This window comes from Drosophila mojavensis, unplaced genomic scaffold (assembly GCF_018153725.1).
Source record: "Drosophila mojavensis isolate 15081-1352.22 unplaced genomic scaffold, ASM1815372v1 contig_136, whole genome shotgun sequence".
NCBI lineage: Eukaryota > Metazoa > Arthropoda > Insecta > Diptera > Drosophilidae > Drosophila > Drosophila mojavensis.
Genome location: NW_025318667.1, coordinates 25,802,023 through 26,090,380, shown reverse-complemented (window position 1 = coordinate 26,090,380; position 288,358 = coordinate 25,802,023). Strand labels below are relative to the sequence as shown.

At 40.0% G+C, this 288,358-nt stretch overlaps 11 protein-coding genes and 1 long non-coding RNA gene across 28 annotated transcripts in view; 7 read left to right on the top strand and 5 right to left on the bottom strand.

Annotated features, from left to right (window-relative positions):
* The first annotated feature begins 18,471 nt into the window (after positions 1-18,471).
* On the top strand, positions 18,472-30,316 carry LOC6584750 (myogenesis-regulating glycosidase). Of its 5 annotated transcripts, none has more exons than XM_032732498.2 (6): positions 18,472-18,991; positions 23,125-23,273; positions 27,171-27,339; positions 28,033-28,116; positions 28,186-30,031; positions 30,089-30,316. In XM_032732498.2, the coding sequence occupies exons 1-6, from the start codon at positions 18,557-18,559 to the stop codon at positions 30,223-30,225; spliced, it is 2,820 nt and encodes a 939-aa protein (XP_032588389.1). In that variant the 5' UTR covers positions 18,472-18,556; the 3' UTR covers positions 30,226-30,316. The 5 variants fall into 5 exon arrangements, with proteins under 5 accessions (XP_032588389.1, XP_002010392.1, XP_032588390.1 ...); XM_002010356.4 differs by having other exon boundaries at positions 28,021-28,116; XM_032732499.2 differs by lacking the exon at positions 18,472-18,991 and adding an exon at positions 22,677-22,844 and having other exon boundaries at positions 28,021-28,116.
* LOC6584749 (A disintegrin and metalloproteinase with thrombospondin motifs 7) lies at positions 30,230-50,056 on the bottom strand. Of its 2 annotated transcripts, XM_015161605.3 has the most exons (13): positions 49,792-50,054; positions 49,462-49,667; positions 39,525-40,010; positions 39,288-39,450; positions 38,140-38,271; positions 37,301-38,058; positions 37,126-37,239; positions 33,176-33,322; positions 32,544-33,109; positions 32,237-32,364; positions 31,783-32,157; positions 31,544-31,721; positions 30,230-31,484 (listed from the first exon to the last, which is right to left on the bottom strand). In XM_015161605.3, the coding sequence occupies exons 3-13, from the start codon at positions 39,794-39,796 to the stop codon at positions 31,192-31,194; spliced, it is 3,126 nt and encodes a 1,041-aa protein (XP_015017091.1). In that variant the 5' UTR covers positions 39,797-40,010; positions 49,462-49,667; positions 49,792-50,054; the 3' UTR covers positions 30,230-31,191. The 2 variants fall into 2 exon arrangements, with proteins under 2 accessions (XP_015017091.1, XP_015017092.1); XM_015161606.3 differs by lacking the exons at positions 30,230-31,484; positions 31,544-31,721 and having other exon boundaries at positions 31,968-32,153; positions 49,792-50,056.
* A 4,387-nt stretch (positions 50,057-54,443) lies between these two features.
* Positions 54,444-57,338, top strand: LOC6584748 (NADH-ubiquinone oxidoreductase 75 kDa subunit, mitochondrial). The gene is made up of 7 exons (XM_002010354.4): positions 54,444-54,554; positions 54,739-54,926; positions 54,996-55,327; positions 55,392-56,089; positions 56,149-56,480; positions 56,542-57,030; positions 57,094-57,338. Exons 2-7 carry the CDS (start codon positions 54,744-54,746, stop codon positions 57,256-57,258), a joined length of 2,199 nt encoding a protein of 732 aa, XP_002010390.1. The 5' UTR covers positions 54,444-54,554; positions 54,739-54,743; the 3' UTR covers positions 57,259-57,338.
* Positions 57,339-58,140: 802 nt separating this feature from the next.
* On the bottom strand, positions 58,141-64,113 carry LOC6584747 (thioredoxin reductase 1, mitochondrial). Of its 3 annotated transcripts, none has more exons than XM_044007004.1 (4): positions 63,852-64,113; positions 59,936-60,278; positions 59,645-59,871; positions 58,141-59,573 (listed from the first exon to the last, which is right to left on the bottom strand). In XM_044007004.1, exons 1-4 carry the CDS (start codon positions 63,865-63,867, stop codon positions 58,687-58,689), a joined length of 1,473 nt encoding a protein of 490 aa, XP_043862939.1. In that variant the 5' UTR covers positions 63,868-64,113; the 3' UTR covers positions 58,141-58,686. The 3 variants fall into 3 exon arrangements, with proteins under 3 accessions (XP_043862939.1, XP_015017090.1, XP_002010389.1); XM_015161604.3 differs by having other exon boundaries at positions 63,846-64,112; XM_002010353.4 differs by lacking the exon at positions 63,852-64,113 and adding an exon at positions 62,408-62,905.
* LOC6584746 (C-factor) lies at positions 63,084-65,111 on the top strand. The gene is made up of 3 exons (XM_002010352.4): positions 63,084-63,653; positions 64,327-64,378; positions 64,433-65,111. Exons 1-3 carry the CDS (start codon positions 63,528-63,530, stop codon positions 64,996-64,998), a joined length of 744 nt encoding a protein of 247 aa, XP_002010388.1. The 5' UTR covers positions 63,084-63,527; the 3' UTR covers positions 64,999-65,111.
* On the bottom strand, positions 65,035-65,678 carry LOC6584745 (basic salivary proline-rich protein 1). Its single transcript, XM_002010351.4, has 2 exons — positions 65,423-65,678; positions 65,035-65,356 (listed from the first exon to the last, which is right to left on the bottom strand). Exons 1-2 carry the CDS (start codon positions 65,511-65,513, stop codon positions 65,205-65,207), a joined length of 243 nt encoding a protein of 80 aa, XP_002010387.1. The 5' UTR covers positions 65,514-65,678; the 3' UTR covers positions 65,035-65,204.
* A 20,118-nt stretch (positions 65,679-85,796) lies between these two features.
* On the top strand, positions 85,797-100,206 carry LOC6584743 (troponin I). Of its 8 annotated transcripts, XM_032732510.2 has the most exons (10): positions 85,797-85,930; positions 88,346-88,384; positions 88,901-89,107; positions 89,327-89,455; positions 89,837-89,960; positions 95,340-95,440; positions 98,462-98,505; positions 98,899-99,040; positions 99,202-99,244; positions 99,668-99,810. In XM_032732510.2, coding segments are annotated over exons 2-10 (807 nt in total). In that variant the 5' UTR covers positions 85,797-85,930; positions 88,346-88,369; the 3' UTR covers positions 99,670-99,810. The 8 variants fall into 8 exon arrangements, with proteins under 8 accessions (XP_032588401.1, XP_015016732.1, XP_032588400.1 ...); XM_015161246.3 differs by lacking the exons at positions 88,901-89,107; positions 95,340-95,440 and adding an exon at positions 93,904-94,004 and having other exon boundaries at positions 85,798-85,930; XM_032732509.2 differs by lacking the exon at positions 99,202-99,244 and having other exon boundaries at positions 85,800-85,930; positions 99,668-100,206.
* Positions 88,391-88,737, top strand: LOC116804527. The gene is made up of 2 exons (XR_004364517.2): positions 88,391-88,552; positions 88,621-88,737. It is a non-coding gene; the product is annotated as an uncharacterized LOC116804527 (long non-coding RNA).
* A 1,346-nt stretch (positions 100,207-101,552) lies between the features above and the next one.
* On the bottom strand, positions 101,553-141,926 carry LOC6584741 (interference hedgehog). Of its 3 annotated transcripts, XM_044007001.1 has the most exons (11): positions 141,562-141,926; positions 140,587-140,720; positions 118,510-118,676; positions 111,050-112,334; positions 109,770-109,962; positions 105,572-106,282; positions 105,321-105,500; positions 105,055-105,245; positions 103,025-103,432; positions 102,656-102,844; positions 101,553-102,565 (listed from the first exon to the last, which is right to left on the bottom strand). In XM_044007001.1, the coding sequence occupies exons 4-11, from the start codon at positions 112,268-112,270 to the stop codon at positions 102,134-102,136; spliced, it is 3,525 nt and encodes a 1,174-aa protein (XP_043862936.1). In that variant the 5' UTR covers positions 112,271-112,334; positions 118,510-118,676; positions 140,587-140,720; positions 141,562-141,926; the 3' UTR covers positions 101,553-102,133. The 3 variants fall into 3 exon arrangements, with proteins under 3 accessions (XP_043862936.1, XP_043862935.1, XP_032588387.1); XM_044007000.1 differs by having other exon boundaries at positions 101,553-102,844; positions 141,562-141,925; XM_032732496.2 differs by lacking the exon at positions 103,025-103,432 and having other exon boundaries at positions 101,553-102,844; positions 141,562-141,924.
* On the top strand, positions 106,494-109,334 carry LOC6584742 (regulatory protein zeste). Its single transcript, XM_002010349.4, has 3 exons — positions 106,494-107,711; positions 107,768-108,327; positions 108,416-109,334. Exons 1-3 carry the CDS (start codon positions 107,308-107,310, stop codon positions 109,207-109,209), a joined length of 1,758 nt encoding a protein of 585 aa, XP_002010385.3. The 5' UTR covers positions 106,494-107,307; the 3' UTR covers positions 109,210-109,334.
* A 1,135-nt stretch (positions 141,927-143,061) lies between the features above and the next one.
* LOC6584739 (basement membrane-specific heparan sulfate proteoglycan core protein) lies at positions 143,062-265,750 on the bottom strand. The gene is made up of 50 exons (XM_044008684.1): positions 265,670-265,750; positions 264,446-264,759; positions 224,957-225,287; positions 224,677-224,851; positions 223,442-223,605; positions 222,243-223,100; positions 220,600-220,779; positions 220,065-220,298; positions 183,363-183,473; positions 182,707-182,829; positions 181,676-181,807; positions 181,429-181,542; positions 180,935-181,060; positions 179,633-180,142; positions 178,327-178,508; positions 178,140-178,233; positions 177,156-177,326; positions 176,751-176,912; positions 176,404-176,536; positions 176,116-176,201; positions 175,682-175,795; positions 174,841-174,999; positions 174,018-174,284; positions 172,216-172,440; positions 171,781-172,047; positions 171,427-171,501; positions 170,341-170,474; positions 170,185-170,278; positions 169,267-169,656; positions 166,967-169,194; positions 165,795-166,890; positions 164,997-165,182; positions 162,966-163,114; positions 162,720-162,900; positions 161,890-162,499; positions 160,580-160,842; positions 159,499-159,670; positions 159,037-159,434; positions 158,503-158,950; positions 157,324-157,570; positions 157,079-157,253; positions 153,371-153,436; positions 152,220-152,594; positions 149,416-149,633; positions 149,041-149,313; positions 148,038-148,963; positions 146,637-147,343; positions 146,142-146,558; positions 145,926-146,073; positions 143,062-143,138 (listed from the first exon to the last, which is right to left on the bottom strand). Exons 2-50 carry the CDS (start codon positions 264,569-264,571, stop codon positions 143,096-143,098), a joined length of 15,063 nt encoding a protein of 5,020 aa, XP_043864619.1. The 5' UTR covers positions 264,572-264,759; positions 265,670-265,750; the 3' UTR covers positions 143,062-143,095.
* Positions 265,751-284,843: 19,093 nt separating this feature from the next.
* Positions 284,844-288,358, top strand: part of LOC6584738 (PDF receptor) — a 59,399-nt gene continuing 55,884 nt past the window's right edge. Inside the window, exon 1 of the mRNA XM_032732518.2 lies at positions 284,844-284,887. The gene's annotated coding sequence lies outside the window, so the exon portion shown is untranslated. The remainder of the gene's footprint in view (positions 284,888-288,358) is intronic.

Here is a 288,358-nt window from a genome sequence, read left to right as displayed (position 1 = left end):
TTTAAAATCCGTCAATCTTAAATAAAAGGCAGTTTTTCCTCATGCTCTTTACAATGAACATCTCAAAAGGAGGCAAGACTGTTTTATGCAGAAATTTGATTGGCAGACCGAGCAACAACCTCAATGGCAGTAGAAAATTATAGCCTTGAAGAGTTTCCCGGTGGCTACTGTCCCGCCACATAAAGGCTTCTTTGCTGTTTGCTGAAAAGCGCAAATTTTGGTCCGAAAAGTGGCCGACGAGTACGCGATGTCGCCTCACACCTTATCGCATGGGGTCAACTAATGGAGGGCTGAATATTAAGAGAATGGGTTCGCCGGATCTATTTCTTAGCGCAAATTCAAAAATAAAGCTGTGCACGCAGAGACTGTATGGAAGCTTTAACAACTGATGAGTACAACTCGTGTGCAGCAAAGCATACAGCTTTTCTAAGTAAACAAGGCTAGTCGCCAAAAATGCGCCAATATAGTTTTGGCGAAATGTAATTTTTTTCTTGTGAATCGATATAGAGTCGAGTCTCGATAATTCGTACCCGATAAATCGAAAACCTGAATATATAGTAATCCAGAGTTATTAGATAATCTACAAGACTTTGTTGAAAAAATGGAAAAATAGTCGGTATTAGTTTGCGATGAGCTCAGAGTAAAAAAAGGTCTTCACTACAATTCATCTCATAACGAGATACAAGGATTTGAAGACGATGGTGTAAAAAGAAGTAAGTTCGTAGGACAGCAAGTCTGTGTTATTCTTATTAGGGGTCTGTTTGAGAACTGGAAGTATGTTTCAAGCTATACAATTTCAGCTGGTGGCTTAAAACATACTGACCCAAAAAATAAAATAGAAGAAAATATTAGACTATCGCAAGCATTGAAGCTTAATGTCGGACCGTTGTTTGCAATCAGGAATCCAATAATAGAGCAGTTTTCAATAGATGGGGTATTTATTTAGACGATTCTAGCTACGAAGTTAGTGGTGAAAGAATTTTTCGATATTTGATGCACCGCATCTAGTAAAATCTCTTAGAAATATTCTTTTAAAGAATAATATTTCAACACCAGAAGACACAGTTTCATGGGAAATAATTAGAAAATTGTATGAAACTGAGACCAAAAATTTAACACGTTCCATGTCCGAAATTGAGCTTAAAACATGTCAGTCCGAACTGTTTTGAAAAAATGAAAGTTAAATTTGCCACAGCGAAGCTGCTGCGATACGCACAGTTGTCGATTCAGGTGTTTTTTCTGATTGCAATTTTTGATTGCTTAAATAGTCATGTTTTATTTGATAACAATCCTTCTAGATGTTCCCTTAGGGAGAAAAATAATGTCCACGAATACCTTCAGGAAATGCATGAGTATTTCCAAAATCTGCATTATCCACACAGAGTATATTGCACTGATGGGATGATTATTACAATCTCATCGGTAATTGCTATGGCGGAAAATTTTTTGGAGGGACAACTATGATCTTTTCTTTGTAGCTACATCCAAATTGAACCAAGACTCATTAGAAAATTAACAATTATTTAATTAGAAGTCGGAAAGTTTTCCTATAATATCCAAAATGTTATCTATGAAAATTTCCACTACATAATCCAATACCTGAAGTTGAAAGCCCCTTCTGACCATTTTCACTATTTAATTAAACTGCATTTTGAAACATTTAAGAAAATTTTCGATAAGAAACCATATATCCCACGTATTAAAGGAGACATTGTTCTGTACTGCATGCATGCTACAGAAAAATCAACTTTGGATACTGAATGGTTTTCTCCAACCCACCCTTGCTATGAACATAGGAAATTTGTTCTTAATCAGTTTGCTTTAATTCTAATTAGAAAGAATTGTAAATGGCAAACTAAGAAGATTGTTGGTAAGCCCAGCATTTCAAGTAAGAGGAAATTATTGGCTTCTCTGTTCGCACAGTAAATTGAGAGTGTCAAGTGAGGGGACAATTTACATACAGATTATTGCGCCAATATGGAAGCACGGTTGTAAAATCTGGGGCTTGGTTTGTGGTAGCCGAAATCAATTCTAAGAGTTCAGGATGCCCAGAAAAAAAAATCGAGACAACAACCATTAATCTACTCGTCTCATGTCAAAATGCCCAAGCAACATCGAACAGAGCTTGACAGTCTCTTCAACAAACGACGTCGCCACCCAATATATCGCATGGGTGTCCGTTTAGCAAATTAAACACCATCATGAAAAATATGACGATCTTTAGTTTCCTTTTAATAAATAAGGAAAATATGAATCTTCTCACGACCTTCTCGTTGCGCATTTCGAGAGATTTATTGTGGTGTAATATAAAAAGAAGCATCTGGTTTCCCACTTTATTGGTTTAGGACAATACAAATAATTTTTAAATAATGTATACATTGTCGTCAACCATAATCTATGGCTGAAATACAAGAGGGTAGACAAAAGAGATATATTACAATAAAATTGTAAATTCTCCTCCTCATTAAAACAAAAAACTGCAACAAAAAAAAAAATAAAAAAGAAATAAGTACAAAAAAAACATTTCAGCAATAGAAATGTAAGAGTGAAAATTCAGACCAAAGTTGGTCTGCTCTCGACGAGTCTGCAAAGCAGACTGAGCTAAAAAGAAACTCAGCTCGCGTCCTGCCAGTGTTAAGAGACATTTTATGTTGCGCCACTGTTAAAAGACAATTTATGTTGCGCCACTGTTAAAAGACATTTTATGTTGCGCACACTGTTAAAAACCACAGTATGTTGCGCAAAGAGCAGTTCCGTTACTTTTAATGTTAACTAACAGACCGTTTGTGACGTCACACTTAGGTTGTGCTCTGTTATTCCAGCTGAAGCTTGCGGGAATTTAACAGACATCGGGCAAATGCTCCAAATCAACAAAAATTAAGTTTATTTAAGCAAATTTCTATAGTAAGCGCCATCAAAGAAGTCAATCCAAAAAAATAGTTAGATAATGGAATAGTGTGGCCAAAATGAGTAATATATCAAAAAGAATGGCTAACGAACGAACGAACACCGTTTACTGTGTTTTCGCTATTTGTACTGTTTATTTATACATACATACATACATATGTATATGTATGTACATATGAGAAATGGTAGTGATTCCAAGACTTTATCAAAATGAATGAATTTACGGAAGACTTGTGAAAATAGGCGCCGCGAGCCGAATTCGATTTTGATGTCCCTTAGCTTTTTCCCGTTTTCTTTCAACTAATGTTTGCATTTTGCAAAGAATTAATAGACAGCTGTTTTTTTATTTGAATTATTTTCTATGTTTTTGTTGCTATTCTTATTGTTTTTGCTATTTATTTTCGTTAAGAATACATGAACCAAAAAATAATGTAAAAACAAGTAAGAAGGCTCCAGTCGAGACTGCTCGACTAGGAGATACCCTGAACCCTCCAAGCTGATATTCTAATCAGTTTGCGCTTCTTCTATGTACACATACATACCAGAGCTTGCAAATGAGAGTTGAGCGTTTTTTCGTTTATTCTCTTTCTCGCATCATACCCAAAAAAAAATTGTGTAGACACGTCTCTCTCTGAGCGTCACTCTCTTTTTTCTTTAGCATCTGTTTCGCTCAGACGCAATGCGATCACTCATTCGTGTGACGCTCTCACATGAGTGTCGCGTAAAACTAACACGATTTTCCCTCACACAAAGCTTCTCAGCAAAAAACACTTTGACTAACAAACTCAGCAGAAAATGTTTTTGCCTTCGTGTGCATGTAAATACACGCATACATACATACAAAAAGAACGCAGCAATCGCGCGTGATTACCCATACAAACGCAACTTACCGTTACTTCTTTAACTCAAGCAAACGATCAGTGTTTGACTTGAGGAAACGAAAACAGAAACAACTATCTCCCTCAGAGCGCGAGAGAGCTAAGCCAGACGCGACAAAAACACTTTCTGTCTGAGTATTTTTTGCCTGTGTCACTGAAAGACACTTTTTTGCAGACAACGAAAAAGTGTTAACAGTTTTTTGCGAGCTATGATACATACACATGCACTTATAAGCACGCGTTCTGCTGACTGCGAGTTAGCAGCGACTGCGCTTGGGCTGCGCTGCAATGTGGGCAATATTATGAGAATTTATTTGTTGAATAATTTCTTTTGTAGACATACGATCTTAATGAAACTTTCAGAGCGTAATCATATGGTTAAAATATGTCTACATTCTAAAGCACAAGTCTCTAGTACTTGAAATGCGTTTTTTACAAATTGGGGGCGAAGGGGGCGTGGTATCCAAAATCTGTAAATTACAAAATCTTTGTATCTATTAACTTTATATACAGCGCAAATTTGAAGTCTCCAGGTCTAAAAGTGTTCAAATTAGGCTGAAAAAACAATGTCAAATTTTCGATTATTCTCGATAAAAAAGTTATCGGACGAGTTATCGAAAAAATAAAGCAAACTTGTACTGCCTATGGTATACACGAGTATGCATGCCAAATTTCAGCTCTCTAACTCTTATATCTTCGGAGATCCTTTTGCTCATACGGACGGACGGACGGACGGACGGACGGACGGACGGACGGACGGACGGACAGACGGACAGGGCTATATCGACTCAGCTCGTCGTCCTGATCAAGAATATATATACTTTATGGGGTCTGCGATGATTCCTTCTGCCTGTTACATACTTTTCACAAAACCATTATACCCTGATTTCCCATTTTCAATGGGTTCAGGGTATAATAATGTAAAAAAAAATTCTGAGAAAAAGTGCCTTTCCTAATAAAATACATACATATGTATGTATGTATGTATTTTGGATACCGGCTCCAAATTCACCAGAATCCTCAGTGATGGTCAGATGGCAGTATAACTAATTGTAAATTACTTGTCATTTTAAAAAAATGTTAAATATTCAATAAAATACATATGTAGATCATAAGCAGAAAGTTTCATCAAATTCCAACCAAGTCAATCGACGTTAGTAAATTAATGAAATGTTTGGTTAATTAACAAACGCACGTGCAGTAGCTACTACAGTTTTCCTATACGTGTGCACATATGTATGTATGTGTATGTACATATGTATGTATGTGTATGTACATATGTATGTACATACATATGTTGCATGTTGAGTGACATAGAAGCACGATTGAGTGTCTTTTAAAAGTGACATACATACATACATACATACATATGTATGTAGAAGCTAAGCCAGCCTAACTTCGCATACAGACACAAAAATGATCATGTAGCCACGGGACTGTGTGTGTGTGTGCTTGCTTGCCGCGAACAGACTTCAATTTTTCAGCGCTATTGCTTGTACGCACAGGGGAAAGAGCATAGGGAAATAGAAAGAGTAAATGAAAGAGAATAACGCAAAAATAACGCATAGCATATGAAAATGTGGTCATGTACATACATACATATGTACGTATGTACATACATATATACATACATATGTATGTATGTATGTATGTTAAAGCGCGCGCTGCGCACTGATTTTGGCAAGCGGAGCAAACACGATGTAGAAAATGCATGCAAAAACTCGAGTGATTCCTCGTCTTTACGCTTTGGCGTCTTTTTCATTCCTTTTTAAGGCTTCATTTATTCTCGCTCATTGAGCTCATTCGAATGTAAACTCACTTAAGACGTTTTTCGTCTATCACAGTTTCGTTGATTATCGTTTTTTTGACTTTTGTTAATTAACAGAGTGACAAATAAAGACATTGTTTAAGTCTATCGAATGAATACATACATACTATGTGTGTATGTACATACATACATATTAGCACTAGGACTTTTGAGGCAATTTATTGTTAACACAGTGGCATTTTAGTGAGTATTCAGGACAAGGACTTTAATATACAGTTTAGCAAGAAAGTGTTTACACGCAGGGAAAAAATTTTAATTTTTTACTTTGAAGCGAAATAAAAGCAGTAAGAATATGAATATTCAATTTTTTTTAAAATGAAAGTAGGTATATTAGACTATAAACTATATTAGTAAGTAAAAAAAATTACAATATGTTTCCATTAACAAAAGAAAATAACAAAAAACAAAAGAAGTAACAAAAATCAGCTGACAAGAAAGTGTTTACACAACTAAAACAATTAATTCATTATAATGTTTTAACTACTTTTTAGTTAAAACTAATACTTTTTTTGGCCACCGTTGGCATCTATGACTGCTCCCAAGCGTCTATTCATCGATTGGACCAGGTTTCTTACATATTCGACTGGGATATTTTGCCATTCCTCCAAAACAATGGTTTTCAGCTCAGTTTTATTCTTTGAATGCCTCTTGGCGGGTAAAACTGCCACAGAGATTGGCCAAATGATTTTGATTTCTTGGAAAACGGTATATAATATACTAAGCCGTGCAAAAAAAAGAGGATAGGCTTGAGTTAAAGGTTAAAGGTTAAAGTTAAAGGGCGGCCTCGTCTATTATCACTCAAGCAGAGCGAATTATGCTCAGAAAAATGGACGAGAAACCCACTATTTTGACCAGAAAGCTTGCCAGTGAGCTGAAGGAGGAGTGTGGCATAACCATTTCCCGGGAAAGTGCCAGAAGGGCACTAAAATGTAACGATCTGTCGTCCAGACCAGCCCGGAAAAAAAACACTGATGTCGGTAGATCACGCTCAAAAGCGTCTAACGTTTGCTAGAATGTACGGAAATCAGCCAGATTCATATCGGGATGATGTAATATTTTGCGATGAATCCAAAATTATGGTATATTATAACAATGGTCCAACTAAAGAGTGGCGTAAGCCCCTAAAAGGCCTCGAGAAGAAAAATATAATACCGACTGTAGATTTTGGAAAGCTTTCAGTAATGGTCTGGGGGTGCATCTCAAGCAGAGGAGTTGGATATCTATGTTTTATTGAGAACACCATGGATGTTGGACAGTATTTGGACATTTTGCGCACACATTTAGTAACTAGTGCCAACAAATTTGGGTTCTTTGTCAATGGCAAACCAACTTTTAGGTTTTGTCAAGACAATAATCCCAAACATAAGACACATATTGGCCAATCTCTGTGGCAGTTTTACCCGCCAAGAGGCATCCAAAGAATAAAACTGAGCTGAAAACCATTATTTTGGAAGAATGGCAAAATATCCCGGTGGAATATGTCAGAAACTTGGTCCAATCGATGAATAGACGCTTGGGAGCAGTCATAGATGCCAACGGTGGCCAAAAATATTATTAGTTTCAACTAAAAAGTAGTTAAAACACTATAACGAATTAATTGTTTTAGTTGTGTAAACACTTTCTTGTGAGCTGATTTTTGTTACTTCTTTTGTTTTTTGGTATTTTCTTTTGTTAATGGAAACATATTGTTATTTTTTTTTTTTGCTTACTAATATAGTTTATAGTCTAATTTACCTATTTTCATTTTAAAACAAGTAAGAAGGCTCCAGTCGGGACTGCTCGACTAGGAGATACCCTGAACCCTCCAAGCTGATATTCTAATCATTCTGCACTTCTTCTATGCACACATACATACACATGCATCCAGACGCACGTATAACAACGCGCTCTGCTGACGGCGCAGTAAGCAGCGACTGCGCTTGGGCTGCGCTGCAATGTGGGCAATATTATACGAATTTATTTGTGGAATAATTTAGTTTCTAGACGTACAATCTTAATGAAACTTTCAGAATCATCGTAATCATAATGTTCAAATGTATGTACATTCCAAAGCACAAGTCTCTAGTACAGAGGGCGTGGATTCAAAATCTGTAAATTACAAAATGTTTGTATTCATCATATGTATGTACACAGTAAAAAAGTAATCGGATGATTTATCGAAAAAACAAAGCAAACTCGTACTGCGTATGGTACACACGAGTATGCATGCCAAATTTCAGTTCTCTAGCTTTTATAACTTCTGAGATCGACGCACTCATACGGACGGACGGACGGACAGACAGACGGACAGGGCTATATCGACTCAGCTCGTCGCGCTAATCAAGAATATATATACTTTGTGGGGCCTGCCACGCCTCCTTCTGCCCGTTACATACTTTTTCACAAAACCATTATACCCTGATTTCCCATTTTCAATGAGTTCCGGGTATAAAAATTGAATCTGCATATTCTTACAGTTTTTATTTCACTTCAAAGTAAAAGATTAAAATTTGTTCCCTGTGTGTAAACACTTTCTTGCCAAACTGTACATACATATTTAACTTTAGTGTTAATATTTTAGTACACATCAATATTTTACATCGCGGTAGAACAAACAACTAAAAAAAAAACTTTGTTTTGTTAGTTGTAAGATAAATATCAACCCTTTTGATTTTAAATATAACTTTGTTTAGATAAATATGAAACCTTTTTATACTCATTCACGAAAGTGAATTATTATACTCATTCACGAAAGTGAATTAGTATATTGGTTTTGTGCAATGTCCGTCTTGCCGTCCGTCTGTCTGTCCGTCCGTCCGTCTGCCCGTATGAATGCAGTTTATTTTGGCGCTATTGAAGCTAGAGACTGAACTTTGGAACACATACTCGTGTATATTTCCGATTTATAAAGTGTTAAATTTTCCCGATCCGCCCACAAGGGGCGTGGCAAACCGCAAAAGCTTATATCTCCTAATGTAGAATAGCTAGAAGCTTCAAATTTTAATAGTTGAGTTACTAGTAACCTCTTCTATAGATGACCAAAAAATAATTTTTACACCTTTTTAGGGACGTGGAATACCCTTTAATTTTCCCATTTTTTGAGCGTAAGCTTCAAATTTTGCAGTTAGGGTACCGTTAGCTCGTTCTAAGAACTGACAAAAATGAAGTGTCTACGCCCAGTAGGCGCGTGGCAAATCGGGAAATACTGAATTTTCTACAGTATTAGAGCTATACTTAGCTACTAAATTGCTGATGGGATGTGCATGAGTATTCCGGAGTCGGTAACGCCCGACTGCAACGTTCTTACTTGTTTTTTTATACCCTGAACCCATTGAAAATGGGAAATCAGGGTATAATGATTTTGTGAAAAAGTTTGTAACGGGCAGAAGGAGGCGTGGCAGACCCCACAAAGTATATATATTCTTGATCAGCGCGACGAGCTGAGTCGATATAGCCCTGTCCGTCTGTCCGCCTGTCCCTCCGCCCGTCCGTATGAGTGCGTCGATCTCAGAAGTTATAAATGAAATTTGGCATGCATACTCGTGTGTACCATACGCAGTACGAGTTTGCTTTATTTTTTCGATAAATCATCCGATAACTTTTTTATCGAGAAAAATCGAAAAGTTGATTTTGTTTTTACAGCCTCATTTGTAAACTATTAGACCTGAAGACTTGAAATTTGCGTTGTATATAAAGTTAATGGATACAACGATTTTGTAGTTTATAGATTTTGGATACCACGCCCCCTTCGCTCCCAATTTGTAAAAAACGCATTTCAAGTACTAGAGACTTGTGCTTTGGAATGTACTTACTGCGCCGTCAGCAGAGCGCATTGTTATACGTGCGTCTGGATGCATGTGTATGTATGTGTGCATAGAAGAAGTGAAGAATGATTAGAATATCAGCTTGGATGGTTCAGGGTATCTCCTAGTCGAGCAGTCTCGACTAGAGCCTTACTTGTTTTTTTTTTTAATTTACACAGCGACTTTGAATGTTGGAGCCATTTTCGATGGAACCGTCGATATTATCGATATTTGAAACCAAACAAGTAAGAAGGCTCCAGTCGAGACTGCTCGACTAGGAGATACCCTGAACCCTCTAAGCTGATATTCTAATCATTCTTCACTTCTTTTATGCACACATACATACACATGCATCCACACACACGCTTAAGCCTGCGCTTTGCTAACTGCGCAGTAAGCAGCTGCTGCGCTGCAATGTGGGCAATATTATGAGAATTTATTTGATGAATAATTTCTTTTGTAGACATATGATCTTAATGAAACTTTCATAGCGTAATCATATGGTGAATATGTGTGTACATTTCAGAGCATAAGTCTCTAGTATTTGAAATGCGTTTTTTAAAAATTGGGTGATGAGAGGACGTGGTATCCAAAATCTGTAAATTACAAAATCTTTGTATCGATTAACTTTATATGCAACGCAAATTTGAAGACTCCAGGTCTAAAAATGTTCAAATTGTAGTAGGCCTTTTGTTTAATTTCTTTATTTCATAATTTCTTGATATACACACGTCTGCTATTGTTCACATTCAAGCTTAAAATGTATCGATCCTCCTCTTTCTATTACTCAAAATGGCATGTTGCATATCGACAGCCTCCTCAGCCACCAATATGGTTAACTATCGATAGATGTGTATCTATCGATGGTTAACCATAATGCTGTTAACTTAAATCTAATATAACATAGGCTAGTAACCAGCTACAGTATACATAGGCTAGTAGCCTGCTACAATTCGGCCATCCTGACTCTGAGATAGCCCTCTATCTCTGTTAATTTTATATAATATTTGATACTTAACTTCCTAAAAATAATATTGTGTTTACATGTTTGATACAAAAAAAAAAATTCTTACCGATATTCTATTTACATGTTATAAAAATTAAATTATTAATTAAATGTTACACACTAGTTATGAAATTAATATCTAAAATATAAGTTATTATCTCTCTTATGCTTTTATCCAATGTCTTATATTGCTTGCACTCCAAACACCTTGATAAGGATTCCTGGATAATTGGAAACCGTCAACGTCTTTTATCAAATACCTATCGTTCTTCAGTACTTTATCTATGACATATGGTCCTTTGGATTTAGGTATTAATTTCCTTGATATTCCCACCGTGTTGTCAAAATTCTTAACCATTACATAATCTCCTGGCTTGTATACTTTTGCAGCTTTCCTAGCATTATTAAAGTTCTCTTCATTCCGTGTTTGTGCTGCAGATTGATAATGTTGTGCTTGTTCTCTAATATCTTCTAAATTCTGTGAACTGCATATATCTAATCCTATTATTTTCTCTAATTGCTCTCCTAAACTATCACTAATTTCCCCTTTTTGCGCTATTCCGAATAACATTACGCTTGGCAATTGCTTGGTGCTACAATGTTGAGTGTTATTCAAAACATATTCCACCCTCTCAATTATTGAATCCCAATGCTGTCCATTATCACCTTCTATTAGTTTAGCTATCATCGGACCTAAACTTCTGTTTATTCGCTCCACCTGACCATTCGCTTGTGGCGATCCCGTTGCAATCCTAATATGCTTTACCTTTGCTTCTTCTAAAAATTGGTCAAACTCCGTTGACGTAAAACAACTTCCTCTATCTGATATAATACATTCTGGCTTACTGTATGTTCTAAAATATTCTCTCAATGCCTTTACAACTTCCCTAGTGCTTGTTGTTTTAGTAGTGAATAATCTGACAAACTTTGTAAACCCATCTACTACTGCAAAAATGTATTTCTTTGATCTGCCGTTATCCACTGGTCCATAATGGTCAATATGAATTATTTGGAACGGTTTATTCCCCTTTGGAATGCTATGCAGCAACCCTTCTGCTTTGCCCGTTCTAGGCGAGAATGCTATGCATTGCAAACAATTTTCAATATGTTCTAAAATTTTTCTTTTTCATATTGGGAAACCAATATGATTTACTTATTGCATTAAGCATCTTGTCCCTTCCAACGTGCCCTAATTCATTGTGATATTTGTACAATACATGTTCTTCCATCTTTTCTGGTACATAAAATAGTAGTCTATCATCATTTGTCTTCCTAAATATAACACCATTTCTCATTTCAAATAATTTATGCTCTTGTTTCTCTAACAATTTTCTAATTTCTTGTAACTTTGCATCTTTTGTCTGGCAAATAATTAAATTAGTCTCAAAACTATTTGCTTCTGTTACCATAATGGTATTATTATATCTACTTAATGCATCTACATGCTGCATTTGACTTCCAGCCCTGTGCACTAATTCATAATCAAATTCCTGCATTTCCAATGCCCATCTTGCAATTCTAGGGTTAAGATCTATTTTATTCAAAGTTAAAGTTAAAGAATTACAATCCGTTACTATTTTAAATTTTCTGCCTTGCAAATATATTCTAAATCTCCTAAGTGCATTAATAATGGCTAAAGTTTCCAGCTCGAAACTATGATATTTTGCTTCCGTTTCTGTCGTTCGCTTTGAGAAATAAAATACAGGATGCAGTTTTCCGTCTTCTTTCTTTTGTAAAAGCACTGCTCCAAATCCCATTGCACTGGCATCACAATGCAATTCTACGTCATCTTTATGATTATACAACGCTAGTACTGGTGCCTCTAACAATTTCTCCTTCAAGCATAAAAAACAATTTAGTTCCTTTTCTTCAAATTGAAATTTTCTATCTTTCCGCAATAAGTCATACAACGGTTTTGCCAGAGTTGAAAAGTCTTTTATAAATCTTCTAAAAATATGAGCACAACCCGAGAAAACTTTGCACCGCCTGAACTTTATTAGGTATTGGGAAATTCTTTACCGCTTCTAATCCCTTATCATCTGCTCTAATGCCATCTTCTGATATTACAAATCCTAAATATTTAACCTTGTTCTGCAAAAATTCACATTTATCCAGCCTCAACTCTAATTTGTTCTCTACTAATCGTTTTAAAACCTCTTCTAGTATCTTAAGATGCTCGGACACATCTTTGCTGGCAATCATTATATCATCCATATATACAATTACCTTGCTTTCCTTTATTAAATCTGCAAATATATCATTAACGAACCTCTGAAAAATTTGCGGAGCTGTTTTTAATCCCATAGGCATTCTCAAGAACTCAAACTGTCCTAACGGCGTAACAAACGATGTGTATTTTACTGACTCTTTCTCTACAAAAACATGAAAATATCCATTCTTCAGGTCAAGCTTCGTGAAAATAGACTTCCCCACTAGTCTGTCTAACAAATCATCAATCAACGGCAAAGGATAATTGTCTTTGATCATGATCTTGTTGAGTTTTCTAAAATCAACGCACATTCTTAAATCTCCTGTTTTTTTCTTTACTAATACTATTGGTGAAGCATACTCTGAGCAACTAGGTTGTATGATGCCATTTCTAAGGTATTCGTCTAACATTATCTGTAATTTTTCCTTTTCAGTGTATGATAACCTTCTTGGTGAACAGCTAAACGGTTTTGCTTTCTCAATTCGTATATTCATTTCGCATTTCTTTTTAGGTTTCACTGGCCTTTCAGCATCTACATATTCCACTTTCAGCAATCTAATTAGTTTTTTCCGCACATCATAACTAATATTTTCACCGATAATATATATCTCTTTTTCATTGTCTCCGTCTACCACATTAATTTGAAGCATGCTGTTTTCAAAATTATCGTCAAAAACGCTTTTGCTATTTATTTCCATTGACTTTTCTAAACACTCTTTTGACCTATCGATCTCTTCTTTGTCTAATAATTTTTCTTCTAATTCTTTATTTCCTAACACTTTATTTACTAACTTCCTTCCTAATTCTTTATTTTCTAACAATTTACTTACTAACTTCTCTCCTAATTCTTCATTTTCTAACACTTTACTTACTAACTTCTTTCCTAATTCTTCATTTTCTAACACTTTACTTACTAACTTCTTTCCTAATTCTTCATTTTCTAACACTTTATTTACTAACTTCTTTCCTAATTCTTCATTTTCTAACACTTTATTTACTAACTTCTTTCCTAATTCTTCATTTTCTAACACTTTATTTACTAACTTCTTTCCTAATTCTTCATTTTCTTTATTTACTAATGTATTTTCTAACGATTTATCTAATGATGTGGTTCCTAAGAATGTATTTTCTAACGATTTATCTAATGATGTGTTTCCTAAGAATGTATTTTCTAACGATTTATCTAACGATGTGTTTCCTAACAATGTATTTTCTAACGATTTATCTAACGATGTGTTTCCTAACAATGTATTTTCTAACGATTTATCTAACGATGTGTTTCCTAACAATGTATTTTCTAACGATTTATCTAACGATGTGTTTCCTAACAATGTATTTTCTAACGATTTATCTAACGATGTGTTTCCTAACAATGTATTTTCTAACGATTTATCTAACGTGCCAGCTGCTCTTTCCACTGAAATCATTCTCAAGGCGATTGGGTCAACATATAAATTGCAAGCTTCCATGAAATCTCTCCCTAAAATTACTTCAGACCTCATAGATTCATCAGGGACAACTATTAACCAAAAATTTATTTTCTCAAACTTCTTGAAAATATGAACAAATGTTTTTCCAATCACATTTAACTGGCTTTCATTTAGCCCAAAGTAATTTTCTGCGTGTGCTTTAAGTTTTATTCCAACTGGGACACACGATTTTTTAATAAACGAAATAGGACTTCCTGAATCTATGAGGCATTCTGCAATAATGGAGGCATTATCTTTGGACTTAAAATGTATACTGATTAACCTTACGAACTTGTTTCCAATATCATCCTTCCTCTTCGTGCATTGTGCCACCATATGATCCTTAGCGCCGCAGTGGTAGCACGTACCCTTCTCCCTCTTGGGCTTCTGACAATCTCTTGCCCAATGCCCCTTATAGTTGCAATTGAAGCAACGCGTCTCCTTCATTGCATTATCGAGCCCTGGTCCCACTGCTGTTGTCCCTTTTCCTCCAGTAGATCGATGCAGTGGCAAACGCACCTCTGCAAAAGCCCTTACCAATTTGCTGGGGTCTTCAAAGCACTGTATCCTGGCCTGCGCGCGTAAAACTGCATTTGGGATTCCTTCAATGAGACCATCCAGTAGCTCGTCTACATCTAAACGAATTTCCCTTGCTAAACGTATTTTCTCTTCATAATACTGGGTGAACTTCTCATCGACACTCCATATACGTGCCCCAAACTTGCGACGCATTTCGGCCTTGGATATCTTGCTTCCGAATGCTGCTGCCAATCCATCCAATAATGTGCCCAACGGTTGCACAATCCTCGATGAATCATCATGTATCCATTGCATGGCTTTCCCTTTTAATTTGGCCATGCATAGCAACTTTTTTTGCATGTCCGTTAGTTGATATAATTGAGATACATTATTCAATTGCGCTATCCAGTTGCTAATAGACTCCTCCCCAGTGAATTCCACCATAATTTCTTTAGCTAGTTTAAACATCATTGACATCACTTCATCATTGTGCGTTGTATTTATTACACAATTTTCACTGGCGCCCTTTTGGCGCGCGTCAGTCGCGCGTTCTTCGAATTCAACTTCTGCATCGACGCCATTTGCGCTAATTTCGGCACGCTTGCTACTGCCGTCTCTGTCCAATTGTCGTGTGTGAAAATTTTTTAGCTGCTTCTTTGCTGCGTCGATCTGCTCACTTAGCTCTCGCAAAATATTTTCATTCCTGTCTATTTCCTCCTGTTGCATTTGCACTGTCTGCGATACTCCAGTTTGATCTGACTCCTCCTCTCCCTGTTCCACTTCGGGGGCGCTGCCGCGCAAATTTGCGGGCACGCCATTGAGGCGAGCGACAAGTTCAGTCTTGCACCCTTGAGTCGACAAGCCCAATGCAGCTAGCCACTTCTTTAACTGCACCACAGATACTTCGTCTATGCTTAATTTCATTTATGCTTAAATTCATTTTATTTAATTTGAAAAATTAGTGTACTTTATCCCACTTCTGAGATTGTAGTAGGCCTTTTGTTTAATTTCTTTATTTCATAATTTCTTGATATACACACGTCTGCTATTGTTCACATTCAAGCTTAAAATGTATCGATCCTCCTCTTTCTATTACTCAAAATGGCATGTTGCATATCGACAGCCTCCTCAGCCACCAATATGGTTAACTATCGATAGATGTGTATCTATCGATGGTTAACCATAATGCTGTTAACTTAAATCTAATATAACATAGGCTAGTAACCAGCTACAGTATACATAGGCTAGTAGCCTGCTACAAAATTAGGCTAAAAAAAACAAAATCAATCTTTCGATTATTCTCGATAAAAAAATTATCGGGTGATTTATTGAAAAAATAAAGCAAACTCGTACTGCGTATGGTACACACGAGTCATGTCAAATTTCAGCTCTCTAGCTCTTGTAACTTCTGAGATCGACGCACTCATACGGACGGACGGACGGACAGACAGACGGACAGGGCTATATCGACTCAGCTCGTCGCGCTGATCAAGAATATATATACTTTGTCGGGTCTGCCACGCCTCCTTCTGCCCGTTACATACTTTTTTACAAAACCATTATACCCTGATTTCCCATTTTCAATGGGTTCAGGGTATAAAAATACATTTAACAAAACTATTATACCCTGATATCCCATTTTAATAGGCTTAGGATTTATGTGTAAGCAGAAGAAGGCTTCGTAGTCGAGCAGTCACATTTAACTCTTATTTTTGGTTACATATAGCACCTAAACTCTATGCAATATATAGACTAATGTCTACAGTGGCACATTGTATAGCTGCTTGCTCGATGACATGGTGAAGTATATTTCAAAATGGACGTGTTTTTGTACTTGATGAGAATTTATCAAGTTGGACAGATTTATATTAAGGTACTTTTGTTCATAGATTTTGGCGAGAAATATAATCAAAACACTATAATATTTCGAATTTTGTAATTGGAGTCTTTTACGTTTTTCTCCACTACCGACTACTATCGCGTATAGATGGGAATTCGATATATGCTTTCAGTTGCTCATCGGCTATGAAAGTTGCTAATACAATATTAACATCTGGGCGCAAGCTGAAACCGTACAACTGACAGAGAGGCGGAGTGTGAGGGAAGGAGAGAGAGAGAGAGAGAGAGAGAGGGACTGAGCGCTGTGCCTTGCATTACAATGGCCTCACAGTTGTTGGCTTTGGAGCTAAGCTAAGTCTCGTTTGCGGTGCTTACACGAGGTGAGTCGCCTTACTTGGTCATAATTACGTATGCGAATCCATTTCTCAGCCAATTTAATTCGCAATTTATGGACGTAATATTGCGAATAGATTTTATTGCGCCCTCGATTGGCCTAATCAACTTATCGTTTGATTGACGAGTGACGATAGAAAGAGTGGGAAGTGAAGTGAGGGTGGGACAGGTGGGACAGGTGTGACAGCTCATAGGTAACAAATGTCATTGCAATTACGATCACAGATCAATAAAAATGTGTGCTAACGGGGTATATTAGTGGTATGTAAAAACTATTACCACGGAACAAGATGTAACGCCAATAGTGTAAAAAAAACGAAAGGTTTAAATATAGCAAATTTTTGAAGGTCATGCGATGAAAATACCATTAATATCTATTGAGCAATACAGAAGTTATTAAACAACCCGTTCGGCCAATCAGCGAGGGTACATTCCAGCGTATTCTATGAGTCAGCCGCTACTTTAATTTAGATTTGACAGCGAATCTGCTTCAGATTTGCAAATAATAGTTTAAGCAGCGAAATGGAGCTGGTTGTAGTGGGTTCGATACCCACCGATGTTGAGCGTGTTGTTTTTTATTATCTCATTATCTTTTTGATTGCGAAGGTGCGAGTTCGAATGACGCGAAACATGTTTAATTATTTCGAACACTTTTATGACTAGAGTTTTTACTACTTTAATAAACACGTAAATATGTACGTAAATTTCAGCCCACAGATTATTCGGGGTTCGAGGTATCCCCTAGACGGGCTCCCCGATAAGAGTTTTTTTCCCTTATAATTAATGTATCTTTTAGTTTTTCTTGTTGCTGTTTTACTTTGCTAATTTCCGTGAGGTTTTTTCTTCGATATTAATCACGAAGAGATCTATGCTACACATAGACATATTTGTCTAGCTCGAATATTGACTATCGTTATTCTTATGAAAAAAGGGAAAATGCCAGGAAAAACCTTATGACGCTAATAGCCAATATTTGATCAATTGGTGCTATTCACAAGATGTTGATTAAACGCTTTATAGCTGCTGATAGCAGACCAAAGGCCAGAGACAAAACAAGCAAGAGCAACTGAGAGAGAGGGAGAGAGACGTAGGGGGAAATCTCGATAATGTGACTTAATTAGTTGTGTAAATTGCTTTAGGTTGTTGTTTTTTTTTCTATTTGTTTTTATTTATTTCGGTTTTTTTTTAAAGCAAGTGCCGAATTTAATTAACAGAATCAAGAAACATGGCAAATAAACAGATTAATAAACACGCTCGGCCTAGTTGAAAGCGATGCGTACAACGCGTCGTATGTGTAATCAGTGCCAATGCCGATAATCGGCTTACCACATGCTAATGCTGATAATGACAATGACGACGACGATGATGATGATGATGATGATTATAATGATAATGATAACGATAAGCCGAGCATTTGATTAAAGTCAAATACAATCGACGTCGGCTTTATGGCCGATAACCCTTCGCGCTCTACTGCCCGATCGCCCCTCCCACTGCCTTTCGCTGCATGACTGAGCTAAGCGACGCGCTCTCAGCGCTGTTTGCGAGAGCTAGTTAGAGTGGGGCCAGTGGGGCAGTGGGGAGTGAGTATTTCGGTGTTTGGGGCATTTAGCATACGCTTTGGCCGCAACGAGTCGCAACCTGGACGCCAACGCGCGCGTACGTAGCCCCCGCGCGCATTCCCAGTTGTGTATCGAACGCGCGTGAATCGAGTTGAGTCGGGAGAATGTCTCAGGAGGCGGCGTTGTCGTCGCCGTCGTCGCCACTGCTGCTAGCCGCGCAGGCGCTGCCCTATGCGGACGAGCCAGTGGAGGGCGAGGATGAGTTGGAGGAGAAGGACAAGGAGAAGGAGGAGAAGGCAGAGCGCAGGCAACGGGAATGCGAGCAGGAGCAGCCGCGTAAGCAATCTCTCGGCCAGCGACGCAATGTGGAGCTGCCGGAGCTGTATGTGGTCAATGAGCTGCCGGAAGAGCTGTCCAGCGAGCTGGACACGATGCGGGAAAGAGATAGAGACAGAGACATAAAACACTTTGGACCTGGACTGCGACGCAATTCCATTTCATTGCCGCAGGGCATCAACTCGCTGGACTTGGAAGCGCTACGATTGCGCCATCAGATGCTGGCGCAGGAATCTCTGAACGAGGAGAGCCAAGCGGAAAGCGTGAGTAGCCGGCAGCTGAGCGGGAAGGAGGGACAGTGGGAGTGGGACAGATGAGTAGAGCAACAAGCAGTAATGCGACAATGTTGATTCATTTTGCGATTTTGAAAACGAGTTTTTGCCCAATTATATGTAAATTGAGCATTTATTAAAACAAAGCATTCGAAATACTTAAAACACTCGGATAAAACTTCCAAAAAGTCTCCGACTGCTGCCGAACGAGATCTGCCTTATGTCATGTACAAATATCTATATATACATACATACATATACCGTCTATATGTAAATAGATATGATGCAGCATCCGACAGCTCCTCTCATCGATCTATTTGAATCTGATTATTATTGTTGTTCATCTAATTTTCGTTTGCCATTTCAATTCTCATGTTTACACTTTGAGCGTAATTAATGTGCATTGCAAATAGTCGAGGGATTCGATTGCTGAAAGGGAGTAGGCGACTTCTTAGATACCCAGTGATTGCCAAAGGGTGGCTGTATTTAGCGTTGGCATTTCACACCGATTCGATAGAGATCAAAACCCTTTACCTTGGAGCTTAACTTGTGATTCTCTCTTAGCAGAGTTAGATTTATTGTATATAGATCTCTATATAAACCTGATAAATGCATCGGCATCAGTACTCGGATTTCATTTCAAATATCTAAGCCATACGCCATATCAATTCGGAAAAACCCGTTCTGCCTATAGGGCGTAACCACTTAATGAAATATTGCATTACATTAATTACACAATTTATTATAAGAGAATATTAAACACATTTTTTTTACAGTCGTTAAATATAGGTTTCTTTATTACTTAATTGCAATAATATAAATTACGGAAATTATCATTAAAGCCAGTTTACGTTATATTCTCTCTGAATATTTTATACATCAGCCTGAAAGTGGGCAGCAAGTTTAGGATATATTCATGTATTGCCGCCTATTGAAATGGCAATGATTTTTTACCTGAATGTCGACTTGTTTTATTATAGAGACACTGTAGTCTTTTTTTTTTAATTTTTAATTTATTTATTTTTTTTTTTTTTTTGCGTTTGAGGTATTAATAATGATTCATGCACCATCAGACCGGCTAAAAAACCTCGTCTTTTAACTTGGAACCAGTAATTATGCCACACTTACTTTCAACGTGGAGCTCTTCTTAGAGCCCTAATTTCACACTGTAACCGCGTTCCCGAGAACACCTCCTATTTTCCATTAAGAACTTCATTAATTTTCAAACAATTCCAATTCATTAAAAAAATTTTTAAAGTATTGGTATTTTATAGATTTATCTCAAAGATACTTTAATATAAATGTGTCTAACTCCATTGATTCTGATCCAGAACATAACTACTCTCAATTTCAAATATAACTTGTACTTTTTATGAAATAACCAAAACCAAAAAAAAGACGAGTAAAGATGGAAAAGACAAGATGTTTTAATCAGAATACCACTGGACGAAGAATCCTTAAATATAGCCTGTGCCAAAAAAAATGTTGAGCTCATTTTCTTTGGCCAAAATAAAATCATGATCCAACCCATCTGGGGCTATGAAACTTCCATGTGAGGAACAACGACACCTTATTTGTGAAAAAACAAAGCTTCAAGCCACTGAACATGGCACATTGAGAAAAATCGCAGGGGGGAATTCCATTTTCCAAAAACGAGGAAATAATAGACTCATTTCCCCTTTTCTCTCATAACCACATTGAATATTTTGAAAAAATATTTAGATCAAATGAAGATTCCAAATAAAAAATGTGAGCTCAAAAATATGCCGAAGCATAATTAATTAAATTAAAGATTCAAAAGGCGAATAACTAATGCAACAAATTTAATCTGTGTGAATAGACAAAAGGAATATTTTCAAAATCATTTTATTCCCCCGAAAAAAAAAAAAAAAAACAAAAACAACCGAATCATAAAAAAAGTCGTCCAAGTCTTCATCAATAAAGCGAACAGATACCATGAGGCTGATGATGAAATTTGTTCGCTTGTGAAGATGGATTCCCAATTGGGATGTGGCTGACTATTTGAGACGGATAATATACAGAACTGAGTCAGTCCAGCGAAGGGAAACACCGATAATGAAAAATATGACAATCTGCGATATATTTATATTTTATATATGTACATACATATTTCCTTTTATATACAAGTGTATAGTGAAGCTGCCATATTATGTGATGATCGAGGTGGCAGCCAGCTAAGCGGATGGGCGCGAATGTCCAAAAGCCGATAGAATGTAATTTATGGCTAGTAGTTAAGATTAAATGCTAAATCTAGCCGGCCATAATTATAGCGCACGCCGAGCTGAATAATTTACAAGTCTGTCGCAGCGAATTTCGCGGCACATATCAAAATCAAAAACAGACGCCATTGTGCAATGCCACAGCGAGGGCCGCCATCAAAGTACCGAATGAAAACGAATGAAAAGATAGAACATTTAAGAAATAGTATAAAACTGAGAATGTCCGTTATCATTTATATTCATATGCAGTCTAGAAGCTAATTGCATCTAAACTTTATTGATATATGATATAATATACATATTTACATATGTATGTATGTATGTGTATGTCGGACATGGCTCTAAATTATTTTGCTCCATGATATACATACATACATACATATGTATGTACATACAACATAAATTTATTTTCTTTCAGCAAGCGATATTCTTTTTTACTTTGAACGCAGCGAGTCGCTATTGTCTCATTGTTGCTTCTCTTCTTATCCTCAGACTAAAGCAACACACGCACAGCCTCACCGCTCGTGTCTATTTTCTCATTTTCACATAACAACAACAATCCCGCCACACGGGCTGCAGCATCTCTCTCGCTCTCGAGCCTCATTTTCGGCATAGAATTTACCGCTAACCGCTATTCCTCTTTTGTCATTTACTTTGCTTTTTGCATCGCATATAGTAGCGACACAGACACGCCACTATGAAGTTTTACAACATCGCAAAGAAGCATCGCAACATTGTGTCAGAGTGACTGACGCGGCAGCGCACCAATACATAGCTACGTTATCAACATTTCACATTCATGTTATTAGCATAACATGCTCCTGTTATGTAAAATTCTCATGTTAATTACATAAACCTCTGACAAGTTTAAATCCGTTATTAGCATAACTGCTCCTGTTATGTTAAGTTCTCATGTTAAATACATAAACCTCTGACATACATCTACATATACATATGTATATGCATATATCGAGCTTATCAATAAAACTTACAAAGCCTTAAGGAATACCCATTCGTAGCATGACGTTTGGGCGATATATGAAATATCCTTTCTAGAAAGTGCTACATTCATATACTTAATTACATGTAGCATTTCTATTTAAAGCAGTAAATTGAAAAAAACTCGGGCTGTTGGTTATGTTGTGCAGTGCTTCGATTACTCAGTTCGATTGCCTATTGAACTGCCCTCGATCAGAGCGAGTGAGAGAGAATCCAAATAAAAGTGTGAGAAATGCGAAGCCGAAGCTCTGTAATTAATCACTCAGCAACGAGTACTCGCAGTCGCCATGAAGCGCGACGTCGGCCGATTAAACAAACGCATACCAATACACACTCACACTCACACACACACACACACACCTCACAGCAATAGATAGCAGATTGAAAGCAAAGCCCTCGTCATTTCTAATACAATACTCGAGCAATTATCAAGCAGCCGGCAAAGGCAGCAGACGCTACGAGCAACGAGCTCAGTTTGCACTCATTTGGCCAACTTCACTTCAGGCAGTTCCGGGCGGCTCCTGTGCACCCTGGCGACGAGCATGCCACCTCCTGCGGCGCTGCAGGTGCGCCAGGACGAAGTGCAGCAGCTAACAGCGGGCAAGGCAGGTACTACGACTGGCCAATCGAAGCGATCTGAACTGATCCACTTTGGTTGGCCACTGGCCCAAACCAGTTTGCACTGGCGGCAACAGATGTGGGCAGGAAACGGGGCCAGCCAACTGCGTCTTATAAATATGCATTAGAAAAATCACACATACGCCCAGTTGCACTTGGGAATCCTAAACAAAAACATATATATATTTATAGTTCCATATATATTCCTTAGATATATACATATATTTTATTTTTATTTTATTATTTTATCTTCCGCCTCTTTCGCAGATCGTGGACGATGCATCCGCCTCCAGCATTGGCACGCCCACAACGATTTCGGCCCTGCCCATTCCGCATGCCAATCCGCATCACAGCAAGGAGGAGGAGGACGACGACAGCAGCGATGAGTTTGGCAATGCCAAGAAACCAGTGCACAAGTGAGTAGAGACCAGATGCAGTCAGATATAGAATCAATATACACGTATCTCTGAGCTATTTAGTTATGCACTTGTTTTTCATAGGCATGTTTATTTTCCTTTTATATTTTTAGTTTTTTTACTATTTGCATCTCCGTTATGTTTTCTTTCAATCTCATTTCGCAAGTTAGTGTTAATTGGCCTTTGTTACGAGCGCAGTAATAAGCGCTTGATACTTGACAAGCTGTTAGATACCCTGTAGCTGTCAATTAACAAGGCTTTTATTGAGACACAGTCCCCCAACGGCTAAGATTGTTTCTATAAACAAAGCTCGCAAGATACCCACCGCTTAGGAGCTCTTACAGGGTATTATTGTGTGAGAATTTCTCAATATTTCCGCATATATGCAGTTATACGCTGGAATTTTACGCATAGGTACTGTAGAGTAATTTAAAGTCTATTACGTTAGTTTCATTCTGTACAGGATTTCATCGAGCTATTACTAACCCAGTTTTCCGAGCAGTATTCACACTGTTTGATTACAACATTTAACTATTATAAAATGGATCAATTTATACAAAATACATATATATTTATGGTATATTCTAATAAAATGCAAAAAAAACTTTAAAACTCAATATATATAAGCTAAAATTGGAATTTTGTTGTCTAGGGCTTCATACAGGGTATCTTCAAGTGCACCTTAAGGCTTAGAAGATTAGCACAATTTGTACAGGCTATATAAAAATCAAAGTATAGTTAAATATATCATAACAAAAGACCTTGTACAGGATCTTATAAAGTCACCATCAGGATATATTAAAGTCACTCTTGAGTTCAATATATCACAGCATCGGGTTTGATATACTTTGGGATTATGACCAGGTTATCATAGAGTCATACAAGAACATCACCTAACATACTTGACACACTTCAAAAATTCGTACGGGTTTTCTTAAAGTTCCCTCTAGAACTGAGCATCCTTATTGATCATCAATGAGCAATAATGTTATGTTATCAATTACTTATATTCATCATTCGAAATACCCCTTTAAAACCCGGCCATGCGCAATTGTAACTGTCTGGCAACCTGCGTGCCCCGCTCAGTGTGGCAATTCTCTTGCTCTCATGCCAAAGTTCAGACTGCAATTAAATTAATTAATTTGGATTTCATTTCTAACTACATCGGAGCGAGCAAATTGGGTGAGTGGATTGGAGAGCGGGGAATGGGGAATGGGAAACGCAAACGTGTCATTCCAAACATTCCAGCATAGAACGATTCCATATTTTAGCTTCACAGTTGTAATTATATTCAATGGTTCTTTAGTTTCAGTTAGTTAGCCAAACGCGTTTGGTTTGTGTCAAATTTTGTTATTCAATTACCAAATTATAGTTATTATTAAACCCTGCCCAAATTATGGTTTTTTAAACTGATTATAATTGAACTGCGATTTTTTTGTAGGACCAATTAAATGCGAAACAAATAAGACCAGAGCCGCTGAACGATTATATACCCTGTACTTTCCTAACAAGTACGTTATTGAATGATGAAATAAACATTTGTTTATTTATTAGTAGGAGATAATGACGGTAGCTGTCAATAGTTCAAATCGGTTCAAGGTTCATGATTATTTATCCAGTTAATTTACAAATTTTGAAAAGATATTGTAAAATCTACTTCTGTGACAATAGTGATGGAAAGTCGAGATACTGTGCTTAGTTAATTCTAATAGCACTTAACAGCATCAAAGCTGCTAACACATGCATAAATATAATTTAAATCAACAGACAGCAGCTTTAACAGTCAGCGTTTAACTGTCAGCGCGTTGAACAGCATAATTTACATAAATACGTCTGTATGTTAAAGCCATTTAGCTAAGAGCTCCGCCAACAGCTCTGCTAGCAGCTCAGCTAACAGCTCTGCTAGCAGTTCTGCTAGCAGCTCCTCTAACAGCTCTGCTAGCAGCTCTGCTAACAGCTCTGCTTTCCCTAACATAGCGAGCGCTGCGCTTGCGCCCACATTTAAAATCTGTCAACTGCAAAGCTTTTGCTTACAGAATGTTAAGCAAGTGTGTGTGCGAGTGAGCACGAGAGTAATTCTGAGAATGCGTGTGCCTGTATGTACATATGGGTATGTGTGTACACGCCAGTAATTTTGCAGTTTAAGCGAATTAATGACGCTGCAGCGACGACGGCAGCAGATGGTGGGTGGAGGCAAAAGCAAAATCTCGCTCGTTGATGATAAGCTCATCAAATGGCAGCAGCTGAGATAGAGGCAGAGACGGCACAAATCAAGACTATGTTACTGTTGTTGTTGCTGATGTTCGTGAAAACCTTGTTGATTATCACAGCGCCTACATGTGTGTGCGTGCGTGTGTGTGCATTTACAGTTGCGCCCTGCATAGTAGTGCCGCTGGCATGTAAAATCTTAAAATCAAAGATTTTATTGATCCCGGCCAGTTTTAAACCTTCTAGAAGCATTTAAAGTTAGAAAAACCACTTATGAGGTGTAAGTGCTTGATACATTTTATAATAATACATATTATATTATAACATACTTCAATAGAAGTTTTCCCATATTGCTCTTTTTTTCAAATTTTACTTTTTATGTGACAATATTATTAAAGAAACACATTATTAAATTAAAGAAACACAGCATAATATAGTAATATATTATAATATAATGCTTCATATATTTAAATTAGAAATATTGTCCATAATCTTTGCTTTTCCAATTTCCACTTGGCTACTTTTTTAGCAGAAACTTTATGAAGTAAAAGAAGGAATAATGTAATATAATGCAATAATAAGATTATAGATTAATCTTTACTTTTCCAATTTTCAAAACGTTGACTAATATTTTGAGCGCAACTGTATTAAATTACATGCGAACTCATTGTGTGAGCAATATCTATAAAATCAGTTGAATGTGCTATTCAGGCTGTTGTTGTTGTCGCAATATCTGTCTCTGTATCTCCAGTTGTAGCTGTAGCTATAGCCGTATCTGTATCTGTATCTGTATCTTTCAATCGGAACAGCTCAGTGGATAATTGTGATTAGGCGTGATAAGACGAACGCGCATAACTCGAAGCTATCAAGCCGGAAACTTTGCTATACAGTGAACGCTAGAGTTGGTAAAACTATATGTAGACATATATGTACATAGATATAACTTTATATATAAACATTTCAATGCGTAAAGAGAAATACAAACATTTTGTAGTTGTAATGTGCTAAATTGCGTGCTAAATCAAAGTTTATGTGTCTTATCGCAAAAGCATGGATTGCGTGGCCCCTATGAAAATGATACATTATAACTATACAAGTCAATTGAGAAAAGTCGTCCAATACTTAGACACATACGTCTAATATACATACATATATATAAAATATTTAGTATAACGTGTAATTTACCCTTGAGGCTTTAGTTTTACTGTGCGTCATAAAAAAGAAAAAACATTCTTAACTATCGCTAATCATAATCATAATCAAAGGTTGCCCAGCAGCAAATCATATTCTGACAGTAAAAATTGAGAATACAAATCTAATATGAAGTCGAGCCAAAAATTAGTGGACGACAGCCACAGGAAGCTCTGTTCGGTTCGGTTCGCCAGTTCAACGCAATTTGTAATATAGATTTCATAAACATTTGTAATATAGAGAAATATAGAAAAATACCTGAGATAAGCAACGATACGAAAACCGTTGAATAGCGTCATAAATCGCAGTTGTACTTGGGGAATAGCACAGCTTGTTGTCTCTTCGTATCTGTTGCTGTATCTCGATAATTTACAATCGGCTATCAGAAATGCCCGCATTGACAGCTGAAGATCAGTTGAGCGGACAGACATCGGTTATCGACTGAATCTATCGGTATTTATGAGTCTAACCATTTGCATTGTTTACGACTCTCGGCAGGGATCGCTTTCGTAGCCGCAGACGTGCTTCAATCGCCCCGCTGCCCGCCCTCCGTCTCAACAGCCGGGAGATGTTGGCCAGCGACTTTGATACCCACAGCTTGGCCAGCAATCAGGCCTCGATCACAAGCGTCAACTCCTTGGCGAGTTTGCTTCGCGAGAAGATGCAGGTGAGTTCTGAGAGAGGGAGGAAGGGAGAGAATGATAGAGCGAGAGATGGGAGAGGTAGATAGAGAAAGAGGAAGAGTGATTAGCCGTAAGATTGAGTGAGAGTTAAAGAGAACCGTAAGAAATAGGGAGAGAAAGAACAGGAGAGAGAGAGAGATAGATCTTGTTGATTTTCACTCTGACAATGTCAGCACTCTCTTCAGATTATTGAGGAAAACTAGAAAAAAAGAGACAGAAAGGGAGGAATAGAGATAGAACAAGAAAGAATGACAGGACGAGAAAGTGAGAAGAAGATAGAGAAAGAGAGAGGATCCCAAATGACGATAATAAAGCAGAGAACTGTTGACAAAATTAGAGACAGAGAGAGATTGACATAAAGACACGTTTAGCAGGAACGAAGAATGAGAAACAGGTCACCGAAAGAGACTGCATACGAGGAACGAGAGGGAGAGTTTTTTTTATGCTAAGGCAAACAGTCTTTATAAGAAAGAAATAAGTATAAAGCTAAGAATAGGTAAGAAAAATTAGGTGCATTCCATTGTCGTGATTCAGAATGTGTAAACATCCCTAAGAGCACCCTCTGTGCACCTGAAATTGGTTATATTAGTGAATGAATGAATGGCATTTTGAGTGATATGTGGAATGCAGCTAATTGGTGGTACTTAATCAAAATTCGCTGACAGGCCTTCCCACAGCTGATACGCAAGAAGAAGCGCGAAACGAAGGACTACAAGATCAAGATCTTTGTAATCATGATGTTCTTCATCATAATCTTTCTGGTGAGTACTAGTTGCAGTTGATCTCCCAGTCGCATGGTTCTTTGGGCTCATCAAATGTTACTTACTTAGATTGGCTATGCGTATGTGGCGTACCATCATCAGGTGCTGACCAGGAGCTATTTCCAGAAGCTCAAGTTCAACTCGAAGGATCGCATCTTTCGCATACTGAGCCACGAGGACAAAGAGGTCATCATGGGGCACTTGGGCGTCACCCTGGACAGCGACACGGCGCCCTTCCACTGCCTTGAGAACCAGCGCCGAGCCGATGGCAGCGTCTGCATCGAATGGAATGGCATCGCCCGCCTCCATCTGAACTTCGAGGATAAGCAGGTGTTTCGCTGCTACACGCTCCAGTGGCAGGCACTGCGGCCGGGTCTGCTGCCCACCGATTGCTACGAGCTGAAGCGGGACAACGGACTGTGGTTTGGCGGGGGCATAACCAAGGGGCAGGAGTGGTCCCTCAGCTACGCCAACTTCGACTTCAAGCCCTATGCCAGCGGCGACCACAAGGTGCATCAGTTTGGCAACGCGGTGAAGCGCTACTTCATCAACTCGATCGGCGTGGCGATGCAGGTGAGCGAGCGCACGCCGCTCCAGCTGGGCATCAATCGGACGGAGAATCAGTTCTGCCTGCGGGCGGCCAACGACGACTTTACGTTCGTGAATCGCCTGACGCCGCTGCCTCAGCTGGATTACAAGATATGCACCACGGAGGACATGCGCAGCCTGCACATGCTGATGACACAGCAGAGCCTGTGGGACGGCCTCACCGAGCAGGACATCAGCGAGCTGCACTCGCTGCTGGAGGAGCCTGTGTGGCGCATACCCAATCAAGAGCAACGCGACCATCTTAACGAGTCCGTCATTTGCGACTACTCGGAGAATGCGATCGCCATGGGCTTGGGCCACATTGTGATCAACGAGTTCTGGCAGGAGAACATTGGGGACTTCACGGTGGATCGGGCACGCTTTCCCACGCTCAAGGACACCATCGATGTGCTGCATCGACGTGGCTTCAAGGTCGTCTTCACCATCCAGCCATTCATCAGTACGGACAGTCCGAACTTCAAGGACGCCGTCGCCCACAAGCTGCTCATCTATGAGCGCTACTCGGAGCGCAGCATTCCAGCCCTGACACGCTACAAGAGCAGCTCCAGTGCCGGCGTTTTGGATATTACGAACAATGCGTCGGTGCCGTGGCTGCTGGAGAAGCTGCAACGTCTGAAGGATGAATACGGCGTGAAGAGTTTCTACCTGGACCTGGGCACTGGCTACAATCTGCCGCACTACTATCAGTGCCGGCAGCCGCTCGACAATCCGGACATGTATGCCCGCATGCTGACCAGCAGTCTGGAGAGCGCCGGGCTGATGGCCGTGTCAACGGCCAGCGTGGTGCCCAAGCCGCCGACGTTCCTCAGCACGCCGCCGGCGAACGCAACGTGGGCGGGACTGCGGGAGACATTGGCGGCGGTGCTCAACTATGGCGTCATTGGCTATCCATTTGTACTGGCCGGAGCAATTGGAGGCGACTTTTTGCTGGAGCGTCCGTTGACCAAAATGATCTCGTTCTATTCGCTGGGACAGCCGCCGCTGCCGGACGCCGAGCTCTTCATACGCTGGCTGCAGCTGGCCACGTTCCTGCCGGCCATGCAGTTCAGCCACCTGCCGGACGAGTACCACAGCGAGCTGGTCACACGCGTCGCCCAGGAGCTGAAGGAGGTGCGCCAGACGGTGGTCATAGCGCTGCTCAAGAAGTATCTCAGCCCATCCATGAACGAGGGACTGCCACTGGTGCGTCCACTGTGGATGCTCGATCCCCACGATCCCGCCTGTCTCATTGTCAGCGATGAGTTCTCGGTGGGCGAGGAGCTGATTGTGGCGCCCATACTGGATGCAGGTCTCGAGGAGCGTGAGGGTGCGTAAGGCTAGCTAACAGTCATTAAAGTCTTTTTAACCTTGCCTGCCCTTTCAGTTTATCTGCCGCAGGGCGTGTGGAAGGATGGCATCGATGGTTCCCTGCGCAAGGGCAGTCGCTGGATGCACGGCTATCGCGTGCCCAAGGACAAGATTGCCTACTTCCGCAAGATGCCGGACAATACGCGCTTCTAGTTCCTTCTCTCACTATTACGATTGTTTATTATTCTTATCTCATTATACAATCTATAAATATATATATATAAATATACGCTCATAGATAATACTACATCATGTATAAACAAATGATGCCTAAACGATAGGCTTAGTTCCTAGAAACAATTTTTTTTTCCAACTTTTTTTTTTTTTTTTTTTGATTTGTTTTAAGTACACTTTGTTATGCCCTGCATGTTTAAGTATTAAATTAGTCTATAATATTGGCTTACGAAAGAGTAAAAAAATGTATTGAAAAGCAAATGATTCGAGTTTTTAAATGTTCTTTGGAATACATCGGGGCAGAATTTAAGGCCAATTAGAGTTGGGCAACGCTTCAAGAGCTATTCTAGGGTCTCTCCACATTATATGTAAAGACGGAATATCTGAAACATTTCCATAAGTAAGAATCTATTGGGAACTTACAGATAGACGAAACATATATTATTGCATATGTATTATACTGATTAAGGATATTACAAATATTACGCTTAGCTAGCAGAACTTATCGATAAATCGATTAATAGCCAAACACATAAATATTATTCATATTTCAAGCTTTTTTGTAAATCGTGCCCAGCTCAATAATTGTGGAATATTGGATTGGAATTTAAGCAGACTGCAGGGCATATGGCCTAATATTAAGAATCGATAATAATCGCCTATCGATAACTACACGTATAATTCGAACTTGTTCAAATAAATATTTAAAACTGTGCGTTTCATCAGCAGCTCACTTAAGTTAGCTCTCACTTTAATTAATAGCAATAAATAGTTTCCGCCACCGGATCGAATTCCAACTCCGGTTCAAGGTTGGGCTGCACTACCAGTTGCAGCTTCGATTTCGGCTTCCAGATCGGTGTCCAGTTCTACCTCTGGTCCCTGTTGCACTTGCAGTTCAGGTTCCGGTTCTATTTCCAGTTCCGACTCCAGCTACCGAAGCTCACCTCACAGCTTGAGCCGGCACTCGGGCAGCGTTGACTCGCACGGCTCCGTTTCGGGCGGCCGGGTGAGCGGACTGCACTGAGCATCCGCTACAACAACATCGTGCTGATCGAGGCAGACAACTGAGCGCCGACGCTGAGGCATGGGAGCGCCCGGCTGGCGGCAGGTAAGCGGGCAGAATTGCCAAGGACCAGGCCACCAATGGGCCGGACAAGGCTGCTCAGCGCAAGCTCGCGTCTGCCTCGAGGGTCGCTTGTTCTTTGCGTGTGTCCAGCAGGGCAGCTTGTCGGCGATCACTGGAAATGAGAGCAGAGATTGAAGAGCGGATCGTTGGAAGAGCGATGGGTGAACCTACACTTGCCATTCTCCAGACAGATGGGCTCTCGATGCTGAACGCCGCCGCCGCAGCTGACCGAACAGGCGGTCCAGTTGCTAAGACGCCACTGATGCTGCCGTCCGTTGGTCACATTGAAGGCGGGCAGCGTGAACTCGTAGTAGATGCCCGTGTTGCTCTCATTGCCCCGCACGATAGCCTGCAGAACAGAATATTTATAGATGTGGTATATATGATATATAACGGAGGGCTTCACTTACGTAGAGCGCTATGGCGTGCTGTATGGGCTGAGGTATTTTGATGGTCTCTTGCTCGTCCTGCCGATCGTAGAGGCTCTCGGCTCCAGCGATCTCGAATTCGCCGGGCATGGAGATTAGGCTGTCGCCGTTCAAGTAAAACTTATCGCCCTGCGCTCGCCCGATGGCCAGAAAGTGCGGCGAATTGGCCAGCTCCTTGATCAGTATGTGCCGGGCCCGAGCCGGTATGGTGACGATCTGCTCGTAGACGCCGTCGCTCACATTGAAAGCCTCACTGTAGATCTCCTTTATGGGCTTGCATTGATCACCAGCACCGCCACAGACACCGCAACGATCGTCCTGCATGTCCGAGTCAACGATCCAATCGCAACCAACTTTCTGAATGAAACGCTTGTTTAATTGATCTCGCCGAGCAGCTGGGCCAAAGCGTGACTCTTGCATGGTGGCTCGCACTTACCTTGCAGATGCCGTCGATGCACATGTTGTTCGTGCCCAGCGTACAGGGCGTACCGTCGAGCACCGTCTCGCCCCAGTTGGCAATGATCGTGTCATCCACATCGCTGCAGAACAGTCGACACGGGTTGTCTGTAATGTGAAACGCTCGTATTGTTATGTCGGGCTTAACTTTAATTGTGAATATTAAATTTGAATTTAGAATGATTTAGGACTTTCACTTTTCATCAGTCGAGGAACCTCCCTTACCCCTGATGTGTCACTAATCATCATTTAGTCTATGAAGACTTGGCAGTACCCTTTGCACTTACTCTTGTCGAAGAAGGGCAGCCACTTGTAGGTGGCGCCCTGGTAGCTGACATTGTCGTAGCGCGCACACTGCTGGGCCCGGAAGCTGGGCTGGTTCTCGGGACAGGGCTTCTTGCGGCAGATCTTGTAGCGTTTGCGTTCGCCGATGCAGAAGACGCCGCCGTTGGCCGGTAGGGGGGAGTCGCATTCGCGCTGCTGTATGGAGACTCCGCCGCCGCAGCTGCGCGAGCATTCGCTCCACTCGCTCCAGTTGCCCCAGCCGCCGTGGATGGGCGTCAGCTCCTCCATGCGTACGCACTTGCCATTCTGACACCATTTGTTCTTGCCGCATGCGGTGCCCGGTGCGGTGGGACGCATGTTGGTAACGCATTCGCCATTCACGCGGCACCAGAGCGTCGAGCAGAACTCGTGCGGAGCGGAACAGGCGCCCACATCGCTATCGGTGGTCAGGTTGAACTGCATGCGGCACTGGCGCTTCGCATTGTAGCGCTCGCCCGGTAGAACCTCCGGATAGTTGTACACATCCAAGGGCGTGGGTGGATCATCCAGGCATTCTCCCAGTCCTTGGCTGTAGCACACAAGATTTGTAGCTCGAGCTATTGGCAATAGGCAATTAGAGTTACTGTCTACTTACTCCAGGAAGTGGGTTATGTATTTCCGGCTGCAGTTCGACCAGCAAACCTGCAGCGTATCCGCCCCAAACGTGGGCGTCATGATGTGCACGATGGAGCCCACACGTGGATGGCAGCCGATCTTGGCCGTGTCGTGGAACATCCCAAAGCTAGAAGGCGAGTTAAAGCATTAATAAATTTGTATCTGATCATCGTTTATCTTAATCGATAATATGTGTGCCAACAAAGCTGTCTAAAGCTATCATAAATGCAAACTATATGACCTGCAATTTTATAATATTGCTTTATTTGGTTGATTTGAAAATGAACTAAAATCGATTTATCGATTTAGAGTTTCGTTAAAATGTTTAATCGATTATTGTGCCGATAAACGTATCGATTTCAAGTTTAACTGAAATGGTATATCGATAAGCCGCTTGAATTCAAGTAGAACAAAAATATGATATCGATAATTCATTAAATAACAAAGGCTTAACTAATACAGCGTATCGATAATCAACCTGACTTTACGTTTAGATAAAATTACTTATCGACCGCTTTGGAATTGATCATTATATTCTTCTTATGTTAATCGATAAGGTTATCGATTTCTATCTTAGCTACAATTTCGTACAGATAGGGTTTTCACTCTCAGGCTTATCTAAAATTGTGTAGCGACAAATTTTTCGATTTCAGTTACACTTTAAGTTTTATTTGAATTAGTGAGTAAGTAAGCCCTTTGGATTGCATATCGAATTTTAGGACTGTGACTAAATATATATAGGTCTTTGAAACTTGTAGTGCTTCCATATAGTATTAATCATATAAAGCTCGACTACCTTAAGATTGACCTTATCGAACTCTTTCGAATGTCAATTGTGATGAAATCATATTGAAAGAATCAAACTAAAAATCAGGCTTTAGCTCCAAATCCATTGATCATCTTTAACTACAATGAATGCTTAACGTAATTGCATAACTTGGAGCGGATCTTATATAAGCCCCCGTAGTGAGTCACTAGAGCACACACACACACGCACAGAGAGATGGCCCTAAATCTCGATCAACATTGTTGCAACTGTTGGGAAAGAGCATCAGTAGCTGACAAACCCCCGCCGTCTCGCCTGTTCCTATACTTAATCTGTTGAGATTTATTGTGCACATTGTCTTTGCGAAACGAGAAACAAACGAGAAAATAAATAAATAATAATAATAATATAAACATCAACAGCAGCAGCAATTTATGCCACGCTCTGCGATTCTACACTGCGGGCAAGTCGAAAACCTGATTATTACAATAGTGCTTAAACCAGCACAGTACAAAATAAAAACAAACACATGCACACAGATAAAACACACACGCACACACACACACAGAGAGGCAGAAATAAGCATATCGTTAGCCAGCGGCTGGCACCTGACGATGACCGCGCGACCCAGCGACAATCAAACGTAAATTGCACAACAACAAACAAGTCGCAGTGATGTGCGCGACAAAGATACCCTGTAATGTTCCTTTGCAAAATCAGCACAGCAAGATGAAATGATGAAGCTGGTTCGATTAGCAATTTTACTTATTATGCTATCGATAAAAATCGGGAATGTGATTGTATGATTGTAGATTTTATTTAGGCGTATTTAGGCGATAGAAATCGATTGAATTTCTTATGCAACCAAAGAGAGATATCAATTCCTATCAATTTTTTATCGATCAATTTCGATAGTTTTTGGATCAAATTAGTTTGTAAGATTCATTATTTGGTAAGAAGATATCTAAGAATACAACGAAGCTTTTAAGCTGAATATTATAGAGAAGTTCAACATTTTCGATAGACAGTTATTATTATCGTCTTATCGATCAAAATCGAATTTCTTAGTTGAGTTTCATACAAAGATAAAATTTTGATTTATCTTCATACAATATCTTGTATACAATAACTTTCTTGATAGACACATTCTCATACTCATAATTTAAATACTTTGGCAATTTATATATAAATCTATTTACTCGATATTTATTTCTTAATTGCTTGTCCTACCGCTGATAATTAAGATTGAGCAACTTAAATAAATTGAAGCTAAATTCTAGTATTGTCATAAGCTTCGATAGGGAAAAAGATTCAAGCCGAGCTCCTAAATAGTTGTAGCTTAAATAACATGGCAAGCGCTTGTACATAGACTCTCAGCAATTATGTAGATTACAGGGTATAATGACGATTGTGTCAGTGCAGCCGCTGGCTGATCCGCCCGGCTGGTTGACTCAATCGGAACACGCCAGACTGACGGGCACTTGGCTGCGCTTATAAGGCGTTTTACAAAAATCCACTTGGCACGAACACCAAACGAGATAAGCCTACGAAACCGGACAACTGCGACAGCCACTGGCTGTGCTACCAAATTGCTACGTACCTCCGCATATATACATATATTGATATATGTGTGTGTGCGTGTGTATTAGAGATGGACAAACAAAAGTTGCTAAATATTAAAATAATCAAAGTCATTATAACATCGTTTTAAATGCGCTTTCGCTCGTGTAAGTGGATTTACGATATTATCTGTTATTTCTTATATCGGATAACTTTCCTAACTCTGCTTGTTCTACATATTTTACTATTATATTATAAATAAGATCATTTTTTCATTAAAAAAAATTGAGTTATTGCAAAATATTTTCTAATTTCATTTCATTTAATTTTTCTTGAAACTTAATATTTGTTATTATCACGTTTATTGGCATAGAGAAAATATATATCAAATTGAAAATGTATACTCTCTTGGTGTATTATAGTATAAATAACTTAACTTGTTACAAACTTTTTTAATTTGATATAAGTCTTGCTTGATTACTCCAAATAAATTATGTCAATAAAAATTCAAACTCATATATGTTTATAGTACAGTGAATTAATTGATGTCATATGTGGAGTTTCTATTATATATTCATTCATTCCTTTTTTACTCGAATACAATTCACTATATATCACCACCAAACTGGCAAAGCTTCAGTTTTAAAATACTGAAAAATACTGAATTGAAAAAATTATAAAGACAGAAACAAAGACATATACAAAGATATACATATGTACATGCATATCTATAACATATAACACTTTTCTGAAAGTGAACCTCATGTGAAAATATGTATGTTTTTAGACAACTGAATTTGTTTCAATAATAATATAAATGATAATCATATGAATATATGTATAATAAATTGAATTTTGAAATAAATTTAAACAGAAATTTAGAGCACGAATTCTGAGCTGAAGCTGAAATGAATCAAATGAATAAATCTAAATACATATTTTTACATATAAACATATATATTTATATGATATATGTTTATACCCATATGTCCATCTCTAGCACTAAATATGTGTGTGTGTGTGTGTGTGTGTACGAGAGTGTGAATGTGTTAGTCACTGGTTCAGCGACTAATTGAGTTTGAATCGCGCAGCAGCAGGGCGGCAGCTACGGCAACTGCGGCTGCGCGGCAGTGGGAAGTGGGGTAGTGGGGAATGGGCAATGCAGATGCTGGTTGGAATGTGGCGGCCGGACGGTGGGGCGAGGTGATCAGGGGAGGGGCGGACGCTCGTATCGACTGTGGGCGTGCAACGCAGGCGATCATTGTCACAACACACGCAGGTGTCAAAGCATCCGTCGCGTTCACTTAAAGCGGGCATTCATTCAGTTTCTTGCTGCTTGTTTGGTTTGTTTTTTTCTTGTTGTTGTTGTTAATGTTGTTGTTGCAGTTGTTGCTGCTAGTTTGATTCATTCATTAAACGAATTGGGCTGCACATAAATCTTGCGGCTGGCCAGCCGCTCAATTGATGCATTTGCATTGCGTTGGCCAAGCGACTGGCTGGGAAGTGCATTTCGATGTTGGCCAACATTGCAGCAGGGTGGCCCGGGGGCAGGGGGGCAGGGGGAGGGGATTGGGTGTTGCAGTACGGAAGTCAATTGGACTTACTTGTGGCCCAGTTCATGCGTGATCGTGTGGGAGAGCATGATGCCGTTGTCCTCATTCACGCTGCACGACTGCTTCGGCTTGCACATGCCGCCCACATTGGCCAGGCCCAAGGTCCTGCAAGGAGCACGCAGTTAGTATTAGCCAGGTGAGGCTCGCCTCGAGCCATATTACTCACATGCAATTGTTGCCACAGATGTTCTTGCGCGTGATCAGTATGGCCACATCGTGGTGATGGGGATCGTTCTCGTTGAGCGTGTTCAGCTTGTGCTGCCAGCTGCAGAAGCGATCGAGATTCCTTTGCGCGTTCTGGGTGAGATTCAGCTCCGGCTCCGTATCGTTCTCCTGCAGCTCAATGATGCGCACCACAACGATCTCGATCGCATTGCCGATGCTGGGATCCTTGTAGAGGGCGGAGACCATGTTCATGATGGTCAGCAGATAGCCGATGACATCCTTGTGGAATGCCGACATTGTCGCATCCGCCACGATCAGCGTCTCCACGTGCCGCGGGCTGCTGATCGAGCGACGACTGCGCTCCACGTGCGTCTGCTCCTCCAGCTGGGTCTCATATTTGAATTTCGTGTGCGGATGCTTGTACCCATGATGCGGATGATAACGGACCTCCTCCTGCTGCGCCTGATGCTGATGCTGATGGTGATGATGAGGATGATGATGATGATGATGATAATGCTGATGACGATGATGATGGCGTCGCACCTTGCGGCCGCCTTGTATCTTGAATTTGCCACGCGCCTGCCACTCGAGGCGCGTCTCCATGCGGCGCCTCGGCTCGCGTGTGCCACAATTGCTAACCGGACTGTGGCTCAGACTCTGGCTGTGGCTGTGGCTGTGGCTGTGGCTCTGATTGCGCGCTTGGCCCCAGTGCCGCTGGTCCTTGCGTCTGCGCTTATGGCGACGCCACTGCTGATCGGTCTGTCCCAATATAAAGACAAACATTGTTATACATGTATGTGTGCGTGCGTGTGATGGATCATCATCATTTGCTTGGCCTACCTTCGGCTTGTGCTTGGGCTTCACCGAAGACCGCTGGAATACCACATGCGGATGACCATTGATCGGATGTGCCGCATGCTGCTTGGAGGGCTCTATGTAATACTCATTGCTGGCCGTCTTAATGTGACCCACCTGGGAGAAGTAAAGAAATACAGAAAAGAACAAAATGAGCAAAAATCAGTGCTTAGAGAAATGACTTAGGCAACAAACTTGCTCGAAACAAATGACTTAGGCAAGAAACTTGAAGTGACGTATTGTAGATATAGATTGGACTTATTGTACTAAACCATTTGTCCTATCTAAATCTTTATTTCTAAATATTTATATAAAAGTTGCATTTGAAGGTAGAATTGCTTGAGTTCAGTTTCCGCATTGAATTTTTGCTTTTATTGACATATTTGTATATCAAATAGGGATGAACTGTACTGAACACTATTGTAGGATTTATGTGTACACATATGTGTGTATGTGTGAAGGATACCTTTTTAGCTGCATATACATATATGTGAGAATGTGCTTATGAATGGATAAATGAAGGCATATGTAAATACGTATGTATAAATTATATATTTATGAATGTAGACATGCTCATTTGTGTGTGTAGATATTAGTATGCATACAGATATGCATGAAGTAGATGTATGTACATATGCATGCATGAATGCATGTAGATATGTATGAACTTGTTTATAAATAATTAATGAATAAATGAACGTAGATGTAAATAGAGATATTGAAATGTATCTATGGATCAATGTAGAGACTATCTGTACATACACACATTTGCATGTATGCGTGTACAGCTATGTGCGTATGCATGTGTATAATGTATGTATGTAAATGTGATGTATACATGCATGCACATATGTATGTATGCATACACATATGTACGTATGTACACATGCTATCTTTACTTTACTTCACTTCCAACACTCTTCTTTGCGATTCTCATGCTGTAATAAGCAATATATATTAGTTGCAAGCTATCAATGAAGAATATTACTCTTTAGTCTCATGTAATATCATTAAATCTCAGATCACGCCTTAAGATTTGTAGTTAGTTTAGTTTGTCTTTCATCCAGTTCTTGGAAGTTCTTCTATGTGCACACTATAATATCTATGCTCAGCTAGCGCTGGCAGTTACTCACCAGACCGGAACACGTGGATATGGCCACATTGGCCGAGGGCTCGCCGCGCACCTTGCCATGGAAATGACAGTTGAGCTGCTGCGCTGGCGGCGGCGCACGTGAGCGCAGATCCCGACGATGTCGTTCCACAATCAGATGCGGCGCCAGGAAGTAGCTGTGAGCTCTGCGGTAGACAAATGCGAACAATTAATGGCGTGGAGCACGGCTGGAGCCATCTATCTCTGGCAGCCCACTTACGTCAGCTCCAGGTGCAGCGTCTCGTCACGCAGCGGCAGCTCGATATGCAGCTCCGGCTCTGTCTCGACGCTGCGTCGCTGCCGTCTGTGGTCCCGGTCGTGGGCGTAGTGGAGCGTATGCGTCATGAAGGCGCCATCGGCATGCACGCGCCGCGGCACCACCAGCTGCCCCTCCCCATCCTCCAGCTCGTCCGTGTGCACGCCAAAGAGCGGCTCGCTGCCGCCGTAGCTGAACCACAGGCAGAGCAGCGTGCTCAGATAATATCGTCTCATATTTTTGTTTCTCTCCCTACTGATCTCTCTCACACAATCTCGCTCTCTCTCGCTCTCTTTTTCACTGTCTCTTATGCTCTCTACTGTTATGTTATTTTCTGGCTCTGACCTTCAGGCGCTTAGCCGTTGTCCATGCGTTTCAACAGCTTGGCAATTAGAGGGCACATGGCAGGCGCCCAAATCCGAAAGCGCCCTGGTCCAATTAGGGCATCAGCTATGGGAAACAGAATTGATATTTATATATTGATATAGATACAGATATATACTATATTCACATTTATAGAATGCAGCTAATTAAGCTCTGCTAAAATATTTATGAATGATATGATCTCAAGTTCTATTCTCGTTTGTTAAGTTTTATTTTGAATTTCTTTGATAATTATTTGCTTTGATTTACAATAGTATATTTACATTGATCGCTTTATATAGCTATTTTCCAGACAAATCTGTCTGTTTGTGTGTTATACAAAACGGGAGAGCCACAAACGTTACACTGCTCAACAAATATTTGAATCCGGTTCTCTGAAACTTTAGCATTTTAGAACGCATATCTAAACTATCCCGTGTCAAATGACAGCAGCTGCTTAATAGATTTGTGTGTTGAATACCGAAAAACTGAAAATAGTTGCCAGATAGTTGGAGTTAAGGCTTGCAGTTGATGGCTCGAGATCTGGGAGCTATCTATCTTAGTGAGTCTATGCTGCCAATGTTGCTTTGTAAGATATTTTTATATATTGGAACTTTAATTTAAATTAGCTTTCAAAGCTATTGGATATAATATAATATAACTTAATTGAACATCATGTTAATTAATTTAATATAATATTGGTGGACTCAAAAGTTCTGTCTTTAAAGCTTATTGTAATGTATTAAAGAGCTTTTAAGATTGAAAGCTTATATCACGCTAGATTATTATTTAGTTTAGTAGAAACTTTATGAAGAGAAGCTTTCAATGCTTTTTTTTCAATATTCATTGAGCGCAGGCTTTGTTCTGACTTTGTGCTAAGACTTAAAAATTGAACCGAAAGCATCGTTGATTGAAAGCACCTAAAATATATTTTTTCACAATACAAAAATAAATCATTAAATAATGAATATCTAATTATTATCTTACTAATAACTTTGGTAGCATTGAAATAGTTATTTATATTGTGATAATAATAAAGAGGTATCTAGTAGTCGAGCATTTCAAAAGTCTCCTTCATAGGGCAATTAATCCAATGATCACGTCGACGCCGCTGGCAGCAAGTGTCATTGTATTTTGAGCACTTCGTTCGGTTAACAACAACAACAACCAACAGCCGACAACAACAATAACAACAAAAACCAACAAGCAACAACAACAACAATTGACAACCACAGTTTGGGCCACCGTTGCAGGCAATGCATTCAGATTGAATTTCAATTGTGCGCATTTCATCAAAAGCTACTGCTGCTGGTGCTGCTGCTGCTGCTGCTGTTGCAACTGGAGGCAGTAGCAATTGTTGCTGCAGCGGCAACAATTTTTATGGCTGGGGCCTTGGCGCCAGGCATTTTTGATTGGCGGCTACGTTCAGCGACTGACATCGGATACAGGACACTCGCGCTGCCAAGTGCCATGAATGATGCAAGCCCGATCGGGCCAGACAACAATTATGGCATAAATTTCTACGAAAATATGCAACAACCAAACCAGCAACAAAAGTGAAGAAAGAGAGAGAGAGAGAGAGAGAGAAAATGCTATTTCCAGCTAATAAATAAAAGCTGATTTGCTTTTAGCTTTTTAGCGAATGCTGTGCTGTATGTGTGTGTGTGTGTGCGCGATTTTTTCTCCTCTTTCTGGCTGCCCCACAGTGCCAGTCGGACAATGGACTAACCGAATTTCTAACCAAGAAACTGGCAATAAAATAAAGCAAATAATTTAAATGCGGCGCTTCAAAGGTAAATATTTAAACACAACAACAAGACCGGTGTGTGTATGTGTGTGTGTGCGTGTGTAAGAACATATATGTATAATACTATGGTTTTTGTCTATCTTTGTATGTGTGAATACATCTCTCTCTCTCTATCTCTCTCTCTTCCTCCCTCTCTCTATCTCTCTCTCTTCCTCCCTCTCTCTATCTTTCTCTCTCTGTCTCTCTCTCTCTCTCTCTCTGTGACTAACTGTCTGTCTGTGTGTGTGAGTGTTTCATAGCACAACACGACAACTTAATTATTCAATCGATAAACAAATGACACGAAGCCAGAGAAGATCGCAGATCTGAGATCGTTGGCAAAGAGCTGGCGACAGTGGCGAAGGGGGTGGGGAGGTGGGAGGGGCGAAGTGGGGAGTCCGTCTGGCCTGTTATCACGATCACGATTTGTAATTTATGATAAATGTTGGCAATTCCATTAATAAAATTAAATAAAGCTCATTAGCTGGCAACAAACAAACGAAATAGCATTTTTTTTTATTTCCAAAATATATTTGTTTTTATTTTATTTTTTTTTTTTATTTATTTCTTTTTTGTCATGCGCAAAACGTGTCGAGCTAACGAAATTCAACAGTAGCTCGAAGCTCGAAGCCGAACTACGTATGCCCTATACTCGATTCTACTATTCATTTTATGATATTTTTTGCAATTATTTGCAATTATTCTTGTTTTTAATACTTTTAACAAATTTTTTTTAAACTTTGCTCTTACAGTTTTGGTTTTGCTTAATTTTTGAACCATTATTACTATCACTAGTAGCAGTATTCTGTTTATCATTATCATTATGCTTATCTTTTCTCAATTATCTATTATTTTCATAATGAAAATATCCATGGAACTAGATCAATAGAAGAAACTAGCGAACAGCATAAAGACAAAAATTCTTGTAGAAGAAGTTGCCTAAAAAGTTATTGCTGCATATTGGGATCTGGAAACTTATTGAGAGAGAGAGAAGGGTTTCTTCAGTAGGCAAGCGGCAATGGCGAATGCAGTCCATACCAATCTGACCTGACTGAACTCGTATCTCGACAATCTTATTATCACCTTCATACTATATTATAGCTATACTACTATTATATATATCTAGTATCATCATTATTATTATAATCATTACCATTTCCCACATTATCCATGACATTGTCAATGGACTCGCGCTCTGTTGCTTAGAGTATCGAAAGATTTTTTGTGAGGCGCCTGTAGCAGGCGCCGTTATAAATTAAATTCAAATTGAATGAAAAAGCCCAACGTGACAATAAAATTCCAGTTTCTGTGTCTCTGTCCAGTGTCCAGTTGCCAGTTGGCTGTTGCCCAGTTCTTTGGTTTCCCGTTCTCGCAGTTGGCAAATATTTCCCAAACACAGCTGCGGCAAAACATGAAAGATCCTCACAAAATTAGCAAGCGCCGCCATATGACAATATGCTAAATACACTGCAGACTATCTCTCTCTCTCTTTCTCTGCCTCTCTCTCTTTCTTTCTCTTCGTCATACTCGCTCTCTCCTCTATGCCGGCTGTCGCCATCCGATTGCCCATTATGCTGCAGTGCGTCGGCTGGCGGGCGCCACATTTAATTATCAATCAATCACATTTGACGGTTCCCTCCATTAAATGTCAGCCAATTGATTGAATTTTTTGTTTGGAGAACGACAAACTGCTGCGCTGAGCTGAGCCAATGGCTTGGCTATGGCTATGGCTATTATGGCTGCAGCTATTACCCTGCTCCTATGCTCCTGCTCTTGCCCCTGGCTCTGCCCCCGCCTCTGTCTCACTCAGCCACTCTCTGCACTCGCTCATGATTGATCAATGCCGTTGTCTGCCTGCGCTGATTGATGAACTGCATGCAAGTGCCTCGCAATTGGTATTTTGCAGCCTGAAGCTCAGCTCCACTCAGCCAATCTCTGCTCCTCTCAGATGGAAAATAGTATTTAAATCGTGAAATCTGCATGGAAATGCTAAATCCATGTTGATAGTCTTGTTGGCCCCCCATAGCTTTTATTTCTCTCTCAGACTGGGCAAATAGACCTATTGACTATTGCCTATTTAAGTATAATCTTATACTTAGAAATCAATTCGCCTGATCCGATTCGCCTGATCCCTCTATTTCAAGAGATGAGTCCGTTTCAATTATTATTAATTATACGTATTCAGGAAACTGAAATGAGTAAATTGGTTTTTTGAAACGTCCGTCAGTCCGACTATCCGTCGCTATTTAAGCTAGAGACTTAAAATTTGGTATATATTCTTGAATATACCCGCGTCTTATCAAGTGTTAAGATTTTTTCAATACGTCTACTTGGGGCGTGGCAAATCAGAAAAGGCTATGCTCAGAAAATTAACTATTTAGAGGGCTAGAGACTTGAAGCTTAGAATGTGCTAAAAATTCAAAATAAAAATGCAACATTATAGATAGGCTAGATCTTTTTACTTAAAATACATACAAATAGCTGGAAAACCTGGAATATACTAACAAAAGAAGCCTGGAATATACTAAAATATACTAAATGAATGGAGTACATCAACATCATACCACTTACAAAAATAAAAAGCCTATAGAAATGCGATATTAGACAAAGAATTTTAATTACAAAAGATACTTTTTCTTTTTCTCTCTCTCTCTCTCTCTTTCTTTCTCTCTTAGAAAGGCGTTACATTTTTTTTAATTTCGATAAGTATCGATCAACTTCTCTTTCAGCCGATACATTTATCTCCATAGGGCCTTTATAAATATATTTCCTTGGATTATAAAATCGTAATGAAGGGGCGGTAGGTGGGGAAAACATAAGCTAGTTTCTTGTTAGCAAAGGGCTAGCTACAGATGAATACATATATTTAGATCATACCTATCATGTGATAGATCGTTGACTAAGCATGAGTTCGTTATTAAGCGAAGTTCGTATTATTCTGGTGAATCATTTGGAAGAGCATTTGGTGACCCACGCTTCGCATGATCTCACATAGTTTCTCTTATTAGGCTGTTTTCCTCCATTGCCAATTTCACTCTAGTCCAAATTTGATTTAGCTCCATTGAGTACACACACACACATATGCATAGACTTCTTATATGCTTATTAAATTTATTATTATTATAAGTATATACATTTGTTTACTTTTTGTCAATGGCGTTGGCGTTCCAAAATTGACATTTGTCAACAGCTTTGTTGACGCTTTGCTTAATTTATTGGCCACGTTTTGTTGTTTTGTCGCTTTACATTTGGCTCGGCCGCTCGATCACATCATCATCTCGATAATGATCACCAATAATGATTATCATTTGTGGGGCAAACACAACAAGATGCGAGCTGCGAGCCGGTGTGCTGGTAGCTCTACTGTTAGCTCATCTCGGCTTTGTATGCAAATAATGCGACCAAAAAGAATTTAACGAACGAAAAATGAAATACGAATAGAACAAAGATTCCAGGAAAGCAAATAAAAATAAACCCCGACTAGACCCTTTTAAGAATATTGAGATTCTTTTTTTCAAAATCAAGTAAATCTTAAAACTTATTCTCAAAATATCTCGGAGAGGCATACGCCTTATTCCTTATTATAACATTCGAATATCCAAAAGACTATATTATCTTTCTGCGTCCTTATCTGCATATTTCCTTCTTTTTCTCTCAATCTCTATATCTCTCTATCTTTCTCTCTCTCTCGCTCTCTTTCTCTCTCTCTCTCTCTCTCTCTCTCTCTCTCTCTCTCTCTACCTCGCATTAATATTTTTTTCTCCTGGTAATAATAATCTTATTCGTTTAATTTTTTTTTTTTTTTTTTAATTTTGCAAAGGTTCTGAAAGATTTGAACAAAATTTCAATCAATATTTTCTACACTTAACAATTTCCACAGATTTCGAGAGAAATCTATAATGGCTTTGGCTCGTCTAACAGTTTAAATGGCTTAAAAGCTATTCACAGATTTTCAGAACCGGCATTGCAATGATTTTAAAGCATTTTCTATAATGTTTGCAACACTTTGCCAAAGTCATAGATATTTATGTCCATAGAATTCCAAGATCTCACAAAGTTTGTAGAAGTTGTAGAGATCTATGAAAATCTGTGGAAATCCGAGAGCTCACTTAGATTTTTACTACAATTTCCTACAGCACTTTAAAAATTTCCCTAGTTTACCAAAATTTCCCAAAAAGCTGTTGTAAGAGTCCCATTAAACTACCAATTATTTTTGAGGCTTACCGTAGATCCTCAAGGATTTCAAAATGTATTCAACAATATCCACATCTGCACTTAATCGCTTTCAAGAAAGTCAACTATTCTTAAAGACTTCCATGGATGACTAAATAAGTTTAGGTTTACCCAATTTTTCGAAGAACTTACAAAATCTAGATCTATACATATTTAGAAATATTCTCAAAGATCATTTGCGAAGATCGTAAAGAAACTTCCCGAAAAATAAGTAGCGAAGTGTGTGTCTGTGTGTGTGTGCGTGGCTGTGTGTGTGTTCTACGCGCTCCATTGGATAACATCTGCCCACGAGCCATATGGCTAAATCGTTTAGAAAATGGCAAATTATGAGACGCAGATGCAGACGAAGACGGAGGATAAGATGAAGAGAGAGAGGAGAAGGGGGGAGTGGTGCTGTGCGAGGCCTGGCGGGCTTATAGAAAGATTTCACTTGGATGGCAAAGCAGCGACGAGACCAAAGCCAATTTGTACGCCTACCAGGCAGCACATACCTAGAGAAAGAGAGAGAGACAGAGAGAGAGAGGAGGGCGACAAAGAGAGGGAGAGAGAGAGAGAGGAAGTAAGAGACGTAGAGGAAGACCGACTCTTCCATATTACTGTGTGGCTTCATTCACATATTCTTTTTTTCATTCATGCGTCGTAGCTCCATTGAGACACACACACAGACACACACGCACACCAACACTCAGACACACACACACACGCACACCCAATGCGAGAGACACAGCTTTTATTTTTATGAATGAAATGAAACTTTGGAGCGTAGTAAAACGCGAAACGACGTGAGCAGCGAGCAGAGAGCCAAGAGAGAAGATGGGCCGGGAGGGACAGTGGAGGGGCAGGCTGACGTCTGCTCTGTCCAGATCGCACGTAACTCCAAGCACATGTGGATCTAATGTTGTTGTTGCTGCTGCCGTCTCGGGGCATATTTTAATTTCTTTAGTGGCGGGCGTCTCCGCGTCGGTGCCAGCGCATGTGGGCCGAAAATGTATTTTTTATGGCGACGTTTCAGCTTTTTTTTTCCTTATTTTATATATATATATTTTTTTTTAAGTTTTTTTTTTTTAAGTTTGTATCGCTCTTCAGTTCTGTTGTTGTTGGTGTACAACAAATGCAGGCCATAAATTTTGCACAGGCGTCGCTCGGGATGGCCACGGATCGTCAGCAGAAGAAGAGAAGGAAGGGGCGGACAGCAAGGGGTGTGCCATGTGCGGACAGAGGGGGGGCGCTGAGGGAGAATAGTTGGAGCAGTTGAACGCACTGCAGCCCACAAAAATACTTTGAAACAAATCATTTAATTTCTGTTTGTTTTTCTCTGCTGTGGCATGGAAACAATGTTGCTGATGTTGTTGCTGTTGTTGTTGTTGTAGCTGTTGCGGCTACTGGTCACAAAAAACATACGCAGCGTTTATTTTGACCATTTTTGGGTGCTGCTGGTGGCATTTATTTGGTCTGACGATGCCTGGCTTCGTGTATCTAACAAATACACAGAAGCTGTGTATCTGTATCTCGAGTTGTAGCTACAGCAACAGCTTCAACTAAAGATCCAATATGCTGTTTTGTGTCTGTATCTGTATCTCTACCTCTATATATATCTAGCTAGATGTACATGTTTCTGAGGGTGAAGCTGTATCTGTATCTACATATGTATATACATACATATGTCTAGCTTTATCTGTATCTATCTTTCTATCTCAAGCTGTGAATTAGTATCTGTATCTGTATCTGTATCTGTATCTGTATCTGTATCTGTATGTGTATCTGTATCTGTATGTGTATCTGTATCTGTATCTGTATCTGTATCTGTATCTGTATCTGTATATGTATCTGTATCTGTATCTGTATCTGTATCTGTATGTGTATCTGTATCTGTATGTGTATCTGTATCTGTATGTGTATCTGTATCTGTATCTGTATCTGTATCTGTATCTGTATCTGTATCTGTATCTGTATCTGTATCTGTATCTGTAATCTATAACACTAGCTACATGTTAATCTGTATCTACATCTTCAGATCTTCAGTATCTTTATTTGTATATCTCATTATATATATATTTAAATCTGTATCTGAAACTCTATTTGTATCTTTAGCTATACTTATATCCGTATCTGTATTGAAATCTCTAAGTATATGTATAAGTATGTCTCTCTCCCCACATTTGTATCTGTATCTTCAGCTGTATCTCTATATCTAGCTCAGTCTTTATAAGTGTTATATATGTATGTGGCTGAGATCACACAGGAAATTAACTTGAAATATGGCCACCGTTTTGCCTTACTTTAAAGCAACAATAAAAGAAACAATGAGCAGGGAAAAAAATATACAAAACAAAACAAAGTGCTGACACAACTCAGCAAATTGATGAGGCTGCCAGTTGGTAACATTTCAGAATTCAAATCAAAGTTAACTCTTCCAACTGAAATTACCGATTTGCGATTATACCAAAGTAAAAGAACAGATGTTAAAGCTAATTTTTAATAAAAATTGAAATACATTTCGTGTAAATTAAGTTCTAAATTTAAAGACAAATAAAGACAATACTTAGATAGAAGTTGACAAAACTTTAAAACAATTGTCATGAGAAAATTCTAGCTAAGCAAAAATTAACATCTATCTCAATGTGTTAAAATAGTAAATTAGGAATTTTAAATTGTTTAAATTATAATAGAGAATTTATTAAAAATTTGGCATTTCGTAGATATGTTTGTAAAAAATATATAAAATAAATTATCTTACGAGCATTATTTAGCAATCTTTAAATTTATAGTACACCGTTTAAGCGATCGTTTCCGAGAATTCCGAGATTATTTAGGTAGCGAAGTTTTAAAAATATTTGTATTTGTAAGCACATATACATATATACATATGTATGTATATAAATTATTAACTATCAAACATATTTTTTTCCATAGCAAATAGAAAACTAGACGAGATAAGCTAAGCTAAGAAAATGGAAAAACAGGGTATATTGGTTTCATTAAAAATGGCATAAAGTATATATTTCCTTGATCAGTGCGACGAGCTGACTAAGCATGGACCTGTCCCTCTGCTCGTATGAGTGAACGCATCGATCTCAGAGCCAATAAGAACTAGACTCCCTGTATATCAAATTGTATGAATTGTAAATCTTATCAAAAAACAGTTATACAATTATATCACGTTCATTTTTACAGGTAGACTCTCCAAATTTTTCTTGTTTTCTGTCATGTCTATTTCATATGATTTCCACCCCTTTCCTATCATATTTGCGAAGAAACAAACTTATTTAAAGTATTAGAGACTTGTGGCTTGGCAAATGTAATTATCACATTCTGAAAGTTTGATTACCAAAAGAGTTATTCAACAACTAATGGTTCAGGGGATCTCGCAGTCGAGCAGTCTCAGCTATAACAGTTTTATTTATTATGCAATGCGATTTCTTAAAATTTTTTTTGCATATATGTATGTATATATAAGTAATGAATGGAACTAATGGTTATATGAGTGCATTTGGAGCACATTCTGTATGCGATACTCACCCGAGGATTATTGTTGTTTCTTTTTTCTATTATATATTTGCGTTTATTTATTTATTTTATTATTTAAATTTTTTCCTCTGAATGAAGCCCGCAAAGATGTCAACCGCAAATGCCGACGTTCTTGCTGTTTGTAATCATGATGATAATGCTGATGCTGATGATGATGTCAGGTAAATACTGTGGGGAGCAACGGCGATTTGGGTCGTCTGATTCGCAGCACACAAACAAAAAATAAAAAATATAAAAAAAAAAGCAAAAAAAAATTTCGAAAAAAAAAAAAAAACAACTATAAGAAGTGAGATAAATATGTTTGCGCCGGCGATGACTAACCGATTTTCAATATTGAATTAGTTTTCGTCACTTTATTAATTCGATTGTTGTTGCTGCTTCTGTTGTTATTGTGATTGGCGTTTTATTATTATTATTATTATTGCTGCTACGCATGCGCCACACGCGCTGCTCACAATAAAAAAAGGCGTGAAACAAAAACAATGTGAGAACTAAATTGCACGAGCTCAAATTAAGTTACGAAAAAAAAACCCATTAAAACGCAAAACAATCAAAAGAAATGAACAACAAATTCAAAGAAGAAAACAACAAAACAAAATGCGTTTGGCGCGCGATTTGTTTGGGTTTTTTTTTTTTTTGTCGTTTGTTTATCGATGTCAATTTCAATTTCAATTTCAATACGATGCGAAGCGATTCGACTGCGAGTGCTTGTGCATACACTAATACACACTCTCTCACACACACACACACGCGCACACACACGGACACGCCGGCGCAGTCGCCGTTCAGACTCAAACTAAGTGAAAATTGCAAGCGGCCACTCGTTTTATTCAAAGGAAAGATTGGGGAGCCCAGACAGAGTCACAGCCGTAGCCCAATAAGCCGAACCACAGCCGGCGCACGATCAAGCTAAACCAGCGCACGAGCGAACGAACAAACAGACGAACGAGCGAACGTGCGAGTGAGTGTTCGGTTGATAGCGTCGACTTCAGCGCAGCGCAGCTCCCGCAATGAATTTTGCTGACGGCAGCGACGCGACGCGACGCGGCGCGAGCTCTCACTCAATGGTCAGCGGCGCTAGCGTCGGCGTCTAGATGCCGCGCCAGCTGCATGTGACCCCCAGCGAACACCCCACCAAAAGGAAATGTAAGTGCAGTCGCTGTAGTTGTTGCTGTTGCTGTCGTCGTCGACGTCGCTGCTGGCAGTGACCCTGCCACTGTGGCCCATTATCAGCATTGTCATCAGGCGACTCTGCTTGAAGCTTTTGTTGTTGTTGCAATGCGTGGCGCTATCGACGAAGCAGCATACACACACACACACATACATACATACATACAGATGTATACATACATACATACATACAGATGTATACATACATACATACATACATTGTATGTACAGTTTGGCAAGAAAGTGTTTACACACAGGGAAAAAATTTGAATTTTTTACTTTGAAGCGAAATAAAAGCAGTAAGAATATGCATATTCAATTTTTTTTAAATGAAAGTAGGTATATTAGACTATAAACTATATTAGTAAGTAAAAAAAATTACAATATGTTTCCATTAACAAAAGAAAATAACAAAAAACAAAAGAAGTAACAAAAATCAGCTGACAAGAAAGTGTTTACACAACTAAAACAATTAATTCATTATAATGTTTTAACTACTTTTTAGTTATAACTAATACTTTTTTTGGCCACCGTTGGCATCTATGACTGCTCCCAAGCGTCTATTCATCGATTGGACCAAGTTTCTGACATATTCCACTGGGATATTTCGCCATTCCTCCAAAACAATGGTTTTCAGCCCAGTTTTATTCTTTGGATGTCTCTTGGTGGGTAAAACTGCCACAGAGATTGGCCAAATGTTTTTGATTTTTTGGAAAACAGTATATAATATACTAAGCCGTGCAAAAAAAGAGGATAGGCTTGAGTTAAAGGTTAAAGGTTAAAGTTAAAGGACACCCTCATCTATTATCACCCAGGGCAGAGCGAATTATGCTCAGAAAAATGGACGAGAAACCAACTATTTTGACCAGGATGGTTGCCAGTGAGCTGAAGGAGGAGTGTAGAATAACCATTTCCCGGGAAAGTGTCAGAAGAGCACTAAAAAGTAATGATCTGTCGTCCCGACTAGCCCGGAAAAAAAAACTGATGTCGGCAGATCACGCTCAAAAGCGTCTAACGTTTGCTAAAATGCACGGAAATCAGCCAGATTCATATCGGGATGATGTAATATTTTGCGATGAATCCAAAATGATGGTATATTATAACAATGGTCCAACTAGAGAGTGGGGCAAGCCCCTAAAAGCCCTCGAGAAGAAAAATATAATACCGACTGTTGATTTTGGGGGTGCATCTCAAGCAAAGCAGTTGGATATCTATGTTTTATTGAGAACACCATGGATGTTGGACAGTATTTTGACATTTTGCGCACACATTTAGTAACCAGTGCCAACAAATTTGGATTCTTTGTCAATGGCAAACCAACTATAAGGTTTTATCAAGACAATGATCCCAAACATAAGGCGCATATTGTGAGGTGCTGGCTACTTTATAACTGAAAAAATGTGTTGGATACGCAAACTAAAGGCCCGGACTTAAGCCTCATTGAGAATTTGTGGGCTTATCTGAAGAAGAGGACCGCCAAGAGGCATCCAAAGAATAAAACTGAGCTGAAAACCATTGTTTTGGAGGTATGGCGAAATATCCCAGTGGAATATGTCAGAAACTTGGTCCAATCGATGAATAGACGCTTGGGAGCAGTCATAGATGCCAACGGTGGCCAAAAAAAGTATTAGTTTTAACTAAAAAGTAGTTAAAACATTATAATGAATTAATTGTTTTAGTTGTGTAAACACTTTCTTGTCAGCTGATTTTTGTTACTTCTTTTGTTTTTTGTTATTTTCTTTTGTTAATGGAAACATATTGTAATTTTTTTTACTTACTAATATAGTTTATAGTCTAATATACCTACTTTCATTTAAAAAAAATTGAATATGCATATTCTTACTGCTTTTATTTCGCTTCAAAGTAAAAAATTCAAATTTTTTCCCTGTGTGTAAACACTTTCTTGCCAAACTGTATGTAATTATAATCATATCATGCATATCTCTTTTCTTCTTTTTTTAGTTCTTTATGATGCGCAGAAATTGTTGCCTTATCTCGCTCCAGTTCCAGAAACTGCCACGGAGCGACGACGAGGCGGCGCCGTCGCGGCGTAGTCAAGGACGACACCGTTAAATTGTGCAGCACAGCATTGTCGCCGGCGACGGCGCAAAAAGGGGAAGAAATTGTTTAAAATTATCACATTGTAAAAAAAAAAGAGGAAGAAGAAGAAGACAGACGGGATGTGCGCTGAAGAGGATCATTAACAATGCGCTGTGGCGCGCAAAAATAGCCACGAGCAGAACAAATCACATTATTAGTCGGCTTCGACGTCAGCGTCAGCGTCAGCGTCGACGTCGACATCAACGTCGTTGCACGTTATTTTTAAAAATTTGTTATGTGGCGCCCCGTTTGATTTTTAGGCGCCAAGCGGCGGCAAATTGTGGCGACACGTCTGCAGCGGGAGCAACAGCAGCAATAGCAGCAGCAACAACAACAACTACTACAACAACATGTACATATACGTAAACAAAGATACAAGATAAGCGCAATTCACGGAGAGGCGCGACAGCCAGCAGACGCCAGCTTCAAGACGCGTCGCGCAGCATCGCCAACGCCGCCGCCGTCGCCGCCGAGAGATCTCTCGATGGCGATGCCAACAGATATCAAGCACGTCTCAATCTCGATTCATTCAGGGCCGGGCCGAGCCGGGCCGAGCCGGGCCGCGACTTGGCCAGAAAGGTTTTTAATTTTTTTTTTTGCCGCCAACGCCGCTCAATTAACAATGAAAAGTCGGTCTGGTACGTCATAATATATTTTTATCTGATTACCAGGCAGTAGACGCCAGACTAGCCACAAATCGTGCGTTGGCACAAACACAACAAAACAACCACACACACACATATACATACATACGTGCACATATGGCTTACTCCCAAGCATCGTCATCATCCTTGCTATCTGTGTGCTTGTATGCGTATGTGTGTGTTTTTTTCACGTGACGATCATGTCAGATCTTTAATCAACAAATCTCACTTGTGGCGCCGCCGGCTCATCAATGTGACGCCACATGCGTTCATCTATGTATACATATATATGTATATATAAATATAAATACATATATATATATATATACATATATGTATGTGCGTACATAGTATGTTGTGTGGCGCCAACATTGCTAGGCGCCGCTCACATTTTGCAGCTGAATGCATTGTGCCACATTGTGTGTCCAGGTAGCATGGCCTATTGCCCATTTTTATGCTAGCTGCGCTGCTGACTTAGTTGCATGCTGCGCACTCCTTATTTGAAATTAAAATTTGAATCTACAATTGAAAATCAAACATGTTTTTACGTCCACCTGTGAATGGCAATTTGACTTGAAGAAGTAAACAAACTGCGAACAGCTGTGCATACCGTGACCAGGGGTCCACCAATTAAATAAAGTGCGTAATTTAATATGCAAACACTAAATATATAATATAGGCTTAGTGATACAACGACAAAAACTTTACAATATTCAGTGTACTCATAAACAAATATTTTATATTCCGTAATATTAAATTTACATAATAAACGTTTAGCTAGCGAACTTACACCAATCATTTTCAAGATGTAAATATTTCATGATTTAATATGATTCCTTTTGAACAAAAAAAAAAACTAAGGTGTTTTTATAATCCTCGAAATAATTAATATCAATGAATTGAAAAGAAGAAATAACTTCTTTTTGATGTTGATTTCTAATATGGTTAATATCAGTACTTTCTTGAACAATATTGCAAGAGCAACATCATCTGTGAGCAGCATACCAAATTTTTGCTTTCAAATGCGCCGCGCATTAAGTCAGCTGTCAAACAATTGGGTGGCAACTCTGTCCGCACTGTTACAGTGCGACTGTCAAAAACGATAAAAAAAAGTTGTCTGCTCGGCATTAAAAATTTCAGCAGCGCTGCTAAATATTTTCCAGCATATCGGTAAGTTTTGTTTAAGCCCGAACTAGAGGAGTGAGCTGAATTGGCAGGAGCGTTTTCAATTGGCAATCAGTGGCAGGCAGCCAGAAAGTAATATTTAGCTAAAAGTCGGTGCACGGCCTGCTTGCAACTTATGTAATTGCCCATAAATTGAATGTTGTTTGTGTTGTGTATTGATTTGTTGCAGAAAATATGATACGTGCACCGCTCGTGAAGGCGCTGGGCGCCCTCGGCTCTCCCACACACCAAATCGCTAGCCGAGCCGTGCGCACCAGCGCCGTATTGGCTCAGACACCGGCCAAGGCGCCCGAGAAAATCGAAGTCTTCGTCGATGATATACCCGTAATGGTGCTGCCAGGCACCACAGTACTCCAGGTGAGCCGCTGCAACTGCAGCCACAAATAGCTATTCCCAATTCTCCCTCTCTCTGCCTCTGATCCTCAGGCTGCTGCTGAGGTTGGCGTGGAGATTCCACGCTTCTGCTACCACGAACGCCTGGCCGTTGCTGGCAATTGTCGCATGTGCCTCGTTGAGGTGGAGAAGAGCCCCAAGCCGGTGGCCGCCTGCGCGATGCCCGTGATGAAGGGCTGGCGCATCAAAACCAACTCCGACTTGACCCGCAAAGCGCGCGAGGGCGTCATGGAATTCTTGCTAATGAATCATCCGCTCGATTGCCCCATCTGTGATCAGGGCGGCGAGTGCGATCTGCAGGACCAGGCCATGGCCTTTGGCTCCGATCGCTCACGTTTTACGGACATCAACTACACGGGCAAGCGGTAAGCTCTTAAAGAAGAAAACAAAAACCAAGCTGAATACTCATTCCTTCTTTCATCGCTTCAGTGCCGTGGAGGACAAAGACATTGGACCTCTGGTCAAGACAGTGATGACTCGCTGCATCCATTGCACACGCTGCGTGCGCTTCGCCTCGGAAATCGCTGGCGTCGATGATCTGGGCACGACTGGACGCGGCAATGACATGCAGATCGGCACCTACGTGGAGAAGCTCTTCCTCACCGAGCTCTCGGGCAACGTGATTGATCTGTGCCCCGTCGGCGCGCTTACCAACAAGCCGTACAGCTTCGTGGCCCGTCCCTGGGAGATCCGCAAGGTGGACAGCATCGATGTGCTGGACGCCGTTGGCAGCAACATCGTTGTGAGCACCCGCACCAACGAGGTGCTGCGCATCCTGCCGCGCGAGAACGAGGACGTCAACGAGGAGTGGCTGGCGGACAAGTCGCGCTTCGCTTGCGATGGCCTCAAGCGCCAGCGCCTTGTGGCTCCCATGGTGCGCATGCCCAACGGCGAGCTGCAGGCCGTCGAGTGGGAGGGCGCCCTGATCGCTGTGGCCAAGGCCTTGCAGAAGGCTAAGGGACAGGTTGCTGGCATCGCCGGCCAGCTGGCCGATGTGGAGGCGATGGTGGCGCTCAAGGATCTGGTCAATCGGCTGGACGGCGAGCTACTGGTCACCGAGCAGGACTTCATCAAAGGCAGCGGCATCGAGGTGCGCTCGAGCTACTTGCTCAACAGCACCATTGCAGGTGGGCGTCATGGGAGTACCCAGTGTCTGGCCAGCTTTTCATATGACTTCTGCTTTTAGGTCTGGAGCAGGCCGATGCTGTGCTTCTGGTCGGCACCAATCCACGCTACGAGGCGCCTCTGGTCAACACGCGTCTGCGCAAGGCCTACGTGCACAACGAGCTGCAGATTGCCTCGATTGGACCCAAAATTGATTTGTCCTACCAGCATAACAATCTGGGAGCCGATCCCAACTTGGTGAAGGACGTTTGCAATGGCTCGCACGCATTCTCCAAGGTGCTGGAGGGCGCCAAAAAGCCAGCCATCATCATTGGCGTCGACGTGCTGGAGCGTCCCGATGGTGCTGCCATCCATGCCACCATCTCCGAGTATTGTAAGAAGCTGAAGAAGCCAGTGAGTATCCGAGCAGTCAAGGCCTTAGATGGATGATAACTCTGGTTGCTTTTCGTTGCAGGACTGGAACCCCTTCAATGTGTTGCATAACAGCGCCTCCCAGGTGGGCGCCTTCGATGTGGGCTACCAGCCAGGCATCCAGGCCGTGTTGCAGGCTCAGCCCAAGGTGCTCTTCCTGCTGAACGCCGATGCCGGCAAGGTGACTCGTGACCAGCTGCCCAAGGACTGTTTCGTTGTGTATATTGGTTCGCATGGCGACAACGGGGCGTCCATTGCCGACGCCGTCCTGCCCGGAGCTGCGTACACTGAGAAGCAAGCGATCTACGTGAACACTGAGGGCAGGCCGCAGCAGACGCTGCCGGGCGTCTCGCCGCCAGGCATGGCTCGCGAGGATTGGAAGATATTGCGCGCACTCTCCGAGGTGGTTGGCAAACCGTTGGCCTACGACAATCTCGACGAGCTGCGTGCCCGCCTCGAAAGCTTGGCCCCACACCTAACGCGCCTCGGCGAGCTGCAGCCGGCTAGCGGTGGCGAGTCCGTCGCCAAGCCCGTAAGTACCCAACGAGTAGATGAGCGCATATAGAATCTCTGCTAATCTGGTTTCCGTCCACAGAGCATATCCATCAGCAGCACGCCCATCGATGTGAAGCAAAAGGAACTGCGCGACTATTTCATGACCGATGCCATCTCGCGCGCCTCCCCAACCATGGCCAAGTGCATATCGGCGGTCAACAAGCAGCAGCGGCAGGACGAGGCCAGGCGCTGCGCGGCCGTCTAAGCAGCGGCCGTGTCCCAACTACGATCTGATCTGATGGCCTATAACACACATATATTAAATAATTAATGTTGTTTCCATTATATTTTTTATTTTTTTTTCTAACTGCGTATCCAAACACTTTTTGCTCTTCGCTTATTGTCGAATACGAGCAGCGGGCGGAAGTGCGGAAACGGAAACGGAAATGGAAATGGCGACAGATATTTGAATAAAAAAAAATTATGGAAAAGCGTTGTGCAGGAAGATAAACAGTTATGCCGGGGGCTCCGAGCACTTTGTAAATGTCAAGAATTTGTTTAAAACAAAAAAAAAATGAAGCACTTATACAACTTGCAAATAGGAAAATAAAACAAAAATACAAGAAATATATAGAAAATACGCGGAATCTAAAATAAACGTGAAGTAGACAAAAATACGTAACATTGTCTGTGTGTGTATGAGTGTGTGTGCGGGCGTATATATGATATACATATATATATTCGTATATCATCAATGTAGTTGCACAGAGAGCTTGTAGTTACATCTCTTTCTATTTATATAGCCCTCTCGCTTCTGCACTCGCACTACTCTAATCGGTTGCCAAAAAGAGAGAAGCTGCTCTTACTAAGTAGTATCAATATTTATAGAGATATGCTTGATCTACAACTATAAATTGTAAGGATCTACTAAGATCTATATCGATAGAGCGTAATACCGAAGCATATGTACTTTGGGAATATTGGAACAACAGACTTCCAATGGATGCTGTCTCTACGAGCTACGTATATGTATAATTCTTAGAGCTGAGTATGATCTCAGGCTGCTCGGGAATATATGTATGTGTATACCTACAATAATTATATTCGTTACATAAACTACTCTATTGAATAATACAACCAATTTGTCTTGTATGTGGGTAGAAAACTTCTATTGTTCATATTTTTGTACCGTAAAAATACAGATTTATTTATTAATATTTAATCATCTTCATATAACATAATTTCGTAATTTTGAGTGCACACCGCACGGGGGCCGCTACGGCGGCAGGAGAAAGGGGGCGGATGCTGCGCTCAGTTCTACTGAAGCCGAAAGTCCTGCCCCTTCTCTTGGCCGCCTTCCTGATAGTCGGCTGAGCTATTGTGTGTGTGTGAGTGTTGTGAGTGATGTGTGTGTGTGCTTGTGTGTGTGCGCATGTATGCATGCATGCTACTATCGAATCTAAATTAAAACTTGAACCTTTATCGCTAAGCTGTAACAACTCTCAAATTCGTTGGTCATATCACGGCATCTCCTCAGCCTAACCAGAAGCGAGTGTGTGTTGGGGCGTGCTTTCCTATGTCGGGGTGTACGTGTGCGTGTGCGTGTGCGAGTGTGGGTGTGGGTGTGGGTGTGCAGGCGTGTGGGTGTGTGTGTGTGTGGAGAAATACAATCTTATGGAACGTGGCCCCCCGTTTAGCTGCAGCAGCTGGCGGGCGTGGGATCCAGACCGGAGCGCTTGGTGATGCTCAGACGTGTGAACTCCTCCGCGGTGGTCGGATGGATGCCCACGGTGTTCATCAGCGTGGGGATGGTCAGGCCTGACTTGAGGGCGGCGGCAAAGCCCTGGATGACCTCGCCGGCCACCGGTCCCAAGTAGTGCAGTCCATAGACGCGCTGCTCGCCGTTGCGCTGGGCCACAGCCTTCACATAGCAATAGCGCACGCTCTTCTGCGGTATGAAGAACTCCGTGGGCTTGTAGTAGCCGTGGAACACCTCGATTTCTTCAGCACCGTATAGCTTTATGGCATCCTCCTCGCTGAGGCCGACGCAAGCATACTCCAGCGGAGTGAACACAGTGGTGGCCACATCAACATAATCCATTCGCAGCTCAGAGTCCGCATAGAGGCGGCGGGCGAGCAGGCGGCCGGCTAGGACGGCGACGGGCGTTAGCTCCGGCTTGCCATAGATGATGTCACCGACAGCATAGATGTGCGGCACATTGGTTGTCTCTTCGCAGTCCACCTGGATCTTGTCCTTGTGTGTCAATACGCCAGCATTGTCCAGATTCAGGTCATCGACCAGTCCCTTGCGGCCAATGGCCCACAGGACTGTGTCGAAGACGTCGCTGTCCACCTCGCCGGTCTCCGTGTTCTCGTACTTGACCAGCAAGCGGCCGTCGGACTGCTTCTCGACAGACAGCGGCACCGTTTTGCGCAAGAATGGAATGCCGCGCTCCTCCATGGCGGCGGCCACCAGATTAGCCATCTGCTGATCGAAGCCGCGCAGCACAATCGAACGCACCATCACAGTGGGCTCGTAGCCGAGTCCCTTGAGGAAGCCGGCGCACTCCAAGCCAATGTCTGGAAGTTGTCAAATAGAAAGGCAATTAAGGAAGGCTGCATGGATTGGGGGTAAGCTCAAGTCGACTTACAGCCAGCGCCGACGACCAAGGTCTTGCCAGGCTCATGGTCCAGGCTGAACAGATCATCGCTGGTGATGCCGTACTCAACCGCTCCAGGTATATTCGGATAACGGGGACGGCCACCGACGGCAATCACGAAGGTCTGGGCGGTAATGGTACGCTCGCCGCCCTTCAGCTTGGCAGAAATCGTGTGCGAGTCCACAAAGGAGCCGAGTCCATTGATGTACTCGACTTTTCTGCAAGGAGAAACCAGGATGGTTAACAGAGACTCAAATGATGACGAGATCGATCGTGTCATACTTGTCGCGCAGATCGACGCGAGTCACCCAGTTGACGGACTTGATGTGATTCTGCACCGCGGTGACGAGCTTGCTCCAATCGGGCTTGATTTTGTCGTCGACATTCCAGCCGTAGGCGGCTGCCTCGTGCACGGCCTCGCCCAGGAGGGCTGCCTGATGCATGAGCTTCTTTGGTATGCAGCCGACGTTGACACAGGTGCCGCCGACGCCCCACTTGGTGCCCAGGGGAGTTGGCTTCACGAAGTCCAGGCAGGCGACGCGTGCGCCATGCGCTACAGCCTCCTTGGCGCAGGACAGGCCACCAGAGCCGCCTCCAATAACAACCAGATCATAATCGTAGTTTCCTGTAAATGCAAAAAGGGTAGCAAAAGTCAATTAGCAATCAACTCGACTTGGCAATGGAGCAGGCCGAGCTACCCTTCAGCAGCTCGCTCAGCTTGCTGGGCCTCTGCTGCCTCTGGCGCAGTCGTATATCCATGTAGGCCGAGCGATATATGCTGCGTCCCTCAGCGGGCCGCTCGTCCGCTAGCGAGGCGGGCACAAACTCAAATAGATGCATTTGGCCGGCCACTGCGGCATCGACTGCGCCTCGCTTTACTCCAACGAGCAGCTGGAGTTGTTTTGATTGTGATTCTGATTATGATTTGCGATTGTGATTGTGATTGTGTTGTGTTGTGTCCTCCCGGTGTTTAACTATGCACGTGTGTGCCTGCCCTCCGCAAATCAAAGTGGAACAATCATTGTCGGCCCCGCCCTGACCTGAGGTTTGCTTTGGAATCCAATACGCTTGCCATGGCAACGACAACCGACTCCCCGACTCCGCGACTCGCCGACTCCACGACCCGACGACGATTCGATTCGTGTTTGTGGTCGGCGGCAGGTCGAGGGGGATTCTAGTTGGATGGGGCGGCCAGAGAGCAGCCAGCCGAAAAGGTGTTGCCTAATTGGCGGTTGCTTGTATCAGAAGTGTGATATCTAATTATATTTCATTTATCGATTCGCTCCGTCTATCGATATAACAATGAACGACGGAGTTGTACATAAATAAATATTAATTTTAGAAATTATAGAGATATATACAGAGATCGTAAAGATAAAAGCGTTTAGCGTTAATGTGTATCAGAAGTGTGATATTCAATTATATTTCATTTATCGATTAGATCCATTTATCGATAGAACTAGGAACGACAGAGTAAATGAAGATCTCTTGTGAAATATGTACATATATTGATATTACAGTTTACTACAACTCAAGAGCGTTTCGTAAACAAATTGTATAATATATATTTGCATATTCCGATATTTCTAAATGGCTAAAAATACAAATCATCCAATTGCTTGGCCTAGGCAAAAGTCCAATTAGAGCGGAACGATTCTGATAAGCGTAAGCAAATCAAATATCGGAACGAGAAAATAATAAAGTGTGGAAAGCTTATCGAAGCGTTATAATGGAATCAACTCTAGAACAACTATTTATGATAGAAATATGTGAAAAAATGATCATTCTTTGTACATACATATGTATACTATATATGCACATGTCTGGCGAATACATACATGCATATCGTATCGTGTCGAGGTTTAGCTATGGCTTATTGATATACAACAATAAAATATGCATAAATGATAGAAAACGACATGCCGAAAGCTAATTAAATTACGTGCTGCTGATAAAGCAGTCAGCTCTTGTAGATACCCCCCGTTCCGGCACTCCCCTGACCGGACAACCAAAAATTTCCTTGTTAGCACCAAACAACAAACACGTCACCAACTAGTTGACATTTACGATGCGAGCCCAATGGGAAGGGTATGCCAAGTCACGATTGCATTCCGATACGATATACAAACTCACGATGACGGTGTGCTAATGAAAACGATGATAGTGATAGGCATAGTGACGTAATCGTCCGCTCTCTGCGCGCACCAAGAGGATGTGCTGCTTGTGAAATATCTGCTGGGAGCATTCAAATTCTCGAACATTCGACTTAAGTGGATCTTGCAAGATGCCTAGGAGAACGGCAATAACTTGCCATCCAGCTGCAGATATGGTTGTAATTACAGTTACGGTTAGAAAGCTGTTACCGTTTGCCCTCGAGCTGCCCTCTGCTGCCAAAATCTTTCTCAGTCGCGATCGTGACGCTGCAAAAATTGTTGTGTTTTTTGGCTTTATGGTGAGGATCAGAAATAATCGATTGACGGTTCGATAAGCTAATCAGACGATACGTGCGTAGCGGAGCGAGGGAGCTAAACAGTTATTATACAATAAGAAAAAAAAACCATACACACAATCCAAATATGTGGCTTGAGAATGTGGTGGTACCAGAAGAACAGATAAAAAATAGCGGGAATTACGTTTGATCGATAGAAGAGCAAGAGAGAGAAAGAGAGAGAGAGAGTTGCAATTACTTCTTTGGCACTGCGGCTTTCGGTGTGTGTGGGGGAGAGGGAAGCGGTTGTTGGCTGGCTGGCTTACCTCGTACTGGTTTGACCTTGCGCACGGGCTGTTGGTACATGGCCTGCCGATCGCAGTGCGGATGGTTAAAGGGCGGCACATTAAGCCCGGTGTCGCTGGTTGAGCTCTCGAGCGAGCTGCGGCCGGTCTGCAAAGTTTTGCCCGGATTGCGTCCAGACTGTTGCGAAGTACGTCGAGCGCCCTTGTCCATTATTGTTGTTTGATTTCGTCGTTGTTGTGATTGAAAATTATTGAGTATGTAGTGTGAACTATTTGCAGCACTTGTTTTTGTCGTGCTTGACATTAAAATCGTCGCATGCTGGCGTACCAGCGTTATAGAGAATCTCGAATTCCACAGCGTGAGCGACATGATGAATGTGTATATACAATGTTTATATTACCGCTGAATCACGTTCCCCGGTGGTGCACAGTACACCGCGGTAACCACTTGATTGCTTCTTTGAGTCTAAAGTTATCAAGTTGTTTGCGGTACACGATCTTAGCAAAGTTTTCAGTTTTGTTGGCGAAATCACAGACACATAAGAAGTAAAAGGAAAAAAACAGCGACGTCGTTGCTGCTCAGCGCTTGGAATGATTGGAAAGTGTGGGCAGCGACGCTCGCTACGTAACAGCAACAGCGACAGCGCAGCTGTATGCGAATGCGCGTCGAAAAGAGAATTCGATGTAGATGGCGGCAATAGCGGCTGGCATAGGGTCGCCGAGCTGTTTGGCTGACCATTGAAAAGAAATTCGTGCTCAAATTATTTACATAATTTGCATTCAAATAAGACACTGGAAAGAGCAACAGTTGGCTGCAACAGTCAGGGTTGCCACCTGGCCCAACTGGCAATCCTATCGAGTATGTATTTGGGTTTTGCGTATGGCTGGCAACTCTGTCAGCTGCCGGCCGCTGTGTAGAAGAGTTCGCATTTTTGCTTATTGGGAAAACATACACACACACATGTTAGAGATAAACGTAATTAAAAGCAGCGTAGCCACCCAGCGCCTCGTGAAGCAACAATAGTGTAGCAGCTTGTGTCGTTAGTGTCAGTTATAAAGTTTCGACTGTTTATTGTCGCCGCTTAATCGCTCAAGTGCAAATAAACGATTAGATTTCCAGTGAAAACTATTGCACTGCACGATGAACTCAATACTCATAACGGGCTGTAATCGCGGTTTGGGGCTGGGCCTCGTGAAGGCATTGAACAAACTGCCGGAGCCACCGCAGCATCTTTTCACCACATGCCGCAATCTGGAGCAAGCCACGGTAAGTAGTTTTGTCTAGTCATGTCTCAAAGGGGTGACTCATGCATCCCCCCCACATCGAAACTACGCGAATAATTAACAAAACTGGCTACAGCAACAATATACATACATATGTATAACCCGTAACGCGAGGGAGACAGCAGAAATATTCTTGTCTTGTGGCATCACTTCTTATTCCGCTACTTACACTCACCTTTACCTTGCACGGGCGCCATGTTTTGCAGTTTGGGCAAGTGTTTTAAGCTAACGAACAGGATCAGCAATAGCTTCCAAATATTTGAGGAAATCGGTTATCAGTTATACTGAAGATGAACACACTCAGTACGGCACTTTAACGGTTAACAAAAAATAACAAACTTGTACTTGTCGAATAACAGTTAGCCAGCTACTGCTCTCCCGCGATACTCTCGCCAGCGAACGCAAATGCGAAATAAGCGGTAAACTTTTTGCTATTGCTTTTACGCTTTCGGTTCGATGCTTTGGTCGGTCTTTGCAGCTTATATTCCAGTTGTGGAAAGCACGAACTATCGATGTATCGACGAACGTGAGTATCGATACTTTTGAGTTTGCAATGCGACTATTACATTAAGTTGGCCGCGTTCCACGGCATGAACATGCCGCGAGTTTTGAATAGTACTTTATTAACATTAACATTGGTCTGATTTTACTTTTAGGATCTAAAAAATCTGGCCAAAGAACATTCTAATATTCATATATTGGAGATTGGTAAGTGGATGCAGTCGTGCGTTTAGCCCAAACTAACATTCCTGCTCTCCACAGACTTGAAGAATTTCGATGAATACGACAAGATTGTTAACCAAATTGCTGAGGTGACCAAAGATAGTGGCCTTAACGTGCTCTTCAACAACGCTGGCGTTGCACCCAAGTCTGTGCGTCTCGGCGCCACCAGGCAGCAGGATCTGATTGATACGCTGCACACCAATACCGTGGTGCCCGTAATGCTGACCAAGGCCTGTTTGCCGCTGCTTAAGAAGGCGTCCGATGCCAACGAGGCGGAAAGCATGAGCGTTAAACGTGCGGCAATAATCAATATGAGCTCAATACTCGGCTCCATCAAGTCCAACACGGATGGCGGCCTGTTGCCTTACCGCGCCTCCAAGGCTGCCCTCAATGCGGTCACCAAATCGATGAGCATTGACCTGGCACCCCAAAAGATTCTGTGCGTCAGCTTGCATCCCGGCTGGGTGCGCACCGACATGGGTGGCAGCAATGCTCCACTGGATGTGACCACGAGCACCACAAAGATTGTGGAGACCATTTGCCAGTTCAACGAGTCGCACAACGGTGGCTTCTATCAGTACGATGGAGCAGAGCTGCCCTGGTAGAGCCAAGCGCCATAGTTAGCGTCTACACAGATCATATATCATATGTATATATATATATTTTGTTGCTATCTATGTAAATTATTGTTGATGCTAAAACAAATGCGTGGAAATCATAAGCTTGTTTTACATCCACAGCTGACGTGGCATTCGGGGCAGCCGTGCCAGCCCTGCCGACGAAATCTCAGTTAGAAGAGCTCCAGCGCAGGTCAGAGCATCGGCGGCTGCGATGATTGGGGCTGGCCATCGCCTGGTCCGTTCATGGGGTATGCAACGCGTTTGCGCAGATCGAGCCGAGGTCGTCGATTGCCGCTGTCTCCACTCACTGGCGGCGGATCGTTCCAGCCGGGCGTGAGTGAACCTGAGGTTAGGCGACAGAAATCTGTTAACCAATGACTTCTTTTAGACTTGCCGTCGTTCAATTTACCTGGAAATGCACCACTGGGGGCTATTGTCTGCCCCATGGGCGGTGGTGGCTGCTGCTGTGCTGGCGGTGGCGGTGGCGGTTGCGGTGTCATGTCTATATTCACTTTGAATTTTAAATATCCAACTATACACGGTTTTCCGCTATTGTTTCGCAGCCAAAACTTGGTGTATTTGCGCTTATTGTTGTTTTTCTCCTTTCGCCAAGTGTCAACAAATTTGTGTGCGCAGCAACTTTCACGCGCGAGCAATGCTGCGCGCAGCCAACTTCAAGTGAGAGCGCGAATTGCGCACAGCCAACTTAACACATTTGGATTTTGAAACGTTAATTTGATTAGGGAATGTTACAAATTGCCATCCTCAGACAGGTTGGATAGCCAACAGAAGGTGTTTGCAGATTTCATTTGTTTGGTTAACTGTTTGCTTGGAAAGCTGGGCATAATTTTAATTTCATATAAGGGTCTCTAGGTGTAGTTTTTTTTACCTCGGCAATACCACTGACCAAAGACCAGAGTGGCAATACATAGACTGTTGATGGCAAAACTTGCGTTCGTTACAGTGTGTCTTACCTATGAAAAACATTTTAAAGGTATTCTTATATAAGTAAACCCCTTTTTCCTATATGATTGCAGCAGCTTCAGGCAATGCAGCATTTGATAAAAAAAAAACATTTTTAATATTGCCTTATGCGAGTGGTCGTAACGAAAGACAGAGGTATTAAGCTGAAATTTTTACATTCAACTTGTTAGCCCATTGACGATATCAGTAGCTGCATCACATTAGCCTCGCAGAATGTATATACATATAGTAGTTAACCATTAACTACTTTCATTCAGCTGCATAATAAACAAAAAAAAACAGACTTTGCTCGTTACTTTCGATAAATTGCATTGAAATTGTAGGCCCAGGCAGCTGGATGTGAGCGCAGCCAACTTCAAGCATGTGTGTTTATTAAGCGCAGCCAACATAATGCATTTTGAATTTTAGCACGTTAATTTGATTAGGAAACCGTTACAGAAAAAAAAACAGCACAGAAGCCATAAAGCAAAACAAACAGGGAGAGGTATATAGGGAGAGAGATATGCCAGGAACGTTGTGAAGCACCTCTTAGTATTACCTGTATATATAGAAAATACAAAATAGGCTTTTATTCTTTGGTGGTAAATAGAGTTTGTTTAAAAAATTGATTAGTGAGAAATAATGTAGACATAATTTAGTATTGTCTCTCCGTACTTAATACATGATCTGTGTAGAATTTGTTGCTTCTCTGGCATCTTACAATAGCCGCTGTCACACGCACAAGAGTCTTGAGTCTAATCTTGTGCAGTGGCCAGCAGCTGCAATAAGCACCGTTCCCAATGGATCTGGATTCTATATACTTGTATGATATATGCATATACATATATGCTCTGTATATGTGGTAGATCTAACACTCGCACTGTAGCACTTGAAAATTTGGACTGTTTTGCTGTGGCTGGACGAATTTACTGCTTGGCTCGGCATAGTTTACGCCATTTCGTGAATTGTTGAATTAATGATAAGCCAATAGGGACGACATATGTTCCGGTTCCCAATTCTAAGTATGCGGCACTCGTTTTAAATATTTAAATCGCCTGCGGCGATACGATTGTTGTTGTTGTTGTCGTTCTTTTTTTTTTTTTTTTTTTTTTTTTGTTATTGTTGTTTTTCCAATTTTCGATGATATTTTGTTGTATTCTTATTGATTTTCAATTGAATGCTTCAGTTTTTCTTGCTGTTGGGCTCCAATTTTCAAATGGAGTTCGATGAGCGCACAAAAAAAAAAAAGTTGTTTAAAAAATAAATGAATATATACATGCACAAATGGATGCATTTACATTTATATATATTGAATTTGTTTGGTGCTGTTGTCGTTGCTGTTTATGTTTATCCTTCTTTGTTGCTTTCACTGGCAGAAAAAAAAAAATAGTTGTTGCCGCTGCAGTTGCCGCTTAATTAACAATGTTTAACTGAGACATTGTTCTGGCCGCTTTGCTGCTTTTATAGTTGCATTCCTCGCCGCCGCTGCCGACGCTGGCGCTGGCGTTGGCAGCGCCGTCCGCATCCCTCGCATAGCAGCAGTCGTCGCATTGCTCGCCTTACCTGCTACCACACACACACACACACACACACACACACACACTCAGACGCTTGCTCACACGCACACGCACTGGTCAACGGCGAAGTCTTACATGTGTGTGTTTGTGAGCTTGTAATATTATTAGACGTTCTTAGTGTGCGGGCAGCTGAGTGTGTGCGTGTGTGTGTGTGTGAAAGCTGAAGAAAAGGAAGAAGCAGCCGAGGCAGTGAAGGAGGGAAAAGAGCCGTTGCCTGCTTTTAGGTGCGCGGCGATTGCAGCAAATCAAAAAGAAACACAACAACAAGCGCGCAGCCAAATGAGAGTGAAGCGGCAGCAGCAGCAGCGGCAGCACACATATATTGAGGCAGGCTTGAAAAGCAGGCAATGGAAATATGATGCCGTTTACGTATGCGCCATGGCTAACTTCAATGTGGCTGCCCCATGAGAATTGCTGCAGCCTGAGGCCGAGAAACCTCGCGCTGCCACGTTCCGGAAAAAAAAGCAAAATAAACGAACGCAGCTGGAATGAAAGGCACATGTGACACCTTTAACTGACCCCCTGTCCCTGTCCCAGCCCCTGCCTCTGTCCCTGCCCCTGTCTCAGCCCAACTGGCCCCAGCCCCCAAAGTGGCCCAGCACTTGTATGGCATCGCCGTTTGGAATGCTTCGCTGCGCTGCGCCCGTACAACGGGACCTGGGGAATCTCAACAAGGTAACCAGCGGGCAGCAGCAGCTTAAAAAGACAACAATAGCAACAACAACAGCAGCAGCGCGGGTGAGAATGGTGATGGGGTGGGGGTGGAGGTGGGGGTGGGGGTGCATGTGTGCTAGGGGCTGTGCCGCTTAGCGAAAATGGCGCGTATCAAGTGACAGATTGTCTGCGGCAAAGAGGCCAACAGCTAGCCTAGTATGCTTGCCGATATTTTGGCGGGATGGGGTAGGGTGTTATCCCCATTGCTGCTGTTGTTGTTGTTCTTGTTGTTGTTATTGTATTCGTTTGGCTTTCTTTGCTTTTGTGTTCCACGAGCTTCAGCTGCTGCTGATTCCACTAGCACGCGTTGTTGTTGCTCTTCATGTGAAACCATAATTTTCAAAGCAGTCGGCACACACGCACACACACACACCAATAGACACACACCAACACACATACCCACACGTATATATTGGTCACACTTTTTGACACCTTTCCTTTGCCTACCTCTTAGGCTGCTGTCTCGTTTTCACACACACACACACCTACATATATATACACACACACACACTTGTGTTTGGACACTCTCCAAAATTATGGAAATCCTTGTCATACTACGCAAATCTCTCAAGGAGTATTGAGTGCCTGAATCTTGCATAATTATCAGCTAATTAGCTGGCCTTAACTTGTTTTAAAATGTTTACTAAAGCTATACGGTGTACTCCAGTAACCCCTTTGTGAGCCTATTATTTATTAGCTGGCCTCAATCGTTGGGTGTCTTCCACAAAAGTATGATATAATCAAGTCAAGAGATATGATTCAATCCTTATTAAATTTGTGTCTCTATATATAAGTATATATCTATACATATACAGTTCCACCTGTCTCTCCCTATCTCCATCTATATCTCTCAACATCTCGCTCTCTCTCTCTCTCTCTCTCTCTCTGTCTTTTACTTTCTTACTATTTGTCTCCATATATTTTTCTGTTTGTCTCTCACTCCGTCTGTCTCCGTCTTTATTTCTCTCTCTTTTTCTTTATATTCCCCCTTGCCTCTGCCTACTTTTCTCTGTCTCTCTCCCTGTCTTACTCTCTCTCTATCTCTCTCTTTCCCTCTCTCTTTCTCTCTCTCTTTCTCTCTCTCCCTCTCTATCTCTCTCCGTGCTTTTCGGCGTGTTTATCCTACAATTTGTATTAAATATTTAAAATTGATATTCATATTTATTATATATGCATTAAGCTATGTCAAGCATATTGAGCTGACTTTCATATAGCTCTATATCTTATATATGAACAGCTCGAGTAAAAAGTATTAAATTTATTATTCAGTTTGCATCTATATATATCTATTTATCATATATTTATATATATGCCAATATTAAAGTCTTTATCTTCAATATCCTACCAAGCAATATCCAAATAAGCATAAAAATCAATATTTTTCCACATGCCCAGCCGTTAGCTACTAGCTCTAAACTGTTAATAGTTAGTTGGGTGATTGGAGAGCCGAGCATTATAATTATTCTGCATATATCCAATAATAGCAAAGTTAAACGAATATCGAGCTAGACTAAATGCATTTCTATTATGTTCACTCACAATGCGAACGGAGTATATTGGCTTTGGGCAAATAGCGTCTCTATGCTCTATTTTCCACAGTTTTCTAGTTGGAGATAAACAGTAAAATGTTAAATAAAATACAATATTAAATATTAAATTAAGCTGCATAATTCTCATCTATAGAGCTAAGAAACTCAATGCCAGCAAGTGGATTACTGTTGCCTCGTCTACAGATATAATTATTAGTGATATGGCTCGCCCATTGGGGCGTGGCAATTCAGAAAATATTGATTGCAGCGCTCTTTCACAGTGTATATAATATTAATATATGTATTATGAATATAAATAAAAATATATACATATGTATGTAAATTACAGTCCATATGCCCGCCTGTCTATCCGCTCCTCTGTCTGTTTCTCAATCCGTATGAACGGAAACCATTTTCCCGGACTTGAAGCTAAAGTTATATATCCTCGTCTTCTAAAATATTAAGGTTTATCCAATAAACCCAAGTGTAAAACTGGAATTCACTCATCTGGTATCACTAAATTTTCAATTTGTTAAGCCAGCTCAAAAATGGCTACTCTATGAGCTCAACTGAGTAGCTCCTTAAATGTCATTTTACTTGTGTGACATTGATGCATTAAGGGTACCTTGGTAACACCCAACCGCCCACACAGCCACCCACACAGCCGCCCACTCCCGCATAGAATGCAATTGACAGGATTCCTATCGCTGAGGTTAGTTCACAAAGAAGTTGCAACAGGAACTTGTTAAGCCTTGAGCTGTGCTCGTTGTCATGGGCATAATTCTATCTGTATTCCGGCTTCAGATCAGGACAGCGAAAAGGAATGCTCCTGCCACATCCAGGTAAAAGCCAGACTCTATTGGTGAGTCATATTACATATTTTAATTCAAAATAAAGCAGAATTAAATTAACTTATTTGTTGAATGTCAACAGCTGTACGACATCCGAAGATATACAAAGGTTTGCTATATAATCTGAAGAGTTTTGTCTCTATCTGCTCTAGTTAGATAGTGAGTTAGATAGTGAGTTATAGAGAGTGAGAGAGAAAGAGACAGAGAGGTAGAGAGAAAGAGAGAGAGAGAGGCACAGAGGCACAGAGGTAGAGAGAGAGAGAGACAGAGAAGGAGAGAGAGTGAGAGAGAGCGGAAGGGGTACACAGAATAATGTAACAGAATAATTCTATTTTGGGGAGCTAAAAATAGTTCTGAAAAAGGAATCAAGAATAAGATATATATATATATAAGATATATATTGGTTTGTTAAGTGATATTCCATTTCGGTTGAATCAGAGAGAAAGAGTGAGAGAGACAGAGTGAGAGATAAAGATGAAGAGGAAAAGAGAGACAGGGGAGAGAGATAGAATGAGAATAATAATATACGAATAGATAGATGGATGGAGTGAGAGAGAGATGGAGAGAGAGAATGAAAAGAGATAGCGGAACGAAAAATAATTAAATTAAGAGAGAGAGAGAGAGTAGGAAACAATGAGATAGAAATAGGCTGAAATTAAAGGAAATTTTCAGATTTACAACGAGAGAGAGAAAGAAAGGGAGGGATACACTTAGAGAGAGAGAGGAACAAATAAAATATAGGGAACAGACAGAGTAAGAGAGGTCAAGAAAAAAGAGAGAGACAGAGATAGAAATAGAGATTGTAAGTAAGATAGACAGTTAGAGAGAGAGAGAGAGAGAGAGAGAGAGAGAGAGAGAGAGAGAGAGAGAGAGAGAGAGAGAGAGAAGAGAGAGAGAGAAGAGAGAGAGAAATGTAAATGTAAATTTTGTTCACTTTGTCATTTTCAGGGTTACACATTTGGTTAGGGGCTGCACTTCGTGTTTGGCTGGGGCTGATTTGTGGTGCGTGGTATGCACGTCAGACGTGTCCTTAGCAGCAACAACGGCAACGGCAACGGCACGAGGCGACGAGGCGACGAGGTCAGTGCAACCAAAGTGCACGACGCGACGTCAATGCGCGTTCAGCAGCAACAACAGGAACAACAACAGCAACCACAACAGCAACAAGAGTCGAAATCAATGTTGTTGCAGCAATGGGGCAAGACGGGGCGGGGCATTAAACGATTTGCTTAAGCGTTTATCTAGGACACGCGACTTTGTCTGGACCTGGCCTCGGCTGGTGGGCTCGCCAGCTGAGCCACCCAAACATCCCGCACGCCCCACGACTCGCCCCCGCCAAACTGTTGATGACGTAGCAGACGCTTGTGGTCGGCTCGGCATTTTGGGTCTGGTTTGGCTCGACTTCGGCTGCCATTGTCGTTGCCTCGGCACTGGGTTACTGTGTTGCTGCTGCTGCTGCTGCTGCTGCAGCTGCTTGGTCCTGACCTGCGCCTGGCCGTGTAGCCTCAGCCCCGGCCCAGATGCTGCCTATGACGTCAGCAGGCTCGGCTCGGCGGGTAAATGGCCTCTGCCAGCTCAGTCACATGTTGCTGGCACGCAGCCACAACACACACACACACACGCACACACACATTCTTGCAGCGCCCGTTGGCAGGCAGCGACTGTTGCTGCGGTTACTCTCGTTGCTGTTGCTGTTGTTGGCATCCGTATTTGGCTGGCTCAAACTCCGCCCGCGACATAGTAAATTGTTTGGCCAAAGTTATGTCACAAGTTCACATTTCAGCAAACATTGCTCACAACCATCGAGACTCTTTAAGTGATTCGGCCAAAGCTGATTTTCTGCTCAGCCATTTCCAGAGTTCAGCTTGTGTCTTTCTCTATATTTTTCTATCAATTTTCTGCAGTCGAATTTCAGCTTAAGTTCCTGATGGCCTCAATAGCCCCCAGAAGATATATATATGTATAAATATAAATTGTTTTGCTTTGTATTTTGTTTGCTTGATATTTGGAGCACTTTTTCTTTCAAGATTTTTGTTGGCAGTGAATATATTTCGTCTTTTTTGTTAACAGCTATAGAGTTTTGATATGTGATATACAGTAGAATCCAGTTATGACGATTCTGTTTATAGCCTCCTTACGGTTATTGCGATGAAAATTCTGTCTGGCCCCAGGCAAACTTTTATGCGAAAACTTATAGCGTCCCTTGAGCGTAGTTATAACCGGATTCTACTGTGTTTTTCTGTCTCTGAAAGGTCTTTACTTATAGATTTGTGGATAAATATAAATAAGTATATAAGGTAGCTGTAAATGTTGCACCGTCAGGCCAAGGCGTCTATATAACCTGTTGACGTCGAGTTGAATCTCTCCTTCTTTTTCTCCCAATCTCTCTTTTTCACTGTCTTCCACCCTCTTACTGTGTCCCATTCTCTTTCTCCCTCAATATCTTTATCTTCTACTTTCTCTCTACCTTTTGGATATCTCGCAGTAGCCTTCAAGCTGGAGCCTTTGTCGGCTACTTTCTCTCCTGCAATAATCTTTCTATGTGCACATTTACTCCATTTTGACGTCTATTTTGATTTCACCGATTGCTCCTGCCAGGTAAGTCTTCTCATCTATTCAACTAACAGGGAGGAAACTTTGCTCTGTGCCGAGCTTTGCTTTGATTATAAATGTTGCAGTAGATTCACGAGACGATTTTCGCTACTTGGGGAAATTATTCAAGTATGTACATAATATTTTATAGCCTATTTTTTAGCCTTTTAACAACTTTTAACGAAGCAACATTGAAAGATTCATGTGTCCCAGGTAACAAAATGGTGACCTGGGTCACTATTTCCATACTGTAATTTAAGGGAACGACAGCAGCTCAGTAAAGATCGCTATAGCTCTCCAGTTTTAAACTTGGCATGGATTTCTGTTCTCACCCGATCAATAATAATAAATAAAATCTCAATATCAATTCCTTTAGTGCTCAGAATTTATGTTTCTTGCTGAATCAGTTTAAAAAAATAGTATTGTATAAATTACATTATTAAGTAATACAACAAAGAAAATTCCCTATTTCCACAAAAAAAATTTTTGTAATCCAAACGTGGGACCAGAAATTATTCTGGATAGGAGCTTATTCGCTTAATAAACCTTTGCATGCTTTAATATTAAATCTGAAACATTTAACACTTAATTGCTTTGATTAAAATATATCATCAAAACTGAGCTCTTTGCTTTTTGCAAAAATTGATTTAAATCTGTGTGATTCAAAAGTGAATCAGATTTGATTTGAAATTCTTTGCCATTTTGTATAGGGCTTAGTATAATTATTTAAAAAAATTTTTTTTTTTTAGCCACTTTTGACGCATTATAAACAATTGAGCATTATATCATTAAGATTGAATATAACGGTAAGTGATGTACCACAATCTAAAACGAGTATATGGCCCAATATAGAGTCAGCTTGAATTATTGTCAAGGAAACAAAATGAAAGTATATATGAAAATAGATCGCGACGTTTTATATAAGTAATATTTCTATAAACATTTGAAATTTAATATAATTATTAAAGTCAATTAAATATTAAATCAATGTGATATAATATAATAATATTTTTTAGCATATAAGAAAGCAAACGATTCATTTCGTTTATATGCGCCGGAAAGTATGCTATAAAATTGCTTTAGATTTGAAGTGCAGCTCTATAAATTTCGACTTGATTTGGACATGGTTTCGTCTTGGAATCTATCTAATTTTCGTTATAGCTTGACCTATGTCAGTTACACCTCGTCACTTTATCAACCGATTTTATGTTGTTGAAAAAAATTATACATATTCAATAAATTGATATAAAGATATAGTTGCTCAAAATTTAGCACTATAAAGAAAATAAAAATAAGGATATCACGTCGATGGCCCTCGTAGCTAGCACGTTTAATAATTTTTAGATTTATATTTTTTATATTATCTAATAAATAAATAATAATAATAAAAATAAGGATTTCTAGCACTTTTTCTTGAATTTTATACAGTTTAAAACTTCCTTGTTTTAGATTCCACATAAATTTAACTTCTGTAACTTCGATCTGTTGCTTTTGTTGAACTTGTGCCACACAGACGAGCTCAACGTGTCAAGTTTTTGATTTTCGAACACTCAAAACTTGATTAGTGGAACTCGCTCGTAGGACAGCCAAATGTGGATATGGTATGGATAAGGATTGGGCTCTTGAGCAACTTACCCAGCCATCTCTTAATAAATATTGAACAAGATATGGATAAACAGCGGGAGAGAGAGAGAAGCACACACATTTCAAAATACACTTGAAAAAAATTAACATACAAAAAATAGTTTTCTTTGGTTTTCTTCTATTTGTATATAGAATTCGTTCTTTTTGACCAAGTTCACAGTTTTGAGTTTCAAGTTGGAGTTTTCGTCGTCTTCGCAGTTGGCTCGAATGTGGATGCTTGGCTGCGGTCAGAGAGATTGACGTACTGGCTGGCTTGGAGACGCATTTCCGACTGATGTTACCAACTGCGCCAGCTTCAAAATGTAAACCCATTTGCTCCAAACGACGCTGGCAGCGACGCCACACCGAATGTCCTTTGCAGCCCCGACAACAGCGCTGCCGCTGCTGTCGTCGCCGTCACCGTCGCCGACATTTTCCTTCCCCACCCCTGCCCACGGCCCTGGCACAGCAGTCGGCTGGGCTGCTGTCTCTGTTTCTCAATGAAAACTCTGCTGTCTGTCCCCTCCCGCGGCCTGCCGCATATCCTGTGAATGAATGCCAGCTATGACGTCATCCGAGCCAGACCAACACCAAAACGATGCGAATATAAAATCTCGATTCGTGTGCGCTTTCGCTTTCGCTTGCGCCTTCGCTTGTGCGTGGCGACGACGACGACGACGGCGGCCTCGCCAGTAGGTCACTGTGTTAGCAGCTAGCATCCAGCATCCAGCAGACACAGAATCGATGCCCCGCCTGCCCTGCCCAGAGCTCTGCCCCGATGACGAAGAGAGCGTGTTGAATGATTCTCGGCTGCTGTTGTTGCTGCTGGCACTTGGAGCCTGGAATTTGGTTTTGGTTTTGGGTTTGCTCTTTGCGTGCAGCCTGCGATGACGTCGACACCTGTTTGACCATCGTGCGCTCACACACACAGACAGACACAGACACACACAGACACACACACACACACACACACACACACATGCATGTGACACTTTGACCTTATGGCTGCCTGAAGTGCTGCTCTGTTGCTGTTGTTGGTCCAGGCCTGGCATACCCGCCCGCGGCATGCGTGCCTTGCGTTGCGTTGCGTTACGTTGCGTTGCGTTGCGTTGCGTTACGTTGTGTTGCGTTGCGCTGCGTCCGACCTTCGCATTTATTTTTAGTGCGTTTCTTTTTTGTTGTTTTTGCATCTAAAAATAGCTAAACGGGGTCAGCGCCAGTCGAGCAGCAACACAAGTTTGGCGAATGCTGCAACTTCACACCAAATACACACACACACACACACGCACATACTCACAGCTTAAGAGCTGCTTGAACGCCAACTGCCAATTGTTAATCAATTTGAATTGCATTTGCATATGCGTCACAGAGATAGAGGGAAGAGAGAGTGAGAGTGAGAGAGAGAGAGAGTGAGAGAGAGAGAGAGAGAGAAAGATTGGTTAAAGTGGCCGGAGGGGTAAGCGTTGTGCATGCTGCTGATTGCAGCTCTATTGTGGCATGTTGCATGTTGTCTTGCCAGATAAGAAAGAAGGCGGGGTCGAGGGCGGGGACGTGCACAGACGAATCTCGCAGGTCTTTAGTGGCCGCTAGCCGAAAAGTGTATTTTTCTTATATGCCAGCATAGACTTTATCTGAATTATACTATAAATACTATTGTATATGCTAGCATATATAGCTGCTATATAAGCATGCATGTGTGTGCACATACGTCTGTAGGTAGCTGTTGATGTGATGTTATGTACACACATGCTGTGAGCATTGCAAAAAACAAAGCTTTGAATTTCAGGAAAAATGCTATGCTAGCAAACACCCTTCTATAGAATATAAAATATAAAACATAAAATATAAAATGTAAAATATAAAAAATAAAATATAAAATTTAAAATATAAAAAATGTAAAATGTAAAGTATAAAATATAAAATATAAAATGTAAAATATAAAATATAAAATATAAAATATAAAATATAAAATATAAAATATAAAATATAAAATATAAAATATAAAATATAAAATATAAAATATTAAATATAAAATATAAAATATAAAATATAAAATATAAAATATAAACTATAAAATATAAAATATAAAATATAAAATGTAAAATATAAAATGTAAAATTTAAAATATAAAATATAAAAAATAAAATGTAAAATATAAAATAAAAAATATAAAATATAAAATGTAAAATTTAAAATATAAAAAATAAAATATAAAATATAAAATATAAAATATAAAATATAAAATATAAAATGTAAAATATAAAATGTAAAATTTAAAATATAAAATATAAAAAATAAAATGTAAAATATAAAATATTCCTGTACTCTTAAATTTAAAAAAAAAAATGTTAAACACAACATTTTTGCATACAATAATTGATAAAAATTAAGGGTCCCATATAAATAAAAAAATAAACAAAAAATATATAAAATATAAAATTTAAAATATAAAATATATAACATGTAAAATATAAAATATAAAATGTAAAAGATAACATATAAAATATAAAATTTAAAATGTAATATATGTATATGTAAAATGTAAAATGTTAAATATAAAGTATAAAATAAAAAATAAATAAATATAAAATATAGATATAGAATATAATATTAAGTCTTCATATACCTCATCGAATATAGGTAGGGTATTCAATTAGGTAAAAACCATTTTAAAACACTGAAAATATACTTTTGTCCAAGCAAGTATATATGCTCTATGATAAATATATATGTATGGATATATGCATATATATAGGTATATTATACCAGATGTTTGTATAGAAAGCAGCTCGTCAAGAAATTATGAATTCAAATTATTTTCTTGTTGCTGTTTTGCTCCTTTGTTATTTTCCTATGTTTGCGACCTTATGTTGGCGTTATCTATCTATCTATAATTGTAGATCGATAAAGTCTCTTGACGTGAAACTGATTAGATTTACTACAGTCTTCTATTTACTCAGTTTGGGAATACAAAATTGAATCTCAAGTGATAAACCAACATATTGTAAGTTAGGTAAATCATAAAAAAACTTATTTCCCCTCTTTTTCTCTTCTTTTCTAATATTTACATCGTTTCTTCTCTCGTTGCTTCTCATTTCCTCGCATTTTTTCTGGTTTCTTCCATTCTTCAATTATTTATTTTCTTCTTTCTCTTCTCTTCTATTTAGTTTTTTCTGTTTTCTTTTCTTCTCATTTCATTTCAGTCAAGCTTTAATGAGCTTTGTATAAGCTTTAGTGAGCTTTGAAATCGTACTGGACTGAGCTTTCATAATTGTCTAAGTTCTTGATAGATGTTTATTTATGCATTGTGATTTAGCTGCGTATTCGCTTCTCTAATATCTTATACTATATTTCTGGAAAAAAATGAAAAAACAAAATTGTATGTAGATACTTTTCATAATAAATAGAAATGCAAATATTATTTATGCAGTCAATTCACTCATCACTGCCAATCGGAAAATGGAAAATTGTTATTCATTGTCCGCTCAATGTAGATAGCTAATTGAATCAATTTAAAATCCCTCGAGAGTCGGGAGCTGACCCAGAGAGAGTTTGAGCAGCACTTACAGTTGCATTTGAAACTTTTCGATCGTGAAGTGGGCACGTGCCATAATAATCCCAGATTTCTCCCGCATTGCATTGATGTCCTTGATGGCGCTGAATATGAGAGCTATTTTAAACTGAATACGGAAAATACTATCAAGAAATGTAAGAGTACTTGAAAAAGAAAAACTAAGCTGTGCTTGATTTACAGATACCCTGACTTTCTCTGTATATTTTTGTCCCTATATAGATATTATTTTAGCTTCTGCCTTGATGGAGAGAGAGGGATAGATAATGACTTGCACGACATTAACAGTATCGATCGTTGTACATCCATATCTTATCGATAAGAAGAGTATGTAATGATTTGTCGCCAAAGAAGATGAATTTGTGCTGCATAAGTTAGTCAAGAGCACATACTTTAAATGTAATTTATTAATTTCATTATGCTCATATGGCTGAACAGAGAGACAGAGAGACAGGTCGACAGGTGGTCAAAGAGATAAACAAACATGGTTCTGATCAAAAATGTCTATAAATTATGGGTCTTATATGTCTGTTTCTTTATGGTACGACTTCCTGGATTCCCCTCTTCAATGCGTTTAGTGAATGTCAAATTAAAATGTATATTTCTTATTCAGTATAAATCAGATGAAGTTGATTTAATATATATATATATAATATATATAATATATATAATAATAAATAACAAAGTTTATAGGCTTCCAGTTGATACGAATCGACCACTTATCTTCGATAAAGTGCGTTTGGCCACTCTCCACGTGTACAGGGTATATGGAAATGCAATTGATGGCATTTGTATGGTGGCAAGCCTCGCAGCAAATTTTGGAATTTAATATGCATCATCATTGTTGTTCTTCAATAGTCGAGTGATTGGCAACAATGAATGCGTGAAACGGCTAGAATTTTATTATAAGTTATTGCGGAATGTTTAATGACTGCCACACAATGCAGATTGAAGCTGAAATTGACCGGAGCACAAGGAATTCGTGGAAAAATTAGATAGTGTGGAAAGGAACTTGTATAGCATTACACTGAGGTAGTTACAATACATTGAATAACCAAAGATTATATGAAATGGACCCACAACGTGGAACATGGAAGGAAACTTGATGTAATTATGAAACATGGAGTGAAGGGGACTAGAAGAGGTTGCGAAATATCACAGAACAGAATGAAACACGGGTAAAGGAAAACAAAAAATGGAATTGATTATGGGTAAGGGAGAGAGTGACGTTGTGGTGCTTCACAAACTGAAACATGGAATGAAACGCAAGAATATGACATTAAAAACGTTTCTGAACCACAAATTTAAATATGGAATCGAACATACAATGGAACATGGAACCACAAAATAAAACATAGAGTGGAAAATGAATTATGTCAATAGCAGAACATGTCATGAAACTAAGATGGAATACAAAATGAAACATAACATGCAACGAGGCTTACATGAGGAACGTAGAACGAAACGTGGAATGGTACCAGACTTGAGCATGATGTGGAATATGGTATGGAACACAATTAGACCACAAATGCATAAAGTGAAAAATGGAACAAGTCTCAAGTGGAACAGCGAATGGAACACTACAACTGATTGATCATTTCTGATCCATCATTATTGCTAGAGATAAGTGAAAAGTCTGTTCCATTGCCACAATATTCACATGCAATTATTCATCATAATTAGCTCTGCTTAAGCTGAGTTTGTGGAATTCTATAAATAAATCCAATGCCATCAGATGACGCTTGCTGCCAGCTAATTAAGCGTCCATTGCGGACCTGGCCAATGTTCCATGGACACACGCTCGCTCTCGCTCTCGCTCTCTCAGTCTATGTGGAGTGACCACGTCTAGCTGTGGGCGCACTGTGATTCCATTGATGACGCGCTTTCATTCACAAAACGGCAAGTGCAGCAGTTCAAGGCGAGCCCTGGAGCGGGCTGCCAGCTGCCAGTTGCTAACGTCAGAGAGCGCTGAGCCGCTTCGGGATCCAAAGTTCAATTGGAATCCATTGCATCTGTGCGGCATAAGAGTTAAGCGCTGACCTTGCCGACGGGAGTGGCAAGGGGGAGTCAGCCACTGGCGAGGGGATGCGGGACTGGGATACTGGAAACGGCACGGGCAACAATTAGCTCCCATTGTTGTTGTTGCTGTTGCTGTTGCTGTTGCGTTGCTCTTGATGCTGGCAATGGTCGATGACGTCATTGTCGGTGTACAGTGACGTACGAAATGAAACTAGTGCAAACTTTTTGCTAGCTGCCGCTACGTTGGCCCCACAATCTACACGCAGCTGCACACTGCACGCTGCACGTCATCTATGCAAATGTGTGCGTCGGTGTGTGTGTGTGTGTGTGATTCGAACAATATGGGTCGCAGCAAACGGCGTCAAATTGTTGCCAGGTAGAGCACAAGGCTAATGGGGTTGCAGCTGCCAACAATGGGGCAAGAGCTCAAAAGCAGAACAAGAAGAAAACAACAACAACAACAACAACAACAACAACAACAACAAATTGCGGCTGCACTTATGACGTTTGCTATTGCTTTGACGCACTCCAATGATGTTGATACACACCTCACATGAGTGTATGAATGCACATGTGTGTGTCTGTCTGAGTATTTGTGAGCCTTTAACTCTTACCTTGATCTGTGCTAACCGAATGCCCGCCCGCCTGCCGTTTCCTGTTTGCCAAAGTCCCAAAATAGCGCACAACAAAACTTGACCAAAAAGCAAAACAACATTCGCACACACACACACACACACACACACACACAGAGGAACACATACAAAAACACATTCACTCACACACTCTGAAGAGAAGAAAGTAATATCAAGGCATCATAAATTTGCTTAGCCATTTACTAAAAATCTGTTCAAAACTGTTTCAAACGATGTTCAGCATTAAAAATAGATGCGATGGGATGGGAGTGGGGAAAGGGGAGAGGGGCAGCGCGAATAGGGCAGCAGTATAAACAGCCAGTAGCAGCGGCAGCAGTTGAGGCATAGACGAATTGGTCGAGTGCCTACTTTAAAGTAAATTCATCGAATAGGCGCTAAAAGCGATTTAAACATAGAATGGAACATGGAATGGAACACGGAAAGGATCAATTAAGCATGTAGTGAAATTCACCATGTAACATCGAATGGAACATGGACTGGAACATTGACTAAAACCAGGAATGGAAGAGCACGAAATGAAACACGGAATGGAACATAAAATAGAACACTGAAAGGAACAAGGCAACATGCAGTCTGTAGCGTGGAATGGAACAGGGTATGGAATATTGAATAAATCGTGGAATGAAACGCAGAATGGAACATACATTCGGTTTCATTATCATTGAATATATCATGATATGAAACGTGGAATGGAAATATGTAAAATAGCATAGCCCATTGATTGGTTGCATAGCCATGGCACACAATGTAGTGCAGAATGGAACATGATCACATAATATAATAATATGATCACATAATATAATATAATGAATAATATAAAATATAAGTATATATAAGAGGGTGTATACCACAAAAGCTTTCATTTGGAAGAATAAGGAATGAAATTTAAAGTGAAACATATGGGAACACTGTGAATTGGGCCTCTGAAACTTTGCTTATAAAAGTGATCTTCCCTAATATGTCATATAAATATAATATTGTATTCATGTATATATTTGCAATATATCAATAGGAAAATTGAAACTGAATTCCGCATTTTCGTAACAAGTTTTCGGCTCGTAAGGGATTTCATCAATTTGTTCTGTTCCGTTGGTGAAATGTCTCATCGTATCTGATGGATGCGATGGCTAATGCGCTACATGGTTGGCTGCCTAAAATGTTCTATTTAAAAATGAAGACAAAACAAAACGCGGCCGACCAAAGGAAATTCAAAAATCTCTTAAAAATAATTAAAAAAAAAAAAAAAAAAAAAAAAAAAAAAAAATACACAGCAACAACAATAACAATTTCGAAATACAAAATTTGAGCAACGAAATTCGTTTTTGTATTTTTCAACACAAAATTTACACAGATCGAAGTAGATACATATTTAATATATATAAATATATATATATGCATGAATGTGTATGGTTATGTGTGCACGCCCACACGCCCACACACGCCCACGCACACACATACAAGCATATATATAGGTCTGTTTGCATGTGTATATGTATTTATACATATTTGTGACTGAAAAGTTTAGCTAGAAAATTTGCTGTTGCCTTTGGCGTTTGCTTCAAACGATGCTGAGAGGCTACATAGCAGCAACAGCAACAACAACAACAGCAACAACAATGCCAATAGCAATAACAATTTATACAACAATAAAAAGATAAAACAGCAACAATTATTTTTGCTTCGGATTTTTGTGAAATTTTTGCACATTAGCACGAACTGCAAGGCAGCTGCGTATATCTGTATCTGACAGATATATATACCTGTATTTGTATCGGTATCTGTTGCTGCATGTGTATCTGTGACTTGTGCTGCGTCTGTTTTGTCTGATTTGTTTTTCTGATTGTTTGGTCTTTGGCAAATTGCGCATACGACGCGTTGCAGCGTCATCCTCGCACGGCTTTTGCCAAAATCTATATACATATGTTTCCCATAAGACATAACTATGTGTATGTATATATAGGTATATATGCTTCTATATTTATGTATAATTTAAATGTATACTATATACTATATACTATATATTATGCGCCCGCAGTTGCAGTCGAGGGCAAGATTTCCGCACTCAATTGTTATTCTAAATATACTTTTTGCTCTTGCTTTTCCTTTTTTCTTGTATTAATTGAATATTTTAGAAATATATAGAAGTAATTGTATTTCTAAATTGTTGATGTTATTACGTCAGCTGAAGTGCAAGTTTTGAAAAACCTAAACATATTTCACACATCATATTCCATCAAAACTTTTATTTGATGCGAAATTCTGTGTGCTTTCAGCTGCTTAGGCACATTAGCTTAGCTTTCAAATTTCAATTCAAATGATTTTCCGTTTCGTTTATCGGTTTGTTTGTTTGTTTAACAGTCGCTCTGTCGACTCATGCTTTTGTTGCAGTGTATAGGTAGCTAGCGGTCTTCATTTCCACACAGTTTTACACATTTCAAATTCATTAGAATTAATCAGAATGCAATTGGATTATTTATTTATGCTGAACAAACAAGATTTGATTTAGGAGTTTGAAATAAAACATCTAACATCAGAAGACCGTCTCAGCACCATTGCAATATATAAAATCAAAATTTGTCTTAGGATTTTTGCATGAACGACCTAACATCAGAATATACGTTTATGCCCTCTCCACTTTCGAAGCCCCATTGTAGGAGCAAATCAAAGATTACATATGTTAAATCAACCCTTCTATGGAATTTTACACATCAAACAATACTTGAAAAGCAAAGAAATCTTTTTGAATGAGCTGTTCTTTGATTTGGAGTAGAAAAGATGTAGCTTAATAGTGAAACCAGCATCCATGTCAGATCTCAAACTGATTATGATTCATTTCAATATCTTTGTCTAATACTCTTATTCTAGTGTACTGAATATAAAAAGAAATCATTTTTCACGCTAATTTACCATTTTGATAAGTAGAGCTTACGTTTCTGCTATTTGGTAAGATATTTGATCAACTTAACTTTTATTATTATTACTCCTACTTTTCCTACTACTATTATTATAGATTTTAATTTCAAACGACTTTACATACATATTTTAAATTATTATATTCAGAATTCATTCACTGCACAGGGTGCCGGGTATCCCCTAGCTAAGCACTGCCGACTTGAGCATTTAAAAACAATGTCAAGGTCAGCATAGCCCTGTCATATCAGCAAAGCCCTTCTGCCCTATATGTTAGTGCTACTTATATCGTCTTTTCCGAAGAATTTCTGATTTCCACAAATGTAATACAAAGCATTCTGTTTTAAGTAATTTTTTTTATTTTTTATTCTAATTTTCAATACGGGGTGTAAGCTGAGCCCCTATCTTTTATTTATTTCCAAAAGTGAAAACTTCCCTCTTTCCATAAAAATGTTTATCCTTATGATCCTTCTCAAAGAATGAACTAACTGTGATTGGCTAATTGAGTAAGATAAATACGATTGAAGGGGGGTTGTCGAATAGTAAAACCAAAACTACATACCATAAAATTTATTATGGTTCTTCAAATTAGCTCTTATGCCTTAAAGTTTTTTAACTTGCTTTGATGAAAACTGAGCTAATGCATTATGGAAATATATGAATTGCACCTCATTCAGAATAGAATGGAGAGGAGTAGAAAGAGAGTCTATCCACAGTGCTAAGACGACTTTTTTCGAATGAAATCTGTTTGTAGTTTAGTGTGAATATAAATAAGTAATTATGTTTGTTTGTTTCACATAGATTTTAGCTGCTTACTATATATATATAATATATAAAAATATAAGTTGTTTATTTTTAAAATAAATATATTTAAAAAATGTAATTATAATATAAGAAATAGATTGTATATACATATATTTGTTTTTTTTTTTTCTCATTTTCCATTTCTTATATTATAATTTTATTTTTGAAACTGGAAAATACTTTTATTGTACATTTGAAATGTTTGAATATCCAACTGAAGCCCGAGGCGCAGCTGCCTCTGGCCAGGGCTGGGCATTACCAGCTCGGGCAATTGACTTGTGCGTGGCCAATGCTCTGCTGCCGTCTCCATGCCTGGCCAATTGCATATGGAGCAGCAGACGGGGCCGGGGGAGTGCGGCCGAGGCCAGAATCTCTCCCCTGCTGGCCCACTCAGTGCTCAACTGGAGCAAACTTATTTTTAACACATGCATTAAATTCCAAGCGGCTCCGCTTACACCGCACACACATGCAGCCAAACAGAGAGAGAGAGGGAGAGTAAGAGAGAGAGAGAGAGATAGATTGTTATATATATGTGTGTATGTGATATAGCTACAATTATACATATAGTTCTATAGAGGCTTTCGGCGATTTCTCCAAGTGCTTGGCCGCCTGCAACAGGCTGCTCGGATTGTCGCTCAGTGTGGAGCGTACGAATTGTGGCCAACACAGATTTTCGGTATCCATTTCGATTTGGGTTGCCAGCGGCGTCTATTTTTAGGCCGTGCGCCCAGATACAGATACAAATACGCACACACACACACACACACGCTCTCTTAGCGAGCGCTAGCTAGCGAAAGAGAGAGAGAGAGAGAGCGCTCGCGTCCCCCTTCGCCCTCGACAAAAACGCAATCATCGAAGGACGGGCAGGTGGGCGGCACATATATATTTACACATACATACATGTACACGAGTGTGTGTGTGTGAGTGTGTGCAGAATCCGAATCTGAATCCGAATCGGTATCTGTATCCACTGGTTGGCTGCCATTAGAATATAGTCTGCCGTGGATCGTCGGACCGTTCAGTCTTTTTGTGTCGTTCAGTACCATCCGATTCGTGTGATCGACAGCATCGCTCAACGTTTTTTTTTCATTTTTTTTCCAATTCCTTGAAGGTGAGTGGGTTGCTGGCGCACCAACTGTGCGAATTGCCCCAACCAAGTAACTGAAACCATGAACCAGCCACGCATTGTCGAAACGCAAGAAAACCCCAACTCAACGTACAATCAATCCAAATTCAAAAACTAAAAGGAGAAGCATACGAATTGTAATGCATCAAATCAAAATTTTGCTGAATCTATCGAGTGCTCCAAATGTAACTTTTAAAGAACTACAACGAGGTCAAAACGTGCGCGTGATCCTAACTATCTTCGTAAAAAAAAAAAAAACCAAAAAACATTATTTTTTTATTTTTTTTTCTATTTTTTTTAGTATATACTTCGATATATTTTTTTGAAATATTTTTTTTTCAAGTGCTCAAGTGTGAAACGCACAAGAAATGAATGAAAAGCGCAAAAAGATACAAACGCTAAAGTTAAAGATACAGATACTTTGGATAAAGCATATTTAAATTTTTTTTGGATCGAATTTTTTTGCCAACTTATCTCATAATTGTTGTTGAACGCAACGATTATGTAAGGAATGTGTATGTGTGTGTATGTGCGTGCATGTGTATGCGTGCAAAAGCTAAAAATGTAGCTGACAGATACAAGATACATTCGTGTGAGCAATAGCCACAGTCAGAGGCAGAGCCAGAGGCAGAGCAGCAGCAACAATTCAATGCGAACATCTCAGCGCCAAGCAGCGAAAACAACAACAACAGCAACAGCAACAACAACAGCAACTACAGCAACAGCAAAAACGATAGCAACAACAGCAGCAACAAGAGCAACAACTGTTACCCAAAATAGAAATATGCCATTGTACACACACACACACACACACACACACACACAGACACACAGACAAACAGACAAACACACACGCATACATACATACACACAGACACACAGACACACATACACACACACACGCGTATACATTTCATATGCGTAGTTAACAGAGCCACAAAATTCGATCTGAAAACGAATTTAAAATTTTGAAATATTTTCGTTTTCGCATGAAAATCGAAGAAATTATGAAGCTTATGGAACAAATTTCAAAGAATTAGTTAATTCAAATAGTTATCCGGTTACAGATAATATAAATGCACTCGAAATGATTAGGCTTTCAAATTAAAATCTTGCTATATAATTTCAGCTCGATTATAGCTACTTACAGCTACTTTTAGCTCTTTCTAGCTATAGCTGGACTTTTGAGTTCATAATGAATAACATTTTTCACTTTTAAAGATCAGGATGAAAATCATTTTTCAACAACTCTTCAATAGAGTTCACAAATAAGATTCTAGATACTTTGGTCTAGATATATTATATATGCATATATGTATTATATTTATATTATTATGTAGTATACTACATATATATATATGTATATGTATCTATGCTGACATAAAACATATCCTTTAGATCAGTAATATCAACTGTCTATATACTATCTACTATAACATATCGCTATATGACAAAGAACTCAGCTACTTTTCGAAAAGCATTCGAAGCATTCGAAGCGAAGGCGTCTAAAATATTTTATTTATATGCGCATAGTCAATCTATGCTATATATACTGAAATATAATGTAGATAAATATATATTTATTTGATATATATATATACTTATAACACATCTGCCATATCTGTTCTATATAGCGTTCAGAGATATGTGTTAAAGTTCCATAAGCTTTTGCCTCAGTTTCTTCCATTGAATGCTAAAAACGCCTTTGAAATGTGGCGCAACCTTCGGTTTTAGCTCGATTCGTTTGGCAATAACGGTATTTATATAGCCTATATAGACCATAACAGTTGTTGTTGTGATAAAAAAACGCCGTTTTTGTTGTTGTTGCTGCGAAAGCTTCTAGTGAGAGCTTTTCACTGTGCGTGAGTGCATGGAGTGCGCGCATTCTCTTTGCCTCTCTCACTCTCCCGCTCTCTCTTTGGCTTGCTCTCTCATTCTGACGCCTGTAATTGGATATGGATGGTTGGCTAAACAGGCTGTCCTGCTTGCACACCCAAGCTAGACAGACAGGGAGAGAGAGAGAGAGAGAGAGTGAGCGAGAGTGCGCGATCAGCAGGCACTGCCCCCATATACGGTGCGCCAGCGATGCCGTATACGTAATCGCTTCGTTTATATGCATTGCGCATACGCACTGTGCTCGCCGACAAAATATATAAGTGTGTGTGTGTGTGCATGTGTGTGCGTAGACAGTTAATTATTTTGAATTTATGGAACATCTGCCGACAGCCAATTAAATGACAGCCTGTCGGCAAACACCCACGCATTATTAGCAAGCTGTGTGTGTATGTGTGCGAGTGTGTGAGTGTGCGTGCCTGAAGAGCTTTTGCATTAGTCGGCATTTGCATTGGGACTCATTCAAAACACACTCATCGTTTGGTGCTCAACTCTTTTTACTTGCAGTAACTCAAAAAAACACAAATCAAAATGGCTGATGATGAGGTGAGGTGAGTATCGCATATGTGCTGTGAATCGCATAGAAAGGCACTCAATCAATGTACGAATTGCAGTTGAAACAGTGTTGAAAAGCGTCAAAATCTAGGCAGATCTAGGCACTGGGCATACGGAACAGGAAGCTGGCGAACTGCTGGGCGCCGCAACTGGGTCGAGGTGAGTTCATTGAATTCATTTAGATGTAAATATCGAATCTAATCGAAATTAACTACACGATTAACCAGGCTCAGCTATTTAGTCTTTGCGCTCGCTAAACCTTTACTCGCATGCACTGGCTTCTCTTGCTTTCGCAGCTGGCGCTCTAGTTCCGATATACACAACTGCCATGGACGAACTGTCAAGTGATCAATGTTATCGATTGTCGATTGTCGTTTATCGATTGTCCACTGTTCGTTCTGTCGTTGTGCTGTCTGTGTGGCGTCGTTGCTCTCTATGTTAATTTTCTGTTCTACCGAAACACTGTTCGATAACTAATCGTTTATCGTCTTCTCTGTGCAATTGCAGAAAAAGGCTGCAGCGGCACCAGCTGCCCCCGCTGCCGCAGCAGCTCCAGCTGCTGCCCCTGCAAAGGCCGCCGCCGCCCCAGCCGCCGCCGCCGCCAACGGCAAAGCGGCCGCTGCGCCCGCTGCGAATGGCAAAGCGGCTGCCGCACCCGCCGCGCCCGCCGGCCCGCCAAAGGATCCCAACGATCCCAAAGTGAAGGCCGAGGAGGTACACTGGTGTACGTGTGTGTGGGCGCCAGCGCCAACTCGCCCAGTCCAAGAAATGTTCACGCCACCGCCAATCAACAAGCAACCCCAAGTCCCACGTCGTCATCTTCGTGTGCCATCTACATGTTCTATAGCGATAACTAAACCGATCGCGATAACGATAGCGATAACAGTCGCCTACGATGCTAATTGAGATTTGTGTGTTCGCTTCTGTTTGCAGGCTAAGAAGGCTAAACAGGCTGAGATCGAGCGCAAGCGCGCCGAGGTGCGCAAGCGCATGGAGGAAGCCTCCAAGGCCAAGAAGGCCAAGAAGGGCTTCATGACCCCAGAAAGGAAGAAGAAACTGCGGGTAAGTGTGAATCGTAAATTGTGTAAATTGTGAGGTGAAATTGCAAGCTTTATAGTGTTGAGCGTTGCCAGATGTGAAGTGCCAATAGATATAGAGAAACTATCAAATTGGTTCTATAAATGTTGCTCAGTACTGCCAGATGAGCCAGGTTTACCTAGGTGGCAGCGCTCAAAAAGATATTGAGAGAAGTTTAAATTAGATGTTGATACTCCTGCATATACTAAAAACAAAGAAGCAAACAGCAACCCCAGGTGGCAACACTGAGAGCTTTGATTGATTGCTGTCAACTTGCGCAAAGTTTTAGCTAGGTGGCAGCACTGAGCACTGCCGGTGCACAGTGGGCAATTCAAGTACTAATACAGACATTTCGTCGTCTTTCAGTTGTTGCTGCGCAAGAAAGCCGCTGAGGAATTGAAGAAAGAGCAGGAACGCAAAGCGGCTGAACGTAGACGCATCATTGAAGAACGTTGCGGCAGCCCCAGGAATCTCAGTGATGCCAGCGAAGGTGAGTGCCAGCGGTTCAAGCGAAACACATCAATGAAAGCGAATCAAAAAAGAAGACGAAAAAAGAAAAAAAAAGAAAAAAATAATTAAACAACAAAAATTCTCATAAGAATAACATAATACAAAAAATAATAAGAAAATAAGCAAAATCAAAAAAAAAAAAAAAAAAAAAAGGAAAAAACTGCAAAGAAAATTTAAATCAATTTTATTTGCAGTTTTTAGCTTACAAAATTAAAAAATTAAATAAAATAAAATCAACTCGAAACATAAACAATTAGAGTCTACAAAAAGTGTCATATATCATCACACACACACACACATACATACACTATATAAAAAAGAGATCAAACAAACACAACAACAAGTTGCGCTTTACACATACACATTCACATACACCTCCTACACACACACACACACACACACACACATAATCATATGTTATATATTGAAATATATCACTTATTCTCTATATTTCTCTCTCTCTCCTCCCACACTTTCCGTTGACCGTCTCTGCCTATATACACACACACACACGCACACCCACACACCTATACACCTACACACCCATGTCCATATCGAATGTAACCCAATATGTATATATATATATATATATATGTACCTATGTCTACATTTCTATCTCTCTGTATCTGTGTGTGTTTTGTCATGATGCCAAATACAAATTTTGATTGACACAGACACACTGAGAACCCTGATCAAGCAACATTATGACAGGATTTGTAAGCTGGAGGACCAGAAATATGATCTTGAGTATGTTGTTAAACGCAAGGATGTTGAGGTACACGCACATATCTACTACATAACTATCTATCTACCTATCTATCTATCTATCTATTTATCCTGCGATCCACATCATAATTTCTTATATAAATATATCTATATATCTATATATCAAAATCAAAAGTCTAAACAAAATTTAACGCTTAACAACAACAACAACAGCAGCTACAGCAATAGCAACATCAATAGCTAATGTCAGCTATATATATATATAAATATATGTTTCTCTCTCTCTCTCTCTCTCTCTCTCTTTCTCTATATAAATATTTCTATTGCTGTCTAACTATATTTGTATAATACACTTAATTTTCGTACAAATTCATTTTGTATACAGTAAATTCTTTTTACTCAAGCAAACAACAAAACTAAAAACTAAAACCAAAGTCCTTGTACATACATAAACCCTCTTATATACTCCCCCTATATATATACAATATCTATATATCTACTCGTTTTTTTCTAATCCGTAAGCCTAATTTCCTATGGTTATCATAATATAACTGGCGTACTATTGGTCCCATTGCAATTTACCTAGTTAATTACTTGCGTAATTCCTTTTAATTACCAGAGTAATTGTAAGTACTTATGTGCCCATTAGCTCAAGCTGTTGGGCCACTTTAGTTGTCAGCATTTGAAGCCATTCTTACCTAATTATTTCAGTTACAATATATAATTACCAAAGTAATTACTGTGGTAATTCAAGGTAATTTATGCTCCAGATCTAGCTGTGGTGCTCTTAAAGTCTCTCTTGTCTCTTTAGCTCTCTTTCTCTCTTTGGTCCAATCTCTCTTTCTCTTTGTAAAGAACTCTTCTCTCTTTTAATACACACACACACTCAAATGCAAATCACACTTGGCCCTTTTCTTTTACACACATACACACAACACCCAACACCCACCCAGCCACACACACACACACACTCGTCTGCAGTTCGTGCAGTACTTGAGACCCGACAACGAATCATATCCGAATTTTGAAGCAGAACACACACAAAATCCAAAACTCACTCGTTTTCACATTCGCAGATACACTACAGAAAGTTTGTCAGGATTATTACAGTAAGATACTGAAATTGGAGTCTGAGAAATACGATGTGGAGCACGAGGTAGCCAGAAAGGACTTTGAGGCAAGCGTTGCACCCATAACTTTCTCTTTCTCTCTCTCTATTTCTCTCACTCTCGATCTAATCGGATTTGTTCCAAGCTCCAAGCGTTGCGGAACTAGATAACTCGACTAGAGATCGATGGAATTTTTCGTAGTTTGATTTAGTTCTCTTTGCGACAACAAAGAAATGTCAATAACATGGGTCCAGACACACACTTTGGATAGCAAACATAGTCTGTGAGCAGCACCTGAAAGATATATGCAAATATTCCAGCGATGCCCGCACCAAAACGCCCCCTGGCGGCCAGTCTGTGTGTGTGTGTTCCCAGCCGGGGCTACGCCAATCGTAGCCCTCAATTAGTTAGCGTAAACGTAGATAATAGTTAGCTCCGTTCACTGTAATTTTTGCCATCTCGATCTCTTCCATGATTTTGATTTTATATGGAAGAGAGGCCCGAGTACAAGTTTTGAATACCAATTGATCAAGAGAGCACTGTTCAAAATTTGTCCAATCACCCGTTCAACATACTGGGCGATAGTATAAAGAGTATATAAAACGAGTAATAATGCCCGTAGACGTAGTGCCAATAACGAACTAACCCGATTGCTAAATGGATAGTTGAACGACTTCAATGTCGGCTCGACGGTCCTTAACTAACTCGCGGCCTCTACTAAAGCCAAGCAATAACAACAACAATGCCAAATACACGCTGTTGTTACTGCCCTTTGACCTTTCCTCTTAGCTCTTAAGTATCTATCTACCTATCTATAATTATATGCAATTTTTGGCCAATATTTTGCTTTTTGTGGCTTTTATTTTTCACTCTCTCGTTTTTTTGAGATTAATAACGAATTCCTAACTAGCTTAAGTACGTTTTTTATCAATGGCTTCGTTGTCGTCTTGTTGTCGTAGTACAGCTGTTTCGTTTGTATTTTGTATTTTGCAAACAGCTTTTTACTAATTGAACTACAACGAACAACGCACAACGACCAACGAATAACGAGTAACGAGTAACGCTCTGAGGGACCAAGTAGGGCTAAATAGGCTCAGCGAGTGCACGAACGTGCTCGCCTAGGTAGACAAGCGAGTAGAGGTCGAGTACATGGCCAACGAGTAGCGAGTAGACCTCACAACGAGTAAACAAAGTAGCGAGTCAATTGGCGAGTTGCTCTGCCAGCAGCGAGTGAGCTGCGTACTTCGCTCTCACTCTCTCGTTCACATAGCTCATAAGCAGGGCCTCTTACACATAAACAAGTACAGTCACGCAGCCACAGCCACAAGAACAACAACCACAACAGCAACAACAACAACCACAAATATAACAGACACCCAACTCATACAAAAACAAAAAAAAAGCGCACTACACTGAAAAAAAAACGATGCAAACAAAGTAAAATGTAAAAGTAACAAACAAAAAATTGAAACGAAAAAATCAAATAAAATAACAAAAGAAAATTGAAGCAATCAAAGCACAATTATTATGTATTTATGTATATGCAACAATTAGAGGTGTTCAAAAAAAAAAAAAAATCAAATATTATATATGTATATCGTAAAGCTAAGGATAAAGCTCAATCTCTATTATGTATTAATTTCGAATATATTCCTTCTCTTTTCTGATACGCGCCGAACGACGCTCGTTCTCTCTCTATATCTCTATCTCTCTACCTCTTTATCTCTCCCTCTCACTTTACCTCTTACTCTCTAAACGTCTTTCACAACAAACAAAAAACACTCACAACCAAATTACAAATATACAAACACACTTTCTCTCTCTTTTTCTCTGTCTCTCTTTGTCTTTCTATCTCTTTACTATCTTTATCTATTCTTATAACCGGATCTATTTGCGTCTCTTTTTGCACATATACCCACATACACACATACGTACACACACACACACACAAACACGTTCTCTCTCTCTCTCTCTCTATCACACACACACACGAACTATTGCGCGCGTTGAACGTTTGATTGACGTTTATTTATAACCGTTACCGCTTACCGTTTACCGTTTACCGCTTACCGTTTACCGTTACCGCAGCCGAACTGCAAACAATATGCAAACAATATTGGCAACGACTTTACGAATTGGAGGGCGATAAATTTGATTTAGAGCACGTGCAGAAACTCAAAGCGCAAGAGGTAAATTTCCCAACAAGAAACCCAAAATCAAAACCAAAACAAATATCAACAAAATACTATACAAAATACCAAGCACACAAGATACCAAAAAAAAAAGAAACAAAATACAAGAGCAACCAATATGTGAATGTTTATTATTATTATTTACTATGCAAATCTATTGAAAAAAAAAAACAAGTACAAAAATTAGAATTCATGAAAATATATATATGTATGTTTCTACATATACATATATATGTATATTGCCAACATATTGATAATAATAATGAAATTTATTATTATTTTTATAATTTTTTTTATTTCTTTATATAATTATCTGCCCTTAATTCAACTTAATCGCAATTTTTTAGTTCTTTTTACTCTGAACTTAAGCCTAATTTTTGATATTGTTCTTAACTGCGCTAAACTACAACAAAAAAAGTACAAAGCAAAAAAAAAAAAAAAAAAAAAAAAGATTAAAAAAGTATTTTTATTATTTCTATTATTATTATATATATACACACGAGATATATCTCTTTATATTTAATAATTGCATATATACATACATATATATAAATATATAAGGCGCACGATACTAAGCAAAATGAAAAACAAAGAAAATCGGCGCGTGCTTTGAACTATGCGTTTGGGATATTCCCTTAAAAAAAAAAAAAAATCGAAAATTATGAAACGATATTCAATTGGGCTAGAGATCAGTTACAACTGTACTATATATATATATATATTTATCTATACAAATAAATTTTTATATATGTATAAAAAGAGTGCTCTCTCTCCCTTTCTCTCTCATTCTATTTCTCTCTCTCTCTCTCTCTCTCTCTCTCTCTGTTTGACTTTCTGCTTGATCTATCGATAATTGAGCCCAGTTGAAAGCGTTTCTAATTTACGTATAACCCACAATACCGATACCGATACCGATACCAACCATAACCAACCAACCAACAAAAAAAAAAAAAACAAAAACATTAACAACTACAGCCAAGACATTTCTCAGTTTCCGTACGTTGCGCCCCATTCCAAAAAGAAAAACTAAACTAAAAAATCACTCCAAGTCAAAATCTATTCAAATTCAGGTAGAATTCTTACCGAACACATAACATCTAAAAAAAAAAAAAAAAAAATATATTTTACAAATAAAATAAATTATATATGATATATATCTTTATATATCTATAGAACTGTATAAAATACTATATGAACCATAAATCATGCATACATAAATGTAAAAAAAAAGTATCTTAAGATTCGTCGATTATGAAAAACAAAACGATAAAACGACCAAAAAAAATATCCATTCAAAAAACGAAAAACCACAACAAAAATATGTTTTTACAGGCGAATTGCAAGAGATTTGCGAAGAGTATTACGAGCGTATGTATATTTGTGAAGGCCAGAAATGGGATCTGGAATACGAAGTCAGGAAAAAAGACTGGGAGGTACTGCAACAAATATTCAATTCAATAAAAAAAAAAAAAATACAAATACAAAACAAATCAAAATTTCAAAAATACAAAATACCAAAAAAATACCAGACATACAATTTGTTTAGTATCATATGTTTTTTACGTTTCCGTTTTTTTTCTGTATTTTTTTTCTGCATCAACTATGAAAACTTTTTGATACTAGTGTGTGTTCTTTGGGAAAACAAACCAAAGTATTTGACTCTATTTGTAACTGTGTTTCTTTCTCTCTCTGACTTGCTCACATACAACAACAACAACAACAATAAAAACCACAACAACAAGAACAATCAAATTACATACTCCCATACATATAATATATAGCATACATATATACAAACATGATTTTCTAAATGATTCGACAAAGTTTTCATCCAGCTCTTCAAATTCCGTTGTTAATCTCATTTTCAAAAAGCAAATAAGAAACAAACGGAAACACAATTCAATCCAATGTAAGCAGTCAAACAACAACAACAACAACAACAGAAGTGCAACAAATCAATCGAGAATAGAAGCTCTATAAAGTATAATGTATATCCATATAGTATATATACATATATATGAGTCTATATAGTACATATATAATATGAATTATACAATTTCACAGCCGCCAACTTCAATTGAAATCAAACACTCGAAACATTGAGTGAAGTATCAAGAATCTCCAGACTGGAATCTGCTAGACTACGAGTATCAGTATCAGACCACTTCTTATCCCTAGTCTGGTCTAGTTTACTATATAGATTGCAGATTCAAGGTTTCATTTGACTTGATTCTGATTCTTGTGTTTCGTTAAATTGTTTTTTTTTTCACAATCAAACATTTAAAACTGATGTTCTCTGAATTCTAGTGTTGGCTAATGATCCATGCTGAGAGTTTATGGATAAAATTGAGTCTAGACTTATTTTGTAGGAACTCGTTTTGCGGCTGTTTCTGTCAGTTACTGCAGTTACTGCTATTCAATGCACCAGTTCCTTTCATTTGGCAAACGCAGCACTCACATTGCACTACACAACACTGTTTTTCTTGTCGTTGTTTAGCACCGCAACTGACACACGCACACACAACCACAAACACTTTTCGAACAATTTCTGTGACATTGTTTTGTGTTTTCTAAAAAAAAAAAAAAAATACAAAAATCTTTTCATTCTTTCTTAATGTTATTCTGTGATAATTTGTTTGTTTCGTTGTTTCGCGTGTTTTTTTTACTTTCTTTTACCACTGTCCGTTGTGTCCGTTAATCTGTTACACACACATACGCCCACACACACACACACACGTATACGACAACGCACACTTAGCACAAAGCACGTTAGCACGCGCACAAATGTAGGCAATAGTTTTTTGTAACCATACGAAAATTCTGCATGTGCAGCCAAAGACACTCGCATACACACACACACGCACACAAACAAGTAACAAGAACAGCACACACACACACACTCACACACGTACCACAAGTTATCCGCTCTGCTCACCTTCCCTTTCTAGAGAATATATGCATTCACATATACATACATATATAGAAATACCTGCAAATCCCGCAATGCGCTCGCACTTCATTGTAAATACTGTTCGAAAGCGGGCTGTAAACAACTGACTTCATTGTAACCGTATTGCTCTCTATTTGTCTCTCTCTCTCTCTCACACACTCACTCACTGTTTCACTCTATCCACCTGACGCGCGCCCTAACCTCAATGATTTTTAAGAAGAAAAGCAAAATGCATAAAATCCAAGCAATTGAAGAGCATCAAAGCCAAGCGTCGATTTCCTGGAATTTAAAAAAAAAAAAAAAAAAAGAAAACCAAAAAAAAAAAAAAGAAGAAAAATTTGAAATAATTATTAATTAGTTGAGGCAGGCCAAATTGGAGCTCGAATTTGAATTCGAATTCGATTTCGAAGTCGGTTCGCTTTTACCTTCTTTTTAATAGCTAATGCTAGTTACCGCTGCCCACTAAATGTTACCGTTACTTAATTACCGTTACTATTTATGATTTATTACCGTTATCACAAGCAACAACAACACGAAGCCGAACAAACAAAATAGAGAAAAGAAAAATGAAAATGAAAACGAAAAGGAAAACACAAAACAAATCAGATAATTATACTCGCTCCCTCTCTAAATATATATATATATATATATATATATATACATATGCATATATGTATATCTTTCTCACTCTCTCGCTCTGTGTGAACCCTATGTAGTTGTAGAGACGTACAATCAATCAATCAATCAATCAATGTATCGTATGTTATGTATGTATGTGCCTTGCTGTGCAGTACCTCAGGCCCCAGTTCCAGTACGCTCAAGTCTTTATGTAGGACAGAACTAAATCAAAAACAACCACAAAAATATATATAATAAAAAACTAAAAAAAAAATATACAAAAAAAAAAAAAATATCATAAAAAATATAGAGAAAATCGACATTTGGATGTTATGCTGTTCTTCAATCGACTACGAAACAAAAGAAATCAAATTATCAAATGAAAACCGACCTTAGTTGCCCTCTAAGAAACCAAAGAAAAAAAACAACAAATATTATAAACAAACGCAACCGTTAGACCAAATAACCTAACAGCACATTCGGCTTGTCTTGCTAGCTCGCTCGCACGCACGCATGCATCGGCTGCACTATGCTAACATAGAGATAAGTGATGACAATGCTAATGATAATGCTAATGCTAATGATATGCGTAGACTTTTAGCTCTAAGTGTAACTGTAGCCTGTAAGTGTAACTGTAACTTGTAACTCCAACTCTAACCGTAACTGTAGCAGTGTTCGCTGCATGCCCTACGCCTCGTGTGCACGTCTTCTTCCACCGATTAGCCCGCATTTTGATTTTGATATTTGAGACTTGAAGTAGTTTATTTTTTCTATAGTACATCTAGAGTCTATTGTCAAATCTGTCTCGCATATATATCTCATATCCGTATACTAACTGTACCTCTCTCTTTGTTTCTCTTTGATCTATCTCATTCGCTAACTGCAGATCAACGATCTCAATGCTCAAGTTAACGATCTTCGCGGCAAATTGTAAGTAGTTGGCGTTAGACTTAAGATACGCTTGCAGCTCTAGATATATGTATATACAGGATATATAGTCAACTGATCTCTGCGTTCATAATAGTGATACAGTTAGACTTAAATATGTTCTGCTATACTTTTTATCAACATTTAAATCTCGAGATTTATTGTATTTATAAAACTGATTTGTGCAAAATTAACTTTCTAAAGCTAAAAACAATCTCTTCATCAAACTTCATTAAGAAAGCTTTAGTAAAAGCCGAGTTCGTATAGATAGTTGACGAGAATCTTTCAAGATCTACCGGAAAAGTATAATATATCAGCTGCAAGCGTCTAAAGACTAAATTAAATTTGTTCTGAACTGTGCTAATTCCATCTAACCTATATCGATTCCATATATAGCGTTAAGCCAGCCTTGAAGAAGGTGTCCAAATACGAAAACAAATTTGCCAAGCTGCAGAAGAAGGCCGCTGAGTTCAACTTCCGCAACCAATTGAAGGTGGTCAAGAAGAAGGAGTTCACATTGGAGGAGGAAGAGAAGGAGGTAAGTTCGACGAGATTACTAAACAGACCTAGGCTAAGCATTACAACTTGATATAAACGATATACAATATACTATACTATACTATACTATACTATACTATACTATACTATGCTATACTATATTCGCTACGATCAACAAAATTGCTGTGAACGCTCCAATAGAAAAAGATAAAAGATGCCTCTTCTCTAAAGCAAGCCAAAAAGTGTAAGAAATGTGTGAAATGATGAAATGATGTGTGTTTAATGTTCGAGCACCAAGTGTCCTCCAAATATCACTTTATGTATTACACACGCTCTATCTATCTCTATCTCTCTCACTCTCTATCTATCTCTATCGCTGTCTCTATCTTTATCTCTGTGCAACTGTTTGTCTATTTATATGGTACACACAACACAAGAACCTCTATATAGTCTAGTCTCTCTCTCTCTCTCTTTCTCTCTTTCTCTCTGTATGTATGTATGTATGTCTCTGTAGTTTGTAGTCTCGTAGTGCCCACAGCACAGCTCGTAGTGAACTGTTCCGGAATGTATTATATTCTACGTATATATATATTCACATATACCTGACAACACTAATATATTTCTTCTCTACAAATCTATATTCTCTGTTTTGCTTGGATATGCGCAGAAGAAACCCGACTGGTCCAAGGGCAAGCCCGGCGATGCCAAGGTAAAGGAGGAGGTTGAGGCCGAAGCTTAAGTGTCCACGTCCACGTAGTGTCCACTGTACCACCCGTGACTCCCGCCCTAAACAATAATAATTCAATACAATACAATTATTTCACCACAAACAAAACAAACAGAATACAAGAAAAAAAAGCAAAAAGAAAAAGAGAACAGCAAATCAACATTTATCTGATATCAAGCAAAATCGACCTGTATATATATCACAGTATACACGCACAAGCACACATATATATCTAGATATATGTGCGTGTCTGTGTGTGTATATGACAGTATATAGTATATCTGTGCATATATGCTATATATATGAAGTCAGGATCAGTGAATGCGACAAACATTTCAAGAAAACACCAGCTATCGAAAATAATTCACATCATGAAGGATTCGAAACAACAGCCCAACATCTGAACGCTCTGATGAATTATTTTTTTTATTATATTTCATTAATTACAAATTCTATTTTTTAATGTAAATTAAACTAAATTACAAAAAAAGAAAAACATGCATACCTCTTACTATTATTATTATTATTTATTTTTATTTTTTGTTGGGCTCACTTTCCTCTCGCTCTCTCTCTATCTCTCTCTGCACATGCCATGCACTTGAGTTCCCCGTGTGTCCTTTAGCTACCTCGTCTGCAGTTTGGTTTGCCTGGCCGATTGACTCATTTGAACTGTTGCTTGAATTGGTTCTGGTTCTGGTTCTCTGCTTGCAGGAACAGGCGCCCGAGACACCAGCGCCAGCATAGTGAGCCACGCATCGAGCAGCCCTCGCTTAAAGTCTCTACTCTACTCTACTCTACTCTACTCTACTCTCCCCATCCCGCTGGACTGCAAATCGATCCAAACTTACAATTTGTACTTTTATTTTCGACTAATAAAACACTATATAATATTGAATATATCGAGTAATATATCCATCCTTCGGAGACGACTACGAAACCCTGGCTGAGCTTTGGATAGATGAAGTCTAGTACTCAATGATCGAAGCACATTTAAAGGGAACAATTTATTTCGATCGACTCCGCCTTATGCCCATTTGATCTTCAAATCTTAGCTTACATGTTATTTGATATGAAAATTAAATAAATGTTCCATTTTATTCGGGTCTTTGTTATTGAAAGAAATTCGCATCGAAACAAGCTGAATATTGATTCAAAAAGGTAAGCTAACAAATAGATGCACTCCGAAAGATCCGAATTTCGAAAGATGCTAAAATTCAACTATATTCACTTTTGGACTGACTAAATAAATAGGTAATAGGTTAAGATTGGAATTTCGAATTGAGCTAAACTTTGCAAGGAATGTCATCTATAAGACTATAATACAATCGACTCACGGTATTTCGAACCATTTAATATTTCAAACAATCGATAATTCGTAATGTTTTAAGAGTTCCTCGAGTCTCGAAATAACGAAAGTCGAGTGTACTTTCTTTTTGTATTCAAAATGCATATGTCTTCAGAATACCTGAATACATATAATTTCGAATATTTTTTAACTCATGCTACGATTGTTCCAAGGAAAAAGAGATTTTGGGGACCTCGAATTAGCAAGACTCCGAAATTAGGTTAAATAATAGATTATCACGTCATCTGAACTGATTAGAAAGTATTTATTGATATTATAGAAAATAATAGTTTTTAAAACTCGGACTTAAACTCACAAAAAATTATTAATTTTCTTTGTTAATAATAATAAATTATTTGTTTGGTTCAATTTTCGAAATCTTGTAAACAAGCCGAGAAATGCAAAATAGAAAGTTTATTATACGTGGAACGACTCCAACCTTTCTGGATGTAGATTATGAAATAAAACAGTCTATATAAATTCAGTTTACTTTTTATATTTTGTTTTTATTGTGTTTATCGAATAGCTTAGGAGATTTTTGTGTGTGCGGAAATTGGTAGCACTTAAACTAACTGTATACTTGTAAGGATATATCAATATGTATATGGATATCGATGAAAAAAGTCAAATTCTTGTAGATGAAGTAAATGTAATGATTTAAAATTAAGCAGCGAGCTAAAGTTAATAGTTGAACGACTTATATATCTAAGATCTTAACTAGGTTCTATGACTTCCGCTAGTCGAATGGGGGCGTGGTCTTAGGGCACTACTCACTAATATAGTTAGGCATAAATGTGTGCGAATTGTCGTTGCGTTAATCAACTAAATAAATAAATAACACCAGATATACAGAAATCTAGATATACATACATATATCTGTATGAACGAAGAACTAAATACAACTAAGGTCTTAAGACTAAACTCTAAATAAATAAGTAAAAAAAAAATAATAATAATAATAATAAAGGAAGTATTTTATTCGAATTACGATAGATGTACTTAGAGCGAGGGCTGATTGGGTGTTTGGTGTGGGGCCGTGGGGCGTGAGGCGTGGCTTAGGTCTAGACCTCAATACTGTTGAGACTGCCCGACGAGATGTTGTCCGTGTGGCTGCCCAGGCGCGTTCGCTTGATCAAAGCCCGCGCCGGCATCGGCGAACGCTGGACGCGCGGACTGCCCGGCACGTGGGGTATGCCAACATTGTGGGGATGGTGGTGCGTGGCGTGGTGGTGCAGCAGGTGGTGCGGCACATTGTTGTTGTTGTTGTTGTTGTTACTATTGTTGTTGTTGTTGTTGTGGCTGCTGATGTTATTGTTATTGTTGTTGTTGTTGTTGCTGCTGCTGTGATGATTATTGAGATTTGTGTGGCTGCTGTGGGGCTGGCTGCCAGAGGCGCGTCGCTGCCGACGCAGCGAGGGTATGCGCGTGGGCGTGGCTTGTCCATCATCCAGGCCATAGCTCGGATGTTGCTGCTGCTGCTGCTGCTGCTGTTGTTGCTGCTGCAGGCTCCGTACGCTGCGCTCCAGCGTGCGTCGCTGCTGATCCAACATGGGCGAGGCGCCGCCTGCCACCAGCTGCTGCTGCTGCTGCTGGTGCTGCTGCTGCTGTTGGTAGTAGGTGGCATGCGGTGGCACAGGCGGCGGCGCCTGCAGCTGCTGAAAGTCGTGGCGCTTGTGTGCGAAGGTGGGCGTGCCGGGCGCATGATAGGGCTGCGCATGATGCAGGCCAGGCTGGTGCAGAGCGGCGGCGGCAGCCACAACCATTGCATTGCCCTGAATGAGAAAGAGGGAGAGAGAGAGATAAATTAGTGCGACTGAATAGGCTAGATAGGGCTGCTGTGGCATGTGTGGCATGCAACAAATGGTAGCTGGTGGCTTGGCAACAAGATTTCAAAAACGTTTCTCAACTCTCAAATTTGTTCGCTTTTCTTTCTTTCTCTGAATTGTATTTACGTTTTGTTGTTGTTGTTGTTGTTGTTGCGCTTTGGCGGCGACTGATTTTTTGGGCAGCGGCGGCAGCGGCTTGCTGGGCGCCTCCGTGGCCACTGGCGTCGATTGCGACTGCGACTGCGACTGGGATTGGGATTGGGACTGGCTGAGACCGTCACATGCCTCCAGAGTCTCGCAGGAGGATGAGGCGCACGTTTGAGCCTTGTCACTGACTGCATTATCCGCATCTGCATCTGCATCCGCATCGGCGTCCGCATTTGCTTCCGTTTCGGCATCAACATCCGCATCCGCATCCGCATATGTATCCGCGCCAGCAACCGGCTCGACGTGCCGCGCTGGCTGCTCCGGTGCAGCGCCGGCGGGGATGCCATTGGCGGGCGGCAGGAAGCGTAACTCCATAACATTGCGATTCTGGAACAGGGGACGCTCAGTTTGGAAAAATGGCGAACGAGTCGAGGGGAGAGCGACAAGCAAGAGAAATACAGAGGCAGCGCGAGGGGAGACCAAGCAATCCGAGAAGATTGAAACGAGACGAAAGTAAAGGTGGGCAGCGAGAGAGAAGAAGAATAAGCTATAAACTAGCAAAAGATACGACAGAAGCAATAGAGGCGAAGAGATAAGACAGAGTGAGAAAGAGATAGAAAAAGAAAAATCCACAGAAAAAAGTGTTGGAATCGTATGCAAACGAATGGTAAACGATGGAAGAAGTTCGTAGAGTGAATAAGAAAAAGCAAAGTGAACATAGAATGAAAGAAATAGAGACAGAGAGAGAGAGAGAGAGAGATAGGAACAATTTAAACAAATAACCACTGGAACACGTCGAGATAAGGCAGCAAAAACTTAGATAATAGAGAAAGAATCTCTAGAAATCGATTAGAAACAGAAGAGAACAGAAAGAATTTGATAGATATAGAAAGAAGAGAGAATGACAGAAGTACAGGAGATAACCTATAGAATAAGATGGTAAAGAGCCATAAGAAAGAGCAAGAGAGAAAGAGAGAGACAGAGAGGCATATACATGAAAATGGAACTGAAGAAGGAAATAGAAAACACCAACGTAGTCAAGAAAGACAATGTAGAATGCGAAGAATAATAATAGAAAGAAATTGTCAACAAAAAATATATAAAGATTGCTGAGGAAGTGACTGATCAATAGAGAAAGATTTGTCTATGTTCACTAAGAATATCGATGTCTTTTTCACTGAGAATACCCCTAATGATATTCAATGTTGCCAATGATAATTGATTTTGTGATTGAGCTAAGCTTCGCTTCAGATAAATGCCAGGCATGTTAATAATGACTCAGTTATGCCATGCTAATGCTATGTTAATGCCATGTAAATGTCGTCTTAATGTTAAGCTCTCAGCTATTGGCAATAATCGTGTTGCGATCCGCTTAAAACGATATTATGATAAATAATACCCGCTTGGAGTATCCGAAATGACCAGTCTATAGAAGAGCTGAGCGGCTTAAAGATGATCACATTTAAATCGAATTTTCAATTGAATTTGTTGCTAATAAAGATATAGATAACAAATATGAGATATGACTATATATTTCCTTCCGGGCGGAAATCGAAAATGCTCAGCTTGCAAAGTGAAGTTGTTTTGCTCTAATCTAATTTCTAATTTCTAGACCTATCAAATTTCGCAGGAATCTGATATAATCTTTCTAGTTTACTGCAAGGCAACATGAGGAAATGGGAATTGAAGAGCTTTGCAGCAGGATTATAGACTTAGCCAACTACAACAGAAACGATTACAAGCAAAAGAATAACTCAGAGGGAGAGAGAGACAGACAGGGAGTAGAGAGAAAAAGATTTTGAGGCAAGGCAAAGGCAGAGGCAAAGGCAAAAGCGAATTTGAGGCGAGAAACGTTTTGAAATTTTGACCAAGCAACCAGCGAAAAGGTTTTTTTTTTTGTATATCTCTAAACATTTTTGATTTAAAGCCATAATTGGAAAGCGGATCAGTTGTCCGGATACTGTGAGAGCGAGAGTGAGTGGAAAAGGGGAGCAGATACGAGTGCTTACCTTGTCGGCCGTGGGATCCTGGGCGAGGGGATTCGGCGTGATGTTCATGCGCGGAATGACGCCATTCAGGCGCCGCAGGTCGCCCGGCTTGTGGCCATGGCCATGATTGTGATTGTGATGCGGTGCCACGCCCAGTACGGCAGATGTAACAAAGTCCGCCTGAATGTGATCCAATTGCGGCTTGTTCTCATCTAAGAACAGAGAGAGAAAGGAAGAGATGAGAATTAGGAGCGCTCTTAGATGACAGCGAGGCGAACAGGACTTACCCTCGGGCTGAGGATTGTTGCGACGACGCAGGCAGAGACAGGCCACGGCAATGGCTATGAGCAGGAGAAGGCCGCCACCAGCGGCGCCAGCTATTACCGGGTAGATGGAGTTCTCATGCTGCTCCGACGACTTGCCATTCGGAGCAGGCGCAACAGCGGGCGGCGCTTGGCTCGCAGACTCTGCAGAGGAATAGAATGGAATAGATGCATTAGGTACACAGATAGCCAGGGTGCTGCTGCACTCCACTCACTTGTCGTGCGGCCTTGCTTGATCTCGCTGAACTCGGAGGCGGCGTGTGCATTGAACGACTGCAGTTTGAACTCATAGGCGGTGCCCGGCTCCAGTTGGTCGATCTTGAAGCGCCTCGCATGGCCGCCGTCGACAGTCGCCTTTAGGTAGTCGGAGGCAGAGGATGCCGGACGGTAGTAGGCGTAGTAGCCATCGATATTGTGCAGCTGGGCAGCTGATGTCGATGCGAGCGTCCAGTGGAGCACGACAGCCGATTCCGAGTAGGATTCAATCTCGCGCAGCTCGGGCACGGGTAGATTCGACTTGGCCGCGCCGCGCCGCAGGAAGAACTTGGCTGAGGTGTTGCCCTCCTTGTTGTCGTTGTTTGAGTAGACGGCGATGATGCGGAAGCGATAATTCCGATCCGGACGCAGGCCCGTCACTGACGATGTGAAGTTCTTAAGGGCCGGCTCATGATGGTCCCGCTGATGATCCCGATCCCGATCTCGATCCCTCTCCCGCTCACGCTGCTGCTGCCTGCCATAGGGTATGTTCTCGTTGGTTGTGTGCCAATTTTCGCGAGGAATCTTGCGGGCGTTGTCGCCGAGCATTCGATATTGGACTTTGAAAAACTGTATGGGCAGACCATCGTTCTTGGGCACGTTCCAGCGCAGCATGACGGCATCGTCGGCCAGTCGGGTGACATTGGGTCGCGATGGCGGCACCATATTCGCTGCAAAAATAATTTTCTCATTTTAAAATTCAATTTAACTCAATTTTTCGCTAAATTCTTTGTCGTTCAAGTGTTGGTTAATGGCGTTGACGCAAACAGTGCGCCCAATGTTAGCGCAGAAACGAGTCACCGCCGCGCAGAGCGGAGCACCCAACCACTGTTAATGGCACTGTTAACAGCATGAGTAGTATTGCGCTGTTGTATTGAGTAGTATCGCTGTACTGCGTTGAGTAGTATTGTCATAGCTGCGTACGCGTTTTGAGCGGAATTTTTTTTTTTGGTTGCTGGTGGCTCTGCCTGCCACACATATATATATACATATACATAAAATGAACCTCAGCCAGCCAACAAGCCCGCGCATTTACATTAAATGCCAAACTTAATTAAATCAGAAGCAATTTTGTGCGGCAAACGTGTGCAGCTGCTAAGCATAGCAATATTTCCATAGACATTTGTGGTGCAATATAAAGTGGCAATTCTCTTCCTTAGTGGCAAGCTAGACGGCCCGCGGACCGCGGACATCGGACAACGACAACAGACAAAAACGACTCACACTGACGCTCACACAGGCGCGCGCGCGCTCGCTCGCTCGCTCACCCGCTCACTCGATAGCTAGCTCTCGCTCTCGCTCTCACTGTACATGTGTGTTTCTGTGCGTGTATGAGTGTGGCTATGTGTGTGTAATAGCAAAACGAGTGCAATTGATTTTCGTATTTTACTCGCTACTCGGCATCACTATTTAGCACTCGCACTCGAACTTGTACTCGGTATCGGACTCTGACTCCGACTCGGACTCGGTCTCGGACTCGTTTTTGTTCTTGTTTGTTCATTTGCTCGCTCACTCGCTTCATGGCTTGTTGACCAATTCGGAACTCGCTCGCGAACTGTCACTCAAGTGGTTCGTGCGGTTCATAAACAAACTCAATTCTGAAAAACTCAAAACAAAAGGAGAAAAACAAGTGGAGGAAAAATAAAAAATCGCATAAACAAACCATAAAAAAGAAGATATCTGCGATTGAGCTAGGATGTCGGCAACCGGAGATGCTGGCGCCGGTGCCGCCAATGCCAGCAACAATGTGACCGTCGTCCAGGCGACAGTCAACGTCAGCGGCGACGGCAGCCCCACCAACAACAGCAACAACAACTCAAATGCCAACAACAGCAACTCGAACAACAATGGCTCAACAGCCGGCAGCTCGAAAGGCCAGCTGCCGCTCACGCCCCGCTTCACTGCCGAGGAGAAGGAGGTGCTGTACACGCTGTTCCACCTGCACGAGGAGGTGATCGACATCAAGCACAGGAAGAAGCAGCGCAACAAGTACTCCGTGCGCGAAACCTGGGACAAGATCGTGCGCGACTTCAACTCGCATCCCCACGTGAGCGCCATGCGCAACATCAAGCAGATTCAGAAGTTCTGGCTGAACTCGCGGTAAGTGCAGCGCGACTCCAATTGATCTAAGTCTAATCTTTGGGATTCCCTTGCAGCCTGCGCAAACAGTATCCGTACAGGGACGGCAGCGGGTCCGGCGGCAGCTCGGGCATGGGCAAAGTGAACGCCATCTCGACCAACGCACAACAGCAACAGCAGCAGCAACAACAACAGCAGCAGCAACAGCAGCAGCAGCAGCATCACGACAACGTCAAGGTGGAGCCTGAATATCAGATTAGCCCGGACGCCTCTGAGCACAATCCGCAGGGTGACACCTTCGACGAGATCGAAATGGATGGCAACGACGTTAGCGAAATGGAGGACGATCCGCTCGAGGCACAGCAGCAGCAGCAGCAGCAGCAACAGCAACAACAACAGCAACAACAGGCGGCGCAGGCCCAGGTGGAGCAGCAGCAATCGGCTGTCGCCGAGATGCAGAAGCTGCAGGTGAGCGCTGCAGTTGCCGCTGCAAATGCGAGCATGTTGAACACGCATCGCATCAACGTCGACTCCATAAGTGCCGAGAAGCTAACGCTGACCGATCTGCTGCACTTCAAGCCGGCGCGGCCCCGCGAAGAGATCATATTGCAGATCAAGCATCCCACCGATGCGACAGGTGAGTTGAGCTGGGTGCAATGGCAATGGCCACTCTTTATATTTAACTCTCCTCGTCTCTCGCTCTCGCTTTCGCTCTCCCTTGATAGCCACGCAAATCCACACGATACCCACGCAGCCGCAGCAGCACACGATGGCCACCATCACGGCCGGCGGCTACAATCAGCAGATCATCAGCGAGATAAAGCCGCAGCAGATAACGCTCGCCCAGTACCAGGCGCAGCAGCAGCAGCAGGCGCACGCACAAGCTCAAGCCCAAGCGCAAGCCCAGGCCCAGGCTCAGGCCCAGGCACAGGCCCAGGCGCAGGCCCAGCAACTGGCACAGCAGCAGCTGGCGGCGCAGCAGCAACAGTTAGCGGTGGCGGCGGCAGCGGCACACCATCAGCAGCAGCAGCAGCAACAGCAGCAACAACAGCAGCAACAGCAACAACAGCAGCAGCAGCAGCAGGTGGCCGCAGCAGCAGCTGCTGTTAAGATGCAGCTAGCCGGCGGCACGCCCACCTTCACATTCAGCGCTCTGCCCAACGTGACGGCGGCCACCTCGGTGCCGGTGCCGGTCCCAGTGCCGGTGTCGGCGACTGCAGCATCCGTGGCAAACGTCAGCGCCAGCAACGTGGCAACCGCGGCAGCAGTCACACAGCAGCAGCAACAGCCAGGCGACAGCTACGAGGAGCGCATCAATTACTTCAAAGTGAAGGAGGCAGAGCTGCGCTGCAAGGAGCAGCAGCTGGCCACCGAGGCGAAGAAGATCGAGGTGAACAAGGCGCAGGACGAGCTCAAGTACATGCGCGAGGTGCACCGCCTGCGCGTCGAGGAGCTCAAGATGAAGATACGCATACTGGAGAAGGAGGAGGAGCAGCTGCGCAAAAACAGCACCACATGAGATCTGGAGGACATTAGCGATGCAGAGCCAGAAGTCGAATTCGATGAGTCGCCGCAGCAGCAGCAACAGCAACAGCAACAACAACAGCAATACATGGAATTGGATATGCAATTGCTGCTGTAGACGGAAGCAAACAGCAGCCAGAATTATATATATATATATATATATATATATATATATATATATATATATATATATATATATACATACATACATACATACATATAGTCTATAATTTTATCGATAGCTATTTTATTGCCCGTTTTCCTCAATTAACTTAAATTTTTTTTTATATGAAAAGAATTATTGTTCAATGGGTGGGCGGGACGGCGTGCTGTATTCGGCTGGCCGTATTTTACGATTAGCGATTAGCGATTAGCGATTACATATTACCGATTACCGATTAACACTTAAAGCGATTGTCGATTAATGTTAAGCGTTCAATTTTTGATTGATCAATCGCCCTTAGACCTAAGACAAGTCTCAAATTGTAATTGTATCTCGCATGTGAAATACAGTGAAACAAGCCTAAAACGTACCAAATCGTTTATAGAACTTACCAACTCTCATGTATTTGCGCTTCTTGTTGCGTGAGCCACCGCCGCCCGAGGACGACGACGAGGCCGAGGAGCCGGATGAGTAGCCACCGTTAACCAGATCGTGGGCCGATCGCATGGGCACCTCGCCCAGAGGCTGATAGTCATCGCCGCTGATCTGCATCGGGTTCACACGCAATATGTTGGCCTCGCTCGTCTGCAAGTGGAGTGGGGGGAACGCGAAGGGATTGGGTTAATTTGTAGAGATATATGTACATATATGTATATAGTTGAGATGCGTACATTATATATGTATATGTAATCTTGAGCCAAGGGAAACGGTATTTACATATGTATGTATATGTATATATGCTAATGTGTCTAAGTAGATGTATATTTATCTAGGTATGGTATATATTATTTATATATATCAGGGAATCGGAGCATCTTCTGGAAAACAATATATTAAATTTGTGATGGAACTTTTGATGTTCATCAATATTTTATGCTATATACCCTGTATCCATTAGATTGTTACAGAAAACAACGTCTAACGCTGATATTTGCTCACCTATTTTTGTACTCCTGCTTATTAGCAGTCTATCTCTGTCTGTTATATATAGATTATATGGTACTTTTAATGCTCACTCATATTATATGCTATATACCCTGTATCCATCATCCAATCGGCAGCGTCTAGCTCATATACATATGTATCCAACTATTTTTGTATTCCTGATTATTACTAGTCTGTCTATGCCAGTTACATTTGACCTCTCTAGCCCAAGTTTCAATCATCGATATCTCACGTTATGTTCGGTGTTGGGACTTTTGTTGTGTAGAATATTTCATATATCACTTTGGACAATTTGGTCTTAACAGTATATTCTATAATCTCTGTCTATTTATTCACGATTGGGTATTCGAGTGCTAGAAGAGCTACATATAATTTGTAATATATGTATTGTGTAATTTCCCTCTTTTGTATAGATTCCAATCGAAAGGTCTATTTGATATACCCAGATGTTTTGCTGAGAATGAGCAATTTATATTAACTGATATCCAAAGTAAAGAGTTATGTTCCTCCCATAGTATTTATGGCATCGATAAAAATCGATTTCTATATGTGACAGTGAAAATATTCGATTTTGGTATGAAGATTCTACTTTCATTTATAACGAATATTTTACTATCAATTGGATTGCTATCACGAAATATCGTATATCCAATATTATAGGTACATTAGATAGGCATCGGGAGATGTCCCATATCCATATCAGTTTGTATTATCTTGGTCGACTTACCTCGCCTAGTTGATTGCGTGCAAAGCACTGGACGACGCCGGCATGGCGCTTCTGGACATGATGGATGAGCAGGCGTCCGTGCTCGATGAGGGTTTCGTTGTCGTTGCTGGCATCCTCGCCGTTGATCAGCCAATAGATGTCCGGCTCGGGATGCCCGGTGGCCGCGCACTCGAGCGCCAGGGAATCGCCCTCATTGGTCAGAGTCGGATCGGGGCCGCGCAGGATGCGCGGTCGCTCGAGCACGCTGAGCTTGATCATGTGCACGAGCACGGGCGCAATGCCGTTGTCCAGGCGACAGACATAGGAGCCCTGGTCCTCAGGCCGGATGTCCGTGATCTGCAGTCCGTAGGCGAGCACACGACTCCGGTTGTGGTAGATGTTGGGCACATTCGGACTGCTCCAGACGGCGCCGGGCCGCGGCGATCCGACACCCGGGCATTCCAGGACAACTGTTTCGCCGGGCCGAGCGGCCACCTGCGTGGCCGGCTGCTGGAGCAGGAAGTACGGCGGAGTGCGATCCGTATAGTCGACGCGCAAGTCGATCACCTGCGGCAGCCGCAGCTCCACGCCGGTGATGGCATTCGTCGCCGCGCAGGTGTAGTTGCCCGCATCCTTGGCACTGACCGAGTTGAGGACCAGCGCGCCGGCGGCGCCTGGCAGCAGCTCCGTCTGCGGCAGCTTCTCGCCGTTCCGGTAGAAGCTCCAAATGGCCGGCGGACTGGAGCTGACCGAGCCGCAGCGCAGCAGCACACAGTTCTTGGGCGCCACGCTCCAGCGCACCGCATGCCGGCCCACGCTCGGATTGTCGATGGAGATGGAGACGAGCGTGAGGCGGGCGGGCGTCGAGGCGATCGCACCGGGCCCATACCAGGCGACGCACTGGTAGTCGCCCAGCGTCTGGGCGTTCACATAGATGCGCAGCTTCCAGGTGCGCTCCTCGTTGCTGCTGGTCACATTGTAGCCGGCAGCCGGTCGCAGGTAGCGGTACGGCTCGCTGCTGCTCGGCCGGAAGCGCCACTCCAAGCGATCCGGCTGCAGGTTCAGCTCACACTCAAACACCACCTCGTCCCCCTTGGGCGCGATCGCCGACTCGGGTGCCCGTTCGATGTAGACGCCGAGCATGTTGCTCGAGTTGCTGTTGCTGTTGCTGCAGCTACAACTGGCTATGAGGTAGCTGAGCACCGCCAGCAGCCGCGGCACAGAGGTGATCCGTCGACACATCTCTGCTCCACAAGGAGAGAGAGAGAGGAAGGGAGGGTGGGTGAAAGGGAGAGATTGGGAGAATCTGAAAGAAATGAGAGTTGATTTACTACAATTACATATAAATATATATAGATATAGATATACATATGTATATATGGAAGATTATATATCAAGATAATCAAGCTGAAAGTTCAAAATTAATGGGATATATGCAAGAATCAATATTTGTTGACACTGGCCACGCCCCAGTGGAGCAGCATATAGCTTGGTCATCCAAACTGTGACAGATGGGCTCTACTCTGATATTATATACAATATAATATTATAATAAATTTGCTATCTATCAATATACAGAGTACTATCTTGCCAAGTGGCAAGTTCTATAGCGAAGAGTAATATATACATACCTATATTTGAGGTATCTATAGGATTACATATCCATTAATATGATTTGTCTGAATACCTTTAAAATAACTTGTTAGACTAGAACTACAGCAGTATCCGGTTATAACGACGCCTCAAAGGACCGTCGTCATACCCGGAAGACGCTATAACTGTATATGTTTGTTCATATGAGGACGCTATAAGAGGAGACGTTATAGTCGGACTCTACTGTATTACATAGTATATGTATACATACCTATACACTTGTATCCTAAATATACAGATACTATGGACAGTGCTGACAAAGCCAAAGCCAGTGTAAAAACGCCATACATACATACATAACTCCATACAGATACATATATGTAGAAAGATTATCCGTGTTTTCTTGTAGTTTAATTTATAGAGATGGCCAATTTTGTGATTTATTACCCGGCTCTGTGTGGCCCACAAATTATATGTATATTGGATCAGAAACCAGGTTTTTACAGAATACTAATGGTATTTGGTTGGTAGATGGAAGAGTTAGTAATATTTCTGTCTATTGTCGATAGAAAGCATGAATAGCATCTATATAGAACTATATTTAAAGTTATTGTTTGTGTCTTTGGTCTTAAATTAGTATATTGTACAAGTGTAGACTCAAATAGAAGCACAGGAAATTACATGAAATATTTTCAAGAATCACTCATTAAGCAAGCTAAGTCTGTCTCCCTGAAGAGTCTAAATACTAATTCAGTTTAACTCTCTAGAAAGTTTCTCATCAATTTTCTGTTCAAATTGAAAATATTTTCCAATATTCCTTCAATAGAATTGAGACTAGAGCTTAGATTAGATTAGAGTGGGTCATTGAAATGCTGTGAGTTTGACTCAAACTATTTCTCTAAGATATGATCAATGAAATGCTAAGAATATTAAAACAATTTTCTTGTTATGAAAATATTTTTTATAATATATGATATATTATAATATGGAGATATGTATGGAAATATTTCAATTTCAATTTCAATTTCAATTTATTTCAGACTTTGTTATAACTACATGATTTTGTGAATGGTATTTTACAATATTTTCAGAGTTTAGGAAATATATTACATTAGTAAGCAAATAGAATACTAATTGCGATATTATAAATATTATATTCGTATACTAATATATACGAGTATTATAAAATTTAAGAAATTGCGAGTATTCGCAAAATTTACTTATGTCAAATATATATTTAAAATATTTTTGAAAGTTTCTCCCGCAGAAATCCTTTTAGAAACTTCCCTAATTGAGCTACCAAAAACAGCACAGAAATTATGGACACTTTTTCTTTTTTGGTTTTTTGGTTTTGCTGTGCAGGCAAAAGTAGGCGTTAAATTGTGTGAGGAATGTGGAGATGTCTTGAACGCAACTGTACCAGCAGTGAAGGAGCTGCGAGGCAGTGACAGTGACAGTGGGGCAGTGGCAAGGAACATGGGGGGCAAGGGGCAGGGACTGAGATTGCTGTCCTGCGGTAAGCGAATGGGGCGTGACAACGGAAGCACAGTCGCTCGCAATATGCCATTTAAACTGGAGCCGAGGCCAGACGGTTGCCTGGCTGCCTGGCTGGCCGCATGTTGCATGCAGCATGTGGCCAGTCCTTGTGGCATCAGGGCATCAGCTTCTTAATGGCGTGTCATTATTATGAGCAGGCTGCAGGTGCTGTGTGGCTGTTGTTGTTGTTGTTGTTGCTGCTGCTGCTGCTGCTGTTGCTCTGGCTGTGCTGCGGCTGTGGCAAGTGGCCTGCGGAACGGGTTCGTGCAGCATTTGCTCTGCGACAGTTTGCGCCTCTCGATTCGAAAAACTAAGTAAAAAGAAGAAGCAAAAAGCAACAGGCAAAAACAAAACAAAAATGCTACACAAAAGCGCGCGCGGAATTCCAAGAAAACGGCCGCCCGGTCTGCCCAGTTCCTCACCTGTCCCGCCCCCGTCACTGCCTGCCACTCTCCCTGCTGCCCCTTATCTCTCTCTCTCTCTCTCTCTCTCTTGCAGTCTGTTTGACGCACATAAATCGCTCTGCGGCTCCCATTTGAAAGTCATTATGGGGCAGGCAGGCTGGCCAGGCCGAGCCAGGCGCGTGCAGCTGCCACAGCCAAGGCAGCGCTGCCCGCTGCCAGCTGCGACGGCGACGGCGACGGCGACGGCGACTGCGCTGCCAACCACTTGTTAGCGCAAGGAGCTGGCCCCAAACCGGACTGCCTACACGGACGGGCGCCCAGCCCAGGTGGAGCTGGCTCGATCCTCGCGAACGCTGATTTAAAACCATCTGACAACAAAAGTAAAGCGCGAAATTGACGCAGCTTATGCTCTGGCTGCCTCAGCTGCCTCAGCTGCCTCTGCCGCCCCTGCTGCCAGCTCTGTCTGCTCTGTCTCCTCGGCTGCTTCTTCTTCTTCTTCTTGCAGCTTGTTGCGTGTGTTGAAAATTAATGCGCATTCCAAGCAACAACAGCAACGACTAGTCAAAGCCAGAGCAAGAACTGAGGAAATGAATGGCGCGTCGCAAGAATGTTGCACACACACACACACGCATACACTTATGAGATAGAGGGGGAATAGTGCCTGCAGCTACTAGCCCCAAATAGCAATCAAAATAAATGCTGAAAGCTGTAAAAGACTACAAAAATATACGCAGAATAGTTCAAATGGCCTACGTTTAATTGGGCAACATGTTGCTGCAACATGTGTCTAAGGGAATATGAATAATGAACATGAAAAGGAATTTGAATACTATTATGAATATCCATATGAATATGAATATAAATACGAATATGTATACGAAAATTAATGCAAATATGAATATGAGATTATGAATATGAATATGAATATGAGTATAGAATATGATAATAAATATGAAGACGAATACGCATATGAATATGGCATACGAATATGGATACGAAAATTATTACAAATATGAAAATGAATATGAATATAAGTATGAATCTGAGTATGAATATGAATATGAATATGAATATGAATATGAATATGAATATGAATATGAATATGAATATGAATATGAATATGAATATGAATATGAATATGAATATGAATATGAATATGAATATGAATATGAATATGAATATGAATATGAATATGAATATGAATATGAATATAAATATGAATATGAATATGAATATGAATATGAATATGAATATGAATATGAATCTGAGTATGAATATGAATATGAATATGAATATGAATATGAATATGAATGTGAATATGAATATGAATATGAATATGAATATGAATATGAATATGAAAATGAAAATGAAAATGAAAATGAAAACGAAAATGAATTTAAATATTAATATAAATACAAATATGATCATTAGTATGAATGGTGCTATGAACCTAATTATAAATAAGAGTATAAAATTAAACAAAAATATGAATATGATTGTGAATAAGCTGCGAATAAGAATATAAATATGACAAAGAGAGTCACTTGGAATAAATATTAGTGTAGGTGTGTAAATAAATATGAATTTGAATGCTATCATAAATATTTGAATATGAATAAAAATACTATTATGAATATAGACCTGAATATATACATACATAAATGAATTTGGGTAGAAATATGAATTTAATTGAAAATACGAATTTGAAAATGATTTCAGGTTAGAGCATGAACAAACTACGCCTTCGCCCATGAATGTGAATGTATTAATAATACTTCGATATGAATATGAATAAAATATTCTTGAAATTGAAACTTCAAAATGAATGGGTATATCAATGTGAATTCATATTCCTATACATATGTATGTACATATATATTTGAATATATTTGACATTCTATTCAATCTGGCTCTTCTTCTTCAATCTGGCTTATTGAATAAACATGAAATGGCTTTGGCTCTGGCTCTGGCTCACTAATCAATCGAATAATCTAGCAATCAAACAGCCATAAAGCCGAACACGTTTACAGTGGTTGCCAAAGCGTTATCAACATGTTGCTGGCGCTTATGTATGTTGTCAATGCACAATTAGTTGATATGATTGTTGTTGTTGCTGTTGTTGTTGTTGTTGTTGCATGCTAATTCGATTAGTCACACCTCGAAAAGGCCTCATAAAAATAGAAAAACAAAACAAAACAACAAAATTCAAACTAGAACAATAAGAAAACTTAGGACAAGTTTTGTCGTTGTTGTTGTTGTTGCTGTTGTTGCATGTTGAAATAGAGAGAAGACATTCGAGCTAGACAATAACAGTTATTAATCAAATGAAATGCCAAATTAAATAGCATAAATTAACAGTTCAAATACACATGTTCACTAACAACAACAACAACCAGCAACAACCAGCAGCAACAACAACAACAACTTTGGTGAATGGCAAACGTTGTCTGCGGCTTCTTCAAATGTTTGCGCTTGTCCAGAAATTAGCATAAAACTGTTAGAAATTAGTAAAGTAGGCGCAGAGCCACACTGCAACTGGCTACGCCGCCATGCGGCGGGGGTGGGAGGCGTGGCTGGGGCGGTAGGCAAGTGAATAAGTATGTTGCATGGGCAATGAGAGGGGAGGAACTCAGCGTGAAGTGAAGAGCAAGTTGAGTGAACAGCAAAACTACAGAAGCTGAGCAGAGTTAGAAGCTGCATGCATATGCCGACTATGAGATACCCTGTAGATTAAATTACTTGCATAATCATATTGATATTTACAATAATATTTTGTTCTATAATTTTAGCTGTGTTGCAATTTTTGTTGTACTCGCTTCAGTCTTATTTTCTACAGGGTATGCGTTAGTCGCGCACTTGGCTGTGACTCGCGTTGAGCGCGCATTTCAAAGCGAGGCGTTAAGCAGAGACCACAACAACAACAACAGTTAGTTAAATGTTGTCCGTTGTTGCTGTTGTTGTTGTTGTTGTTGCCGGCTGGCCATTAAGTCGCGGCAGCAGCAGTTAACAGCTTGTAAAACACTAACACCTGCTACAAGCTGTTGCCTGTTTGTTACACAAAGTTCAATAAAACCTGAGAGCAACAACTATTGCCATGGCTATGGCAGAAAAAGAACAGCAACAGCAACAACAACAACGGCAAAAGGAGCAATAGAAAAATCACGAATCGAACAGCAACAACCACAGCGAGATAAGAGCACAGAGATGAAGCCTATACAAACAAAGCTAAAACAAAAACAAACACAAAGCGAAAAAGCAACAACAACAACAAACACACACACACACATACAGCTATGGCAGAAAAATAACTAAAACAACAACAACAAATTCTTGTGGAATGAAACCGGTTTGGTTTTTTTGGCCGAGCAGCTGGAAGCTGGAACATGGAAGCTGGAAGACAAAGCTCAGGCCAAAGAAGACCGGAACCAGGCAAAGGCAATATCTGGCAAAGGCAGGGGCGCAGCGCGGGCAGCAGCTGGCCCAAAGCGGAGCAGAAACAGAGCAAGAAACGAGTCGAGTAGCGCCAGCCGCTCGCATGTAAACGAGTTGCAAATCTGCATTCCAGGCAACAGGCGACAGGCAACAGGATTTGCGGCATGTGGCATGCGGCATGCGGCATGTGACAGCCTACATAGTGTGGGCACAGCACAGCAGCAACAGCGTCTGCCGTCTAATTTGAGCGCCCCACCTGTAGAATGCCGCAGCAGCACTCGAATCGAAGCCAATCCACTAAACGAACCCGAACCCGACCCACCGCCCTGCCACCCGCCAACCGCCACCCGCCTCCTGTCAGCCACTCCTGCTGCGTGCGTGGGCAGCACGCAGCAATTGTTTGTTGCGGCGCTTTTATTTAGTTCTTTTCTTTTTTTTTTTGGGCGCGCCACAGCGCAGGCGTGGGCGCCACAAATTGTGGCAGGCTTCATGTTTATTATTCAATTGCGAATTTACCTGATTTCAGCTTGGCTTTGCTCTCTGCTCTGTGCTCTGTGCTTTGCGTTTGCCTTTTGATTTGCGGCCCTTTGTCCTCCACGAAAGTTCGCTCAGTGAACGATTTGCTGTCTCTTTCGCACAGTTCAGCGCTCGCCTGCTCGCACCTGCTAAGAGCGCATCTTTGGCTGCAATGGAAGTAATTGGAAAAAAAATCAAATTTAGATATGTAGATAGGGCAGAGGATGCGTGTATGTGTGTGTAGCTGACAGTGTTGCCACCTTGCATCATTTTTGAAAAACAACAAGTTGACACTTGAAATGTGTTTCAAAATAATTGAGGCCTAAAGTGCCACAAAGAAAATGAATAAATGGAATGAAATGTAACTCGGCGACAGGCCAAGGCAACAAGTGAGAAGGCCCAGAAATAGAATAAGAAAAGCAAAGCAGAGACTGGGAGAGAGAAAGAGAGAAATATGTACAGAGAAAGAAATCAGTTAATAGAGAACAGAGACAGTTAGAGAGACAGACCAAAACAAAGAGAGAGAGAAAGAGAGTGAGAAAGAGAGAGAGAGCGAGAGATAGAGAGATAGAAATAAAGTGTGATGAGAGAGAGAGAGAGAGGGAGAGGGAGAAAGAAAGAGAGATAGAGAGATATATAGAACGAGACTGACAAGTAGATAGACAGCTAGAGAACAGACGTAGATAGAGAGACACAAAGAGACAAGATAGAAAGGTAAAGAGAGCGAGAGAGAAAGGGAGGCAGAGAGAGGTTAAGACAGAGAGAGAGAGAGAGAGAGAGAGAGAGAGAGAGGTGTGAGAGAGAGAGAGAGAGAGAGATAGGGAGAGAGAGAGAGAGAGAGAGTAATAAGATCTAGGCACAGAGTTCAACCATCTCAACTACGAGGGTGGTCTCAAAAAATATCGTGCAAACTATTTCAGATAATAAATACAGTCTCATATGAATATATGTATATAGTATATACATATACATATATAAATAAGTTATATTCTTTTCGCCATGTAATGACAAACTATAAAAAAGCGAAAGAGGTGAGAAAAAAAGAGCATTGGTCAGTACATTAGGGTCATTCAATGTGAATAGTTCAAAATTAATTGGTGAAAATATGCAATCTAGTTAACCAAATTTATAAACTACTTAATGATTGAACAATTGATTTGAACTTAATTTAAGGCAAGCTAAATAAGATTTCATAAGATTTGTCAACCGACTTTTAGACTTCAATTCAAATAAAATTTTCAAAAATAGAAAATCAAACAAGTTAATAATGAAAAAATACTAAAACAAACATATAAAATACAAATAAAAAATGGTGATAAAATGTTATTTACTTATTTGCGCATTAATCGAAATACTACAAATAAGAGCGTAAAGCCCACGAAAATCCCCCAAATATTTATGCTGCATAAATCAGAGGTGGAAAAATGCGCTGGAGCGCGCTGAGTGCCCCTAATGTGTGTGGATCTATGCTGAAGTCCCTTTTAGTGTTCGCTTGTCCATTTAAAAAGACATTAAATTGTGAACACGACTCGAGCTAACATTGCAGCACAGCCACGCCTCCCCCTCCCCAGCCCTGGTGCCACCCACCTGCGCCCCTCTACAGTGGAAACATGTCATAAATAACTCGAAATCATTTCGGGTTGACGGACGCAAAAGAAAAATGTGCCAAAAAATCCATAAATAATAATGAGCAGCGAAAGTGCGTGTGACACAGAAGGAGAGTGAAACAGAAAGAGAGAGAGAGAGAGAGTGAGAGAGAGACAGATGATGTTAAGTCTCTCCTTCCGCCTCTCTGTCTCATTGTGCATTAAAATTTGCTTTTAATTAATTTATGTTTTGTGATCTACCGCTTGCCACACCTCCCGCTTCTTCCATCAGCACCACACCCCCTCCCCCTGCCGCCCGCCCGTCGCTGACCCCACCGTCCTCATTTCCGTCTACGCAGCCTCTGCAGTTGTTGGTCCATAATTTTCAAAAATATTTTGAAATGTCGCCAAGTCGAACAGCGCGTGAAAAAAATACAACAAAATGTAAAAAAAAAAAAACAACAACATTTTTTGGGAAATAAAAAACAACAACATTTGTTGTACAAACTGCAACAACAACAATAAAAATGAAAATAAAATACAAGAGAAACGACGCGACATCTATGTGTATGTGTGTGTGTGTGTGTGAGAGTCTGTTTATTTCATTTTTCATAAATATTTTACAATTCTCAACGAAACCACAAAAATGCGTTGTGAAAAAGTGAGGTTAGGCGAATCGGTTCGGCTTTTGCGCAAACCGGTTCGAAATTTGCACTCAACGTGTTGAGGAACCGACATTTTTCGTTCCGGTTCGCGAACAGATTTATAATAGCAAATTCAAATTTGCAGCGAATTAGCTTGGCAACAGCAATATATTGCTAAGCCAAATAATACTTGCTGCAAAGTGAACCGGTTCAAGAGCGGAACAAAAATTCATATATTCTTTTAACTTTGACTATAAAAGGCATTCTAACAAAATGTTGCAACATTGCGCTAATTGTTGCCAAACCAAATGTTGCCAACTGCCGCTGTTGCTGCTGTTGCCTGACATGTTGCTGACCAAATATGCTGATGACCATGACGATGATGATGACGATGACTCATTCCAGTCGCGACACGTTTTTGGTTCACTAGCTGTGCCATTTATTGGAAATAGCTGCATTAACAACAACAACAACAACAGTAGCAGCCTATATGATAGCGCAGCTTTTGTTGTATTTGTTGCCGTTGTGTGGGGGCGTGTGAAGCATGCGAGGCGTTTGCTGCCGTTGCTGCTGTCACTTTGTAGCTGCTGCGGCGGCTGTTGTTGCTGCTGCTGCTGCCATTTGCCTTTGTCATAATTAATGTGCATCTCATGCAATTTGCTGCTGCAGCTCGCTTTGCTGCCAGCTGTTATTATTAGCAACAGCAACAACAACAGCAACGTTGCCCTGCGGCTTGAACATTTGAGCTAATTTGTTTCTGCTGCTGCTGCTGCTGCTCGCATTCCACGGGTGAAAGCACCAGGTTCCAGCCCCATTCCATTCACATCCATGACATTCACATGGACACGCGCCCCGTTGGCAGTTGCAGCTGGTTCTCTAGCAACATGCAAAAAATAATATAGCTACATATCGACAACAACAACAACAACAGCGACAAGCGCTCGCAGCATGCTCCAAAATTTATGCGTTGCTGTTTGAGCTGCAGTCACCACTTTGTGTTTTTTTATTTTTTTTGTTTTTTGTTTTTCGCATAAGGTGAGCTCGCCTGCCGCTACTTCCAGTTTCCAGAGTGAGGCTCGTTTTATTTTCGCTCTCACTCTCTTGCTCGCTCTCTCCTGTGCGCGTGCTCTCACTGTCTTCGCTGCATTCTTTTCGTTTATGCCGTTGCGTTTTTGTCCATTTTTGGTGTTCAGCCTGCGCGCGCGCGCTCTCTTGCTCTCTCCGCCTCTTCTGCTTCTTGTGCTGCGCCATCGGTTTATTTGCATGGCTCCTTATGCATTTTTCAAATGCTTCACTTTTGGTGAGACGCTCTCGTTAAGTGCTGCCGGCAGCGGCGCGGGCAGCACAACTGTAAGCCCACCATGTTTAGTGATTGCTATCGTTGACATTGTTGTTGCTGTTGCCGTTGCTGTTGTTTGCCTTTTCATTGCAATTTATTTGATTTTCATTGCATTAAATTTCTGTTGTCTCTCGTTATATGTGTTGCCGTCTTTTGTTTTTGGATTGTGCGCGCCTTTGTTTTTGGTGCGTCGCCATCTTTGATTTCGATCTTGGAATTTCAATTTGCATTCATTTTCTGGTTGTTATTATTGTTGTTGTTGTCGTTGTTGTTGCTACGCTTTGTGTGTGCTCGCGCGCTGTCTCACTGTCTATTCTTTCGCTGCTCTCTCTCTCTCCATCTGTCCCGCTCGCACCTAACGAGCTACTTTTGGAGCAATTCATCATAAAAAGCATTCATCAGCCCCCCAACACCCTGCAGCTGCGTTCATTAAGATCTTTTTTTGTGGCTATTTCCGTTGCTTTCCAATTTAGATTTGGTTTTTTTTCTTGGTTTCTTTAAGGGGCGGGGCGGTGCTTGTGTCACCTTTACCTGCCTCAGCTGCCTTTGCGCCCGCTGGCGCTCGTTTCATGCCGGCAAACAGTTGCAAACGGCTCATGTGGGCGCCCTAATGGGCCACCTAATGAGCGGTAATCTGCCCCTGCCTCTGTCGCTGGCTCCTCTGCCGTTGCTGTCTTTCTCTCTCTCTCTCTTTCTCTCGCTCTGGCTCTGCCCACGCTGGACAGTCGGCAAATTGTGCAAATTAATTTGAAATTCATCAACAAAGACAAACAGGAAATGCAACACAGACACTCTTTAACTCTCTTTCTCGCTCTCTCTTGCAATGCCTATCTGTTTCTCCTTTCCGCCCCCTTTCCGTGATCGCTGGCGGTGTCTCACCTGACGCCCCTGTCTCTACCTTTGCTTCGGCTTCATGTGGGCCAAACATATAAAAATAAAAAGGCAATAGCAACAGCAGAAGCAGCAGCAGCAATTGCCGCACACCTTGGCTGCTACTGCTACTTGCGCCACGCCTACCGCCTCCACACACACTCTGCTCCCCCTCTCTCTCCCTCACTCTGGTCTGGCTGTCACCTCATATGCCTCATGCATATGCCTCATGCCACCGCTGTTAGTTCTCATATTTTTGTTGCTGCCAGTTGGCAAACGGCCATCAGACGCCAACAACAACAACAACAACAACAACGAGATGATGCCACCGGGTGGCATCGAATTGGCCCACATTCAGGTATATATATGTTCATATGCATACCCTAGTCACAGTCAAGAGATATGATAGATATCCTATAAGACCGAACTGACAAGAAGAGACACTCCAAGCATACTAAAGCTTAATTAATATACTAATCAAATAACGTTTGTATTTATAGTGATTATTATATCTCATAATACACATATTCCACCAATACCTATACTATAGTTAACCTATCTCAAAGTCTATATATTAACTTGCTTGATTAGTTTATATATTAGATAAGCCATAGTGACTCAAGATGCACATATATATAGAAAACCATGTCTATAAGGACAGATGCTGCTCTATCTAATTACTGACAGTTTTCTTATATGAATAGATTCTTCTTAATCTATATATCTATATCTAATAATTTTTATTTGTATAACATCTATCATCTTTAACTATATATCTACAACTATCTTTATCTTTATAACAAATAGAGGTATATATGAATAGATGCTGCTTTTTCACATTTCTGAACACCATCAATTTCATTCCTAGATACATCATCTTTGATCTAATCTTTAATAAGCTTCTACCTGGAATGCCAAAGTCTTTAGATGATGCTGCATTATCTTATCTTATCTGTGCAAAGTACTATTGTATCTGTCAATATAGCTGTATTTGATTTACGAAGAGATATTGTTATAACTTTGATGAATATCTGCATATGAAACTGTTATATATGACATATATTATATGTACATATATGAAGATCTCTTATTCATAATATGAATGAGAAGTCTGATCGTTTTATGGACTTCAAGCTTAAAGTCGGCTAAATAGGTGAAGACAACTTGAAGGCAGTTCTTAAATATTTTTTGCTGTTTTTTTAATGATATTTCATTTGTAAATTTAATTTGGCGAAGGTTTGCAAAGGGTTGCCTAAGGTGTTTAATTTCTCTTCTTACTCAGCTTTCGCTCTTCTTCTTTTGGCCTCACAGGGTTGCTAAATTTGCGTCAGAGTTTTTTTTTATTAAATTTTTTTTTTTTCATATATTGTATTTTAGTTTTCGTCATTTCGTTTTTTTTTTTTTTTTCTGTAATTCAAAACGCGAGCTAAGTTCTTCGGTTACCTGCGGGCAACAACAACAACAACAACAATAAGAAGAAGAAGAAGACGAGCGACTCGCACATTGTCAATTTGTTGTTGTTGTTGTTTGTTTGTTTGTTTGTTGGCTTTCCTGCTGGCTGCGTTTAATATGTTCATTAATTTTAATTATGCATAAATAGCCCAGAGACTCGACCACAGCCGACTGCCCAATACTCGTTCACCGAAGGCAAATGGCTACAAGAACTTAATGATTTGATTGATTATTATATACTCATGCACGAAACCGAAAGACATTCTCTATCGATTTGCACAGAAATAATAAATATGTGGAGGCGTGGCTAATCGGCCAATGGATCTGGATCTGAGCTTGGGCTGTGAATGAGTGCTCTGCAGTCAGTAATGCCCAACTGCAACTTGTTATATTGTATACACTATATTCCGACACATGTATATGAATTGTGTTTAGCCAAGTCTCTAGTTTAAGCCAATATGCTCGTGACACTCTTTGAGCGGGCAGCGCAAGCAGCAAACCACAGTAAAAAGTCAAATCTAAACAAGATATTAAACAAAAGCTGAGAAACAAGCGCGAGCAACAAATACACTGCCACAAAAAAAAAGCATAATACTCATGAAATATACATATGTAAGTATGTGCACAGATATGTATGCACATATGTATCCATATATGTGTGTATATTGTATACATTTTCTTAAATACATGTTTTTTATTATTTTTATGATGTGATAATAAGTAGTAAAGTTGGCTTAGCTCATTTTCGTTCTGTGTATCTGAAATTTAACAACTTAATAATAATAAAATAGTAAATAAAGCTCAATTTCAGCTTTGCCTATTCGACAATATGCAAAAATAACAAAAAGTGATATCCAAATTTGATAGATATAATAGTCAATCTTTCGGTCTCTCTCCCTCTTCTCCCTCCCTCTCAAACTCGCTCTCTATCTCTCTTTATTCACATTTATCACATGTTCCATAATGCATGACAAAATCATGGGATATGCTCGCTGGGAGTTCATTTGCGAGTAGCCTGAAATTTTCACGGAAAACTTGATACTACGGTCTAAGGCTCTGGCTACCCCTTTCCTCGGTCCCCCCCCCTCCCTCTTCACTCACTCTTCCGCATGACTCCTTGAAGCGTGCTTTCCATGGGCCAAGGGGCTGGCGGTTGTTGGTTTGCTTTGCTCTGGCCGATTTCGTTGAATTCAGTTTTTTTCTGTTTTTTTTTTTTTCTTGGCCTCACAGACTGCCAAAACGTGCCCCGATATCGGTTTACAATTTCATTAACCGAATGTGTGTGTGGGTGTGTGAGTGCGAGTGTGTAGGTAGCTCTGTGTGTGCCTGCATATAAATGCAAGCTGTCAGACTGACGGCACGCCGAAGCTCAAATGCTCTTGTGGATATGAAACTTAATAGACCGGAATACTGGAACTACTAGATTCAGCATAATAAGCTGGAGGCATAGGACAATTCTTAGTATTCGCAATGTATATAGACTTATATGTAAATATATATGATATACATGAATATGTATCTATTAGGTGAAAAAAAAATCATACATTTATTCTTGGATTGGAGGACTTTTTATGAACAAAGTATGATAGCATGATGTTTAGGCATGACGGACAGACATATATGTATACATATATACATACATCATATATATATATTTATGCGTCTTCTATTCACGTTACATATTGCATACCATAGTCAAAATACCCGCCGCTGCATGTCTGCATTTGCATGCACTTGTAAAAACTGTAAACCAAGAAGCAAAAGCCAAGACAGAAGCTAAAAAAAAAACACCGTTTTTTTCTGTTGCCAATCTGGTCAGCGCGTAAATTTTTAAAGCGAGAGCCAGAACGAGAGGAAGCATCGAGGCGAAGCGCAAAAACTGAAACTGGCGTCTGGCCAAATATAAACAAAACGTGATATAAAAATCACAAAAAAAACTCAAATTAATTATATAATTAAGCACGCGTCGTTGTGCGCCAAAAGTCGGTTGTTGTTGTTGTTGGCGTTGTTGTCATTGTTGTTCTTGCTGTTGTCACAGGCTAATAATCATAAACAATTACACGCAACAATGTCTGCATTAACGCCAACAACAACAACAAAAACAGCAACTAGATGAACCGTTGCAGCAATTAAGAGGCCAAGCATCATTTTGATTGGCCGCAACAGCTGAAACGCGGAGAGCGAAGACTGAAGAGCGAGAGAGCGGCTGAGTGGCTTTGTTCATTTGAAGAGAGCAAGTAAAGTGAAGAGTGGAGAGCGCTTAGCTTAAGCACAAGTGATTCCTTTGAAATAAGCTATGTGTGTGTGTGGCTGTGTGTGTGTGTTGGAAGGAGTATGAGCCGAAGCAAGAGTAAGAAGGAGAGCAGACGGGAATCGGCAGTCGGCAGTCGGCAATCACATAATTTATTTGCATTTGCGCGTAATGTGAACCAAAATGAAGATTTCCCGTTTCCATTACGTCTCTCTCCCTCTCGCTCTGTTTGCTTGCGCTCGCAATTCCCATGAAAAATGCAATTGATGCCGCACCACAGGCACGTAGTGGGCGCAATGGGGCGTGGCAGGCAGCAAGCGAATGCAAATGCAGAAATAAAATGTTGGTAATAGGAAACGACAGTAAAACGGGATCAAGCTGCGGCCTGGAATTTTCGTATCGACTTCAAAACGAGAACGACTTCATATACGACTCCAATAAGAAGTCAATTGGAAAAATGCGGCATTTTGGTCTGTTAACGGTTATTGGTCTGGTTAAAGCCATTTTCACATTTCGGCGAGTAAAAATGATGTTGCTAAAGATCATATAACTGTATATTATATTATAGTTCTATATATGCAAGGATTTTATTAAGGATCTTATTTAACTGACTGAGTCTCGTAATTTTACAGTTAGGTCCCTCTATAGCACACATAGATCGAATTGGCTTTTATCCATAATATTAATAGAAATTTAGAGTTTACTCGTTTGATGGAAACTTAAATATGGATACTTTAAATATGAGAATTATGACAATTTTTCTATTTTGCTCACATAATCTCCGAACTAATCAACTAGAGCACGTAGTTCACTTTTATGTCCAAAACTCTCTCATTACTTTACTCGATTTTACTCTTACTCATTCGACAATTGCTTACCCTCCTCTCTCTCTCTCCCCTTTCTATCACTCGCAAAAAAAAAAAAAAAAAAGAAACGATGTAAATCGTATTCCATTTGAATGCGAATCACTTGTCATTCACCTACCCACTTTTCGCATGATTCGAGCTGAAGATCACATGGAAACCAGATTTGATGATCTCATATTAAGCAGACATTTAACATTGTCCATAATTAGGCCTGGAGCTGGAAGGGCCACGCCCTTCGGGGCTGTTACATGAGCTTTCAGCTTTTGCCCAGATTGTCCGATTGGTCGATGGTTCTTAGACAATGTCTATTTCTATTTCCTTTTTTTTCTTCTTCTAAATAGTGAGTTTTGCTTTTTAATGATCTAAAGTTGTTTTTGTTGTTTGTGCTTTGAATTTAGTTTTTAATTTGAAGTTTTTTTATTTATTTTTTTGTCGGTTTTTGATTTGTTATCGGAAAAATGTTGAAAAACGACTTCGTCATTTTCAATCGTAGCCAGCTTTGTTGCCCAGCTCTCCCCAAACCCCAAAGCCCCAGACCCCATGCCCCACGCCCCCAGTAACATCTTTTGTATTTTTTTTATATTTGTCTCGTGGTTTTTATTGTCGCGCGGCTGCTCTTTCAATTTTATTAGATCATATTATCTATTTTGGTACGACAAATTTGTAATTTAGATCGGACGACGACGCCGGCACTTAACCAACCAGTCAGCTAAGGGGGAGGGGTGCGCCACGGGGAGGGGGGAACAGACGAGTGAGGTGGCCCAGAGACGGGGAACAACTGACTTTGTTTCAATTGGGAGGCGAAGGGGTCTAACCGTTATGGGCTTTTAATTAATTGGCATTCGGTTATTTAATTGAAGCAGCCGAAAGCAAACAACATTCGACAGGGCAGCTCGCTGAGCCAGCGATGCGTTAAGAGCCCCTCCTCCTCATCCCCTCTATTCTATAAGCGCCCTCTCCTTCCCGTCCACCTCCCTAGAACCGATCGAGCATGCTGTTCCACATTTCGCAGAAGACCAATTGAGTTGAATGCCTGTTACTCTGCTGCAAAGGGTATTACGAGTCAGTTCAAAGATCTATGACAAGGAAACACCTTCTTCAATCCAATCAACTCTTGTGATTTCTTATGTAATGATCACATCAATCATGCCATTAATCAATCAAACTACGCTCTTATCTATATAGTATGCATATTTATATAGTATCTTAGTTAAGTCTCATTAGATATTATCAGCTCTTATCTATGTAGTATGTATAAATTTATATAGTGAGAATATCTTAGTAAAGTCTCATCAGATATTATCAGTTGTCCAATTCTCCAATAGCAATGTCATCAGTCAATCAATCAATCCGATTGTCTATACAAACAGTTATATATCACTTCATATAATCTTTTGATTCCTCTATAAGATGTAGAGTCATAATTTATGCCTTTAAGCTTCTATAGATCTGCAGATCTATCTATCATCAATCAGTTAGTCAGTCAGTCAATCAGGCAAACCTCTTCGATTTCGACAGCTGCCTCTGTTAGTGTATTGCCAACTTCTGCTATGCAATAATCTTTTGGCTTGAGAACTTTTGTTGTTCGCTCTGATGGACTGATTGAAAGAGTTGAATCGATGGATCCCATATGGCAGCTCTTTAGTTCTTTGGATCTTTATCGATTGCTTCGATTATAACAATTTTGTGGCGCTGCTGTTATTGTTATTGTTGTTGTTGTTGTTATTGTTGGTCGCGTTCTCGTTCGGCTTTCACATGAAATGCAATAAACCCAATTTAATTCTTATTTTTATTTGTTTCATTTATTTACTCGCCCGGACGTGAGACGCGTCTGCATGTGTGTGTGTGTGTCTGTGTGTTTGCTTGAGCCCCAAATTTAGAGTAGGCGTGGCAGCAGTGCAGGGGGATATGAGAGAAGGCGCTCGCCTTATCAGCGATTTGAATCAGCGTTCAACAAGGTTTTTATCACGTCGCGTAAACCAAACTTTAGACTTGAAAAACTGTACGAGAATTGAAAGTCAGTGCGGAAAGGCATTAAAGGAGGTGGAGGGCTGTACATATCTGTGTGTGTGTGTGTGTGTGTGTGTGTGTGTGTGTGTGTGTGTGTGTGTGTATGTGTGTGTGTGTGTGTCTGTGTATGTGTGTGTTTGTGTAGTATTTAGACTTATCTATGAGTTCGCTGCCCCCGCCCCAAGCTAAATACCAACGTTTCGCTCTAATGGTTCACGCAGACGCATAAGAATTCAGTTCTACGACAACAAAGAGAGATAGCGAATAAGACTGAGAGTGAGAGAGAGAGAGAGAGAGAGATTGATTCTTGGGCTACAGAAATCGACTGGCCAGATGGCAAGTCTTTGCTCGAACTTACAAGCTCCCCAACGTCTCGAACCTAACCAAACAATTTGTATAACACAGATCGATCATCTGTTTTATAGCAGTTCAGATCAGATTAGTTGAAAGACTTCATATGAATTATCAATTGATACTCTAAATCTTTCACTGATACTAATACCTTAAACCTTTTCAGGCACTGAAATTGAATAAACTAAGCTGGGTATTAATAGTAATAATAATAATAATAAATTAATTAAAGATTTCCGTTCTTTTTCAGAGTTTATTTCCAGGTCCTAAGTTATATAGATTACCCTCAATAGTTTGGAGAGATTCTTTGAAAAACGATCTCATCCTTAATTTGTAGGACTTTTTCAGCTTTGGTCTTATCATACATCAAGATTGTATAACGATTTTCTTGCAAGGACTGAAAGAATTTCATATTTATTAAAGATGTAAAGGTAAGATCCTCTAAATTTAATGATCTGTAAAGGTTATCTTGAATTCTCTTCAATCCAGTGGATCTGCCTCCATCTCTATTTAAGCAAAAGTTAAGCTGGAAAGAACTCAAGCGCTTCTATTGTTCCACATTTAACGGACTAGATGAGATCTTCGAGCTTAAATGACAGCTCAGCTGAGCATTGAAGACTGTCCTTGGCTAAGAGTTATGAGCGGAGCGAGGTAAAGCCAAAGTCGGAAACAATTAGCGGAGTCGCTGCTGGGGACTCGAGCAAAGCAGAAGTAGGGTCCAATAGCAATACCAATACCAATACCAATACCAATACAATGCTAAAGCCGCAGTCGATGCTCAATGATCGCAATGAGCGATGCCTTGGAATGCAGTCAACTGGTTGCCCATTGTTGTTGCTGTTGTTGTTGTTGTTGTTGTTGTTGCTCGTTTCCAGTGAAATGAAACGGGCTGTGGACTAAGAAAAGGTAAAAGAAAAACAATCAATGAAAAGGTTGCTCGACTGTTGACTACCTCCGCGTGCCTCCTTAGCCCTATGTCCCCCTCACACCCCTCCGCCTCTCTCTCTCTCTCTCTCTCTCTCTGTCGCTCTTTCTGGCTCTATTCTTCTTGACCACGTCTCTTGTGGTATGCGGTGCCAAGGTGAACTGACGACGACGACGACGACGATGTCTACGAAAAAGTTGCAGCGACAAAAACGTGACTTGGACTCCTCACAGATCCGATTCGGACAGGCCAGAGTTTAGCCTTGACTCTGCCAACAAGTTGGTCTGCGGCAAATGCGGATGCGGATGCGGGAAAGTGAAGAGTTCATGGCATGAACTTTAAAGCTAAGAATGAATGTTAGATAACGATATTAATCATAATAATAATACTGATAGTGGTAATATCAATCAGATTACTAAATAACGGGAATAGAGAAAATGTTGGTTCAAACAGCAAACAATTTTCCTAAGGGAAATATTTGTATTAGTAATACTGCATTGTATTAGTTCTATAGCTGATTTTACAGGGTATTTGAGCGTGGCACACTCTCGCTTTGCCCAAGTTGATTTGTCTTATAATAAAGCAGTTAAAATGTTGCCGATGTCGTCGAATGGCATCGTTAACCTTCAGGCCGCAGTCTCTCCCACTCACTAGATCTTTCCCTCCTCCATTCTCTCTCTCACTCACACTTCCTATCTCTCAGTGTGAGAGCTCAGGTAGCGCTTGCATGAGTTTCAGATACGGTTTCAAATTGAGGTTCGGTTTCGGCTTTTACATCTTACGATCTGTGCCCTGTGTGGGCGTTATAAATGAAGAGGACAAAGAAAAACTGTTGAACTTTATGAATGAAAATGCGTTTTGAGTAACCCAACCACGCAGCATCATCATCATATTTCCATGAATGAGCCACCGTTTCTGCGCTTGTTTTTCCTCTAGGGTAACCCATGAAATACTTGTCCAATATCGTGGGCTACAAGGAAAGCCAATTGCTTGTCACATGGTTCAATGCGTTTGCCAAAATGTTTCACTCTTTCCCATTCGTTACGGGCGAGCGCACAAATTGCAATAATGAGACCAGACACAAGTCAATGACAGCTGAATATGGGCAGAAGAAATACCTAGAAAAGCCGCGACAGAGGGCGAGGCGGAGGCAGAGGTAGAGTGAAATAGAGATTGCAAAGTTTGAGAAGAATGAATAGGTATTTAAAGTTATAAGTTTGAACAGAAAAAGAGAAAAATAGAAGAGGAAATAGATATAGAAATAGGAAAAGACAGAGAAAGAGAAATAGAGAGAGAGAGAGAGAGAGAAAAAAAGAGAGAGAAAAAAAGAAAGATAGAGATAAGAGATATAAAAGAGGAAGGTTTCAAGAGAGATAATGAGAGCGGAAAATAATGAGAGAGAAAGAGCGGAAAAGAGAGGAAGAGAGAGATCATGAAGGATAAGAGACAATGAAAGAGAGTAAAATAACGAGAGAGAGAGATAGAGAGAGAGAGAGAGAGAGATAAATGCAACACGAGAGAGGTGGAGCACACGAGAGCGAGAAACGGAGAGAATGAAGAGAATATAGAAAGAGAAGAGAGAGTTGGAGATCAATGGGCGGACATATAGGGAGAAAGATTGTTAGAGAGACACAAAAGTCCTTGTGAGACTAAATATCTCAAGCAATCCTAAATCGGTTACTTATAAAATGAAATAAAAAGAAAAATTAAAGAAAACAAATCTTGAAATTTATAATAATAGAACACGCTCTAATAAGATCGACCTTCCGCTTGGCAAATGTCGCATTTAAATGGTAATCGGTAAAATCAAGCAAAGTCATAAAACAATTAACTATCTTTGTTTCCACATTAAACAAAACATGGAAGTGTTTGGGGTTTCGTAATACCTATTTACCTAGCACTAATAATGTCTACAGTTCACTTTGTAGAGCTGTCAACAGTTTGCAATCATCCATATGCATAATCTCAATACAAAAACTTGCCATTGTTTCGATTTGCGACCGAAGATAAGCGATTTAGAGCGATCTCAAAGCGTTGCCCTTGAAGGCTCATCTATACCAAGTCGAGCTCTAAAGGCATTTTGCCTTAAGCTGTATCTTAATCTTAAGCCAGATACAATAAGCAGCCCCTACACCATTTCCGCACTATTTCTATATCTATTTAGTGTCATAATCTTCGCAAATCCTTTCCGGTAGCAGGGCAAAAGTAGCGAAGGAATCAAATACCTGGAACGGTATGAAAACGAATTGGAATGCGAGCCAATCTCAGGCATACACAGACAGACATTTGTCTGTATTACTATAGGTATGTATATAAAGGAAATGGGTAAGCTCTTCATCTTCTTCTTTCTTATTTATTTCTACCCATCTAATCATTGAGTCTAAACTGGCGCAAACTTTCAAAAAAAAAAAAAAAAAAAAAAAGAAAAGATGCAGAAAACGGCAAACGATGCCATGACTCGACTCGACTCAACTCGCCTCGACTCTCATGAGGCCCATACCGGCGCCCGAGGGGGGGATCTGACAAAATCTTCAGATAAAAAAAGGAACAAGAAAGTATGCTTTAGCCGGGTGAGCTAGACTCACAGATGCCTTGTAGCTGACAAAACATTACGAGATTCAAATTTTTTAGATGAGATCTCTGTATATTAGAATCTTTTGTTTTCCCTATTTGGCATATAAGAACTCTGACTTTCGTTGCTTTTCGTAAGGCTAGATCATTGCTGCATTTTCAGCATGCACACTCTACCCCGGTTACAGGGTATACAAATATATTGCTGCGCTGGTTTGCTTTCTACTCACGCAGTTTCGCCAGTGTGGAGTCCATTTAGATAGCTGCTCCTCCAGCTGAAGGGGGGGCTTATCATGAACGTTAATCTATGACTCGGCGCAAGTTGGTGCGACTCGGCGCAGATCTCGAAGCTGAACTCATTTTCTAATTGCCCCACGGTGTGGAATGTCTATTCATTCGGCTGCCGCTGCTGCTGCTGCTGCTCTGGTATGTGTTTATTACAGCATTCCCCTTTGCCCATTTGCTCTCCAAAGGCCAGCTACCACACAGGTTTAATTAGACGCGCAAAGTTCGAACCCCGATCGGAATCTGTGTAGCATTTGCATGTGATTTCTGTGCTTTGGGTTTGCCCACTCGAGACGGAAGTGCTGGGTGTGGGGCGAGGCATTTGTACAGGGTATCTTGTCTGCTATTTTAATTGAGTTCACAAACGCTACAAAACTGACCCCAAACACAGCTGGCGGCCTACTATACCGCTGACAGTCACATGCTGTGTGCCTCCCCTCTCTGCCTCCCTCTGCGCCAGCTATTCAAACAAGATGGAACAGTCGGACATATAGCCACAGAGATGTTAGTTAGACAAACGAGAGATGGATAGATAGATAGATAGTTGGATAGTTAGTTTGGCTTACATGGCTGTGGATTATTCAATCTGTTCACAGCATTGTGAGAAATTAATACATCATCATCATCATCAGCAGACAGCATAGCAATGCCTTTCACGTCTCGCATCTCGTATCTCATATCTCTGAAATTCGAGGTCTATCTCTCGCTCTCGCTCTCTCTTCCCTCCCTTTCTCTGGCCCGATCTGTCTCTATTTCATCTGTGGGAAGGTTTCACATTGACTCTAATTAAAAACACAAGTAAGTTGGGTTTTCAATCGCAAACCTAATACAAATAGCTTTTAATTAACTAGACTTGCCCCATACCCTGTACGAATTGCGAGTTGAGAGATGGATTAGTTAGTCTTATCTCCATTTGATTATATGCTCATATTGTTATTGAATTACTGGGGAGGTTTACCCTACATAAATAGTGCCGTTTATTTCCTTTGCTTCTTTCATATTGTATTATTAAATTTGTTTCCGTTGTTTTCTCTTTATTTTTCTTTGTTGCTTATCTCTATTTTTTTAGGGATTCCCTAGCGCAAAATCAAAAGCAGTAAATTTAAAATGGGGCGCATAGATATATACAGATATGCTTATCAGGCATACGGTACTGGGGGAGCTTGAAATTTCGTTGAATTTGATATGCATATTTCGGGAATTATGTTTTTCCAATCTTAACTTGTTTGATTTGTTATATTTGCAATACCGATTGAGGGTTAAATTATTGAATGAATCCATTATGCGACCTAGGCATACGAATTCTGGTTTGCCTTGTTTCTTTTATAAGATTATTGTCGAGGGAATACGGCATCTGGAATATTTTAAGATTGCTTGCACTTTAGCAGATAGGCCAGACCTTACTCCATTTTGAACATTTTCTGTGAAATGAAAGCGTTATAATCTGAGGTCCATAATCTAAATGGAATTTGTTAGATAATTCCTTTATTACTCCATCCTTCATCCGTTAGATAGATAGTCCAGATCTCGACGCATATGAATCACTGTTGAGACTGCTCTAGAGCCATTAGAGCTGAACAGCTATGAGCACGGGGTACTCGCACCGTTGTCCTGTCTTCAGCTACCTAAGTAGTTGTATAACGATTTCGAACCCGACTCGGCTCGACTGTCTGTCTGTCTGTCTGTCCAATTGTTCTTCTGTTTGTTGTATGTCTGTCTGTCTGTTACCTGTGTCAATGTCAACTTCAGTGCTAAATTGTCGCTTATTAAATGTTCTGCTCGCCCTCGCACCGCACCGCTTTGGCCACAAACTCGACATATCCCTGTCTCGCTCTGTCTGGGCTTAACTGAATGGAACGCGGCTGAGCTACTTTATCAGACTAAATTCCAAGTAATGCCCGTTGTCTTTTGTCTGTTGTCTGTCTGCCGAAAATTATGACTTGTTTGGAAGTGCAAATAGCTCACTTCCTGTCTGCTTCATCTGCCCCTCTCCCTATCTCTCTCTGTCTTTCTCTACCCCTACATTTTCTTGTTATACTCTTTTGCTTGAGGTTATTCGACATTTTTGCCACGAAAGGTGAATGAATATGTTCTGAATCAGCATAAACTGCTGAGTCGAGTCAAGTCGAGCCAAGGTCTTATATGATATATCACTTAAAGAGTTCATATGCCTACTCTATGTAACTAAATTACGAAATGTTTGTTAGGGATTGGAATGGGATGGACTTAAGATAGACTTGTGAAACTATTTAAAGTCCCGTTGATCTTTGCAATTGTCAATATATTTTGATATATGGAATCTTATCTTATTACATCAAGTATAATCATCAGCTTTATTTACCCTTTACAAAAATGGACTTGCCTAATCTAGATATATTACAAAGATCAAGGCTCTGGAGTGTCTTCTCCATTCTACAGACATTTTGGTTTTTTTCAGGGTTAGGGTATTTGCACTTCGGCTATCAGCTGGTTAGCATATCCTTCTTCTTTTCACTCTGATTGTTCTGATTGTTGTTGTTGCTGCTGCTGCTGTTGTCGCCGTCACGGCCCGCCGATGGTCGCTGATAAGAGGCAGCCATAGCGTTCCCCATTTTAAGCACTCCCACTCCTTGCCCTTGCCACGTACTGCTCCCCTCCACTCCAGCAGCTGCGATATCCTCGGCGCGATAACGCCATCCGCTACGTGCTACCGAGTTAGCTTTCTTGTTTGCTCTCCTTTCGACCCCTGTTCGCAGCGATCTCAAGGTTGGCTGTACCTCTTCCAATTTTTCATCATCTTCATCATCTTTGATTCTCCCTAATTCCTCTTCGCATCTTCGGCATGTGGGCGTGTCAGCGTTGTAGTTCACAATAAATGCTATCACATTACGCATCGCATATGGGCTTGTAATGCGCTTCCGTTTTCCACGCCGTAATTGCCAGCCAGCTGGAAGGGGGCGTGGCAATCAGCTAGCAATGCAAAGGCGCCGCCGACGCTTAGCGAACGCCGTTTTTTCGGCTCATTTGCGGCCGCTACTTAAAGGTCGTCTAAGACACGGATTTGTATACCCCGCGAACCCAGCGTGATTGGATGAATTGGGTAGATTAGCTCGATATGAAAAGATTATCGAATGCAGGAACACATACTTGAACAAGATATTCAATGTGAATCTGATGATCTAATAAAGAACTTCAATAAAAATTTAACCTAGAAGACGATCTATGCAGTTAAGATCTACTATAGTAAAATTCGGGGAAGTCTTAAAGAAGTTTTGTCACTTTGGAGTTAAGGTAGTTTGAATTTTCCACAACAGCAGCTTTAGGGTATCTGCTAGCTGGGCACGCCCGACTAGGGCATTCGTACTCTGGAGTTTTCTTTTATTTTGGGCACAAAACCCGCAATTATACTTCCGCTATGAGGCACTAAAAAAAAAAAAACAACGAAAAAAAAAAAAAAAAAAAGGGCCGAAGATGAAGTTGAAAACCAAGTCGCTTCATTCATCTCTCGGAGATCTGGAACGGAGGCTGAATCCAAGATTGTTTTGTTGTTTTCATTCAGTGATCGGGCGCGCATTCATTCATTCGTTCATTCAATTCGTGTTGATTGCCACCTTTGGGCCTTTTGGGGCCGCCTCTGCCACATGCCTCACGGCAGCCGCATTTAATGTTGTCCCCATCTCGCTCTCGCTCTCTTTCGCACTCGCTCTCTCCCTCTCGCTGTCTACTGTGCTAATGAACAGACGGCAAGAGCTACCTAGTGCAAAAAAAAAACAAAGCAGCTAAAAGCCAGAGTTTGCTAATTGCAGCTGCTCGATCGCCATATACCCTGTAAATAACTATGAAGTGGAAATCTCCTCTAATTAACACTTTGTATGTCTGTTTAACTTTATATGCTTACACTTTTTTCTCAGACTCATTTTAAATTAAAGGTAAAGGCAACAAATTGCTCAAGCATGATTGATAGATAGATAGATACTCTTTAGATACTCTGTAAAGAGTTGGATTGAATATTTTCCAAAATTGTAAAGTATTTTATCTGTTCAGATTTGTATAAATTCTTCAAGACTTTTAAGTTAAAGATAACAGCAAGAATTTGCTCAAGCATGATTGATAGATATTTAGATTTGTAAAAATTACTTAAGCAAGATGGCTGAGTACCCTGCACTATCCAGCTAGATACCCTGTAAGGACCAACTAATATCACAATAAATTATGCCTCCTTAGCTACATACATCTATATTTAAGACTCCTTTAAGTCTGTTTTAGAGATAAGAAATGGATATTTTTATATCATAATACGCACGACTATATAATGCCTTCTTCTATTATTCATTCGCAGAATACAGGGTATAAATTTTGAGTTTAAAAAGAGGAGATAAAAAACGCCAACAGCTTCACGAAACGCGGCAAACAAACAGAAATCAAATCCAATTTATGTTTTTTATTTCTCTTTCTGTAGTTTTTGTATTTTTTTATTTTGTTTTTTATTTGAGCCACATTAATCATAATTTTGGGGCTCCAATCGGCAAGCGTGAAATAATTTTTATGCGCCGTTTTTATGGAACGAACCCGAAATCTGAAATCCCAGAAAGGTGTCAATCGCTAATTTGACGGCCGCTGCGAGTTGATGAGAAGCGCAGAGAACGGAATGCATAAAGCAGAAAAGAGGTGGAAGAAAATAGAATTGCATTGTGCTTTTGCAATTAGCAATGCGTCAAATGATTGGAATCATGAAATTATTCATATGTATGTACATGTGTATGTATATCAGGCCAAGCCAGTGGAACACTTTGGGAAGCGGAACAGAGCACCACATCGAAGCCAGAGTCGATGTGAAAGACAATGGATAAACGGACAGACTAATTGACTGGCCGACTGACTGACTGAAACTCTGAAGATCTTTGGGAAAATCTATTTAACAGGTGCTTCACACACCGTATCCAAAGGTGGGCTAAAGGTCGTACGAGTGAGTGAAAGCTCAAGTTTCGACTCTACTAATAACAGTTAATACCTCTCTGAGATGCTTGAAAGTAATCCCTAGACTGGGGCCAACTCAAGCTGCTGCCCACGCTGATTGTCCAAGTTTATTGTGATGCAAGTATCATCGGGGCGCAAAATATCGTGAATCACATTGGGAATTGTTATACAATAATGAAAGATCAGCTCAATTTTGTATGATGATATGAGGAGTGCACAGATTCCCAGAGACTGGCGAGAATGCGATGAAAAAGGTCTTTATGGGCATATTTCTCAACTCGGTAGCTGACAGGTCCGTCGAAAGGGGCAACTGAGGGAGGGAGAGACTGAGAATGAGACTCGAGCCGAGTTGAGCAGAGCAGAGCAGAGCAGACAAAGATGACGGTGCAATTGTAGGGGCTGAATGACAACGGTGCATGCAGGCCAAAAGGGAATACACAAAGGGCCAAGAGAGCGAGAGGAAGAGGAAGAGCAGCTGGCTGAAGCTGGAACCTGTTGCAGTTTCGTTTAGCCACTTGAAAAGCAATTTCTGAAATTTATTTTCCATTTATTGCTTTATTTATTTTATACCTTTTCAGTGTGGCCCATTCTACAAATATCAGACACAACTCTTCTCTGTCTACGCGCGTGTGTGTGTGTGTGTAGCTGCTTATGCGATTAGAGCAGAGCAGAGCAGAGCTCATCTGCCTGCTGGGCCGGGCTGGGCTGCTGCAGCCTGTGTTTATTTGTTTTGGGCCCAGAACAATTCTTGAATTCTCGGCCAAAGCGGAGCAGCTCTTGGGCCGCTCTCAATGGGCGCGGACAACAATCGAAAGTAATAATGAAATCTCATAAACAACAACAGCAACAACAAGCAGCAGCGCTTAACAATGTGTGCGAGCGAGAGAGCACAACTGTCTTCGCCCTTTTGCAGTCGCGGTCGCCGTCGCCGTCTCTGCCGCAGTCGCTGTTGCCGATGACGTTGACGTTGACGACACTTGCCTTGATTTTTATTATGTTGGGCTTTTCCACACACACGCACGCACATGCACACACAGACACACACACATGTACATGTGCATTTCTGCATTGTTGTTGATTGTTGTTGCATTGCCTTTTGATTTATTGTTAGCAGGAATGAGAGAATGGGCCCAGGCACAGGCAAAGAGCAAACGGCACTGCAATAAGAACAGCAACAACAACAACAACAAAGACGACAACAACGACGACGTCGACTGCACAGCAGGCACCGCTGCCCTCACTTGTTCATTCTGCCGTTCTCTCTCTCTCTCTCTCTCACTCTGCTTCTCTTGTTGTTTTAGTGCTTGCATTCCGCACTCAGCATTTTTACCTTTTGCCAAGAATTGTGCGTGCTTGTGTGTGTGTGAGCATGTGTGTGTGTGTGTTCGTTTCTATTCTTGTGCGGGCAGCAGCGTCGCGACGCGTCGACGCAGTTGTAGACAGTTCATTAATGTTATCAACAGCATGGGGCATGGGACATGGGATCTGGGATCTGGAACCTGGGGACGGGGGCGGCTGCGGCGGCTGATCGCTCATTTCTTTGCATTTTGGCCGCATCGTTGTAGGTAAAAGCAGCAACAACAACAACAGCAGTGCGCAGTGACTGCGCTGCTACGCAGTTGCGTCGCAGCTCCTGCCTGGGTTTGTGTACGCACATCAATTTCGAGCTGCGTAGCACTTGCTGTTGCTGTTGCTGAAATGGGCCAAAGTCGAACTGAGAAAACAACAAAAACTGGTGGCAACTATTGGCCAAAAAAGGACACAGCGACATGCGTCGCCGACTTGGCCCGTACAAATTGTCAGCTCGAATGGAACGGGCCAGTCGCATTTTATGGACAACTTGTTGACCAGCTGAACTACTTTCCAGTCGGGCAATTGCCGTTAGCTATCGCTCGGGGCTGATCAACAAAAAAAAAAAAAAAAAAAAAAAAAAAAAAAAGAATAGCGAAAAGAAAAACAAACTCAACTCACCTGTATCAATCCGTGCAGGATTCCAAAATCAAGGCGATGCTAGCCGTTTCCTTCCTTGACTCGATTCACTCAATTGTCATTGCTCTCAATTCTGAAGAGAGACTTTCCGCTCTGCTCTCTTTTGCACTAGCAACCTACATACATACAAACATACATTGTGGATATACATAGATGAGAGTCCATTAGAAATCGAAACGAACGATTCGCATTAGCGGAAACTTCTTTTACGCTGCCTCCCCTGCTGCTCACCTCTCTGCTCAACCCCTCTCTACTTGCTGCCTTGCTCACATCCGTTGGACCACAAGCGGCACAACGGCACATTTCCGAAATTCTACTCAATCTCTATAAATATATATCTCTATCTCGCTCGATCTCAAATAAATTTTGGCATTCGAAGCGGCAAAGAGGAAGCAGCGTCAAATTTGTGTCCCCCCTCAGGCGAAAGGCAAAACCGCAAGAATTGCTATTTAACGGTTATTCGTATGAATGAGCGTAGCATGTGTGTGAGAACATACAAGTGTGTGTATGTAGTTTATATACAAATATGTATGTAAATGTGTTAGAAAGTTCCTACATTCATTATATGCACGTATGTATGCATATGTACATACATCGATCATTTACATACATACATCATTTAGTAGACTTCAATTAGAAAGTAATTTTCATCCTAGCCATGTCATTATTTCAATATGCATTTAATACTTATGAAAATGCATAAATACACATGTACATACATACATACGTACATCAATACATCGCACACACACATGCACACTTACACACACACATACACACATACATAGAGACAAGTATTTATGTCATTTTGTCGTTTGCCTTTTGCAGCTGTTTGCCGGTCGCCGCAACGTTTTAAAAATAAAAACAAAAATAAATATAAATATAAATACAAGTCGAAAGGAACAACAAAAAATATACATATATAAAGATAGAATCAAAGAAGAAGAAAACACTAACAATGCAAACGGCTCAACCACTTCGCACGCACTTATGCTTCTGCTTCTTCTGATCTGCGTTGATTTCGGTTATTTTGTTTTGTTTTCTTTTTATTTGGCGAACTGCATTTGCTGCCAATTAACGCGCACATTAACAGGTAGGCGCAATCCTCACTAGCCAGATGATCATTAACATCTGTGGCTGCAGCTCATTGATAACAATTTCGCACAGTTCCCGGGCTGCGATCACACACACAGTACAATAATAACAACAACAAAAAAATGAAACAGAAAAAAACACGTCAAAAGCAATTTGGGAGAAGGCGAACGATTTAAGATGCGCGCAGAGCACACACAACCTGTCAGCGTCGCGTCACGTAAGTAACTGAACGAAATTGTCTTCGCCGCACACACATAGACGGCAGCGACAGCGAGACCGGCCGACGCGGCATGCTTCGGCACTGCTTCGGCCCCTTCGCACACGAAGACGAAGCGTCGCGGCTTTCGAGAGCAAGAACAGCGCAGCGCCATAAAGCTGCTGACTGAATCCAGCCGAACATGCGCAGCGCGCTATCGTGTGTGTGTGAAGGAAGAAATCAATGCGCTGCAGGCGCGCAGGCACAGCCAACCACCCAGACCACCCATCCACCTATCGACTCCCCCCGCTTTCACGACCAAAAAATGAAACACGTGCCAAAAGATTTTTTTTTTTTTAATTTTTTTTATTTGGTTTTTGTTGTTATCCACTTAACAATTTCGATCGTATTATACATTTATGTTGAGAATAATTTTAAATTTTTTTTGTTTTTGTTTTTTTGTTGTTGTTGTTGTTTACTTTTATTCTTGTTTCAATTAACTGTAATATAAGTATATTTAGTTTTAAGTTTATAAACTTTGTGCATATGCTTGTTTCTTTGTGTGTGTTGGTGTGTGTGTCTCTCTGTATCTGTGTGTTATATGCAATTACTGTGAATTGCCAAGCTGCACAACATTTTACACTGGGCGAAACGAAATCATTTGAATCGACAAAAGAATTAAAAAAAAAAGAATTATAAAATGCTTAGTTATATGTAGTTTGTTCTTCTTCATCTTCTTCTTCTTCTTCTTGTTGGCTAGTATGCGTTATTGTGTGTTGGAGTTAGTTGGGCCTTAAATGTCTATATATATATATTTGTTTATATATGTATTGTAGGGTATATGAATCCATTAAAACATTATTGTTTCGTTTCGAGTTTTCACTTCTTATGGCCGTTGTACGTTTAAAGTTTAGTTGGTTTGGTTTTGCCTCCTCTATTGTTATCAATATTATCATTATAATTATTATTATTTTTATCATCATCGATTGCCATCTTTTAAGATTAACCAAAATAAATGTAGTAGTAGAAGCAATTGCAACATTCGTTTTTTTTTTGCTCGACACAACATTTTTTTTTTTTAACTTTTGATCTATATATATTTATATATGTGTAGATATAAAAAAAAAGAGTTTATTTAAAAAAACCTAACTTTTGTGGAGTTTACGTTGTTGTTGTTGCTGTTGTGCTTGGTATATTGCCTCAAACGACAGGTGGTTCGGTGCCACCCAGGGCCTCATCGTTACTGTAGTTCACCGAAAATAAAAATAAAAACGAAATTAAGAATTAATAAAAATTAAGAAATAAAGCAAAGTAAAATATATAGAAATAAATTATAAATAAAGACTGTACACAAAATGTTTTTAAGAATATCAAACATATTTAAATACAAGTAAGAACATTGCACTCAGGCATTATGGTTTGTAGAATACTCATTCACGGTTCGAATATTTCAAATATTTATAATTTCTAGCTTAAGTAGAGGCGATACGGTCTATAATCATACGGACAGCAAAACGGACATTTGACAAAACCAATATACTCATTTCACTTTAGTGAATGAGTATAAATATATAATTTAACCAAGAATAATTAATAAAATGAAAATAAAAACGAATTTGTCTAAATTGGATATGTAAAATAAAGCCATTAATTCTAATTATTATTCTTAATTATAATTGTATTGCTTAATATTTAGTTTCTCAATCTATATATAAAGCAGGAAAACATTTACTATCCCCTGTTTAATAAGCTTTCAACTCATTTGCGGCCTAATTGAGTTTGGGAGCTTTCAAGGTAAACTTAATTGAGTCTCAAGCTTTTACGAAGCTGTTGGCGAGCTTTAATGCGCTTTCAAAGCTCTCCTTAGTTAGTTTTCGCTAAACTTTCGAAACTTAAGTATATGTATATTAGACATTCATCAATCAATATATATTGTAGTATATGCATATCATTTTATATCAATATATTTTAGTTGTACTCTTGCATAGGCATGAAAATTTTCACTAATAACAGATAACGCAAATCAAGTGCTCAAAATAATTGAATTAGAAATTCTTCTGCAATTTCAGACTTTGTCTCAACGCATCGAGTTAAGAACTCACAAGTGCCAGCATTTCAATCATACATATATGTATTTCTATATATCCAGTATGTATATCATATATGTATATAATTGATATATATGTATATATATAAAGTATTTATATTGTATATATTAATTGAATTTACTATGTTTCCTTTTTGCTATATTAGCTATACGTTCCACATTGAATATATATGTATGTATGACTATCCCTTATCTATAGTATATTACTATAGTTTCTTAAAAGCTATAAAAAAAAAATTATTAACGACTCCTGTTTTAACAATATATCGGTGCTAACTACGAAACAAGTAAGAAGGCTCCAGTCGAGACTGCTCGACTAGGAGATACCCTGAACCCTTCAAACTGATATTCTAATCATTCTAGACTTCTTTTATGCACACATGCATACACATGCACGTATAAGCACGCGCTCTGCAAACTGCGCAGCTAGCAGCGGCTGCGCTTGGGCTGCACTGCAGTGTGGGCAATATTATGAGAATTTATTTGTTGAATAATTTCTTTTGTAGACATACGATCATAGAGCGTAATCATATGGCTAAAATGTGTGTACATTCCAAAGCACAAGTCTCTAGTACTTGAAATGCGTTTTTTACAAATTTGGGGGGCGAAGGGGGCGTGGTATCCAAAATCTGTATATTACAAAATCTTTGTATCTATAAACTTTATATACAACGCAAATTTGAAGTCTCCATGTCTAAAAGTGTTCAAATTAGGCTGAAAAAACAGTCGATTTTTCTATTATTCTCGATAAAAAAGTAATCGGATGAGTTATCGTATGGTATACACGAGAATGCATGCCATATTTTAGCTCTCTAGTTCTTACATCTTCTGAGATCCTATTGCTCATACGGACGGACGGACGGACGGACAGACGGACAGGGCTATATCGACTCAGCTCGTCGTCGTGATCAAAAATATATATACTTTGTGGGGTCTGCGATGATTCCTTCTGCCTGATACATACTTTTCACAAAACCATTATACCCTGATTTCCCATTTTCAATGGGTTCAGGGTATAAAAAGAACATTATATGTATATATATATTTACTATATATGCTCGACCCCTTTAGGATCGTGTAGTAAACAGTTATTTCAAATATTTCTCTATGCTTTAGCTATATATACTTTGTATATTTATTTATATAACATGATATTTTGCAATGATATGGCACGATAATTGTATTTTTTGTTTTTGTTTTCGATTTTCATTTTGATAGATTTCCATGCGTCCAACAGATGGCGCCACTGTGCGGGGCGCTTAGCTGGGCGCAGGCAACAGCCAGATGAGACTGCTTATGAGTAGGGTTAATGGTGTCACTGCCACGCCCACCGCCCTAACGCTCGTATCGTAGGCATAGCCATTCACGTTCTGTGGTAGCTGGTTGAGATTGGGTCGCGGATAGATGATGTGCACTGGCGGTGGTTGATCGATCTTATCGAAGAAATTTGGATCATACCTCTTATCGCTCGGATCGTAGTCGTGATAGATGAGACTGGATGGATTCCAGTATTCCCTAAACTCCGCCAGAGCCGCAAGCAGTGTGCAGAATTGAGAGATAAGTTACAAGACAAAGAAAAACAAAGATGGAAACGCCAAAATCTTCAGCCCAAGTTTAGCCTAGATCTATAAGAAAACTGCAATTTTCGATGTTTCATATGGCTATACGGATTCTATACCAGACTTAAACTCAAGCGTTCTTTGATCCCAGAAGATGACAATGATAATTTAGTGTAGTCCAATTGAATCTTAATCTGAGCACCAAAAAGAGAAATTTAAAATGTCCTACTTTCTAAGGAAATCCTTTCTTCCCATATAGAACGATACCAAGCTATTTGCGTGTCCTACTGTAACCTGTTCGACTATTGTCTATAGTCTATAGACCGAAAGCTAACTGATCTAACAAGAACTTTCAGGCACTTACACAGGACAGGTATCCACGTTGACGCCACTGACAGAGGCCTTGCCCAGATTGACCTGGCCAACGGCATCGCCCTCCACAAAGACAATGCAGCCGTTGAAGTTGTGCGTATAGCGTTTGCCCGTGAAACGTGAAATGTTCGGAATGCCACCTGAAATTGAGAGATGGGCAAATGAACGTGAGGACCCATGCATTGGGTATTTGGTCTGTGACACTTACCAATGAACACATTGCCCGGCAGATGCATCTCCTTTTTGCTGGTGGGTCGCGTCTCGCCGGAGTCGGATATGCGATCGACCTCGAGTATGGCAGTGTTGTCCGCACGCTTCACAAGCACTATATGGCGCTGGCCATCGTCCACGGGCGTGTCGCCATTGCGTATGACCACCTCTTCGCCGTCCAGGCGCAGAGCGTACTCCACAAAGCCATCGACGACGGCGAGGGCTATGAAGTCCTGGCCGGTGAATTCCTCTCCAGATTTCTGGCCCCACCAGAGCAGCAGGCCGTTGGGCTTGCTGGTGGAGAACACCACCACTGCCGAGGTGTACTGTTGGTCTATCTCCGAGCTAAACTGGCTGCGATCCACCTCCAGGTACCCATTGCCGCGGAACGAGGCATTGAAGCTCACTTGGATGTCTGCACGGAATAGAAACCAGTTCAATTAGATCGAGATCGCGAGGAGCTCAAAACAGTCTCCAATTCATCTTCACTTACGCTCCTCGCAGTGCTTGCCGCTGTAGCCCAGGCTGCAGGCGCAGATCGCCTGCTGCTCCACCTCCTGGCAGGTGCCGCCGTTCTCGCAGGGCTCGTTGGCACAGGGCGACATCGCATAGGGCTGCTGCTCCTCCGCGACGCGACTGTTGCTTGTCGGAGCCACAGGCACCGCGGGTAGCTCGCCATCGAAGTCGTTGCTCCCGATCTCATTGAGCTCGCCGCAATTCTGCAGGTTGGCCGCATCCTTGATGGCAGCCAGCAATTGGATGGGACGCATCGAGTCGTAGAGGTGCGAAATGCAGCCATCGAAGCCTTCGGTGATGTTCACATCCCGATTGATCTTGACCGTGGCCCGATCATAGCCGCCCACATACAGCGGCGTCTTCAGCGAGAGGGTGCGTGGTGCACCGGCCGCCTTGGCCCTCTGCTCCGGCTCATCGCCCACACGCAGAATGCTCTCGCCCTGGCGACGCAGCAGCTCGACTCGTGTCCATCTGTGCAGTGGCAGCGGTTTCTGGGAGCGCACCACGACAGGCTTAAGGCGCGCAGCCGTATTGATGATCAGCTCCACATGACCGTCGCGCAGCACGAGCGCCACGTAATCGCCGCTGGGCAGCTTCGACTCGGCCGTGTACAGCAGCACCGCATCCCGCAAGCTGGATGGACGCAGCGATAGAGTCACATTTATGCGCGATACACGAGGTGTACTGTAAAGTCAGGGAAAGACATTTCAATCACAATTGGCTAACTCAGTTAAGGCAGAGAGTTTCTGTCTGGTTGGGTAGAGCTAGGAAAGTATTGGGTGTTTGGGTATTGTAAATACCAATATACTGTCTATGTTTGGGGATCGAACTTTATGATGTTGAGTAATGTTGAGGAGTCTAGGAAACTAGGAGAACCCGCAGCTCTCCCAGCTCTATGACAAAGTTTCGACAGAGAAATTTAATCAACCCGAGTGTAGAAATTTTGAGCTTGAGTTAGGAAAGTCGAAGGGTTTATTAGATCAGTTGGTCTCAATATTACGACTAGGCTAATTTCTGGACAATGTGAGACGGTGCTCAACAGATCGAATCTCATACAAATGCTTCTGTCGAATCAACAGACTTACATACATAGGTCTATCTAGCTGAGATCTTGTGATCCCTGTTATTTTCGTTCCACATTTTAAGCTCTCGTTAGATTGAGACTATATAATTTTCTGTGCCTTAGGCCTTTATTATGTGGAATGTACAGCGACGCTACTTTATATTAGTTAGGACAGAAGAATTCACTTGAGGCTTCGGACCTAACTTAAACTTAAATGCCAGAACCTTTTCTATCTTGGCAGCTGTTGTAAGTCTATGTTTAGGCTCTGAGGATTGAGCTGGATTGGGTACGACTAGGCTGAGTTGTTTTACTCACTTGTAGGCTGCATAGCTGTTTCGCTTGAAGTTGAGACTGTGTTCGTTTAGGTGTTCCATGTACTGACAGCGATCGCCGGTGCGATTGAGTGGGCAGAGGCATTCCATGTCCAGCTCGGTGTTTTCACAACGTCCGGCACCGCACAGGCCCGGAGTGCATTGGGTACCTTCGACGGCGCAGTTGCGGCCGGTCCAGCCCTGCTGGCAGACACAGGTGTAGGCGAGTTCCGTTTGGCTTTCCAGGCAGATGCCGCCGTTGGCGCAGGGCGATGCGGCGCAAGGCTTGCAGCTGGTGATGCCCTCCTTCAGCTTGGCGTCCTTCATGAGCTCAATGGTGCGTCCCTGGAGCGTTAGGCGGCTAATGCAGCCAACGAAGCCCGTTTGGTGTGCCACCGCCTCGGCGGGCAGCTGATTCCAGTTGGGCACGCCGCCAATATACAGATCCTCGATGAGCTCCAGCTGTGGTATTTGGGTGAGTGTGGGGAAGGCGACCGGATGCTGTTCGTCCAGCTGAATGTAGCCGTCGCGACGTGCGCGGTGCACACGTGCCGTATGCCATTCGTTCAGCTCCACGGGCTGCTCGGCGCGCACCACCATCGGCTTGCCGCCAAAGTCGAAACGGAACTCCACATAACGGTCCTTCAGCGAGAGCGCAATGTAATCGCCCGCTCCACGCGTTTGGCCATTGAAGAGGATCACGCCGTTGGCGGATTCCGGCCGGAAGGTGATCTCAAAGTTGAAGTTGAACGAGGAGTCTGGCAGAGTGGGGAAACTCATGTAGCTCAGTGGCTGCTGACTAAATTGTGGGATGACTCCCGTGATGACCAAAATGCTCGGATAGTCCACGGACTCGCCATCGTTATAGACGGCTGTGCAGATGTAGCTGCCTGCATCGTTCGCCTGCACGCCCCGCAGCGACAGTTCACTCTGCAAGAGAACAGTTCGTTAGACCCTGATGCTCAGATCCCTCTCTCAGTTCGGAGGGGTCTGGCCTCTCTACTTACGCTGAGCAGATCGCGTCCAGATTGCATTTGTCCGTATTGGCGTGACCAGCGGTAAGTGGGCTGACGACTTTCATCGGCGCCGCAGCTCAGCTGGGCTTGATCACCGACATTGGCATGCACGATCTTCGGACGACGCAGCTCATGGGGCTGCTCCTCGATGGCCAGCTCATAGCTGGTCGTATAGAGATCACCATCATCCGTACGGCATTTGCACACATAGTTGCCCGCATCCGCAGCTGTCACTTGATTGATGACCAGACGGTTGCCCACTTGCTGCGGTAGAGTAAACCATAGAGAGAGAAGGAGAGAGAGAGAGAGAGAGAGCGAGAGAGAAATGAATTGGAATGTTGGATCTATGTTGGTTTAGTCACTCACCTGAATATTGGCGGAGAGCGGCACACCATCGGAACGTTCCCAGATCACATCCGTGTAGCTGTTGTCCGAGGAATAGCACTCAACTTCGGTCGATTCGCCAACGTGCAATTTCGATGATTGCTGATCCAGCTTCAGGCTGTAGTCACGTGGCACCACTGGCTCTGGTGGGGGCGTTGGCCGCGAGGGCGGCAGGTAGGCGCTCGGTTGGGTCATGCCCGCTGCAGAGCAAAGCCAGACCACAACCACAGTCACAGCCACAGCCAGAGGAGGCGGCGGCACAATACACAGTAGACACAACAGAAGACGAAGACGAAGCGGTACGAGGATGAAGACGACGACAACGACGAAGACGACGAGAACGACGAGTCGAGGATGTTTCGGCGGTTGTAACGTTCACAATTGGGCGACAATTCACAATTGGGTTATGGGATGATTAAGTGCATGTGTGTGTGTGTGTGTTTTGTGTTTGTGTATGTGTGTGTGTGAACGGCGAGTGTATGTGTGTGTGTATGTGTGTGTACGTGTATGTTTGTGTGAGATGAGGCATTGAGATGGGAAGGTAAGATAGTAAAAAATACACAGAGAGAAAAAAGCAGTTAGCAAAAAACATGTCAAAAATGGCGATTTATACAGATACATGATGCGATATATGTTTATTGAACGCTAACAACGACAGATCTATCGATAGTTCAGATCGTATGTATGTGTGTCAGTGTGAGCATGTGTGCGACTGCGTATCTTTTGAATACGCACTCACATCTTTAGATGCTCTTGTAGAATTGAACGGATTAGAGTACAGACAGACAGACACATCCTAAGAAGCTGAAGAATTGAGTAGGAATGGCTAGATGAACATATTCAGATTAAGACAGATTTTCGGATTCATATATAGTAGAATCCCGATAGTTCGAAATGGCAAGGGGATAAGTATTTTTCCGATTTACATAGAAATTTAAATTATCGAGAATTATTGAGAACGAATTTCTATTAAGGAGATAGAATTTTTATTATCGATTTATCCCGAGGTATATATTTTGATAGGTCCAAGTAAATTGAAATATCTTCAGGTCTATCTCCTTCTTATACACATATAAAACATAAAGTAGATAAATGTCTTTAGAGAAGAACTTGAACATATTCAGACAATAGTCTACAAAGACTTTAGAAGGAATTTCTCTCGCAGACTATGAGGTATATCCCAGATAAGAGATGTTCCATGTTTTGCGATAAGATAGATATGTCGCAAACCTTTACTTTCTACAAGAGCATATTAAGGCTTTGGCATGCCAAAGTCGCATAAACTTTATTGTTTTTGTTTAGTCAGACTTTATGATTTTTATATATATATATATTTTTTTTTTCTAGTTAGACAAATAAATACATAGATGTAGTATTTTTTTTTGTTTTTTTTGTTTGGGGCGGATAGAGAGTAAGAATAGTGATGAGAATTTTTGTTTTGTTTTTGAAACAAATTAATAAATTATACAATAAAAAATAATAGTATTTAGAAATATATAGAAATGATAACACTAGAACACACAGCTACATAAAGTACTAAAAATGTCTACTGGTTCGAATCACACAGATATACGAGTACATGTGTATGTGTAATGGGGGGAGTTATGGAGTTTTCGGTATTGTTTTGGTATATTTTTTTTCGTTCAGCTTATTATATAACAAGTGAGAGATATAGAGATATATAGTATATATGGGGTTACCACTAGGCCAATACGTATTCAGATACATATACTTAGCTACATACACACATATGTCTAGGCTACCAATACAATATGGGTTCTACTCAATAGTCAGTTACACATTTAGTTATAGATTATGAAGTATTTTGTTTCTTAGTTTTTGTGGCAATTTTTGTTGATCGATCGAAAGAAATATTTAGTTTTATATATTTGTTTCGAAATTTATTTGGCTAGTCAGGTATGTGTGTGTGTGTGCGAGTTTGTGTTTATGTGTGTGAGTGTGTGTTACATTTTATTTACAAAATTTTGTTCGATATATTTATCGATATTTGCACAGTATTTCGATACAGTTTTTGTTAGTTGGAGTTACCCGCATGCAAACGAGCCCGAGACCAAGAGGAACAAATACAAATGCTTCGATTTTTCGACATGCGCGCGTCAGCACCATTTTTCGTTATCGTTTTGTTGTTGTTGTTTTGTTGTAATCGTTATCGATAACACTACCGTTACAACTTACGCACTAAGAACCTGCACATGGTAAAGAAATAAAAGCAGGTCTACCCACACACACTACGCCTAATTGCTGTTGTTGTTGTTGTTTTTGCAGATGTTGTTGTTGTTGCTGTTGTTGCCGATGTTGTTGCAATTGCTTTAGCTAAATTTATATTGTTGTTGTTTGCATATATGTTTATATATATAAATTTAGATTCTTAGTTTTGATACGTGAGTTGAGTGCGACTTTGCAATTGTTGCAGATTTTCTCGTTGTGCGCCTACGGAACGTAGTTAGAGGAGCCAAAAAACAGTTGGATAGATAGATTGCCAGTTATATAGATAGAGGACAGCTGGATGACATGAAAGACAGGATCTGATGTGATGGAATGAGCAATCAAATTTTCCAATCTACAGTTTGTGTCGATTCGACAGCAACATGAGATCAGAAGACTTCGAGTCAAGATGGGAAATAAAGGAAAATTAGAGTTCAACAGTTATGGACAGAGAAAGAGGGAGGCAGGTAGGTACAGAGAGGAAGACAGAGTAAGAGTGTGGAGAGAGGCTAGTGAGTGGAAGAAAAGAAACAAGAAATTATGAAAAACTTAAGACGAACCGAAGAAGCCTTTGGCCTTTGGCTGCCCAACTCGTTGCTGTTTATCTGCCTGCTGCTGCCAGGGCTGATGCTTCCTCCAGCTCTTCTTCCAGCGCTTGAAAGTGTTGCCCGGTCCATGGCTAACGCCTACGCCCAGGCCCACGCCAGTTGTGGGCCGGCCAATTGTCTTGGCAGCCAGATCGCGGCTACAGTTGAACTCGTCCGAATGATCCGTACAGTCGTAGATGCCGTCGCAGACCATGCTCGCCTTGATGCACGTGTGTGGGTGGGAGACGCACTTGAAGTCTGTCGCTTGGCAGGCGTATGTGCTGGGGGGTGGGGCACGCGGGGGCGTGGCCAGCGGTTTGGATGGCGTCATTTTGTTTAGTTTGAAATCTAATTTTGCGCGTTTATTCGTTTTTCATGTGGTATTGTTGCAGTATTTTTGTAGTATTTTTACAGTATTTTTAATGATTTTTTGTTTTTGTTTTTGAAAAGCATAAAAGAATAGATTAGCAAAAAATATAGACGATTTAGTCGTCGAACCACGGTTAGTATATAGTTGCCATTTTCAAGTTGCTGCTACAGACAATATTATGCATACGACCCGTATTCCAACAAAATGTATTTTTGATTATTCCAAGTAGTATATGTTGCGTATATCTATATATACACACATATATATAGAGAGTTCGATCTATACATAGTTGATTTACTGTGATTTAGTGTATTTTGCTTACGTGCGTTTGCCAGTTGCATTAAATACCAACAAAATACTAGCACTAAATACTAAACGGTGCCTTGTCCTCAATTCTGTGCGCGTGTGTGTGCGTGGGGGAATGATTGTGTAATTTTAGTGGGCGGAAAACAAAGAGGTTTTTCTGTTCTTTTTCTGTTTCTTTTTTTATGATTTTGGTTTTTAGTTTAGTTGATTCGTAGATCGCAACTCATTTATGGTATATACAAATTTGGAAATTATTTTTTAGTATTAAAAAAAACAACTCGAAATAAGAATAAAAAGAAAATAATACAAATTATACAAAAATATATACTACTAAATAAAAACAAAAAAAATACTCAAGCAAAAAATAATAATAGTAATAATAATAACTGGTATTAAGTTGGGCTGAAAAATGAATTTCAATTTAGTAGATTATTTCGGCGAAACACACCTGCGCATATATATAGAACAACGCAGGGAAAATCTTGGCCGCCCCTATACAAGCTATAATTGTTTTCTATTGGTATTTATTTGGTATTTTGTTGTGTTGGTATTTGGCGTTGATTATTTTTTGTTTGTTGGTTGGTTGAATGCAGTTGTAGCGGTTGTTGTTGTTGATGCAGTTGTTGTTGTTGTTGTGGCAGTTGATGTTGTTGTTGTCGTTGTTGCAGCAATCATATTAGATGGTATATATAGTCGCCCATATGATTTATATTTAATTATATATAAATGAACATAAATTGTTTTTTTTTTTCAGTATTTTATGCGAAGCGACCAAAACGAAATTTCATAAAAATTAAATATTTTTATATATATATAATTAGTATATATATATATATATATAGGTGTGTGTGTATGTGTTTGTTTTTTTTTTTGCACAAGCGCACATGTAAAAGAGAGAGGGAGAGAGAAGAGAAAAAAGCAGTAAAGAAAGAGAGAAATAAAAAAATATTTATCAAATTATTTGATGTGTACCATTTGAGGAAAAAAAAAAGAGAAAAAAAAATTATGTAAATCCTAAGCTAAAATATTCCAAAATAATAGTTTTTTTTTTTTTTTATTAAAATTTGTATTTTGTTATTAAAGATAGACCTTGGCAGAGCAGCACCTCAAACGTGGTTTAAGAATTTTCAATTTTGAATTTGGAAGCTGGAATATTTAATTTTATCGAAATTTTATTTTGCCAATGTGGTATTTTGTTGCTTAAAAAAACGTTGCTCGAAATCGAACCTCGAATTTGTCCATAGAATTCTGTTGCTTTTAAACTGATTTTAACTTATTCAAGGCAAAAAGAGTACGACATTACGAATATTTATTTAAGAACAATTTACTGTGTGAGACTGGCTACACAACTAGAGATTATTTACATAGTTATAAAAGGTCACAAATAAATGTGGTATTTATTTTTGATTTTTTTTTTTCTGTATATATATATATTTTTTTTGTAAAGTGCAGGTGCAGCTTTGTGTGCATTGTGGTAAGAGGATAGAACGGAGCTGGGAAGGGTAGGTAAAAAATCATCACTATTGATTTAGGAGACAGACAGAGAGAAAGAGAAAGCTAGAGTGACAGAGAGAAAGAGAGATAGAGTGAGAGAGGAGGAACAGGAGGGAGTGTGCGGTGCAATAATATATATGTTGTATGAGTGCTTGTAGGCATAAAAAAGTACGAGTAAACGCAATAATAACGCCGCTGATCCTATAAATTAGAATTAAGAAACAAGCCCAAAAACCTTACGAAACCAGAACCAAAACTCAAAATATACAATGCATCAAGTAAATGTAGTCAACCGACACCAGCAAAATATGACAAAAAGTTACACCGAAAACAAAACACGAAAGATAAAGAATACTAATCACAAATGATAAATTCAATAATAGATATCCATGGCTTGCCAAGGACTGAATACCCTTGCAGTGAAATATGAAATGTGACTATGAGCGAGCGAAAGAGAGAGAGAGAAAGCCAGGGAGACAGAGCTATGTGAATCCCACTCTAAAGTTTTATCTCTTAAACAATCATTGGCTGTTTCCAAGCCAAAAAGTCAAGGGAAATCATCTTATCAGAGCTCCTAAATTATATTTTTGGTCCACTGAATAGATAGACAAACAGACGGACATAAAAATTAGTTTCATTTTCTCTTTGAATAACGATTTCTCGAGACTTTTAGTGAAAAGTTTGAAAAGAGAAATAAAATAAAATAATATAAGATCTATTGACTGATATCTTTTATATATCATTTTCAGTGCTACAGTTCTCGAAATTTTCATCGCATATGTCTGTGACTAGAACAAAGTTCAACTATACCAAATGTCGGACAGCTAGCTAAGCTCTCGGCCAAGTTCGTATAGTCCACTGCAAGGCTATATCTAACTGCAGGTTAATCAACGAAATAAAAAGAAATATGTTACAAGTTTGTTTTGATTTTTTTTTTTTTTTTTTTGCTTTTAGACAATTAATGTAGGTTAATTATTTGTTATTTTATTTGTCGGGACTTAGAGAAAAAAAAAACCACAGCTGGGACTTAAAACGTATTTTGGTATTAGATTTATGGCAGCCACTGTTAAGCTTACAATTTTATTGTTTAAAAATAATTATGTTTACGTAATGTGCTTGTGTAAATGTAAAATAATTACAAAAACAAAAAAAAAAAAAACATATTCATTAAGTATTATAGTAAATATAGAATTTCATTTGGTTATTAAATTTTGTGTTTTAAATGTGAATTGAAAATTATTTTTTTTTGTATATTTTTTTAAAGCATTTTTTGCAACTTAAGATTAATAAATTTCAAGTGTATCGAAAAAACGAATTTCATAAAGAATTGTTGGCTGTGTGGGGGCGTGGCATTTTTACTCAAGATTTCTTCTTCTTGTTCTGCGTGGTGGGTGTATGTGAGTGGTTGTGTGTGTGGGTGGGTGAGTGGTTTTTTGGTTGTGTGCGGGTCAGTGTGTGTTGTTGTTCATTTTCGAGGCAGTTTTGGATCGTTTCGTAGGTTCGTATTTGCTATTGTCGTGTGGGCATGCGCCTTCAGCTGTATATACAGTTATGAAATTGCTTAACAATTGTCATACTATATTGTATTTTTGTGGTATTTTTGGGTATTTTGAAAGTCATATGTGTGGCAGTTCAAAGTAAGTGTAAACACCTTCACCAGTATTGCAAAATTATTCAGTACCTATACATATATCATATAAATGTTATATATGATATATCTATATATATCATATTGGTATTTTGTTGCACTTATATATGTATGTGTGTGTGTATGTTACAATTGTTAGTGGCTTATTGTCATATATACAGAGTGTGTAATACCCTAGAACCAACAAATCCGTATCCGTTATAACTGTTTATTACCTGTAAGTGTGTTTGTGTGAGTTTATGTGTATGATTACATTTGTAGATAAGATACTTGATAAGTTGGGGCTCGCATATTTACATGTTTTTTTTGTTTTTGTTTTACCGAACATTGATCAGTTTTACAGAAAATATATACATACTTATATATATGTATATATACGTGTGTGTGCTTGTGTATGTATGTGTGTGTGTGTATGTGTGTATGTGTTTAGTCAAAGTAGTAGTAGCAGCTAGAGCTATACATACACATATGGATACACATATACATATGGACATTGAATATAGATATCTATATATATATAGGTTTTGATAAGAACAAAGTAAAATCAGCGAGCGAGCGGTTTCAATCATTCATTCAATCTGCTCTTCGGTTTATATTGGAATTATTTAACACTTATATCTTTCTTTAGTTTGATTCAATATATATTTTCTCATATTGCCAACAAAGCCTAATCCTTTTCGTTTTTACTTTCTTTCGATTTCTGTTAAGGTTTAATAATAATTAATTTTTTGTGGTATTTTTGGTATATATATTTCTTGTTTTTGGTATCATTTTGCAATCGAAATTCTCTGGCCTAAGAATCGAGTGTTTGTGTGTGTATGTGTGAGAGAGATAGGGGTAGATAATAGAGAGATATCTGTTGTGTTTGGGGTTTATGTGTAGAGGGATTTTTTTCATTACTTTATAAATCTTCTTCTTTTTTTTTTTTTTTTTAATTTTTGTTTGTTTTGTTGGTTTGGTAGGATGTTCAGTGTGGCTTTTCTTTTTAAGGTAGACGTTCTAGGGTTTACTCACGCTGTACACTCAAATCGACGTAGGTGGGCGGTAAGCGCTGTCCGGTGTTGATGTCGTACGAGTCGCAGATGTAGCGACCGGCATCCTCCAGGCGCAACGATGTCAATATCAGGATCTGGCTGTCGGCGCGAGCATTGTTGGGCAGCGGCTGTCGGTCCTCGCGAGTCCAGTGGAACTGTGCCAGGCGAACAATAATCGAATTGTCATCGATGCCCTATAAACGGATTGCTCTTAAGTATTCTCACCTGCGTGTTGGAGCGCTGCTCGCCACGTTGCGTCGTCACAGTGCAACGCATCTGGATGCTCTCGCCCTCGCGGCGCTGCTGCTGCATCGATATCGGCTGCTGCGTGTAGGTGGCCGGCGGACGCACAACCACCTGGGCGATCTTGCTGATGTTTCCGTATTCGTTCGACGCCGTGCAGCTGTAGCCGCCCGCATCGGCCGGTGTTATGGCTATGAAGCGCAACAGCTGTCCCTCGATGTGCACGGAGCTGTGTAGCGAGAGGGAGATGGATAGAAAGAGAGATGGAGAGAAAGCGAGAGAAAGAGATGGTGTTGGGGAGAGAACGAGCATATTATTATCGATTTTCGATTAACGATTGCTGCTTTACAGCCGGCAGAGAAGAATCATATTCTTTGTACTCTTGACTATTTACTTTTCGTTTTATTTTGTGGTGACTCTCAAACTGTAGTGTGCAAGATTCTTGAACTAATTTCTTCAGACTCTAAGAAGTGTAGACAGTGTACCTCTCAAATTGTAGCTTGAATCTACTTCAACCTCTTCAACCATACATTGCATGCATGCTTATATTTCTATTCCTGTGGTTCTTTAAGTGCCTAGCTTAAGTTTGCAGGCCCTCAAACTGTAATTTAATTGTATACGAATCTCCTGATATACTTTTCTTTTTTTTTTTTTTTTTAATATAGTTTTATTGCAGCTTTTGTCGTAAACTCTATAGCGCATTTATACCTGATATACTGTTATTATTTGTTTAGTTTTTCATCTATCTGGATAGTTAGAATTCTAATCTAGTTACCTACCTATATGTGACTCTTAAATCGGAACTCGTATTACCTTTTGATATTTCGATCATTAAATAAATTTTATATTTGATTTATTTATTCAAATTACATCTTAAGAGAATCTACTATACTCCATGTAGCAAAATTATGTATATCTGCTCTTTGAGATTTTCTCTGTTTAGAGTGCATACTTTTAGGATGATGCATTCGGATGCTACAATATATCATTCGCCAGATATACATACATCTCATTCATTTAAAAACAAACTTATATCGATAATTATCGATTTGGAAATAAAGGAAGTAAGCTCATACAGATAATACTGAGAATTTGTGTTATTCTCGTGTGATAAATAAAATGTTAGTCCCCGCTAAGAAAGGAAAATAGTTTCAGACTCACCTAGGCAGTGGTCGGTTATTTTCGGTGGTCCATTTCACGTCCTCGGGCCGGGCGCCTATCACATCGCAGTAGATCTCGACATTGCGATCGGCCTCCACCTCGAGTGGGATGTTGGGACGGAAGGTGATCTGTGGCAGTGGCGACCGCACCAATTCGCGCACGAGATACGTAACAATGGTGCCCCGATGATCCATGGCATTGCAGCGATATTGGCCGAGATTGTGCTCCTCAACGAATGTGATCGTCAGTTTATTGTGCTCGGAGCGAGCATTTGGCAGCAGCGGCTGTCCATCAACGCGCGTCCATTTGGTGTTCAGATAGGGATCCAGGTTGCAGGTGAGGGTCACATTAGCGCCCAGGTGGGTGGGGAAACGCTGAGTGTCCGAGCTGGGACGCTGGGGTGGATAGTATTGCGGCAGATAGGGATCGCGCTCCACATCGCCATCGCCTGTAAGAGAGTGAGAGAGGGAGCGAGAGAGAGAGAGAGGTGTAGTGTTGTAAAGTGTTGAACAGCGTGTTGGCTGAGCTACTTACGATCACCGATGTCACCTCGCTTGGGCTTCACATCGATGCGTACGGCCCGCTCATCGCTGCCCGCCTCATTCGTGGCCTTGCAGACATAGACCTTGGCATCCGCCTGTGTCACCCGATTGATATTCAAGTAGGCGGTGTTCGAGCCAACCTGGCGATTATCCAGCGCATAAACAACCGGCTGGTCGTCCCATTGCACGGTCGGGTTCGGTGTGCCGCTCGCAATGCACGTAATGCGCACCTCGTCGCCCTCGGTGTACTGTATGAGGGATTCGTTCGGCTCCAATTCGATCACCGGTGGCTCTATTACGCGTATCGTCACAACGCCTGTGGTGCGTCCAACGCTGTTCACGGCCGAGCACTCGTAGTCACCGCTATCCGCTAACTGTACTTCATTGATGCTGCAAGGGAAATCGGGCGATTGTCATCAAGTCGATATTAGATAATAAGTACAGTGATACTTACAGTACGTAGCCCGGGTGCTGCTCGATGTGTCGGGACGAGAGTGGTGCATCGTCGACGCGGCGCCACTGCACCGTCGGCTCGGGTATGCCATGGGCGCGACAATAAAGTACTCCCTGTTCGCCGACGGTGAGCGTCCTTATTGGCTCTATCTCAACGCTCGGTCGCTCCCGAGCTGCAATCAAGTAAATTATGGTGGTTGTACAGATTAGTATTAGGATCAGACTGTGCGGACCTGTCTTATTACCGACTCCACTCTTGTGCACTTGCATTTATAAATTATATATTATTAAGTATTAAAATTATCAATATACATAGGAAAATTGTTTTCAGTTCAATTAATTTACCAACATTGTCAAAATTGATTGTGGCAAGCAAATGGGAAGGAAGAAACAGAGCAAAGAGAGTTGTTATACACTCGGCGTTCCTTGTTTTTGTGGGACTACATCATCTGGTTTAGTCTATAGCTGCTGAGCTTTTATGGAATATGCGAGATTTAGCTGAACAAACAGAAAATATCAACAAAGCTTCTTAGAGTATCAAAGTCTTGATTGCTTAATCTAAACTTTGCTCAAGCCATTCGAGCTTTCAATTGAATGAATAAACTTGCGAGTATGTAAAAGTTTCCTTAAATTTTTAAAGCCAGATTTGTATTGAGCCTCATATTTTTAAGCATGTGACGTAAACAAATTTTTAAGTCTTATTAAGGCTTCAATAAGAATAATGCTTTAGCTCTTAGTTAAACATGAAGCTTTAGCATCCATGAAGCATTCTATTTTGATTGACTTTTCACATGAGCTGAACTCACATTTATATAAAAAGAAGCTGTCAATGGAATAAAAGCTTTGTCGAATTATCGGTTTATTTAGCTTCAAGTTGAGATTTCAAGCTTAAATTTTATATGCACTAGCAGTTGAGCTTTGTAGTACTTGAAATTGTCTCAATTCATATTTGTACATGCTCTATAGCTAAACAAGATGATGTTGCTGTCGAGGGCCAATAGCAATTCGCTGGGCAATACATAATCATGCGATAATAGAATCCTATAGATTGTGTAGTTCGTATAAACTAGATTGGGACTTACGTTCAACATCGATATGAGTGTTTGATTGATCTGTACCAAGGGCATTCTCGGCCGTGCACACATACCAGCCACGATTCTCTATCATGGCATTGTGAATGCGCAGAACATTGCCCGTGATTTGGACATTCGAGGGCATTGAGTCGCGCACCTTCATCCATTTAATGCTAGGGTAGGGAGAGCCGGTCGATTCGCAAGTAATGCTCAAGTCACTTCCCTGATATATGACGTATTCCTCCTTGAGTCGTACAATACGGGGAACAACGCTGCAGGAGAACAAAGAAATACATGTTTTTTATGATGTGTTTTTATGAAATTTTAAGACGAAAAAGTGCGAAAAATCCGAATCGGAAAGAATTGCCTTTGCACGAGCTTCTTTTTTTTTTTTTAATCGAGAGTAATATTTATTATCTAGCAGTGGCATTAGAATTAACTGTTTGTCCGTCCGTTTTTCTCTCTTTATATATGTCCGTATGGATGTCCGTATTGATATCCGTTTGGATGTCCGTGTGGATATCCGTTTGGATGTCTGTATGGATATCCGTTTGGATGTCTGTATGGATATCCGTTTGGATGTCCGTATGGATATCCGTTTGGATGTCCGTATGGATATCCGTTTGGATGTCCGTATGGATATCCGTTTGGATGTCCGTATGGATATCCGTTTGGATGTCCGTATGGATATCCGTTTGGATGTCCGTATGGATATCCGTTTGGATGTCCGTATGGATATCCGTTTGGATGTCCGTATGGATATCCGTTTGGATGTCCGTATGGATATCCGTTTGGATGTCCGTATGGATATCCGTTTGGATGTCCGTATGGATATCCGTTTGGATGTCCGTATGGATATCCGTTTGGATGTCCGTATGGATATCCGTTTGGATGTCCGTATGGATATCCGTTTGGATGTCCGTTTGGATGTCCGTATGGATATCCGCTTGGATATCCGTTTGGATGTCCGTTTGGATGTCCGTATGGATATCCGCTTGGATGTCCGTATGGATATCCGTTTGGATGTCCGTATGGATATCCGTTTGGATGTCCGTATGGATATCCGTTTGGATGCCCGTATGGATATCCGTTTGGATATCCGTTCCTTAAGAGCGAAAGATGTAGGTCCTTCTAGATCACAGTCAAAGTTTTCCCAATTTTCAATTGATCAATAATAAACGTCTTAAGACGATACGGTAAGGGCCCTTTTGATCATAAGATCATATTAAAATACTCCGAAATTCCAACATGATGAAGCATATTAATTCAGCTCGGCAGATATATGCTAAATCTGAAGCTTTCGTTGTGCCTTAACTCACCCATTGCCGATGGGAGGCTGTTGGCGTTCTTCGATATAGACGCGCGCATCTTCGGTATAGTTGCGATGCGTCCTCAAATCGATGCCAACGCACGTGTAGACTCCATTATCCCGGGTGGTAGCATCTCGAATCTCTAGCGTATCTCCGCTAATGATAACGTGCGACGACTGCGGGACATTCAGTGGATAGCCATCGTGCAGCCACTCATAGTGCAGCTGGGCGCCGCTGGTCGATTGGCAAACGAAGCGAATTATGTCGCCAGACTCGCCGTTGTAGTTCTCCGGCTGTATGTAGAGCCGTTCCCGTGCTGGGGGCTGTGGCTGCGGTGCATTACCCACGACATAGACCTGCACATATTTCTCATCGACATTCAGATCGTTACGCGCCTGGCAGCGATAGCGTCCCTCGTCCGATTTACGTGGCGACTCGAATATCAAGCGTGAGCCATCCGTGCGCGTGTTTCCGTCCGCTTGGCCATCGATGCGGGTCCAGATGACTACGGGTGCAGGATTGCCCTCCACCTCGCAGTTGATCTCGTTGGGAACGTATTCATTGAAGGTCACCGTCTGCGGCAGATTGACAATCTGAGCGCGCGAGCGTTGGGAATGCGCTGCGAGAGGGAGAACGAGAGGGAGAACGAGAACGAGATAAGGGAGAATATTAGTAAGGATGATATTAAGAAAAGGAAATCAATTGAATCCTCAATAGCTACCATAGCGTGCCAGCATTTCTTTGGCATATCCTTTACACAAATGCCGCATGTCAAATTAGTTAACTTTTTAGATTGTTTATCCCGACTTGAGAAAAGCAATAGTGTGCAAGAGACTTACGTGTTATGGTTATGGAGACCATGTCCTCGTAGGCGCGAGAGGTCTGGTTGTTGACAGCACGGCAGATGTAGACGCCAGAGTCGGGCACTTGCATATTATAGAGACGCAGAACTCCGCCGGAGATCTCGGCTGTGTTGGGCAATTGGCTGTTCTGCTTGTACCAGCTAACGACAACAGGATTCTAAAGGAGGCATAATTGAATGGAATCGAATGATATTTCCCAGCACTTCTCAATCAATCACTTACATTATTCCACTTCATGCGACCGTTGCAGTGCAGCGAGATCGAGCCACCGACGGGCATTATCGTGATCTGTGGCTTCGATATCGATACGATTATTTGACTGCGTATATTGTCGGGCTGTTCAGTGGTTGATGGCTCTGGTATTCCATAGTCTGATGGGTTAATGTAGAGTGAAACGATTAATTCGACTTAAGATACGATTATATTATTTACTGTTAGGAATTCAACTCTTTACAGTTTGGTTTAGTGACACAGTTGCGGTTTATTAACGCCAAACACACAAAACGTTTGGAAGATGGGGTAAGGTCAAATGGGCATTGGAGGTTTTGGGACTGGGGTTTGGTTTCTTTTGATTGTGGTTGGGTAGCTTCCATAGTTTTTTTTAGGCACCAACTACTACACAGGTATATACCAAATGCCAGACGCAGCTGGACTTAAGGACTACAATAGGAGTTGACATACATAGATTGATTTATTTAGAGAATCTATATAGTATGAGAGATACGTTGAGCTGGCCGTGTTCTTAGCTCAGAGTGCAATTGTGTGAATGGGAGCTCCTCTAAAGAGTTGGGGTTAGTTAAGAGTTGCTAAATTTATCACCGACTACTTGACAACGACAGTGACAGCGACAGTAAACTGTAGAGTTCCAGAAAGTATTCAAATATTGAGTTTTATACTTTTGCAGCGATTGATTTTTTATCAAATTTGTTTTCTAAAAAAAATTGGCATACAACATTCTTGAAGAAAGCCATACAAAAATGTAGGTATATATTATTATATCAGACGGAAGAAGAACTTTTTAGAAAATTTATTTTATTTTATTATTATTTTTTTTTTGTATAAGAATTTGGTCAGTTTTCCAAAATATCCTTAATATTTCTAATCTATTTAGGTTTTTGTAGTTAGAGCCTCATTAAATCGGAAGACCCTTTGACTGAGGTTATCCAGGACCATGTCATTATGATAGAATTTTCCAATTATAAATCTTATTTATGCTGAACACAAAATGTGATTACAAATCTGCTGCCGCAAGAGTATTTCAACTTCGGCATGCCGAAATTAACTTTTCTTCGCTGTCCTACTAGAGTAGATAGTATTTATACACAGAGTTATCCAACTATGAGTACGTAGCATAGCGATGAGGCACACAGATTTTCTTTATACACAAATAAAATAATTTTCGTTTTTAAGATGGTGCTAGAAAAACAAATCGAAAACAAATTAAACAACAACATGGGCGTAGAGCTTAGATCTAGAGGTATCTAGAGCGATGCAGCTCTGCAATAGTAAGCACAAAGAGAGACACTGAATGAAAGTGTGAGAATGAAAGAGAGGGGAGAGAAAAAGATAAGGAAGACAGAGGGCGGGATAGTGCCTACAAAGTATGCACAAAAGTAAACACAGAGAGAAAGAGAGAGAGAGAGAGAGAGCGAGAGATGGAGGCAGAGAGGAATCTAGGCAGGAATTCATGTGCTTAAAAAAGTTTTTTTTATAAATAAAATATTTAAACATAATTGCATAAAAGGTTTTTTTTTTTCTCTCTTTTGATTAGAATCTCTCTCTTGAGTTACAATGGATAGGATATACATGGTGATGATTGGAGTTATTGAGCACACTGGGAGCGAATGGGGGAAAATGTAATAAAACAAAACAATTTCTAACAGAAGGAAGCCTAAGAATATTTTAATGTATTTATATACATACGTATACATATATAAATATATAGTATTATATGTATGTATGTATGTACGTATGTATGTATGTATGTATGTATGTGTGTGTGTAATATGACTTGACTACTGGGTAAGCGGATAATTTTTTGCAGTGTAAAAGTAGTTTACAAACAGTTGATATGGGACAAACAGAGACAGAGACAGAGAAAGAGAAAGAGAGAGGTGGCAATTAAAGAGAGACAGATAGCGATAGTTGTTGTTGTTGTTCGTTTGTTTTGTTTTTTGATGTGTGTGTGTGTTTGTTTTGTTTAATTGATTGATTGTTTGATTGATTCGATTGATTGATTGATGATTGGCGAACCTCGCTGATGGCAGCCGTTGCGCAGTTTCGTTATATTTCCTATCACTCTGTTGCCCTTATAAATCAGCAGAGTGTCATTATACGATATTGTCTCGTTGGGCTCAATATCGAACCGAAAGCCGTTGCAACAGTATCCCCTGTATATATCGCATAGCTTGGGCGGCTCTTCAATCATGCGCGATGTGTCTAGAATGTGGATGGATTGGATGTTTGTTTTGATGATTTCATATATTTCACCGATAAAGATGATCGTATAAGGGAATTTTGTTTATGATTATTTTGTTGTATTTTTTTTTTGTTTTTTTGTTTTTTTTTTGTTTTTGTGATGTGAACGGGTGTGTGGTGAATAAAAAATAAAGTTGAAAGATATGTAGAAAATTGTATAAAATTATGAGAGAATAGCTAGGCTTAAAATAAATAAAATATATATATATGTATATGTCTAAAAAAAAAGGCTGAAGGGACATATCGTGTATGTGTTTGTGTTTCAGAGAAAGAGAAAGAAAGAGAGAGAGGGGGCAGAGAGGTAGAAAGAGTAAGGGCGAGAGAGCGGGGTAAGCGGAATTCTGATAAGAGCTGGATCATCATGATTTGGCTGAATTCAAGCTGAAGAAACTGAAAGTTCGCGTCCAATCGACTTGACTGGGTGGGGGCACAATCGGTTTGTATCTAAGTCTGGTGCCCATTCTAGACCAAACTACAGATAGATCCAGTTAAATGGTTTCCTCTTCTCGTTTTCATTTGGCTTTGCCTCTAATTTTCGATGTATGCTGCCGTGCTGCCAGCACAGCTACTTACCGAAGTCCTGGCAACGATCGCCCTTGAAATTCTGCTTGCACTGGCACTCGACGTAGCCGCTGCTGCCCAGGTAGCAGCTCTGGGTGTTCTCCTCCTGGCATGGACAGCTGCGGCACTGGCCGTTCTCCTCGCGATAGTGGAGCGGAGCGCAGTTCTCGCAGGAGTTGCCCGTGTAGCCGGCCGGGCATTGGCACAGCTCGATGTCCGTTACGAGCTCGGCGCCGGGCTGATCTGCGTCCAATGACAGTTCCCAGGTCACATCGCTAATGGAGGTGCGAGTGGTGGGGATTTTGGGTGTGGCACGAATAAGCAGATGCTCGATATTGACCAGAACGCTCATGATGTCGTGTCGGGAGGCGGGTACGGCGCTGCCACTGTCCAAGCGCAGCCACTGCTCCTCCTCGCTGAGGCGCACACTGTACTCGTTGAGCTGGGAATCCTTCGCCGGTCGGGACCAGACCAGGCGCACGCCATTGCCAATAAGCACCACATCGTTGCCGGGCTGATAGTCGCCGAAGGACTCGGCGACCAGGGTATATTTCAAGTAGCCGCCATAGGCGTGCAGTTGGTTGCCTTGGACATTGCCGCGCAGACTCCAGTACTTGGTCGAGTACGACGGATAGGTGTAGGTGTACATGTTGGTGGGAATGTCCTTTTTGAGGTTGCTATCGTCCATTTCCATTTGCTGTCCGTATTCGTCCGTGATCAGAGCCTTGTTGCTAATGAAGTCGATGGCGATTAGCTGGCGATAAGCCACGGCGGAACGGCACTGAGACGAATGGCCCGAGCAGAAGCAGTCCTTGCATCCGTCCGGATTGCTGGAGGCCAGGCCGAAGGTGTTCGGACGGCACTGGTCGCAGCGTGCGCCGACCACGTTGCGCCTGCAGTAGCAGACACCGTTGCGGCAATCCTCTGTGCCGTCTCTGTTGCACCATTGGCATTCGCGCTGATCGTCTGGCGTCGGCTGGGGCGGTTGCGGCGGCTGTGGCCCATTGTTGTCCGGCTGGCAGTCATAGGGCGTGCCACGAGTGGCATCGCCCACATAGCCGGCGGCACAGCGATCACAGTTCTCGCCCTCGGTGTTGTCAGCGCAGCTCTGTGTGGAGCGGAGGGGGTAGGGGCGTATTAGAAGTGGAACAGTTGCATTTTCTTACAGAGTCTTTAGCACTTACCAGGCACTCGCCAGATTCGGCATCGCATTGCGTGGAATGACCATTGCACTCGCAAGGCTCGCACAAGCCCAGGTAGAGGCCGCCTTCGACATTGCGCTTGTAGCCGGGTGCGCAACGCTCGCAGGATAGTCCAATGTAGCCCTGGGGACAACGGCATTCCTCCACTTCAAGGGCGCGCTGGGTGCCGTAGCCATTTGAGGTGGCCACGTCCATGACGACCTGCTTGAGGGATCCCTCCATGGTGCTGGTGGTGTAGGTGGCCTTGATGTAGATGGCATCGATCTTGCTGAGCGCCATCAACAGATGCTCGCGATTGGTGGCTTCGCCGTCTATGCGCTGCCAAGCGCTCTCAATGATCGGCACGGCGTATGAGTTCGAGGTGCTGGGACTGACGGCTGCTTTGCGGAAATGAATGAGGGTTAGATCCTCGCCGCTCTTGATGACCACATCGGGTGCGCTGTTGCGCGACATCTGGCCGCCGGGCAGTGGGCTGTAGCTGAGGGTGTAGTTGAGACGTCCGCCATAGGCGGTCAGTTTGTTGCCCAGGAAGGGGGCGGGCAGGCTCCAGTACAGGGTGTCGGCGCTGTATTCCGAACCGGACCTGAAGCTAATCTCATTGGAAAGCGTATCGAAGGGCACGGACTGAGGGCTGGCCAGCGTGTAGTCGCGCACAAGCTGGAAGCCATGTGGCACATGAGAGTGGCCGAAACTGCTGCTGACCTGCTCGCGATACCACGAGGTGCTGGTACACTCCGCCTGCAGGCCGCTGCAGAAGCACTCAATGCAGCCGGAATAGGTGAAGGAATTCAAGTGGAAGCTGTTCTGTGCACAGGTGTCGCAACGATCTCCGGTGACCAGGGCCTTGCAGTCGCAGCTGCCATCGGCGTTCTGGTTGTAGGTGCCCTCGATGTTGCACTGCGATTCGGGTGTCTTGTGGCAGGCACCGCCCGGAATCAATGGGTTACCCTGATAACCGGCGGCACAGCTCTCACAGCGTCTGCCCTCATAGCCCTCGTGACAGTTGCAGATGACATCGTTGTCGGGACTTAGCTTGCAGCCGTTGGCAAAGTTATTGGTGCCGGTGTGCGGGCAGGGGCACTCGCTGCAGGGTATTCCATGGCGCGGATCACCGAAGGTGCCGGCCGGGCAGAGCTCGGGCACGAAGGGTACACAGCGACCCAGCCAGGGACCGCCCGGCTGGCGTACAAATCCAGGTGCACAGCTTTCACATGAATCCCCAATATAGCCAGGTGGGCAGTTACATTTCTCAACCAGCGAGGCACTTCCCAGACCCTGATCCGTGGTGCCAGCCGAGTCCATGGCAATGTTGGTTAGCTCCACTTCGCGTGCCACCGAATCAATATAGCCGAGACGTATCAGAATGTTGTCCACATTGGCCAGTATCATCATGATCTCCTCCCGTGTGGCCTTGCGACCGTCGGGCTTCAGCCAATTGCCTGGCAGGAAGCTGATCTTCACCTTGTTCAGTATGTTGGCCTGGGTGCGCACGCGATTGGTGAGTATGAAACCGTTGCCGGTGATGATGGCATCGGGTCCAGAAATGGGACGTCCACTGCCCAAATAGTTGACCTCATAACGAAGCTCGCCGCCATAGGACTTCAGCTGATTGCCCATGTACTCGCTGGGCAGGGCCAGGTAGGGTGTTTCGCGGCTATTGTATTGCACGTCGGAGGCACGGAACTGCACACCATGATGGAGCGTAAGCAGAGAGTGTCCGCTGCCCTCGTTGATGACGATCTGCTGATAGGGCGTCAGATCGACGGTGACGACGCGGTGCGACAGGATTGGTGGCTGTATGGCATAGGTGAACAGATTGGCGCTATCGCAGGAGCTGGCCACACCGAAGCAGAAGCACTTGATGCACTCCTCGGTGGAACGTGCCAGCATATTGAAGAAGCCAGCCTCACAGACCTGATTGCGATCAGGTATCACCTTCACTATGGTATCGGGCGTTACGAAGATGGTGCCGCGCGTATTCATTATTTCGCAAGAGTAGGCGCCGCTGTCCTTGTACTGCATGTTGGGGCAATAGAGATCACCGCGACCGTTCGAGCTCGTGAACGTGCACTGGTCAGGCACATGACCCCAGTTGAGACGCCAAATGATCGTCGGAACTGGCACACCCGTACCCGTGCAAGTCAAGTTCAAGGACTGTCCCTCCAGCAACGACTGCATCGGTGGTGGTTTTCTCAGTGGCTTCGGGTCCGCTGCAATGCAAATGATGTGTATGTCAATAGATTGTTATTGATTTTCTGATTTGCTACTGATTTGTGACTTACTGCAGCCGAACTCATCGCTGCCATCACGGCAATCGTTGATGCCGTCGCAGTGGAAGCTCTTGGGTACACAGTGACCGGTGGAGCATTGGAATTCGTCGTAGCGGCAGGGCGCACCACTGGGCTCGGGATCGCAGGACTCTTCGTCGGAATTATCACCGCAATCGTCTTCGCCGTCGCAGCGCCATGTGCGCTCCACGCATTTGGTGTTTCTGCACAAGAACTGATTGGGCTGGCATCTGCGTCCGTGGCTGCATCGGTGCTCATCGGATCCATCCGAGCAGTTGGGCACGCCATCGCAAATCTCCGACTTGTCAATGCATTCGCTGTTCATGCAGGTCGCCTGGTATTCGGTACAGGCTGTCGGTGGGCGTTCGTGTTCGTCGATATTGACTGTCGAATAGAAGAGCACACGTACAGAGCTATAGCTTCAAGAATTCCGTCATAGTTGTGACCTATTCAGTCTTACCAGCATAATAGCCAGGTTGGCAGTAGGAGAATTGAAAAATATTTTATGGATTATCTAATGCTCAAATATGATTCGTGGAGCTGACATTGGTCTAAGACTTTCAATAAATGCTACCTAACGCCGCATTGATGAAATGATTTTCCATCTAATTTATCTAATGAAGTATATTGAAATTCCTTAAGGAATGTTTTTACTATCTATCAAAGACCAAGTCCAGCTCCAAATCAGCTTACGAAAACTTCCAAATTTACCTAGACCAAAGAATTCAAGATCAATATGTGGAACGGTGCCATATTTGATTCGATTTGATTTCGGCTCCTCGTATTTTTGCTCGCCCCAAGCTGCGTCCAAGCAGAATTCGTAGCAAACGGAGAGTATAGTATTCAACAACCCCAATTAAACCCAACCAAATCTCTAGGGATTAGTAATAAACCACCCAAGATTATACTTACAGCGTTCGACAGTCAGATGGACGGTCACTTGTTGGCCCTGAATGTAGCTCGGGTAGCCAACAGCTTCGCACACATAGGTGCCAGAGTCCTCCACCTATTGATACAATGGTTAGATTATAATCGAGTGTGAATATTGTAAGGATGAGTGTAACTTACGCGTATGTTGGGTATTTCCAGACGTCCTCCCTTGTCGGAGAAGCCAACAGGCAATGGGCGACCGCCGGGGCGTGTCCACCTGACCTTGGCACGGGCTGGACCCTCGTCACGGCAGCGGAAGATGACCTCGCGACCTGCATGCCGCAACAAATATTAGGTAATATTCATAAAGAAGGAACGTATATATATATATATAAATTAGATTATCTAATAGTTGGTAGCATAGCGAGCAAGTATTGGATCTAAGTAGGACTATAATACATTTGAATTGTGATTGTGTGTGAGGGGATTTACAGTTGTGATTGTTCTAAGGTATCTAGCAGGTGTGGGTGCTGACTGCAACATCAATAATAATATTAATTTCGACAGAATGTACAACGCCGGACCTGTTGCCAATTGCTGTGGTGCAGTAGTGGTGCAGCTGTACGAGACGAGTGACTACTATTTATATAGAGTGTGTAGTTAGGCCAACTTACCCTCCCTAATATATCCTGTAGGTATTTAATTTATGGGTTATGTCATTTTGGTTGGGTTAAGCATTAAAAGTAATGGTAAAGCATTATGTAGAATCAAACAAACCATTATAACCATTGTAGACAAAAAAAACAAAGAAATACATAAAAACGTTCTTCGAATGCGTTCGAAGCGGCTTTAGAGCCTTGCAAAAGAATAATCTTGACCAGGTGTGCGATGTACCTGACAAATATATTTCGATTACATATATCGAGCTATCGAACAGACAACGATAAGTTAAAGCGGTGAATGAGCTTGCAATATCTCAGATCGATAACAGACAAAGCTATCGATATCGAAAACGCCTCTGATTGTTTACAAAACCATAAAATGGATTTATTGATATCGTTGATCAATATCAAATAAATTTTTCGATATCTTCTTCAATGGTATCGATATCGATAAGATATAGTCAAAGCAAGTGAATATCTGGAAATACAACTATCGATATTTGTCATTTTCGATACCGTTATCGATTACAATTGACATAAATAATCGATCTTTTGCAAGGCATTCTGTTCTGGTTTCTGTTTGCCACCCAAGATTATACTTAAAATTCTTTTCTCAACTCACTTTCTTTGATGATCTGGCTGTCCGGGTAGGTCTTCAGGTTCAACTGGCTGCGACCAGCAGGAGAGGTATCGGATGCTGTGAAAATAAAAAGTATACTTGGCGCATTAGTCTATGATCTACTGCAGACGAATTATAATATTAGTCGTATTTATAGAGAAAATTATTAAATGGAGAATCGACAGCGTATAGCTATAGTAGACCCGCACTGTTTCCTAAACCGTTTAGTACTCTGGTTGATTGGTTAAGCTAATATTAATATAGTTGTGATTGTTGGTGGTGGTGGTGGTGGTGTTGGGGTTGTTTGTGCTGACACCGTTGTTGTTCGGGATAGTACACGGGTCGCTGAGCACTTACTATCGATTTCATTAGTGATGGGCTCACAGTCCAGCTCATCGCTGGCATCGAACGGACAATCGATAACACCATTGCAGCGCGCTGTGAGCGCTATGCAAGGACCATTCTCACACCGGAACGCGGTGGGTGGGCAAATAATGCGCAATGGCCCCACAGGCAGCACTGTAGTTGTCGTTGGCGCCACCGTTGTGGTTGTCGTTGTGGTGGCGGTGGTGGTGGTGGTGGTTGTTGGCGATGCAGGCCTGTAGCTAGCTAAATGTTGATGACCTCATCACGATCAGTGATCAATCAATCAATGACAATGATGATGATATTATGATGATAATGATGATGGTCATGGTGATGATGATGATGTTCTTGATAACGGATCAAGCTGGTTGCTGGTCGCCCTAGCCTAAGCCCCAGTTAAGGACTCCCACACAACTGGCTACTTACCACAATTGCTCTCATCGGAGCTATCCTGGCAATCGGTCTTGCCGTTGCACCGAGCGGTCAGGCTCACACACTGTCCGTTCCGGCAGCGGAACTGATTATGCTGGCATTGCAGTATGTCGCAGTTCTCCTCGTCCGAGCCATCCATGCACTGTCTGATTCCATTGCAGACGTCGTCCTGGGACACACAATTCCCATCCCGGCAACGGAACTGATCCGAAGCGCAGCCTGTGTGGAAGCGAACAAGTGAAAAGATTATTAACTGAACTAGTTCCGAGCGAACTTTTGCTACAGCTGTACGGAATCCATAGCTAGACAAATCATAGTTATATAGTATATATATATAAAGAGGTAGACAATATATATATCGTATAGAAACGAAAGAGTGCATACACATGTGTAACTCGTGTTGTTATCGTAAATATCGTTTTCCAATAATCGTTGTGTCTTAAATTTGGACTAGAGTTTCTTTCACTTAGCTAGCATGCAGTTGGCTTAGGTACGAACTAAAACAATGTACAGCTACAACTAATATAATGGCTTAAATAATTGCAGAAATTTGATTATTAACCAATACAGTTCTGTTCATCGGAAAAGTCTTTGCAGTCGTAATACCCATCGCAGTGCTGTGTTGCATTTATGCAAAACTGTCGATCGTAACAGAAAAACTCGGTTTCCTTGCATTGAGTACCTGTTTAATATTTTTTTAATTTTTTTTTTTTTTAATTTGGTGCAATTTTGCAAAAGAATTTGTTATAAGCGACAAAAAAGAAAGACGTCAGAGATAGTTAAAGTACATATATTTATATTTGGAGAGAGAGAGAGAGAGAGACAGTCATATATACATAGATAGATCAGTGCATTGTAATTAGTGTGTAGATGTAAATGTAAGCAAGTGAGATAGAGAGACAGTGGAAGAAAGAGTGGGAGAGAGAGAGAAAGTGAGTGAGTGAAAAAGAGAGTGAACAACATTGATCAGCAACTGAAAACAGAAAGCATATAACTAACTAGACATACATAAGTACGATTACGAGTACGTCAATCAAAAACTAACTCAAACTAGGTGCCTCAAGTGCTATGCAAAATACAAATCCAAAAACTGAAGAAGTTATCAAAACTGAGTGTGCTTTAAGCAGTTATCCTTAGCAAAGAAAAGAAACGTCATCTCCTAAAGTTTTTTGACTAATTAGTATTTGAATCGATAGAATTAGGGGGTGTAGGTTTTTTAAATCGATATCCATTTAAATAAATGGGATATTACAACTTTCAAATGGCTGCTCAGAAAGTTTTTAATGCATTCGACTGCGAAAATAATCGGAGGATAATAAAACGATAATTTTAACCTCAATCATTTTGAATATTTTAACCGCTGAAAGTTATCGATGAATTAAACAATATAGCTATTGGAAATAGTATCACTCTTGTGTGTTTATTGCAAAACTGAAAACATCTACTATAAATACTTTCGAAAACTATTGAAGGCATTCAATGATTGGGTGACAATTAGCTGTAAGTTATGAATGTAGCTATCGGAAATAGATTTTCTCTTCTTTGGTCACGCTTGAGATGAATCTATCAAATCGAAAAACTCAGCTAAATTAAGCCAGCGTTAAAGCTGGAGCCTATCGCTTAACTTATACCTGGATTACATGTTTGTAACTCTCTTGTGTTTCAGGGTCTCTCACTTTAAGATGATGAGTGCGTTCTGCATGCGCCCTAGCGTTACGGAAATTGTTTGAGTTACGAGCAGTGATTCTGTTTGATGGCGATGATATCGATTTTAGGATTGAATATGAAATACTTACAGTTGGCCTCATCGGAGCTGTCTTCGCAATGGCGACGACCGTCGCAGCGTTCGCTTTCCGTGTAGCATCTGCCACTGGGGCACGTGTGCTGTGGACAGGGTAGTGGCGGATACAATGGATGACGTGTGGTATGCAAATGGCAGTCGCGCTCATCGCTGCGGTCGATGCAATCGATATTTCCGTCGCACAATATCGAACGATCAAAGCACGACTCATCGCAAAAGAACTGATCTCGTCGGCAGTCATTCGCGGTCAATCGATCGGTGGCTATGATGGCGATGACGATATCGATATCGAGATGGCGATGGCGATGGCATGCAATTTATTTGTGATGTGTGTGTGTGTGTCGATACCGTTATCAGGATCACGATACCGATAGCAATACCGATGGCATTTACGTGTTAAGCGTGTTTCAGAAGCATAACAAGAAAGAGAGAAGAGAATCGAGATGAGCAATGCTTGTTTGGAGAACAGTTGAGTCGTCGACATTAGTGAAGCGCAACATTCAGTTCATAAACACAAACTCACTTAGTAGTATTACATATATACAAGCAATACAAACCTGTTGCGATACACGCATGTCTATCGCTGTTTATCGATAGACGCTAAAAAGCCTAACTTATAGCTATAATTATATATGAATATATGTATATATAAAGTTTAAACTAATTGGAATTGGATTTTTGGTTTGGATAATTTTTGTTTTCTTTGGCTTTTTGGATTTTGATTTGATAATGGGTGACTGATTGGATCGAGTGGGTGGTTGTCTGGTTGGTGGGGGTGATTTTTTTTTGTTTTTTAATGGAATTGTGTGTATCGTTACCCTGTCCCAAGCATCTACTCGGCAATTCATCCGATTCGTCCGTGCAATCGGCATGTTTGTCACACAAAAAATCGGCGTTAATACATTCAGAGTTTGAGCACTGCCATTGATATGGTTGGCATTTCCTAACTGTTGTATTTCTAAAATGCTTGCTGCCAGCTGTGTGTGTTTGTGTGTGTGTTTGAGTGTGTGTGGCGTTTGTTAAAACAAAATGACAAAAATAACAAACGTAAAAATAAAAAATAAATAAATAAAACGCATGAGCATTACAAAAATTATGCGGAATATTTCTGACTTGTGAGAGCAATAGGCTAAACGAGATAGCAAAAGAGCAAAGAATAAGAGAAAGAAAGAAAATAAATAGAGAGAGAGAGAGAGAGAGAGAGTAACAGAAAAAGAGAAAAAGATGGATAGATGACGGTGTATGTAAAAGTGCGAAAGCAGCTGTGATAGGGCTCCTTATGAGCTATCGATACTGATCGATATATATCGATCAACTCAATGTTTTAAGTAAAATTTGAATAAACGAAAACGGAATAATGCGAAACTTAATTTAGCAATACAAAGTAATCGACAATAAGTGTCGATTACAATATACAAAAATATTTATTAAATGACATGACAAAAGCAATGCAAAATCATGGCTGCTCTGCATGATATCGATTTGCATCGATATCAGGTTAGAGCTATGCTTAATAAGCAGCGCGAGCAATAAAAAAAAGTTTAGTGTGTCTAAATAGAGATCGATAACTATCGATTGGTAGAAATAATAAGATAAAAGATAATTTCGAAGGAAAAGTCTACAGAATTGAAAGTATAAAAGTGAATGTGTAATTGTTACCCGGACAATCGAGCTCATCGACGCCATTGTCGCAATCGCGTATACCATCGCAGCGCAGCGACCAATCGAGGCAGGCGCCGTTACAGGCGATTTGATTTATCGCACAGCTGCTACCTTCAAAATGTAATGCAAAACAATGAAAATATATGGGAAAATAACAAAATCAAACACTGTTTTAGCTGAGCTACTATATTACCAATTAGACACAACTAGCTACAGCAAAATATCGAATAAAAATTATCGAGAAATCAAAAGAAATTCAAACTACATAAGTGCTACGACTACGATGCAGCTACGCTTGCAGTGCGAGGGTTTGATACGGTAATTGATTATATTTCAGGTTGCAGATTAATAGGTAGAGGTCAGTTATCGGGGAGAGTTTCTTCTTTTTTTTTTTTTTGTGTTTTTTTTTTTTCTATGTAATGTGTGCTTACCACAGTTGAGCTCATCGCTGCCATCGGAACAGTCCGCGATGCCATTGCAATGCAGCTTGGCTGCAATGCAATCGCCCGTGTTGCAGCTGCCGATTGAGCGATAAGTTTATCGATTATCGATGATAATGGCGATGGCGATGGCGATGATCGTGTGTAACAGTGTGTGTGTATGTGTGGGTGTGGTTGTGTGTGCATGAGTGTGTACATGGAAATATATAGAATAGCTGATCAGATTCGTGTCGATGATGACGGCTAGGATGAGCTGAGCCTTTTGGGAAGGTGTCTTACAGATAGGCCTCATTGCGACATGATGTACAGTTGCGTTCGTCGTTGCCATCGTTGCAGTTGACAATACCGTCGCAGAGCTGATCGCGCGGTATACAGTAATCATCGCACTCGAATTCGTGCTCTAGACAATGCTCTGCAAAATGTTTACGATCATGATTATGTATATGTGTGGGTGTGTGTGTGTGTGTATGTGTGCGAGTGAGAGTGAGTTTCGTGGGCGTAATTAGTTAGACAGTTCTTAGGCAAATACAGTAAAGCCACACTATAGCCAACACATTTAGCGTGTGTGTGTGAGTGTGTGTAAGTGGGTGAGTGGGTGAGTGAGCGATGTACGTGTGGTTCTTTACCTGTAAAGGCCGGACAATCGAGCTCATCCGTTTCATCTTGACAGTCCGCATAGCCGTCGCACTTCTTCTCTAAGGGTATGCACTGACCAAAGTCACATTCAAAGTAGTACAGATCGCACTCATTCAAGGGATCATTATCATTGTCTGTGTCTGAGTCACTGTCTATATATTTGTATGTTTGTGTGGGTGTGTGTGAGAGTGAATGTGTGTGTGTGTGTGTGTGTGTGTGTGTGTGTGTGTGTGTGTGTGTGTGTGTGTGTATGTAAGATAAGAGAAATGTTGCGTCAGATATTAGATATATGATAACTCGCTCTGTTCAGTAGTTGCTGCGAACTCATCAAGCTCTAAGCCAATTAGTTATATATGTATCTTTAAGGTTAGTTATACTCTGTTCTTTCGCTGTACCGTAGTTCGTATCGTAATTGATCAGACAGTTGTACTCATCGGCGCTGTCAGCGCAGTCGGTGATGCCATTGCAGCGCTTATAGCCAGAAATGCAGCTTCCGTCCCCGCATTGATATTGAAAGCTCTGGCATTCGACGATCGGGCGGCTCAGATTAAATTTGGCATGAAAGTCTGATGATATATGTTGTGTGATGGTATGACGGTATGACGGAATGATGTGTTGTTGTTGTAGTTTGTTGAAGATTGAGCATAGTTCACAGAGAGCGAGACAGAAGAATAGTGGAAGAGCGAAAGGGAGACGATACTCGCACAGTATGTATATACAAAAATATATATATAGACATACATATTTTTTGTTTTAGGTGTATATATACATATATATTTTAATTTTTCAGATAAAAGCGTAGAGCATAAAAAAAAGAAGAAGAGAAAAGAGTACAGTTAGCGGCATGACAAATGATAATATTTTCGTTTCTTCTATAGGATATTTGGTGGAGACAGGGGAAGCAGGATTTTGGATTCGAGTTTTAAGTGTGATTATAGCACTATGTAAAAGCTATTTAAATATACTCATTTGTAAACAACAAATAAAATACCAAATAACTCATGCTCAGAACTATACCAAAATAAAATATTATTAAATAAATAAATTTATAAATAAATAAAATAATAAACTAAATAACTAATATTAAATAAATAAATAATAAATATTTTTTTTTAAAGAATATTACTGTTAGATGAGGCTATACTAGTGTTTGTTTAGTAATTAATTTTGATGTGGCTGCATCGTGTCACGACACGCGCCCATCTCTAATCAATTTAAACAATGCTTAAGATCTAGATTAGATATGTTGTTAGTCGGATAATTAGTTCATGTTGCAGGCGAGATACAAGCGCCAAAATGTGTGTGTGTGTGGGTGGTTTTTAGGAGGTTTGTGGGTGGTTCATGGATGGGTGTTTCTTTTTATTTTTAATTTTACTTACGGCATGCGCTCTCATCACTACCATCGCGGCACTGAGATTTGCCATCGCAGACTTGAGTCTTGGGTATGCAACCGCCGCCCCTCACACATTTGTACTGGGAATACACATGTTGTTGGTGAGAGTCTCTATGTCTGTGTGTGTGGGTGTGTGTGTGTGGGTGACTGGGTGTATGTGTGCGAGAACTCACCTTGTCAGCGCTGCAATTGCAGAGCGTATAGTCCTCGTCCTCGTGCTCTTGGCAGTCGGGAATGCCATCGCAGACGCTCTCAATCGGAATGCAATCGCGATTGTGACACGCGAATTCAATGTTTTCGAGGCAATTGCTGCCCAATGATGGTGATGACGATGATGATGATGATGATGAGCTGTCTATAAATGGTGTTGGGGTTTTGTTTTTGTGTAAATGTCGGGATGTTCGGTATTGGTGTTTGGCAGGCAACAAGGCATATTTATAATAATACGAGCGAGCACGTATAAAAATAACATAAAAAAAGAGAGATAGAGATTCACAATAAGTGCATGAGAGAGAAAGAGAGCGTTATATATATACATAGAGAGGGAAATGCTGGTAATGTATGTATGTAACGTATGTGCGTGTGTGTGTGTGTGTGGCAATTATAATTAAAAACGATCTAGGACTAATAAATTTAAAAATAACATAACATTAAATGCTAAATTAAACGCTTTACTTTATAACTAGTTGATTGTACGTGTGTGTGCGTGTACGAGTGTGTGTGCTTAGCTTAAGTAAGTTTCAATGTTTCAATTTCAATTGTAGAGTCACAGACATGGCATGCACTTTGATATCAAAGTCGTCTAACCCAAAGAATTTAACCCGAACCTAAGCCCATTTAAACGAGGATAAACAACTGATTACTCGTCACTTAATGAATGTATGAAGCAACTATGTAGTAAGTAACGAGTTTTCCCTAAGCAACTCGCTACTTGTATCGTGACTAGTAACTTATGATTCGTAACTCGTTGCTTGATAATCATAGCTTTTAACTATCAAGTAACGAGTGCTGCATAGCTTGCAACTGATTATCCGTTACTTGTAACTGATTACCTGGAATTTCTAACTCGTCATGTTATAACGTAACTCGTTGATTCTTCCTTATGGCTTATTGTTCACAACTGGTAACTCGTTACTCGCTATTCGTCACTCGTTACTTGATAATTGTAGTTTTCAACTGGCAAGTAACGAGAGTGGCATAACTTGTAATCAAGTACTCTTCACTTGTAACTAGTTATTCGTCATCTCTAACACGTTAGTCTAGTTACTCGTTACTCGTTACTTATAGTTTATTAATCGCAGCTCATTACTCGCCGTAACTAACCACTTGCTACGCACAATTTGTTACTCGTTACTTATTATACGTTACTCATAGTTGTAGCTCGTAGCGCTAGCACGCTTCTCGCTGATTTAAAGCCCACAAAGAATGTACACCAGCCCGCTACTCGTTAATACGAGCTAGTACAGTTAGGGAACCTACTCGATGCAACTCCTCTCGTTGTTATTGGTATTGGGTTAGTGGTGGGACGCGTGGCAGCCGGTGTTACTCTAAATAATGGCGGCGCAGCCGTTGTCAGTCGCTCCAGTGGGGCGGGCCCATATGTTACCCAGGGATAGCGCGTGGGCGCAAGCGTTACGGGTCGCCTGGTGGTTGTTGGAGGCCTATATCGATCGCAATCAGCTTCGTCACTCCGATCGTTGCAGTGGTGGAACCCATCGCAGCGTAAGCGGATCGGAATGCAAACGTTATTCTGGCATTTGAAGTGATCGGCATCGCACGGCTTTTGGGGAGTTGCTTTTGCGTAATGATCCTGCGGATAGTACAGCTCGTACTCTTCCGCATCGAGCTTGTGCAAGCCATCGTTATGTCTATTTCTCTCGTTATCGCGGCCAGGAGCCGGCGGAGGATGGCGATGGTCTCCATATTGGCGTATAATACCATCACGATCGATCACATCGTCATCGATGTTGTTTCCGATATCGTTCGGATCTGTTAGCGGCCGCGTACGTTTACCGGTGTTGAAAGGGCAAGGAAAGGATTTCGGACAGGGTAATGGTAATAGACCGCATGCAAAACCCGGCATATATGGATATAGGATGGGGATATTAGGCAAATGGATTGGACATCGATATTCGAATTTAATGCAAATTTAGATTTAGATTTTGATTTTTGTTGTTATGTTTGGAGCATGCAAATTTCGCAGTGGAGCCAATTGATATTATTGTTGTTGTTGTTGTTGTCGATTTCGATTCGTTGTTCCAGTTGCGGGGAGTTGGGTTGTAGTTGTTGTAACGTGCAATTAATCGATTAGTTTTTGGACATTCGATAACCACAACCAAGTTCGTTCACATATTTGTTTGTATAAAATTGTTTTTTTTTTTTTCGAATTGTTTTCAAGGCGAATTGGAAAAAAAGAGAAATAAAATGTAAATTTGTTAAGAAAAAAATCATAATTTTTGGGCAGTTGACACGCATAAGAGCTAAACACAGAAACGCCAAAGCAATCGATAAATGAATTATCAAAGAAGCGGTAAACACGCAGAAAGACAGAGAGGAATATAGAGAGACGGAGGGAGAGGAAGTAAAGGGCGAGAGTTGAGAGCCGTCACCAAGTAGTTACCAAAACAGTTACCAAAAGTTGTGAACAGAGAACCGCAGTAAGCATTTAAAATATATAAAACTTATGTCAATAACACACACAGAGAGAGGGAGAGAGATAGACAAAGAAACAGATATACAAATATTATAACTATCGATAACAACACAAGACGAAGGACTTACCGCAGTCTTCCTCGTCTGTATAATCGTTACAATCGTAGATGTTATCGCACACCTGACGCATCGGTATGCACTCACCGTTCCTGCAGCGGAACTCATTGTACAGACACTGATCGGCATCGTAGCCACCTGAGTTGTTTGAGTGTATGTGTGTGTGTGTGTTTGTATATGTGATTAATAATGTATTATCGATTGCCGATAGTAGGCTATGAGTGGATTAGTTATGCGTTTCGAATGTGGCGAGTGTCAGGAGGAAGTCAGCGACTGACCAAAGCAACAGTTGACAGTTGACAGCTGTCAGGAGCGGGGAATCGATAAGTGCCAAACAGTGTTGTGCAACGGCAAAAGGAAGAGAAGAGACAATGGAGCGAACCAACTTACCTGCGAGTGTACGAACACACACTCGAGCAGTCCAACAGAGCAATATACACGCATTCACACACACACACACACACTGATAGGCAGGCACACGCACACACACACATGCACACACTCACCATCGCAATAGCGCTCGTCGGATATATCCTCGGGGCAATCGATATTGCCATTGCAGAGCAGCTCCTTGGCAATGCAAGTGCCATCATCGCACTGCCATTTGTCGTACAGACAGGCTGCATGAGCAGTTAACGAAAGAGATAGAGATAGATAAGGGGGGAGGAAGAGAGAGGGAGAGAATATACGCAAAGTATAATATATTAAGCTGAAGAGCGAGAAGAGTGAGAGCGCGTGCGCTATTAGACATACGGCAGCCCTCCTCGTCGGAGCGATCGTGCGGACAATCGGCGCGTCCATCGCAGCGATGCACGATCGAAATGCAGCTGAGATCGCGACAGGTGAATTTGCCCTTGGGGCACGTGTAGCGCAGCCTTGGCACAACTGAGCAGCATGACAAGGAAAGATAGAGAGAGAGAGAGAGTGACGCGGAGAGGGAGTGGGAGAGGGGAGAGTAGTGGAGATTTGTGGATATGCAGAGCAAAAAAGTTAGATTATGAGCAAAATGTATATGATGGATGGAGTGATTGTTAAATTGTTATGTATGCTGATCTGAACACTGAACATATTTCAAAAGCATTTAGCATTTCTTGATTGAGAGGGACAGAGTGTGAAAGATGGGGAGAGAGATATAGAAGACTTCAAAATTCTATGTCAAGAAAATGTTTCAATCAATTATGATTGAGAGAGACCGGCAATGATAAAAGAGGATAGAAATTCTTTGTGTTTGGAATACGTTTCAATCAAATGGGATTAAGAGACGCAGATAGTGGAGGAGTGGGAAAGAGAGTCGATTAGAAGAGGAAGAGAGAGAAAATAAAAAATATATTCACTCATAAAATGATTGAGAGACAGATCGTAAAGACTTGATGCCTTTGGATGTGTCTGAATTAAAATTAATGAAATGATTAAGAGTAAAGGGAATCAATATTACTATATATGCGAAACAAAAATACAGTAGAATCCGGTTATAACGGCTCCGCTTATAGCGTCTGTATGGTTATATCGACGAAAATTCTGGTCCCATTCAAACTTTTATGAGCAAACTTATACGGCTATAGCGCCTTCCGGGTATAACGTCTGTCCCTTGAGTGTTGTTATAACCGGATTCTACTGTATATCATCTAACATGATTGATTGATTGAGATTGAGAAGAAAGAGTGGAAAGCTAAGCTAAGCTGAATGCTGAAATTAGATGTTCAGTGTGATCAGCAAGTTGATTGATTGTCTGATTGATTGAATGCTAGTTTGATCGAATGATTGATTGACTTGTTGATACTCACTTCCATCGCATTGCTCCTCATCGTCGGCATCACTGCAATCGGCGTGGCCATCGCATTGCTGGCTGACGCTGATGCAGCGGGTGCCATCGCGACATTGATACTCCATGCCGCTGCAGGCGGCGGCTGGTTAGCGTTAGTAAACGGTGATCGGATAACGGTAATGATTATTATTGTTATTGTTTGTTGTTGTTTTATTTGTTATGGTTATTTCAGTGTTAGTTGGTGCCCCCATTTGCGAGCGGGCAGGCAGGCGTACAAGAGAGAGCGAGCAAGGAGAGAGAGAGAGAGAGAGAAAGCAAAGAGAGCAAAAATAATTCGGTTAGTGGTTAGTGGTTAATAAGGTTGGTGGTTAATCAAGTTGGCTAATGGGGGACAGTTACCGTAAGCGGACTTTTGCCTACGACCGGCAGGTCGGATATCGGCTTACAGGTAGCGGTTATCGATTACCGATTATCTAATATGTCTTACAGCTAGAAACTTAGTCAAACTTAGTCAACGCATAGACGTATCCAAAATAGTTTTGGGCTTACGTCTACCAATAAATTTACATGTATATAATATATAATATATATATATAAGTGCGTGTATGTGTATGTGTAGTTGTGTGTGTATACGGTTTCAGGTATAAATGGATTTGCATTTGCTCATCTACTTACGGCAGTCATCGCCCTCATCTTCGCCATCGGCACAATCCACGACATAGTTGCAGACTTTGCTGTTATCGATACACTTTCCATTGCGGCATCTGTACTCATTGGCGTTGCACTCTGAAATGGTCAGAATAGATGGTTTCTGGTTTAGATTCATGTTCACATATGTATGCCCTATAAATTATGCTAAAGCTGCCAAGTGAGTAACCGGCAGAATGGGACATCTGGAAGAGCGAAATAGAAACTGTTTCAATCCCCCAACCCAAACACATTTCTAAAAGACCCTCAGCTTTACCACAAGCAAACAGAATTTTTGTTTATTTTTATAAAAATAACAAAGTTTTACTCTTGCTGTTTCCCTCAATATCAAAGCATTGTCAAATTGCAAGGAATTCTTATTTTGATTATAACTTTTGTTACTAATAAATACACTCATAATTATAGGGTATGTGTGAGGCACCAGCACTGTCGACCGAGACAGCTCTTATGGCATTGGCATCTAGTGAGTGCATTTTAGCTACTCTTTATTTAAGTTAGTCTTTTAAGTTGACTTTAGTTTTAAACTGACGAATTCGAAGTTTCTAGTTTGATATATAAAATCTTGCGCAGAAGATAGATATATATACTAGAAGTCAGTTTATATCTTAATGGTCACCTTGCTGATGCCGTGAAAAGTGCCTCGGAGGCTATTTAAGACGATGCCCAAAATGACTTATTCAAAACAATATATATTTATATTAGTTTTATATACACAAATTGTATTTAAATTGTATTAAATATATATTTTTTATTTATTTATTATTATTACTTTTTTTTTTCAATATAAATTAAATGCAGTTTAAGCTTTATGGATATATAATTATAATTATATTCTATATAATTCTTTGGTTTAATTTTCTAATACGTTTTTGACCTTTTCTGTCAAATAATTTGATTTACTTTTATTATATTATTGTATATACATATACTTGAGTATTTACTCTTAAACTATTTACAGTGACTTATTAAAAAATTCTCAAATTCCCTTTTACAGGGTATCTACTGTGACATAACTCTGTTTACTTTCATATTTTTTTCGGAAAATATATCTTTTTGGCCAGCCAATGGTGCAATTAGCCTTCAACCGGATGCAGTTTAACAAGCATTTCCCACTGATTTTTATGCTTGTTGTTGTTGTTGTTGTTGCTACTGTTGCTGTGTCGAATTTGTCAGTTGCCAACTTAAAAGCAAAAGTTTGTTAGGTGTCTGTCTCTGGTTGTCTAGTTGTCTGTGTGTGTGTGCGTGTGTGTGTGTGCGCGCTGTGTGTTGATAAGTTGATAAGCCTGACAACCTACTCGAAATGACACAACAGCCACGCCACACCTCAGGCTCAGCTGCGCTGCTCTGCTCAGCTCGGCTCGGCTCGACTTTGCGACGGCAAGCATCGTTAGCCACAGTTTCCTGTGCATGCTGCTTTTGGCCTTTTTGAACCCTTTTTTTTTTGTATTCAGCTTGACTGTTGCCGTTGCTGTTGGACGCTCAAAATTCCAGTCAACTTAAGCATTTTCACAAATATTTTTCACACTTTTCATTCATCTGTTGGCGTTTCAAAGTATGCACAACACAAAGTGGAAAGCAACGCGGATTTGATTACAAGGAAATGAGAGAGAGTTACACACAGAGACAGCAGAACAGAGAGAGAGGGGAAGATAGCGCTAGTCCGCGGGCGGAGGCGGAAAGACAAAAAAAAAGTAAAATAAAATAAAAAACAAAACAAGGAGAAGCGGAAGAAGAATGGTTGGGGCTTAAGAGCGTGCAGTGGGCTAATTAAAAGCAAAGACAAGAGGCGCGCGCCAGCAACTGGAGGCGTGGCACTTGGCTCAAGTGTAATCAGAGACAGCTTTAAGTTTCCACAGCTGCCGCCGTGAGCTAAATCAGATAAAAAAAATCTCTTACACTCCCTATTAAGCTATATATTATATAATTGCACAGATTATGTGCACAATTAGCGGGGCTTATTCATTTGAAATAGATTCCCAGCTCATTCCCCTGGCTAAAAGTTGTGCTCGCCAAATTGTCATTGCATACTTTCGAGCGCACTGCAAAATCAATTCAACAATCTGCAGAAAATATTTAAAAAATTGAAACACCGTCGATTACATAGATCTTAAATTCAAATCAATTAGACTATATCTGATTATTATTATTATTTTCATTTCCATAGCCAAATGTAAAATCTAGCTTTACGCTGTCAGTCCGTTGGAAGATTGATTATATTATTCCTTTATTCGTTTCTGGGCATATGTCCATAACAGTCTGAAGAAGTCTTGATATATCACTACTTTTGGATAGAAAAGACGAGTATACATAATCTATCCGTCTGTTCACCTGCCTGTCGGTTTGAAAGCCCGACATTTTGTAAGCCACCAAAACTAGAGAGTTGGCTGGATTTAAGCTTGTAATTATTATTATTGCTAAGATGAATGATTAAAAATATAAATAAAAATTCAACATAGGCACTCGTATATAATGATAAAAATATCATACATATATATATTTATATGTATATAGCTGACTCAACTGCTTTCAAGATGTTCAAGCAGAACTTCCCAGCAGCAGCTGCTGTTACCTTCGGCCTAATCTGTTGCTCAAATTTGCAAATTGTTTGATCTTAAGATGTATGTATGTATATGTAGACATATATATTTATAATTGTTGTTTGTCTGTGCAGCTGCCTTTTCTTTATTTTGCTGCTGATTGCCTTGGCGCATTCAATTAATGCAAATGCTCAACTTTAGGTGAGGCAGTTGGCTTAGGCCTTTGGGGCCTTTGTTTTGAGGGTTCATTGGGGCCATTGGCCGCCATAAATCAACAATTGTTGTCGTCACCGTCGTCGGGGTTAACTGCAGCGCCAACTTTAACTACTTTCTGGGCGCTCACAAATCGTCAAAGTTTCTTATATATTTTCTTTTTTTTTCTGTGTTCATCGCTTCGCTTGCAATTTGCAACACGAAGCTGCCAAAAAGCGTTTTCTTATTATTATTTTCCGTTTGTTTCTCCTTTTTGCATTCGAAGTTTGTCTGTGGCGCAAAGGGGCACGCCCCTGCGCCTACCCGGCCCCACATGCCACGCCCCGACGCCCAGCGCCCAGCAATGCAGTTTGACAATTTCGTTTGCCGCACCTCAAAGTAGGCAACACAAACCAAACAAATGACAGCCGAAAGAGAGAGAGAGAAAGGTGGAAAATGGCAGCATGAAAAGCTGCAGACAGACAGAAGCAACAAAGGTTTTGTTTATTGACATTAAAGATTCAATAATGCCCAACATATGGCAGCTGCCGGATTTGGCTGCCAAACTCATCAGACGAGCAATTTGAGAAAAAAGGAGCAAATGTGAAGATGGAATTCGCTTAGACGTTACCCTACACAGTCAGAGAGAAATGAAGTATATATATTCCCTAGAGAATTCAATAGCCTACGAAAATATTATCAGATGTAAACTCAATGACCTAAAGAGGTCTCTAAAGGGAGAGAGAGAGAGAGAGAGAAATATACATAAGTCTATAAAACATCGATAGAGCATGGATAGAGACAAATATCTATATAAGAAGTTATATAATTAGATGAATGCGAGTTGAAACAGTCTTTAATGTATATACATATATAAACAAGCCTGCTATTCCGCTAAATGGATAATCTATATAAGCATCAGTCTTATATGGACTGTTTGACCTCCAAGAAAAATGCAGGGTATATAACAAAAGGGCTTCCAATTATGAGCGCAGCACAAGACAATGGGTCGGAGTGGACAGGCTGACAGACAAGCAGAGAAACAGACGAAGATGCTGGGACAGACAGGTGGTAAGCCATTTGCCGGCTCGTTTGATGCTCAGGACATAGGTAAACAAATTACGTGCAGCATTTATAATCCGCCAAAAATCCCAAAAATAAAGATAAAGGTGTGTAGGCCACCGAAGGTTGGTCAGTGCTGCTCTGGGGGGAGGGGCATCCGCCACAGGCAGTGGGGCTCTGCCCCGGGCAGCGAAACACCTGGGCAGCGCTTGAGCGGCGTCACAGGGTATACATCGAACGGGGTGCTCCCGCCTTAACTGGAAAATGCAGCAACAGGCAAACAGCAATTGGCAGCAGCTGCAATCAAATCGCAGCTGCAGCAGCTTTTGCTCTCTCCTGTTTATACTCATTCACGAAAGTGAATCAGTATATTGGTTTTGTGCAATGTCCGCCTTGCTGTCCGTCCGTCTGTCCGTCTGTCCGTCCGTCCGTCTGTCCGTCTGTCCGTATGAACGCAATCTATTTCGGCGCTATTGAAGCTAGAGACTTGAAATTTGGAGCACATACTCGTGTATATCTCCGATTTATAAAGTGTTCAAATTTTCCCGATCCGCCCACTAGGGGCGTGGCAAATCGGAAAATGCATTTTCCGATATACCAGAAATCATGTTAGTTAAAGAGCTAGAAAGCTGAAATTTGGTATGTAGGTCCGCGTCGACAACCCAAGATCACAAGCTATGGCGGATATATCTCCGCCCATTGGGGGCGTGGCAAATCGGATAAAACTGTATCTCCTAAAGTTGTAAACCTAGAATGCTGAAATTTTGCATGTCAGCTAATGTTATGATTCTATAAAGTCTAAAAATAAAATTATAAGTCTACACCCATTAGGGGCGTGGCAAATCGGACCTGAAGATATAGTGATTTTTCAAATTCTGCTATTTTTTGGACACTATTGATGCCAGAGATCTCAAATTTTGTATATATACTCGGGCTGATCACCCAAGACCAAAAAGCTTTGTCGGATATATGTCCGCCCACAGGGGGCGTGGCAAACCGCAAAAATGTATATCTCCTAAAGTATAATAGCTAGAAGCTTCAAATTTAGATAGTTGAGTTACTGGTAGCCTCCTCTATCGATTCCTCAAAAAATAATTTTTACGCCTTTTTAGGGGCGTGGCATATCGAAAATTACCCTGTAATTTTCACTTTTTTTGAGAGTAAGCATTCAAACTTTGCAGTTAGGGTACTGTTATCTCGTTCTAGAAACTGACCAAAAATTAGATGTTTACGCCCAGTAGGGGCGTGGCAAATCGGAAAAGCCTGTATATTCTACAGTATTAGAGCGAAATTTAACTACTAAATTGTTGATGGGATGTGAATGAGTATTCCGCAGTCGGTAACGCCCGACTGCAACGTTCTTACTTGTTTTGCTTTGCCTGCTGCATACCTAATATACGCACCAACTAACACAAACACACACAAACAGAAACACACACACCCACACACACACACACAGCAAGAGACAGGAGCAACAACTTGTTCAAGTGTCAAAAGGCCGTGTGGAATTTCTCAGCCCGTTGCTCAGCCCACACTCTCTCTATTACTTGCTCTCTCTCTCTCTCTCTCTCTCTCTCAGTCTTCCGCTCTCTCTTGCCCTCTCTCTTTCGCTCTGTGCTGCTCTCTCTCGCTCTCGCCAGCTTGTAACGAGAGCCTTGTCAACAGGCGCCCAGCACCAACAAGTGTACAAATCGAGTAAATTCATATGAGCGTCGGAATGATTGAGTTGGTCAGCTGCTCTGCTCTGTTCTGCTTGGCTTTGCTCTGCTCTGCTTCCGTTTGCACTTGAACTTAAAGCGTGCCGCCTGCAAGTATGCAGCAGAAAAGCAACAACAGCAGCAAGTAGATACACACACACACACACACACACACCTGGTGCCAGGTACTAAATTCGAGACGATAATTGATACGCGGCGCATGGAAAACGCAAAAGCGCAGAAGCCAAAACCGCAAACAAACAAAGTTTGAGAGGTGCACGAATCACGGCGAGCAGTGCTGCCGGTGGTGCGGCGGGTGGTGCTACAGCTCAATCCATAGGCGAACATAGCAGGCAGCTGCAAGCAAGGCTGCCAGCCGTATGCCAGCCTGGCTGTTAGGCAAAGGATAAACAAGCAAGGGCAAACAACAAAAGGGCAGGACACATTTTCACTTTGCGGCATCGAATATAGCAAAATAAAAATGAAAGAAATTTATAAAAAATGAGTCTGATAATACGGTAGTGGAGCGACGCACAAGCGACCCTGTACATGTTTATAATATGGAAGGAATTTTGTTGCGTCTTTGATTAATGATTTACCTTTATATTTTACGCTCTCACTTGTATTATGTATGTCTGTGTGTTTTAATCAGCGTGTTATCAATGTGTGCCCTTTGATATTGTCGTATACTCAAAACAAATTATTGTAATGGTGTACTGTTATACTGTTATAATGCTTTACTGTTACACTATTATTTCTACTGTACTGAAATACGGGGTTATACTGTTATACGGTTGTAAGGTGATACTGTTACAACGCTATCCTTGTATACTGTTATACTTTCATACTGATATACTATTATACAAGTATACTGTTATACTGTAATACTGTTGAACTTATGTACTGCTAATCTGTTATATTGTTATACTGTTATACTGTCATACTGTTATACTCTTACACTGCCATACTGTTATACTGATATACTTTTATGCTGTTATACTTTCATACTGTTATTGTCCTATACTGTTATACGGTTATACTGTTCTACTGTTACAGTATACAGCTGTACTGTTATACTGTCACACTTTTTACTGGTATACTGTTATTACACTAATTTGCTGTACTCCTGTACACTTATATTTTTTCTAGTACTTCAATATATCGCATACCCTTATTATGGTCGCTAACTCTTGTACCCTTCCCCTCTTATACTCGCATGGTATATAACTATCTTGCTCTACTACTCTTACTCTCTGCAGTCCAGTCTATAAATAACTTTTCGTTATGTGTTTACAGGGTATACAAACGAAAATGCTAAGCAGCTACATCATCCACATTGAGTCTGCTTGTATGTGGGCGTTGCTGTCACTGTTGCTGTTGCTGCTGTCGTTTAAAAGCATTTTGTGTAGCCGCTTAACAATTTTGTGGCTGTTGTTGTCGTGGCTGCTGTTGCTGTCATTTGGTAATAATAAAAAGTGTTTTGATTTGATTATTGCTCGTTAGCGCAGCTTATCCCCCGACTCCAAACACTCAGCCAGTCACTTTCAGTCTGCGCTGATCGACTCATTAACTCACTTATTTTGCCGCAAAGTGCACACAACTGAAAAAGAAGTGCCCCAACCCGAGCTCAAGCTCCAGCTCCAACCCCAACCCCATCGCGCATTTACCACACATAAGCTGCTACGAATCCCATTTGGAGCCCCATTGGCTCTCTGCTATTGAAAATGTCCTTGGAGCGGTTTAAAGCGCGTTCTGTGCATCCTGCACGCTTAAAGGCCGCCGCCACGCGACTGACAAGTTTCGGCGAGCCATGCAAATGAGTTATTAGGCAGTTCATGCCCTCTTCACGTTTCACTATTCGCTCCCCGCTCCCTCCTTCTCCTGCTCCACACTAAATGCTGCTTTAATTAAGCCAAAAACTATCAGCGATAAGCATTTTGCCGTCATGTCTAATCGATTTCCGTGCGTTGCACGTCGCGTATACGCAACATTCATACTTTCTTTCGGCGGAAGCCCATGTCACAGCTAAAAACTGTCAATGTAAGGGTAAAATGTAACTGTAATTGTGACATATACGGCTGATTGTTGCCGATGATGTCTGCTCTGGGATCTTGATGGCCGTATGAGTAATTACAGCATATTCCACGTGCTCATCGGAAATTGAACAGACAGGCAATATGCCAGCCCCCATCCGCAATCTCCCACCACTCAACACCCATCCCCACCCCTCCATTTGCTATAGTTTAAGAGCCACTCATTGAAGGTAATCAACTAAATATATAACTATATATTTTGTAATGATTTTTAATATGCATACAATGTAAAACTATATGTGAGAATTTTCAAAATTCTGAAAAAAAATAGGAATCCATTTGTATTTATTTAATTATGTGCATTCATGGAAGCTAAAAGCATTCAACTTCATTTGCTTTTCTCTTAGCTGATCGTCGCCTGATCAAGAGCTTTGGTGCTTTAAAGATTCAGAGAATTTTGCTGCAGATCTCTGGAGCAGAAGAAAAGTCTTGGGTATATTTATGACCTCATAGAATACTTAAGAGTATACATTATGTATAAGTAAGGGTATTCATTACGTAAAAAATAAACGATTATAATTAAGTAATCATACAATATCCATAAATATTCAAAAATTATCCGTGAGCATATTTCGGACTAAAAGTGCGTTTTTATTTTTGAATAAAATTTTAAAATGAGTAACTATTTATGCATTCATATATTCAGTATTCATGAATCTTCCAAAAATATTTTTACATTGTAAGAAAATACTTTGTCAATTGAATAATCGAATAAGTATTCGAATGAGCATTTATGAGTAAACGTGAGTATATTTTGAGTACTTCTAAGCAGTTTCTAATGGAATACAAATTAATATTTAAAATTAGTATATACATATATAGATTATTTGAGTGGTTGTCGTGAAAGTCTGGGTAATAAGGGATTTTTAGTTCTATAAAATGGAATCCTTTTTTTGAGATTCATATTCAATATATTGACAGTATGGATATTTACATGAATATTCAAAAATTATCTATGAGCTGGAAATGCAATGCTGAATGCAGATTCACTCTGTCAACTGAGTTAAGTTCACATTTCAAGTCAGTTGCCAGCCCATGGACGAAGACACTGCTATGCACCGTTGGCTGCGTCCAACTAATGTGGCAGCAACCTTCTATGCCAACCACTTGCCACAGGAATCATGTCAAGTGTCTGTCGTTTGTCGTTTGTCGCTTGGCGTTTGTCGTTGTCGTCGTTTGGTTTAAGCAAACGAATTTTCAAGCTGAGTTCGACTGACGCTCGCTTGATTGATTGTCATATTCATATTCATAATCATACTCATATACACTCATTGTCATTCAAGTGCACTGTCTCCCGCTCTCCCCCTCGCTGTCGCCTCCGCCCTCACTCTCTCGCTCTTTCTCTTCAGTTTTGTTGCTGTGTAAACACGGGCAGGCAACGTCAAAATGGCAGCTTAGCACGAAGCTCCTCACGTCGCTTGGTTCATGAATATGCACAAACACATGTAGGTAAGCGCTGTGTAGGCCGACCATGCCCACATCGTAGGTGGCTGCAGCCGCAAGTGCCTTATTTAATGAGTCATTAGCCGTCGGGCATTTCAGACCAAAAGTTTGGCTTGGCTGCAGCCACTGCTGATGCGCCTTGTCACACACACACATACACACACACACATACATATGTGTGTGTATGTAAAGAGAGCTATCCGTGTCAAAAAGTAGCTGCAGCCGCGACAGTTGTCAGTTGTGTGTGTGTGTGTGTGTGAGTGTGTTGCAGCTGCAGGGGCGACAATTATGTGGCGTCTGCACTTTTAAGTGCCCCTTTGCATGTGGCGCTGTTTGCACAGGGCCGCCCAGGCCGATGCTCGCGGGTGTATCAGGGGAGGGCGCGAGGGCGCGCGGGGTCATAGTTCATAGGCATTAACACACAATGTAAACATTGCATAAATACTTGTAAGCCAGCGCTTCAGCGCGTCGATATCAGTGGCAACTGCCAACTTGTTGGCCAAATTCCACAACTCCTGCTCATAGAGTATACCCTGGAAAGCCGAACAAGCGGGCATATTATGAGTATTCATAAGCCTGACATGCTCGTTGAACTTTGGGCCACTTTTTTTTTTTTTTTTTTTTCTGTCAACTATCTTAAGAAAAGATTCAACTTTGGAATCAATTATAAAATTCTATCAATATTTTAGCAAAATTTCATAATTTTCACTTGAAGTGTGGCTAACGAATTAGAGAATTTGTTGAAAATATATTAACAATTCGGATTTGCCAGCGTAGTTATCATCCTAAATTCATTCATTCTATAACCAACATACATATACAGTAGAATCCGGTTATAGCTCCGTCGTAAAAGACATTGAATTTTCGTCACAATAACCAAGCGGACGCTATAACTGGAGTCGTTATAAGCGGATTCTACCAAATATATTGTCTGATATATTATTTCTTCTCGCTTTTAATCATTAAAATTCAAGTTACGAACATCTCTATAGTTTAAGAAAGTTTTGCTCACTCTTTATTAATATTTTTATTTTTTTTTACAGGGTATTGAACAGCTCAGTCGCTCAAGCTCTGGCCCCGCTTGCGACTCGTCTGCCACAACAAAATCGATTAAATTGTTCAAAGCTCGCAGTTATGTGTCCCTCTGCTGTTCCGCTGTCTGTCTGTTTGTCCGATCGTCTGACTGCCTGTTCCTTGGCTATCTGGGGCCCGCCCGCACGCCGTATACCCTTGGAAATTGTTGGCAAGTTCCCACTGATTTGTCGCATTCCCTGCGCAATGTGACAAACGTTAATTTTTGTGCCTTGTTTTGCATACAAGAAAAAACTTTTGCCTGGCCAAAGCGTGGCCCCAACTCCCCCTCTCACTCCCTCTGTGAATGTGTGTGTGTGTGTGTGTTGGTTTGAGCTGTTGCTGCCACGACATTGCGTGCGTCGTCTTAGTTACTTGAGCAATTTATGGCAAATTAAATAAATTTATCATTGTGGCCAGGTTGCGGTGCGCCACACAAGCCGCAGAGCCCATATCCTCTGCCCTTACCCCATTCCGAATTCCGTTCCCGTTGCCATTCCCGCTCCCACTCCCGCTCCCGCTCCCGTTCGCGGACAAGAGACAACAAAGTCCAGTTGCAGCTCACCGCAAGGCAAATAATTGTCATTTGCTGCTCGATTGCTGCCCACGTTAAACAAAGGCATTGCCGCAGTTGCTGCTGCTGCTGCTGCTGTCGCCTGCAACAGCAATTGTTGCCGTTACTGTTGCCGTCTTGACTCTGCCCGAGTCTAAGCCTGAGCCACAGCCTGACCCAGAGCCCCACCCCGCCCTGCCAAAGTAAAAGTGTCAGCGTGTGCCTGGTACCAACAAGGCAGCCCAACTTATTTTTTCCTATTATTATTTTTTTTTTTTCTTGGCAACTTTCTTAAATACTTTTGCGGTTGCCCTCAAAACCAGCAACTGCTGTCGCCGGCAATCAGCAGCAGCAGTAACGTCAACAACAACATTTAGTGCCGATTGTCTTACAATTGGCTAAATGTTAGCGCACTAATAAAGCGCTGCGCTGCAATATTTGCCGGGCGAATGTGGCGTATACGTGATTTTAATATGCTCAAATGTATGGGGGATGCGAGAGAGGATATCTCTATTTATCTGTTTATCTCTATCTATGGCAATCTCTGATCTGTCTCTCTCTTTTCGCTCAAAATCTCTCTCTCTCTCTCTCTCTCTCTCTCTCTCTCTGCTGCTTTCGTTTTCTATCTCTCTATTTATCTCCCCTTTGATCTCCACTTGCCTTTCTCTTTCTTTCTCTCTCTCTTTCTGTTTTCTCTCTCTCTCTCTCCCTCTCTCTCTCTCTCCTTGTTTCTGTTTCTTTCTCTCTCTCTTTTTTTGTCTCCTTCAGTCTCTCTCTCTCTCTTTATCTTTCTATTTCTTTTTTCTTTTTCTCTGTGTCTCTTTCTTCGTCATTGCTTCATTCTTTCTCTCTAATACTCTGCAGCTCTCTGTCTCTCTCAATCGTGTCTCAGTATTGCCTAATCTTTATCTCTCTTTCTATCTCCCAATTTGAATCTGTCTCTCTTTCTATCTCTCTAGCTCTCTCCTCACCACCTACTTCCCTTGTCCCTACTCTCTAATTTATATAAATTTCTTAATGTTTATCTACCTATACTCTTTTCATTATCAATATTATATTTCTATCCGTTTCCCTCACCCTTCAGTTTCCTATAAATCTTTCCACTATACAATATAATATAATATAACTACTTATGGTTCCATACACTTCATGGAATATATTTAAATGTGTACATTTAAATGTCTAAGTCACAGCTATTCTGACGATTTCAAGCTATACACTTTACATTCTCTCGTCTGTCATTTTAAATTTTCACGTTCAAAGACTTGATGTTTCTCTGATACCCTGGGCATATCGGGGATATACTGAAATCCATATGAGCAGATGCATATTTTCATTATTCTTCTTTAAATGCGTTTGTTGGCTTATTAATTCCGAGTCTTAAGGCCAAAACAACAACAAGCGAACGGTAAACTTGTCGATCCTCCGCTGCCTTCTCTGTCAGGGTCATGTGCTGGGCTATCTTTGTGATATATCGCAAAGCAATTAAATATTATCGGGTACAGAGACGTTCCCAGAGATAGCAGACAACGGTCGACGAGCCGAAGCCAGAGAGAGAGAGAGAGAGAGAGAGAGAGAGAGAGGGAGAGTGAGAGTGAGAGAGGGAGTGGGAGTGGGAAAAAGAAAGCTATATAAATATATATAGAGTCGGGTGGACAATCAGAATCACACGGACATGGGACACGGATACGTCCGAAAAATTGTCATTAATCATCGCGAATGACGCGCGTTGCACGCAATGCCAGCAATAACAACAGCATAAACAACAACAGTAGCAACAGCAGCAGCAGCAACAACAATCATAATAACAATTTGTGGCCAAATATTTGTTGGGCCTGGCGACCGCAAATTTTCTATTGCCGTACACACATAACATGCAAGGCCTCACACACACTGAGCGAGAGAGAGAGAGAGAGAAAGAGAGAGAGAGAGAGAGAAAGAGAGAGAGACATACATATACACAGACATGCATATATCAATCAGTATTCAAATGCAGCAGCCACTGAATGAATCATATGTCAGCTCTGATGCAATATTCACTAATATTTAACTGAATAGCCAGTCAGTCTCTCTCTCTCTCTCTCTCTCTCTTTGCCAATTTCTATCTCTTTTTCTGCCTAATATGAGCTCACAGACCGTCGTCATAAGCGTGAGCGAATGCACTTATTCATATTCCTATTCATATTCAGACGTAGGTTATCAAACCTAGGGCTACTGTTTTCAGTGCTGATGCCATAGCTCCATCTCCTGAGATAACCGTTCGATTAGTCATGATTTTGTCACGCTTCGAGCTTGTTATATTTATCTCGGCACGCATTGCCAGGCATTGCCACTTGCTTCTAATTCCATTAGCTTAGTTTATAATATGAAATAGAATTTTATAGCGAATGAGCTTTGTAACCTATAAACGATGTGTCCCATATATGTTTATTAGTAATATATACACATAATATATATTTGTAGCCCATATCAGTTAATGCATAGTATCTAGCTTCGTTCATTAGTTCCAGCGAATTTTAAACAGTGAATAATATTTTAGTTAGTTCACTTTACTTTCAAAGAGCTGGCGATGTTTCTGCAATTTGGAAGGTATACTCGAGTTGACAACTAGAGATCAACAATTTATAGTGAATTTATTTACGCCCATGGGAGGCGTGAGAAAATATATTTCTTGAAAGAATGCTATGAATGTTAACTGCTTTTCTGTTGGTTTCTTTCATCGATGACCAAAACAACAAAATTTACCGCCTTCTTGGGAGCATGGAGTTTATGCAGGCTTGGAACCTTAATCCTACAAAATCCTATACCTTAGAATTTATTTAAGCTTTGGCAATGATATCTTTTCGCTTACAGCGATTATAACGAATTGAGAAAAAAACTATATTTAGTAATATCTTAAAAGATTAGTTGCTCTACACATCTGTCTGAGTTCTTAACCAAGAATGATTCAACTATTTTTGGGTCGTTAATGCGTATTGCTGTTAATTGTTATAAATATTAATTTCATTTAGTTTTTCACATATTCTTTATCTCTGGACTCATTTAAAGTTACAGTTCGTTGCTAAGATTATTGATTCAATTTATTTGAAATAAAAAGGTGAACCAGTGCACTATATAATAAAGATTGCTATCTCTTGCGAGCATAAAATTCTTTGAAGATGAATTCAATAAAAAAAAAAAAAAAAAAAAACCTGAAAGTATAATAAATAAAAAATCATACTAATATCTATGCAAAATTGCAAGCTTCTCTTGAGAGAAAATTTCTGCCAAAGTTTTTGGCTTTTTATCCACAGTACAGCCGTCCCCAGGCTAGATCGATGAAAGGCAAATTTTACTACAACAATATATCGCATACTATCGAATATTCAGCATAGTACACTATAATCTTTTTATAAGTTACTTTCTCAATACAGTGAAGAACTTCAGCTGCTTACTAAATATTAGTGTGAATAAAGAAATAAAAATAGCTTCAGAATATTATCTTTGAATATAATTTCGTGTATCTCGTGTGTGCTTCAAGTTCACTTTAAAAAACATTAGTTGGATAATTATTAGAACTATTTGCTCGGCATGCTCACATTATGTATGCGACACGTTTTTCATGCACTCGTATGACACTCCCGTATGGCTGACTGGGTCCGCGCCGTCCTCCATGGTCAGATTACTCAGACTCGAGTCAGCGACTGATTCACGAACTTCTTCTAATGACTTGGACTAGGTAAGACCCCCAATACCAGGTGGCAAGGCAGGGCAAGGCCTAAGCCTCCTTTGAGTGGGGCTGCAGCTGCCTTTGGCGTGAATACAATTTGTATTCACAATGCAATTAGAGCAGACCGAAAACGTTACGGATTTGGCTATAGATCCCACAATTCCAACGGACACTCACACTCTGCGCTGTCCATTTGAATGCATTCATGGCTGCATATTAATGCGACGCCCCCTACCAGGCAACTCGGGCCCGCCGCAAACATTTCTGTATGAAATTCATTCAGATTTTATAGCCGAGCGGCGGCACTTTTGTGGCTTTGATTCAGTTGGGCGATAAAAAGATGGGTTTACCGAGATGTGGGCATAGGCATGGGCATGGGCATGGGCATGCCATTTGCATTGGCACGCGTAACTTATGATGCTAATGCGGCTGCAGCTGCAGCTGCGCCAGCGGCCGCATGCTGCATCAGGCGATGATGTCAAGTCGAGCAGCTCAGCTCTGTCGCCCGGCAATTGAAATTGCAATTACAAATTGCAATGGCAAACTGTTTTTGTATAAATCGATGTATGTGTGTATGTGTGTCGTACAGCGACGTTTGCTCGTGCCAAAGTGCCGCCCGCTACTCCCCCAACGACGCCACGCCCCATGTCGCGCCGCCCGTCCAAGCTCCGTACAGCGATCTCTCGGCGCAGCGCCGTCATTTATCGTTGACGCTCGATTAAAATTCTTGCCGTAATTTAGCAATTGGTGGACGGCAGCGGGGGGCTTGCGTCTCGCCGAGCTGGGTGGGTGGGGGCGTGGCAGCAGCATCATTGCTGATATCAACTCAACTCGTGCATGCCTCACGCACACACACATACACACAGAGGGCACACGCAGTAACCCAGTTAACTTTGCAGCTAACCGAAAGTTAGGTTAAGCAATGTCTGCATTATAGACGCATTAGATACCCTGTAATTGTGCTGCAACTGGTATACTTAATTGCATGCAATTTCCACTGCAGCTCAGCAATTCATATACCCAAAGATGCCCTATAATTTATGCAAATTGTCTACACATTTGTGCACTTAGATACCCTATAATTGTCGAGATTCTTTGCAGCTGTCATGGACGTCGATCATCTTCAATCTACTGTCAAATCATTCCAAATTACTTTGATTACGTGTGCTGGGAATGATAATTCGTAAGACTTTTTTCTCTGATTTTCCATAATTACAGATGGAATTTCAAAAGCTGTCATGCAAAACTAAGGCAGACAAGGGTGCCAAGCTATGCATTGATCTGCAGTCGATCAGTCCTTCAATCAATCAGTCAATCAATCAGCTTTGCATATTGCACGGCCGTTGACAGGGGCGTGTCAAAAGCAGTTGACACAAGGTGTGCAGAATGTCCATTAACATTCTTGGCGCACAGAACGCGATCGCCTTACAAATTGACGCGCTGAATACCCTATAATTTAGGCAATTGCCACAGAGTCACTTGACTATCTATTGACCGTTAAGCAATCACAACTGCTGCTCTCTCTCTCTCTCTCTCTATCGTCGCTCTATCGATAGACTGCACTAGATTTCATATTTCCATAGCCACGCCCACGCACTGCTTGCCTGCCTCTCCCCCACGTTTCCTCTCTGAATTTCGCATTCTTCGAGCCGCATCGAGTGGTTTTTCGAGTGGATTCGTGAATTGTTTGGACTGTTTCGATTGCGATGCGCATCTCGCACAATTCTAGAAACAAGTCCAAGTGATGCTGCTTCGGGCATAGCCGACTGCATAATACTCCTTCCCGGATTTGGATATATTACAATTCGATTCGAATATTTGTATTTCTGAAATGAGCTTGTGCTCATGGTGCAAAATAATCATCATTAATCATTCTATATGTATCTGTTTACAGATTAAGATTTCCTTTATATACCTTGATTCCTATATGTATTTTGTTATAGATTGAGATTTCCTTTTTCTTTATACCTAAGCTAAAATAGGCTTGCTTCTACTCTTGTAATTTTTTAAGAATTTATAGAGACGGTTCCATTTATAGGTAGTTAAGTTTTTGGGGCTTTAGAGCCTAGCTATATGTATCTGATATTCTTATCTGAATTTCTGTCATTTCTTTCCACTTGCCACGCCTTCAATGGGCAGATAAGAAATAGTTGTAGCTCTGCAGAAGACTATAAATTGGCAATTCCAAATTCCTATTGCAATTCATTGCATCAAAACCTATATACTCTGCTCCCTTTGGCAGCGAGCATTAAAACAAACATCGAAACGCGTCGCGGCCACAAATTGTAGCTAAGCGACGTCGTATCTATGAGATACTTTATGCGGTAACTGCACTGTGCTCATAAATTCATTCTTCTCGCTGCGCTAGTCATTTGTCATGCAAGTCAGTCACTCAGTAAGTCAGTCAGTCAGTCAGTCAGTCAGTCAGTCAGTCAGTCAGTCAGTCAGTCAGTCAGTGAATCAGACAAGTCAAGTCAAGTCAACATTGTTGTCGCTGTCGCTGTTGCTGTCGTTGCTGAGCCTCGATTTGCATAAGACCAAGACAAGTTGGAATGCAAATAGCGCGGCATGCACGACTAGCGAATACCCAGGCCCATTTTATGTCTACATTGATTGTTGTGCTATATGTTCCAGTCATACTTGAATGACCAACTAACTGTTAGCCTGGCCTGCTCCATGATCAGCTAAGCCAAGTGATATGGAATTTAACCCTACACAAAATAAAATATATAAAGTAGAACAGCTCCATCTACTTTGTATTCTCTTTTATTTTGTATTTTCATGATGAGTACGTTTAGATCCTCTGCGCCACAGACTTTTACAGGGTATCCGCCAGAGCTGAAGTGTTGCAGATACACGTGCCGCACAAGATATCAGAAAACGTTTCGCTCTTCAGCTTTTTTATGGCTAAGCACATTAATTGCGTGTATTAACAAGTTGTTCGAGCTGTTATTCCAGTTGTTTGTCAAAGGATGACACAGATGCAGCGCAATTGAGATCGCGCCGGCCTTAACTTTGCAGCGCTGGCATGCGATCAAGGTTAATCGTTAATCGATAGCAGCAGCGATCTATCGATTGCAGTAGCCAGCGCCCAGTTGCAAGCGCATTGTGACAGCCGCATAAATTTGCATTTACTATTTTACATGTTGCATTTAACATTTTGCATTTTGCACTTTGCCATGTGACAGATAAAGTAAAGTATCTTGTATCTTGCAGATACATAAAGCCTGCAGCTGACTTGTTTATGGGCGGGTGCAGCTTTAAGCCGCTGCAACAAAATCAGCTTGTCAACAATAGAATGAAGTCACGTATTTAATCAGCTAAACATTATGCCTGACTATGAGCCTGTCCGGAAAATGGAAAATAGAAGAAAATCACAAAATCGCAGCTAAAGAAAACTTCCAGTTTTTTCCATTTCATTTCTTTTCTTTACATTTTGCACAAAATACAACAAAAAATCAAATCTCATTGCGAAGGCAAACTTCCTTATAATCAACTCACTCTTATGCTCCCCCTTCCAGCTCTCTCTCTCTTTCTTCACTCGTGCTGTCTCGCTTGCTCTACTATTGCCACTGCTTGTTATGTTTTGTTGTATTTTTTAACATTTCGCACGCGCTTCAGCAAGCAAATTACGTGCCACGACATTGCGAATCCATGCCGCAACCCGCCCTCACCTTTTCGCTCGTGCAGGAACGGTAGGGGGGAGGGGAGTGGTGGGTCCGATGTCTGTTGCTCTAAGCTGGCGGAGGCTGGCTAAGGGGTGTGGGCGTGGCTGCATGCCCAATGGCATTTTGACATTTTTGTTAATGGCATAAGCATCAAATTACACACGAAAACACCGTCACCAGCTACAGCTACATCTGCAGCATATGTAGAGACAGCTTTAGCCGTAGATACATCTTTGGCTATAGCTACAGCTACAGCTACAGCTGTATCTGCCAAGTATTCTGTTACCCAAGCCTGCGGCTGGGCGGCCAGCGACAAAAGGGGTAACAAATAAGCAGATAGTTTTTTTTTTTTTGCAAACAGGAGTCGAAAAAAAAAGCTGAATATGTACGATATTTAAAAGCTAAATATACATACAGTCCGTTTTTATGCTCGCTCCGAAAGGGATATTAGTATATAGGTTCTGTGCCAGGCTCTCAGTTCGTCTGTCCGCCTATCCGAAATGAAACCCTTGAAATGAACCCCCTCGTACGTGACAGAGTATTCTGTAGTCAGAGATGCTCGACTGCAACATTTTTACTATATTTTTTCGTTCTTGTCTAGCATTTTACTTAAAATTTATGCTAGAAAAAACCTAATTCATAAAACTTTGTCAGCTTTTTTGATGCAATTTCTAAGCACTGTTCTACACAGCTGCGAACGGGCATATTAGGTGGGCAGCTGAGAGCTGGGAGAATTTTAATACGAAATTAATTTTTCAGTTGAGGTCTTTGAGTTTGTATAAAACATAAGAAGTTTGAGCTTGGGATTGACTTTGGCTCAATCTGATTCGATCTGAAATCGTGATTTGATAACTACAAACAGAGAAATACCATTTGCTCATTAACTTTTATTCATTCACTGCACCACTACAATTTTGTCGAAAAGCAAAGATAAAGATGAAATTATTTCAAAATCATTTCAGTATTTTGGAATTATTTTGTCTTTATGTTTGTTTCATTGAAATGCTTAAACTGCTTTGTATCTTAAAAGAATATACAAAGAATATACATATAAATGTAGTTTAGATGCAAGAAATATCTAACTTATCTCAACTGCATCTAAGTTATATAAGCAATACATATCTGATATATACGTTATATATGATATATACAAGTTTTAGTCATATATAAAACTGATATCTATCTTATGTATGTTGATATATACACATGTAAGCTATATAAATATGATATATGTGAAATCCTATGCTACCGAATTTCGCTTTGAGCAAAATTCTCTTTGCAAAACATAACAAACTTTCAGCTGAATTGGCATCGCTGCTCTGGCTACACATACACTCGCACACAAATGTTGCACTTTAATTTGTTGCCACAATGAAAAGCTGCACAAACAAGAAGCTCTATGGGGCAACCGGGGCCATCAGCTTGGACCTGGCCCTGAAATGCGCCATTTGTTGTCGCACAATATCAACACACACACACACACATACACACACAACACACACATGCGGCCAACAAAAGCACACTTGTTAACTGTATTTGTGGCAGTCACCGTTACAGCAGTCACAGTCACTGTTTACACTTCTCACTGTGACGCTTCCCACAGTCACAGGCGAGCGACTGCAAATAGAAATGCACTTTACAGCTTTTAATTGTTCACACACACATACTTGAGCTGTGCTTACATCAGCGCATGAGCATGCAGCTAGGCAAACATACAACACACACACACACACACACACACACACACACTCAATCTGCTCCACAATAGTCGCATCATTTATTTATTTATATAGCAGATCTCATTTCGGTGCTCATTTCATTTCATTTCATTGCTGCACCAAACTCCTCCTCCTCCTCCTCTTCCTCTTCCTCTTACTCGCCTTTCTTCTTCAACTACAGCTTTTGTCTGCTTCTTCTATAGTTCTGCTTGCGGCTTTTTGCGGGTTCTTCAGGAAACACTTGACGCAGGCAACCAGAAAATTCAAGTTCTTAGCTTTTCTACTACACCGTTACAAATCTTATATTCTACTTGTACATAAGTGTGTTTGTGTGTGTGTAGTGGGCGTTGTATTGTGCTATAAATAAATATTTAGCAAACAAGCATCATAATAAGTATATTATGAAGTCATTCGAGATGAGCAGATTAGAAGCCAACGTTGAATTTAAAAATAGTTCAAGCCGACGGGGACACACACATACAGACACACACACACACTCACACATAAAGACACAGATGTCAGCAGAGAGTACAAAAATAGATTAAATACCGTCGTAGACTTACAGCTCATCAGATTCAAATCTTAATTTACTAATCAAAGTTTTAATTATGATCTAAATTCAGTTGGCATATTTTGAAAAAAACAAAAAAGAGATCAGCAACTTCATATAATGGAAACTCAGAGAGGAAACTGCAATCAGTTACATATTTTATTAGCCCAACCAAATCAAAGAGCTGATAAACTTAAATACCTATGACTGCTAGCTCTCAAAGAATGTGAGAAATGAAATTCCTTTTCATTTTTAAGACTCTTTTCAGCGCATTTAGTTTTCCTATACGCAGATTTTACTCGAACCCAAAACATAGCTTTTCGTGTTCATTTTTCTGGGTTTAACTATTAATCAGATTCGTTTAATCAACGGTTAACAAAATAGCCGATGTAGCCTTGTCCGTTTGTTTGACCATCTGTTCGTATGTGTCCATCTCAGCAGATATATCAGCTAGACACTGAATATTTTTTGTAGGTCCGTACATAACACGGCCAGATGGAGTTTGTTTCCAAATATCGATAAATAATGTTTTTTTGTTATCGATTCAAAGCCTTATCGAAAATCCGTTGTAAAATTGTATCTCCTACATCTGTAGAGCTAGAGGCCCCAAATTTCAAGTATGAATTTTTGTGCATTTGATTCAATTTCGATTTTTGCTATAATAAATACATACATATAGTTATATAGAGTCCAAAAATGACTTGATAAAACCAATTATCAATATCATCGAAAAGGAGTTCCATAATTTGTTTTCATCTTGTTCAAAAGCTGTTTTCCTCTGATGATTTGACTCGTTCGTCTCGTTCTTCGGTCAATCGGTCAAAGCTACATCGACTCGGCTCGTAGTTCTGATAAAGAATATATATGTATATACCTTATACGATAAATGCGACCCCCCCCCTCTTTGCCTGTTACATGCATGCTCACAAAACCATTACACCCTGGCTACCAGCTTTAAACGGGCTCAGGTTATTATTATATATCATTGCGAGCTTGAGAAACTTACCCCTACTTTGGTACAAACAATGTGTGTGCCCCCTTCACAGTTATTGAATTACAGTTAACCTTCTGCATAGGTAATAATTGTTGTTTGGTTTCCCCAAACCATTTCTTCTGATGCGAATTATCATTGAGAACGGTGCAAAATGATGCTGTAATGGCGGACTTTCCCCCTTTTACATTGCAATTTCAATTTGAAAATGGAGACGGCCAGGCATATTTTTTGTTTGCTCTAATTTGCTACTCAGCCTGTTACTTTAAACAAAGGAACGAGTTGGCTTAAAATGACAACATATATGTTTGCTATTAACTAGGCGGAAGCCCAAGCACTTTATAGACTATAGAAATCATGTTCATAACTTGAACACTTTTGAAGAGTTAAAAATAACGAATATTTCATACAAAATCAATTCTATTTTGTGATTTTAATATGAATTTTACTTAAATCAAATCATTTGCTGATTGACAAAAGAATTTTACACATACAATCATATAAATTTTTGAGTAATGAAAAGAATGTTTTGCTATCTTGTGTATTGCCAGAAATATTATTTGTTTAATTTATAGCTGCTCGGTGTATGCGCGTGCCTCTGTCTGCGTGTAGGTGTGTGTGTGTGTGTGTGTCATCAGATAAAATTACATAAGCGCATCTACGACCCAAGATACAGATACCCAGATGCAGTTGCAGATGCATTCACAGCTAAGCTTCGGCAGCGGCTGCCACACATGCCATTTAATGAAGTCAAGGATGACATTGTCGTAAATACATTTGACAACCAACAAACACACAGATACATACACACACACATACATAGAATCACACACAGTGGCAGTTTACAGTTTTTAATTTCTATGTACCTTTGTCTTGTTGCATTCGTCTTTCCTGTGTATCAAATGTCAAATTCTATTTGCCTCTAGCTATGTCTCCACAGACCCCAACGCTCTCTCTCTCTCTCTCTCTTTCCCTCTTTCTCTCTCTCTCTCTCTCACTCTCTCTCTCTCACTCACTCCCTGTTGAGCTTTGTCCGTCTCTGTCAAGCGCTGACCGTGACTAAAGGCCTAGAAAGTGAGAAGAAACACAGCACAACTCAAGCTCGTGACAAACGCAATGCGCCCCCTCCCCTTCGCTGCTCCCCCTCGCCATAGCTCTGCCTCTCTGGACCGTGCTCTGTCCATAGCTATAGAAGAGATTCGTTTAAACAAAAGATTTACATTCAGGAAATATCAACATAGATATACAAACAGTTCCACCTAGTTAGATAAAGAAGTTTGCATAATTGCAACTGGTGGCAAAACCTATTTAATTTTTCTCCTCATTCTTCTTCTTCCTACTTTTTTTTTTTTTCTTTGCATATGATAAGAGAACTCGACGAAATATGAAAATGTAATTTATAACAGCTTAACCTGACTTTGACCTTAATTGTCAACATTCGAATTATACCAAATATACCAATTATATAGAGGAAATATTCATATATCAGTTTTCCCAAGTGTGATAGATACTTGGTTAACAAGGTCTGGTCAGAAGAGTTAACGTATTATGTTAACATAAAACGCCTGAAAACTTTTACATACAAATTTTGAGTATATTTCAATGGAGAAAATATTTCGCTTCGACTAGAGCTAGAGTCAACTAATGATAGGTTAGATCAAATCAATGTGACATTTCCTTTTCACATTCATATTCGTGAACGTTTTATCTGACTTAATTACTAATTTTATTTTATTCAGCTGTGGTCTTGCCTCTCATATGTCTCTTTTTATGCTTCTGCTATTTACTTCTGCTATTTTCATTCCTTTTTTTGGCATATTCGTAAACGTTTTTCGACAATTTATTTCTCGAGGAAACGTCGCGGCGTTATGCCCGGAAGACGCTATAACCGTATAAGTTTGCTTACGATAGCTTGTCTGGGGACCAGCAATAGCCATACGGATGCTATAAGCGGAGTCGTTTTAACCGGACTCTAATGTATATCTAATGAGAGCTGCGCAAGATCTTGAGCTGATCTTATAAAAGGCAAACAAAGTCAAGTGCAAGTCAAGTTTTAGCTGTGTGTGTCTTTCTCTCTCTCTCTCTCTTTCTCCTTCTCTCTCACTCTTATTTGTATGTTGCGTATTGTTGTTGTTGTTGTTTTTTTTTGCGAAATTAATTGGTCGCTGGCATCATTACTACAAAAGCGACAAACAATTAGCCTAGATTTGTGCGCACGCCTTTCGATTGAGTCGAAAGATAACCAGCATCCATCTCTTTCACACACACAGTGAGTTTGCGTGGGTGTACATGTGTGTGTGTGTGTGTGTGCATTATGTGGTCCCTGATCTGGCGCCAATCTGTGCAGCTGCTGCTGCTGCTGCCGCTGCTTGCTGTTGTCAATGTGCTCACGGCTTTTGCAATTGAGCAGCAATTAAGTGCGGATGCCATTTACTGATTGAAATTAATTGTAAATCAAGTCGAATGTATGTGAGTGTGTGTGTGTGTGTGTGTGCAGTCTCATTGATTTGATGCACATATGCAATTGGATGGCCATATATTTGATGCCTTCAATTTTCATTCTGATCTCCTCCGTCAGTGGTTAGCTGAGAACTTACCCCGATAATTCCAGCCACGCGCCTCCGTGCCACGGCCCGCTATGAGGGCGGCACCTAGCAGCGCCCATAGCAGCCAGCCGGCCACCAGGGGCTGCAATAGCCTGGCCATGGATCCGTTCGCTTGTCGCCCGTCCGCAGGTGTCGCACAGCAATGCAGAAGCAATGCGCTCTCTGAAGCAAGTGACAGACGCTGGCAGCTGCAATAGATTTAGCCCGCCTGTCTATTTAGCTCTATGGGAATTTCGCTAGCTCTTGGAGTGGCCTATCGGAATGTCAGGCAAATATTGCGTAGCGCCCGTACGATGGTAAAAATTTGCTGTTTTTTTTTTTTCGATACAAACTAACGCTCACGCACACACGCACACGCACACAAAGCTGAGCTGGAGCCGCCCGCTGCGCTGTGCATAAAGCTCGCAGCGGGGCGGCCACAGGAGCCGTTGGGTGGACAGTGGAAAGGCTTCCGGTTGAAGACAAAGCATTAACACCCAGACAAACAAACCGCAGAGGACGCGCAACCCACTCATATACACACACACACGCATACACACAAACACACTAACACACACTTACACACAAAAGGATATTTTCACAAACATTTCCGCTACAAATGAAAAGCAATGAACAGCCAACCACCACGCCCCCGCCAACACTTCCGCCTTTGTCTATGCGAGAGAAAAAATGAGTGCCTAAAAGGCCAACCGAAAATAAACTCAGAAAGCGAGACATAGGACACACACTGGGCAAGGAAATAGAGCAACAGAACGACAGAGAAAGAGAAAGAGAACAAAAATGGGAGAAGGAGAGGGCAATGCAGAGAGGGAGCTAGAACATTTTAAATGTTATTTAGTTTTAAGTAGCGAAATATTTTCATGGCACTAAAGAAAATGCATATTAAATGGCAAATAGAGACTGACAAAACAGAAATCTGAATTATTACACAAAATTATGCCTCTCATATTATCGCTTTCTCTCTCTCTCTCTCTCTCTCTCTCTCTCTCTCTGTCTCCCTCTCTCTTACTGTCTGCTCATCAGCATTCAATTGTCCAATTGTTGTCGTCAGTCGCGTCAAAAATTTCAAATTCCTTTCTAAATTTCATTAGTCAGCAACGTTGGGGGCACGAAGGATTCCCTCTGAGCAATTGTCAAAGGTTGCCGAACAGCAGTCAAACGCCAATCCTATTTGACTATCAAAAAACAACAATGCAACGCACACAGCTGTGGCACGAGTTTAAGTCGCATATTGACAGAATACATTAATGGGTGTGAAGGGATTTTGACATAATTTTAACTTTAAGAAATTCACTCAAATCGTTTAGTTTTCTAGCTCTTAAAGCAAAAGGTCAATAACTCAATCACGCATCAATCAGTTTATCAGTCAATCAAGCACTATATATAAGTGTCAGTTATTCATGGATAACATTTGGGCTAAGCATCAGTCTGTCAATCATATACCAGGGGCTAAGCTGCGACAATCAATCGATCTATCAATCAGTCGAGGCTAACTATTCCGTGTAATAGTTGAAATACATCAAGTAATTCATTAAAATGTGCATCAATCATGTATTATATTTAGTACATCAATCAATCAGTCAATCAATCATATAAAATACTTAAACTGACCATCAACCAACAAATCACTTCAAGCAAGTGTTATATCTAGACAATGAATCAAAAATTCAGTTAATCAATCAGAGAATGTATTTGGTATCTGCATCAATCAAGCAGTTAATACATCAAGTTCTTTATAGAGCCCGAATAACAATCAAGGAGTTTTATCAATCATCTACTATATAGATTAACTAATCTGTCAATGCATCAATCAATGCATCAATATGTGTAATCAATGAAATCAATCAATTAATCAAACAAGCATTATATTTATCAATGCATCATTCCGAAATCAATTAAGCAATATATTTATGTAAGGAATGTATCAATCAATGAACTCTTCTAATTCAGAAATATATCAATCCGAATTATATAATCAATCCGTCAATCAATTATTATAGTCACTTTGCGCATCCTTCAGCCCATCAATCAATCACTAACTCCATCAGGCAGTATTCTCAGGCTCTTTAATCAATCAATTAATTAATCATAATTTGTTACGTGATATTCAAGCTCTACAACACGAGTCACAATAGCCGCATGAATCGTTAGCTGTTAATGCCTAATCTTCTGATATTTTTCATATGTTTACCCTTTCAATCTGCTTAATCGAATTTCAACTTTTCATAATTAAAGAAAAAAAAAAATTATTTTAATGAGGTTTTTTCAATTTTTGTTTTAAATTTCAATTTAGTTTTGTTTTATTTTCTGCATAAAAAATTGCTCTTAGCCCAATTCATAAAATTCCATTAAATACAAATCTTTGCTACGTTTCACATGACTTCTAAGTGTCGCCCCATCTCACTCTCCAGCTCTCTTTCTCTCTCACACACTCTCTCCATCTCGTTCTCTTTCAGTCCGTTCACAAATTTGTGCAAATATTGCATAAAAATGTTGCGCATAAATTACAACAAATTGCGCGAATTTTATAAACTTGAACTTGAATAAGCCAAAAGCTAAAGCAAATCGCACACATGTAACATATGTGTGTGTGTGTGTGGCGTGTATGGTGTGTATGGGCGTGGCTGATGGGCGTTTCGCCTTTTGACTTTTTGACCGTCTGCCAGTGCGAAAAAAGCATCGAATGTTTGAATATTTGAATGCGTCGAATGCTTTGAATGCTGCTGTGACGCGAAAGGTATTGTTGTTGTTGTAGTAGTAGTAGTTGTTGTTGTTGTTGTTGTTGCTGGATATCGGTATCTATGAGATACGCGTAAAAGCTTTGTAGTTTATGCGGCGATTTGGCAAGCTGCCTGCATGCATATCTATCTATATGTATAGATGTATGTATATATATTTATATACTATACATATAAATATGAGAACAACATTGAATGAGGTACAACAAAAAGCAGTTGCCGTTAGTTGTTGCTGTTGCTGTGCATGTTTCAATTAGTTAAACATTAAAGGAATGCTTTTAGCTGCGGCCCGACTATTAAGTGGACAACACAGCGCAGCGGCTGCTGCGCGCAATTTTCTTTATCTATTTAGTTATTTAGTTTTTTTTTTTTTTGTTAGTTTCTTTTAGCTCAGTTTTTTTTTTCTTTTTCATTTTTGGCTTACTCAACATGTTACGCATAATAATTGGCAACACACCGAATTGCAACACACAATGGGGCAGCAAACTGGCTGCCACAAACTGCAATTGTTGGCCGTAAGCCTCCTGGGCTGGGGCCATACAATATTTATTTGGCCCAACAATTAGTTAAGATGCTTTGGGTCAACATTCGCGATTACTGTGAATTTTAGGCCGTGCAATGCCGGGTAATTGCAATTATTATTATTTTCTTCAAAACTCGCCTGGAATATTTGATACAACAGAAAAAAGCTTTAGCAACAATGGATCTGATATTATAATACATTCATATAAAAAATCTTCAATTTGAAATTACATCAATTGATTTTATAATTTTCTTAGAGCTTGGTATGAGTACAACATATATAGAAGAGTTATATGAATTACACTGATCCGATCTACTATAAAACATACTTTCAATAGTCACAAGCAACTCTTCAGGCTCTTGTCCAACAGGGTATTTGGTATTCTAATTTTTTCCCATTCTACTGTAGCCACAAACAACACTTCAAGCTCTTGTCTAACAGGGTATTTCGTCTTCTAACCCCTCTCTATTCTACTATAGCCACAAACAACTCTTCAAGCTCTTGGCTAACAGGGTATTTTGTCTTCTAAGCCTTTCGCCTTTCGAGTGCATATGAAATTTGTTTACAAAAAATCATCCATTCAAGTCTCCTGCACAGGCTGCCTTTTCAGGCTCTGTTTCCTGCTTTTTTTGTGGCCAGTAATGAAGCGCTTGCTGCAACACCCACACTCGCTATGTGTGTGTGTGTGTGTGTGTGTACAACTTAGCATATATAATTTGTGTATTAAGATCTCATCATTAAAAAGTTGACTAAGCGTTCGCTTTTTGGCGCTTGAAAAGTGATTAAAATTAATGAGGCATAATGTGGGGCAGGAGCAGCTGCTACGCTCCGCTCCTCTCCTCTTCTCTCCTCTCCCCTCATGTGGAGCCACAATTTGCTCACTTTGAATACTCACTAAACGGCAGGCCAGGCTACTACTTCTGCTCTACTTCTTCTTCCACTTCGTGGCATTCCATTCAAATGCTGGCCAAGGCCTGGGAAACCCAAGCGAAGACTTCGAGAATTGCAACCTTTTCACACAAGCAACACGATCCTCAACAACAACAACAACACACTCGGACATTTACAAAATGCAAACGCTGCAAAAATAATGAATATATGTTGAAGAAAAAAGTATTTCACAGCTGCTTTGCGAGGAATTTTTTGGAATTCTCAATTGAAAATTCGAAATCCGAAAATCGAAATTCGAAATCCGTAAAAGGCAGCTACAAAAATAGTTTTATTCAAATATATATATATATATATGTATATATATATATATATATATGTATATATAAATATATATAGATATAGATATATATATTTCGGGCCTGTTATTTATACGATTTCTCGGTCACCCCCTCCAAATGAAGCATTAAACGAGAGTGAGCGGGAGAGAGAGATTGGAGCGAGTAAGGAGCTGCTAGGAAAAGTGCCCTGCGGTGTTTTTCTTTAGATTTTGTCGGCAATTTGTCAGGCTGCACAACTTTCGACACTAATTGTTGTTGTTGTTGTTGCTATTTCTATCTTTGTATCTGTCAGATACAAAAGATGCACGAGCCGCGATCAGTGCCAGAAACGTTTAGTGTCCGCAGGCAGATTTATTGAATTTAAGCGCTGGCTCAGCGACTTTTCTTGTCTTTGGGGACAACAACAACAAACAGAGCAGGGCAGCGACACAGAGAATACGCGCGAGGGGGAGAGAGAATGAGAGGAAGATATCGTTTATAGCTCGCTTGCCAGTTGTTCGACAAGAAATATTTTTGCAACATCAAATACAATTTGCAACTATGCAAAAACATCTATATATATACGTATGCATATAATTTATAATGTTTGCATATTTTCATATATTATATACATATATCTACATGTATATACAAATATTTCCAATTATATCCTTCATTCAATGAGTAAAAATCGGTTGTATGACATACAGTAAAGTATACTGAAAGCTAAGCAGCTTCCTGAAAACTCTTAAAAATCTTCGGAGAGTTCCACATGAATATAGTTTTTTTTTAAAGAAAAAATATTGTAGAAAAAATATTTAAATGAGTTGGAACAAAAAATTTTGGGCAAGCATAAAATTTTACTGAAACTTGACTTATTTAACGATGTATTGTAAAAGGCTAAAATAATAATGCATATTATCTTTATATATGTATATAATAATCATGCGATACATATACATAAATAATATATAACTTTGGCTGGATTCAACAAATTATTTCATTAAGGAACTTAAACTTTCTATTTATTCTGAGTAAAAACGTTATACTCAAAATTTCATTTGAAATATTTGAAACATTGTTAGAAATCAGGAAATATGTCTATATTTATTTTGGAATATATTTTAAAAAATCTATTCTTTATTCAAGCATCTGCTTGTTTCACTCAAGATACGGATTTTAAGACAAGTTAGAGCTTCCAGGAACTACTTGAATATCAAAGCGCTATAAAATTCGTCTGCTTTCCAAGAACTCTGCAACACTTGCAAATGGAATTTTACAACTTTGCAACAATTTTTGGCTTGACTTTACTATTTTCTCAGTTTTTGTCTTTTGATTTATTTGAAGAACAGTTGAACGAGCTGAAACTATTTCAAAACAATTGCAAATGCTTACACATTAATTTTAAAAACAAACTGGAGCACGAATTCAGGACAATTTTTACACAATTTTTCATTATCATTCATACTGGAGCAAAACAGTTCCACAAGGGGTGCAGAGCTAATTTCAAGATCGAGAGAGGGATTTGTTTTCGGGCGCTACAATAGGGCTACACTCCAAGAGCTTTGGTCCAGAAATTGATTCATATTTTGCAAAAAATCCAATTGCAACACAATTTAAAAATTTAGTTTGTTTTTTCTTTCACACATTTTTCCATTAACTTACGCAAAAAACAAGAAAAAAAAATGGAAAGGTTTTTTGTTGGAATTGTTTGGACAAACTTTCTATAATTTAGAGTAAAAAAAAAAAACAACTAGAAGTTGACGATTTGAGTGGTTGCACACGCGCCACAGTCACAGTCGCAGTCGCAGTCACAGTCACAATTCACCAAGTCACCAAGTCACAAGTCACGAGTCTCAGTCTACACAACGTAACGCACACGCAAACGCTTCAATTTGAACTGACGAAGCGGCGATGCAGTAAGCGCCGGCATCGACTCGCCCAGCGACCCAAGCGAACGCCCTGCGTCGGAGGAGATGTTGTTGGGCGACGACAGCGACAACGACGCCGACGACGACGACGACGACGACGACGACGACAACGACAGCGACGACATGCGAGCCGAAGCTGCTGAAGCTAGCGAGGCGATAGCAACGCAGCACGACAACGCTACGGCGGGCAGCCGAAGCAGCCGACGCACACGCAGCGATAACAAACGAAACGAACTGCACGAGCCGTTCGGCATTTGGTCATTTGCTGGCTCGGCTCGGCCATGGCTACGCTGTGGGCATCGGTGGGTGTCGCGAGGCGCGATGGTGTTGGTGTAGAGGCATGACGCTTCAGCGGGCACAGCCAACCAGGTTGCGTGGCCTGGCAACATGCCGATGGCTCAATTGCCAGCAACATGTTGCCAGCATTGAGCTGCTTGCTGATTAGGCGGCGCTTGTTGTTGCTCAGCAACAGCAACATGTGGCTGGGCTCTATGTTGCGCCTGCGCCAGTCGTTTGAGCTTTGACCAACGGCAGCAGCAGCGCCAGGGCAATAGCATTTTAATTTTATGCATAGCAAACAAAAAATAAATAAAGAAATAAATGAAGCAAACAAACAAATTCAGCAGCCGAGGAAGTTGAAAGCAAAGGCTTAGCAAAGTGTATCTATAGTTAGCCATCGGCTTTGCAGCACAATCATATACAATTTGTAGAGCGTGGCCATGTTTAGATCAAAGGCACATATGCCAGTAAATCAATCAATCAATCATTCAATTTGCAGCTATGTTTCCAATCAATCAATGAGGAAGCTCTTCAAACAATCGGCTTGTCAATACCCTGTAGTCATGTTATCAAACAGTCAATCAATCACAGGTCCGATAATTGACTAATAAATATGACATAAGTCAGTCAATGAATCAGAAGTGCGTCAATCAGTAAACAGTCAGTTTATTAGACAGTCAATCAATCTTCATTCCATCCATCAATCAGCTATTAAGCATTGAGTTAATCAATTAGACATTCAGTCAGTTAATCAAGCCATCAGCAATTTCATCAATCGTTCAGCAGTCAGTTGACCAAACAGAATGAATCAATCATACAGCATTGGTGACTCAATCAGGCTATCAATCGCCGATCCAGTCACTCAATCAATCAGTCGTCAGCTTGCTTAACAGTCAAGAAAATAGTCAATCATTCAGCATTGGAAAAGCAAACAAATTAAAATTCAATCAATCAATCAATGTATCAATCAGTGCCTCAGACAGTCAGTCTGCCAATCAATTATTTAGCATTGATGGCTTGATCAGTCAATCAAACTGTGATTCAGTTAATTACGTAGTCAGTATGTACGGAAAGTCAGTCAATCAGTCGCTCTAAAATTCAGTCAGTGTCAGTCCATCAATCTCTTTCGAATGTTCATACGTAGGTCAATCAATGAATCAAGCTTAGATTCGCTCCTTCAATCAATAACAATAACACCTGAGAGAGATTGATTCATCAAATTTCTCCCAAACATATATGAAGAGATATATTGTAACTATATATACACACAAGAATATTTAGATTCTCATCTTTATTTTTTTTCGATCTTTATTTTTAATTCTCTCATATTTGCTAAGCTTATCAGACATGCACAACTCCCCTGAGTGTGTGTGTGTGTGTGTGTGTGTGTGTGTGAGGGGTGGGTTGTTGTCCGTGCTTACGTTGTTTGCTGTTATGATTTTTATGATTTTAACAGCAGTTACTGTTGCCCTAGCTGATTGTTGTTGTTGTTGCTGATGCTGTTGTTGTTGTTGTTGTTGTTGTCTTGCACTCGTTGCCTTAATTTTTTGCGCAGGTTTTTATCTTTCTATGCTCGTTTTTTTCTAGCTATTTTGGCTTGAAGTGTGAAAAGAAAAGCGTTGGCTAGCATATTCAATTTGCATATGCGGTCCCCGGAGCTTGTCTGCGCGTATGTGTGAGTGTATGCCAGTGTGCGTATGTGTGTGTGTGTGTGTGTGCTTGGGTGTGGGTGTTGTATAGCAGCCAAATCGTCAGCCATTTAACGCAGCACAGCGAGCAAAGCTGCTAATTGACTGCTGCTGCTACAGAGTGTTGCACAGGTTGCGGGTAGGGACGGGTGGGAGGGTGGTAGGTAGGCGAGCAGCAAGTGGATGGATTGTGGTTGATGGCATGTGGACTGCCCGCTTTGTGGGCCAAAAGTGCAAGTGGCAAGTGGCAAGCGGCAAGCGGCAAGCGCCAAAAACAAGAATCGATGCCAAACAATTATAAACAAAATATTTAATCAAGAGCCAAGCCAAATGCAACCGCAGCAGCAAACAACAAGCAAAACAATATGAAATATAACTGTAAATTGAGCAGAGGCCAGCACGCACGCACACACACACACATATACATATATGCATACACCCTTTTTTCAGCTGCTTCGAATCAAAACGCCAACTTTTTGTGTGGCAACTTTGTGAGAGCTGTGTGCGTGTGTGTGCATGTGTGTGCATGTGTGTGTTTCGTTGCTCGTGCGTATGTGTGTGTGCTTACATAATAATTAAAATTTAGCAGCGCTCAAGTACAGCAGCAGCAACAACAATAACAACAACAGCGACAACAATTGATTCAAATGACGCACTTTGCAGCAGCAACACTTGCAACAACAACAGCAACAACAACAACAGTTGCAACAGTTTCATATTGCACAACACTGAGCCACAAAACAATAAAATACAAATGTGCTTGCAACTCCAGAGCCTCCATTATAGCCCCACAGCCCCCCTCTAACCCAGCTGCCCCCCGCCCCAGCCTTCCCCATCCCCACCACCATTCACACTCTCTATTCCAAATAGAATCGACCTTAACAAGCTTCAGCCTCAGTCGCAACAGTCTTGAAGTTTTCTTTCAACAAATATGCGGGTACTTAGATGCATCCATATGTCTCTGTATGCGCTGCACACATACACACATATGCCGCGTGCAGTGTGTGTGTGTGTGTGTGTGTAGCTAGATAGAAATGTATCTATAGATACAATAGCATATTAATTTCAGAGCATTGCGGAACTATACAATTGCAAAAGATTCATATAGATATATCTCTATATGCATAACTGTACTTTTGTTCTTTGATACTCTTTCACCAAATGAGCAGAGTATATTGGCTTTGGGGAATGCTCATCCGTGCGAACGATTATAGAGTCCACACATTATAAATAATCCCCACCTATAGGATATTCATATATTTAGTATAGACATACATAATCATTAATGCCTAGCTCAATATAATAAGATAAGATAATATAATAATCATAAATCACATAGCATATTATAGACTATTATAATATAAGGATATTATAGGTTTTATTATCATAATTTGTATAAAGACGTCTTTCATTTAAATACTTAAAATTTATGAGTAGACTAAGATAATCTTATCTCAGCTCTACCTGAAGAATATTTTTTACTTGCCTAGGAGAGGTAATCACTTGGAAGTGCTACCGGTTTGGAAGCTCAATTTCTCCTAAACACATATCAATATATCATTATACTACATGTGATAAATATATTAATTTGTATTTTATATAGAATATCTCCTAGTCATCCTATATATTTATAATTATATAATTATGAAGTTTTTACTACATATAGAAATATATACCATTAATATAACAAATACACATATATATATATCTATAAATATTTGCATTTATACATATATTGATATATACAATCGAATTAATTTTCATAAGATACGAATAAAACTTGATATTTGGCAATGGAACTTGATTTTGTTGCGGCTCTTATCAAATATATTCCGATTCATATAGCCAAACTTGAACCAATTTCTACAATAAATAGAATGCAAAAATTCTAGAAATCGGAGAACAGACATTGGATTGCAGTATCTAAGCATGAGTTAGCAATTGCTGCCTGTAAATCAATAAACAAGATGGAAATATTCCACTATTGTCTGATATATTATTAACTCTATATAAATTTCAGATACAGCTTAGCTTAAGGTCACATACTATGCATGCCTTTGGCATCTGAAATTAATATATTTAGTTCCCGAACCAGTTCGAGTTCCAGCTTCAGTTTTCAGTTCACAATTCACTTTATTCACACAAGCCGAACGAACAACAAGTGAAGTGTCGAAAATTCATTAAATTTACAAGGACACAACTTTGGACACTCGCTGTGTGCGTGAGTGTGTATGTGTGTGTGTGAGTCTTTTTTGTGACCTCTGACATTGCATTTAATCTCGTTGACAGCACTTAACACGCCCCCGAGTCGTAAAAGCAGCGACGCCTGGCTAAATAAAAGCTCACTTCAGCTTGTGGGCGGCTGGGCGGTGCGTGCTGCAGTTGGGTGGTTGACGGTTGCTGTTGTTGTTGTTGGTTGTTGTTGCTGTTGGTTGTTGTTGTTGTTGCTGTGTGTAGCGGATTATTTAAGTTTATAATACGCTTAGGGGTAATTTTAATCTGTTGCAAATTGTTTTTTTGCTGCTTGAGCTAGAATCAACGGCAACACCCTGCACCACCCTGCACCACCCAGCACCACCGGCGAACCAGGCGAAAATCAGCATCTATAAAACATCTTTTTGCATCTCAGTGGCCGTTGCTTGCACATAGCACATACAGTTGCTCGCATTTGTGGCATATTTCATGGCAATATGGTAATCCACATGTGTGAGTGGGGCTGAAGTGGGGCTAGAGTTGGTCTAGAGTGGGGCTGGAGTGGCGCTGGAGTGGGGGTGGATGGCACAACTGCGGTTGTGATTTGGATTTCGGCTCTGCGCTGCCTGCGTCGTTTCATTAGGCGAGCGCTTGCTGGCCAAGCGTGAGCATGGGCATGGGCGTGGACGTGGGCGTGAGTGTGGGCGTCGACGTGGCTGGCTGCCCCGTTTGGGGAACAATTGTAATTTCACTTTTTTTTCGAGAGTGGAAAAATGAATTTTCATAATTTTGTTCAGTGTTTTGTTTTTCACAATTTATGCGACGAGTATTTGGAGGCGGGTCAGGGTCATAACGGCGAAAAGTCGCTTAACTTTAATGGAATGAAACAAACAAGGAGCTTGTAAGAGAAACGAAACAATGGAAGTGGAGCATCGCAGAATATACATTTGCCAAGAGCTGTTTCAAATCCGTTTCGGCTTCACTGTTTCGCTGGGCACATTCCACTATCATGGAACAGTGGAATGAGACAATAGCAAACCAAACTCAATACATATACTATGCTTATGCCATACATATAGCTACAGCATTAAGCTTCAATAGATATTGGGCCAGTATCTTTAGTTCCATTGCCACTTGTTTCAAGTGGTAAACTGGAATGTAGCTAAGCTCCACTCATTTTAGGCGGAATAGTGGAACGTCATTTTTCACAAACAGCGATACTGATTAAATCCACTCCGTTAGGGATGTAATGAAATGGAACACCACTCCTTACAATTCCATAATTGAAGGCAATTTTTAATTCGACAGCTGAGGGAATGTTTGGAAATGGGACATCAGTTCATTCCAATTGAGCTGTAGCATACAATCAATATATTGTAGTTATATTTTAATTGATGATCGTCCTTGTTTCATTCCCACTCGTTTCAAGTGGAACAATGGAAATGAAACACGCACCACAAAGTATTGAGCAGAGCGCACAATTAAGAATGGAGCAGCTTACATTATAATCTTACAGTTTTCACACACCGGCTGTTTCATTTCCGCATTCCCCAGGCAATCACCTTCGGGAATTCTAGTGAAAACTGCTCGATTTGCTGCTTTTATGATTTTGGTCCATTTGAACAGTTTCCACCATATGTTCCACATAATATCCACAGACCGTTAGCGTATTACTGTAATTTAGACACAGTTGGCAGCCAAGCGGCACGTACGGAAAATCAATTCGCATTTACTGAATTAGTGCTCTATAAATTTGTTGTAATTATCCCTGCCCAATGTAGTTTATGCTAAATATTTTCTCAATTACACAAGGAATATATGTATATATATATTTCTAGATATTTTCTTCCACTTTTTTGCTTTTGATTTTCGTTTATCAAATAGTTTTTCTATGATGAAAATTCTTTGCATAGCGACACGTGGCCCCATGCCAATGAGATCAGCGATCGTCGCTGACATCACACAAATATATAGATGTATATATATACCATATATAGTATATAGTAAAGGGGAGCAAGAAATCATAAGTTATGGGCAAAATATTATAATGAAATAGCAAATGAATAATGCAAAATCTATAAAAGAAATTCAATCTCTTTGAGTTAAGTCAAGGAAATTGAAAATTTTTAAATGGAAAAAACTAAATCGAATTCGATGAATCAATTAAAACTAATGAAATGAATGAAATTAGGAAAATAAGGAAAATAGCAAAAACTCACCTTGTGGCGGGGAGTCGGGTATGCGCGGACGATCTTGTTCACGATCTCTATCTGGCTCTTGTTCGTGTTCATTTTCTTGATCTTGATCTTGGTCTTGATCGATATCGGGCTGCTCAATGTCTTTCGGGGGGCAGCCAGCCTCGTCAGTCTGATCCCTACATTGCGTTTGGCCATCGCAACGCATTTGCAGGGGCAAACAGGTATCGTCGCACTTGAACTCTTCATCGGTGCAAACTAAGTAAGGCAACAAATTGCAAAGCAAAAACGAATGCAATGAAAGAAAAGAACAAAAAAGGCAATAAATAAATAAACATAAACAGATCGATTTGAAAATAGCTGATGAAACAAAGCTCGACACAACATGATCATGAAGCCAATGATGCTGATGATGACAATCTCAGATCTTGATTGATTCCAATTCTTTTGACTGAACCAATGAAACTTGATCTAGACAGATCTTCAGTTCGATTCTCGAATGAAACGATATGCGAATGCATAAATGTTGATTGTTGTTTCAATAATTGTTGATCATTACCCTTGGCGCAATCCTCCTCATCTTCGCCGTGCGGACAGTCTTTTTTCGAATCGCATGTCATTTCGTCGCAAACGCGCGTTTTGGAGCGGTAACAGAAGAATGTCGCATCGCCGCGGCACTCTGGTTCGCCGGAGCCATCTTCTTCGTCTGTTGGTTCAGGCGTTTCAGGGGCGTTAGGATCTATGTTGTGTGTGTAGGTGTGTGTGTGTGTGTGTGTGTGTATACATAGAGGGCACGTCAAAAGAAAAGTTAGCAGTCTTTTAAATCAAAAAATGTTGTATCAAATATAAACCATTGGACAAATACGCATAAGAGTATATGAAAGAACGAGGGACAGAGCGCAAGACGAATACAGTATGTATGAGTGAACGGGACAAAGACATCAAGGGAGAGACAGAGAAAGAGAGAGAGAGAATGATAGAGACAGCGAGTGATAGAGTGTAGGTTATGTGTGGAAATGCTTTCATTCGATGTGAACCTCAGGTTCCATAATTGTTGACTAAGCTCCAACCAAACTCAAGAACATGTCACATTTCTGGCTTGAGCTGAGTCATTTGAACATTCGACTGAACATAGAAATGGGATTTGACCTATTTAATTCAGAGTAGTTAAAGCCGCTTTGCTCTGATCAGAAAAACTAAAGTGTAAACAGTCTGCAAAAGCAGTTTAAACTTATAATACACATTATAATTTCAGCTTTACCTATAAGTCCATTTGTAGAGCAGGACTTGCCATAGCCCCGAGGAGCTTGGACGTATATAAGCTACTTGATCTATTATATTAAATCTATATTTCCAATATTATATTATCTATATGCATATATGACCTTTTAATATTAAGCATCTAACTTTAAAAATTACTAGATTCATGCTAGTGATTTCCGAAGTGAATCTATCGAACAGAGGTAAATCAGTTGCCTAACTACGGTAAATAAAATATTATGCTCCACTCAATATTTACATAAGCTCTATTCATTTTCAGGGATCTCATTCGTATATTTAAAATTTCTACGCTCTCTGTATAGAGTGGATGTATACTCAAATAGACAGCACAAAACCAATATACCAATATATATATATAGACTAAGACAAGATTTTTTAATGCGAACCAATATCTGATCATTATTGATCTGATCGGTGATATATCTTTTAAATATCTATCTAGAGTTATACATATATCCATTTGGAGATTATCGAAAACGAGTACAAGATGAAAGCGTATGAGTAGAGACAATACGTGCGATAATTTTGAATACGTAAAGACACAGCGAGAGAAAGAGAGAGAGAGAGAGAGAGAGAAAGAGATAATACGGAGCGAGAATGTAAGAGTGATAGACATAGTGAGTGGGAACGAATGAAGCACAGTTACAGTTACACTTAATACTAACAAAAAGATTACGTTTTAATTATTCATTAGTCTAGCATGCTTTCAAATGAGATTAGGGCTTGTCAGTGTGTATGTGTGCGTGTGTGTGTGTATGTGTGTGGGTTAGTGTTAGTATATTTAGTACATATTGTGTTCGTATAATTCCCCTGACCTAGCACACAGCGTGCTCAATAACGGAGACAACAAATATAAATATATAGTAAGAGCGAGACACAGAGAGTGTGTGTGTGAGAGAGAGAGAGAGGTAGGAAACGAACCCTTGTTGGGACGGGCATATTGGCACACTCGATTCTCGCCCTCGCCGGTGCAAGTTGGCTCTAAGGTGAGAACGTTTTGACGGCATAGATCGGCCTCCTCATCGGAGCCGTCGTCACAGTCAACGCGCCCATTGCAGATATCGTAACAGGGTATATTCGGGATGGAGCCACTGCGACATTGGAAGAACGCATCCTTGACGCAGTAATCCTGGCGGGTACCGCTGGAATTGCTGCTGGTGGCCTGGGTAGGGCGACCGGCACAGCGGGCGGGATCCTCATCGGAGCCATCGTCGCAATCGGCGCGGCCATTGCAGACATTGTGACAGGATGTGCTCAGCTTGTCACCCGACTCGCACTGGAAGTCCTCCTCACAGTCGGGGACATTCTTATTGTAGAGACCGGGATTGTTGCGGCGATCGCACATCTCCTGGTTCTCATCGGAGCCATCTTCGCAGTCGTTGTAGCCGTTGCAGATGTCTGCGCAGGAAATCTGATATGGCCGGCCGCTGATGCACTGGAATGGCTGATCCAATGACAAGCATTGATCCTCATCCAGATCGGCATCACCATCGACATCCGCATCGCCATCATCATCCAAATCGCCATCCTCATCAACTGCATCCACGTCATTGTCGGCATCGTTGTCCCTATCCGCATAGGACGGGCTCTGCGTACCCTTCGATGCTGCATAGGGATTCGGAAAGCGGCGATTCAGGCACATCTCCTCGCTCTCATCGGAGCCGTCGTCACAGTCGGCACGCTGATTGCATATTTTCGCACAGGGTATGCTCTCGATTTCGCCGGACTCGCAGGTGAATTCCTCAATATCGAATTCCCGCGGATTGCTGCACTGGTTATCTGTGTAAGCGTGTGTGTGTAGGTGTGTGTGTGTGTGTGTGTGAGTGTGTGAGTGTGGGAAGGGGTGAGTGCATTATGCTTTGTTTGTTTTTTGTTATTTTTTGTTTTAAGTTTAGCAACAGTTCGACATACTCTTTGGGTTTATTTACTTATTTACAATGCTAAGTGCGCGATTTGTTAAGCTTTTTAGTCTCGGTTAAAGCTTCAAAGCTCATCATTCTACTAGACCGAAAGCTTTGACAGTGTGCGCGAGCGCTTACGTTGGCCAACACCAAAGCATCGGTTCGAAATGGACTCTAAGGAATTTCGAAATGGCTTGCAGTGCCCAAGGCAAAACTTACCCAGTGTCAAGCGGAAGTAGAAATCGTCGTCCAGGGAGGCGCTCTGGTTGCCAATGCGATTATAGTTCTGCAGCTGTTCGCGCAGCTTACTCTCAAAATCAACCACATTGGTGGGAATCTCCAGGTTGACGATCACATAGCTCTTGTACTTGTCGTTCGTGGGCCTAGGCAAGAGAGGAGGATAGTAATTAGATGATTGAGAGCATGGCGACAGCTGATTTTTGCAATATATGTATTAAGCAATCATTCAGTTAATCAATCAAACGGATTGACAATCCTATAGTACTGCTGCATATCATTAAGAGATGCAGCTAAGCTCTAGTTAAGATTAGTGGAGCGTGGTTAGGGTATATGGATCCCAATCATTAAACGAATCAATCAATCTGATTGACAATCAAATATCTCTCGAACTACTCGGGTGTAAGCCACAGAAAGTGAAAGTATTTGAATTGTCTGGAGAAACATTAATCAAACAGAGATGGCAGTTGAATGATTGAGAGTAAGACAAGAGCTTCATTTTAAATATACATATAAATCAATCAATCAATCAATCAGATTGACAATCATATAGCTCCTCTGCGCATTATTAGTCCATATATGGTAGAGAATAATATTATAATATTGAATAGTATTGATTGAAGTCAATCATTAATGTGAATGAATCAATCAACTGCACTCGCTCAGCTTATCACTCATATCGTTCGTGGGCCCTATAAACGATAGATGGCACAATTGGATTTATAAGAAATGCATAATGGCTCTAAAGCTGGCAATTGATATATATAGAACAGTCAATCAATCAGATTGATCAATATTTTAATTAAATGTAGACTCAAGCTCTGCTGATTAAAATTCAACAAAACGACTGAACAAAATAATAACTAGATTGGTATGACTTCAATGAAATTAAATCAAGCCAAGTTGTGATAACGTAGATCAATCAATTAATCAAATTAATTGCCATTGGTAGGTCAATCAGCATTTAAATGTTTTGGCGAGTCAAAATATTTTCTTTTTCTTGCAATAAATGTAACTAAATATGGATGATTATCGCTATTAAAGAACTCAAATATTCAGCGAGCTTAAGGCTTGATGTAATTCAACTTCTTGATGTACTGCAAGTCGAATTTCACATTCTTTTTTATTTTTCTTTTTCTTATAGACCGCCTAGAGGCACAGAGCAGCGCATGGCCTACTTCAGTTTGTGGCACTAATGTTGCATGTAATGGACTTACCCGACTTGCAGCAAAGTGCTGCGCAAGTCCACTTCATCGTCGTCGTTCTCGTAGCTGCGCCGGAAGAGATCGCGCAGTCCCAGGCTGATCTCCTCGGTTAGATTGAGGAACTGCTCGCTCTGTTTATCACTGAAGTCGTTCGAGTACGGCTCGTTGACGGTGAATCGTGTGCGGTCTGCGTTTCATGATAACAGATTGCAAACAAAATGAGGAAGAAGAGATAATTCAAATTACAAATTACTATTCCAATTGGATTTGACTGACTCAGTTGGACACTCACATATAACGGTCTCCACGCCATAGGTTCCGGAGCCAATTTCGCTCTCATAATCGTCGGATGCCCGCTTCCGGGTCATCATACGATTCTGTCGCTTGGCCTTTTGCACAGCCGGATTCTTGGCGCGCTTCTGCCTGTGATGGACATCGCTGTTGCCAAAGAGCCGGGTGAGCTCGCGACGCACACGCTTGACGCCCTGATGGAACCAGTTGCCCTCCACGGGGGAGTCATCGATCAGAGGCGCATACGACTGCAGGTTGTCAGACCCCGTGAATGGCGTCTGATCCTCCACATCGAAAAACATTTTGTCATTGTCCTCGAGGTTTGAGATTTGCTGCAAAACGAAAATTTCAAATTAATTAACATACTAATTTATATTATAAATAATTATTTATAAAAATAAATAAAAACAAGTAAGAACGTTGCAGTCGGGCGTTACCGACTGCGGAATACTCATTCACATCCCATCAGCAATTTAGAAGCTAAGTATTGTAGAAAATTCATTTTTCGCGATTTGCCACGCCCCTACTGTCGTGGACACCTCATTTTTAGTTCTTAGAACGAGCTAACGGTACCCTAACTGTGAAACTTGAATGACTACGCTCAAATAATGTAAGAATTAATGGGTATTTTTCGATATGCCACGCCACTAAAGAGGCGTAAAAGTTATTTTTGGGTCATCGATAGAGGAGGTTACTAGTAACTCAACTATCCAAACTTGAAGCATCTATTCTACTTTAGCAGACATAAACTTGGCGTTTGCCACGCCCCCTGTGGGCGGACATATATCTGTCGAAGCTTTTGGGAAGTTTTGGGTGGTCAGCCCGAGTATATATACTACATTTGAGGTCTCTAGCGTAATTAGTGTCCAAAATATAGCAGAATTTAAAAAATCACTATATCTTCAGGTCCGATTTGCCACGCCCTAATGGGCAAAGACATATAATTTTTTTGTTAATCTTTATAGAATCATTCAGCGTTCTAGCTTTAAAACTCTTGGAGATAGAGTTTTATCCGATTTGCCACGCCCCCAATGGGCGTAGATATATGCCACAGCTCGTGATCTTGGGGGGTCGATGCGGATCTACATTCAAAATTTCAGCCTTCTAGCTCGTCAGCTTATATGAATTTTCCGAATTGCCACGCCCCCAGTGGGCGGATCGGGAAATTTTTAACACTTTATAAATCGGAGATTTCCACGAGTATGTGTTTCAATAGTTTCAATAAAATTAAAACTTTTTTTACTAAAAAACAAAAGCTTTCAAGCTCTAACTGGGTTGTGTTCCATGCTAAGTGCACAGCTTTACAGTTGTGCAAGCGCTGTCTGCTGTTAGGGAGCTTTTCAACATGCTGTTAAGCCTAACAGCAAAAGCTCCCAACTGCGACATGTTTCTGTTAAGCGCATTAACAGTGTGTTGAATTGGCTGTCAAAGTTAGACGTGTGGGTAAAAGCTAAAATTGAGCTATGTTAGTGCATATGCCATACGTTAGGGTTAACACTCTGTAATAACCATATTTTTAGGAGTTTTTATTTATTATGTATATTTTTATGTATAAGGGGAGTTTTTTTTAAGCATTTGAAAAGTTTAGTACGGCTACATATTGCTCAGTTCTACAAAGCTGTTTAAAAGGAAAATTTTTTTCTTGAAAATATTTAAAAGAGTTTTTTCACATATTTTACGTTCTATTAGACCGATCTTTGTCACATTAATATATGTAACCTATGATCTATTTCAAATTTTTGTTATCTTAAGAAAAAATATATCTATATCTGCATATATAAATATTCATAGACAGACAATCCTATTTTTTGACATCTGGACTTTTTCAGTAATCAGAATTCAAATAACTTTCTATAGTTGATTTATTTATTTGATCAAGGGCAAAGTTAGTTTAGATCGCCCTGGCAATTGTTTAATCAATCAAATATTTGCTCAGACAGGTATATAAATAGCATGGAAGTATATATGAGATATAGTTAGATAACTGTTAAGGCGGCCATGGCATGAATGAATTCCGTTTGCTTAAGCTTTATTATATCATAAATATTAAAAGAAAACACCAAAACAAAAACAAAATGTGCAAAAGATTGTGGCTGGCTTTCTTTGGTTACCTACATATTTTATTTTTCTTAATTTTTTTTTATTACTTTTATAACTGATAATGAGCATGTGTATGTGCCTATTTTGATTTCTAATTCTTGAGGAACTAAATTCAATGACTTGAACTTCTATAAAAAAAAAGTTTACGCAATTTGAAGTACTTGTCTCATCGCTTTTCTCAATTACCCCGAACGGGTGTGACCAACTGAGTTATGCTCTGCCAGCTCAGTGCGTTTGCTGTGTAAATATTGATGTTATCAGTATTTGCTTATCAAACTCTATATTAACTTTTACATTTGATGTCTGACTCTCAAACTGTGCCCGACAGGCCTTGTCAAACTTTTTCAGTTCATTGCAGTTCTCCGTTTTGCCAGATTTTTCGACGTTCAATCGATTCCCCGGTGACCCATATAAATACATCATAAATGTTTTTCTTCAATATTTTCCTCTGTTGATCAATTTATGACTGCAACAAGTTGCAGCAGACAGACAGCTAGACAGACACATGGGGGGATCTGTTTCTATTTGGTTATTTTTGGTCTGGCAATTGATTTCAAGTGTCAATTTTTATTTTATGGCTTTTTACTTGATTTTCATTTTCATTCTTCTCTCTCTGTCTCGCTCTGTCCATCTCACGATCCCTTAACGTAATATTTCATTTGTTGAGCGATACAATTTAACTTACTAGATATGATATAGTTCTAAATGAAGACACGCCTCTATCTTTCTTTCTCAGTTCTTATCTACCAGCCAGAACTTCGGTTCTCAGTCTCCTATGCTAAATATAATCTATTCTCATAGAGATATGTCTAGTGCTTTTACTGTAGTAGTTAGTATACCTTTACTCAACTCGTTAGCTGTGCATTTGAAATTGACTTACGAGGCGAGGCAGCCAGATTTTCTAGATCCCTTACTACAATCAATCCCAAATTTTGATTGCACAAAAACTTGAAATCCTTCTCTGTTTTCTAGTATTAATTATTTCCTCCTCTTTCATCATTGATATAGTATTTCTAGCTCGGTCTATATCTATTTTACTCCTTCTCTGTTGTTCTCTCTCTCACTTCCCGATTATTGTTCTCTTTTCATGTGTCTTTCTAGGTATTACAATCTTTATAAATACATATGTATATATCTTTTTATTAATTTTTTTTGATTCGACTTTCCCTCAATCCTGTGCTACCTATCTCTCTCTCTCTCTTTTATCTCGCTGTTTTATTTTGTCTCTCTCTCTCTCTCTATCTCTCTTTCGCACTCTTTCTCTTTCTCTGTTTTTTCACTGATTTCTCGCGCTCCCACAACCTTCTTCCTTCACTATCTTTATTATTCTCATCTTCTATCTTATTCTTGTTCAGTTCCCGCTTTCTCTCTACGCTTAGCGTTGCCAGATTGCTGACTCAGCCAACTACCAAATTCCTTTCATTCTTTGAGATACCTCCGCACAGCCATTTACACATACACATATGTATGTATATCTCTCTTCACCTATATCTTTGCTTGTGTACTTTAGGCCTTTGTTGCACAGAGACATTTATGAAATGTAGGCCAAATGTGCATAGAGCTCCAGCCCCCCCACCAAGCCCACTCATCACCTTCAACGACTCCACAGCTACCCTTTCAAGTCGACACCGCCGCAGCCGCGGGGCTCATTGATAACCGTCGATAAGGTGACAAACGATAATGCAAGTTAGAAAGTGGCCAACGGCGAGCCATGCTACAGTTGCATATGTCATATCACTAGAAAAATACTAAATAATGTATATACGATATATATATGTATATATATTTATGAGAATGCATTTAGCTCACGCATAGTTCTCGGGGCGGAAATGCAGCACTTGAAATTCAGCTGAAATTTCATCAATCAAAAATCGAAATATCGAAAAATCCCAACAAAACATAACAGCAACAACAACAAACAAACAACTTAAAACAACAACAACAACAAAGTTGAACAAACTTTTGTGTGCGGTAATTTTTCTCAGGCCTTTCGCTTTTGTTGTTCACTCGCTGTTGTTGCTGTTGTTTGGTTGTTGCTGTTGTTGTTGTCATTTTGTTTGGCTGCCTTTTAGCGTTGTCTGCGCTGCGTCTGCGACATTGTCTGGCCACCAACACCGCCTCAGCCGCCCGAGCGTCTCTCCCGCCTATCATAATTGGAGTTGCTACGTGTAGTGCTTACTGCGATATCTGTGTGTTGTGTGTGTGTGTGTGTGTGCGCGCTGCCATATCGATAACATTTTGATTGCGTGGAGTGGGCTGGGCTGGAGTGGGGCGAGCACCGTGGACAGCAGCCGGCTTATTAAACTGCATAGTCACGTGTCGCGTCTCTCGACTTTATGTGTTTACTTGTTTTGTCAACTTTTCGAGCTGTTGTTGCTGTTGTTGTTGCTGTTGCTGTTCTTGTTGTTGTGCGTAAAAGTTGGCCTGAATGGGCCTATCTGGCAGCAGCAAAACAAAAGCAAACTCTTCAACTTGGAATCTTAATGCATGATTTTCAATATCAGCATTTGGTTTTATTTTTATATGCGAACTTAAACAATACTTGAGTTGAGTAAACTAAATTTGATTGATACAAATGCTTGCATATTTATCGATAAATATTCTGCGATCAATTTGAGTGTGGTTGAGTGCATGGAGTTGGCTTATTAAAACATAGAAGAGTTGTTTTAGTCATGTGGCCCTTCTTTATAAAAAGTAATCGATAGATAATTAGAGCTAAGAATGAACTATGTTATCGATAGACCCATAAGCAGTAGTTAGCTTGAGATCAAATGTGATGTACTAGTTAGTAGAGTAACTCGAATTTCCTCAAAACTTTGCCACTACGAGCGTTAAAATAACTAACTAAGTCACTGTGCTATCGATAAATTTAACAAGCGAAAAAAGAGGAATGCCGAAGTACCATAGAAATTGTTAACTATCTAAGACTATGATCCTTCATGATTCCATTATCGATGCGGATTCAATTTATCGATAAATGTGCTCACGCCACAGCAACTAATTGCGGCCTATTTAAATGCTAATCGCCTTTGCTCGGAGCTGAGCATTCGTCCTCCATGGTCAGTTTGTTTGCATTAAAGCTAATAAATAAACCAAATAGTTGGCTATGATTTATGCACGCGAAGTGTGTGTGCAATCTGTGGCCCCAAATTGGCACAGAATGCGCAGCGTTTATTTAGCTGAGAGTGCGGGGAGGATGTGGATGATGTGTGCAGTGCCTGTCCAACTGTGCCAGCGCAATGCTGGCCGCCCACGCGGCGTATTAAGCGAAATTACGCATACGCCGCGTTAGGCAAACAAGCAACTAGAAATATTTGCAAACTTATAAGCGAGCGACACGCAGATGTCGAGTTGAGCAATGTCCTTGAACCAATTCCAAAGAATTACAAAGCACTGCAAACTGGCGACACGACACAAGGCGCTAGACTTGTTGCAATGCAGGTGCTCTTCTTCTTCTTCTTCTTCTAACATCCCGCACACACACAATCCAGTCAAAGGCACGCCTTCTGCTGGCGCGTCCATTGAACCCGAAGCCGCAAAAACCAAAAATGCATTGAGACTTGGCTGGCAAATTAGGCCGGACCCCACAGACAGCATAGACAACGATTTTCGCTCATTTCCTGCGAAAACAACAAAAACAGCCCCAAAAGCCAAAGGCAACCTATAAACCTAGAGAAATTCCAGATTATGACAACACACTGCACGACTAGTTAGTACCCTGCCTATATGTATAAAAATGGAAACTTGAACTTCAGCCTGATTCAAGTGCCTTTTGTAACTACTCAGAATATATAATAGATCCATACAGAGTTAAGCATTGCAATATAGAAAATATCTTGATCTAAATTAAATTTTGGAATATTTCTCATAATCAAGAGCAAATCTTGTTATTTTTGTATTTGAAACATTTTATTTTGGATAGTATTACAATAGGCAGAACTTCAAACTCTGGCGTGAAAACTTCTGATAATTAATTAAATGATGTGCGTATTAAGTAGGCTTGTGGAAGAGAGCGATTCATGGATATGAATGAAAATTTGTTATAGCCAACCTTTTGAAAAAATATAAAACAGTCATATTTGATTTCTTTTGGTTTCATCTTGCACAGGATAACCGAAAGAACTCTCTTGCTTGATTTATATCATTCGTTCAAACATGATACAGACTGTCTCACAGAGTATGATAAGCTATAAATCGCTAAAAAGTATTAGACAAGTTATAGACTTCAGTTTTAATGGGTAATATTAGCACAAGAGTATCATAGTCTATTATGAATCAAATAGAATGCCTACACAAAAGATAAATTCGAAGCTAACCTGCCAAGCCTAACTAAACCTTTCCTTTATTTAGGTGATCATAGTCCAAATCAAATCTCACAAGATTCGACAGACAATAAAGTCAGCTGTCATAAATAAAAGTCTTAAGACAGGACAAGCTAATCTAACCTGACCTAACCTAACCTAACCTAACCTAACCTAACCTAACCCAACCCAACCCAACCTAATCTAACCTAAGCTAACCTCACTTACATAACCTCAAATATACACATATAGACGTATATGTGTATGTACATATAATGGAATCTATCCAGAATATGCTCAAGAATTCCATTGCATTTGTCAAGGCAATCAAGCTGATATCTTAAGTGTTTATATAGCTTTTATGTTTATTGCGCTAATAGGGTTATCGCACACAGGCACAACCCTAACCTAACTGTTTACAGCGAGTGCAAATAAGATAATATAGAGCGTCTATCTTATATATTTATATACAAGTTTATGTTTATATATTATATAATAATATATCTTATGTGATGATTAAGTGACATGTAAATACTTGGACTGCGAAAATGTTTGACGAACATAAAGACTTCCAAAAGAAATCCAAATTTAAATATAATTTTATGTGAATAAATATATAGATTTTTCATATATCTATTCACAGATTAGATTTATGAATATACTCAATGGGTTTTCCAATAACTTGAATAGATCTGTAGATTGCAATCAGCCAGCTATGCTCAAGGGTTGCTCATTGAGTATAGGGTATAACAATTGGCTGCCAAGCCTACGTGAAATCCTCTGCCAGCCTCTCCCCGCCCTCCATCACCCTTCCGTCAAATCATAAATTGTGCGGCACATGTGTGCGCTGGCAATTTATTTTCATCAATTCGCATGTAGTGAAAATGTGAAAATCGCTTTTCGCCAGACAATCGATTGCCAGCTGACTAACTGACTAGCTGACTGACTGGCAATGGAGCATTAACATACACACCCAAACACACACACACACACACACACAGGGGCAACAATTATAAGTTAGAAGGGAAAAACATGTGAAAATTTGATTAAAAATCAAACTCAAGGTAATTGCCAAATGGCGAATGTTGATTTTTGTAGCTCCTGCGGCACATTGCGCATACGACGCATTAGCCCAGCCAACAGTGTATGTGTGTGTGTGGGCGTATGATAAAAGGGATTTTTGGTGCCTGTGTGGCTCAAGTATTTGGGTCTTTGGAGCAAGTGCAAAGCAATTGACGCTGCGATAAAAAAAGATTACGCGATTTAAGTGCAGCGCGTCAATCTTCATCAGCTGCCGCGCATAGCTTAAAAATCTGATCTCAAAATGTGTGAAACAAAAGGGGCTCCAAGGAGGGGGCGCGCAAGGGGATAATGCGGGGAGGGGGTGAGACTGGGTGGGTGTATTTTGCCTTGTAGCTGAACCTGAGACACAAAGCAACAAATTGCAGCGCAGACATTGAAGCTGCAATTTTTCGTTGACTTGAAGCCGTTGCCAGGTCAGCGCAGCAGGAAATATTTACAGCAGCTCAATTTGCCAGATATACATAGATATATACAGATGCTACAGATACTATTTATGCTATATAGACACACACACGCACATTCACATGCATAGTTGCCTCACATTTATTGCAATTTAGTTTGGCTTTAATTAAACTGTAGATCTCTTCTAATTGCTTTGATTTAATTTGTTTCTCTCTTCTCATTTCGCATGATGCTCGTTCTCATTTGGCTGCCTGCAATGAAACCTGTTCGCATGCTGGACAACAGCTTTATCGGATCATGCATAAATTACTCACACCATCACTCGACGCAATCAATTGCCATTTGCCACTTGCCATTTTCCAGCTGCCAGTTGCCAGTTGCAAAGATAAATTGGTTTCAGCTAAGTCGATTAGCGACTGCTTTGATTTTTCAACTATATAAAATAGTTGCCTGCAGTTATGATTGAGATGTTCAAGCAATCGACTCTCAACACCCACTTGTATATACTATATATAACCTTGTGCCGAAATTCGTATAAGCTATGCTTTCTTTTAGGTATACTTGACTCTAGGCTATCCTCTTTATTTTGGAAACTCTATTCATCAATGACATACCCTACTTTAAGCCTCCTCTTCTTGTCTCTTCTTGCAGGAGTGTCTAGCTATGAAATACTCTATCACTAATACCCTGAAATTCTATCACAATATATTTTATGGTCTCTTCCACGCCTTCTTCTGCATATTATACATACATATGTATGTATTCATTTCGACTGAAAATCTTTCGTTGATTATTTTCCTTCAACTATTTCACTCTAGACTATATCCGAATATTTAGCTTATTTTTCAAAATTCCATTTCGTGTATTTCCCTATTGACATCCAAATCTTTTCCTATTCATATTTAGGTAGAAAAACATATGCATCTATTTCAGTTGTTATCGTATATCGATTCCCTTAGTTATCTAGAGTATGGAAATTATGTAGACTATAGCGGACTACTCTGATTAATTTTCTCAGAAGTTTAATATTTACAATCTTGAAGATTGTTACGTTATGTTTCCCTTAGTCTTATAGACAAGACTCGATCTGACTATTAAGTTTGATCGTCTCCAAAACTCAGTCCTTACTTAACTTTAAGGCTATTATACTGTCCTTTTCAATTCAAACTTAAAGTATTTCACATTAACATATATACATAGAAAAAATGTTTTATCTTACTTTGTTATAAGTTTTTGTAGTAGATTCATTGCCTCAGATCTACATATATTTTTAAGCTTTGTCTGATCAAAACATAGATCTTAGTTTTTCCTGCTCTAATACACAGTTAAATCAGAACTCTAAATCATTTCACTTTACTTCTCTCAAACTTAGACTTTACTTATGTTCAGCACTGTTAACTATGTTTCTCCATTGATATCTAAGCCTATATCTATTCACATTTAAATAGGAATAAAAGGTTTTGCATATTTTTCAGTTTTTGCATTAGTTCTCACGCTTAGGGCATTTGCTGTTTACAAATTTGTGATCCATTTACTGCATTTAGCCTGTGACCCAACGGCACCCGCTGAGCATTCACAATAGCAGGAAATTAAATTCCATGTAACAATAGGCAAAGGCAAACAGCGCACTGAAAGGCGTTGAGTATTATGTAGATAGATAAATACAAATATATGTATGTCCATATATATATGCAATCTATATTCCCATCTGTATTTATATATATATATATATATATATATATATATATATATATATATATATATATATATATATATATATATGTGACACCTGCATGTGAATTAGCTAGAGAGAGATTGTGCATAGGTCTCAAGTGCTCGGCATGGGAAAACAACAAAGCCAAAGTTCAAATGGAAACTGTCGCCTGTTGTTGCCGCTGACGTTGTCATTGTTGGGATCCATCATTGTTTTGAGCACTTGATAAATCTCTGCTCTTCTCTATTATAGGGATATATATGTGTATAAATATGTATCCATGTCTGCTATACAAGTCCCGACATAGTGTGCAACTCATTTAAATGGCTCGCTCTCTTTTCTCTTCCTTTCCTTTTTGTGGAGCACGTCGCCACAGTTTTTTGGCTTTGGTTAACATTTAGATTACATGAGCATGCCCGACTGCCGATGATCCTGTAAACTTCTGACAAACTTGCATATGCATTCGTAGTTTATAAGATATATGAAAGGTTTGATTATGGAATGCCCTGTATGATGAATTTTTCCATTTACATTTACAAATCGAAGTGCAAAATATTCAATAGTGGCATTCCAATTTTTATTGCTTTTACCAGGTATTGACAAGCAGGATCTACGCACTATCGATATTTTTCAATCACCTAAAAGAGAAATTTTGTTGGGCTCTACAAAACATATCCAATTTTGATTGCATTTACTGGGTATTTCAAAGCCAAGAATAAACTGTCGATATTTATCGATCTCTCAAGAGAAACTTTGTTAAGCTCTACAAAACGAGCTGCCAGCTTTTGAAGAGTAAAATTCCAATTTTTATTTAAGGGTATTTCAAAGTTAGGAGTAAACTTTTATAAACTCTGTCGTAGGCTATCGGTATTTATCGATTTCGTGTGCTCTCAGAGAAACTTGCATTCTGAAAGTGTTGCATGCCCATTGCTCTAGCTGGTCATACCCCTTTCTGCTCGTCCAGCCGTCGCACTGGGTAATGGGTGTAGAAAGACGGGAATGAAATTCCATCACGCCCGTCGACTGTTGATCCTGGCGCTTTGATGTTTTACAAAGTCGTCGGCAGCAGATTTTTAGAGCTTGCCACGAGGCGACGTTGACGACGCCGCTGGGCGGCCGCTGTGGCAAGTGTGGCAAGTGTGGCAAGTGCGGTAAGGACGGCAAGTGAGGCAAGTGTGGCCTGTGGCACAACACATCAGTTGGGCATGCCGCTCACGTTTTGGCAATTTCTCATAAAACAAACGACCATTAACGCCTTTAAGTTGTCGGCAGACTTTTGACGTGGCCCCACGTCTTGGCGTCCACACAGGGGTGGGGGCTGTGTTTTCTTTTTCTCTGCTTCTTCATCTTTTTTTGTGAACTGTGACGCTGGTGTCACTTTGTTCGTGCCACATATTAAGTTGTCAGCTGCTGCTGCTGCTGCCGCTACTGCTGCTGCTTCTGCTGCTGCAAGTAGCCTATTGTCTAGCATGAAGGGAAGCGGAGCCTTTTGATCAACTAAGCCACGTTTAATGGGCAAAATTTGTGGCAGCTGCCGCCCGCTGACCAGTTGCGTTGCCCCCAACACCCCCCACCCTCTCCGACCCCACTCACACAGAGTGAGTTGCAGCCAATTGTGTGGCAACTATTGACTGATATGCATATATGAAGAGCCAACAATGAGATAGATAGATAGATAGAGAGAGAGAGAGAGAGAGAGCGCGCGGCGAGGCAGGTGAGTGAGCGGATGTTGGCAGCTTCCTCTATAACAAAGCCAATTTGCGTGCGTAATTTGTGGCACTTAGACGCTACGTGCCGCAGTGCGCTGCCACTGCTATTGTTGCTGCCAGGTGGCAACGTTATGCCTTGTCATTTGTCTGCATTAAGTAGTTTGTGTTGTTGGGGGTGCCGAGTCGAGAGTCGGGAGTCGGGAGTCGTTTGCCAATTTGTAATTGAGCATTAGCTATTTGAGCTGGTCAGCCCTTAAACGTTGCCACGCCCCAAGCCCTGTCAGGCACTTGTGCGTAATTAATGTGGCCAATTAGCTGACAATTTGCCACAAATTATTCGATAACAAGTAAAACTGCTCCTCCACAATTCTTTCACTCTTCACATACACTCAAAAAAAAAAAAAAAAAAAAAAAAGTTTTTATTTCGAGCAGCAATACATTTCCATTATTTTAAATTTTATTTGTTTCGAAATTATTTTATCTGATTTCGTTTTTGTTATTTCCTAGTAAAAATAAATGATATGACTACGATAAAAAAATATATAATTAAAAAGTCTTATTTAAAACTATCAAATACTTTGACAAACATATTTAAAATTATTTCGATATTTCCTATAAAATATTTTTAAAAAGCTGACAACAAAAATACTCAAAAATCTAAACAATTTTTTCCGAACGGCCACAATTCCGGCTCAAGGCGGCCATTTGAGAGATATCATATTCAATAGGTGGTTGACATCACTTCATAAGAAAATCTACTTAAACCAAATAAAATGTTTATTATCGTCAATATCAAAAAAAAATTGTGTTGGCCTTTTATTTAAAAATACCATGGTTTCTAGGATACCAAAAAATTGCACTTTCGTAAATGAGCATGAGAGCAGTAAATAGCATTAAATTGGCCTGCAAAGGTTAAAATATACTTTATATACTATGCCTATACGTGTAGTATGAATATACTATAAATTACATTATACGAATAAATTGAGCTTGCTATAATCCAAAATTATAGAATTTATATTGTTAATAATTTTTGTGTAGTTTAATTTTTATTTTTATTTCCCAATCTTCAACAAATTAATGCATTTTTTTCAGTGTATTCTGAGCACAAATGTTAATAGCATACGAAAAGTTCAATTCATTTTGAATGCTTGGCATTTGTTTCATAAGAAAATTTCGGTGCTTAAGCCCAATTGAGCCCAATGAATGCTATACAGTGTAAAATTAATAAGCACACGTGAATGTACTCTACTAATTAGATAAAATATGAAAGCTGAACTTTGGCAAAGTGTTTGAACTTTAAAAGCTAAGCTCGACTTTTGGCCCTAGCAAAAGCTTTGGAAAAGCCCAAGTCATGCGACTCTGGAGGCTTGATAGCCAAGGTAATTAGGCAGGTTACAAAAAACTACATTTAAGTAAAATATTTGAGTGAGTGTCTTTTTTTTCTGGTTTAACTTAGAACATTAAAAGTTATTGTTATTATTATTTTGTTTTTCTTGTTGTTGTTTTTTATATTTTGGACCCATTGCAGATGGGAAATCAGGGTATAATGCTTTTGTTAAAATGTATGTAACAGGCAGGAGAAGGCGTGGCATATTTCTGATATATATATATATATTATTGTCCCTCTGTTCGTATTTTTGCATGTTCATCCACCCGTATGTACGATCGCGTCAATCTCGAAACCTGTACGAGCTAGAGACCTGGAATTCCGTTTGTAGATTCCTATACAGTCCGCGCTGATAGAGCCTTTTTAGAAATATCGATTACTATGCTCATTTTAGTGTTATCGATTAAAAAGTCATACGTTTATCTTTAAAGCTAGATTTTTAGAATTTCGCATGTATATTTATTACAATATTACATTATTACAATATTGACTACTATCTTATTTTGAATACCGGAAAAACAGCTCGTCGATGGATTCAGGGTATCTCGTAGTCGAGCAGTCTCGACTAGAGCAGGCTTACTTCTTTTATTGTTGACTTTATGAACTTCGAGCTAAATTTCTGGCTAAATGAAAACAACAATTAGTGTAGATCCCCACTTATGTCAGACCTTATATGCCCTACGCACACACACATAAGTCATATATACTATGTGCTGTGGTAATTTGATAGTTGCGAAAGCGCGTTACACGTTTTTAGCTTAAGCAATTATGATGATCTTTCTGCTTTTCTTATTCAGCTCTTCGTTTTTGTTTTTATTTTTATTTATTTATTATTATGTATTATATTTTGTTTGCTTTTTTTTTCGCGGTATTTGGCGCATTTTATTGTGGCAAAGTTTTATGTGCACTTTTAATGTAGCGTATTTTTCAGATTCTTCTTCTTCTCATTCTTGCTCATGTACATGAGCATTTGGTTATATTTGTCAGTGTTAGTCTGTGCCTGTGTGTGTGTGATTTGTGTAATAATCGTATTGTCGGTGTTTTCAGTCGCTGCTCGTTTTGGCATTTTTATGTCTCAACGTTTTTAGCCTTTTTATGGCAGCTTCTCAAGCTTATTTGCCACGTGTTGTGCGTGCGTCTCTGTGTGTGTGTGCGTGTGTGAGTGTGTGTGTGCTATAAATGTTGCATTCCTATGTTCGACTTGTGTTGCACACATATTTATAGAAATGACTTAAGGCCAGCAGCATCTAGTGTACACAAATGCATTTGCATGCAACAAACTTAGCAAACAGTCGGCAGAAGGCGAAAGAAGAAGACAGAGTTGACACAGCCGACAGTTAGAGCAAAGTATGCAACAGTCAAAGGGACACACACATGCACACATCTTCTAATGTTAACAGTAGAGTTTATATTGATAGTTCAATAAAAGTATTCAATGGAAGATATATAGAATACAGTAGAATCCCGTTATAGCGACTCCGCTTATGGCGTCCGTACGAAAGTTATGGTTCCCAGCAAAAATTATAAAAGCAAACTTAGATGGTTTTAGCGTCTTCCGGGAATAACGACGAACCCTTTCGCGTCGTTATAATCTGATTCTACTGCATATCCGATTGCTGAGTTAGTATTGGGATTAGAACTTGAAGCTAATGCATGGTATATATTTATCCAGATCTAGCTTAGGTCAATCAATACAATCACGTTGATTCTAAAAATAAACTATATAAACTAAAGGTGAAAGGATATGGGTGAGGCACGCATTTTAATTGAAGTTGATCTAAAAATTATTTTGATTCAATGCAAACTTTATACATACATATATTTAATATATATATCTAATATATTTTTGATTTCTAGTCTCTAAGCTTTGTAGCTGCATTGGGTCAGTTCTTTTTCCTTCTCATTAATATTGTATATAGAATATGAATGTATATGCTTCTTGGAACTCGAAAGCTAATGTGATAGAGCTAACTTAGATTTAGAATCAACTGAATTAAGTTTTGTTATTAGATAGTTGTAAAAAATAAAATAAAAACAGTTTTGGGTACAGGAATCTATAAATTTACAACAAAAAAGTAAGATAAAGTGCTTTAGTCGGGATATCCGCAAAGAACATTCTGAGCTGCTTACGGGTTCTACTCTGAGAACTTAATTGTTAACTCAGACTTCCAGATAGTCTATAATTTAAGAGACATTTATGTATTTGCCAAGCTCCTAATATATGAGAATAATTTGCGAATATGAGCGAAAGGTATATAAAATAGGTATGCAATAATCGAAATATACGGATAGATACTGGCGGACAGTAAAACCAGCCTAGATTAACTCAGTTCATTACTGTATACAGTGTAAATTAGTTTATATGCCACGCCTCCTTATGGTTCACACCATCTCGCCTATCTCAACAGCTCTTGAACTGAAGAGTTGGACTTCCGGGTTTATGCTAGCCACAATTTGGATATATTTCTGCTTTGTTTTCTTTGTTTTTGTCTGTCTAATGATGCGCCACAAGTTGCAAGTGTAACCCTGCCCCATCCACTAGAGGTGGCCCAGTTGACGAGCCCTGACGACTGCCCTGAAATCTGAGCTCAATTAGTAGAGAGTTTCCTCTAAACAGTAGGTAAAATTGTTTTGACTATGAGGTCTCGAATGGCAGATACCCTGTAGCAAAGTAATTCAACAAAACGAATAAATTTATACTATATGATAAATATGTATATTATGATGATATGATGAATTGCTCATATCGATAGCTGAGCCTTTTGCTGCCTGGTATACCTTTTAGGCGCATAGATTTTATCAATGGATATCAGATATTCAACGAGGCCAAAGAGCAGGCCAAGCCCAAAGCTGTGGCTATATCTACAGCCTCACCTGGGTCAGAGTTTCTGTCGGCGTGCGCTTCACGTAAATTATCAAAAATTTAATTTGACCAACAACAACAACAACAACAACAACTAGTAACTATATAGCCATGCACACACACACACACACACACACTCACACACAGACAGACAGCTATATCTACGGGCGTGTGTGTTGCTGTGAAACAATTTTGCGGCCGGGCGTGCTTCAGTTTTAATTTGTCAAACTTTGGCAAACTCTAGCCCCACAGCGCGCCGGCAGCAGCTTCTGCTGCTGCTGCTGCTACAGTTACAGTTACAGTTACAGTTACAGTTGCTGCTGCTGCTGCTGACGAACGCTGCGTCTGTTGCGCAATTAGCAATCTGACCTTTTAACCCTTTTGCGGCTGCCCAAAATGCCAGACAGACGACCTTGTAACCACAGCAACTCTGTAGGCCGGGCAGCAGCTGCTGTTACTGCTGCTGCTGCTGCTGCTGCACATGTGGCAGCTGCAGCGCTACTTGAGGCAGAGCTATCATGTGGCAAACAACAACAACAACAACAGCTCGCTCACAATTATCATTGCGCATGTTAAATTTGAAATGAACTATATCGCAAAATTAGCTATTGCTTATTCTTTGCACATCAATAAGCTCTAATTAAAGCTTAACAGCCACATTAACAGTAAACAGAGCACAGAATACTCATTTAACATGTCATCGAATGAAATGTTATTACAATTTGATATTGAATAATCTATATATACATATATTGCACTGAAAACCTATGCAAACGCTTGTCAAAGTTACTGTTAACTTTTAACCAGAGATTATTCAACATAACATTGTAATAATATATATATGATAACAGTTAATAAAAATCATGAACAGATTTTATAATCGATTAGCTTTCAGTTACAATTTAACAGCTACTTTGACAGCCGTAATCAGCTTACTGAAGACACAATTGTCAATGTATTGTTCAATTTTATGATGATGAAGTTCAAGAAGTTCAAAGTTAACATCTAGCTTAACAGGCATAGGTTACTTAAAAATAAATGATAATGACATACTGATAAAATCATCATTTGATCTATAATTGACTCAAGTAAGTTGTGATCATTACTTAATCTAGTTTAACTTTCAGTTAAAAGCTAACAATCACTTTAACAGACGCATGCATTGCCTTACAGAACGTTAATTGGGTATTTCTTTGTGTTAGCTCTTATAAACATAATTTAAACTTGATTGACTTTCAGCTAAATGCTAACAGTTACTTTAACAGTCGCTGCTATTTAAAGAATAAATAGACAATTCGTTTCAGAACACAGCTGTCATTTAGTATGTCAGTGAAATAACAATAAAAATTAACATGTGATTAACATCTAGTTAAAGGTTAACCGTCAGTTTAGTAGTTAACACACTAAGTCAAGCGAGAAGTGAAACGTTTTTGCTATTTACGCTGTTTGGACAGTGTTGTAAAGCGCTGTGAGTGGCATCATCTAGCTGATTATTCATGTATTTTATTTGGCGTCAGTCTATGTAAATTTGAACAGCTGTCACGTAACTCTCATTGCCCCATATGTCCAAGATGCGACATAGTTTATTTTTGTCAGAGCAAGAATTTTGAGTCACTATCACAAATCAAACAGCTGGATAAGTGTTGCTTACCATGGAAGAGCATGACCAATGACGTACTCTCATCGGTTGACGCAGCTGAAGTTGAGAACTGAACTTCTTAGAATTGTTCATAAATATTTATACATATTTTTGCACGATGACTGCACACTAGTTATGCATCTATCAGATAAAGGCAATGAGCTAATTTACTTGGGCTGTATACAGTATTTGTCGTTCAGGCAGCTTTGCAACACTGTAAGAAGTGAAATGTTTTCGATACTAGTGTGAGCAACAGCAAACAAGCATTTCTCATGCGAACAAATTTGCCATTTTACAGCACTGAATACATGATTCCCTTACAACAGCGATATCAGTTTTTTTGTTTTTTGTTTTTGTTTTTTGCTTCATCAGGTATAACTTATGCTCCAGCTATTGCTATAAAAGAAAGGAATTTCAGTTTGTTGCCTCTTACAAACGTACCTCACTCTCTCCGCTTTCGCTTTCGCTTTCTATCTCTCTCTCTCTCTCGCCCTGTCTCCCTCTCTCTCTCTCTGTCTGTCCATCTCTCTAAATCTCTTTCCCTCTCTCTCCCTCTCTTGACATGCTGCTTTATTAAGTTGTACAACACTACTCGCAAGTATTGCACAATCGCTTTGTTCGTTGCCCCCAACTCGAGCGTAAATGATATTTAGCGGGGCATCCCCCAGAGCAAGTTAACTGCCTACACTGTGCACAATTTTCTAACATAAAAATAAAAATAATAAAACTTAAAAAATAAATAAGTAAAATAAAAAAAATCATAATGAAAAATAAAAAATAAAAAAAAAAACAAAAAGCAACGGAAAATTCGAAACACAGTTGCCAGCGGAGGCAGCACAAATCGATGATGTCATGGAGTACAGACGATATGATATCATTATTGTTGTTGTTGTTGCTGTTGCTATTGTTTCTATTGTTGCAGTTGTTGTTGTTGCAAGTGCATAAATCATGATGCCCGCCGCCTCTGGGCGGCAGCCGCATGCAGCTAGCTGGTGTTTAAATGCAATTAGCTGCGGCTTCAACTGCAACTCGACTTTTGACTTCGACTGGCGATCACAGCGATCACAGCGATCACAGCGATCACAGCGATCACAGCGATCACTGATCAACGATCGATGCTGCTGATCATCATCATCATCATCGTCATTATTATTTGTTGTTGTTTTATTTTTCGGCTCTCTGCATCCATTAATCAAACAGAGCCGCAATTCGGCCATCAAGATGTTAACAGCTAAATTATATAGCCATAAAACAGCCAACATTTTCGGCTAGGCGCCGCCGGCTTCATTGTGGGCGCTGCATACAGTTAGTCAGCGCTCGCCCGCTCGCTTGCTCGTTCGCCGTCGATGCATATCGTTAATGGCCGACGCGGCGCGTTGCCCAAAATGCCGGCTTGAGCGCCAGCTGTGCCGCTAACGGCGACGCCGACTGCGCAGCTGGCAGCGACGTCGAGTCGGCGCGTCGCCGCATGGAGCGTGTTTAATTGCGTGCAATTTGTTTTTAGGCCCGTGCAAAGCTACCAACTCTACACAAACACACGCACACACACAAACACACATTGGCAACACGTATGTGTGTGTGTGTGTGTGCATTCAACGCGACAGATAGATAGGCTAACAGCTACAGTATTAACTCGCTTGACATACAACTCACTCTCCATTCAAATTCAAATACAAATTCGATTGCACAAAGTTCATGTTAAATATATTTGTCATCTAGTTAACTTGTTTTGAGTTCTGGTCAAAGTTCACTCCTTGGTTTTGGTTCATATAGGCAATGAACACTGTTGCTGTATTCGAGTAACAGACAAATAAATATCTCCGGCTGTTGCTACTTTGCTGTGTGACTGAGCTGCAGGGCCTATGTAAAAAAAAAAAAAATACTTTGACTGTCTACAAGTGTGTGCCAGTGTATGCGTGTGTGTGTGTATAAACACATTTATATGCAATTTCTGTGCGGTTTAGCATTACAGCAACTCATTAGGCACGCACAGACGACGACGACGACGACGCGTCAGCGTCATAGTTGTGGGTCACTCTGGCGACTGTTGGCTGTTCACAGTGACTTGTGACTCGTGAGTTGTGACTCGTGACTCGTGACTGGTAACTGTTGACTGGTTGTCAGCGCTGTCTGCCTTACAGTTCACTCACATTTTATGCTTTCTGGCCAATGTCTCAACTTTAAACTTAATTACCTGCCGGACTAAGTGTGCATACACACACACTCACACATACTTACACACTTGTACGCATGTAGTAAATATGGTAGGCATAGTTGAGTTATTGTTTAATAGTCAAAGCCTGCAAACTTTTTTTTTTATTTTTCTATTTATTTTCGTTGACGATTTTGCGCTCTCTCTCTCTCTCTCTCTCTCTCTCTCTCTTTCTATCTCTCTCTCACTCTTGGGTTTTATGTGCTCAACTTCCTCATGGGCCAAAAACACTGCACAACAGGGCTGCGTAACGACTTGAAGATACACATACACTCGCATATGCAAACATACATATGTCGAAATACGATCTAGGCACTGACCAGAACAGCATACAACACAAGTTGACTGAACTTTTGGCGAACATGTCAATGTACTCTATATATGCTTGTGCATATCTCCATCTACATAAACATATGTACATATCTGGATTGGAATGTTAAGCAAACACTTTCTAGTCCCGTAACTCAATATGGAATATGACAAACATTCGGTTCAGCTGAAATTACAAACAAATTTATTCTCATATTTTGTCAATAGCTCAATTTGAACACTCGCAAATGTTGATAACATTGCTGAGCGTTACATTACATCGAGTGTTACTTAACTGTGGAGTGAAGATACCACAGCTGCGCATAAAATTGGGCTAAGCTGCCTTATTGGTTTTGAGAATTTATAAGAAATGTTAAGGAGCTGTTAACCATATGTTAACATGAGATAACATTACATAGCCGTACATTACATTACATTTATATTAGGCATATATTCACATGTGTATGTCACAAAATTTAACATAGCGTTAACATTCTTCTAGCCTATATAACATGACTCCATACCATTATGTTATATTTAACATAAGATAGCATGAAGTACATGCTCACATGTATAACAGAGCATTTCAATATATAAAAGACTTGCCTAAGAGAACATTAGTCTAACATTAGCATAAGATGCCCCCAATATGCAGATGCTAGATTAAAAGAAACTCTCAATGGACTGTCAAATATTTGTAGCAAACATAATTTAACATAGCTGAAAAGTCAATTCCGCACGTGAATTGTGTGACACATAGCATTGAAATTCCTAAGCTCGAAAATTGCCAAAGTAAATATTTAAAAAAATAAATAAATAAACTAGAACTTACTGCCTTTTTCTCCAGCAAAAAAAAAAAAAAAAAAAAAAACAAGCCACAAAGATGAAACAAATGATAATTTTTTTACAAAAACTACTTAAATGTTGGCCTTTTGCAATGATTTACACACATGAATAAACAGCGAGTCGCAATCGATCACACTCATTGCGGCTGGATGCTGACAGAGATTGAGGCTGACTGACAGCCAAACACACACACACACACACACACCCATATAGAGCCAGGGCTTTTTGCTGAGGGTCAATGCGTTGGCTGGTCCCTTACCGAGCGGACAGTGTAAACGACTCGGCAGCGAGTCCAGACCCGGTATCAATAAATTAAATATTGACGTAGCGAACGCAGCTCGACGATTAAACTTATCTAGTAATATTGACGCCGCCTCGCACGCATCGACGACCCTGCTCCACCTTCCCCATCCCCAGCCGTGCCCCCACCCCTCAACTATGCCATATGCATATGTCTCAAACTTTAGCAGAAAAAAAATAAGTAAATAAATAAAAATAAAAATAAATTTGTAGCCAGCAGTTCCAGCTTATCGCTTAGCCCGATATTACCTCATGCGAACTAATCGCATTCAAAAAATCAAAGGCAAAAAAAAAAAAAAAAAAAAAAAAAAAAAAAACCTATAAGAAAACTCAACTCACTTCAACTCAATCAGAATGTAAAAAAAAAAATAAATAAATAAATAAATAAATAAATAAAAAAAAATTAACTACAAAAATTAAATAAAAAATAAATAAATTAAAGATATATAAAAAGCATTTGCGGCCTACCAAATTGCCCGAGCCATAAAAAATAAATAAATAAAGCGAAGAGCGTGTGTGCAAAAGGCGTCCAGCATGGAAATTGGTATATAATATCGGCTATATCAAATAGGTGGTGGCAATTAGCGGGGCGTCACTGTGCCCCCTTCCGCAATTGCATAAATTAATGTCCACTCGGTGATCATAAAGAAGCCATACTTCTAAGCCCGGACTCTCCAATCTTCCCTCGAACTCGGACAACGACTGAGGTAATTGCCTTCTTTTTTTTTTCTTCATTTTTCACTAGTTCTATTTTTATTTATTTGTATATTTTGAGCTTTTTTTATGCTGCGACGTGTTTGGCGCATCAAGTGGGCGAGCGTTTTGATTTCTGTTTTAGCCTCACATGCAAAGCACGTTGTCTGGGCCGAAGCGAACGAACTGGCCAAGCTGGCGCGGGAGTTGCTCTGCTCGACTAGCTAGATACCCTGATGTAATTGAAAACGGGAATTTAATTTCATCCTGAACCTGTGTATGTTATTAAGACTCTAAGGAGATTATAGAGTCAAAAGAAGCTCTGGTGCTTTCTAATGAATATAAATGAATTAAAGTGCTGAACTGATTATTATTCTTCATCTATCTGTCTCCCTTTCTCCGTCACTCTCCTTCTCTCTCTCTCTCTCTCTCTCTCTCTGTCTAACTTTTTAACTCTGTTTTATTTTCATTCCTTTCTGTCTGACTCTAAGTCTGAGCTCTTGACGTTCATCTCTTCTAATTCTCAAGCTCTATCCCTCTCTCCATCTTTCACTATCTCTGCTTATATATCTATTCATATCCTTTAGTCACTTTCTCTCTTGTATTTCTCTTTCTTTTCTTATGCCTTTTGCTCACGCTTTCCATTCTCTTTTTTATTGTCTGACAGTTTCTCTTCATCTCTCCCTCTCTCTGCCCCTCATTTTTTTTAAATCTTTATATTTCTCAGATTCTCTAGCTCTCTCTTTATAACTCTCACTTTCTCCTTCTATTTCTTTCTCACTCTCTCTCTCTCTCTCTCTCTCTCACTCTCTATTTTCTTTTTATCTCTTTGACACTTCACTTTTAATTTATTTTATTTGTCTTTTTCTCTTTTCCCTCCTAACTCCTTTTGCCTTTTAATTGTCTCTCTCTCTTCCTCTTCCCTTCCATCTCTGATTTTGCATTTCCCTCTCTCTACCCCCACCATAGTTGCCCGTTATTTCCATAACTGCATTTCGATACACCCTCCGAATTCCATATACCCAACACGTACCGCCTAAGACCTACGGTACTGCCCATTACATACTTTGAGCAGACTCACTACTCACTTCATTTCATGCCTTTTTAGTCATGTTACGCGACAAGGTATAAATAGACGACAATCAAGCGACTGCCCATCCGCAAAGGTGAGCATGCAAGAGGCAGTGTAAATTCCATGTTTCGGCATGTCAAAACGTCCAGCAAATGCTTCTGCCCATTTAATCAGAATTCGCATTAAATCAAGCCTCAGAGAAGACGAAATCTGTTACAGAGAAACATTCACGGGGCAACTCTGTTGCTTAGCGACCATCCAAACTGAGCATGATGCTGATATTTAGCCTTACGACCTACTGAAAAAGTAACCTAAGAGACTCTCAGCAAATGTTGCAATGCATTTTTCCCGCAGGCCTCGCACAATGCGTCGCATTTGCTGCTGCTGTTGTTGTTGTTGTTGTTGTTCGGTTGCACACAAAACTAACCTCAAAATGCGGCGACTAAGAATGAGGTTCATTATGAAGCTCATGACTGCTGATGGGAGGGGGCGCGGCCTGCAGCTCGAGTGCAGCAAGGGGACACAAAAGGCGACAGCCCCGCCGTTGTTGCCATCGCCAAAATGCAACGTCATCCAGCTTATTAGAGGTATTGCACCTACACAACAGGCAACAACAACAACAACAACAACGACAGGTAACTCGCAACAACAATAGGCAGCGACAACAACAGCTGACAACAAGTAAACGTAATTGCTAGAGGAGCCACAGCTTCAGTCCCCAGCTCAATTGCTGATGCCACTGCTCCAGTCCAGCAGTGCTACAAGTCTCTGTTTCAGCCTGTAGCGCCGACTTGAGTCGGAGTTGGAGGTGGAGGTGGAGTTGGAGTCGGACTTGGAGTGTGAGTCTGAGTCACCACAGCCTTTGCACCTAGCACCCAGTCGCGTATTTGCCACTGTCTCAATATCTGCTTAGCCTCTAGCCCAGGCTCCACTTCACTCCTTAGCACCCCAGCCCAGTCTCTGTGCCTCTCTCCCTGCCTCTCTCCCTATCTCCCTATCTCTCTCTCTCTCTCTCTCTCTCTTTCTCTTTAATCCTCTACCCCTGTCCTACGTAACACCTATCCTAGTCTCGAGGCAGATCTCTGTATCTGTCTCTACTTTTTCCTTATGCCCATCTCCAGCCGCTGGCTCTGGCCCCTTCCCTCCCTCTGCAGGTAACACCTAGCCAAGTCTCTTTCTCTGCCCCTATCTCTACCCCTACCTCTGCCTCTACCTCTGCCCCTACCACCGCCCCTCTGTCACAGTCGCAGCTTTAGCCTTTGCCCCTTTCCCTGCCGCATCCTCTGCCATCATCGTCTCAGCTTTCAGTAACCAGTCACTCTGCCTCTACCCTCAATCTGTGCTTTAGCCGCTGGCTGTGCCTCACAGCTTCTCCCTCTCTCTCTCTCTCTTTTTCTCTCTCGCTCTGCCATTCTCTCACTGCCGCAGTCTTAGCTTCAGCTACAGTTGACATCGTCAACAAATCTTTGTAGGCCTCCTTGTCATTGTCACCGCGTCTCAGTGACACTAGGCGAAAGGGGGCCGGCTGCTGGCTGCTGGCTGCTGTCTGCTGGCAGGTAGCCTCTTGAGCGGCTTGTTGATTTCTTTAGCGCATTGCTGCACATTTAACCGGGTGCTGTGGGGGGGCGGCGAGGGCAGGCGGAATAGGTAAATGAGTTATTTCTTCTATGTTTCTAACACTTGAACTGCATTAACGTAAGCTGCGACAGCGACGGCGACGGCGACTGCGACTTATGACTGACAGCCAGCACATGGCACGCCTCTTGTGCCCCTGGAGCCCCAGGTTAGACGCTTTGTGGTCGATGACAATGCCAGCCAAGCGATTCTGAGTCCAAAGTTGCAAAACAATTTCAACATTTGTTTAGGCCATAAAAAACACATGCACATTTGTTCATTAGCGAGTTGTTCGTTTTTTTTTCACCTTCTTCTTCTTCTTCTAATATACCTATTTTAGTATGGTTAAGGCATAAACCTAAGCACACGTCAAGCGAAAGAAGAAGAAGAAGAAGTAAAAGAGGACGACGAAGACAAAGTATCTGTCAAGCCATCGAAATGTGAACTCAAAGTTAAAAATTCTATAGAAATGACCTAGTTATTGGTTTATCTTAGTTCATCTACTGTATTGCTTAAATATAGCTAATCATTGGTAAAGATCTACTGCGATATACTAGACATAGTTGAAATGTGATTCCAGAACTAAGACAAATATAAATTGAAAATTCGGCATATAGAATTAAAGACTTTCTATTTCCTGAATTTCTCATCTTTTCCATCGAAATTTCAAAATCAGATCAAGTTTTAAATTGTTGAAAATTCTTTGAGTTCTTGTTTTGCTCACAAAAATTTCGGAAATATGTTGAAACTTTTGCAATGCCCTGCAGTCGTCATAGAAAACGGGTATATTGGTTTCTGCTGGCAGATAGAAAACATAGAGAACAAGATGGCATTGACCTAAGAATCGAAAACAGCTCAAGGCTGGAATGTCCATACAATAGCCGGCAATTTTACTGTAATAATCGACTTATTTTATTTTATGAAGCATAATACATAGATGTTTACTAAAATACGAAGCTCGAAAAAATACTGAAATTGTTCAACAATAAAGACGAGCACGCACTATCATGATTTTATATGTATATAGCTAAACTTAGTAAAAATACAGTGCATCACATAGTCGTATATACCCCATTGCTTAATTGCCTTTTGATTTTGTTTGGTTTTGTCAAGCTTTAAACTAAAATTCACAAAAATAATTTGATTAAGTTAAAGTTAAGAGTTTTGAGTGCTGCACAGCAATGCGGGTGTATGTGTGTGTGTGTGTGTGTGCTTGAAGTGTATTTGAAATTCGGCATTTGTGGCAGTGGCCTGGTCAAAAGCTGGTCTAAGCAGGCGTGGATGGCAACATGCGTCAAGGTCAAGTTGTTGTTGTTGTTGTTCCTCAAAGTTTGTTTGGCGGCACTTTTTATTGTTCCCGGCAGCAGCAACAACAACAGCTGAAACGGCGTCACGCACACACACACGCACACGCACACAGACACGCGCAGGAAATAAATCAAGTTTGACTTTTGGTCAAGTCTGGAGTTGCTGCTGCTGCTGCTGCGTCCATTGACAACAACAAATATTTGACTTTCGACAGCTAATGGGCACAGTCGATGGCCAGCAATTGGCTCAGCTCAACTCATTGGCCATGTTCGCGATTAGAGGCGTGGCAGCAGCCGAGAAGGGCGTTCAAGCGTCAAGCTGTCTGTTTAAACTGGCTTAAAGAGCTACGCACACAAACACATATACACACACACTCGCAGACACATATAGACTTACCCATCTCTAGATATGTATATTTAATGCATAAGCGAGAAACATACCTGAAAACAAAAAACAAAAAAGACAAAACAAAATGAGAAAAAAGATCAATTTAAGCGACAAAAATATTTTAGAAAGAAGGCAAAAGTTGTTGCTAATTGAATTATTAATGCATAAATCAATGCAAAATGAGCGAATCGATGCCGATGATGATGTTGATGTTGATGTTGATAATAATCATGATGATGTTTATTAACATAATGAAGCTTCAAAAATGAAACAGCAAAACTGGTTTTCAGCGCTTAGCCAAAAGATCGAAAGCGTTTTGATTTGGCCTAAAGACTACAAGGCTATTCAGTTCATATATAAATATAAGCATATGTATAAGTCCATATATGTATATGGATATATGTATGTGTGCGCCCATATGCCTGCCAGGAAGTACAATTAAAAAACCATCAATCAATTGCTTTGAAAACTATCTGAAGCGCTTCAAGAGCTCGTTACTACCGAACAATGTTTTAACAGCTTCTGCAAATTGATTTGCCCAGCCAGGTTTTTGGATAAAAAATATCATTCAGCCACTTTGGTCATTCGATAAGCTTATTGTCTTCTCAAATATGTAGAGCTGCCAAACAATAATGGGAGACAGTGGCAAGCCGAAGCTTAAATGAGCTTATGATATATATGATATATATATTAAAGAGAACCAGGCTCTACAGAAGCTAGATGATATCAGAGATTAAGTTAAGATCCAAATATTGAATTTCGATTAAAATAACTGGAAGACACAAGATATAAGGAATATATATAACTTTAATTATATTATACATCAATATTGCATTGAAATGCCTCATTTATCTGTTATATCTATTCGAAATTTTCTATCAACTAACTCTCCAATATCATATTAATTAATATCACAACTATACAATAAATCATATCTATCTTATATGTAAGACTGATCTGTTATAATATTCTTCTTTTACATATGAGACATTACGAACTACATGTAGACATTTATATAGAGGATATATACATATGTATCATATAATATAGCTGATGATATTATAATATAATCGTAAAAGCATACAAATCATATTGGTGTTACTTTACTAGGGTCTGATTACTTAAAACATCAAGTATAGGGAGAAAAGTGATAAGACCCTCTGATAATCAGAGATCAAATGCTCTTCGGAGCGTTGTTATCGTTTGCTAGATCACTACTATATATATTAGAGTATATTCATATCTATTATATAATAGAATATACATATTTGTAAAATTGAAAACATTAACCACTTGATACAGCCTAATACGCAATCAGTTAACTCTTATGTAACTTTCTCGATAAAAGAAAGAATTATTTAGGAATGATTTTTGTATTGTATACAAAATAATATGATATATTGAAACTAATTGAGTCTTTATTCAAATTTCCTATAAATAAAAAGGAATATGTTATTTGATATTAAAATAAATTTTATGTGCATTCAAATCCATGAGAGAGTAGGAGGAAAATCTGATTATTCTGGTAATATTATTCATGTCCATGAAATCTGAGAGAGCAACCAGAGCTAAACAGCTCGTATTGCCAACTTTTAGATGTATAGCACGTTTTGTATCTGTTCATCGTGGCATGATGTCAGCTGGCGTATGGATATTTGTTTGCCCGATGCTTAGTATTTTTGCTTTTCTAGAATCAGCTCTATTTGATCTATCGTCGAGTCACGCCACTCGCTCACTGCCAATCTGCAAACGGAGAGAAGCTAATGAACTTGCTGTGTCTCGAATTCGAAGTGCTGACTGCAAAGCGAATTGCATTTGACACCTTTTCATGTCGAGTCAAGCCGAAGCTGAGTCGATCGTGAATACAGCCATGAATTAAATTATATTCCAATACACATATACCCATATATCGTATATATTGGATCGAAATACAGACAGCGCGCATTGCTGCGAGCTTAGTCAGCGCGCACGAGTCAATTTCTAAATTGACCACAAGCTACCAAATACTCGTATATGACCAGCACCACCTGAGCCACCGACAGGCCAACGAAATATTCCTCCCGAATGGCCAAGTGATAAGGTAAACTACCACTACTAGTTCCGAAGAGCCGCGCGTAATCATAAATTGTGTGGCGACTCGTTAAGCGCTTAATAAGCCAAACCGGTTGCCCGAACCCAAAGCAACCGAAAAAATATAAACCAATATATATACACATATGTATATACGTATATGTATATATCAAAGAAAATGGGAATTAATCGGGGCCGAATTTTAAATACCCCGGCAACATAGAGCTTAGCATAAATCTCATTTCTAAATTGATAGCGATGCTCATAAGCTAAAGGCTCCTTTTCAAATCTTTCAAGATATCAGATTCAATTCAGATACCTTTCTGAAGAGCTCTCTATAATATACCAGTTCGATTCAATATGACTTGGCAGATATTTGAAGAGCATTTTAAAGCACTTGAGTTTGATAGAGATAGCTTAATGAAGAGACAAATTATACGCTCCAAGATCGATGCCTACTGTAAGACCATATAATCAAGTATATTTACTTGCCGATTGTATCGGTATGTAATTACAATTAATATTAATAGTCGAGTATTTCTGGCTATGTGATGAGTTACGATATCTCTTGGCATGTATAATTAAAGGAGGTTGGAATGAATCTCAAAGAACTCTACATTATTAAGGAAATACATTTTTGAGAGCGAACTTCATTCATATATTTTACCTATTTTGTTACACAAAATATACATATGTATATATGTATATATTTGAATACCAAAAGTCTTAAAATTACAAATCGAAATCGAAGGCGTGCGGTTAATAGGGGCCGACTTAATGCATGCAAATGTCAACAAATATGCATTAAATTAAGATTCATCAGCTGAAATGTTAACTGAAATGACACACGAACCAAGAAAAACCAGTAAAAGCGGTCCGCTTTATTTATACCCCAACTACAACCAAAACAACAATGGGAGAAGTTATCCAAAAGTTAACCGAATGTGCTCGCAATTGGAAACCATATTGGATAGAACTCATTTATCAATCATTTTAAAGAAATAGATTTATCGATAATTTCAAAAATCAAATCTAAAGCTCAATGGTTATACGAGTAAAAGTTTTGAATAAACGGAAGTGTTTGTATATAGATATACATATATATGTATATAATATAATTCTGGATCAGGTTTCAAAGCAAAGTCCGCTCAAGGGCTAGGCCACCCCTCTTGCTGCCTGTTACATATATGATAGGAACAGAAGCATTACGTATTCCATGAAATTCCCATGAAAACTTTAGCTTTAAAAAATGGCTAAAGCAAATTGAGAGTATTACGCTTACACATTCGAAGAGCTACACATATTCAAAGAGGGCTGAAAATCGGTAGAAAAGTTTAACTTAAGCATTTTTGAAGCTACAAAATTAGCAAAAATAGCTATATTAAGAAAATATGCCAAAAATGAGAATCAAATTAAGTGAAATTAAATTGATGCAAGTTATTTGTTGTTTTTTTTTCGTTTTCTTTTTATTTTGGACTTATTTTCTGCACAGCATTTCTCCCAGTGTACAGTTGGAGAAGCACTGAAGCTGAGGCTATCAATGCCGCTGCAACACGTCATGTTTGGACGCTTATCATTAGCTTGGCAACAAAACAAAAAGAAAATAAAGAAAAAAAAAACACTACAACAACAACAACAATATAACATAAGCACATGAGACAACAACAACAGCAATAAGGAAACTATGCCACCGATAGTTGTGCGTATAGAGGTGTGACTGTGTGTGTGTGTGTGTGCTCTATTAGTTAGTTATATCTTATCTGCAATTGGCTGGCAATGCTCAGCTATGCGCTTTCCTTTGCCACAAAAATGTGTGTGAAGTGCTTTACATTTTTCACTTAATTGATACGACAAAAACAACACAACTATTAGAACAACAACAACTGCCATTAATATTACAACAGCAACAAAAACAACAACAGCGACAGCTGACTAAGCAACAAACTTTTCTTTTTTTGGGGAACATAGCAAATATTTATTTAAACAAAAGGTACATAAATTGACAGAAAAAACTATTAAAGAAAATCGAAAATTATTCGTTGCTACCATGGTATGAGGTCTATTGGCAATGAGATATAATTTGTAACGCTCAATCATCGTTTGAGTGCGATCTCTCACATACAGAGCTATATATGGCAATATATGTGAGAATTTATTATTGGATCTATGACATACATATGAAGTCATATGATATACAAAAGAAGTAATCAGAAACAATTGCTTTGCGATCGACATAGTATTATTTGATATATTTCATATAGAACATATAAGTCTTATAGAATCTAAATAATATTGATCAGATAGATCATATAAAGCTTATAGATCATAGATCATAAAGAAGAACAAATAAGTCTTATAGAATGTACATAATATTGATCACATGGATCATATAGATCTTATAGATCATAAAGAATATAGAGATCTCATAGATCATATAGATCCTAGAGGTCATATAGGTCATATGACCATATAGATCATATAGATCATATTGATCATATAGATCATATAGATCATATAGATCGTATAGATGATATAGATCATATAGATCATATAGATCATATAGATCATATAGATCATATAGATCATATAGATCATATAAATCATATAGATCATATAGATCATATGATCATATAGATAGTACAGATCATATAGATCATATAAATCATATGATCATATATGTAGATCATATAATTCATATCTGATCGTATCATTATAGTGTATAGAGTATTTGGCAAAGTGGCTTGCTGTTAACAGCCAATTGCGTTGTTTTCTGTTTTTATATATATTTATATATATAAATAAATTTATGCAACAGCAAATTAATTAATTAGCATAATTATGCATTTATTGCTGCCTCGTTTGGATTTTTTTAAGCTGTTTTTTTCGCTTTTATGCTTTGTTTACCAAATTAATTGACTGCCAAAGACCAAGTAACAGAAAATTGCTTAAGTTTTCAATATTTTTTTCGAAAAAGTTTTTGTTATTGCTAAAAAAAAAAAGCAGAATAAAATTGATGTAAACTGTTTGGCAATTAAAAGGCGCGCGCGCGCTTGTTTGACTTCAATTAATTCAAATTGAGCGAACAATTTCCATTTAAATTTGGAACGCTTCAGTTTTGATAGAATCCGTTGAGACAGCCGTCATGCCCCAGCTCCAGACTCTGCCTCGGCCTCGACCCCTGCCTGCCCCAAACTCCAGACATAGACAGAGATCGCCCCGATAGGCGCAACATTTTGACTGAAGTCTGGCATTTGTTTTAATTTTCCACGAAAAGCGATATCGAGAGATTTATAAAGCGATTATAAATTGGCGCATATATAAGTAAATATGTATATTCATTGTTATATATGGATATATTTCTTTACAGTATTGTGAAGAGCTGCAGCTGTTGATGTCACCCCCAGACGCAGCTGGTGGCAAGGCCACACCCAATTCCTCGATCCCAGTCCCAGCCCAAAACAAATTTTTTGATCATATCGCAACTCAAAATATAATATGAGAAAACAAAAACAAAAACAACATACAATAAATGGCAGCTGCATCGATTGTGATTTATGTTTTCGGGAGGGCAGCTACATTAACTCAATTCCTTAATTGGATATTAATTGTTTCACTTGAAGGAAAACAAGCACATAAAAACTTCTTCATTCCATTTACTTCAATTGAGAAACTTTTTGGCTGTCTACATTCTGGAAAAGTAGCTCACAGAATTATCAACTGTTAGCATAGCATAACATTAATGCATTAACAGTAGCCTGTTAACACTCTCAGCATAACATATACAGCACATTTACCTCATAGGCCGCATTACTGTTTGGGAGGCCGACACTGTTATTAATGACAATGCTAAGTTAGCTCCATAAATCAAGCGGAATATCAAGATAATCAAATGAATTGAGTTTGATATGTGATTTCGATAGAAACTGAGTAACATCACTTGACAACACTCTCGCGTAGAGAATAACATGGCCTAGCCATTAGGTGAAAGCCATTCTGACTTATTTTTATGATCTCTCGAGTATGTCGTGTTTTGCCTGGCCTATGAACAAGTTCCGAAAGAATGCGCCGAACACAAAATCCAGATAAGTTTCTATAGATAAACGAAGCAAACTCTCAGCCAAAACACGAATAGTTCTATAAATAGTTCTAGAAAGCAATCGAAAATTGCGATTGGGAACAGCAAAAGGTCTGGAACCAGTTCTATTTATTATGCAATAAGAAAAACTATCTACAAAATTAAATCAGTGCAAGTCAATGCATACAAACTGCTTAGATTATCATCATCATCATCCTGCTAACGATAATGATAATGATAATGCGGCTCATGATGCTAATCAGAATGCAACTTATTCGCCTAGGACTGGGCCAAATGCGCAAATCTGTTGATATTGAATGCATTTAATGCGCTTTTTATAGCTAATTGCATTTTGTGCAAATGTTTATGGTAAATAGTTCTACGAAATGGCAATTTTCGGTTGCATCTTTAAATACCCTGTACACATTATATATGGCCTCAAAGGGTATTGGAGAGGCTAAATACACATCAAATCATTTGTTTTTATATCTATATATTCTGATTGAGCTGGAAATTGTAGATTCCTCTTTTCTCCCTCTCCCTCTCTTTCTCTTTCAGTTTCTCTTTTAAAAATTGGTTTCGTTTTTTCTTCTCTATATCTGTCATCGTCCTATTCTTCATCTTCTCTTCCTCTACCTCCTTTATTTCCTTACTCTCGTTGTATTTGCTATCGGTTTCTCCCTATCCGTTTCGCTTTCAGTTTCAGTCTAAGTTCCTCTTTCTGTTTTTGTTTCTCTACCTCTACCTCTATCTCTTTCAATTTCAGTTTCAATTTCATTTTCTCTATCTCTCTCTATCTCTCTCTTTCTCTCTCTCTCTCTCTCTCTCTCTCTTTTTCTGTATTCCTACTCATAAACTGTTTAGAGTATACTATAAATTATCTGATCTCTGTCCCTGAATTTTTAGAATAATTTGTTCTTTTCTATCAATTTATTTTCTTCCTGCCACAGGGTGTTCACTAGTCGAGCATTTGCACTTAGTCATTCTACAACTATAGTTAATTACATTGGCAGACTATGAGGCAGACAGATAGACAGGCAGCTAGATGGATAGATGAACGGGCACCCACTCAACGCATATGAGACTCATCCATTTCTGCATTTTGTAATACTAAAAGGCGAAAATTGCGACATACTCATAGGCAGAATGAGGAAGAGGAAGAGTGAGAGGCTGAGGAAGAGTGGGTACCCTCATTTGTTTTCATTTGTTTGTTGTTTTTTTCTATTTTGAAGATTTACGCAATGCAAAAGCCAAACAATTATTATTCATCTAAGTTGAAAAGACCCTGTAAGTGTATGTATATGTGAGTGCGTGCATGTGTGTGTATGTATGTCTGATTGTGTGTGAGTGGCACACTCATTGTTGCAGACGTGCCAGACAAATATTGAGTTACAAAAATAATAACAACAACAACAACAGCAATAAGCTAAACATCGAGAACAAAAAGGAAAATTCCTATTTTATTTATTTTGCTTTTTTCATACGTTGGTTTATACTATTTGTAACCACTGTGCAATCAACGCCGGCGCCCGATACCCGTACCCCATATTTCAGTTGTTGTTTAGTCTATGGCAATACGACATTGAGCTAAGCAAATACATAGAATCGTGTATAGCAATTGGATCATACCCTGGGATCCCGACATGAATGTGCTTTCCATGGAAAAGCAGCCAAAAGATACTTTTGTATCTATATCCACAGCTGTAGCTGTAGCTGTAGCTGTTGATGTAGCTATTGCTGTTGCTGTGTCTATGTTTAGATGCAAATGCAATTCGATATGTTCGCGTGTTGTAGCAGCCAGTCTCGTAGCAATCAGCTTTAGTTCAAGGCAACAGAGCATATTTTGTTCAATTCGATAAGCACGATAAGCAGCCTAACAAATCGAGCGTTACATAACTGATAAACGCGCGTTACGTCACACGTTGACGTAAGGTCCTGGCCTGGCACTGAGCAGACTTTTGGCCAGAAATGACGCCAGCATTTGCTTATGCACAGCAATATCTAGGTCGCATGATTGCCAATCATTTGATAGCAACTTTTTGTTTCTGTTTATTATTTTTTATTGGATTTTAACCAAACGTTCTTTATCTGCATGTTAAAGTTAATGTTAAGCTTTGTGCTGGCATTAATGTCTCTATATACAAATTGTGCTGCAATGCTCGTGTTAAAGTTCATGTTAAGCCCAATTGTATTCAATTGACGAATTGTTTATGAAATCTCTTAAGTTTACACAGCTGTCCCAATTGTCGTTTACTGTTGCTGTCAAACTCATTGTTAAGTCCCATTGCATTGTATATTAAAAAGTCTATCAATTGTCAGAATTTTTATAGCTGACACTTAAATCGGAAATAGTTGAAATTGTCTTTGCATCACTTTATCATCATGTTAAGACTTATGCATTTTATAGCCGCACTTCAATTGACTGAAATGTTCAGCACTAAACATGGGAATGCGAAATATATTAGAGATCCAATGGAAAGTGTTTGCTAAATTTGATATAGCCATAAAGCAGCTATCAAATGTGCATGTTAACTGTTTATTGCCAGCCAGCTATTGGCTGCCTGCATCTATGCTAGCTATTAGTAATATGAGGCAATGAGTAGCAATAGATTTAACAGCTAGTTAAATATGTGCGGGGCATTGAAGCAGAAGTACCAATTGCTCATAGCTGTCGTTAGCTCTAGAAATGCAACTTATTGATAGAGCGACATCTAGTCAAATATTTGCTGGCCTTCAATTAATCGATCACACTCTAGCTAAAGTCTTGGCCTTGTTCTTATCATTTTATTTGACTATTGGTTAGCATTTCACTAACGCTCCACGAGTGCAAACAGGAAGAGTTAGCAGGTGCATGTTAGGGCATTTACTGTTCGTATTTAACATTTCATTTAATTGCTTACTGCACACACACACACACACACACACATTGAGTTTTTTTGATGCGTTTGCATGTTTCTTGTCGCTGAATTTTGTATCTGTTGTTTCTGTCGCAGCGTGTGTGTTGGCCATCTATTTATAGATGTTTGCTTCAGACTTGGCTATTACAAAATGCATATAACTGTTGCCTATTCATTGGTGCTCCCCATCATGTTGTTGTTGTTGTTGTTGCTGCTGTTGTTGTCAGTTGTTGGACGTTGGCCAGCTGTCGGACAGCCTTAGCCCCCCTCTTGACTCCTAGACTCCGATTCGACTTCTAGCTGCTGCATTTTGGCCCGTTTTGGTACGAAGGGCAACTGGCTGACTAATTGTTGATGTGACGCTGCTCGATCGTTCGCTTCACGCTTCACGCTTCTCACCTCTTGCTGCTAGCCTCTCAACAATTCTTCCCAGCGTTTTTAGACATGTTTCCCAATGTCTCACATTTATCCTGTCTCCTCAATCTCTATCCCTATCTCTCTCACTCCTCATATTTTTCTCGATATCTATCTCTATCTCTATCTCTATCTCTATCTCTATCTCTATCTCTATCTCTATCTCTATCTCTATCTCTATCTCTATCTCTATCTCTATCTCTATCTCTATCTCTATCTCTATCTCTATCTCTATCTCTATCTCTATCTCTATCTCTATCGCTATCTCTATCTCTATCTCTATCTCTATCTCTATCTCTATCTCTATCTCTATCTCTATCTCTATCTCTATCTCTATCTCTATCTCTATCTCTATCTCTATCTCTATCTCTATCTCTATCTCTATCTCTATCTCTATCTCTATCTCTATCTCTATCTCTATCTCTATCTCTATCTCTATCTCTATCTCTATCTCTATCTCTATCTCTATCTCTATCTCTATCTCTATCTCTATCTCTATCTCTATCTCTATCTCTATCTCTATCTCTATCTCTATCTCTATCTCTATCTCTGTCTCTCTTTCTTTCTTTATCACTTTATCTCTCTCCTTCTTTATCTCTCTCCCTCTTTATCTCTCTCTCTCTCTCTCTCTCTCACTCTGCTTCTCTCTTCTCTTTGCTTTTCTCTCCTCAGCTTTTCTTCGCTTCTCCCACCTTTCATCCCTCTGGTCATTTTGCTCTTCTCACCTAGCTCATCGGTTGTTTCTCCTCACTTCCCTGTCCTTACTTCTCACTATTCACTTCACTTCACTCCTGCCGCTCCACTTGTCTCGCCCTCATAGATCTCAAATGTAATGCACGCAAGGCGGAAGCGCCAACCGCTGTCAATTGCCAAAGCCAACACACTTTGCGCTATCTACGGCTATCTGAGGCGGATGGGCAAGGGAAGCGGCGGGTGGTCGACTGTGTATTAGGTTTAGTTATTTGCTTAAATTTAATGCATGCGCCAATTGTTGCTGCTGCTGCCGCTTTTGCTGTTGAACTTGAGCTCAAGTGTCGTACGTTTGGGCAAATGACAGCAGTAGCAACTGTTGCCGCTGGGATCGAGACACGAACAGCAACAGCAACAGTTGCCAGGAGCTGCTGGATTCCATAGAAATTGCAAGAGATCGCACATGCCAAACAGATATATATCTACATATATGCCGATATATGTGGCAACACATGGGCTGCGCTGTGTGGCAACATCTTGCGTCCATATGTTGTGAAAACAAACAATTGAGACAGCAGCTACAACTACGGCGAGAGTCGACAACATGCGAAAGAAAGCAGCCAAATGAAATGTATCTCAAGAATTGATTTGCTCAGCGCAAAAACCAAATACAAAGAGTACAAAATTCTGTGTATAAAAACATAAAACAAAAACCCAAAACGAATGAAACGAATGAAACGAAACAAAATGAAAGCAAGCTCTAGCCTGCAAGTTTTGTGGCAACTGTTTGCTGTCGTTGCAAATATTTTGACAGGCAGACAGCGAGATGGACGGACGGACGGACGGACGGACAGGCACGAAACCTGATGACATGCAGGCCACATCTGTCAGTCGACATATATATATAACAAATATATCTATGTGCATACACATGTCCGCGTATCTACAGCAGATGCCCAACTAGATGCTCTCGCTGACTTGTAGATACATTTGTATCCCATGACTGTGATTAGCAGTGCGCGGCTAAATGCTGCCGGCGCCAGCTGCAACATTTCTTTGTTTTAACTAACGATTGTTAATTGGATTGGTCGCCTGCATAGCGATGCCTTCAAGCGACATCTAGCGTTCAAGCTGATCATTTCACGCACGACACCTGTTGCCAAGTAAATGCAATAATCCTTATATAGATATATTATAGGTAGAGCTAGAGTCTTGGCACCAACACTGAGCTACAATGCTGTTAAGCTCGCATATATTCAGCTGTTAGCTCATCCTTCACTCTGTTAAACAGTTCATGTAATGTAACAGTGTAGTCTGTTGAGAGTCAGAAACTCAACTGTCAGACTGTTAAGCTCGCATCTGTTAAGCTGTTAGCTAATCCTTCACACTGTTAAACAGTTCATGTAATGTAAGCGTATGGCTGTTGAGCTACAGCTGTTAAATTATTCACTTAGCTTCAACCTGTGCGTATGCGTATTCTGTAAACATATTACGCATACGCCGGATGTAACGACATGCATATACATATGATTATATATATATAGATATATGAATATTTATACATGTACATCTCTCTCATAACTCTTTGTTGCTGTTCCCATTCGTTGGCCTGCTCTTATTTTGCTCTGCTTCTTCTACATTTGTTTTTCCTTTTGCAGAACCGATAAGCCCTCAGTTACAGCTATTGGAGTTATGCTTTACTACCCCCACAATTCTTTTTTTTCACATTTCTTCGTCTTCTTCTTCTTCTTTTTTTTTTTTTTTGAAATGTTAATTTAAGAAATTATTTCATTGCGAGACGACGACAACGTTGACTTCTTCGACTACATGTCATTAACACTCTGATAAGACGGCTATCAGCCATTAGCTATCAGCTCATTATGATGGCCACTCACACTCACACACACGCACATGCACACACACGGCCACCGATAGAGAAATTAGATGACAATCGAACGCCTTTTATAATTGGCAAAACAAATATTTTATTCTAAGAAGGAAAAAAAAAAACAGATTAAAATATCACATTTGTGAAATCGAAATTAGCAACGAAAATAAATTCTTTTGAAATAAATTTGAATTTTATTCTGTTTTCGATTTGATAGCCCCGAATAACACTTGACCCAAGCACTTGGCCTGACAGACGAAATAATTCTTCTTAATATTTTTTCCTTTCATCTTTTTTTGTCATTTTTTAAATTAATTAATTTAAAACAAAAAATTCATAATCCAAAATTGTCGCAATCGAAATCCGGTGTCAGTTCAAAAGATCTTTGTGCGCTAGGGTAGCCAAAATGCGGTTCTATGAAGCAGCTTGTGGAACCATAATGAACCACTAGCTCTTACTCCCTCTCCCGCTCCCACTCTCGCACACTCACTTGCTGATAAGCGGTGCGTGCTGCTTCTCTCGACTTTTTAATGGATCTCATTTTCATTGGTTTTTTATTAATTTGTTACAAGCGAGCAAAGGTCAAACAGCAAAAGGTTTACAAAAATAAATATATTTATATATGTATATATATATATATATGTATATGTATGTGTGTGTGCATACATATGTATCTGTATGTTTCCCCACTTGGGGGCCCTCTTTACACATTATTTTTATTTATTTTTTATTTGTGTTGCTCTTTTCGCTTTTTGTTTAATATTTATGTATCTGCGTTGTAAAATAGTTCAAGTTCGTTGTTGTTGTTCGTTTCGTGTTGTGTCATATACATTAAGAAAACTAGATCATGCGAGCTCTCTATATATACGTATATGAATCTGTGAGGATGCTGAACAGAAATGTGAGAAAGATTCTTGATGCTTCTAGCCATACATACATATATATGTATATATTCTCTAGAAATCATATTCATGAGTTGGCCAGATGTTGTCACCATGGCTAAAGGAATGCCATTAATATAAGATTGTCTCACGAAATCAAAGTGTTTCTATAGCTATTGCACATTTACATGTCCCGAGAGGAAACAATTTTATAATAATACAAAAATAGAGCTATCTTCAACTCAAATTCTATACCCATATATCAAAACTTCAAATGTGTTCTTTGAGAATTACAGAGTTCTTAATAAGAATTTACAATTTTCGAATTCTCATATATTATAGATAATATACTATAACAGTTTGTAGCAACTCCAGTGTCTCTGTTAAAATTGAACATGATTTAGCTTTTAGCTTAACATAACATGACTCACAGGATAATTGATGCCGTGTGGCCTAGCAACTGTCAAAATTGTTTGATCATGTTATGTTAAATGTTTAGCAGAACTCTGTTAAGCTCTGTGCGTTTGTGCTCATACAAAGGATTGCATTAAGCTAAGCAATTGAATTGGTTAACCGCTTAGCTCAGATGAGTTCACTCTCTCGCACTCTCTTCTCACTCTCTTTGCTACTCACCTTGGCATTCAGCAGCGGTACATGGCAGGCGTTCAGAACGAGGACAACGGCGAAGAGGCGCCAGAGCAGCGACAGCGCGTGTCGCTGCCGCAACGTCGCGGCCGTTTGGGATCCCGTTGATCCCATATCGTTTGTGTGTTTGTGTGCGCGCACGCGTGTGTGTGCGTGTACGGGATATTTGGCAGCTATTCGGTTATTTTGTTGTTGGTTTCAACTATTTAATTGTATTGGGCAGTTGCTGGGTTCGTATTCGAGGTGTGGCGTCTGATGCGTTTAGACGTAAATAAATGAAAAAAATTACGATGTTTATGGCACTGCAAGAGAGAAAAACGAATTTTCAGCAATTGTTTGCTCAGGAACAGGCGAATTAATTTATCTGCTGCATCAGCAGGAAAACAACAAATTAAAATGCAAGAAAAAAACGTCTGACAAAAAACGGGAGTTTTATGTATGAAACCGAAAGCTGCACCCGCCAAAGCAAAAAGTGCAACAACAAAAAAAAGACTGAAATCAAAACGCGAATTCGCCAGAAAACGCAGAGCAAAAAAAAAAACAGTTAAAGAAGACGAGGAATATGGGATAAAATTATGAAACAGGGCTTAGCAGAAGCTGTCCCGAAAATCGAAATTCCAACAGAGCTCGAATACTGAAATTTTGTTCACTCGCTGTTATTTCGCTTCTTCATTTTCTACTTTTTTTTTTTGACTTTTCATTGATCTGGCCGAAGTTTTATTTTTTTCTGTTTTGCCTTTTGAATATCGCGCGCGACGTTAATAATTAATAATTTTTTTGTTCAGCCACTTTTTGTGTTTAATTTAATTTGTTCGGTTTGTTCATAGTTTCGCACTTTGTACGTTTAAGTTTTTTGTTTTTTTTTTTTTTGACTCGGCTGCAGTAAAAAAAAAAAAAAAAAAAAAAAAAAAAATGCTTAGATAGGAGTGAAAATTTAGCCAAAAGTCACAAAATGTTTAGCGATCATGCAAAGGGGCGCGCGCGTGTGTTGTACGTTATCCTTCGTAGCACTGGAAAAAATTTTTATTTTTCTTAACACTTGGTTTGAGCACTCTAAAAAAAAATGTAATTTATTGTCAAAAAATTGCATTTGCACAACGGGCACGAAACGTGTATGAAGAACAAGAATAACAATTAAGAGACAGCCTGGCGGCCAGGCGAATCGCACTCGATGTCGCCGTCGCTGAGGTCCGCTAACTAAGGCAAACGCACCGAAAATTGTGCGACCGTCTCGTACAACGGCGCGCAACCGAATGTTAAAGTGGAAGAACTTTGACGCGGACGCCGCTGCACCGTAGAAGAAACGTGCGACACGGCCGACACGAGCGCACGAGCCCGAAGACAAACGAAGCGCTAGCATAAGCGCGCACTTACACACACCCAAATACATATATATGCGATGTACCATGGCGCAATATGCGTAAAAAGCCGGCTAAATATTTATACGAGAACTTCTTTGGCTTAATAAACTACAGCAAGTGGCGAAATTGATATATTTTATATATATATTTTACGAAAGTTATATATTTATTAAAGTATAAATGGCAAAGCTGAAACTAAAGTATGTATTTAAGAAAATTAAGAGAATAGAGAATATTGCGACAGATTATATGTTGCGCGCGATGCTTGCAGTTATTCGATTGGCGAATATAGTGCGATTCGTACCACTTCTTTGCGATGCGTGTCGTCATGTCGTGGGTGGCTTTGGTCGAGTGGCTCTGTCGACGTCGCGGCTGCAAAATGTTTATCGCGCAGCGCGCTTGTGCAACTGGCTCTCTTCATATTTATCGGCAACAGGATGCAAAGCTGATGCTTTGCACTAAATTCGCCTTATGGCGAAATGAGCGAATGGTGTGTGAGAGAGCTGGTGGTTTGGTTGGCTGGTCGGGTTGGTTGTGTGGAGAATTGGAAGGCCGGGACGAGGGCGCTGCAAACGTTGCCTAGAGGGCCTGGGCGCAACTTTATCGCTGTCAACTTGAGCGGCCAGCGCACATTTAACTGGCACAAATACAACAACAAATGCAACGAATGCAACGCCGCTGCCAACGCGTCGCGACGTCAGTGCTGCGCTGCTGCTGCAGCTCTGTAGGTCAACTGATAAATTGGCGTGAAGAGACCAACACTAACCGAAAAGGCAACCCAAATGCAGCACCCACTGATAGAGAGCAATGTGAACATGCCCAAGTGTATATATGTATGTATACATGCATACATGTGCATATCTTTCTACGTAGATGTATGTATGTATGTATGTATGTGTGCATACTATGTGTGCTTGAGTGTAGATTTGTTATTTATCTTATGGTCGCTAGGTGGCGCTGCTTGCATTTGCTATTAGTGCAGTTCTTTTTGTTTCGCGTCTCCTTTTCAACACTTTTTGTGCTCAGCTTTCAAGTTGTTTGCATTTCGAACTACCCAGTGTGACCGTACCGACTGTTAAACACCCTTTAAAAATATACAATTGAAATTTAAATTTAATAATTATTTTTTTACTTATAGTAATTTTTATTCATTTAGTCTTATAATAAAATAAATGTGCGTAATAATATATCTAATAAAAATAATAATTGCAGCTAAATATGTATTGAGCACAAATACGCCATCTTCGCTCAACAAATGCGAGGTATTTGAGTCAATGCTGTCTGACAGCGAGTTCAAGTGGGAGAAAAGTTGGAGAATGTGAGAGTTTTTGTTACTTTTTACTTGTTTTTGGGCCGTTGTTCATATTATTGCACTGCGGAACAACATTTCACTTTCCAGACCCAAAAAGACCCAGACCAGATATGGAAGAGATATAGATGGTTGCAGTTGAAGATATAAACAAAGTAAACTGAAGTGTATTTCTGTTTTTTATAGAATAGAATAAGGCTGGTGAAAAACATATTTTCGCTCAGAAAATAAAATGGTAGCGCTCTGGCTTATAGCTATTGAAACCCTAGAAAGCCAATTTGCAGAGATACTTTACATAAAAATGGGCTTGGTTAGAGCTAGACTTAGGATGTATGAAAACATTAGCAGAACGAATGATGGAGGGATCTGTCACAAAAGTGATAATGTATGATATAATGTTAATGGTAATCATAAGCTGGGATCACAAAATCACGCAGTTACTTGGAAAGCTATCACAAATGCAGATCAACCAATGAGGATCCTTCATAAGGCATAATTACGTTACAATTGTAATCGTGTCAAATCATATCAGCAAATATCCTTCGGATCTCGATTACAAAATACATAATGAGGACTAACTATTTCCCACAGACATAAATGCAAAATGAGGAGAGTCATCCTAAAGGAGTTTCACACTCAGCCCTGACATTCGCTGAGGAAGAGTTTAAGATTTCAGATCTTTTACATGCCGATAAAAAGACTTCTGGGAGGAAGGCGGAGATACTGAAATCGATAGCAATAAGACGGCTTACCCCTTATTTTAGAAAGCAAAAAACGGGTTTTTGTGGAAGCTCCCACAAACAGGAATTTTCCCTTATTGGCAAAGACAATACCCTAACACATTGTCGGCATACCGCATACTATGCGACTGTCAATATATTCAAAAAGGCTAATGAAACTCAGATTGTTTCTGGTAGCAGAGAATACTGAAGGAGCTAGTCCCAGACAGGACGGGCCTAAAACCCGGAAAATACACAATGGGAGCTATTGAAGAACTGATTCAGTCTGCCAGGAAAAAGTAGAGGAAATGCATAATGCATGTCAGATGGCTCTACCAGGCAAACTGAATGCCAAGGACATATTTAGACATATTTAGCGTTAGGTATATATTCTTTGGTGCTTGCATATGCCGTATCACTTAATGGACATGGTTTCCAGGAGAGATCTGTGCGGAATGCTACACAAGCAGATACAGTAGATGACCCTAAGACCAGATCTATAGCTTATTAGCAAACATGATATCCTAAGGTGGAAATAGCTGAAGATACGTTACCAAAGACTTAACAAGCTCATAGCTAAGTTATCAATATACCAATGTATTGCCACACATAACATCCCATACATATCCAGTGCCTGCCAGGATCGAGGCGAGTTTTAGCGAATTGGCAGGAGCTGTCACTGGGCGGCCAATTGCTGCCACCTCCTGTTGCACCCGTTGGCCGCCCAAATGCCACCCACGGCTGGCGGCCTTCCGATTGGCGCCTTCTCAGCCGAAGGCGCACTCAGCGCATGCGCCAAACCCGACCCAGTCCGGTCCACCCCCTAGTGGCCGCCTAAGCGCCCAACCGCCCAACCGCCCAGCCGCCCGGCTGGCAACGACCAATCAGCGCGTTGTGTTTTTCGCCGTAGAAGCCGAGCCAAAAGATTTGAATTGTGGCTTCCGTTGTTGATAGCCGCGCGTCTAAAAATAATTTTAGATGAGCATTTTAATTACTTGGACGAAAAAGATAATGCGAATGCTGGCTCTACAGCTGCTGCTGCTGCTGCTGTTGCTGTTGCTGCTGCTGCTGCTGCTGTTGCCTCTGCCGCCACTGCGACCTGTCCTATCAGCGGGACGCCACAGTATTTGGGTCAGTCTGACCAAGAACACGCCAAGATCTGGGCGGATGCCCGCCTTTCGACTGAAGTCAAGAGGTGGCCGCGACTTATCGCCTTATGCATATCACTCTAAACATACCTACACACACACATAAGTATATATATATGTAAATATTATAAAAAACTTTGTATGAAGTTGAAAGCCGCAATCCGAGAAAACTAATCAAATAAAAGGGCTGTCTGAACACCAAATACCCTCTATATAGTATATAGTATGTTTATAATATATATAGTTTATATAGTATATAATGTGAAGTAAAATAATATTTTTATCGCCTTACTCTGTGATTTTCATAAGATAAAACCACTTTTACTCAAGTAATTTAAGTATTCATCTACATATAAATGTAGCTCTACGGCCATTCGGTCTACACAATTCAGAAACTGTTTCTAATACCCTACACAGTGAGCATTGAAAAATGTTATCAGCCATCGAAGAGTGACGCAAATGTTAAGGCCAAATGGAATTCCACCACGATGGCTGTTAACGTTGTTGGAAAGCTTCCAGCTGCAGTTTGACAGTCATTGTGCGCGCGCAAGCTTTTAGCCAAGTCAAACAAGCTTTGCGAAAACTTTCAATATCCAAATGTAAGCCAAATTCCCAACCGTCTCACAGTGCAAAACTAATTCTTATTTAACTTATATGTTCTTAGGTCGATTCATGGGAAAATTGAAAACTTTCATTACCTCAAAAATATATAGAAAAACGGAGTATAGCTCAACAGACTTCATATATAGAGTATTGCATACGGTATAGCATAACCAAAATAAGACAGTAATTTTCTTTAGGTAAACCATTCTGTTTGATGAAATACTTGAAAGTTAACAAGCCGAAGATCCCAGTTGCCAGTGCTTAAATTTTAAGTTACTCTTCATTTTATATTATTTCTAATTTCCACTAAATAAATTATTCTTAAGACTATGAGCTCTAAAAATATCTGTGTTCAAGTTCTCATCATAAATACGTAAACTACCAATATATCTAACTGTAGATACCTTATCTTATACATTTCAAAACATTAAAACCAAAACTTTGTTTTAAAATTCTATATACCATATTTAGAGTCTTGAATATTTCAGAATATATTCAAGTCGATAACTTACTTAATTCTGAGACTTGCACGCATTTCAATATTATAATATCAATCTGAAAGTTTCATGAAAATAGTTCATCCACAATAAAAGCTATTAGTTAGCTATACAGTTTCCCTAGTAAGATCACACTGCACTATGGATGAACATAACGATATATTGGCATTAACTGTAAATTTAAAGATAGAGCCATGAAATTTTGCACACACGTTAGTCATATTAATACCAAATTCACCATGTAAACCTGAATCAGCTGAGCAGGCTACCAGTAACTCAAATTTTTCAAATTTTAAAATTGTAGTTTTTAAACTGTAGGAGATACATATAAACTTTTGCGGTTTATCACGGCCCCTGTGAGCGTAGATATATCCGCCATATATTTTTCATCTTTGGTGGTCAACACGAATATACATTCAAAGCTTCAGTCTTCTAGGCTTTCAACTAATATGATTTCTGGCATACCGGTAAATTCATTTTTCGATATACCACTTGATCACAGCATACAAAAATTTTGGTGAAGTAACAGGCGAACAAAATTAGAAGTAAGGAAATAAGGAAAAATTATATTAAATTTTAGTTCATGTTGAACAACAGTGGAGTAATAGTGATTCACTAATACACTGTTAACTAACATTTTTCACCGCGCTTCTCATTTCTGTTCACCTAGTACTTCCAAAATTTCTACAGTTTTACAGATCTACAGTTTTTGGTGAAATATCAGGCGCACAGAAACGATAAGTAGTGTGCCAAATGTTCGCTAAAAGTGCACTCTATCTGCACTGTTATGTAACAGCTTGTTTACAACGAACTGTTATTTCCCCTATAATTAACAGTTTCCTAAAATAATTCTGTAAACTACAAGTGTACTACTGTTAACTAACATTTTTCACTGTACTACTCATTTCTGTTCACCTAGTACATCCAAAACTTCAGTTCGCCTGGTACTTTTGAAAATAGCCGTTAAGATATTAGCGCCAACTGGCATTATAACAGCCTCCCTAAGCTATGCAACTGTATTTTCCATAAAGCATATATGTATGTAATCGTTGATCTTTGAATATAAATTTCAAGTAAAAGAAATCCTGTTAAAAACAAAAAAACAAACAGAAACAAGTAAGAAAGCTCTAGTCGAGACTGCCCGACTACGAGATCCCCTGAACCCTTCGAGCAACTGTTATTTCAATAATTATTCGCATACAGACACACACACACACTGACATATGTACGTACGCATGCATAAACACGCATTGGCTGCAGTGTTGGCTTACTATGGGATCTTAAGTGTTTAATAACATTTCTTGTGGATGGTCTATCGACATGAAACTTTCAGATTATGAATTTAACACAGATATGCATGTGTTTACCAAAGCACAAGTCCCTAGTATTTGAAATACGCCTTTTACAAATGTGTTGGTGAGGGTGTGAATTAGGGGTGGGGGGTAAATTTTGACAAAAACCGAAATTGTATAAAATGCATATAAGTATACATAAAAGTTTGGAGACTCTAGCTTTAAAGATGTAGGAGATATAAATTTATTACTGGTTTTCGATAATGTTTTTAATCGATAACAAAATAACGGGACAAGTTATCGATATTAAAAGCAAAACTCGATATGCGCGTGCTATACACTGACCTAGAAAAAAAGTCTCTAACTCTCTCTCAAGTCTCTAAGTCTCTCTCAAGTGAGATCGATAGTTCAATACTTATTCACACATACACGCACACACGCACACACAGGCATACGCATTCACGCATAAGCAGACATTGACGGCAGCAAAAATACCGATATTTCGGCATAAGCCTAATTTTATGTTGTTTTCGAATCCACTAAATGTTTTGTTTTACTCATTAAGGTGATTCTGTATTTTTACCCATAGTGCAGCGTGGGCTTACTACTAACTTAATTGTTCAATACGTTTTCTTGTGATGAACAATCTTCAGGAAACTTTCAGATAGTGATTATAACATGAAATGCGCGCATATTCCTACTCGTATTTGAAATACGCCCTTTACAGATTTAGTGGTGAGGGGGTGGATATAGGCGTGGGGGCAAATTTTAATAAAATCGAAATTCTATAAGGTACACATTAATCTACATTTGGCGACTCTAGCCTTAGAGATGTAGCAGATATACATTTATTACTGATTTTTTAATCGATACAAAAATAACGGGATGAGTTCGATATCCGCACGGACATTTTATAAAAAATTCTAAGTCTCTACTTTTTATATTTGAGATCGAGGCGTTCAAGCAAATGGACAGATGGACGGACGGACAGACAAAAGGACAGGGCTAAATCGGCTCAGTTCGTCGCCCTGATCAAGAATAAATATACTTCTGCCTGTTACATACATTTCAACAATTTTCAATGGGTTCAGGGTATAAAAAAGATTCCTTTAAAAAAATACAGCTTTTGGGTTCATTTCTAATTGTGAACTGATATATAAACTACTCAAACTGAAATCCTTAATCAGTAAAGCTAATTACAAGAACAGGATTATTATTTTTTTTTTTCAATTTCCACTTCTGAGTAATTTCCGGCTTTATTAGCTGGTATTGAGAATCATTAGATGAGATTATTCGATACTGTTTAATATAATTATAATCCGGATGCAAAGGGAACTCTCATGGTGCTAGGCTCCGTGGTTTCATTGCGTAAACACTCAGATTTGGGTGACACAATGAAATGGAATACTCTGCGAGCGAGTGTAATGAGAACGGAGTGTGGGGAATGTGAGAATTGTAGGTGGTTGTTGGTTAGTTACCAGAATCATTAAGTGTTATGCAAAGGCATCAGCATCACATAACGAATACTTATGCGAGTGTGTGAATCTGTGAGTCTCTGAGTGCACTCATTGTAATGCTCACTAAAAGCTTCGAGCACTTTAAGCCTGCGGCAGTTGGGCATATATGACCATATAATTATGCCTTAGGTAGAGGCACTCGCTTTCTCATACGTATTCTCTGAATTCATTATAGTCGTTGAACTTACAGAATGTATAGCACAATAGATATACATATTGGTGGTGTATTTATGAGTATACTCAACGAATATACAAATCATATAATAAAACGAAATAAATATTTTACTAGCCCTTCTATTATCATTGTCATGAGCATTAGTTTTAGCATTATCATTAGCCTAAGACTTTGTGTTAGCATTGGCATGAACAATATCATTAAGATTAACTTTGCATAATGACATATTAGTTTTATCATTGTTATAACATTAGCCTTAGAATTAGCATTAAAAATTGCATTAGTAATAGCATTGGCAATAGCATTATCATTAGCATTAACATTAGCATTAGCATTAGCATGATAGCAATAGCATTACCACTAAAATTATCTACCACTAGCAATAGCAATAACACTAGTATTAGCAATAACATTAGTATTACCAATAGCACTATCATTAGTATTTGTGTCTGCATTATCATTATAAATATCATTATCATAGCATTAGCATTAACATTACCATTAGTATTAGCATTAGCATTAGCATTAGCATTAGCACTAATACTAACACTAACACTAATACTACCACTAGCAATAGCATTAGCATTAGCATTAGCTATTGCACTACCACTTGCAATAGAATAATTATTATCAATATCATAAGCATTGGAATTGGCGATGGTTTAAATTATTATTTACTTTGTATTCCAATTACTTATCATTTGTATTACCATTGTCATTATTGTTGCCTCCTCTATCGTACTTTCCTTAACACTATCATTATCATTAACATTATCATTAGCATCAAATCATATAATTGTGCTCATCATTCCTATTGCTATTAATATAACTATTAATATTATCATTAACATCATTGTCAACAGTCAACAAATCGTCTGTCCACCTGTTTTTCCAACTCTCTCTCTCTCTCTCTCTCTCTCTCTCTCTCTTTCTTGCTCTCATTCTCGCATCACCTCTGCCTCTCTGCTTCCCTCCATCTTTGCCCTGATGAAATGCAAAAACTTTGCCCATCTCGTGTTAACGCCATTGCTTTACAACTGTAACAACACGGTGCCCCGCCCCTCTTGCGCTCCTCCTGCCCCCGACATTCGTCCGTAATTGCGCGTTACGTGTTCAGCTTGCGGCAAGTCAATGTGGCACACAAAGTTTTCACTTTGACTGTTTGTTTGTGTGCAGTGAGTGTGTTGGCTGCCGCAAAAAGTTGCGCCAATTTTCGTAACTCCCACATAATTGCAGCTGTAAATAATTCAAATTGCAATTCAAAGTCTTCGCCGCTTAACATTTATTATAGGCAGCAACTGCATTTAATTAAATCTCGACTTATCGCTCCCCCTTCTCAGGGTCCTTGTTATTGTTGTTCCCCTTTGTTGCCTGTCCATTTCAACGAGGCCACCGAATTGTTGTTCAATATGCCCGCCGTGCGCCAACCTCGCCCAATGTCCATTCACCCCCAATTAGGCAGCGTACAGTGGTGCGAGACTGCGTTAAACTGAAATCAATTATTGTATAAAATAATATGAAAGCATGTTGCCGTCGGGCTCTACCAACTGCTTAATACTCACTCAGGCTCCAAGCAGCAGCTTTAATTTGAATTGTCATAGAATTATATAGAATTTTTCTTATTTTCTTAAGTATTGGCAATTCAATAGAGGAGACCTAAATATGTAGAAGCTATCAGATTTTCTTAGTCTGCAATATTGAGCATGATATTTTAACAATGATATTTTGGGGCTTACGCTCAAAGACTATGAAACATATGTAAATTCCCCCAGGCTCGGCTTCTTTTTGGGTCATCGATAGAGGAAGTCAACGCTATTATTTCGTAGTGCTCTTCTCAAGAAAAGCATCCATTTTGAGTTAAGGTAAAAAAATAATCTATCTAAGCTGTGAGAGCTCTGATAGAAAGATCCAAGTATAAGTTTTCAGTGCTACAGCTATCATACCAAAGATGTATACACCTAAAGGAAAATATTACAATCTGAATTTATTAATTATCAGTTTTATAATATGGCATATATATTTAACTGAGAGTAGAAGATGATATATGAATATTAAATCAACTTAGTTTAAATAAAGTTAGGAGTAGGGAAGACTCTAAGGAAAAACCATACAAATCAGCTTTTATTGTGAGTATCAGCGTAAAGTACATTTCCCATAGCTCTAACGACTCTACCAACGCACTTCATATATTTATGCTGAAAATGGGAAATCAGCTTAATTGAAATGAATTATTATGAGCCAAAAGATACGAAAAATTGTAAGGAAAAACTATATAGTCAACTTTTCTTTTTAATCAACTTTTGGTCTCAGTATTAAAGTACAGTAAATTGCTCACAGCTCTATCAACTCTACCAGGCTCTACCGCACCGCTACGCTATATAATTCATAGCTGCAAATAATTTCGATGACCACAAAATAATCAATTTAGTGCGCCAATTGGCATATATTTGAACAATTGGGCAGGTCAAGAAATGCTGGCCATAAATATTGTATTTGATGTGGATTACGATTAAATATTAATAGAGTTTGTGCCACTGTGCAGCCCTTTGACACACTTTTAATGCTCAAGGTGGTATAACTCTCAGTGCGGCGCTAGACTTATGTATGCCACATGCCACATGCCACATGCAACATGCATTAGGCTAAAAGGGTTCAAAAGTTGAGGCCGCATCGTTCGCTCACCATTCGCTGAGTTGTTGATTAAACGATTTTCATTTTAAATATTTCATTCGCTTGTAGTCCATTTCGCTCTTAACAACTCGTCGACAGCCGAGCCTGTCCCCAATTGTTGTACAATTGCAAATTGAATGACATCTGGAATCGAATCAATTTACTTTATGCCTTCGATAATCAGAATTTCGGGTATGTTGAATGTGCTAAAAGGGATGCGACGGGGAGAAGGAGGCGGTGTTGAGTCTTTACTGTCGTCCATCTGTTTGTCGGCCTTGCTCTCATGAAGTTTAGCTCTGCGATCAAGAGTTGGACTCCTTTGTATAACTGATCAAGTTTGTGTTCAAACTATCGGTAATTTGTAAGGTTTTCATAAAATCGATTAATTATGACAAGCGTCAAACCATCAATCATACAACATATACATATTTATGGTTTGTGGTCAAACCTAATATTGAATCTTTAGTCTGGCTGAGGCAAAGCAGATTCGAATTCAAGGTATGTTTTAATTTTCGAAAAATCGAATTTTAGTGTTGATTTCGAAATTTATTTTAGTTAAAAATTTTATTCAAAAAAAAATCATATTTATGTATTACATATACTTATATATATTAATAAAAGCATCTAATGCTAATTTACCGGACACAGTTAGGGTATCATATAGTAGTGCACTCTTTGCAGGTTGAAATTTGAATTTTTCTAGTTAAAAAATTATTTGACATTTATATTATATACTTAATATACTTAAACAGGGTATAGCATAGTCGAGTACTCCTTGCTCTTTACTCTCCCTTCCCGTTTCGTTCTTTATTTTTTAATTCTGTTGACTTCATCGTTTTTTATTGTGCTCCGCTTTGGCTATGTTAACTTTGCTGCTAATCATTACAGCAAGCAGTCTCTCCATCTCTTCCACACAATTGCTGTCTCTTTCGCTCCCTCTCAGGTTGAGCAAAGAGCTTTCAGCTTAATTAAAGGTGACCTGGCTCACAAGCACACTCATGCGTCTCATTTGTGACACCAAATTGATATTTTTGGCCATCAATTTAATTGAGCTCCCTTTAAGCTAACACAAATTTCGTCCCCATTTTGCACACCTGTTCCACCTGCCCACTCGGTCGCTCTGTAGCTTTTACCTGCGCTCAACAGGCATCAAAGAGCGTGTAGTCCGGTTGCTAAAGGGTCTGCAAATTGTTGAATAATCACTGATTTGTACATCAAATTAATTGCAATTTTCATTTGGAAGCCTTACAAGCGCAGTGCTCCATTAATACCCTGTAATATAAATATAATGCGTGGAGTATGCTGCTAATGGCACTTACTGTTAGTTTTTGCAAGATTTTCAGATGCATTTTATACTTTTCTTTTAGTTTTCCTATCTTTATAAAATACCCTGCAATACATATGCCTAGGCTTAGGCTTAAAGGTTTTTAGTTTATATTTCAAAGTTGTTTCTAAGATTTTTAAATTGTTTTAATTAGTTGCTTACCTTTTTGCTATACCGCGTAATAGTTTCACTGAGTCCTTTTGAGTGCTTATTACATTTGTGTTGGCTCAAATACACCCTTTAATATCCTAAACAAAGGGTATATTAATTGACGTTAGCTTCAGCTGTTTTGGTAAGCAAAAGATACTAATCTCTTTAGCGTTTTCTCTAACGTTGCACGACGGTTAGTGTATACCCCCCTCTTGCGCATTACGAGGGTATATTATCGTATCAAAAGTGGATATTTAATTTACACACTCAAATTTTTCCAGGTGTATTCGATTCTGTTCGAATTGCTACCCTGTACAGAGTGCATATTGGGGTATATTGACTTTAAACAATTCGTAAATATATATAAATATATACTAACAAAGTCAGCATCGACCATAAAATAGTCGTGCATACCCTTTGCATACCTCTCGCAATCCACTCAAGGTAATGCACCCTCTACTTTGTATACCAAGGCCTCAGTTGAAAGGTCGCGAAAGCATGTTACGACTTTAGCAAAGGTCTAGGATCTATTATATTCATATATGCATATATATTTCTATTATAAATATCTTTATTGATATATTTATATATATAAATGCCTTTGAAGCTATTTGGGCTTTGTACGAGATGAGCTGAAAGTTAGCAATTGAAAGCCAAATGGCGGGTGATTCAAAGATATATTTATATACTTATATATACATACATACATATACATAGACACATACGCCTGGAGAAATGCGAAATGTATTGCAACAACAACGTGGCAAGAGCTCACATAAAACAAATACCAAATTTTATTCAACTTAAAGTCAATTTCAATTTTTGTTTATGTTTATTTGCTGCGAAGTAATTAAAAAGGCAAACGCGAGAATCTCAAATTTGAAAGGGATTTCAGCGAGATGTGGAATGAAATGTAAAGTGGATTAGGTGGGGGGAGTTCGCATTCAAGCCATTATCAACTTTTTGCAGTTCCATTACAGGGTATTGGTTGACATTTTGTTAATTGTTTTTCTCCTTGGTGCCTCTTGCAAAATGCAAAAAGATATTTTTGGCGCCTGTCCATTAAAATTTATGAATTGCAAAAGCGTAAACAGACGCAGCTAAGGCAGCGTTTGTGGATGCCCTGTAAATGTGCAATTGTGGGTATGCTCACTATGTAGCACAAGTGGGAAACTATGAAAGTAGATTTTTTTAATGGGACATGCATGTCAAAGGCAAAACTCTTGTGGTAATCGATATTCGATAATCGATAAATATTGGTTTCTGAACTTTGTTTTTATGGACTTACAAATCTTTTTTCTTCTCTTGCTACATTAGATTTAAATAGTTATCAACATTCTATCATTATTTGGGTTTGAATGTTTTTCCCTTTTTGTTACCTAAATTTTCGATCGATGGTAATCGATAGCCCTTTGTTGGTTTACGTTGAAAATCTGAGCATTTAGATTACTTCTATTCTTCTCCTATACATACAAATTTAATAACTAATTTTAATTTATACATTTTGGTTCATATAGCGCTTAAAATATAAAATATCAGCCAAAAATTTCCCCATGTTTTCGAGAAAGAGAACAAGGTATCTTCCAGTGTAGCCGCTGGACGATCTTCAATTTTTTTTGGATATCTAAACAAACAAATTGTTGGCGAGCGAAAAGACATAAAAAGCTGAGCGCAAATGCCAACAGTTCAACAGATTCTTATAAAAAGCTAAATAAAAAAAAAAGTTGAACCAATTTGTTCGGTCAAAGAACAGAAGAAAAAACTGAAGAACTTTTAGACCCAAATATGCTTGGAAATAAATCATTTGGAGTTATGTGCGAAAAAGAAAGAAAATTCTCTTTTCTTTATATTGAAATTTCTAAATATATGTAGATTATATTGCTTAGTTTTACTGGTTCATTGTTTAAGATATTCCATTTTAAATGCAATTTAAGTATATAAAGGCAGAGGGTATACACGATCTGAGTCACTCATTAATAAAGTTGGCAAGTGAACTCGCTCTGTTCCTGACCGACTCTTGCTATTGAGTGACTGTATATAAATTGCTGAATAATTGAACTAGTTCAACGCTGTTCGTATTCGAAACATACTTTATGGCTGTATAAAGGAACTAGTGCAATTTTATCGAATGAGCGAAAAGTTTTATGAAACTGTTCAGCTGATCCTGATCAATTAAGTTCTCGATTGGAAAGTGAACAAGTGTACTAGTTCAAATGTTCATCGAGTTATATACAAAATGTGATATTGGACCGTTCGGCTGAATAACCAAATGAGTGAACAAATGCACAAGTTCATCAATATCGTTGATGATTTGATTATGAATAATTGAACTAGTTCAGATGCTCATATGCTCGTAAACGAAATGAGCTTTTAGGCTGCTCAGCTGACAAGGATTACCAGTTCACTTATTCATCAAAGCAACTAATGACTTGTAATTGATTAAAAATCAAATGAACTAGTTCAGCTCTCAACATTGAATTGACCTACTGAGTTATTCAACTGACTTGTTAATTATTCCTAAATAGCATAGTAACTGAACAATCAAGTTCACGTCTCGAAAACTAATAATTGAAATTAATAATGAATAATTGAACTAGTTCAGATGGTCATCTGTGAGTGACTGACGCAAGCTTTTAAGCCGTTCATAAATAGAATTGTAAGCTACATAGTACTAGTACGCAACTAATTACATGAATGAACCATTGAGCTTGTTCATGCAAGCGACTCCAAAATGAGCCAGTTCAGCTGTGCAGTTGCTCAGGAACTAACGGTTGTTCTATTAAGCTTTTCAGTCACGTTGCAGATTGTTCACGAATAAACTAGTTTTAGAAATGCCGCCAACTCTTTTACTACAGAGCATAACTTCTTCGGCTATGCCCGACCTGAGAGCACTCCGATTTATTTGAAATATTTCAATTGAAGTGCCATTTGCCTTGGCACGACTTGAAATTGGGTGGCGCTAAGTGCGCGAAGTTGCTTAACTCGAATTCCTGGCGAATTTCAATGCCGGGGCGAGGAGAGGGAGGCGGAGGATGAGACTGTAAACGGGCTGGCAGCCAACCAGCCGGCGCTCGCCGGGGTAATTGAGTTGCAGCTGTTGCCAACAAGCTGCCAATTGGGGGTCAATCCGAACAGCAGTCGAGCACTCACTCAATTTAACGATTCATTTGCGTTTTTTCTTTCTTCTTCTTCAATTTGCGAACGCTGCGACACATAATAGAGAATATAGATGCAGCAACAGGAGAAGCAGCAGCCGCAGTTGGGTTGCGAATGGGATTCGAATGAAATCAGTTGGCCATTCAGCCAGGTAAGCAGCCGAGGGACAGCGCGCCAGCTGCTCTTAAGGCGGAAGCCAGCAAATGCATTTGCCATTTGCCAGAGCAGCTAAAGAAAACACGCAGCGCAGGACGAGGGGCAGGATGTGGCAGTACAAAGAGAGACTTAATCGCGGTGCGTGCGAAAAATGTACAAATGGCGATCAGTTTGATAAGACGAGTGTCTGTATGTGTGTGTGTGTGTGTGTGTGCTTGTAGTGTGCAAGTGCGTGTGCATATGCGTGTGTCTGCCCGTATGTAGTGCGTATGAGTGTGTGTGCACGTGGCAGTTTAAGCTTCATATGAAGAAACATAAATACAAAGTGTTTGCTTAAGACAAGTAAGAACTTTGCAATCGTGCATAGCCGACTGCATGATACTTATTCAAGGGAACAAATTTTAGGAAATATTTAGAAAAAATCCATCAATAGCGATTGCAGCTGTATAGCTCGTCACTCCTCACATATGTAGTTAGCTATCATTTGCCACGCCTCAAAATGTGCAGGTGTGCGGGGGTGGACAAAAATACATATACATATGTATTGTATATTTGTAAATTGTAAGTTATAACTCATTCAAATTTTAAAGGATATATCTAGTTAATTTCGATATGCTACACCCCCCGTACACATTCGAGTCCCTCAAGTACAATAAAAGAGTTCTAATATACGATAACCTCAAACTAATATACTCTTTTCATTCATCGAACCAGTTTGAAAGAAAAAACGAATAAGACTTTTATAGTCGGTATTGCCTGAATAGCAAATACTCTGAACACAGCAAATAGATGCTATTTCAATCATTCCACGCGTCCTTTGTACGTAAGTATGTATGCATGCATGTGTAAAGATTACGATGCATTTACGCTCACTTACGCACGTTTAGGTAGCAACGCTTGGGCTATGCTTAGACTGTGCTTACGGCACGCAATTGTTGAGTATTTTTAGCTCTACATAGATGAAATTTTTTAATCAATATATTCGCACTAGTTTTTGAAATACCTTTCTTGTGATGTGGGTGGTGTGGTAGTATCAAAAATTTGCAAAATACCAAAGTTATAATTTCACTACTGGAACCCACAATAGTTTGTGGTGTGAAGAAACATCTTTTTTAAGTTCTACTGACCCAGTTATAACTTTTTAATCAAGCTATGTAACTAAACAATTGAAATTATCTAAGTCGCATGATTTATCAGAACCATATGTAAAAGTTACGCTGCATTTGGTATACTGGAATATATAGGTATGTATTTAACACATGAAGTCGGCAGAGTTTGAGGCTTACAAGCTTGCTACGTTTACGCGGGCGGACAGTCGGTTTCATGGTCAGATGGACAGAGGTTCATGGCAAATATCGACTCAGCTCTTACTGAACAAGAATATATGTATGTATGTACATGTACAGTGAGTGTCACTGAAAATTGTACAGGTATGAAATATGCATTCCTTACAGAATAAACAATGTTAAAAATTTAGAAAAATATTTAAAAATTAACAAGTTTTTATTGATATATGTACTTCATACTAATGTAAAATAACTATATAAGGTCTGTTATGCCTACCTTTTAAAGTTAAAACAAGTAAGAAGGCTCCAGTCGAGACTGCTCGACTAGGAGATACCCTGAACCCTCTAAGCTGATATTCTAATCATTCTGAACTTCTTTTATGCACACATACATACACATGCACTTATAAGCACGCATAAGCCTGCGCTCTGCTAACTGCGCAGTAAGCAGCGACTGCGCTTGGGCTGCGCTGCAGTGTGGGCAATATTATGAGAATTTATTTGTTGAATAATTTCTTTTGTAGACATACGATCTTAATGAAACTTTTAGAACGTAATCATATGGTGAATATGTGTGTACATTCCAAAGCACAAGTCTTTAGTACTTGAAATGCGTTTTTTACAAATTGGGGGCGAAGGGGGCGTGGTATCCAAAATCTGTAAATCACCCATTGAACCCATTGAAAATGGGAAATCAGGGTATAATGGTTTTGTGAAAAGTATGTAACAGGCAGAAGGAATCATCGCAGACTCCATAAAGTATATATATTCTTGATCAGGACGACGAGCTGAGTTGATATAGCCCTGTCCGTCTGTCCGTCCGTCCGTCCGTCCGTCCGTCCGTATGAGCAAAAGGATCTCAGAAGATATAAGAGCTAGAGAGCTGAAATTTTGCATGCATACTCGTGTATACCATAGGCAGTACGAGTTTGCTTTATTTTTTCGATAACTCATCCGATAACTTTTTTATCGAGAATAATCGAAAAATCGACTTGGTTTTTTCAGACTAGTTTGAAAACTTTTAATCCTGGAGACCTCAAATTTGCGTTGTATATAGAGTTAATGGACACAAAGATTTTGTAATTTAGAGATTTTGGATACCACGCCCCCTTCGCCCCCAATTTGTAAAATTTCAAGTTCTAGAGACTTGTGCTTTGGAATGTACACATATTTTAACCATATGATTACGCTCTGAAAGTTTCATTAAGATCGTATGTCTACAAAAGAAATTATTCAACAAATAAATTCTCATAATATTGCCCACATTGCAGCGCAGCCCAAGCGCAGTCGCTGCTAACTGCGCAGTCAGCAGAGCGCAGGCTTATGCGTGCTTATAAGTGCATGTGTATGTATGTGTGCATAAAAGAAGTCCAGACTGATTAGAATATCAGCTTGGAGGGTTCAGGGTATCTCCTAGTCGAGCAGTCTCGACTGGAGCCTTCTTACTTGTTTATTTAGAAATTAGAGTTGATATGGAATTAATACTACCTTATAGAGTGAAGCACTGGCTACTGAGGCCATCGAGCAAAGCGACTCTCATTTATTCGAACGATTGCCGTTCCATTTCAGATTTCCTTCTCTCAAGCTTTCATATGCTAAGCGTCCATCACTAACACCCACAGCGAGAGCACATCAACGATGCAGAGAGGGAGAGGGAGACTAACGACAGCGAAGGGAACAGCGATTATGTGCGAACGCAAGGGACCACTCAATGCTCTACACTTTACACTTAATACTACTCTACTCACTTACAATTCACGCTAAATTAAGGGCTATCAGACACAAAACAATTTCGGAGCTCCTTTTATGTAACGGCAATATACATATACATACACATCTACATATATTATATATGTACTTACCTACGCTTGCATCCGTCTACCTGCATGCGCAAAGCTTACGAAACGCATATGCTGTACACTGTGCATGGGAGCAGAGAGAGATTCGCTTAAATTTCAAGTCGAATGCGCGTTAAAGTTGACGTCGACTGCGACGACAACTGCACTACTGGCGACTGCGACGGCGCCAGCGTAGATTGTTGTTGCAATTGCCTTTGTCTTTGCTGCTCATTGCTGTTATTGTTGTTGTTGTGGTATTTATTTAATTTGTCCTAGTTCGCTTTGCCATAATTTGTGCCTACAGCGAAATGGACAAATAGAGAGTCCGCGAGAGAGCGAGACAAGGCGAAATGCAGGCAGCGCTGTAAGCTTGGATTCTAGCTTTCTCTCAATGTTACAGAGTGTTAGGTCGCGACGTTCGCTGTTGTTGTTGTTGCTGTTGTTACTGTTGTGGCTGATATTCTTATTCCTCTACTTATGCAGCCCTTCTTGTTGTTGCTATAGTCCAAATATCAATATCATTTCTGTTGTTGCTGCCATTTAAAACTGTCGTTGTCGTTGCTCTCGTCATTATCACGTATTCGCATATTTGGAGCGGGCATGACGATTCGCCAAAGAAAGAGAGAGAGAGAGGGGAGACACTGTAACTTAACATAAGAAAACGCATTTGAATGCTTACTTACAGTGTGCTATGCCGCAGTATTCATTGCAAAATTTTTGATTAGCAACGAATAAAACGTTTAAAAAAACTGTATACAGTCTTAATTAATTATTTAAATTTATTTTACAATATAAAAATTATATCTTCATATATTTAGCATGTATGTATTTTGCATATTTAGTATTTATATATGAATAAATGTTCATACATAAGTAAATGTGTATGTGATATTCTTTGTATACGAATTTCCATGTCCAAGTTTTGTGTATCCTTTTTGTGTACTCTCTAGGGTATTTCAGAGTCGTTCCTTTACATGTTTGTTGCTCACCGCAGCCTCCATTATTTAGAATGCTAATGCGCTGCTCGGCGACTAAGCAGCCAAGTTCAATTTTCATTGGTATCGTCAGTTGAACGCTGCTCGCCGCCGGCTGCCAGTCGATCTCGCTTGAATTGCACATCATCGTTATCGCTATCGTTATCGTCATTAACAATCGGAATTAGCAATCGGAAAGCAATCGGAATTAGCAATATATTCTAAGCCTTTTTAGGCTACAAAAATATTTATCATGTGAGTGACCTGTAAAAGACATATAAAGATGTATATGTAGTATATCTATCATATCATATCATACATAGGTATATGTCTGATCCTGACCTAAGTTGCAGTAGTTTCATATTGACATACATAAAGCCGTTGGTCTTGGCACTGCCACAGAACAGAGACGTTAACGCAACATTAATGACAATGCCTGTGCACTGTTTCATAACAGAGCTATGTATGTATATAACAGAGACTTATAAGATAACGGCTCAACAGAGCTGTTGCCAAGCTGTAATTTGTATGCATTTTATTTTGGCTTCGTTCTTATTAACTAAATTGTTATGCAGCTAACATGAGTTCAGATTGAGCTTCATATCATATAACAGATCGTAATTCCATAGAAAACGTAACACTCCCGAACTCTTTACAAACATTTTGTATAACAGTCTATTGAAGCACTAATTGAAATATATATATTTATGTGCATACATATATGTATATACATGCGTATAGAAATGTGGCAAGCCAAGTCAAATATGGCAACAGCAGACAAAGCCACAAGTTATACTTATATATGTATATACAGTTATATCAGCCCACGTCCTTCTATGATTTCTAGCCATTGTAATCCTCCTCCTCCTCCTACGCCAGCGCCTCGTGCTCCGTTATACTGCTTCGAAAATAGTGTGAAACGTCAACGTGAGCGAAGCCTGCGAAAATGCATTTTTGATTTATGACTGCGAGCAGCGGGAGGAGGCGCAGAAGGAAGGCCGATTGACCGCATTACGTAGCCAGAAGTTGGTGCTTGCAACACCTGGCCGGGGTCAGTGGATATAATTAAACACACCAATGTATGTAGTTTCACTTCTAATTGAAAGCCGAAAGCAAACACCAAGCGAGACCATCAACTCGAACCACAAATGCCCTGCGCTTGTGTGCTGCGAGTGTATTGGTGTAGCTGTTGCATCAGCTTCGAAAGCTCCGCGTGAACTCTGCATGTGTGAGCGAAGGGAAATTGTAATAACTGTCAATTAAAAGCTCGTCAACTAGCTTCTCTTTTCTTCTCTTTTTAAACTTCTCAGCTCTGCTCGCATCAATTATTTACACTTTAAATAAAGCATTTGTTTTTCCACTTGGCTACAGTAAAGCCCATCTAGAAAGGAAGAAAAGAAGAGGAGACACGAAATATCTATTCTAAATCGAATCACTAAGCTTCACTTAGCTTTGAATCGATGCTTAAACACACTTGAATCGATCGAAAATTTCTATCTAGGATAACCTAACAAGTCTAAATGTCTTTGGACTTACTGTATTTCGTACAACCTGTTTATTTACGCACTTGGCCATAGTTGTATACATACATATATGTATGCACCTAATGCACCCTTTTAATCCTTTGAGTGCAGGGTATGAAAACAAACAGCGCACAGATGATTTACGTTCACTGTGTACTGCTGCACAGTGTGGCAAGGGCATTGCAACGCTGCTCAAAAATTGTATACAGATACATATGTACATATGTATATATGGGACTGAATGCGTTTGATTTGTTTAAACAGGGATATCTCAAATATTATATTCGAATGATATAAGTTCTGTTATAAAAAGTAAATAAATAAAAAAATGTATATTATTATATAAATAAATAAATATATCGGTTATGAACTCAACTTAAGTGCTCAATAATATCAAGTATACGTACAGAGCTGTTTCCCTTAGTGCAATTATTCAACCAATTTGAACTCCATTAATGACTAAAGTCGTTAGATCTCTGGCATGTTGTACGGCCCACGGGATATGACTTAAAGTTCCCGACAGGTACATATTGGAGGAGAGGTTTTTATTTAGTTTTAGTGTCTCCTGGCATTCCTAAAATTTATGTTAACAGAAGCCATTTTTTTCTTCAGATGGAGTCAAAAATATATTATAAATATGCTTTTCACCATTAGAGCTAAATTCTGGCTTTCATTATTCCGTTTTTCTCTGCTATGCTAAGAGATAGAGAGTAGAAAAGGAGCATATTCAGATGAACTCCTCTAGCTTTATTATAATTAATTTAAAAATATTTAATTTAAAAACTAAAACTAATCTATTTTATTATATGTATTCAATTTTAGATAATAATATAATAATATATAGTCATAAGACTTTGTTTACATATTTAGCTTTTATAGTTGGGCAACTCAGTTTCGTGTCACTGTGCGTAGCCGGAATGGGTCAGTTGAGCGTTTGGCCAACTTCCCAAGCAAATGAACAAAACGCTGCATCGTCGGCGTTGTTGACAGCTGCTGTGCCCTTATATAGGGTATTAGTCAATTGTTACCCACTATGCAACGAATAGTTCAAAATATCTATAAGTGCATATAGTCACAATATACATGTCGAATTTAAGGCTGATAGTATCGAAGTGTTATATGCTATATAAGCAAGGAAATTATATTCTTCCGAAAGAAGTTATAATTCATATGCTTAATTCAATGTTGAGCTAAGTACATCAAAAGCCCATCAAATCTAAACTTGAATATTATACATTATTATTTATCTTGCCTTAATAATGATGCAGAGCCCTTGGGATAGGGTATTTGGGGCTCGATAGGTTATTTTTCTTGTTTTTGATTTGTCATTTCAATAAGGTGTTGTAGTGGGTAAAGGCAATGCCAACGGAAACAGTAACGGGCACAGGATCGGGAGCAGCAGTTGCAGTAAGCAAAACGTGACTAGGCCAATGCTAACGGCGTTGACGTTGTTGTCGTCGTCGTCGGCGTCGGCGGCGTCGTCATCGTCATCGTCAACGTCAACGTCAACGTGGGCGCATAGCTGTTTTTATGCTCGTGACAGAAAATTGAAGTGTGCTACACACAAACAGCACACACACACACACCAACATATATGTATGTGTGGTAGTAAAACATACATACATATATATAGCGATGCAATTGTCATGTCACATATTAATACAGTGAGAGAAAAATTAAGACTATCTGCATATATCTATATCTATATCTATATCTATATCTATATCTATATCTATATCTATATCTATATCTATATCTATATCTATATCTATATCTATATCTATATCTATATCTATATCTATATCTATATCTATGAATATATCTATATATATATCTATATCTATATCTATATCTATATCTATATCTATATCTATATCTATATCTATATCTATATCTATATCTATATCTATATCTATATCTATATCTATATCTATATCTATATCTATATCTATATCTATATCTATATCTATATCTATATCTATATCTATATCTATATCTATATCTATATCTATATCTATATCTATATCTATATCTATATCTATATCTATATCTATATCTATATCTATATCTATATCTATATCTATATCTATATCTATATCTATATCTATATCTATATCTATATCTATATTTATATCTATCTATTTTTTGGTACATAATTTCTCTCAGTGTAGGCATGTATTGCAATATCGGCCTATATATAGAA

Bases quoted from the DNA above. Each gene is read 5' to 3' on its own strand.
- LOC6584750 (XM_002010356.4), top strand. From the start codon at position 18,557: ATGTCTCAGGAGGCGGCGTTGTCGTCGCCGTCGTCGCCACTGCTGCTA. The intron at 27,340-28,020 runs GTGAGTTCTGAG...ATTCGCTGACAG, and splicing joins TGCTTCGCGAGAAGATGCAG to GCCTTCCCACAGCTGATACG. The intron at 30,032-30,088 runs GTGCGTAAGGCT...CTGCCCTTTCAG, and splicing joins AGGTCTCGAGGAGCGTGAGG to TTTATCTGCCGCAGGGCGTG.
- LOC6584749 (XM_015161605.3), bottom strand. From the start codon at position 39,796: ATGAGACGATATTATCTGAGCACGCTGCTCTGCCTGTGGTTCAGCTAC. The intron at 39,451-39,524 runs GTAAGTGGGCTG...TGTCTACCGCAG, and splicing joins ACGCTGCACCTGGAGCTGAC to AGCTCACAGCTACTTCCTGG. The intron at 32,158-32,236 runs GTAAGTGCGAGC...CGTTTCATTCAG, and splicing joins GCATCGACGGCATCTGCAAG to AAAGTTGGTTGCGATTGGAT.
- LOC6584748 (XM_002010354.4), top strand. From the start codon at position 54,744: ATGATACGTGCACCGCTCGTGAAGGCGCTGGGCGCCCTCGGCTCTCCC. The intron at 55,328-55,391 runs GTAAGCTCTTAA...TCATCGCTTCAG, and splicing joins ATCAACTACACGGGCAAGCG to TGCCGTGGAGGACAAAGACA. The intron at 57,031-57,093 runs GTAAGTACCCAA...TTCCGTCCACAG, and splicing joins GCGAGTCCGTCGCCAAGCCC to AGCATATCCATCAGCAGCAC.
- LOC6584747 (XM_002010353.4), bottom strand. From the start codon at position 62,756: ATGTCGCTCACGCTGTGGAATTCGAGATTCTCTATAACGCTGGTACGC. The intron at 60,279-62,407 runs GTAAGCCAGCCA...TTGCATTTACAG, and splicing joins CAAGGTCAAACCAGTACGAG to GAAACTACGATTATGATCTG. The intron at 59,574-59,644 runs GTAAGTCGACTT...GACAACTTCCAG, and splicing joins CTTGGTCGTCGGCGCTGGCT to ACATTGGCTTGGAGTGCGCC.
- LOC6584746 (XM_002010352.4), top strand. From the start codon at position 63,528: ATGAACTCAATACTCATAACGGGCTGTAATCGCGGTTTGGGGCTGGGC. The intron at 63,654-64,326 runs GTAAGTAGTTTT...TTTTACTTTTAG, and splicing joins GCAATCTGGAGCAAGCCACG to GATCTAAAAAATCTGGCCAA. The intron at 64,379-64,432 runs GTAAGTGGATGC...TGCTCTCCACAG, and splicing joins TATTCATATATTGGAGATTG to ACTTGAAGAATTTCGATGAA.
- LOC6584745 (XM_002010351.4), bottom strand. From the start codon at position 65,513: ATGACACCGCAACCGCCACCGCCACCGCCAGCACAGCAGCAGCCACCA. The intron at 65,357-65,422 runs GTAAATTGAACG...GCCTAACCTCAG, and splicing joins CCCCAGTGGTGCATTTCCAG to GTTCACTCACGCCCGGCTGG.
- LOC6584743 (XM_032732509.2), top strand. The intron at 95,441-98,461 runs GTACTGCAACAA...CGCTAACTGCAG, and splicing joins TCAGGAAAAAAGACTGGGAG to ATCAACGATCTCAATGCTCA. The intron at 99,041-99,667 runs GTAAGTTCGACG...GGATATGCGCAG, and splicing joins TGGAGGAGGAAGAGAAGGAG to AAGAAACCCGACTGGTCCAA.
- LOC6584742 (XM_002010349.4), top strand. From the start codon at position 107,308: ATGTCGGCAACCGGAGATGCTGGCGCCGGTGCCGCCAATGCCAGCAAC. The intron at 107,712-107,767 runs GTAAGTGCAGCG...ATTCCCTTGCAG, and splicing joins AAGTTCTGGCTGAACTCGCG to CCTGCGCAAACAGTATCCGT. The intron at 108,328-108,415 runs GTGAGTTGAGCT...CTCCCTTGATAG, and splicing joins GCATCCCACCGATGCGACAG to CCACGCAAATCCACACGATA.
- LOC6584741 (XM_044007000.1), bottom strand. From the start codon at position 112,270: ATGTGTCGACGGATCACCTCTGTGCCGCGGCTGCTGGCGGTGCTCAGC. The intron at 106,283-109,769 runs GTAAGTTCTATA...TTATTTTTGCAG, and splicing joins GCGCAAATACATGAGAGTTG to CGAATATGGTGCCGCCATCG. The intron at 105,246-105,320 runs GTAAGTCCTGTT...CTCTGTTCTTAG, and splicing joins CAACAATCCTCAGCCCGAGG to ATGAGAACAAGCCGCAATTG.
- LOC6584739 (XM_044008684.1), bottom strand. From the start codon at position 264,571: ATGGGATCAACGGGATCCCAAACGGCCGCGACGTTGCGGCAGCGACAC. The intron at 181,543-181,675 runs GTATGTCTAATA...CTGCTCATGCAG, and splicing joins CTCCGACGAGGAGGGCTGCC to CCTGTCTGTACGACAAATGG. The intron at 181,061-181,428 runs GTGAGTGTGTGC...CAAACAACTCAG, and splicing joins CGACGAGCGCTATTGCGATG to GTGGCTACGATGCCGATCAG.